The sequence below is a fragment of the Canis lupus genome, chromosome 3 (assembly GCF_003254725.2).
Source record: "Canis lupus dingo isolate Sandy chromosome 3, ASM325472v2, whole genome shotgun sequence".
Lineage (NCBI taxonomy): Eukaryota > Metazoa > Chordata > Mammalia > Carnivora > Canidae > Canis > Canis lupus.
This window is the reverse complement of record NC_064245.1, coordinates 52,438,932-52,723,270: the sequence shown is the minus strand read 5'-3', so window position 1 is coordinate 52,723,270 and position 284,339 is coordinate 52,438,932. Positions and strand designations below refer to the sequence as shown.

Sequence of the window (284,339 nt, the reverse complement as noted above, 5' to 3'; positions counted from 1 at the left end):
CAGCATACAATTTAGAGAGTCAGCAATAGAGGTTATTCTACCAACAACAAGGAAAATAAGTTTTGTCCCCTCATTATCCATTTTATTGTTAATAAAGCCCCAGCATGGAGCTTGAGCCCTCGACCCTGAGATCAAGAATTGCATGCTCTACAACTGAGCCAGCCTGGCACGCCCTATCCCCATTATCCATTTTATTTCTAATTTTTATTCACCTTTAAGATTTTATTTATTTATTTATTTATTTGTGAGATAGAGATATCAAGAGAGAGCATGAGCTGGGGAGGTGAGGGGAGGAGCAGAGAGGGAGAAGCAGACTTCCCATTGAGCAGGGAGCCCCATGTGGGGCTCCATCCCAGGACCCTGGGATCATAACCAAACCCTTAGCTGACTGAGTCATCAGGTGCCCCATTATCCATTTTAAAAAGCCCTTCTCAGATAATCTGAAAACTATGGCTTATACCACAGTCCTCTATCATCTTTGAAGCCAGGAACTGGAACTCAGGCTCTTGCCTGATTTGTTGCTAAGGAAGGGATGAGAAGTAATAGTTCTTGGTTGTCTAGATGCTATTGATCAGTAAGAGGATCCTGGTCAACACTAACACTTTTCCAGACTCAGCAAAATCCAGTTGGCTCTCCACAGCATATTCTGGTGGCACCTTAGACCAGGTAGAGTTCAATAAACTTCCTTGAAATCTAGTAATTCTAGAGGTTGAAATTCCCTGCTCAAAGGCTAGATTGTCAAGGAGTCAACCCCTAGCTCTTGTCCTTTTCTTCACTGAGAGCAATTTATCTCTCTCCTTTTAAGATTTTATTTATTTGAGGGAGCATGCATGAGAGAGCATGCATGTGCACACACACACAAGTGGAAAAGGAGCGAAGGGAGGAGGAGAGGGAGAAGCAATCTCCTTGCTGAGCAGGGAGCCCAATGTGGGGCTTGATCCCAGGACCCTGAGATCATGACCTGAGCCAAAGACAGCTGCTTAACCAACTGAGCCACCCAGACACCCCGAGAGTAGTTTATCTTAGTAACCAAAGAGTAGTAAGTACATTCAAGTGAACTTCCTGTGTGGGTTTAAATCTTACTGTTCAAAATTTGCTCTTAATAGTAAATAGTAAGGGATGAGGAAAATGGGTTGAAAACTCTTACAGGAGACTCTGTGAAAAAGGAGCCAAGGATTATAGAACTTTAGAATTTATGAGTTTAATGACCTATAATCCCAACACCTTCCTTCTGGAAGGCACTTTTTTGAGAACCGGGGCCTGAAACATGTTACAGAAGGGATATTTCAGGAACCTGGGTGGCTCAGTTGTTGAGCATCTGCCTTCAGCTCAGATCATGATCCCAGGGTCCTGGGATCGAGTCCCACATCGGGCTCCCCACAGGGAGCCTGCTTCTCCCTCTGCCTAGGTCTCTGCCTCTCTGTGTGTGTCTCTCATGAATAAATAAATAAAATATTAGAAAAAAACCCACAGATATTTCATGGCTCTGGAATAAGAACCCTCCTGGAGCTGCATCTCCGTCAACTCCACGATCCTCCTCCTCCTCCTAGTTGGCTAAATCTCCTTACAGAGGTTGGGATATATGTTCAGGGGACCCTGGCTCAAAAAAAAACCATGACAACTGGCTGACCCCATGTCCTCTTCCTCCCTGCCCTCCTCTAGCTTGAAGGTGTTAGTAGCATTGCCCAAGGCTTCCCTGGATCAGCTAGAATTGTCTCTGCTGGGGGAGATGCTCAGCAACCCGGGCTCTGAGACAGACAGCATCAGCTAGTGTGAGTGCAGGGATCCAGAAACATCTGCCTTCCCTGGTTTGTTTCTGAGAGGTAAAGGGAAGAAGCTGGTGGGGGTCTCCTGAGAATGTCCCTGAAGATGAAGAGGCCTACAAGGAATCCACCGAGATCATTCAAGGTGAATGACCAAGAGTGTAGGGTAGATATGCTGGGGCACTAGCTTTTCCAGATCACAGCTGAAATAGCTGGTTTTAAGTGACTAGTTGCTTCCTCACTGAGCCTTCAGGGAATGGTGGCAGATAGGGTTGCTTAAAAAGAGAGGAGTTAATGCAGAACTTTTTCATCAGAAAAGACTAAACTTGAAACTTACTCTTTTAGTCTCTTGGATCTTCTTCTGGGAGCCCCTTACCTCCATATAAAACCTCTTCTCTCTTACCCTTATTTGTCATTTCTTACCCCAAACCCTTATAAGAAACATCAATCTTGACAAGTAGGCTGTGGGGCAGCTCCTCCCAGTGGGGCCCTAGGGAGTGGCCGCCTGTCTGTGACACTTACCCTCCAACCTGATGTCTTCTGTTGAGGGAGCTGGAGCTCCCAGCAGCCTGAGCCCAGTTGGAGCTAGGGGACTGATCCTACAGGCCTCCAGCTGAGGGCTTTCTGATGGACCTGCAACTCTGCCTTGCAGCTTGAAGAGCTACGATGGCAGTCAACAAGGGCCCCACCTTGCCGGATGGAGACCTCCCTGTAAGTAGCTTGGGCCTATATGAGAAGTGGGGGGACCACTGAGCAGGGGAGGAAGGAGCCGGAGAAGAGGTTCAGGGGACTCAGAACAAATTCTGTCTAGATTGTGTCCCTCTTTTCTTGACCATCATGTCTTCATTACTCTTGCCCTCAGTACCTTTGGTAGGGGGGCTCTTAGAGGATCAGGGGGAGTGCCTACGGAAAACTGAGCTCCTCAGAGGAAAAGAACAGAAATATTGGCTGAGAGGGTAAGGAGAAGAAGGGAGCTACTGCGTTCTGAGCGCTGATGCAAAGGCCCGTGCTTTGCTCACCCAGGCGGGATATAGATTCAAATGCCGAGCCACTGCCTTCTGTAATTCCAGGGTGTCGTGCATGTTCTAGAATACATGAATGGCACCTCTATGAGTTATGCAGTTCGCGGCCTGAGCTGTATGTTGGAGGAGCATTGCTTCCGGGGTTTTGTGTGCTGCCTGGCTTTCACTGTGACTTGGAGCAGTCTGAGACTTTGAAGTGTACCTGATGCCTCCCGGCCAGGCCTCGGATTTAGGCACAGTTCAGGTAGTTGGTGAAACTTTAAAAACTGTGAACCTATATAACACCCATCTTGTCCCAAGTTAGGCTTTAGCTAGCGTTTGCACTCAGAATCACCATTAGGCTTTATATTAAATCATAGAGCAGGGATGCCTGGGTGGCTCAGTGGTTGGGCGTCTGCCTTTGGCTCAGGGCATGATCTCAGGGTCCCAGGATCGAGTCCCACATCAGGCCCCTTGCAGGGAACCTGCTTCTCTCTCTGCCTGTGTCTCTCTGTGTGTCTCTCATGAATAAATGATTGAAATCAATCAATCAATCATAGAGCACAGAAGCATAAAATGAACCAGTGCATAGTTAATCCAGCCTAACAGTGGGTGGTTTATTCCCTTCCCAGGACCTCTCTCTATCCCTCTTTGGCTTTGCCTACAACAACCCCAGAAGGCTCCGTCCAAATGTTAAAATATACTCTTATTTACAGTCATAATCTTTTTCTAGTTCAAATTTCAAACTTGGCTGCAAAATGAGAGTGAAAATATTGTAACCTGTTGTTACACGTCTCCTTCATGGGTCTCTGAACTCAACCTACAAATAGAAGAGGCTAGGTCCTTGACCCCAGAGGACCTTTCAAACTGCAGAGAGAGCTCCAGCGTCTGAGTCAGGACCCGGGGCACTTCCTCCTTTTTACTTTTCATGTGGAGAATCCTTAGCACTCTTAAGTGGACAGAAGACTATTAACACCCTACACTAGCTTCAACAGCCATTAATCCCATGGCCAATTTTTTGGCCCTTGAAGCACTTGAAGCACTTGAAACATAGTCTGAGCGCTCCATGTTTAAGAAAGGCAGCACTGGGATCCCTGCGTGGCGCAGCGGTTTGGCGCCTGCCTTTGGCCCAGGGCGCGGTCCTGGAGACCCGGGATCGAATCCCACGTCGGGCTCCCGGTGCATGGAGCCTGCTTCTCCCTCTGCCTGTGTCTCTGCCTCTCTCTCTCACTGTGTGCCTATCATAAATAAATAAAAGTTTAAAAAAAAAAATTAAAAAAAAAAAAAAAAAAAAAAAGAAAGGCAGCACTAAGCTATAGCATATCCAGAGGGGACTACCAGACCAGGGCAGTAAGCAAAGTTAGGATCTTAAGCTAGTTAGCACCTGAGAGGGATCACTGAAGGAAGACATACTGCCTTCAAATATGTGGAAGGCCAGCCCATGCATGGTGAAATAGATTTGCCCATGAATGATGAAATCGATTTGCTCAGTGTTGCCCCAGAGGGCAGAGGGGAGAGTGCAGAGCAGCGGGTGAGGGCGCTTTGCGCTCAGTGGTGCAGTCCAACAAGGGCCACAGGCCACTCTATGAGGTCCATCTAAGGAGGCATCTAAATACAAGCCTGCCCAAGAGACTATGGGAAGCCCTTTTGCTACAGAGGCTCCTGGAGGCCCAAACATCTGTGATTCTGTGCTGTTGGGCAGATCTAAACTTACCCCACCACCACCACCCCGGGTGCAGTCCTGATTGACTTATTCAGCCAGAGTCACTGTACAGGCTCTAGGCTAGACAGTGGGGACCCAGTGATGACAGTCCCCTGGGAGAGAGATGAGTACAACACAATCCTAGCACAGCACCATGTGAGGAATGTAGAGACGAGCCAGGGAAGGAGTGATGGCTGCTAATGTGAGCGTGGAGGGGTGGGAGGCTTCAGAGCAGCAGAGGCTCCAGCTGTGTCTTGAGGGAGTGGCATTCTGCCAGATAGAAAGGAGTATGGGAGGGAAGGGGGAGCACGCACGGGCAGGCGAACAGCATCCGCAGGCCGAGAGGCCGTGTTCCAGCAGCTCCCCAGAGCCTGGACCAAGCCAGGAGAGTGGCAGGCTGGCTCTGGTTTTTCCTGTTGGCCATCCAGAAACCTCGGTGGCCTGCCCCACCCCCCCAGGTCACTGGGACACAGGCTTGCCTCATCAGTGGGCTGCATGACCCAGGGCCACCTCCCCAAGAGGCAGGAGTGTGCAGGGGAGCACCATGATTGTCTTCCTTCCTTCTGGCACTAGGAGCAGGAAAACGTGTTGCAGCGGGTCCTGCAGCTGCCAGTGGTGAGCGGCACCTGTGAGTGCTTCCAGAAGACCTACACCAGCACCAAGGAAGCCTACCCACTAGTGGCCTCTGTATGCAATGCCTACGAGAAGGGCGTGCAGGGTGCCAGCAGCCTGGCGGCCTGGAGCATGGAGCCGGTGGTCCGCAGGCTGTCCACCCAGTGTGAGTCCTCGTGGCACTTGCAGGCCACCATCCATCATTCTCTCACTGTCTGATAGCTTGCTTGTCTGTCTGCCAATATTTCTGTGCACCTTTTTGCCTGTCTGACTGCCTTTCTAACCACCTACATCCCGTTACATGATCTTATCTACAGATACAGGTGATACAGTTACAGATGGCTGTAGGTATAGGTACGGAAGTAGACATACATCTCTCCTCATCTGTAGATCTGGCCATCTACAGCCCAGTCGTCATTTTCCTGGGATGACAGTGACAGGCCAAAGAATTGGCAGGGGAAGGGATGGGCAGAGCTGTGTGGGCAGTGGTGGGAGTGGGGCTCATGGTAGAGCAGATATGCACTTTGGCCCCAAATTGGGCAGCAGCAGTAGGAACTAGCAGAGTCTGACACAGAAGCAGGGGCAGCAGACACTAGGTCTGGCCCAGCAGAGCCTTGGGGTGGCAGAGTGGCTGGGGGATGGCTCAGAGGGGGATGGGAAGACCTCTGGGCCCAGCAGCAGAGAGGTAGCAGCCAGGGTCCTGTCCATGCAAGCCCTACTACCTGACCCAGCCCAATTCAAATTGTTCTGCCCCATTTGAAAATATGGTCTCCAAAGAAAGGCTCTTTTATTATTATTTTTTTTAATTCCAGTACAGTTAATATATGGTGTTATGCTAATTTCAGGCATGCAATATAGTGATTCAGCAATTCATCATGCAGTGCTCATCATGACAAGTGCCTCCCTCTTGACAGGGCTGAGGGAAATTCCAGCAGCACCAGGAAATCTAGAACCTTCTATCATCCTGATTAGAGAACTATGGGTATCTGAGGATTCCACCCTGGGCTAGCCTCCCTGCCTACAAACTCGTTAAATAATTTTTCTGGGTCTCATTTTGTCCAATCAGAAGATGGCCCATCTCATCTGGGCTCTTCTTTTGCTTGAGAATTTTGGGAAGAAAGGTAAGCTATCTGGAGAGAGAATATATGAAAAAAAATAGAGAACTAATCTCCATGTTCATGACTGCAAAGCTCTGTCTTCAGCAGCCCTTGGGCAGTAGCTCCTAGAAGCATCTGCATCCTCTCACACTTGCTCCCCTCTCTGGGGGAGCTCCTTTCTCTTCCCTGTGACCCTGTTCCCATTTTTGATCATCTTACTCCTTGAGGGTAGAAGGAAGGATGTGGATAGTCTGGGGCCTGGGGCCGGCTGCAGCTCAGACCTGGTGACCCCTAGGACTAAGCAGTGCCGGCCCTACTCCCACAAAGCCCACCCAAGGGCCCTGCGGCCCCTCCTCTCACACCTTCACTCCCCTTGTCCTTCATGCCTACCCAGACCTTACCCAGAGAGGGGAGGGACTATTATGTGCTGGTGAGTCACAGAGTCCCTGCTGCTTCCTCCTCACCCCAACTCTGCGAGGTAGGCACCACTAGTCAACATTTAACAAATGGGGAGCAGGTTGACACTTGCCCAGATCTGCAGTCTGCGGGTGCATGCTCAGGGCTCTGAGATCTGCCTGACTCCAGAGCTACACAGAGGGAAGACATGGGCTCAACCTCTAGGAGTCACAGAGGATGGGGGCTAAAGGTGCCGGGAGAGGGGGGTGGAGCTCAGGTTCCAAGATGCTTTGGAGGCAGCAGGGCTGGGGGGTTTTGAGGGCTCCGAGATGCCTTCTTTGGCACACTGGCAGGTCCTCACGGCTCACCCCACTGTGGCCCTTCACTTCTAGTCACAGCTGCCAATGAGCTGGCCTGCCGCGGCCTAGACCACCTGGAGGAAAAGATCCCAGCCCTCCAGTACCCTCCTGAGAAGGTGAGCCCCTTCCCCGTCTCTAGTGTCTCTAGTGTGCCGGTACTCTGGGAGGGGAGGGCACAGGCCGACGACTACCAGCCTTTCATTTCAATCCAAGTGCCATCCAAGTTTGTGGGTGGCTGCCTGCCCTTAAGGCCACACAGTGGGCTTGTTCCTCTCCCTGTGGTGCCAAATGAGGGCAGGCTTTCTGGAAAGCAGGAACAGCCTAGGGGCAAAGTCAAACAGGGACTTGGGGTGGGTCCCACTGCTTCTGATGCCACCATTCCCCCTCCCCCATCCCAGGATACCCAGTGGGTCTGCCCTGGGCCACTTGGTAACTACAGTCACCTAAGATTGTGAGCTGTACTCATCAGATCTTGTGAAGTCCCGCGTCCTCAAAATCAACCCTTTATGGACCATGAGACTGAAAAAATCACTTTACCTAGCTATATATTCATTGGGCATCTAGTAACTAAGGGCCATATCAGATGCTTTTGGGGAATTACTGACCAACTATCTACTCACCCCACAAACATTTACTGAGCCCTACCCTGTGCCAGGGGCCATGATGCGATTTATGGGGCCTTCCCAATTTAATCTTCTCTTGTCAACCCTCTGGGACAGAGTGAGTATCCTCATTTTACAGATGAGAAAACCAGTGATTTCTCCCTGGCCACACAGCCTTAAGCAGAGGCCACATGAGAGCAGGTGTGTTGGCTCAGAGGCCTGTGCTCTTCACATGTTTCCAGATGAAGGGCATCTTTGTCACAAAAGAGCTTCCAGATGAATAGGAGGGAAAGAGAAATTATTCCAATATGGAGCTGGTAGGAAGATCAGCCACATCTTTGAATCAGTCTAAACGAAGATGGGGATGTGTGTTCTGAGGGATGGACAGACAAGACATTCAAGGAATTTGAGAGCGAAGTTGCCTTATGTGCATGAGAATATCAAGGCTGGTGTCACCAAGGAGTTGGCCTTTGGAGGGTCAGTTAGCTAGGATCTTGACAGGCCGAAGTGGAGCGTGAAGAAGCCGGAGATTCATGCCCAGGGACGAATGGAGCCCTTTCCCTTTAAAGCCCAGCTTAACCAAGGAGCCTGGATATTGGTGCCACTCCACTGGGCCTGTATTTTATTTTTTAAGTAAGCTCTATGCCCAATGTAGGGCTTGAACTCACGACTCCGAGATCAAGGTTACATGCTCTTACCAACTAAGTCAGCCAGATACTCCCCACCTCGGCCTTTAGGTGAGACCTTCCTGGAAGCTGGGCTCAGGGCTACCAGACCCACAGGCCTGACTCCCCTCCCCATTTCCCCCAGATTGCCTCTGAGCTGAAGGACACCATCTCTACTCGCCTTCGCAGTGCCAGGAATAGCATCAGTGTGCCCATCGCCAGCACTTCGGACAAGGTCCTAGGGGCCGCTCTGGCCAGCTGTGAGCTCGCCTGGGGGGTAGCCAAAGACACTGCTGAGTATGCTGCCAACACCCGGGCGGGCCGGCTGGCCTCTGGAGGGGCCGACTTGGCCCTGGGTGGTGTTGAGAAGGTGGTAGAGTTCCTCCTCCCTTCAGCCAAGGAAGACTCAGGTATCTACTGCTAGGGGGCTGGCAGACCTGCCCTGGGAAGGGAATTGACTGCCCACGCTGCCTGGGAATTAGCAAGAGGCAGCCAGGGCGCACCTGGCCACTACTCTGGAACAGGGAAGGCCCAGCAAGATTTCCAGATGGATCTATCCTAAGTTAGCCTCCTCTCTCCATTTGTAAGTGGGGAAAGTGAGTGACCCAAGTGGTGGACCTAGGGTGACCTCTTTCCAACCCTAGACACAGCCCAGCTCCTCCAGCCCCTCTCTCTCTGATCAGCTTTCCTTTCTTTCCCCCTAAATCTCACCCAGCCCCTGCTCCAGGACACCAGCAGACCCAGAAGCCCCCCAAAGCCAAGCCGAGCCTTGTGCACAGGGTTGGGGCCCTGGCCAACATCCTCTCTCGACACACCTTCCAGACCACAGCCCGGGCACTGAAGCAGGGCCAGGCCCTGGCCATGTGGATCCCAGGCGTGGCACCCCTGGTGAGTGTCTGTCCTGAGTTCTGGCTGACCCCCCAGTCTGTGTCTCTCCCATCCCTCCTCCAGCTTGGGCTGGGGCTTTTGGTCTAAGGACAAGAGGCCTTATGGGGACTGAAGGCCAGTCTTCTGGGCTTTAGGAGAGAGAAAGGACAGGACGTGAGCCAAGGGCAAGCCACCCACTTCTGTCTCTCTCCCTCTCCCTCTGAGTCCCACCCCCCAGCATTCATCCTGGCAAAGGGGCTTCTTGCTGTGGGCTCTCTCCCACCTATGAGGGAGCAGAGACCCTCAGCTGCTATCCAGGCACTGGGGATTGTCACCTGTAAATAGGCAAGGCCTCAAACCCCTTCTCTTGGGGAGAGAGTGCTGGCGGGACTGCATCCCTGACTGACCTCAGGTTTTAAAAATTTCTCTTCTAGAAGTGTCTAATTTGCATCCTACTTGCACCTAAAGTAAAGCTGCCTTTTCTAGACCTGGGCAGGGCTAACCCTCCACCATATCCCACTCTCCACTGTGTATTTTAGCAGATATAGACTGGATTTTTTTTTTTTCATAAGGACCTTTAAGTAAGAAACTAAGGCCAAAATAAAGGAAATAAAAATTGAAAATTAAAGCATAAAGGTCAGCAAACAAAACAACCACTTCTCAGCCATCATTTGGGTGACACTTTTATTTTTAAGATTTTATTTATTTGACTGAGAGAGAGCACAAGTGGGGTGTGTGGCAGGCAGACAGAGAGGGAGAAGCAGGCTCCCCACTGAGCAGAGAGCCCTATGTGGGGCTCCATCCCAGGACCCCAGGATCATGAGCTGAAGGCAGACACTTAACCAACTGAGCCACCGAGGCGCCCCTGGGTGACACTTTAAAAAGCATCACCAGGACTGACTCATTCACTCAAATGCTTGCTGAAAACCTACTAGGAGTCAGGTTCTGTGGCTCCAGTAGGGATACAGGAGTATCACTGTCCCCTGTGTTGGGGATAAGTTACCTACCAGTGGGGGCTGCAACTAACCCTTGTCTCAGCCTTATGTGTAGTCAGGAGGGCCTTCTGTACCATGCAACCTCAGGCACCCTATTCACATAGAACATAATGTTGTCCCCTGAAGTTCTATGGTGAAGACGCCCTGTTTGTAGAGCTCCCTGGGGTGAGGAATGAGCCAAGCTCTGCCTCAAGGGGACACTAGCCCACCTGCCCAGGTCTGTTTTCGCCCATGGGATACTGGAGTCCTCTTGGTTTTTTTTTTCACTCTTTAAAGATCTCCAATGAGTATCTACTAAAGTTTTTTTTTTTTCTACTAAAGTTTAACACACTTACCCTCCAAGACTCAGCAATTCAACCCAACAGAAATGAGAGCTTCTGTCCCCCAAAAGACAGGTTCCTATCAGTCTTTATCCTTGACCAAGAACTGAAAACAACACAGATGTCCACCAACAGCAGAGTGGGTAAATTGTGGTAGATATACATGATATATGGCCCAGAAGTGAAAAAGAAGGGGCTATTTAGAGGCACAATATCACAGATGAGTCTCACAACATCATGTTGAACAAAAGAAGCGTCTCATGAAAGGAGACACATCGCAATAGTCCATTTATATGGATTTCAGAAACAGGCAAAACAGTGCATGGTGGCAGAGGACAACATGTGGTTCCTCTTGGAGGGGGTTACTGACTGGGAGGGGGGCAACCACATGGCAGATTTTGGGGGTGTTGAAAATCACCTATATCTTGTCCTGTGGTAGTTACAGAAGTGTGTGCTTCTAAAAGTTCACAGAGCTACCCACTAATGATGTGTGTGCTCTAGGTATGCAAGTTATCACTTGAGGACAGGTTTTATTATTTTTTAAATATATTTTTAAAAGATTTTATTTATCCATGAGAGACAGAGAGGCAGAGACACAAGCAGAGAGAGAAGCAGGCTCCATGCAGGGAGCCTGATGTGGGACTTGATCTCGGGACTCCAGGATCACACCCTGGGCCAAAGGCAGGCGCTAAACCGCTGAGCTACCCAGGCATCCCTCGATAGGTTTTATTTATTTTTTTTTAATTTTTATTTATTTATGGTAGTCACACACACACAGAGAGAGAGAGAGAGAGAGAGAGAGAGGCAGAGACATAGGCAGAGGGAGAAGCAGGCTCCATGCACCGGGAGCCCGACGTGGGACTCGATCCCGGGTCTCCAGGATCGCGCCCTGGGCCAAAGGCAGGCGCCAAACCGCTGCACCACCCAGGGATCCCCCTCGATAGGTTTTAGACACAGCCTGCTGGGGCCAGGCCCTGGGGGTGAGGGAATTTGCCCTCTGGAGCCGCTAAGCCCCCCGGCAGGCGCCGTGAAGCCAACAGCCTGTCTGGCCTTCTCCCCACCACCCCCAGAGCAGTCTGGCCCAGTGGGGCGCATCGGTAGCCATGCAGGTGGTGCCCCGGCGGCAGAGTGAGGTGCGGGTGCCCTGGCTGCACAACCTCACTGCCTCCCAGGAGGAGGATCACAATGACCAGACGGACACCGAGGGAGAGGAGACAGAGGAGGAGGAATCAGACACCGAGGAGAACAAGCTCAGTGAGGTAAGGGAGCAAGTAGAAGCCCAGTGGGGAGGTGGCCACCTCGAGGTCCCACAGGCCACTGAGGGGATGTGAAGCAGAGGCAATGGATGAAACAAGTCTATGCCCCCAGGCCCAGAGACATCATCCAGGCCTGCTGCGCTGTTCACTGTTCTCTCGGCAGACCCTCCCAGCAGCCTCACAAAGTAGGCAGGGCAGAGACTGTCTTTCCCATTTTGCAGATGAAGAAGCAGGTCCAGAGAGGGGAAGTGACCTGCCCAAGGCCACAGAGCTGGAAGAAATTGGCAGACAGTTTTTTTTTTGATTAGGTGTCCAAGTTCTTTCCCTCCACTCCGGGAGGTGGGGGGAGGTGGAGGGATCAGGGCCATGGGTGGGGCTGCAGGAGGTGCTGACCTAGCTCTGGCCCCCAGGTAGCAGCCCTGCCCAGCCCACAAGGCCTCCTGGGCAGTGTGGCCCACACGCTGCAGAAGGCCGTCCAGAGCACCATCTCAGCCGTGACATGGGCACCTGCGGCCGTGCTGGGCTCAGCAGCGAGGATGCTACACCTCGCCCCAGCCCGTGCTGTCTCCTCCACCAAAGGGAGGGCCATGTCCCTGTCAGACGCCCTGAAGGGCGTCACTGACAACGTGGTGGACACAGTCGTGCACTATGTCCCGGTGAGTCCCACCCCAGGGTCCGGGGAAGGACAGGTAAAGCAGATTTGACTGAAGGGGCTGCAGCAGTCCTGCCTTCCCCAAACTCCTTGGCGGGCTCCGGTCCTCAGAGCTCCAGAAACATTTTGACAAACTGCACCCTTGATGAAGGGGGCCCTTTGCTAGCCCGGCAGAGAGTGTAGAGACCCTGGCCCGGGCCTGCGACCTTTCCCCCACATCCTCCCTTCTGACCCTCAGTCTGGGAGTTCCCAGTGGCCCAGCCATCCCCCCCAGGGGGTTTGCATGCTGCTCCCTGCTGCCCGTCTCGATAGTATCACCTATAACCAACAGGAAAAACCCAAGAGACACCAATACTGTCTCTTTTGGGGGTCCCCAGGCCCCTTCCCAGAGCAAGTTTTGGGTTGTGCAGGCTCCAGGGGGGCCAGGGACACACCAGACCCCTCAGAGCAAGGGTTGGGGGCAGAAATTACTCAACACTTCCAGAAGCATGCAGGGGTCTTGGCTGCCAGCCTGTTCACCTTGGGCTCCCAACGGCCCGGCATGGGCCCCCGACCCAGACAGGGGCAGGGTGTGGGCTGTGCTTGGGCCCAAGGGGGGTGCTGTGTGGGAAAGCCGCTGACCTTCCAGGAGGGAGACCCGAGGGGTCCAGACAGTCTGGGAGGGGGGCTGCCGGCCTCCCTTAGGGGTCGGAGCGGGAGACCGCCGGAGAGGGCACGCCGTCCGGGTCTCCCCTGCCCGCGCCCAGTCCCACCCCCGGCGGTGCGCTCCGGAGGGCCGCTCCCGGGAGGCGCGCGCGCGACGGTCCCTGAGAAAGGCGGGCGGGAGGCGCGGGGACGGGGTGCAGGCCGGGGACCCTGACGCGCCGCCGCGCCCTCAGCTCCCCAGGCTGTCGCTGATGGAGCCCGAGAGCGAATTCCGGGACATCGAGGAGGCCGGGCGCCGGGAGGCGGAGCGCAGGGCGTCTGGGGCGCCGGAGCCCACGCCGCGCCCCCCGCAGCCCCGCGGCGGCCCGCGGCCCGCGCGCGGCCCCGGGGCGCCCCCCGGCCCGGGACCCGAGGACAGGCTGGACGCGCCCGCCGCGCCGCGCCCCGCCTTCCCGGCGGCGGCCCGCGAGAAGCCCACGCGCAGGGTCAGCGACAGCTTCTTCCGGCCGAGCGTCATGGAGCCCATCCTGGGCCGCGCGCAGTACAGCCAGCTGCGCAAGAAGAGCTGAGCCCCGCGCCCCGGGGCCCCGGAGCCCGAGCCTCGGTCCCGCCGCGCTGCCGAGGCGCGCGTCGTCCTGGCCCCGCTTTCGGGCGTCGCGGCCACAACCTGTTTTTAAGAAGCATCCGAGCAGCAGCTTGCTTGGACTCTACGCTTGGCGGCTTTTTGTTTTGTTTTGCTCTGTCTTTTAAACGAAGGGATTACTTGTCTGACTTGATCTCTCACCTCTTTAACCAAAGTTGTGGCCAAATGACATTTGACAGTTTCCAAAATTAGGCAGGAGTCTCTGACGTGTGTTTAAAGGCCTGAGTCGGGGATTCCTCTGAGTACCCAGGCTCCTACTTCGAAGGGAGCGTCAATCAGGTGCGAAAGCGGTTGTACGTTTATATTAAATACGCCCCCCCCCCCCCCTTACTGAGTACGCGGGACTCCGCAGGGCGAGCCCCGGCCTGTGCTCTGTAGCGCCACCTCCTGGCTCACGGCCACACTGCCACTTGCATCCCGCCCGCCTTGCATCCACCGCCCTTTGAAGGCGGGCGCCCCCCGCTGCCGGGGGACGGCCAACGGCGACTGCGTAGACCATACGTGTGGACGCTAGTAGCCACGATTCATTCCAAGCCCTATTTTTGAAAATGTCAATATTTGGTAAATCTAGGGAATGCGTATATACATTTTAATTCAAATATTGCAAAAGGGCGTGTGTCCTCTCTGACCCATTCCCCTTCACAAAAACCACCGCGCTGCCAGTCTCTGGTGTATCCTGCAGGTCCAGGCGGTGCATGTGAAACCCATGTGCGGAGCCCCGTCCCCCCCCGCCCCCCGTTTTGTCCACACAGCTGTGGGATGATATCCTGCTTTCTTGATTGAACAATACATCTTAGAGATCTTTTTGTTTCAGCACCATAAATCCTCCTTGCTCTGTTTAATGGCCATGTAGTAAGTGTTTCATGATGTACATGTGCTATCCGTGGTTTCCTATTGATGGATTTTTAGGTTGTTTCCTTTTTTTTTTTTCTTTTGGTCCTGCAAACAGTGCTACAATAAATGTCTGCATATAAAATGTTTTGTGTAGATATATCTATAGGAGAAATTTATAACTTGGAACCATGGCATGCTGGGTGAAAGAGTATGTGCATTTTAACTATTATCAGATAATAGCAAGTAGCCTTAAACCAAATTCAGTTTTCCTTGTTACTGTCATCTGCAGCTACACAGATAATTCCTACCTCTCCGTCAGACCCGTGAGCACCCTCTTGGCCCCCACTCTGTTGCACACCTGAAAGCCCAGCTTTTTGAAACTGAGTCTGGGTCCTGGCAGATCTTTGGTGTAATGAGTCCTTGGCCTTGATGCTTGGTTTTGGAATCTGAAGATGCCCAGGATGGGGAGATGGAAGTGCCGGTGGACATGCACCTGTGGACACGACCAGGACTCTGAGCTAGCCTTGGGCACTCCACCCCCACCTCTACAATCCACACCACTACCAGCAGTTCCCTGAGGAGGGAGTATAATCTGGCAAGAGGGGCCCTTATAAGCCAATATGGCAGGGGCTATAAAGATCGAGTCCAGCCTAGCCCTGACAGTGCTCCTGTGGGTAGCTGCTGGTGCAGTGACCTCAGGCCTCAGTGTGCAGAGAGGAACACCCAGCTGTTCTGGACTCACCTGTCCATGCTGCTTTCTTCCTGGAGCTTCAGAAACCACACTCCTGACTGTCCACTCTTCCATTGTCCTGTGGCTCTTCCTTCTAGACCATACTCCAGTTGGCACAAAAACTGCCCTCTCAGCAGCCCAGAAGAACTGGGGCCTTGACAGGACAATAGCAATCAACATACCTGCTGGCCAGGCCCGTACCCCCCACCCCCACCCCTCAGGTGTTGGGGGCCAGTGTATGGGATAGGACAGCTCAGGAAACAGTTTAAGTTGTAAAAGATTCTTTTTACCGTTAGAAACCTCTTGATTAGGTAGCAAAGTGCTCTGAGCCTGGACCTTGGGGCTTCTGAATACTTTTTGGAGAGAAATGAGAGCAAAATACCTCCTCTAAATGATACAAATGTACTTCATTGTCTGGTGTGAGACTCTTCACTGTTCCTAGACACATCACTTTGGCAAGTCTCCTTGCTCATGTGAATGTGAAGGCTCATCCACACTCATCTTTGTTGCTCATGACCTCAGGAAGACCTTCACTTCACACTGGGATGTCAAGGCCCCTTTCCTTATCCTCTCTCTTCTAGTCCAGCTCCTGAAATGCACCTCCAACTTAATCACAGCTTTCAGAGATGGAAAAATAACAATTACAGCCCATAAAATACCTTTATATGCACAGTTATTTACCACTTTTTTCTTTCATAATTATTTAGGATCTTAGTAGCCAAAGGACTTCTTGACTGGAGACAGATAGCACTATGACTTGGGCTTTCTTGCTCACCATATGAAGCATAATTTTCCTGAACATTTAAGTACTTCATACTTAGTCAAATATTACAAAATGCATAAATCAAATTATTGAAAATACTGGAATGTTGATTACAAACAAATAAGTCAAATTCTCTTAAACATTCCTGTAAGGCCTGAGTCCATGGAAACTTCCACACGACTCACCAGCACCTGACTATAGTTAGCAGGCGTCCACAGGTTCTCCTGTCTGCAGAGAGGCAACTAAACCTGCACGTACTGCTGGGTGGACCCTTGTCCTACCTACCACTCAATGGGACACACAGAACGTGAGCGGCTACTGTTAGAACGTCCTGTGTGGCATCTCCATTCCCACCCTGGCCCTGCCCCCAGGAACTATAATCTGGAACTTTGTGTTTATTATGCCTTTTGCTTTTCTTTTTTTTTTTTTTTTTTTTTTGCCTTTTGCTTTTCTTTATAGATTCCTTTCCTGTGCATATTCGCCATTCCAATGCTATTTCGTTTTGCAGGCTTTGCATTTTAAGTTGAATTTGATGTATTCGTCTGAGACTTGCTTTTGTTTCACTCTAAATGATGTTCCTGCCAGTCACTCATGTTCACTAGAGATTTTTTTAAATACAAATATTGCTGTAATCTGATTGTAAAAGTCATATAGTGAAATCTTACCCCCTCCCAAAGATGACAGTATTAGGAGGTGGGTGGGACCTTTGGGAGGTGATAAAGTCATGAGGACTCCATAGGATTAGTGTCTTTATAAAAGAGGCCTCAGGGCAGCCCTGGGTGGGTCAGCGGTTTATCGCTGCCTTCAGCCCAGGGCGTGATCCTGGAGACCCGGAATCGAGTCCCATGTCAGGCTCCCTGCATGGAGCCTGCTTCTCCCTCTGCCTGTGTCTCTGCCTCTCTCTCTCTCTCTCTCTCTCCCCCACCCCCGTGTCTCTCACGAATGAATAAAATCTAAAGAAAAAAAAAAAAAGAGGCCCCCGAGAGGTCCCTTGCCTCTTCCACCATGTGAGGACCCAGCAAGAAACACCAGCTACAAATCAAGAAGAGGGCCACTACCAGAATATGACCATGCAGGCACTATGATCTTGGACTTCCTGACCTTCCAAACTATAAGAAATAAATTCCATTGTTTATAAGCTACCCAGTCTGTGGTATTTGGTTATAGCAGCCCAAACGGACTAAAACAATTACACTTTATATTTAATAAGTATATTAAATTAGTATATTAATAATAAGTATATAAATTTAGTCATTTGTATCAGAATTGAACCAGTCTTGAGAGATAGAAAGGCCTAAATAGCAATATGTATTAGTCAGCCTCTGCCATATTGCTGCACAACAAATATCCTAAATAGTGTGGTTTATGACAATATGCATTTATTCTTTTTTTTTAATTATTTATTTATTTATTTATTTATGACAGTCACACACACAGAGAGAGAGAGAGAGAGAGAGAGGCAGAGACATAGGCAGAGGGAGAAGCAGGCTCCATGCACCGGGAGCCCGACGTGGGATTCGATCCTGGGTCTCCAGGATCGCGCCCTGGGCCAAAGGCAGGCGCTGAACCGCTGCACCACCCAGGGATCCCAATATGCATTTATTCTTATGTTTGTGGGTGGGTCAGCAGGTAGGGTGTGGTTCAGCTCATCCTTCTGGTACTCACGGTGGCTCTGATTCCGCCTGTGGATCAGCTGAACTTGGCTTCAGGTTGTGCATGAGTTCAAATCTGATCCAGGTATACTATTTTGGGGATCCAGGGTAAGGGTCAGTGGAGATCTGGGGCCTGCTCTCTCACAACAAAGCACAGCCTTCCAGCTGCATCATGTCTCCTCAATGCCATTGGCCAAAGCATGTCATATGGCCAAGTCCCAGCCTTTCTTCCACGTGGAGAACTGATTGTCCTATACATATTTTCTAATTTCTTGAATTTTTAGTTTCTCCTCAGTGGAAGTGTACACTGTGGGAAGGTAAAGAGTTCCTCTTTGGGGTTCCTGGGTCGCTCAGTCCATTAAACATCTGCCTTTGGCTCAGGTCATGATCCCAGGGTCCTGGGATCCATCCCTGCATTGGGCTCCCTGTTTAGTGGGGAGTCTGCTTCTCCTGCTCCTTCTGCCCCTCCCCTCTCTCCCACCCCATGTGCTAGCTCCCTCTCATGCTCTCTCTCTCTAATAGATAAAGAAAATGGTTGTTGTTGTTTTTTTATAGTATGCTTTTTGGCCTTTGATACCTAGAAGCTATTTTTTTATAAAAATTTTATTTATTGGGATCCCTGGGTGGTACAGCGGTTTGGCGCCTGCCTTTGGCCCAGGGCGCGATCCTGGAGACCCAGGATCGAATCCCACGTCGGGCTCCCGGTGCATGGAGCCTGCTTCTCCCTCTGCCTGTGTCTCTGCCTCTCTCTCTCTCTCTGTGACTATCACAAATAAATAAAAATTAAAAAAATTTTTTTTAAATTATTTATTTATTTATTCATGAGAGACACACAGAGAGAGGCAGAGACACAGTCAGAGGGAGAAGCAGGCTCCATGCAGGGAGCCTGATGTGGGACTGGATCCCAGGACTCCAGGATCATGCTCTGGGCTGAAGGCAGGCACTAACTGCTGAGCCACCCAGGGATCCCTAAAGAAAATCTTTTAAAAAAACACAAAAAACAAATCAAGAGGGGATCCCTGGGTGGCGCAGCGGTTTGGCGCCTGCCTTTGGCCCAGGGCGCGATCCTGGAGACCCGGGATCGAGTCCCACATCGGGCTCCCGGTGCATGGAGCCTGCTTCTCCCTCTGCCTGTGTCTCTGTGCCTCTCTCTCTCTGTGACTATCATAAATAAATTAAAAAACAAATTAAAAAAAAAAAATCAAGAGTCAGTGGCTCAACTGACTGAGCCACCCAGACATCTCTGGAATCAGCTACTTTTAATAGGGAGCAGATATAAAGCCCACAGTTTGAACCCTGGGGTAAGCATATCTGATTGTTCCACATGCATATTGGTGATAGACAAAAAAACAAAACAAAACAAAACAAAACAAAAAACATTGCACAATCACTACTAATAAGAGCGAGAAAAAAAGGTATTTCTCTCCAAAGTTATGAATTCACATTGATGGTTCCAGTGAACTCTAAGGTCACAAAATTCTCTCAAAATTTTATTGTAACAAAAAAGTTTTAGTTTTTTCTTAAAGCTTAATAACTGTAATTGTAATTGTAATTGCACTTCCTTTTCTTAAATAATGAGGTTTCGCCAATCATTGTCAACTTTTGTTACATTTACAAGCATGAGGACTCAAGTTTCATTTCCAGCCTCTTCACATATAGAGACTAAAGGAATTGTTTTGACCATTATGGTACCAGGCTTTTCTATATCATTCCAGCTCAGGACCCCAGCTGCTTTAGAATATTTGGGACCAATAATGTAATTCTACAGCATGTCAGAGAACACTGGGGTTGCATCTATATTTCCCAAATGTGTGAATTTTTAGTTTCTCCCTGATTGAATTTTTTTTCCCTAATTGCATTTTATATCACAGAAGTGATGCAGCTTCTGACAGACAGATGGTTGGTACCTGAATGAGGATCCTTCATGCATATGAATAGTTGACCAGCCTCTCTTATCTTTGAAAATTCTAGGATGTGGTTGTGGATGACTTTCTGTCTTAGAGTTCTCCAGAGAAACAGATCCAACCGACAGTATATAAATATACATCCATAGGAGGTGTGTATATGCAGAGAGATTCATTACCAGGAATTAACTTACACAGTTATGGAGACTGGCAAGTCCTCAGAGCTATAGGGTGAGTCAGCAAGCTGGAGACCCAGGAGAGCCAGAGATGGAGTTCCAGTACAGTCCAGTCTAAAGTCTGGCAGGCTCAAGACCCAGGAAAAGCCAATATTCAATTTGAGTCTGAAGGTGGGATAAAAGCTGAAGTCTTGGTTCAAGGAAGACAGGAAAACTCTTATTTGGGGCAGGATCAGCCTTTTAGTTCTGTTCAGGCCTTCACCTGATTGGATGAGGCCCACCCACAATGGGGAGGCTGATCTGCTTTACTCCAAATTCACCAATTTACATGTTAATCTCACCCAAAAACACCCTCACAGAAACACCCAAAGTAATGTTTGACCAAATATCTGAGCAGCCCAGGGCCCAGTCAAGTGAATACATAAAATGAACCATCACTTTTCCCAATACAGGCTGACCCATCTCATGTGCATATTTTAAGCCAGCATAGTCATTCTGCTTTTTCGCCAGTGGTGATTTCCTAGGGGGCAGCCCTAAATCCTAAAAGGATATGAGGGAAAGCCGCTCTTAGGGCTCCTAAGAAATTTCTTTTAATCCGAAGAATGCCACATGATACAATGCTCTCTTCCTCCTCTGAATCTTCTATGGTTGAAGGTGATGGCCAGAGAAATAGACAAGCCAGGTCCTCTATCACATTGCCACTGATTCAACCTGCCCCAGAGCCACCTCCCTCTTGTCTTTCAGCTGAGAGAACAAATGGTCTTTTTGTTCAAGCCACTTCAAGTTGTGGTTTGTGTTGGTTGAAGCTGAAGGCTTCCCACTATAGATCCATCCAAAGAGACTTGGCAATTTCTACAGTCTTTAATGATACTGCCTGTGATGACAGGCAATCTTCTGTATACATAATAAATTAAATTTCGCTACTACATCACAGTTCAATTTTTCTACTGACATTTAAAATGACAAATTTGTTTCTAGATTTTAATTAAAATTCAACCATGCATGGTGCTCCCAATGCAACCAGTCCATCAGAGGTCACAGAGAAGGCACCATCTCCTTGAAGTGGCTTGTGGACATCCCCTCTCACCTCTCCTGGTGCCACATTTCCCTTGGCAATGACCACAAGATGCAACTTAATTTCACAAATGTTACAATGTGGGAAAATGCAAGTCTCAGAACTGAGCAAGCATTTTTTTGATGTGGGGAGATAGACATTTCTACTAGGCTTTTTGGGTGGGGAGGGTCAGGACGGAGAGTGCAAAGCAGAGGTGACTGAAGACAAGACTCTGAGCTGAGGACAGGATGGCCTGGTATCTGGATGGGGGACTTGACTTCTAAAGGCATAAGATATCATCAAAGGGATGTTTTTTCTTCTTCTTCTTTTTTAAAGACTTTATTTATTTGAGAGAGAGAGAGAGAGAGAAAAGCACAAGCAGGGGGAGGGGCAGAGGGAGAAGCAGACTCCCCGCTGAGCATGGAGCCTAATGCAGGGCCCATCCCAGGCCCCTAGGATCATGACCTGAGCTGAAGGCAGATACTTAAGTGACACCCAGGTGCTCTAAGTGGACGCTTCCTTCCTTCCTCTCCAGATACATCCTACGTGGCACTCTATCACTTTGTGCCTACAATACAAAAACATGAGCCACAGTGATCCATATCCATATTTCTGCTAATGCAAAAAGGTTTTCCTTCCTTTCTTCTATAACTTTTACTGAAAACCTCTATTGAGTGATGGTGCTTGGCTGTGGGCCAAGGGAAAGAGACATGGGTAAATAGTGCACTCTCCTTTCAAGGACCTCTCAGTTTAGCAGGTAAAATGGGCAAGTGATAATATGTGTATAATATGCGTGTGTAACACACATGCAAGTGCTTGTGTATGGTAGGGCTGTGGTCTGAATGTTCGTGTCCCCCTGCAAGTTCGCAATTGAAATCCTAACCCTCAAGGTGATGATACTGAAGATGGGGCCTTTGGGAGGTGATTAGGTTGTGAGAGTGGAGCCCTTGTGGAAGGGGTCAGTGTCCTTATAGAAGAGACCTCAGGGAGCTAGCCTGTCTCTACCACATGAGCACGCTGTGGCCTGGGCCCTCTAGGGACACCCAGGAAGTGGGGCCTCATCTGACACTGAATCTTCCACGGCTGTGATCGTGGACTCCCCAGCCCTCAAAACTGAGAAATAAATGTTTGCTGTTTATAAGCTGCCCAGTCAGGGGATCCTTGGGTGGCGCAGCGGTTTGGCGCCTGCCTTTGGCCCAGGGCGCGATCCTGGAGACCCGGGATTGAATCCCACGTCGGGCTCCCTGCATGGAGCCTGCTTGTGTCTCTGCCTCTCTCTCTCTCTCTCTCTCTCTCTCTCTCTCTCTCTCACTGTGTGCCTATCATAAATAAATAAAAATTTAAAAAAATATATAAGCTGCCCAGTCTGGGCATCTGATATTTTATTATATCAGCCTGAATGGACTAAGATACATAGAGAATAAGAGTTGGAAGGGTACCCTCCAAGACACTGAGTATTCTTTTTTTTAAATTTTTTTTTATTTTTTATTTTATTTATTTATGATAGTCACACAGAGAGAGAGAGAGGCAAAGACACAGGCAGAGGGAGAAGCAGACTCCACGAACCGGGAGCCTGACGTGGGATTCCATCCCGGGTCTCCAGGATCGCGCCCCAGGCCAAAGGCAGGCGCCAAACCGCTGCGCCACCCAGGGATCCCCGTCACTGAGTATTCTTATTTGTCTCCTTCATACTTCATGCTTATTATTATTATTATTATTATTATTTTAAATTGGCCTGTGTTGCAAGGACAGGAAGGAGATCAGTGAAGAGGCTCTGCAGTGGCCCAGATGAGAGGTAGTGATGATTTGGGTGGCCAGGGTGTAGAGGAGAAAGCTTTGCCTGGACTGGAAGCTACGGAGGAGGGGAAAGTCAGGGCTCCTTGGCAGAAAGGATGAGAGGAGGAGACAAGGATGGCTGGAGTGCTGGGGTAGATGGCGGGAGGCAGTCCCTTGGTCAGCACCTTCCCTGGGTAGATTCAGAATGAACACCTCAGCAAGGGTCCCACTAGCTGTTCACCCAGAGTAACCTCCCAAACTGGAGAGGTTGGCTGAGAACTCTCCAAAAACCTCACCTCCCAGTGGCCTCTTTCCCGGGCACTGTGACACTGTGGCATCCAGGAACCTGAGGCTGGGTGGCGGTGCAGTCTACCAATGGACAGGTGGTTCCCCTGCTCACTCTAAACTGGGGGCTTCCAAGCCAGTGCTGGGGGGTGCCAGGCCTTGTCAGGGCCTGCCCTGGTGAGGCTCTCCCAGGGGCAGTCTCCAGCTTGTTCTCTGTCTGGCATGCCCGGTCCCTGGTGGCTTCATCCATCCACCCTCTATGTCACTTTGGGTCTTGGTGAAGAAGGGGCACAGCGAGGACTCCCTGGTGTGAGTGCAGGGGGTGCAGCCAGAGCCCCTTCACACAGGGTGGAGTGGGCCCCCAGCCCTACCTGGAAAATCTCCTGGGGGTTGGATCCTTCTCAGCTTTTTTAGAAGGGGTAGTGAAATCCGAGAAAAGCGGGGTGGAAGCTTTCTGAGGTTGGGGAAGGGATAGCTTTGCTGAGGTCTGAGTGAGTGTAGGGAGGACTGCGATACCCGCGTAGCAATGACGGGAGGAGCGAAGGTCTGCACCCGAACGAATGAATTCACGAACAAATAGAAGCTTATCTTCAGTCCGCTGTTATTCAGAGTCTAGGGTTGGAGAAGCCAACCTCTCTCCTCGTGGAGCGAAAGTCTCCCAGTTAGTTTTCGTTTCCTCACCTGTTGCAACTTGCCTTAAGATTTAGGGGCCCCGCTCCAAGAGCAGGTGGGCTTCTCCAGCTCGGAGCATCCGGCGGCCTTGGCGTCCGCCGAGTCCCCAGCATTCTGCAAGTTGCGCTGGAATCCAGAGTGCGGCGCCTGCAGGCGGGGACGGCGCTGGGGGGCGCCCCCCTCCCCCGGCACCGTGGCCCCGCCCCCGGACGAGGCCCCGCCCCCACGCCGCCCCTCCGCTCCCGGCCCCGCCCCGTCTGCGGACAGACTCCGCGGCGCCGCCCGGCTCCCGCCTCCGCCCTCGAGCGCCCGCGCGGGCGGGGGGGCGGGTGAGGGGCGGGATGTTTTGGGGGGCGGGGGTCCCGATGACGGCATCGGATCGCGCCGCGCGGAGGCTCGGCGCCCGACTGCACCGCGGGGGGACCGCGCTCCCACCCGAGCAGGTGGGTGCGGGCCGGGGAGCGGGGAGGTCGGGGACCGGGTGGGTGGGGGAGGCGCGCGCTCGCCGCCTCCCTGCGCAGGCCTGGGCGGGGTGGCAGTGGGAGCCGGCACCTGGGGAGCTCTGCGCCAGCACGAGGAGCCCCCCGCTGCTTGCATACCAGCCTCCTGGAGGCCCCTTTCCTGGGCGGCCGGGAGCACCCCGTTCCCTAAGTCGGGGGCCTGAGGCCAGCATCCCGGGCCTGGCGCGGAGCAGCGAGCGCCGACGCTGCGAGGGTCGGCTCCGCATCTGTAATCACTTTTCCAAACTCCCGGGAGCTCCGGTCTCGTGCCCGCCTCCTCCAGCGCCGACCGCAGCCGCGGGGCTGTCCCGGCGCCCGGGGTGCGCGGGGGCGCGGAGAAGCCGGGACCGCGCGGCGCTGAAGAGCTCAGGGTGCGGGGCGCGCGCAGGCGCCCACTGGATTGCGCGGTGGTTGCCGCCGTGTCCCCAGGGCCCCGCACACAGCAGGGACTGGGTGATCGAGTGAGGGAACGAACGAACCGTTACACCTGTAGAGAAAAGTTAAATAGTGACAAATGGAGTGCTGTGGGCCCGAAGGGGAGGGGGCCAGTGCGATAAGAGAAGGGGACTGGGAAAGCTTTTTGGGGTGCAGTTTCATCATCATTGTTGGACGGCTATTAAGCGTCCGACCTTGTGCTGGGCGCTGGAGATACAGCAGGAAGCGGGACCGCAGAGTCCCTGCCTCTCAGCCCCCTCTGCGACAGAGTGGCCCGTGGCTGGTGGGAGCACCTCTGGGCGCTGTGCGTGTGTAGTGGTGGGACACAGAACACAGGCGCTTCCCTGGCTCCCTGAGGAACACCCAGCAGGCCTCAGCCGGGAGAGATGGGAGTGTGTTGCAGAGAAAGGGGAGCCAAGGTGGGTGCAGGAAGTGAGTAGACAAGGTAGGCAGGGATGTTAAAGTTTTGAATATCAGGGGCAATGGGGAGCCTCTTTTAAGAGAGTTTAAGTGGGAGAGTGACGGGATTGCATTTGCAATTTTGAAAGATGCCCCTGGCTGCCCCATTGGACTGCACAGGGAGACCAAGAGCAGTGACAAAGCTGGTAAATGTCATCCTGTCAAGAGGCCCGCGGCAGGGGCCCGGGCTTTGGCAATAGTATGGGGAGAAGCAGGTGACCTTGATATTTAGGAGATAGAATTGGCAGATCTGGTGGTGGGAGCTTGATGGAAAGTCTTGAAGGATCTTTTTTGAAGAAGGTGGGGCAGGGGGATGTGAGGTGACAAAGGCAGAGATTATGGAGACCCCAGTAGGTCTTAGGGAAAGGAATTCCCTGGTGTGGTGGTGGTGGTGGTAGTGGGGTGTGTATGTGTTCTAGGAGATGGGGCCCCAGGGGAAGGGTATGACTGGAACACAGAAGCCCTTGGGAGTCAAGTGGAGGAGTTAGGGCCTTATTTTGCCAGTGATGGGAGCCATTGAGTGTTACAGTGTAGGACTGTGTTGGCCCTTGCAGTATTTGGGCACCAGGGTCGCAAGGAGGACGTTCTCATCTCATCTCTCCAAGGTCAGGAGCCCCAGGATCTGGCTTCAGGTCACCTGCGGGCTGAGTCCTGCCCCTAGAGTACAGGGGGTGATGATAGGGGCCTCCTCCTCTCTTTGCAGGGCCAGGAGGAGCCCTCCTGCAACATGGGTACTGGAGACCCAGAGGCTGCCAGGGGCCGAGGAGGCCCCCGTGAGGGTGGCCCTGAGAGTCCGTCCGCTGCTGCCCAAGGAGCTGCTGCACGGACACCAGAGCTGCCTGCGGGTGGAGCCCGAGCACAGCCGCATCACCCTGGGGCGAGACCGCCACTTTGGCTTCCACGTGGTGCTGGATGAGGACACCGGGCAGGAGGCGGTGTACCAGGCCTGTGTGCAGCCCCTCCTCGAGGCTTTCTTCGAGGGCTTCAATGCCACTGTCTTTGCCTACGGTCAGACTGGCTCTGGGAAGACATACACCATGGGGGAGGCCAGTGTGGGTGAGTGACCCTGCTTGAGGGCCCCGTGCCCGCATCGAGGGGACTCCGTGTCTCCTGAACTTCTGCCCCTGCCCTCTTGCTGCCATTCCCTGTTGAAGATAGGGGTGCTGGGGGGAGATTTCCTCATCAGATCTGCAGCCCAGGGTGGGACCAGCCATATCAGTGGGCTGACCAGGGGTAGGAAGGATGAGTCCTTGGATGTGGCAGGGGGTGCTTTTCAACTCTGTAGAAACGAGGTCGCACTGTGTGATTCTGGTGATCTCAGTGGGAAGAAAGGGAAGAGAAGTTGGCTTGTCTCTGGAGGTTGTCAGGATGGCTGCCAAGCGTCAGGAATCTGTGTTCTAGTCGTAGTTGGAATGGGGAGGGTCCAGGGAAAGCTGTGCTTTGGCTGATGCCTGGTGAGGGAACAGACTCTTGGGAGAGATGCTTTGGGCCAGTTAGAGGGTCTGCCCCATTTTAAGTAGCACAGACTGCTTTCTCTTAGGTTATAAAGGTATGCGTGTTTCTCATGGCGAATTAGGAAAATACAGAAAAACACAAGCACAAAAGAAAACTTACTTGATAATTGCTTTTCAACAATCACCCTGTTAGCATTATAGTTTCTCTCTCTGAGGAAATTATTTTACCTTTAAGAAATGGGATTATATAAAAAAATGGGATTATATTATACCCTTTTTTTATTATCCTGGGTTTTTTTAAAAAAGATTTTATTTATTCATGAGAGACACAGAGAAAGAGGTAGAGACATGGGCAGAGGGAGGAGCAGGCTCCTCACAGGGGGCCTGATGTGGGACTCGCTCCCAGGTCCCCGGGATCACGTCCTAAGCCAAAGGCAGACGCTCAACCACTAAGCCATGCAGGCATCCCTATATCCTGTTTTTATTTTCTTAACAATATATCATAAACATTACTCTGTGTCACTAAATATACTTCAAGCCAGTTTTTTAATGATGGTTTGGTATTCCATTGTGCATATAAGATAGTTTATTTAACTGCATCCTCTATTGGGTCTTAGGATGGTTGCATTTTTTTGAAGTTATGAAGAGTGCTGCTCTGAATATCCTCTCATTACTTTTTTGGGTTACATTTAAGAAGTCTTTCCTTTTATTTATTTTTAAGATTTTATTTTAGAGAAAGCACATAAATAGGGGGAGGGGCAGAGGTAGAGGGAGAAGCAGCTCTCTGCTAAGCAGGGAGCCTAATGTGGGGCTCAATCCCAGGACCCTGGGATCATGACCTCAGCCAAAAGCAGATGCTTAACGAACTGAGCCACCCAGCTGCCCCTAGGAGGTCCTTTATATAACTGAGCATAGATTATAGCAATGAGCTCCCTGCCCCAGGGAGTAATCAAGCCAGGGGTATCTGATGATCTAGCAGGAATGTAGTGAAGGGGATGCTTACAATATGAAAGGGGTTGGTGGAATCTTGAGAGGTTGCTTCCAACTCTGAAATTCTATAAATCTGCCTGACCATCCTGGAGCATGGCCCGGCTCAGGCTACCCAGCCATCCTGGCCTCTGCTGCTACGTGCATGCTGGAGCTCCATCCTCCAGTTGCTGGCAGGGGCCTCGGGGCCTTGAGCCATGTCCGTCTGAAGGCATGGTGGCAGGAGCTCTGTGGTGTCTCCCTAGCTTCCCTTCATGAGGACGAGCAGGGCATCATCCCCCGGGCCATGGCTGAAGCCTTCAAGCTTATCGATGAGAATGACCTGCTTGACTGTCTGGTGCACGTGTCCTACCTGGAAGTGTATAAGGAGGAGTTCCGAGACCTGCTGGAGGTGGGCACTGCCAGCCGCGACATCCAGCTTCGGGAGGATGATCGGGGAAATGTTGGTGAGGAACTCTGGGGGCCCCACTGGCTGGGAGTGGGGCTGCAGCTGCTGAGGGGTGGCACTGGAAGGTTTTGCCTTCCTGTCTCCTGTCTCCGGTCTCCACTGAGTTCAGTATCGACTTCTGTGCCCAGCATGCAAGGCATTGAGGTGGGCCTGGGGCAGGCTGGAGCCAGGATGGGCAGGACCTCCCCCCCTCCCTCCATGGGCCCCTGGGTCGGGAATGCTGCAGAGATCCAGCCACTGGATCCTGGGCAGTCCCGAGTTGTCCCTACCCCGAGCTCACAGCCTTCCATGCCCGCAGTGCTGTGTGGCGTGAAGGAGGTGGACGTCGAGGGCCTGGACGAGGTGCTGAGTCTCCTGGAGATGGGCAACGCGGCGCGTCACACCGGGGCCACGCACCTCAACCGCCTGTCCAGCCGCTCCCACACTGTCTTCACCGTGACCCTGGAGCAGCGGGGCCGCGCCCCCAGCCGCATGCCCCGACCGGCCGCCGGCCAGCTGCTCGTCTCCAAGTTCCACTTCGTGGACCTGGCGGGCTCGGAGAGGGTGCTCAAGACGGGCAGCACGGGCGAGCGGCTCAAGGAGAGCATCCAGATCAACAGCAGCCTCCTGGCCTTGGGCAACGTCATCAGCGCCCTGGGCGACCCCCAGCGCCGCGGCAGCCACATCCCCTACCGGGACTCCAAGATCACCCGGTGAGGGTCCCCGGGCGGCCCACGGGAGCAGGGGCCCCTCTCGGGCCGCTGGGTGAGGGGAGGCCGGTAGGGGAGGGGTCCTGTGTGTTCCCGGGGCGCTGGCCCGCGGGCTGCGGCGGCAGGCGAGTCCAGGCGCCGGGGCTCCTGACGCACCCCACCTGGCGTCCTCAGGATCCTCAAAGACTCGCTGGGCGGCAACGCCAAGACGGTGATGATCGCCTGCGTCAGCCCCTCGTCCTCCGACTTCGACGAGACCCTCAACACCCTCAACTACGCCAGCCGCGCCCAGAACATCCGTAACCGCGCCACGGTCAACTGGCGGCCTGAGACCGAGCGCGCGCCCGAGGAGGTGGCGGCCGGTGCGCGGGGGCCCCCGCGGCACCGCTCGGAGACGCGCATCATCCACCGCGGCCGGCGCGCCCCCGGCCCCGCCCAGGCCCCCCCTGCCGCTGTCGCCGCCGCCGCCGCCGCCCGCCTGGGCGCCGAGTGCGCGCGCTACCGGGCCCGCACCGACGCCGCCTACAGCCTCCTGCGCGAGCTGCAGGCCGAGCCCGGGCTGCCCGGCGCCGCCGTCCGCAAAGTGCGCGACTGGCTGTGCGCCGTGGAGGGCGAGCGCAGCGCCCTGAGCTCCGCCTCTGGGCCGGACAGCGGCATCGAGAGCGCTTCCGCCGAGGAGCCGGCCACGCAGGGGCCCGGCGGGCCGAAGGTGGCCAAAGGCCAGGTGTGGCCCGCGGGAGGGAGGGAGCGGGGAAGGAAAGGGTTCTCGTCCAGCCGGCGGTACCCCTGCCCCCGCTCCACATTCCTGATTCAGAGGCACTTCTGCCAGTGACCTTGATCACACTCTGTACCTGTCCATCCCCGAGCCTCAGGGTCTCCATCTGTGAAATGGGGATTACGCTAGTATCTACCTTCTGGGCTCCCGGGGCTGTTGTAAGGGCCGAAGGTGTACCAGGTACCCCACCCAGCACGTTAGTGGAGTCTCGGATTCCTACTAAGAGTGGTGATATTGTTAATAACAGTACGATTAATGACCTGAGGTGGCCCAAATAGCTTGCAGAGGGGATCGTAGGTGAGGTGGGCTCTGGAGCCCCAATTGCAGGCGGAGCTAAGGGCAGAGCAGCAAGCTGGGGTGTCCCAGAGACAGGCAGTCTTGTCCTGCCCCTGAAACCTCTTTCCTTGCTCCATAGGATGAGGAAGGGGCACTGCAGCTGCTTGCCCTGCAGAGCCAGGTGGCCCGGCTGGAGGAGGAGAACCGAGACTTTCTGGCTGCGCTGGAGGACGCCATGGAACAGTACAAACTACAGGTGTTTGGCGGGGGAGGCTTCCTTGAGGTGAAGTTTCCCGAGGAGAAGAGGGAGTTAGCCAGGGCACGCTTCTGACAGGGTAGGCAGAGATGGGGGAGGCACAGCTGAGCACCCGTGTGGAGGTGAGGAACTGAACGGTGCAGTGACTGGGGGGGATCCCAGTGAAGGGGGGTGAGAGGTGGGGCTGGAGGGGCTGGGATGGGTCCCTGGAATCAGGCCCTTTTGTCCCAGGTAACTGAGTCAGCGTTTCCCCGGGCGCCCTCTGGCGGCAGTCATTGGCCTGTGACTCGCAGGGAGGGATAGGACCTAACGGGGTGGGGTGAGAGCTAGGTCTGTAGGGGTGTGTGTGTCCGTGTGTGTTTCGGGGGGAAGGAGACCAAGAGGTGGTCAGAGATGTTTGGCCCTTCTGAGTTTTGGCTCAGGGACGGGGGGTGGCCTCCTCTGCCTGTCGGCATCCCTGCACCCTCCCCATCCAGCATCTCCCTTTAGCACCTGAACTTGTCTTGCAGAGCGACCGGCTGCGTGAGCAACAGCAGGAGATGGCAGAGCTGCGGCTGCGGCTAGAACTGGTGCGGCCTGGCTGGGGGACCCCAGGGCTCCTGCAGGGCCTGCCTCCCGGGTCCTTTGTGCCCCGGCCTCACACAGCCCCCCTGGGGGGTGCTCACAGTCATGCACTGGGTGTCGTGCTCCCTGCCTGCCTTCCTGGAGATGATGTTGGCCCCGAGAATTGGGGAGAGGTGAGGAGGTAGCAAGGCTGGGTGTCTGTTGAATTAGACAGGCTCAGGCAGGGGAAAGCAGTGTTGGGGAATGTGCTCCTCACTCCAGGCTTTCCTAGGACCGGCTGTGAGGAAAGGCCAAAATTTGGGTGACTCTCTAGGGCTGCTGAGAAGGATCTGGTGCCATTGGGCATCCCTGGGCTGGCTGGAGATTGACTGTGGAGTGAGGAGGTTACAAACGGGCTTCTGACTTCCAGCACTGGATGGGAAGCTTACGTACCTCCAGAGATGTGGAGCTTAGCACCTCTGAGGTCACCCCTTCTGTCTTTGCAAGTTTACTTTTCCATGAGCCCTAATTTCCCTGAGCCTGGCTGCCTACTCACTTGGGACCTTTTGGACAAATGCTGCTCCTGCATCTTCCTGAAAGCGCTGGGTCATCTCAGCTGTAAAAGCCTGAGGCACGGAGGAGAGGGAGGGCTTGAGTTTGGCAGGAGTCTGTCATACACACACCACCTGGGCAAGGTGTTGGTGAGATAAGACTTGGGTGCAGATGATCTGTATACAAAGACAGAGCAGATTGTCACCTGGGGAGTCCCAGGTGCTGTGGGGCAGAGGGGAGGGGTGGAGGGGGGCAGGGAGGAAGCTCCTGCTCTACCCTGGGATTGGCAGGGTTTGGTCCGCAGCAAAGACTGGTGTTGGGAAATGATTGATGGAGGGCCCCCTAGAGGCTTCCTGTCTTGAAGCCCTGGCACTCCCCTAGCAGGTGACAAATGGCAAAGAGGCTGGAGCCAAGTTGCTGGCAGAGGTAGACAGGCCAGGAAGCGGCTCTTCAGCTGCATCGGAGGAGGAGGAGGAGCAGGAGGAGGAGCAGGAGGAACAGCTGCCTCAGCGGAACCTGCACCTGCGCAGGTGAGTGGGACCAGCTGCCCACCTGACCAGAACCACCACAGGCCCAGGCAGGGCTGGAGAAGGGTCCTGCTGTGGTCTCAGGGTGCCCTCACCTATGTTGCTTCCCTAGCTGCGAAGAACAGATGGGGGTGGTGGACTTGGGACCAAGAGTTCTCACTGGGGTGAATGTGCTGCTGGGTGGGCCTGGGCTTCCCGGTCCTCAGCCTTCAAGGTGGCCCTCGGTGCCCCCAACATCCCAGTGCCCCTGAGACTCAGCCCCCTGGCTTCTGTCCTGCTGGACTGACACTCTGGGATTCCACTGACCCAATGGCTTCACTGCCTTCCTCTGGCTGGGAAGCGTATGACTCCTGCTTCTGTCTTCCAGAAATGGCATCAACAAATGGAGCCAAAGGGAGGGGGCCTGCCCGGGGAGTCCACTCGACAGGAAGGGCCCAGAGCTTCACCTTGAGGAACTGGGTGCAGCCATCCCAGGGCCCAGAGGTGAGCTGGGTCGGGCGCAGAGACCCTCCCCTCCACCGTCCTGGACTGGCCATCCTGGACAGTCCACACATCACCCCTGGCTGCCCCTTCCCTCGCCCGCCTCCCCCACTGTCAGCTGGGGCAGCAGCCTTGACAGTGCAGTGTGCTTGTTACAGTAGTTGGTGGGAGCAAGGCTCCGGCTCGACCCCGTCAGACCCCAGCTGCCATGGCCTCTGAGTGGCGGCTGGCCCAGGCCCAACAGAAAATCCGGGAACTGTCCATCAACATTCGCATGAAGGAGGAGCTCATTGGCGAGCTGGTCCGCACAGGTGAGGTGCTGGTCTGTCAGGTGGGCCTCCCACTGGACAGGTCGTTTAGGTTTGGTAACCAGCTCAGCTTCTTCCAGCTGTGTGGCCTTGAGCAGGTAGGACAGCTCCTCTGGGACTCAAGTTTTCTCATCTCTAAAGTGGGGATAGTAATCGTACCTGTTTCAAGGGTTGTTGAAGTGAATTCAGCTGAAGTAAGTAATTAGACTGGTTCTCAGGAAGCATTACCTAGCATTATTAGTTGCATTTATCAGTTGCCTGCTGTGTGAGGCACCGTGGTGCTCACACTCTCTTGGTTTTCGGGAGCAAATAATGTCCCCAAATCATGTTGTGTCTGCCGCTGTGATGCATATAAACACGACATTTTATTTATTTATTCATGAGAGCGAGGCACAGACACAGGCAGAGGGAGAGACAGGTTCCATGCAGGGAGCCCGACATGGGACTTGATCCTTGGACTCCAGGATCACGCCCTGGGCCGAAGGCCGCGCTAAACGCTGAGCCACCTGGGCTGCCTTGGTGATGCATGTAAAGGGGCTGGGAGAGATTTGAGGTAGTGGCCAGCTGAGCCTTTTTATTTTAGTAGGTAAGTTTATTACAAAATGCATTGTAAAAAAAAATGCATTGTGAAAACTTTCAAACCCGTGAGGAAAGGCTGGTAAAGCTCTCACACCTGTCACGCAGATTTCACATTACAATGTCTTGCCCTGCATTCATCTCTCTTTTTCCCTTTGCTGAAGCGTTCTGATGCAAATCCCGGGCATCTTGTCATTTCGCCCCCATACCTTTTGCTGCGCCTCTTTTTGGACACTTTAACCAAAATACCATGAGTGCATCTAACAACACTTAATGTCACCCCGATGCCCAGAGCACAGACCTGTCCCCTCGGTTCCTCGGCAGCTGGTTTGCTAGAACCTAGCTCCACATGTGTTCCACACACTGTTTGCTTGTTAGGCCTCTAAAGTCTCCCTTCCAGTACTTTCTCCCAGTCCTGAGGAATGTCTCACAGCCTCCCCACCCCCACCCTGCCATGTTCTGGGTCTGCCTATTTGCTCCCTGGGGTGTTATTCAACTTGTCCTCTGTCCTCAGATTTCCTGCAAATGGAAGTTAGTTCTAGAGGCTTAATTCTATGGAGGCCCAAGCTAGGTCTTTGCTAGTATGTATTAGATAAAAATAAAGGCAGCGGAACCCATAATTTCCCTGGGACACTGTGACGGATGAGGCTAATTTGAAAAGCAAGTGATTTAAAGGAAAATACGTTCAGTAACTTGTGGTACTGGTACCGTCTTGCAGGTGGCCACCTCAGGAGTGGGGGGTGAAAGGATCGTCCTCCCGGCGGGAGGGGCCTCCTGTGCTGATGAAGCCCCCATCCCCTCCAGGGAAGGCAGCCCAGGCCTTGAACCGCCAGCATAGCCAGCACATCCGGGAGCTGGAGCAGGAGGCAGAACGTGTGCGGGCCGAGCTGAGTGAAAGCCAGAGACAGCTGCGGGAGCTCGAGGGCAAAGAGCCTCAGGACCCTGGCGAGCGGTCCCAGCTCCAGGAGTTCCGCCAGCGCGTGGCTGCCGCCCAGAGCCAGGTGCAGGTCAGTGTTGGGAGTCCCGGGATCCAGACACGTGGGTCCTGGGGCCCAAGTTCACTGGGACCTATGGATGCTCAGGCCCTGGTGCCCCAGCCCCTGGCTGGTTTGGCGGCCTCGCAGGGTGAGGCTGGGGTGACAAAGAAGTCCGCAGCGCTGGGAGTCGGCTCAGCTTTAAACACAGCAGAGGCAGGGAGGCCAGTCCTGCCTGGAGACCAGGGGTGGGTAGGCGGGTATGAAAACAGGCTACCTCTTATTCATGCAACCATCGTCTCCCAGTTCCGTGGCCACCTGCCTCTCCATTCCATCTTCCCTCTTTCTACCCACCAGTCCATATGTCTGTCTCATCCATACCCCATTTCATTTAATTGGTTCCTAACTCCCCTCTGGAGTTTCCCAGGTGTAACCTGAACTGGGTCCCCACACTTGGAGGTCAGGGAGAAATGGAAGAAAGAGACAGCCACTCCAATGAGGAAAGTGGCAGGTTTACTAAGCAATGGAACTCGTCCTGGGTGCCCCTTTCCACAGGCACCTCTCTGAGCCATCATCAAGGGGTTTTGATTCACTTGAAGGTGGCTCCTTTGGTGGCGCTCTGGATGCCACAGCAACAACACAGGCACATGTCCGAGAGAATACAGATTGAGACACGGATTCCAAAATCAGTGATCACTTTTTCTAAGAGCCCCGTGATCCGAACCACTGGTTTATTAACTCCCCCAGGCTGGGAATTGGATCACCCAGGGTGTTGTTCACTTCTGTTCTTATGTGATTTAATAAAGATCATGCATTAGCAGACTCAGCCAGGGGACACACCACATTCTGTTTGGATAATTTCACCGGTGCCTCCTTGTGGAGCAATCATGTCCAAGGCCGTCCGTCCTATTTTGGAGGATAGCTATTCTCATCAGAGACATTTCAGTGTTCTCAATAAGGATAGACTTTGTTGGCTATTATCGAAGGCTTGCTGGATGAATTTAGGAAGGGCTTCCATGTGTGCTGTAACCTCCAGGCCATGGAGGGAACCAAGATGGTGGCCACATGATCATACTATTGGAAAATGGTGTCCACCTGGCCTCAGGGAGAGGCAGGTTGGCAGCTTTAGGAAATTGACCTGGTTGTGCATACCACACATGTTGGCTGGTGGAGGCAGCGCTGTAAGGCGTGTAAAGATGGACTGGGGTGGGATATGCCCACCCCTGCTGCCTTCCCTGGCTCAATGGTATGTATTCCATTCCACAAATAGTAAATTTCAGCTGGTCCAGCTTGTAGCAGGACAACAGAATCCCAGTGGAGGGACGCCTAGGTGGCTCAGTGGTTGAGCATCTGCGTTTGGCTCAGGTTGTGATCCCAGGGTCTTGGGATCGAGTCCTGCAGAGAGCCTGCTTCTCCCTTTGCCTAGGTCTCTGCCTCTCTCTTTCTCTCTCATGAATAAGTATTAAAAAAAAAAAAAAAGCCAGTGGAGATTGGATGGTTCCCTCTCACTTGGGGGTGTGAAGTCTCCCACCCATCCTGATGGGACATCCCATGGCATGTTCTGGTAGGTAATCCCTTTCCTGGGCATGATAGAGGGGCTTGGTGTTCTCAGCAGCATAGCATATTGTTCCATGGTAAGACTTGGGACAATGGCTGTTTCCCATGTCTTGCATATCCTCATGGGATTGGGTGCCTTGGCAGGGGTCCCCAGTCTGGCATATGGGGCAAATGGCCCTACTGGTTGATCATTCAAATGTATTGAAGCCTGGGGCAGTACTTTAGTCCACTCAGCCAGACTGGTTTTATCTGCTAATAATTTAATCTTTTTGTATGGTTGGCTTTGATTTTTTTACTCAACTGTAGTTGACACGGGGTTACATTAGTTTCGGGTGTACAACACAGTGATTTGACAAGTCTGTATGTTTTGCTGTGCTCACCATAGGTGCAGCTACCAACTGTCACCACACGGTGCTGTTACAATACCACTATGTTCCTATGCTATGCCTTTCATCCCCATGATATATTCATTCCGTAGCTGGAAACCTGGACCTCCCACGCCCCTTCACCCATTTTGCCCACCCCACCAACTATGAGTTTTTTCTCTGTATTTCTGGGTCTCTTTGCTGTTTGTTCATTTGTTTTTCAGATTCCACATATAGGCAAAATCATATTGTATCTTTCTCTTACTTCACTTAACACAATACTCTGGGTCCATCCATATGGTTGCAAATGGCAAGATCTCATTCTTTTTTACGGCCGAATGATAGTCATTGTGTTGTAAAGACCACATCTTTATCCATCCATTTATCAGTGGACACTTGGGCTGCTTTCATGACTTGGCTCTAATGCTGCAATAGGGGCACCTGGGTGGCTCAGTCAGTTGAGTGTGCTTCGGCTCAGGTCATGGTCCTGGGTCTTGGAATTGAGTCTCATGTCGAGCTCCCTGCTCATCAGAGAGTCTGCTTCTTCCTCTCCCTCTGCCTCTCCCTGCCTGCTTGTCCTTTCTCTCTTTCAATCTCTCTCAAGTAAATCTTTAAAAAATAATAGTAATCCTGCAATAAACATAGGGGTGCTTATATCCTTTTGAATTAGTGTTTTCGTTTTTTTTATTTTTTAAGATTTTATTTATCTATTTATGAGAAACAGAGAGAGAGAGAGGCAGAGACACAGGCAGAGGGAGAAGCAGGCTCCATGAAGGGAGCCGGATGTGGGACTTGATCCTGGGACTCCAGGATCACACCCTGGGCTCAAGGTGGCGCTAAACCACTGAGCCACCCGGGGATCCCCACATTTTCATTTTCTTTAGGTAAATACCCAGTAGTGTGATTATTGGATCATATGGCATTTCTATTTTTAATTTTTTGAGGACCCTCCATACTGTCTTCCATAGTGGCTGCACTGATTTGCGTTCCCAGCAACAGTTCCTTTTCGCTGCTCCTATCCTCACCAACACTTGTTACTTCTTGTCTTTTTATTCTAGCCATTCTGATAGCTATGAAGTAACCCGTCATTGTGATTTTGATTTGCTTTTCCCTAGTGATAAGTAATGTTGAGGATCTTTTCATGTGTGTGTTGGCCATTTGCAGGTCTTCTCCCCATTTTTAATTGGATTATTTGTCTTTTTGCTGTTGAGTTGTGTAAGTTCTTCATATATTTTAGATACTAACCCCTTATCAGATATGTCATTTGCAAATATCTTCTGTTCAGTAGGTTGGTTTTTAGTTTTGTTTATTGTTTTCTTTGCTGTGCAGAAGCTTTTGATTTTGATGAAGTCCCAATAGTTTATTTTTGTTTCCCCTTCCTCAGAAGACAGATCTACAAAGATATTGGTATAGCTGGTGTTAGAGAAGTTACTGTCTATACTCTTTTCTAGGATTTTTATGGTTTCTTGTTTCATGTTTAGGTTCTTAATCCATTTTGAGTTTATTTTTGTGTATGGTATAAGAGAGTGGTCCAGTTTCATTCTTCTGCATGTGGCTGTCCAGCTCCACATCCCATCTCAAGGGTGGGTCCTTGGAGCCACCTCTGGGAGCAGGAAAAGCAAGTGGAACCCATGATCCAAGGCCTGAGAAGGGGTGAGGTGCCCCAATCACCCCAATCCAGTTCATGGGTTAGCCAGTGGTCACATCTCTCAGTGACATTCCCCAACACATTTACCCTTATATGATCCCATCCATCTCACCACCCACCTTTCCATCCATCCATACAGCTGTCAATCCTTCATTCCTTCCTTCCTTTTCTCAGTTCAGGTGTCTGAGAGACACTTCAGTAGAATGATTGAGAGTGTGGGCTCTGGAACCTGAGTGTTTGGGTGTGAATCCCAGCTCTGCTATTTACTAGCTCTGGGTCCTTGGTCAAGTTTCCTGACCTGTCTGTGCCTCAGTTTCTTAATCTGCAAAGTAGGGATAATGCTAATCCTATTTTTTCATAAGACAGTCAGGATCCCTTGATACACACAGAGCACCTGGTGTGTGGCTGGTACATAGGAAATGTCAGACTAGCCACCATCACTAGCCTTCTGACATTAGCCAGTGGCCTGTGTCCCCTTCTGTCTGCCCCTCTATCTGTTCTCCTTCTTTGGTCCTGCCCACCCTGGCTGTGTCAGTGTGGTGACAGCTCTTGACCCAGCAGAGGCTGTGTTGGTCCAGGTGCTGAAGGAGAAGAAGCAGGCGACAGAGCGACTGGTGTCGCTGTCCGCCCAGAGCGAGAAGCGCCTGCAGGAGCTCGAGAGGCACGTGCAGCTCATGCGGCAGCAGCAGGGGCAGCTGCAGAAGCGGCTTCGTGAGGAGACGGAGCAGAAGCGGCGCCTGGAGACAGAGATGACGAAGCGGCAGCACCGCGTCAAGGTCAGGCTGGGACTGGGGTGCAGGTGTCTGGGCAAGAGGCCGGCTTGGGGCACAGCAGGGTGGGGGGTGGGCCAGCACTGCATCACAGCCCCCCGACTTGTGGCTGTGTGACCTCATAAACAGGTCACTTGGCCTCCCGGGGTGTGTTCTTCTACCTGGAAAAGGGGAGGGCCGGGGGTCCCAGGGGCAAGCTGTGCCTACTGACTGGCGTCTCGCAGGAGCCAGGCCAGTGTGTGCTGCTGCTGGTCCCGGAGATGCAGGGCGGCGAGGCCATCTCCAGGGGGGCTCTGTGGACCACAGGCAGTTCTGAGCTGCTCGCCTGGTGCCTCCCCAGGAACTGGAGCGGAGGCACGAGCAGCAGCAGAAGATCCTGAAGATCAAAACGGAAGAGATCGCGGCATTCCAGAGGAAGCGGCGCAGCGGCAGCAATGGCTCCGTGGTCAGCCTGGAGCAGCAGCAGGTGGGGTCCGGGCTGGGCCTGCATCCCTGGGAGCACCCGCAGCCCTCCAGGGTTGCCAGAGGCCCCTGGGGCTCAGCTGGCAGGTTCGCTGTTCTCCCCCTCGGACCCTTGGCCCAGGGTGAGAGCTGAGTTCCCTCCCTGCCTCCCCCACCCTCCCCCAGAAGATCGAGGAACAGAAGAAGTGGCTAGATCAAGAGATGGAGAAAGTCCTCCAGCAGCGGCGGGCCCTGGAGGAGCTGGGGGAGGAGCTCCACAAGCGGGAGGCTATCCTGGCCAAGAAGGAGGCACTGATGCAAGAAAAGACGGGGCTGGAGAGCAAGCGCCTACGGTCCAGCCAGGTGAGGTCCTGCCAGGAGAAACCTGTCAGCTGGGTTTCTGCCAGTTGAGGTTCCTCCAAGTGAGATTCCATTAGGTGGGTCCTTCCACTTGAGGTCACTCCAGACAATAACCCTGCCAGGTGAGGTCTAGGCAGGTGAGGTTCTTCTGGGTGATGTCCCACGTAATGGCCATGTAAGCTGCAGCTGTGTGAAGCTCGGTCCTACAGGGCTTACACCACCTTAGGGTGTTTATGATGCAGGTTCTGATGTGCAGCTATGCAGGCAGAACAAGGAATAGCAGGTGTAGACAGGAGGGCTGACCATGGAGCACTGGCACTCAGTGGTGCTGGAGGCAGACAGACCTAGGCACGTGGCCTGGTCACCTCCGTCCACCCTGCATCATTGCTTCTTAAATAAGGAGCTTCTCAGCCAGTTGCCTCTTCAGTCAAATGGAGTCAGTGTTGCCGTGCAGATGAGAAGGGGGTATGTCAAACACAAAGCCCAGGGCGGGGCCAGGAGCAGGTGCCTGGCTAGGTCCCTGCAGGGGTCCAGCCCCACTGCTGCTGCCATTCTAGAACACTTGAGTCCAAGGGGCTTCAGGGTGCTGCTGGATTGTCTGGAACTTCCCTTTGCCCTCAGAGCCCTCTCTTCCTCCCACATCGGGCTCCTGGAAGGGCCTGCTCTGCTTCCAGCTGGGTCTCCCCCATTTTGCCAGGAGTGCCTTTTCATGTGCTCGTCTTGTGTCCTTCCAGGCCATCCATGGGGGCCCCTCCTCAGAGGCTCCGGTCCCTTGGGCCCCACTCCCTCAGCTTCCGCAGGCCTCCCCGCTGAGCAGCGCTCCTGGATCTTAGGGCTTGAGGGAAGGGCATCATCCCAGGGTGGGGTGAGGTAGTATCGCTGCCATAACTCCTGCTCCCTCCTTGACCCCTGGCGGGGCTGCCCCCAGGCCCTCAGCGAGGACATCGTGCGTGTGTCCAGCCGGCTGGAGCACCTGGAGAAGGAGCTGTCGGAGAAGAGCGGGCAGCTGCGGCAGGGCAGCGCCCAGAGCCAGCAGCGGCTCCGTGGCGAGATCGATGCCCTGCGCCAGGAGAAGGACTCGCTGCTGAAGCAGCGCCTGGACATTGACAGCAAGCTGCGGCGGGGCAGCCTGCTATCACCCGAGGTGAGCCCCGTGGCTGGCCTCCCCCCAGCCTGGTGCCGGGCCCTGCTGCTTCCCGAATGTGCTTTTTCCGCAGGTGAGACTCAGAGAGGGGGGCGGCTCCCAGGGTTGCTGGCCTGGCCCTGTCGTCAGCTCTGGGACACACAGGCTGGGCCCTGGGTGTCAATCCATGTGTTACATGCCTGGGCTCGTGTGGGAATGAGTGTCGGCAGCAGGGAGAGCTTTGTTGCTATAAACTCGGCCCCGCGGACCCTCTGTGCTCGGAAGCAGTCTCCCCATGCTTCCCTTGGGCAAAGGGTCTTCTGTGCTTCCTGCTAGAGATCATGTGAGGCGGTGCACTGCAGAAAGTAGCCTCCCAGAGCCCTGGCCTCCCCCTGGAGTTGGGGCTGTAATGGAAGCTTCCTGTCCCTGCTGTGCTGACTGCGTGCTCAGGACGAGGGGACATGACATCTCCCTTGTGGCTACAAGCTGTTGCTGTCTGCCCTGGGCTGTGTGTGTGTCGTTCAGCCACTGGGTGCGTGTGGTAGAAGCCGGGCCTCCCCCTCAACGCATGCCCCTGTCCTGCAGGAGGAACGGACGCTATTCCAGCTGGATGAGGCCATCGAGGCCCTGGACGCTGCCATCGAGTATAAGAACGAGGCCATCACATGCCGCCAGCGGGTGCTGCGGGCCTCAGCCTCCTTGCTTTCCCAGTGTGAGATGAATCTCATGGCCAAGCTCAGCTACCTCTCATCCTCAGAGACCAGAGCTCTGCTTTGCAAGTATTTTGACAAGGTGGGTCTGCGGCCCCAAACCCCCTGCCACCGCCTTCTGGCCTTCAGATGAGGGTGGGTTTGATGAAAGCTGCAGAGGCAGCTCCATTTCCTCCCAGGCTAACTCCAGGCCACCTTGGACTCTACTTTCTAAAACCTGCCTTAGTGAAACTAAGAGCCAGTACTCTCCCCGACCACCTTCCCCTGCTTGGCCCCTCCAGTGGACCCGGATCAGTGATTCTTATCAGGGAGGTTTTGCCCCCAGGGGTCCAGAGATGCTTCTGGTCATCACAGTAGTGGGGGGTAGAGACCAGGGATGCTGTCAGACCCCCACAACCACAGTTCTCTGCCAACAATGTCACTGGTGCCAAGGTTGAGATATCCTGGCCTCAGTGAGATCCCACAGCTTGAGGCTCTGCCTGGGAGCCTAGGAGCACCTGAAGAGGAAGGAGATTGAGACAGGGAGAGAAAGTAAGCTTCATCTTGAGAGCTGACTCTTGTCATCAGGAAGTCACCAGCTGGGACACTGTTGAGGTGTCTGAGGCCAAGTCTTGGCTCAGTGGAACACCCTGGCAATTTCTTAGTGACATCTGCCCCGGGGGGCAATGGTGGCAAGTTGGCCGAATACCTGCTGTCCCTGGTCGGCAAAGGGAGCCAGAGCTCGGGGCTAAGTGTGTCTGGGTTCGGGACAGGTAGTAACACTCCGAGAGGAGCAGCACCAGCAGCAGATTGCCTTCTCGGAGCTGGAGATGCAGCTGGAGGAGCAGCAGAGGCTGGTCTACTGGCTGGAGGTGGCTCTGGAGCGGCAGCGCCTGGAGATGGACCGCCAGCTGACCCTGCAGCAGAAGGAGCACGAGCAGAACATCCAGCTCCTTCTCCAGCAGAGTCGAGGTGAGGCACCCCAGGCCCCACACACTCCCTGGGCCCAGCTCCTGGCCACCTACCCGCCCACAGCCTCCCACCACCTCCTCGGTCTCTGCCCTCCAGATCACCTTGGTGAGGGGTTAGCAGACAGCAAGAGGCAATATGAGACCAGGATTCAAGCTCTGGAGAAGGAACTGGGCCGCCACATGTGGATGAACCAGGAACTGAAACAGAAACTCAGCAGTTGGAATGCTGCAGGCCTCAGCAGGGGTAATTCTCACCTGAGTCTGTGAGCTGGGCCACGTTTTGCCCTGCCCTGTAGTGTCAGGCTTCCCTCCCTGGGGGAAGCTTTGAAACTGTGCGAACTCCAGCTCTTCCCAGGGCAGTTCACACATGGCTTCCTGGGCTGGGGCCTGGAGAAGTGGGGCTGCCCTGGAAGGCACTGCCTCCGCCTCTGATGAGCGCATCCTTTCTCCCAGTGACAGGTGGGGAGAAGAGGACCCTGTGCCTGGAGAACAGACCACCCCCTGGAACTGAGGAGGAGCTCCCTGCTGGCCCTGAGCTGCTCTGGCAGCAGCCTCTGCCCGACAGCGTCCCCCGTGCCCGGGATGAGGTGCGGGATGTGGTCCGGGCCCCGCTGCCACTGACGTGGAAACGCTCGAGCCTGTGCGGTGAGGAGCCTGGCTCTCTGGAGGAGCTGCGGCCTCGGGAGGCCACTGAGCCCCTGGTGGGACGGGTGCTACCTGGGGGTGAGCTGGGGCTGCCCTGGAACTTCGGGCCCTTGGCCACACCCCGGCGGGACTTGCGCCGAGGCAGCCCAGGGATGATTGACGTCAGGAAGAACCCCCTGTAGGCTCATGGGCAGAACCCACCCCAGAGGGACACTCCAGGCCTGCAGCAAGGTCCAGCTGCCTGCCTTTGCTTCTGGGAAGGGCAGTCTTTACCTCCCACTGCAGATCCAGGTCCTGATCTTGACACAATTGGAGTCAGCAAATTTGGACTACAGCCCAATGAATTCAACTCAATTTTTTAAAAAATATGCTAAGTCCTGCCCCCCACTTCCTTTGAGCTTTGGTACCAGATTGCCATCTTTTGGCTTGAGAGTGTGCAAAAGGCAGTTCTGGTCTCAAGACTGTGTGGCTGTGGTTCAGCCAGTGCTGGACACAGAACAATTAGTGACAACAGGGTTGTGTGTTAAATGGTCTTGTTTTTATGGTGGGAAGCTTTGTGTATTTTTAGAATTTTGTAAAACCATTTTATAATAAATGAGAATCTCTGAAGGAAGAAATGGGAGTTTTGACTTGGTCTGATGTACAAGCCAAGAGAATCAGATTGGAGGACATGTTGGGCTTGAAAGCTTTTCAGAGTTCCTGAGACAGGCCTAATTAAGAAGCCCTAGTCCTGCCCCTGGCCAAGACTGCCAACAAGCGGTTCCCCAGGACCCTCCTGGCTGCTCCATGACACAGGCATCTCCCCGTGCACAGTGAGGGTGGGGCTGGGGCTGGGCTGGGTTTCAGGCTGACCCGGAGACGCAGCTGCTCCAAGAACCACTAGCGCTCGGCCTGAGTGAGTCAACCAGAGACTGTGAGCTTAAACAGAAAGGGCCCGAATGCTAACTAAGTAGCCAGAGAGGATTTTTTTTTTTTTATTACATGAGGAATGCAAGAAATTTATTCTGCCATGGGACACAGCCTTCAGCTTTTCAAGGGACCTGTGGGGAGCCCTTTCTCCCACTTCACAAGTGAGATGGGGGGTGGTTGTCGGACTTGCCTTGGTCTCTCAGAGGCTAGGGCTGGAATGGGAGCCCCTACAATTCCATTTGCCCCCAACCCCTAGGCTGAGTTAGGGCACCAGCTATACCACCTCCCTAACAAGGGGGCTAGGGTGGTGGATTGGGGTACCAGGTGGGAAGGACACATTCCAAGAGGATTAAAACCCCTAAGGCACTCATGTCAGAATTGATAGCGGACAGTAAGAGAGGTGCAGGCCCAGGCCCCCCTGTTCCTTTATGCTCCCAGGGACTGGGCTGACTTCCATCTTTGAGCTTCCTTGGTTCCACGGAGCCCTGGTTCTTCATGTTTCTGTGCAGCAAGCCCAGCGTTAATGTAGGACAGATAAGCTGGGCCCTGGCTCAGCGAACCGAGTGTCTATGTAAGAATTCCTCTGTGGTATGAGCCTGAACTCCTACCCTGTCCACAGAAAACTGCTCCTGGTGCACTTCCTCTGTGTAGGGAGTGTCGGGGCTCTAGCTCAGCTTGGTAGTGTTGTTATAAGTCCCCTGGCCAGTTCTGTCCTAACTAGCTAATCAGCTTCTTCCGTGAGTAAGTTCTGCTGATGGGGCGTCTCCTGGAGATTGCTCGGCTGAACGGAGATTCTTCGGCCGTGGTGGGGAAGACCTCTGTATCCTCATCTAGAAAAAGGCAGAAAGGGCTTGAACTAGAGAGTGATACACACACAGGTGGATTTAAACCCTGCAGGTTTGAGTGCTGCTGAAGCACTGCCCATACTTGTCACAAGGCTCTCCGCCCCACCACATCAGCACTGAGCTGGTGGCGGTAAGGAACTGAAAAAGTAAAGTGCTGTGGGTTGAATTCCCTCAGCTGGATTGTACATTGTTTTGCGTGATTTATATCCTGGTCTCGAGGGAAGGGAATCACTGGAGGGCCTCTATCTCCTGCACTCCCCTTCAGTTCTAGACACTCAAGTCCTTCCCCAGGTCGGGTACAGTAAAGGGAATCCTTGAGTCTGAAGGCTGTGCATGCCAGCCAGTCCTTAATCCTAGCTTGTGTACAGAAGTATACACCCCTGGAGGGAAGCAGCTGGCTGCCAGTGTGCCACCTGTGTCCCATGCTGCCTGACACACGCTCCTCAGGCTCCAGGGACTAGAGCCACGTGGTGTGTGGTTATGTCCACAGCTGTCACTGCTTAAGGAAGCTGAAGAAAATAGAGCAGGAACTTAGGTCTGCTTAATGACACACTGGAGTTCTCAGGTGGAGTTTCTCTGGGAAGAGTACATGATACCACAGGGAAAGTCATCTGTCCCCTACTCGGGCCATCTGACTCCTCCACCATCCATCCAGCTACCTGGCAACCCTGAGCTAACTCTGGGGAGTCCCCCAAAGGACAGAGGTTTGATCCTGTAAGTCTCCAGGACCATTAATGGACAAATTACCTCTGGCTTCTTGACATCGCGAGGAAGGGGTCTTCCCTTGGAAGAGCAGTGGAGACTGGGTGAGCGCCTGCAGGCTGCTGGTGGAAAGGCAGCTCCGCACCGCACAACCTGCCGGGGGTGTGGAACCTACAGTGACAACATGCAATGGCACAGGGTAAGCGCGGCCCCCAGCACCCCAGACCAGGGAGCCAGAACCTTCTCAGGAAGCACCTCCCTGCCCACCCGGCCAGCTGCCAGCCAAGGGCCCCAGACTCACTGGAAATAAACACCTCGTTGTCCCCTGTGGAGGGGAGGTGCCGCCCACTCATACTCGGAGAGTGCTCCTCACTCCTGCTACGGTCTGTGTCTCCTCTCTGCTCGTCACATGCTCTCTTGGCTTGACACTCCATTTCCTCCTTGGCAGGAAGGAGCCTCTTCCTGGAGCCCAACCCAAACTGTCCCCAGAAGGCTTCCTCAGCCTGAGGCACACTGTCCCTGGGAGGTGACTGATCTGGCAGTTGGCACACCCCCTCAAGCTCAAAATCCCCCAAGAGGGGAGTCCTACAGCTGCTGAGTTCAAGGCCTGCTCGCTCCCTGTGTTCCGGCTCGAGCAGGGACACGCCTGCAAGAAAGTCAGTGCCGACTTCACTCCTGCCAGCGGAGCTGCCGCCCACTGCCCTCTTCCTCCGGGGCCAGTCTTTAATTGTGTCAGGAGTGGTCTTCCCGCCGTGCTTGGGAGACGGGGTCCAAGGAACACCGACATCTGTTTGAAACGGAGAGGGGGTGCTGGAGGGGCAGTGGGTCGGGGTACAGGACTGGCAGATGTAGGTCTGTCCTCCGCTCTTGCCGGGGGTGCTGTGCGCGGGGCGCAGGCAGGGGGGTGACATGTAGGTGGCTTCAGGTTTACCTGAGACCTTACTGGCCTGGGACATGCTGCTGAGTCCAGGGAGGGAACTCTCCTCTCCCAGGCAGCCCACCTTCTGTGGTGGATCAGCTTCAGATAGACAGCCGGGGTCTACCTTTTTAATTCGAAGCTTAGGAAGGCCAGAAGCTTGCATCTCCAGCTCCACCTCATAGGTCTGTGGGCTGGCAGAGGCTTTGGGAAACCGAGGTGAAGCTTGCAGGTTCTCTAGCTGGGAGGCTGCCTGGCGCTGCCTCCTGTCTGCGGTGCAGCGCAGGTCATATGACAGGGTGGGAGGTGAGCTGGGCTGAGGGGATGAAGGAAGCCCATGGTGCGATGGAGAAGGCTGCTCACAGGTAACCACCATCCTTGACGCCTCACCTTCTTCCGCTGGTGTGACATGACTTTGTAAGCCATTACTGCCATGGTGCTCTGCTTCGTCCAGGAGAGTGAAATACTCTGTGTCACTCACAATAAGCAGAGGAGAGGACAGACGCCAGTCACTGTTGAAGCCAGTCCCACAGTAACTATGTCTTTCAGGAGAAGGCTGAGGAGAGAGGGTTGCTTCCTTCTGGTCTTTTCTGGCATCTGTGATGGCAGCTGGGTTGCTAGCTGTGGTAACCCTAGGAGCAGCAAAGGGGCTAGGCTGGCGCTGCAGGGAGCTGCTTTCAAGATTAGAGGTGTCTCTCTGCCTTTTTCCAATTTTAGAAGGGAGCAAAGGGGGCATGGGGTCAGACTGGGCTATCAGTGAGGTTCTGGGGGGCGTTGAAGGCACAGGGCAGGAGAGAGACGAGGATACAGTGGGTGCTTTCTGGGGCTCTTCCCAATCCAGTTCTTCAGGGGGAGGAGATTCTATCGAAAATTTCCAAAATGGACTTTTTGTGGAAATCTCACCTAAGGGAGAGGTCAAAGGTTTTTCTGGAGGAGAAGGTGGGAGAGAAATCAGATTTGTACTCTCCAGTGTCTTGGGGACTGAAACAGCTTTATCCTTCCATTTCTGGGCTAGCTCCTCTACCTGAGGAGCCCAGGGGACACAGGGATGGGGGTGCTTTTGATCCACAGAGGTTTCTCTTTGCAGCCCTGAGGCTGCTGCTCTCGGAGGAGTTCTTAGGGCATACCTGCTGGAAGTCAGACTCTCACTCCTGGTCATCGCTGCCCTGCTGGAGGTGTTTTCTGGACTGGAAGTCTGTGAAGGTGGCCAAGTTGAATTCAGAAATCCAGGTGGCTGACCACCTGGCCTTTTGGGAGTTCTTGGTATCTTCTTTTCAAGAGGAGAGGTTCCTCCTTTTGCCAGGGAGCATCCTTTCTGAGGAGTGACTTTTGGTGGAGATGGTGAATCCCAGCCAGGTGAGCAGTCTTTTAAGGATGCCTTAAAAATGACCTGTTTGCCAGGGGTCACTTCTGTAGGGTTTTTTTGCCGCCTTTCAGGGGTGTACGGTGGAGTCTGCGGTGTACGGAGGAACCTTTGTGGTGTAGCTTTAGAGGAGCCTGGAGATTTTCGGTAACTCTTCTTAGGAGTCTGTAAAGAGATACTTGTTTCAGTGCATACACAGCATGACCCATATTCTTTATCGAGCATTAGAATAATCTCTAAGACAATGAGAAAGGCAGATGGGAGATTTCTGGGCAGCTGAACAAATGACCGTAAGCTGGATCTCAAATAGTGACACATTTCCACTTCTAACCATGACCCAGATTTCACTTGTCTACTTTTTCTAGCACCAAACACTGAATCTAATCTTGATTCTAAGACAAAATTTTCATAGTATGCATGCTCCAGCTAAAATAGGCTTTGCCTCTAACGATATATCACTCCACTCTCAGCTACTTTTCTCTTCAATGAGACAGCGCCTTCTGGTCTCTGCCTAATGTGGCCTCCAGATATCACATCACCTGCTATTCACCTGCATCAAACATGTGCCGGCTATGCACCCACTATGTGCCAGGCTGTGTGTGTGTGGGGGGGGTAGGGCGGGAGGGGTATGGAATATACAGATCCATAAGGTACAGCAACACAGATAATGTCTCAGGAAGGACACCCCAGCAAAAAAATTTCCCTCCCTTCCTGCAACATGCAGTTAAACACTCCCAACAGGTAAAGGAGATCAGACACCCATCATTTCTACAAACTTGCTCGATCATCTCAAGGGAATCCTGATTTGGTGGGCATTTCATGTTCAACGGGGTATACAGCCAGATGATGACACAGTGGTGCCTGTGCACTGACAGGGCCACGCATGGGACAACATGGGGGCACAAGAACAGGCTGTCTGTCTAACCCAGCTAGCAGGAAATGGGGACAGGAATAGTCGGGTCTTTAAGAATGGGTGTCAGCAGGTAAAGGCAAAAGATAGGGAGGAGGGAACTCCTGTGCCTTGGGCTCTAAAGTTTTCTACGCCTAAAAGGAACAGCACCAGCTGTGTGCAGACCAGCATGCAGCCTGATGTTGCCAGGGACATGGAGGATGAAGCAGGGGCGGGGCAAGGGCCACAGCCAGCCCACAGAGGCCTGTGCCTGTCTGGGGAGGACTGAACCTGGTCCTGGAGATCAGTGGTCTTCAAACCCATTCCCATAGATTTATGTCCTCCCTCAACCTCTAAGCAGATTAGGTTTACAAACAATTTTTTTTTTTTTTTAACACAATGGTCTCAATTTAGGAAAACCTAGAAACCCTGCTTTAACAAAGAGTAGTAGAGCAGGAATAGCAGGGGATGGAGAAGAGGGAATGCAATCAAATAGTCTGTAAACTGGCAGGATTGATTGATTGGCTTAGTCTGGTAAGAGGAAGGAGTCCAGAGAGACTCCCACGTTTCTAATGTGGGTGACTGGATCAGGTGGGCAATGTAAGGGAAACAGAGGATTGATCCCTGCCCATTTCAAAAATATATATACATAGCATGATAAAAATGGTGGATGAAACCAACAGACCAGGGGAGATCATTTATATTCTCTTGGCCTCTACCAGACTGCTGTCTTACATCCCCACATACCCAATCATCATTCATCTGGATCCACCCAATGACCTCCAAATAGCTATCAGTATCTATAGATCATCTATCTTCTCTTCCCTAATGGACTCAGTGGGTTTTCTTGGCCATGTCTCCGTTTCCCCCTCAAGACCACACAATTTTAAACATTATAGAAATGTTATACCTGATATGCGGTGGGTATCTCAGAGCCCAATGAGTTTCTTGAAGGCCTTTGAATTCGAGCTGAACACTTCTCAGAGGGGCTGACCATCTCAGACATTGCCCCAAAAAGCAGCCTCTTAGGAGAACGAATACTTTGATTTGGAGAATTTTCTCTTTGGTCTGCAAGTCAAAAACAGTGATTCTTTCTTAACTCCTGCCCTCCTAGTACTATTAGAACAGCCAGTCCATACAAGATCACAATTTTTTAGAGCAAGTGGAAGTGGAGAGGGAACCCACCTAATTATGCCAACAGCTACAATTATTCCTGCCATCTTGAATTTTAATAAGACTCCATATTAACCTGAGCCCTTACATTATGCAAGTAAAACTATTTGTAAATGTATCTGAGGATCCAAACCAATGATGGATGAAAGCATGAAGGACAAACATATCACCTTCCACCTAGGACACCGAGTGTAGAATATGAACACAAGGTGGAAATAATGGGTAATTCCTGTTAAATGAATAATTACCTCTAAGGATAGTATGGACCAGCTGTAAGAATCCAAAGGGAGGACACTGTTAAGGCCATGGATTATTCATCACCCTGAACCTCTAATGGGCATACCTATTCTACTGCTCCAATGTCAAGAAAGAAAATGTCAAATTTTGTACTCTTCCCAAAACCACTTCCCACGAAGTAGGCACAGACTTCTGAAGGCAGATGGGCAAGCATGTTACCTGACTTTTCTTGCTGGAATGAGTGAACTCTTTGCACACTTCGAGACTTTGGCTGAGACCCAGAGTAGAAGGAACCAGAATTTGTCCTGCTGAATGACAATTGCTTGATTCGAGGACTTCGTCTCAAGCTTACTTCTGCAAAAGCAGATTTGTAGTTTATAACAAGGTAGAAATGCAAACTTTACATTTTCCATTTATGAAATGGGTCAAATTTATGTAGTGCCACACACATGATAAAAATTTGACAAATTACTAACTTTGAGATTTCTAAAGTATTTTAACAAAGCTACAAGGGGTATGATATATAGCCCCAAAGTCCAAAAACAACCACTGACCCTCTAGACAGTCCCTTCAGAAGTTTCAAACTGCCACCCTTTAACCATTGTGTTGGGTTTAAAAAAAAAAAAAAAAAAAAAGGTGTGTATAGTGTGACTTCTGTAAAAAATTTTTTTAATTTAGAAATTGCAGTTTTCATGTTTATGTTATATACATTTGTATAGAAACAACACCTCTAAGTATTACTAAAACTAAAATCTTAACAGTATTTCTGAATTGTGGGATTATCAAGCAATTGTTAAAAACTTGGCTTCTAATTTTTCTTTAATAAACAAATTACTTGAATCATTAAAAAAGAAGTGGTTTTCTTGTTTTGGGGGAAACTTCTGTATCACCTGTTTTTGAACATTTTATTTCTAAGTAATCTCTACACCAAACACGAAACTTAAACTCACAACCCTAAGATCTAGAGCTCTATCTTCTACTGATGGACCCAACCAGGTGCATGCCCCTACATGTTCTTTTAAAATAAACAATAGCCCTTTTTTGTATTACACAGTGGTTAGACTGTACCCTGACGTCCATTTCTACTGTGTAAAAAAATTTCTCCAGAAATCCCTTGGGTAAATTCTGTGTAAGAGACCATTTACTAATAAATATTTACTGATTTATACTGTGGGCCCAGAGCTATCACAATGTCTGTAAAATATCCTAGGATATGCTAATTGATAGCACAAGTACAGAAGGGCTTTCATAGAAACTAGTTAAAATGCAACACAAAACAGAGACATCTCGGTGTCTCAGTTGGTTAGGCATCTGATTCTTGATCTCAGCTGAGGTCTTGATCTCAGGGTCGTGAGTTCAAGCCCCGAGTTGGGCTCCACATTGGGTGAGGAGCCTACTTTAAAAAAAAAAAAAGGCAACAAAAAGCAACTGTAGGTAAATACCGTCTGCTCCTTTTTCTGGGGACTCTTCAACAATGTCAATATCAGGACCAGGATCAGAGGACCTTAAGGAACAAAAGGCATAAAGATTATTCAGCATCACTCATTATTAACATACTTAATGCACATTAAAGAGAGAGCCTCTCGCCTCACAAAGCAATAAAGACCACAGAGTTTGATAACACCAGTGTTGGCACGCACTCTCATATGCTTTACTGTCCAAAGTAAAATAGAACATTTTTTCGGGAAGCAGTTTTACAATGTAAAAATTAATTAGAAATATGTATGCCATCTAAACCACCAATTTTACTTCTTGCAATTTGTGCTGTAGATATCTTATACAAGTGTATAAAGTCTGTACACAAATAATGTCTAGAAGAAGCCTTGACAAGCCCTTCCCTATTGTTTCTGTTAAGTGCAGCTAAAAAGCCCTGGACATAAAAAGCCCCAACAAAAGCACTAATGATAACAACATTCTTATATATAAAATGACTTACAGACTAAAAGGTGGCAGGAAGAAGCAAACTGGCTGAGGTCCTCAGAACCCCAGGTGAGACAGGGCAATAAGCTCCCAGAGATCCCTTTTTGCTTCATAAATCCCAGACTGGGTGCTGGGGGAACAGACAACCCAGATATATGAACAGGAACAAAAACTGCCCTAAGGAAAGCCAGTTCTCTCTAGCGAAAGAACCAGGAAAGGAGCAGCCTCACATGACAAACTTTCAGATGCTAACTGTCACGGAAAACTGTGGCCCCACCACACCCAGAGGCCAAGCTGAGATCCTAGACTTCCAGGCTTGCTCAGCAGCAATGAGGACTCCCTCCGTCCAATTATGAATGCTTTTTAAAAATGTGGAATATCCATTTGATGGAATGCTTCTCAGCGCGCGCATGCGCACCACACACACACACACACACACACACACACACACAGGATGAACTGTGGACATATGCAACACCACGGATAAATTTCAATTATGGCAAATGAAGTAAGTGAAACAAAAAGTACATTCTGTATGGTTCTCCAGCCCTCATGGAATTTATAGAATGTTAAATGCTTTTTGGTTATAAGACAGTTAAGACCTACATCATGAGAGGGCTGAGATGATGGACAGTGGCCCACAGGATCTTTAGCAAGGCCGTGTGGATGCACAAAGCAGCTAGACAAGGATGTTCTCACCTGCCCTTGATTTGTCTGTGAAGAAGCCTTCTGGACACTTGCTTATGTACTGGAGTTTCAGCCACACTCCTAGTCAACAGTCTATGATAACCTAAAATGTAAATGGCATAAATTTCATTTAACCTTATCAAGAAGCACCAACAAGGCAAAGGGGGCAGTTTGAACTTATGTATGGCTTACTACTCATGCTAGAGTGGTTTTTGCTTGTTTTCACTTAATGGTTTTTAGACTAAAGTCTCACCATAGGACTCAATTTAACATGATACAACAGCTCATCAGCATAAGAGATTAAATAGTAAGCCAATGTAAAATATCGTAAAATTATTCTCGGGGGCCTGAGTGACTCAGTGGGTTAAGCGGCTGCTTTCAGCTTGGGTCATGATCCCAGGGGATCAAGCCCTACATGCTGAGCAAAGAGGCTGCTTCTCCCTCTCCTCCCTGCTTGTGCTCTCTCGCTCTCTCTCTCCCAAATAAATAAATAAAATCCTAAAATTATTCTCTAATAAGCAATTCTGAAAAAAATGAAATACACTTATTAAAGCTAATACATTCACTCATCAGTTCTTTCATTTATGATTAAATGAAATAAAGTATGTGAAAATGCTGATATGCCATGCAGATATTAAGGTATTTAATAATAAGATCCAGCTAGCTGGCATAAATTTCCCCAGTAGAGTATGTAACCAAGCTGCTCATAGGAGGACTAGTTTAAAAGGAGTTACAAGTGCCTAGGAAAAGAAGTGATTTCGGCAGGAATGTGGCATAAGGACCTCTGAAATAACTCTTCTCCATAAAAGGAATGAGAACACTGGGCAAAAATAGGCAAAATCAGCTTTTTTAGAACTCTGGAAACTAACCAGTTTATTACAATCCATGGAGTATTTATCCAACAAAAACAGTGAATCCCAGTAAGAGTGAGCTTCACAGAACTTTATCTTGCCCAGGTCCCTCCTCTCCCCAGTCCTGCAGCCTTGAGAACCAACAGTCTGCAATCACTGTGCAAACCAACAGCCCAGGGGCCTGTGAACGGGGCTAAGGTTCCTCCAAAACACCATTCCCAGATCTCATTATCTGATCCGTCTGGCAGTTTCCTGCAAAACCCCACACGCAGGGGTGGTCTCTATTTGACCCGACACAGAACTCACCCAGTGCAAACAACCTCTTTCCAGGGAACACTTACTGAAGCCAGTCGGCAGCAACTGTAAACATCACTGCTGCCAGAGAGACTGCTAACAGCTGGGGCAAACAACAGGCTAACCAAAAGTTTAAAGGGGAACACTGGGAAAGGAGACATCTGTAGGGGCCTCTGCAAACCTCCACCATATTCCTGGGAACCTAAGCCCAGAATAAACCACTAAGGCTGAAGCTGTCACCCATGACTACTCTCGAGGCCTCCCACATTTAGCCAGGCAGTTTTCGTTCTCTCTGAAGGAATGAGCCAGCTCACCTAGGGCCCTCAGCAGGAGCTGAGAAACTAACTGGTTCCAGACATTAAAGGAAATCTGTCGCATCGTTAGTGGGATCACTTAAGCTAAGTGAGCAGATGTCAGTGGCCACACGAGACAGAATAGACTTTAAGGTAGTTCAGCAAAGTTACTAAGCCAACAAAAGCACTAACGATAACAACAAACCCTGGTTGGGAAGGGACAGGTCTGGCTGTCAGAACTGCCTTTGTGAGGTGCAGTGCTCAGTACAAAATAAGACATGCAAAGAAACAGAGGTTAGCCCAGGCGCAGGAAAAGAGAAGCAGTCCCTGAGGAATTCCAAACATCGGATCTGTTAGACCAAGACTTTAAAAGAGCTATTTGAAATACAAAGACCACATCCAAAGAACCAGAGGGAAGTATGAGACTGAAGACTTGCCCCATAGAGAAGGTCAATAAAGACAGAAATCCTAAAAAAGAACCAAACAGAAATTCTAAAGCTGAAAAATGAAAAACTTATGAAATAGGAGGTGGGAGAAGAATCAACAAATGTGAAGATGGGTTAATTCAGATTAACCAATCCGAGGGACAGAAAGCAAAAGGATGAAGAGAAACCGTCTCGGACATCTGTGAGACACCATCAAGCATAACGTCCACGTACTGGGAGTCTGAGGAGGAGAGAGAAGCACAAAGAACATCTGAAGAAATACTGGCTGAAAAAATCCCAAGTCTGATGAAAGACATTACATATCCAAGAACCTCAATGACCCAAGAAGGATAAAGTCAAAGAGATCCACACCTGCACAAATCATAAACTGTCAGAAGTCAAAGATAGGACCTTGAAAGGAGCCAAAGAGCAGGGAATTCATCAAGTATAAGGGATCCTCTAGAAGGGTAAAGCTGATTTCTCAACAGAAAGAAAGGACAAAAGATAATGTGATGGTATATTCAAAGCGCTGAAAAGGACTCAACTGAGAAATCTATATCCATCAAATTATTGTTCAAAATGAAGGAAAATTAGTACATTCCCAGATTAAAAACAAACTCCCCTCCCCCAAAAAACAAAACAGAATTTTTAAGTAGCAGATCTGCCCCACTAGAGGGAGTCCTTCAGGCCAAAAGGAAAGGGCACTCAAGAGTGAGACCAATCCATGGGAAGAATTAGAGTACCAGTGAAGGAACTACATAAATAAATATAATGTATAGCACAAAAGCATTTTTTGTTTGTAACTCTTTTCTCCTAGGAGTTAAAAGATAAAGTGATAATTATAAATTGGTATTGATGGGGGTGCCTGAGTGGCTTGATTGGTTAGTGTCGGACTCTTGATCTCAGCTTGGGTTTTGATCTCAAGAGTCCTGAATTTGAACCCGTGTTGGGCTCCAAACTGGGTTATGGAGCCTACTTAAAAAAAAAAAAAAAAAAAAAAAAGACCTAAATAAAAATAAAAAATATATTGGTGCTGATAAGCATACAATGTACAAAGATGTGATGTGTATGACAATATAGTACAAAGGAGGAGGTAGGAAACAACTGAATTTACAAGAGCAAAGTTCTTCAACACTACTGAAATTAAATTGGTATTCATCTGAATGAGGCTGTTACAAGATATTAATCATAATCCCTGGCGGGGCGGGGCGGGGGGGTAATGTCATACAACACTGGTGTAAGAAGCTCTTAGGATTGGTCTCCCCACTGAAACAATTAGTAAACTAGGGGGAGAAATGATCAGAATCAAATATTTTGGAGCTATGGAACCCAACTGGATACTTATAACAATGAGGAAAATGCTTTATATGAAAGGAAGATGCTGATTTTTGGTAAGGGAATGCCATGCATAAACAGCTATGATCTCTTTTCCTCAGCTTCGCTCCACCTCTATGGGAGAGGTCCACATTCTGGGAGCAGCTGGCTCGAGGTAGAGCAGACAGACAGTAAACACCCTGTCTTCCAAACTTGGGGTTGTGTGTTTTGGTCAATCTGATGGATCCCTGAAGGGCTGATGCAGGTGCTTGCCCTGGTTTTGAACTTCTCAGGATGCAGTAGTTTTCCCTCAATGCACTCCTGGGAAGATTTTTTTTTTTTTTTTAAAGATTTTGAGGGAGAGAGAGAGTGAGCATGCTTGAGAGTAAGTGGGGGATGGGTAGAGGGAGAGAAAAACTCTCAAGTGGACTTCACATGGAACATACAGCCCAACATGGGGCTCTATCTCACAACCCTGAAATCAAGAGTCAGACACAACCAACTGAGCCATCCACGTGCCCCATCCCGGGAAGATTTTTTTTTTAAGATTTTATTTATTTATTCATGAAAGACAGACAGAGAGAGAGAGAGAGAGAGAGAGAGAGAGAGAGAGGCAGAGGGAGAAGCAGGCTCCATGCTGGGAGCCTGATGTGGGATCCCAGGTCTCCAGGATCACACCCTGGGCTGAAGGCAGGCACTAAATCACTGAGCCATCCGGGTCCCCACCCCTGGGAAGATTTAAGAGACAAGTATACCCTCTTGCTTTTCCCTTTTTGGAGTCAAGACATTTAAGGAAATCTTTGTCAGGTCACTGATTAACCACAGAGATAACAGAACAAACTTCAGTGACCACACACACATGGAATACAAACTTTACAAAAAGCTTAGAAAACAGAGAGAGAAAAAAAAAAAAAAAAAAAAAAACAGAGCTAAGGCTCTCAATACACAACGATTAGCAAGTGGGAGAATCTGGTTTCCAGAGTTACCACATTATAATACTCAGAATGTCAAATTTTCAACAAAGAATACAAAGAACAGAGAAGTAGAGCCCATTCACAGGAAAAAAACGAATTTGATGTAAACCATCCTCAAGAGATCCTAGACATTAGAATCACTGGTCAAGGACATCAAATCAAGTTTTCTAAATATGCTTAATGAGCTCAAGAAAATCATGAATTACTAAAGGATATCAGGAAAACAATATATGAACAAAATGAGAATATCAATAAAGTGATAAAAATTAAAAGAAACCAAATTTTCAATATTCCAAAGAATAAAAGAGGAAGAAAACTTGTAAGTTCATTCAAGAAGGCCAGCATTACCTTGATACCAAAACCAAAGATACTATAGAATAACTACAGACCAGTATCTCTGATTACCAGAGGTAAAAATCTTCAACAAAATATTAGCAAACTGAATACAACAATACATTAAAAAATCATTCACCACAATCAAGGAGGATTTATTCCAAAGATGCAAGAGTGATTCAATATTTGCAAATTAATGTGATACTTCACACAAACGAGAAAGAATACAAACCATATGATCATCCCAGAAAAGAAAAAGCATGTGACAAACTACAATATCCATTCATGATAAAAACTCTCAGCAAAGTTTAGGTTTAGAGGGAACATACCTCAATGTAATAAGGCCATAGATGAGAAGCCCCCACAGCTAACATCATACTCAATGGTGAAAAACAGAGCTTTTCTTCAAGACCAGGAACAAGACAAGAGTGTTTACTCTCAACTAATTTCTTAATTTAAAATTTTTTAAAGATTTTATTTATTTACTCATGAGACACACAGAGAGAGGCAGAGACATAGGTAGAGGGAGAAACAGGCTCCCTGGGGGAAGCCCAATGCGGGACTCCTCTGAGCCGAAGGCAGATGCTTAGCCACTGAGCTACCCAGGTGCCCCCTCTCAACTACTTTTCAACACAGTGCTAGATGTCCAAGCTGCAGCAATCAAACAAGAAATAAAAAGGCATCCAAACTGGTAAGGAAGAAGTCAAACTGTCACTATTTGCAGATTACACAATACTATAGATAGAAAACCCTAAAGATCCCACTAAAAAGCTAATAGAAGTGATAAATGCAGTAAAGTTGCAGAGTATGAAATTAATATACAGAAACCAGTTCTACTTCTACACACTAGTAATAAAGTAGAAGAAAGAAAAAGTAAGAAAACAATCCCATTTAAAATTGTGCCCAAAAGAATAAAATACCTAGGAATAAATTCAACTAAGGAGGTGAAGAATTGTATTCTGAGTACTATAAAATATTGATGAAAAAAATAGAAGATGACACATGGATTGGTAGATTTTAAATTGTTAAAATGTCCATACCACCCAAAGTAATCTACAGATTCAATATAATCCCTATCAAAATAACAAGAGCATTTTTCACAGAACTAGAATAATACTAAAATTTATATGAAACCACAAAAAACCCCAATTAGCCAAAGCAATCTTGAGAAAGAATAAATCTAGAGGTATCACAATCCCAGATTTCAAGATATACTACAAAGCTACAGTAATCAAAACAGTATGGTATTGGCAAAAAAACAGACTCATAGATCAAGGAACAGAATACAAAGCCCAGAAATCACACTTATATGGTCAATTCATCTACAACAAAGGAGGCAAAAATATGCATTGGGAAAAAGACAATCTCCTCAATAAATGGTGTTGGGAAAACTGGACAGCTCCATGAAAAAAAAAAAAAAATCAAACTGGACCACTTTCTCATGGCAAACAAAAAAAATAAAATGGATTAGACCTAAATGTGAGACCTGAAACCATAAAAAACCTAGAAAAGAACACAGGCAGTAACTTCTCTGACATCATCCTTAGCAACTTCTTTCTATATATGTCTCCTTGGGCAAGAGAAACAAAAGCAAAAATAAACCATTGGGATTACATCAAAATATAAAAAAGCTTATGCACAGCAAAGGAAACAAAATCACAAGGCAACCTACTGAGTGGGAGAAGATATTTGCAAATGACATATCCAATAAAAGGTTACTATCAAAATATATAAAGACTCAGGACAAGTCAGAACTGAAATATAATCCAATTAAAAATGGGCAGAAGAGAGACACCTGGGTGGCTCAACGGTTGAGCATTTGCCTTTGGCTCAAGGCGTGATCCCAGGGTCTGGGGATAGAGTCCTGCATCAGGCTCCCCACAGGAAGCCTGCTTCTCCCTCTGCCTATGTCTCTGCCTCTCTCTCTCTGTCTCTCATGAATAAATAAAATCTTAAAAAAAAAAATGAGCAAAGACATGAACAAATATTTCTCTAAAGATATAACAGATGGCAAACAGACACATAAAAAGATGCTCAACATCACTCATCATCAGGGAAATTCAAATCAAAACTACGAGATACCACCTCACACCTGTCAGAACGGCTGAAATCAAAAACACAAGAAACAAGTGTTGACGAGGATATGGGGAAAAAAGAGATATCCCCATGCACCATTGGTGGAATACAAGCTGATGCAACCACTGGGGGAAAACAGTATGAAGGTTCCTTAAAAAAAAGTAAAAATAAAAAAAAATAAAAATAAAAATAAGTAAAAATAGAATTACCATATGATCCAATAATTCCACTACTGGTATTTACCCAGAGAAAATGAAACCACTAATTCAAAAAGACATAAGCACCCCTATATTTACTGCAGCTTTATAACAGCCAAGATATGGAAGTAACCCAAGTGTCCATTGATAGATGGATGGATAAAGAAGATGTGGTATATGTACAATGGAATATTACTCAGTCATTAAAAAGAATGAGATCTTGATATCTACGACAACATGAATCGTCCTACAGGGTATTTTGCTAAGTGAATTAAGTCAGAGAAAGACAAATACCATATGGTTTCACTTACACGTGGAATCTAAAACACAAAACAGGTAGTGGAACCCTCTGGCTGAGGATCCATGTCGCCAGATCCGTGAATGGTTTAGTTCCCCCTGCTGAGACTCATGTCACCGTCATGTCCTGCTACCTGCGCCCCAACAACATGTCTCTGTTCATAAGGAACGTGGTTGACGATACCAGGTCGGAAGATTTATGATGAGAATTTGGTCATTATGGTCCTATAGTTGATGTGTATGTTCCACTTGATTTCTACACACGCCATCCAAGAGGATTTGCTTATGTTCAATTTGAGGATGTCCATGATGCTGAAGATGCTTTACATAATTTGGACAAAAAATGGATTTGTGGACACCAAATTGAAATACAGTTTGCATAGGGGGATTGGAAGACTCCAAATCAAATGAAAGTCAAGGAAGGGAGGAATGAGTACAGTTCTTCACGCTATGATGATTATGACAGATATAGACATTCTAGAAGCTCAAGTTATGAAAGAAGATCAAGAAGCCAGTCCTTTGATTACAACCATAGAAGATCTTATAGACCTAGAAACAGTAGATTGGCTGGAAGACCACAGCATAGCAGAAGCCATTCCGACAATATAGACCAAACCACAGCTGGAATACTCAGTACAGTTCTGTTTACTACAAGACAGATCTGAGAAAGCATAAAAAGAACCAAAGGGCAGTTCAAGTGACCAAAGGGTGGATGGAAGATGCAGTATGAATACTGTACGAATATTCTGACTCTGGTCTGAAAAGATAAAAAAGAATGTTATCAAAACTACATGGAATAAATGAAGTCCCTTCAAGTTTGAAAGTAAGCATTTTAGGACAAATAAAAGGAAATTCAACTTAAAATAAAATAAAATTTAATTTAAAACCCCGGACTCTTACATACATGGAACTGGTGGTTGCCAGAGGGGAGGTGAGTGAGGGATGAATCAAAAAGATAAAGGGAATTAATTTTCAGTTATAAAATAAATGGGTCAAACAGATGAATAGTAATGCACTCCACCTAGCAAGAACAGAACACACACTATTCTCAAATACACACAGAACATTCTCCATTACAGGACAAATGGGAAAGCATAAAATAAGTCTTAATAAAATTAATAATGAAATACAAGGTTTGTTCTCCAACCACAATGGAATGAAATTAGAAATTATCAACAGAAAGAAATTTGGGAAACTCACAAATACATGGAGGTCAACGTACTCCTAAATGACCGATGAGTCAAAGAAGAAATCACATGGGAAATTAGAAAATATTTTGAGATAATGAAAACACAACCCCGACTTACAAGATACAGTTAAAACAGTGCTTAGAAGGGAATATATACCTGTAATGCTTGTATTAAAAAAGAAAAATATCTCAAATCATTAACCTCAACTTAACCTTAAAAGCTCAAAAAGATCAAACTAATACCAAAGCAAGCAGAAGGAAGGAAATGATAAAGATTGCATAGGAAATAAATGAAAGCAAGAATTAAAAACAGAAAAATCAATGAAACCAAAAGTTGGTTCTTTGAACAGATCATTAAATTGACAAACCTTTAACTAGACTGACCAAGAGGGAAAACCCAAACTACTATGAAGGAAGGACCATAGATATCAACCTCACAGAAATACAAAGGATTATTAAGGGAATACTATGAACAACTTGTATTAACAGCAAATTAGATCACCAAGAAGAAACTAATTCTTAGAAAGACACAAACACTGAAAAGAGACTCAAGAAGAAACAGAAAATCTAAATAAACCTATAACAAGTAAAGGATGGAATTAGTTATCAAAAAACTTCCCACAAAGAAATACTCAGGACTAGATGGCTTACTGCTGAATTCTACCTAACATTTAAAAAAGAATTAACACCTTAAAATATGTGGTCAACTGACTTTTGACCAAGATGCCACAATAACTCAATGAGGAAAGAAGCCTTTTCAACAAATGGGACTGAAACAACAGGATAGCCACATACAAGAGAATGACATTAGGCTCCCATCTCACACAAAATAATGCACAAAAGTTAACTCAAAATGGATCAAAGACTGAAATGTAACAGCTTACACTCTAAAATTGGATTAAGTACTGTTTTTTTTAAGCTATGACACCAAAAGCATAAGCAATGACAAAAATTCATAAATTGCTTTAAAATAGACTTCATCAGGGATCCTTGGGTGGCTCAGCGGTTTGGCGCCTGCCTTTGGCCCAGGGCGCGATCCTGGAGACCCAGGATCGAATCCCACGTCGGGCTCCCGGTGCATGGAGCCTGCTTCTCCCTCTGCCTGTGTCTCTGCCTCTCTCTCTCTCTCTCTCTCTCTCTCTATCATAAATAAATAAAAATTAAAAAAAAAAAATAGACTTCATCGGGGATCCCTGGGTGGCGCAGTGGTTTGGCGCCTGCCTTAGGCCCGGGGCGCGATCCTGGAGACCCGGGATTGAGTCCCACGTCGGGCTCCTGGTGCATGGAGCCTGCTTCTCCCTCTGCCTGTGTCTCTGCCTCTCTACATATATATCTACCATGAATAAATAAATAAAATCTTTAAAAAAAAAATAGACTTCATCAAAATTAAAAACTTTGTGTATTGAAGGGCACTATCAAAGTGAAAAGACAACCCACAGACCGGATCAAATATCTGCAAATCATGTATCTGATGAGGGACTAATATCTACAATATATAAAGAATTCTTGCAATTCAACAACTGCAAGATAATTTTTAACTGATATTTCAATTACAAAATGAGCAAAATTTGAATAGACATTCTTTAAAAGAGACACACAAATGTAGGCACAGGAAAAGATGTTCAACATTAGTCATCAAGGAAATACAACTGATAACCACAATGACATACTACTGCATACACACACAGGAAGACAGTTAGAATCAAAAAGAGGGACAACAACAACAACAAAAAATTTTTTTTTAATTTTAAAAAAGAGGGACAACATGGTGCCTGGCTGGCTTAGTCAGTTAAGTGTCCAACTCTTGATCTCAGCTTAGGTCTTGATCTCAGGGTTGTGAGTTCAAGCTCCATATGGGCTCCACACTGGGCATGGAGCATACTTTAAGATTTTATTTATTTACTTTATTTTTAAAGATTTGAAAGAGATACAGAGAGCATGGGAAGGGGCAAAGGGAGAGGGTGAAAGAGAAACTCAAGCAGACTTCACACTGAGCACAGAGCCTGACACAGAGCTTGATCTCACAACCTTGAGATCATGACCTGAGCTGAAACCAAGAGTCAGAGGCTTAACCAACTGCACCACCCAGGTACCCCTTATTTATTTATTTAAGACAGAGAGTGCACACATGGGAGGGAGTAAGGGAGGCAAGGAGGAGGAGAGGGGGAGAGAAAGCATCTCAAGCAGACTCCATGCTGAGTGCAGAACTGACACAGGGCTCCATCTTACAACCCTGAGATCACGACGACCTGAGATGAAGTAAAATATCAGATGTGTAATCAACTGAGCCACCCAGGCATCCTAACCTACTTAAGAAAAAAAAAGAGAGAGAGAGAGAGAGAGACAACGGAAGGTGGGTGTGGAGAAAATGGAACCCTCATACACTGGTAGTAGGAATGTAAAATGGTTTAGCCACTTTAGAAAACAATGCAGTATTTTCTCAAACAGTTAAACAGAGTTACCATATGGCTCTGTAATTTCATTCCAAGGCAAGTGCCTGAGAATTAAAAACATGTCTATATAAAATCTTGTACATGTTTACAGAAGCACTATTCATAACAGCTGAAAAGTAGAAACAACTCAAATGTCCACCAACTGATGAAGGGATAAATAAAAGGCAGTTTATCCATACAATGGTATATTACGGGCAATAAACAGAAATGAGGTGCTGAGATGTGCCACGACACCCATATAAAGTTTGAAAACATTATGCTAAATGAAAGATGCTGGTGTATACTGTAGGATTCCACTTATAAGAAATACCAACAAGAGGTGAATTCACAGAAACAGCAAGTAGAATGGTGGCTGCCTCCAGCTGGGAAAGTCAGGGGAAATGGAATGACTCCTAATGGATATGTGGTTTCTTTCTAGAATGATGAAAATCTGGAATTTGTGATAATGGTTGCACAACTTTGTGAATATAATGAAGACAGGTAAATCACATATTTTACTCAGTTACTAAAAGAACAAAAAAGAAAAAACAAAAACAAAAACAAAACCAAGCCAAAAAAATCCCCAAAAGACTAGAAAATAACCGGTCACTATCTTTCATTTCCTTTTCATTGGTTTTGTAAAATAGATGCTTGTCTGTGGAAACGACAGGAAGGGGAGGACTGAGCAGATACTAGGATTAAGTCTTCATTCAAGATTAGAGGGAGAGAGACACCCAGGGGAAAACTAATGGAACTTAGAGAGGAAAACAGGAGATCAATGAGCTTCTGCAACAGAGTCTGGAGGCTGCTTTGGATCCAAAAGCCCTCCCCTTCTCTTGGTTACCCTAAAACATGGTACCTTTGGTCCTCTTGAAGTTGTCAAGTTTACACTCTAGACCTTCCACTGCTGACACAGAGTGGCTTCTAGGTAACCCCCGTTTTGCCGATCTCTTTGAAGGAGAAATCATTTCCTGGTTGAAGAGATTTCTTCGAACTTTGGTCACTTCTGGAAAAAAAAAAAAACAAAAAAACAAAAGCATCTAATATTATCACTAATATGTGCCATATCTGGGAAAAGAAAGATACTCAGAGGCTGCTTAAGGAAAGTATTCTATAGACCAGCTTCTATATTCACATTTACTAATAGAATTTCCTTAAATATTATACTCACATGGTACATTCAAACTATTTATTTTTATTTTTATTTATTTTTTATTTTTTTATTTTGTTTTTTTTTATTTATGATAGTCACACAGAGAGAGAGAGAGAGAGGCAGAGACACAGGCAGAGGGAGAAGCAGGCTCCATGCACTGGGAGCCCAATGTGGGATTCGATCCCGGGTCTCCAGGATCACGCCCTGGGCCAAAGGCAGGCGCTAAACCGCTGCGCTACCCAGGGATCCCTAAACTATTTAGTTTTAGAAATTCAGTTTGGGGACGCCTGGGTGGCTCAGCAGCTAAGCGTCTGCCTTTGGCTCAGGGTGTGATCCCGGAGTCTCAGGATCGAGTCCCACATCAGGCTTCCTGCATGGAGCCTGCTTCTCCCTCTGCCTGTGTCTCTCTGCCTCTCTCTGTGTCTCTCATGAATAAATAAATAAAATCTTTTAAAAATTAAAAAAAAAATTCAGTTTAAATCCAACTTTTCATAAGGAACATAAGGAAGGCCATCGCTTAAATTGGAGGCTATCCTCATTGTAAAGTGGACACAATCCTTAAGAGACTGGCATGTCTCTTAATGTAGATCAGGGTCTTTTTTTTTTTTTTTTCCTTCCTAAAGATTTTATTTATTCATGAGAGACAGAGAGAGAGGCAGACACACACGCAGAGGGAGAAGTAGGCTCCCTGAGAGGAGGTGGGACTTGATCCCAAGATCACCACCTGAGCCAAAGGCAGATGCTCAATCACTGAGCCACACAGGTGTTCCAGGGTCATTTTAATAAAAACCAGTGTTATGAGGATTTTCCTCACCTTTGGCCTTTTAACTGCTTTGTATTCAGCTTAGCTCCAAGGAGAAAACTGTTCCTTCAATTCCACAAATCTTTCTTCTTAGGATATTTTACCAATTTACTAGGTTATTTTAAATGCTCTTCCTGACTCCAGAGCATGAGAATTTGTGGCCATTTAGACTCAAAGTTAGGAGAAATAGCTTCAGAGTCAAAAATTACTTGACAAAGCCAGCAGGGTGGCATGTTAATCTGAAGCAAGACGGCCTACTGAAGGCTCCTCAAACTTCACCAAGGATAAACTCTTTTGAGAGCAGGTCACTTAAATACAAATCAAATTAGCCATGATCCACAAGCTGGGAGGAGCCCTTATATTACCCACCGGGACCAACATTATTATTAAGGACATCAATAATACCCAAGTTAAAAAAAAAAAATGCCTGAAATGAATTTATGACTTGACAGCCAAATTTGATTTGCTACTTTGTTTTTTAAAAGTTTAATATTGAAAGTTTCAAAGAATACATCACACAGAGAATCATCACTAAAATCCACAACTGTCAACATATGTTTTCTCCCTCCACCTCTCTCTCTCTACATTTACACAATTCTTGCCATATCCAAGCACGGCATGGTAAGGTGGGGACATCTCAACCCTTCAGTTCCCTGTACTTCAGCACAGATCTCCCAAGAATAAGGGCAAGTCACTCAGCATACTATCCAGCTTCCCATTTCTCTCATGGTCTCATGAGAGACCCTGTCCTCCTGGAAGTTAAGATCCAAACAGGGATCACCTAGTGCGTTCAGCTGCCACACTTAAAGTGCTTTCATCTAAATCAGTTTATCACTGCTTTTCCTTTTTGTGGCTTTCATAATAATGGTGTTTTTAAAAAAAGATTTCTGGCCAGTGATTTTGTAGAATGCAATATTTTGAGACTATGTGACTCTTATTCTCCTAGCACGTGGTATTTGGATATAATTAACGATTTGTATAATCATACAAAATTCTAATTTATAACTGTATACAGTTGCTAAAATAAATGAAATTAAACTAAGTTTGTCAAGCTAGTTAATAAATCTGTGCGCTAGGAGAGCACAGCTTACCTTGTACTGGATCTTTCACCGGAAGTGGAGGCTGCTGAACAGTAGAACGAGAGGTCTCCTAAAAGAGGAGTAAATTGGCATTCATTTAAAAGAATAAGAATTCCACGTGAAATCCTCTGACCCTTGCAGTTTCACTTGTAGGAATCCCTAACAGAAACACTTGTAAAATGAACAAAAACAGATATATGTTCCAAGGACACCGAAGCCTGCATTGTAATATAAAATAAAAAACACCTCAATATCCATAGAGTGAAACAAATTTTGATACATTCATCCAACGCAGACATTAAAAGATCAGGAAGACTTCTAGAAATAGAGAAAGAAGACCTATCTATGTACACAGAAACAAGCTCATAATGGGGATAAAGGAAAAAAAGAAAAGTAGAATAAGTACAGCAGGTTTGTACAACTGTTTTTTTTTTTTTAAGATTTTATTTATTTATTCATGAGAGAGAGAGAGAGAGAGAGAGAGAGAGAGAGAGAGAAAGAGGCAGGCAGAGACACAGGCAGAGGGAGAAGCAGGCTCCATGCAAGGAGCCCCACGTGGGACTCGATCCTGGGTCTCCAGGATCATGCCCTGGGCTGAAGGCGGCACCAAACCGCTGGGCCATCAGGGCTGCTCTGTACAACTGTTTTTAATGCATATATGTGTGTATGACAGATGACACCTTGATGTGTGCTACTGCTGTATATATAGAAAACAACCTGGGACAGACACAGCAAATGGTCATCAAGAATTATTTTCTGGGGACATTGGGGTGGCTCAGCGGTTGAGTGTCTGCCTTAAGCTCAGGACGTGATCCCGGGGTCCCAGGATCAAGTCCCACATCGGGCTCCTTTCGGGGAGCCTGCTTCTCCCTCTGCCTATGTACCTGCCTCTCTCTCTCTCTCTCTCTCATATAAATAAATAAACAAATCTTTAAAAAAAATTATTCTCTGAAGAATGAACGGAGGAGGGACACTTTTTTTTTTTAAGATTTTTAAATTTATTTATTCATGAGAGAGAGAGAGAGAGAGAGAGAGGCAGAGACATAGGCAGAGGAGAAGAAGGCTCCCCACTGAGAGCCTCATGCAGGACTTGACCCCAGGATCAGGACCTGAGCTGAAGGCAGACACTCAACCACTGAGCCACTCAAGTATCCCCCTTCTTCACTTTTAACTTTATAGGATTTTCTATTTTTTTCATGATGATTATGTATACCTTTTATAACTAAAAAATAAGGGAAAGCCCATATATATTAGAGGATGACTTCTCTTAAGAACTTATCTGTATTAATGTATTTGCTATTCAATAGTCAAAATTTAGATGCATCTAAACAATGGAATTGTTTTTAAAGCTTTTGTTTCTTTCCAATTATGCCAAAGCACTTCTTGAAGCATGAACTACCACATAAAGGCTGACTTAAGGAGTGCTAGAAAGGACTGCAAATCATTGTTAACATCTAGAGAGAGGAGGGCTGACACCTTTGTGGCCATCCACTTCTGGATTTCCCCACTCTCTAAATAGGTTTCCAAGATACACAAGATTTGCCTCTTTTTCACTTACATTTAAGGCATGGTAAGGAAGTGAACACCACTAACTCTTAACCACCCCACTTCCAATTCCAAAAGACACCTATCAATCTCTAGAAACAGCGCAAACCACTGCTGAGATGACTAATGCTGCTAAAGCTAGTTCTTACAGAATTAACTCTTCTCAGTTCATGCAGTTCAAAAAGTTTCAACACATTTTCTCTCCTTCCTTTCCAAGACATCAATTCAACTTAACAGACTCCAGCTGGGTTTTTCTTTTTTGCAACCAACAAAGCCTCAAGTTCTCACATCTACTGCCACCAAAATAACAGCGACCACTCAGCTTCACCACAGCCACCCCCTGCCCCACCTTACCAAAGTGAAACGCACTGATACCTTCTGGTCTGCAACGAAAGTCCTATTATGGTGCACATTCTTTTTCAATGGTCTCTTTGCCTAAGTTACTATTTTGAGTTTTCTTATCTCAAGATTTTTTTTTAATCTCAAGATTTTTTTTCAATCTCAAGATTTTTAATGAACTTACTCGCTCCTTTGTTTTTCTTTGTATCATCTCTAACCATCATACTTTTGAGTAAGATGGTTTATCTTTAACAAATTTATAGTTCTCTAGTTGTTGCATGCTTGTTGCATGCTGAATACTTGTTCATAAAAACATGTTTTATTTCTGTATCATCCACTGTCCACTTCCTCAAAGTAGAAACACTGCCCTTTCAAGCTTATTTATTGCGTCAACCCATGCTGGCAGAACAGATCTGGTAGCACTATTTCCTGTCCCTTAGAAATAACTTACGTTTTTTGTAGCTCTCTTGGACACTTTGGGGATCTCAATTTGTCGAAGATTCTGTGAAACCTCTGCAATGCTTTTATGTCTTATTAATGCAGTTTTCCTTTTAAAAATAGAAACAACCAATATACATTCAACAGAGGTCATGAGTAAATTTGAAAAGAATCAGAGTTGAAAATAAAATAGTAATTAAATGAAAATCAGTTATCTTGGCATTAGTCTGAATTTGTAGCAAAACATGCCAACCTCACAATTTCCAAACCTTAACTACTATAAATTCAACTAGTTATGAACAATGAAGGGCATCAAAGAAAACAAAAAGTATGCTGAAGCTCTAAGCTTATCTCATAAAAGGCTCCTAGCTCCTGGAGACCCCATGTGGACAGGCAAGAAGGGCACCGTGGACTATGTAATTGATACTGTATATTCTCTGGATATTTAGAAGGGTGCCAGACACTGCATGTTAGGAATGCCAACAGATGGCTTCTGGGATTCAAACAGAAGGGCAACTAGTAATTCAAGGAATTCTATACCAAGCCAACCGCCCTCTGTCAGAACTACAAAAGTGCAGGTAATTCCCTCAATTCCTTGAGCTCCTACCTTCTCTTCTTAGCTGACCTGGTACGAAGCTCTTCCAACTGATCAAATTCAGTGCCACCCAACACTGACTTATGAGCACTTGACAGAAGAGGCACAGAAAGGAGGGGTGATATGTTCTCCTGTGTCACGGAGTCATCACTGAAAAAATCTAGAGGAAGGACACCAGCCAGCTTCTGAGGAATCATAAACCCTAGGCTGTCATAAAGATTTCCAAGTGTCTTCGGGATGGAGTCAATATACCTATGGAATAGATTGGTTAAATATGCAACAGTCACCGTTCCACCCTTCCTGTTCCATCCCTCATCTTTATGACATGAGAAACAGCCTTTACAATTCCATAATTCTCACATAATACCACATGTAGTTCCAGGTAAAACTGTTCTAAAGCTAGTAGTCATCAAACTCACAATCCCAAAATTTCTTCCAGGAACTTTGCTAGGTATGCTGAATCCTCAGTTAAACACACCATGCGCAGCAAGTCTGTCACCTGAAGAAGATATTTGAAAATTACCATGCTTTCTGCAGGGAAGCTTTCAGGCTTATTTCCAGCGTCACTAAGTTATATACTTGCCTCCTTCACCACCTGCTCCATCTCAACGATGCTTTCATGTATAGAAGGGCACTGCAGACACAGCTCCAAACGAAGAAATACCTGAAGCTGGCACCTCGACAGAAAAAAGTACTTGGTTTTATATATCTTGAGTGTCATTTTACTAAAAGCTCCTTCCTTAAGCAAAGATCTCTTTACATAAGAACCAACAACCAAGAAGAAGAGCCACTGCTTTCTCCAAATGATGATATGGTTATTAGGTAAATAGGTAACTCAAACTACACATCAGAACACCACAAAGAATCAGCCACAAAAAGCCTTAATGAGCAACTGGCAATCTAGTTTGATGTATTTATTTATCAATTCATCAATCAATTTAAAATTCATCCAAGTAAATCTTGGAGCTGTTTTGGAGTGACAGTAAAAAAACAAGTAAATAAATCAAGGTAGTTACTTACTCTCTGACTTTATCTTCATCCAGTTTTCCCCCTAGATTCTGTCGAAGACTTTTGCTAGTTTTTAAGAGGCTATTTTTTACTTGATTCAGGCAGGTCATCTGAAAATACAAAATTATTACACAAGAGAATATTGTGTTACTTATTATTTCTAATTTATTTCACAACTGATTAATGCCCTAAGAAGGGAAGTACATTCCCTTACGAATTGCTTCCTTATTTCACTTGAATGGAAAATAGTGAAATGAGTATCTGGGGCACCTGGGTGGCTCAGTCAGTTGAGCCATCCAACTCCTGGTCTCAGCTCAGGTCTTGATCTCGGGGTTGTGGGATCGAGCCCCACATTGGGCTCTGTACTTGATGCAGTCTGCTTGATATTCTCTCCCTCCCCTTCCACTCATATGTTCTCACTAAATAAATAAATTCTTAAAAAAAAAAAAGAAAGAAAAAGAAACATTCTTTCATATCTTCAAAAGGAATACGGTAAGAAGTATTTAAGAGAAAGGGGCATTGGAGGGCATCTGAGTGGATCAGTGGTTGAGCATCTGCTTTGGCTCAGGTCATGATCCTGGGATCCTGGGATCAAGTCCCACATTGGGCTCCCCACAGGGAACCTGCTTCTCCTTCTGCCTATGTCTATTTCTCTGTGTCTTTCAAGAATAAATAAAATACTGGGGATCCCTGGGTGGCGCAGCGGTTTGGCGCCTGCCTTTGGCCCAGTGCGCGATCCTGGAGACCCAGGATCGAATCCCACGTTGGGCTCCGATCCTGGAGACCCAGGATCGAATCCCACGTTGGGCTCCCGGTGCATGGAGCCTGCTTCTCCCTCTGCCTGTGTCTCTGCCTCTGTGTGTGTGTGTGTGACTATCATAAATAAATAAAAAAATAAAAAAAAAAGAATAAATAAAATTCTTAGAATAAAATAAAAAAGAAAGAAAAAAAGAAAAAGAAAAAAAGAAAGGGATGAGGGATACATACAACAAGCCTACATATCTGACCTTTCTTTAAAAAAAAAAAAAAAAAAATCCCTAACAGAGTAACTGAGAAATCTAAGGACTATAGGGGAATCTGGATGGCTCAGTTGGTGGAGCATCCAACTCTTGATCTCAAGGTTGTGAGTTCAAGCCCTGCACTGGGCATGGAGCCTACTTTTAAAAAAGTAATTAAGGATTAAACAACTCCTATCCATTTATTTTATTTATTTTTTTAAAAAGATTTTATTTATTTATTCATGAGAGACACAGAGAGAGAGAGGCAGAGAGACAGGCAGAGGGAGAAGCAGGCTCCATGCAGGGAGCCGGACATGGGACTCAATCCTGGGTCTCCAGAATCATGCCCTGGGCAGAAAGCAGCGCTTAACCGCTGAGCCACCCAGGCTGCCCCTCCTATCCATTTTAGAAGAGGCAGCTGGCTTTCACCACTAACCATGAATAAAGACAATGATACTACAGTCTAAACCAGTAGTGTGCAACACTCTCTGTGCAAAAGAATCATCTAGCAAGCTTTTTATAAGTTCCTATGCCCAGGACCCAAGCCCCAGAGATCTGTTTCAGTTGGTCTTGAGGAAGCCAGGCACCAGCATTTTAAAAGAATGTTCTAAGTGACTCTGGAGAAGAACCATTGGCTTGATACAGCTATCATGCAGTGGAGGACAGAGATTTCGTTAGAAAACAAGTACATGTTATTACCACTCACCTGGCCTGGTTCCTGAGTTTCTGTCTTACCAGTTTCACCATGTCCACCTTCCAAGGTCTGGACTTATGTTCACCCTCTTGCTTAATCTTACTTGTGAACCACACATCACATAATAGTCACTTCCCAGGACAAGTGAACCAAACCCACCAGTGAGCAACCAACCATTCCATCTATGACAGCAGCATCCATACTCTCTTACTTCTAATTCCTTGGTGCCCTTGGACTTTAGGAACGCTTTAATGGTTGAGATCATATTCCGAGCACATGAATGCAATGTGATTTCTCCTGCAGCCACAGTCTTTTGGTAATTTTCATGTATGTAAGATAGGAGGTCCTCTTCCGTTTTAAAATCTGTGAAAAAAACAACCAAACTGATCATGACATCCAACTGAAGTCATTGTACTATTTAAGCCAGTGGTTGTCAACTAAAATTTTGCCTCCTGGGGGACACCTGGCTTTGTTTGGGTTGCCAGACTGGGGAGGTGGATGCTCCTGGCATCTAGTGAGCAGAGGCCAGAGACCCAGGGACGCTGCTCAATATCTCCTAGCACAAAGGACAGCCCCCACAACAGAGAATGATCCCACCCAAAACGTCAATAGTGTAGAGGCTGAGCAATTACAGAGATGGTCATTTTAACGCTTTGCAAATCAAGTGTGCATGTTATAAATTTAAGGATAACCATTAACGGAAAATAAACTATAGGGGTGCCTGGCTGGCTCAGTTGGTGGAGCATGCAACTCTTGATCAGACAGATGTGAGTTTGAGCCCCACTCTGGGTGTAGAGACTACTTAAATATAAAATCTTTAAAAAAACCCACAATAACTATATAACCTCCAAACCTAACAGAAAGAAAAAAGAGGAATAAACAAAACTTAATCCCATAGCCTGCTAAAAAGGAAAAAAACTTTAGAAAGTACAAAATAAGACACCAAATACTATCCAAGCTTATCAGTAATTATAAACATTTATTTTACAAATACACTTGCTGGGTAAAAGGTAGAAACTATCAGATTGGATTAAGAAATTTCCTTACATTATATGTGTCAGGAAATATTGAGAGTATCAATGAAAGCAGAATATGGCAAACTTATATAATGCAGTTAAATTTATACTTAAAGGAAAATTCATAGACTTAAGTAATCTTTCAACAAAGAAAAAATAAAAACCAATTAGCTGAGGGTCCAACCCAAGAAATGACATGAGTTACGATAAGCCCTCAAAATGAAGGCAATGATAAATATAGGAACAAAAATAGGAAAAAAAATAAGAAACAAGAGATGTCAACAGAAACAAAAAAATGATTCTCTGAAAAGCCAAATACAGAAACCAATAGTAACACTGAGCCATTCTGAACAAGGGAAAGCATAAATAAGCAATATTAAAATGAAAAAAATAGAGAAAACATTTGAAATAACTAGTAAGAGGCAAGGTTGAAGTTCATTTTCTCCATAAAGGCACTCATTTATTTCAGCACATTTGCTGAAAAGATTATCCTTTGCCCACTAAATTACTGGGGCACCTTTGTCAAAAGCCAATGTGCCACTGTCAGACAGTTCTATTTATGCTCAGAATCTAGTCCAGAAACTGTGTTAATTATAGCACATGGTCTTGAGTGCTATTAATTTTGCTCCCCCTTGAATGGACCATCCACATCCTCAAATACTTCTACTAGCTCATTAAAGATGCTCTGTCTCATTCAAACTGATGATCATCTATGAATCTAGCATTCCACAGGCAAAAAAAAAAAAAAGAAAAGAAAGACCAAAACTTTCAAGGAGCAGAAAAATTTTATTCCAGAATTCTCAAAAGATATCAAAGGTGACATTGTGCAGTTACTGCTCAAGGTCCATAAGCTATCTTTACAAGTCCTCTCACAGGACTGGCTCTGGCAGCGTTAACTAAGAAGGCGCCCTGAGAATGAGAAACCCACTGCAATTCTATCCATTTTTTAGAAAAGAAATAAAGAATAGGAAAATTAACATTACTGGATGAAATTCTTCCTCCCAATTCTCAAAGATTGCAATACCCTACAGCAATCACAAAGTTTTTCCCTTTCTCTTTATTCCTAAATGTATAAAGCTTCTTTAACCATTTATTCTACGGCCATGCCATGGCCCCTCTTGTGACTTTGGCATATGCCTATTCCCCATCTGGCACACTGTCTCTTATGTTCCTGTCATCTCAACTCTGCTCTCTCCTCAACGTCTAGCCTAGGCTCCACTGACTCTTCAGAAACTTCCTCAACCTGCTCCAGCCCAAGGCTGACCTTCCCATTCTCAACTCTTACTGTCTTTACTTCCCCAACAAGCAAGTCTTTCCTGTTGTAGATTCTTGGCTTTCTTATGTATTACGTTCATTAGTTTACTATGTATTTTATACATGTCTGTGTGCGTATATGTCTACACATATGAATTATCATTATCATCTTTGTGGTTGGGATAAACTGAGAACAGGACACAACCTTACTTTTATCGTATTCCCCATAACACACTTTGGGGGATGCAGCAGACATTTGATAAACATTCGTTAATTGAGAGACAGGATCAAAACTTATAAAAAATTGAGGGTATGAAAGAGCAAACATGGCCTTAAACACCCAAAAGCAATGGAATTGAGGAATACCTTTAGGCTTAGAGCTTCTTAGTATCCTTCCTCGGTTTTCCAGTTTATCTGCTGTCCTTCGACTCCCCTTCTCCCCAGCTGCATCTGGACTGCCATCTGGACACAACTTCTGAGCCTTTACATTCAGCCTTGCAACATTCAACATCTTTAAGGAGCGGCACATGGTATTCATCTTCTGCCTCACTGGAGTACGAGGGACCCCACCTATGGAAACAGCATCATGGGATGAAGAGTAAAATAGCTTTTACTTCTGCAGAATTAGGAGCCACTTTAATTCAGATTTAATATTCTGTGAAAAAATACTGAAATAAAGTATATCCCTTAAGGATGATCTGAATTAGGTGGTTCTTCCAACTCTTTGTAGCTACAATATAGAGTAGAAAGTTCTTCTTTAAACTGAAGTTTAGAGGGATCCCTGGGTGGCGCAGCGGTTTAGCGCCTGCCTTTGGCCCAGGGCGCGATCCTGGAGACCCAGGATCGAATCCCACGTCGGGCTCCCGCTGCATGGAGCCTGCTTCTCCCTCTGCCTGTGTCTCTGCCTCTCTCTCTCTCTGTGACTATCATAAGTAAATAAAAAAAAAAATAAATAAAAAAATAAAATAAAATAAACTGAAGTTTAGGAACTAAACACTGCAATAGGATCAGATGATTTTCAGTAAGGTAAATGCCAAACAGCTCCATTTCAGTGATCCCTCATGGTCAGAGTTGTGAGGAAGCTTCTGAAGGGCCACTGAGCAGTCTTCATCAAAAGCTACTTTTTCCCACTTTTTGACCCTGACAACTTATTCTAATGAAGCCGCTCAACGAATAAATCATATGCATGATGTACACTACGGTATTATTTATAATAACAAAAACTGAAAACAATCTGCTCAATAATGTAAGAATTTCATAAATTTCGTGACACAATGAAGTGAAATAGTAACTAAAAAGGCAAGGCAGCAGATTAGTATTTATGAGTAGCACACAAAGTTGTATTTATATTTCTGTTATAAGTAAAAATCGAAATGGTTTATTAAGAAGGTAGAATTATGGGCAATTTTTAACATCACTTTTGTATTAACATAATCATTCTCAAATTTGAAATGTAAGAACTCATCCTTCTCTTATTCAGTTACCATTTCAACCTCATTTCAGGGAACGCCAGTCTTCTAAAACATACACACTCAAAAAAGACTGCCTCAAGAAAAAGTCTGTGTGCATACGTTTCTTTTTGCTGTCTTCCTGATTGGATACACTGGATTCCTCCCGAGACTTTCTTTGGTAGAGCTCCGACAGGCAACACGTTAATTCATTTTCAGTTTTGGAAGACTCTTCCTTATTAGATGAGGCAGCCTGTAGTAACCTATGAAGAAGGCAAGAGGTCTAGTATAAAGCTGAAATTCTGGTTTTTCCAAAATGCTTTAATAATGCATTATCCTTTTAAAAGCTAATCAAAAGATGTCTGCACAAGAAGTCTTCAAAAATATATCTTCTCAAAACAAAAACAAAAACAAAAACAAAAACAAAAACAAAAACAAAACAATATCTTCTCAGGAGGGAAATGTAGGTCTCTTCTCAGGATTTAAACACGCAGGTGGGGGGTCGAGGGGGGGCGGCCTGGATGGCTCAGTGGTTTGAGTGTCTGCCTTCTGCTTAGGTCATGATCCCTGGGTCCTGGGACCAAGTCCCACATCGGGCTCCCTGCAGGGTGCCTGCTTCTCCCTCTGCCTCTCTCTGTGTGTCTCTCATGAATAAATAAAATCTTTAAAATAAATAAATATTTAAAAATAAACAGACTCAGGAACAAAAAATATCTGTTCTTAAAATCAGTAATCATTACATGTGGTACTGACAGCTTTATTAATAAGATTAAAGATTTTATATATTTATTTGAGAGAGAGAGAGAATCTGAAGCAGACTCCACAATAAGCACAGAGCCTGACACAGGGCTCAATCCCACAATGGTGAGAGCATGACCTGAGCCGAAACCAAGAGTCAGACACTTAACTGATTGAACCACCCAGGTGTCCCTATTAATAAGATTCTTAATGTCCTCAGGTATACGTCTAATGAAACTATTCCAGTTATTTTTTACTCAGTGTCCAAACATTAAAGTATAAGATGACATAACAGTATAATAAGTGTCACAGCAGCATCTAAAGAATTCTTTCAGGGATCCCTGGGTGGCTCAGTGGTTTAGCGTCTGCCTTTGGCCCAGGGCATGATCCTGGAGTCTCAGGATCGAGTCCCGCATCAGGCTCCTGGCATGGAGCCTGTTTCTCCCTCTGCCTGTGTCTCTGCCTCTCTCTCTCTCTCTCTCTCTCTATCATGAATAAATAAAATCTTAAATAAATAAATAAATAAATAAATAAATAAATAAATAATTCTTTCACATCATAGTATAAACTAATTTGGGATTGATGAGAAAGGGAGAAGTGGGGCAGAGGGGATAATTGGTTATTAAATGCTTTTCTGTCTAGGGCTACTATCAGTCACTAAGCAAACTAGGAAACTCACCCAACTTTCAAAACGTATTACTTGTATTTCACTATCTTCCATTTTGTGATATGATTTGATTTAGAGGAGAGTTATGGTGACATTACTTGAATCTGCTGGGACCCTCGGGTTCACATGTGCAGCAGATCTAAAGCAGACTGATTGTCCCTAAGTGTGCTGGGATTGCCTTTTACTGAGGGGTTTTTCTTTCTGTTAATTTTTTAGAACTTCTGAACTTTTCAAATACACAGAAAAGTAGAGAAAGCATTATTAGATATGTACCCCTCAGCAAGACTAAATACTTGCTAACAATTTACCCTTTTATTTCAGATTGTTTTAATGAAATTACACATTATACATAGAAAAGTCCCAATCTTTTCCCATACCTTCTTTCCAGAGGTTTCCTAGACCCGTGTGTCTTTTATAGAGGCATACTTATGTATCAAAGCCAACATAATTGCTATTATACATTCTAAGTTTTTAAAAATATCATACATCAATTTGCAATTTTCTGTCTGTACTCCACATATTTCTCATGAGCATATAAACAGCTCTAGTTTATTCAGTTTACTAATCTATAATATTTTATCATATAACCATAGTTTGTTTATCCACTTCCCACTGAGACACAGCTGGTTCTTTCCACTTTTTCACTTTGAATGACTGGCAATGAACAACTGAGTGTATCTCTCTCATTTGTACAAATACTTCTTTAACAGAAACACATACAGGTGGAATTGCTGGTTGTCAGTATGTAATGTTTCTGCTCCACTAGGAATACAAACTGCTCTCTGAAATGGTTGCAACCGTTTACAATCCTATCATCCACAGTGTTCTTATTTTTCTGTGTGCTAGATCAGAATTATTGACCTGGGACAATCTAATGGGTATAAGATAGAATCTTGTGGGGTTTTTCTTATTGGAGTTTTCATTTTGATTTGCCTAAACTGAGCATTATTATTTTTTTCAAGTAAGTTCTATGCCCTTCCTACAACTTTCAAGTTTTCACATTTGTTTTTAAAAATGTATTAGGAATTTATCATTGTGTATGCTGTGAAGTAGAAATCTAATTTTTATCTTTTTTCTTCTGGAGAGCCAATTGCCACACCGCCATTTATTAAACAGTCTATTCTTTCCCAGATTTATAATTCTGCCTCTGTCATTTACCAAGCTCCCATACAAATGTGGGTCATTTTGGGGGCTCTCTAGGGTTGCATGGGTTTCTCTGTCAATCACTGCACCAATACCACACTGCCTTACTCATTAGAACTTTACGGTAAATACTGCTATCATAGAGGGGAAAAAGCACCTGTTCTGTCTTAGCCCTTTTGAGTTGTACTGTGTTCATGAATCAGAAGACTTCTTATTAAGTCAATTATTTCCAAATTGACCTATAGACTCAGTGCACTCTTGGTCAAAAATCCCAGTAAGCTTTTCTGGTGGAAATTAACAAACTAATTCTATAATTTACAGTGAAATGCAAAGGATCTAGTATAGTCAAAGCAATTCTGAAAACAAAACAAAGTTGCAAGGACTAAGACTACCTGATTACAGTACTCCAGATAATGTGATATTAACAATTTCTGGACTAGATTCTTTTCAGAAATAGACCTATAAGATGGTGGTGAATGGATTCTGACAAAGGTACCACAGTAATTCAGTGAGCAAAAGAGTATTTTTTAGCAAATGGAGTTTGAACAAATGGTTATCTCTATAGCAAAAATAAATCTTTACTTTATCTCTTAATACTATTTTTTTAATTTCTGCTTTATCTTTTAGATTTCTTTCTTTTTTTTTTTTTTAAGATTTATTTCCTTATTTTAGAGAGAGTGCACCCAGGGGATAGAGGGCAGGGGGAAAAAGAGAATCTCAAGCAGACTCACTACCAAGCACAGAGCCGCATGTGGACTCAATCCCATTACCCCAAGATTAACACCTAAGCCAAAATCAAGAGTTAGTAGCTTAACCAAGTCACCCAGGCACCCCTCTTCTACATTTCTAGTATGGTTTGTGTCTTTAAAAAAAGAAAATTGCTCGATTTTGTTATAGATTATTTTACTTGGCTTCTCAAGGAATCAATTTAGGTTTGTTGATTTCTACTGTTTCTGTGATTCATATTTTTCTTATCTTTATTACTGTCTTGTTTTTTGGGTTTACTATTCTCTTGCGTTATTTCCTGTACTGAAACCTTAGTTAATTGATTTTTTAACTTTTCTTCCTTAAAAGATAGTTTAAGCTCTATAAATCTTCCTTTACATATAAACTTAGCTGCATAACAAATGTATTATTTTTCATTTTTACTGAGATTTAATACTAAATATTTTCTGACTTTCATAATGAGAGCATTTTATTTTTGTAATTAATTTTTTCCAATTTTTTTTTTTATTGTGGTAAAATATACATCCCATGAATACATTCCATCCAATCCCTTTTAAGTACACAGTTCAGGGGTATTAAGCAGATTCCTAATGTTGTGCTACCGATACCTCCAACCATCTCCAGAACTCTCATCTTGTAAAACTGAAACTCTAAACTGAGTAAACAATGTGCTGCCCATTTGTAATTAGTTTTTAATGTTATTATTGAAAATAATACTAAGAAAATGTGATATGCTAAACAAACAAGCCCATATGTAGGTGAGAGCTGATTTTATCAATCAATATCCAGAGAAAAAAGTTTTACCAAAATGACTCCATCAAACTTGAACTGGCACCACTAAGGTTGGAGGAAGGAAACCACTTCTCCACAACAGCTGCATTCCAGGGATCAGTGCGGCCAAGCTCCTGTTGGGCCCACTCTGGAACAAGAGGAGCTATAGGGACAAGGGCAGAGATGGGAGAGGAAGGACAGAAAAAGAGGCATTAGGACCAAAGTGGAGAATTTAAGTGCTCCTCCCTCGCACTGGTGGCATTCTTACAAAGGACACACAAAGCCACATCAATAACAACCTTCCTTCATCCGTACTACCAACTCCAATCAGCTTATGTTGTCTATGAAAAATGCTACTCCAATAATCCACAATTGCAGGTTTGTTCACATTTCTCAAACAGAACAGACATGCACCCTTCTCAGAGTCTTGGTGCTTAGGGTTGCCTCTATCAGCAATGTTCTCTCCATACCACTTCCTTCAAGCCTTTGCTCAAATACTACTTTATCAACAAGATTGTTTAAAATTGCAACCCTCCCACCCGACACTTCCTATTCCTTTTTTCCTGCTTTATTATGATGGCACTTATCTCTTTCAAACATACTATGCAATTTCCTTATTTATTGTCCTATTTCCCCTGACTAAATGGTACACTATATAAGAACAGAGACTCTGGTCTATATTGTTCTCTGATATTCCCATCATTTAGAACAGTGCCTGCCATAGCAGTCCCTCAATAAATCTGCTGAATAAATGAAGTAAGTATTAAATTGGTTATACTTATATATACCTAGCATAAATAAAGTTTGCATCATATTAGTGACAATTCAACAAATTGGAAGGTAGACAGAATTATAATAATTTTATATGCAGTCTTCATTAAATGTATTAAAACAGGTTTCATCTTATACCGTTGATTTCAAACTAGTTTCACAGAGCTTTTAGACTCCTCAGAAGCACTTCAAAATTTCTATAAACGATGATGATTTAAATTGCCTAAAGTATTACTGTAGGTTGCTCTTATCTGTTTTATAATAGATATTGGGGTTTTACTAAGAGCACAGTGAAAAAAAATTCTGATGGTGGAAAAAACTATAAACCACTGTCCTGGAGTATCTTAGTTATTGGTTCAAAAGCTTACCGCAGGTAGCTGGATCTTCAAGTGAATTGTGAATCTGATGTAATACAATATCCATAACATCAAAAAAAGGGGAAGCTGTATCCTGGGAGCTCTCTGCCACAACTGTCTGGAAAAAATGTCTTTGAAATTCAGCTTCCTCAGTGCGGAACACAGTGAGAATTGTAGCATTGGTAGAGAGGGGGGAAATAACTCCTGTGATGGGGGGCCAGCCTTCACCAGGGTCCACACTGGCAACCTACATCAGAAGTTCTAATTAGTTGAGAAGATTATTGACCTATGGCTAAGAAGTATGCAGCTTAGTAAAAAAAAAAAAAAAAAAAGATAGTATCCCCCAATGATTACTATTATAAAAGAGAAAACTGTGGAAAAGACAGGCTGGATAGGTATTAGTGCTAGAATTGAATTTAGTGACCATATAATGCTAATCTCTCAATTTACAAATAAGAAAAATCTAAGGTTACCAGGAATATTTACTAAGCACTTATTATGTGTTTATTATAACTGAGTCCTCACAACCACTCTGAGGTAAAAATGATTATTATACCCATTTTACAGAGGAGGAATTAAGGCTGAGGAATCAATAACCTCTTTCAGGTCACTCAGTAAGACACAGAAGCCAGGTGCATATGAATTCAAAACCCATGCTCTTAACCGTGAGGCAATACTACCACTTAAGGGATTTACTCAGATCACAAGGTTGGGCAGCAGAGCTGAGACCAACCCAAACGGCCTGACTCCTGCCCCAAGTGCTCTTCCCATCAGAACACACAACTCTTAGAACATCAGTTCAGAGACTATACAGTTCTTCTCTAAATGTCTCACAATGGGATCCAGAAGACAGAAGCCTTCTGAGGTTACAAAGGCAAAAGACAAAGTAAGAAATTTGCTGGTCATTTAAAAATAATCATCACTAAATAAATAAATAAATAAATAAATAAATAAATAAATAATCATCACCTTTCAATCAAATCTGAGTATGTATGTATTTTTCAGAAGACATTTCTAAATTTGTATAACTAGTAAACACTATTAAATCTAATTTTACAGTGTAGGGCTTTTTAAAAATGATATTATATAAAAATTTATAATAGAACACTTACAAAATAACGAGAAATCAGGCATTATTTCACCACCCTAAACTAATACTTGCATTCCATTCAGTCCACTACCTTTTCCCCCCCTGCTAATATAATTTAACTTCATTGGAATCAAGGTACAGGCAATTTTATAAGCTGTTTCTTCACTAATGAGCATTGTCACGATGCTACAAGCATCACTGAAACTACGTTTTGTAGAACAATCCTTGGCATCTCATAAACACACTAATTTCACCTCATCAGTGTGCTTCTAGACCAGAAGAATTTAGCATGCGCCAGAAACCTACCAAGTGTACCTCTTCGGCAGTCAGTCTGCTTATCAGCTGCTGAAATAACATCTTTTGAGTTGATTTATTCTCCTCTGGACTTTGCAGCATCCAGCTATCAGTGCCCAAACTGCTACTTGCTGGGAGACACCACTGGCTTGCTGTGCCTTTTAGAAAAATTCTGACTGGTTTCTGAAAATGTCTCTGATGCATGGCCAAGGGCTCTAGAGTAACTGTCCATGTTTCTTGAATCTCTTTCCCTATTAGAAATAAAGAATATTAAAATTTTAATGTAATAGTTACTAAAAACAGATTTAATAGTAAGAAAAAAATGAGATTGTCAGTTGTGGTACTAGTATTGTCATTTCACACTTCAACCCTCATTCTACTGCCAACAGGCTAGTATAGCAAGTGCATTTCATTCTACAGGAAGAGCTATAAATGAACGGACAGTGAGGGTACAACTAAATGCCAGCACTTCTCAATAATTATGCCTTAGAAATAAATATTTAAGCAATGCTCATTACTTATTAAAAAAAAGACATTATTGCTTCTTGAATTCATAAATACAATATATCACATCTTATGAGAATGTTAAATTCTAAAGATTATGACAAAACTGCTTACACAAACTACTCTTGAGATTTCCTTAAACTGCACATAATATATAACATAGTTTTATGTATACAACTCTATATGGTAGGACTCCTGTGTGAATATGGGATTCAGAAAGAAGATTCACTATACAGTAGATCATACAGTAAAACAAATTTATGAAGTCTAACATGGTAACGAGCACCATTTTTACAAACTGTTTACTAATTTATTGTTTCTTCTCTTCATCAATCATTGCTTCTCTGTGGTCTTCAATTTATCAGTCTCGTCTATGAGGCAGGAAATCTTGCCACCCCTTTGCTTAGGCACCTGAACAATATTACCTTCTTTGCAATAGCTGGGAAATTCTTTAAAAATCACTTGCTAGTTCTTTTTATAGGTGGGCTGGTAGTTATCCTGTGCCTGTGTTTAACACTTTCCTGTGGTACCTGATCCTGCACAGACATCTTGATTATAAGCATTCACTGAGTGCCTAGACTGTGGGAAACTCTAAAGAAGTGAAAAGCATGGACTTGCCTTGAAGAAATCAACATGCCTGAGACCATAAAGCGTCCCTCCCAAAAGAGTATCTGGTTACCTTCAAGAGGGAGAAATAACGTTCCTTCAGTCCGTGGAAATGAGGCTTCGTATGCAGGAGAATTATAGAGCAAACAGTTTAAAGTGGCATCAGGTGGCAGAATTGAAATCCATGAAGAGAGGGGAGATTCAGTTGACCGGTTTTTTTCACCACCGAGCAGTATTTTCCCAGCTTTTGCACAATCCTGGCTGAAAGTTTCGGAGGGTAAGATAGTGCCTCCTACAAGGTGGAGCAGTTCACACATTGTCCAGTACCCAACGTGGTCCGGGGATTCCCACAACTAAAATAAAAATGACAACGAACCTCAGGTGGTTATAAACGGGGCATCCGGGTGAGACTCAGCTCTATAAGCCCGTGGAAACGAGCCTTGGAAATCCCTTTCACTGAAGATGGCACCGAAGGCGAAGAAGGAAGCCCCTGCCCCTCCCAAAACCGAAGCCAAAGCAAAGGCTTTGAAAGCTAAGAAAGCAGTGCTGAAAGGCGGCACAGTCACAAAAAAAGATTTGTAAGGCACCTACATTCCTACGACCCAAGACCCTGCGTCCCCAAAGGCAGCCCAAATATCCTCGAAAGAGCGCCCCCAGGAGAAACAAGCTTGATCACAACGCCATCAAGTTCCCCCTGACTGAGTCAGCCATAAAGAAAATAGAAGACAACAACACACTTGTGTTCATGTGGATGTCAAGGCCAATAAGCACCAGATCAAACAGGCTGTGAGGAAGCTCTATGACATTGATGTGGCCAAGGTCAACACCTTGATCAGGCCTGATGAAGAGAAGAAAGCATATGTTCGACTGGCTCCTGACTATGATGCTTTATGTTGCCAACAAAATTGGGATCATCTAAACTGAGTCCAGCTGGCTATAAATCTAAATTTTTTCACCATAAAAATAAATAATAAAAAATAATAATAAACAAACGGGGCATCCACAAATAAAGCTTGGGGAGAGCAGGAGAGAGTAAAGTTGATATCTACATTAAAGGATCAAATGAAATAATTACTGTATTTAAGCCAAACACAAATAATGGCTAGTATCCTGCTACTGTACAGCCTGCTCTCACTACTGCCTTCGTCATCTGTTGCCTGGATTCTTACTGTACAGCCGCTGAAGTCTGTGTCCTGCTTCTAATCTGTCCTCCATGTTGTTCTAAGTATTCTTCCAAATCACAAATTTGATCATGTTACTTCTCCAAATACTTTCAAGGGCTTCCCACTGCCTCCATGATAAAGTAACTCTTGGGCATAGCCCAGCCCTAAACAACCTTTCCAAAGACATTATCTTTCCCTCACCCATCACTACCTTCCAGGCACACTGAACCATTTACTGTTTCCAGAACACACCTAACTGATTTTCCACACTTTGGTTCATTCGTTCTGTTTCCCGTGCTTTCCCCCTCTTCTCCAACTTGGGTAATCTAGCTCAAATCCTGCTTTCTCTGTAAAAGCCAGTCTTTATTTCCTCACTGCAAAGTGTTCAATTTTCTTTTAACAAACTTTTATAGACCATGGATTAGCAAGACCCAGTCCTGTCTTCTAAAATCTTAAAGTTGGGGATGGAATGAGTAAAACAGCAATAATATGAAATATTTAACAGCACAATATAACATGACAATATTCAAGTAATATGGGAACATGATGGAAGTGCATCTACTCCAAAATACAGCTATTATGCTGGTTTACCTACTCTACAGGAGTTAACAACTGTAAACCATAAGTTGCTATGGAATGTAAGGTCTTCCAGTCATCTCCAAACTTTTCCTTTATTCAAGTTTAAAAAGGGGCATAAGAGTGCTAAAGATCACAGCAAGACAAGGACAAACTGATCCAAGAACCATTTTGGATAGTGCTTTTAAAACAGGGGTCATGACCCTTTGATGGATCAATTGGCTAAGGATCAACAGCAAAAAACAAAAACAAAAACAAAACAAACAAAAAAACAGAATAGAAAGTATAAGAGCCCAAAAGAAAATATCTCACAGTGTAGATAAACAATATATTGTAAAACTTTTGTTTCAGCTATGCATGCCAGTTTAGAAATTAATCAATTAATATGTCCTGTTAACCATTCATATGTCCTTGCCTGTGTTCATTGCTATGGGGGACAACAGTAAGCTGGCTCATCTACCAGAGATCCTGATTAGGAAGGATTTTCTGCCGAAGAGAAACAAAAAATTTGTTGAAGTTGTTAGAAATTCTGGCTAGAGGACATCCAGGGAAAAAAAAATTTTTTTTTTTTTTTTGCTCATCAGCTGAAAGGTAAAGTTTTAATAAGAGTTGAAAAGATATCAACTTTTGATGAGAAGTAATATATGCACAGGATTAAAAAAATCAGTATATAGAATACAGTTACATTTTTCACTTCTATGCATATTGCAGATTAAGTGAGAGGAAAATCTTAGTGATAGTTTAAAATTTGGAGACTTATAAATGTCCACAACACTATAAATTCAGGGGCACCTGGCTGGCTCAGTCAGTAGAGCATCTGATTCTTGATACCAGGGTTAAGTTCAAGCCCCACGTTGGGCGCAGAGACTACTTAAAAAAAAAAAGCAGAGACTACTTAAAAAAAAAAAAATCTTAAAAAAAAAAAAAAAAAGACTATAAACTCCAAGAGAGCAGGAACTACACGTGTCTGGTTCACTAATGGTACATCCAGCACATCTAGCAAATATGTAATAAATGGGTGAATAAATGAGAGGCATAAAGTCAAAAGCGTGCCAGTGATCTCCCATGCTCCCTTTTATCCTGCAAGAGTCCTGTGCTTGGATCCCTCCTCCCCTAGTCTGAGTCCACGTTCTATTTCCTCCAGTTGTTTCCCAGACTGTGAGCTCCACAAGACAGGACATGGATTTTTCTCTACTCCTTATAGCAAGAGGTCTCCAAGGACAGAAACTAAAGCTCCCTTTTGTCTCTAGTGTGGCTGGGCAGAGGCTTTCCAAATAGGAAAAGATGAATCTTAACCAGAAAAAAAAATCCCAGAAAAGTTTGATAGGCATTTTCTTAGGGGAAACAACATAGCAGATGTGAGAAGGAAAGCCTCAGAGAGGACCCATTCCCTCAGATGGTAGAATGTGAGAACTGAAAGAGATCTTTAAAAAGATTCGGTCAATCTATTTATTGCAATGCTATTCCAAAAAGAGAAAAAGGAGAAAAATCTCCAAGCCCCATCTGCTAAGATTTATTTCTAGCCAGTTTCTGATATAATTCCAGAATAAAGTTTTTGGTGTGACTTGGTGTCAGTTATCCCAAATCAAGCAGTTAGGTCTTGTGTACTATGTCCAAAACTTGATTTGTTGCCTTAACAAATTTTAAGTTCTAGAATTCCATTTTCTCAAATGTTTACAATCACCTTGAAGACCTTTGTTCTTTTTCTTTGACAAGCCACTGCTGCCTTATTTTGGATTTACGATGTCTTTTTTGAGCTTTGTGTGTGAAAGCATGTTGGAAATTTTAACATTGTATTATCATTCTTTAGGTACCTGCTCATTTTCCATTTGTAATCTTGCAATTTAACCCACTCCTAGTTTAATGACATGTGTTTCCAATAAGTGGAAACACATGCCCACTTATTTGACCTGGTTAAGCCACTGCCCAGCAATTAGAAGAAACTGCGCACTTTTACTGTCTAGAAAAGGACATGTGCTTTCTGAAACAAACTAAGCTTATTTCCAGTTCAAATTTTTATACCTGCTCTTTGCCTGGAATGTTCTTTCCCAACCTTCCTGTTCCTCCTCTGTCACCTCCTCTGCTCATAGAGCACTCCCGACCCTTTATACAACAGTCCCCCACCCTTCTACCTTTTCCTGCTCACCTGTTTATTCTTATCTGTTTAATGTATCTTCCTCACTAGAAGGTAAACCACCTCAGCTGACCACCACACCCCTCCACAGCTCTAACAGTATAGTGGGCACTGGATGTAATGGCTTCTCAATGATTTTTTTTTCTAAGATTTTATTTATTTATACTTGAGAGATACAGAGAGAGGCAGAGACATAGGCAGAGGGAGAAGCAGGCTCCCTGCAAGTAGCCCCATTTGGCACTCGAGCCCAGGACCCCAGGATCACCACCTGAGCTGAAGGCAGACACTCAACCACTGAGCCACCCAGGCGTCCCTCTCAATGACTATTTGTTCACTAAATGAAGATGACAGAAGGAAAATGCTAAGGGTAAAAGTACATATTTATCTCTGTGTATTTAACGGAAGCAGAGGTCCTACTGGCTCAATAAAGATCCAAATGAGCCATTTACCATTGTAAGTACCCAAATTCATTCCACTTACAATGTTCAGCGACATGCATCTGCAGGGAATACAAAGGTGTGTGTGTGTACCTGCCTTTGAGGTATTTTAGACTAAATGAAAGGCGATTTGCACAATTGGAACCTATAACCCGGAAAGGGTAGGTGCCACAAAAGTGCATGGAAATTCAGTTGAGGCTGAGTAGTTGCCACGGGGCAAGGCTAGAGAGGAGTTTAAACAGGCATAGCAGAGTGAGCGCTGGCATTCAGGGTGACTGGTAAGACAGAACAAGCAGTCAAGATTTGTTGAACGACTAGAGGATGCTTCAATAATATGCTGGAGGGGGAATCCCTGGGTGGCTCAGCGGTTTAGCACCTGCCTTCAGCCCAGGGCGTGATCCTGGAGTCCCGGGATCGAATCCTCCTTCGGGCTCCCTGCATGGAGCCTGCTTTTTTCTCTCTTTCTCTCTCTCTCATGAATACAATCTTAAAATAATAATAACAACAATAATAATAATAATAATAATAATAATAATATGCTGGAGGATTCGTAGGAAAAGTAGAACCGGGGAAGGCAGACAGGACCCAAATAATAATAATAATAATAATATGCTGGAGGATTCGTAGGAAAAGTAGAACCGGGGAAGGCAGACAGGACCCAAATTATGAAGGACCTTAAATGCTGACCTTAGGATGTACCAAGGATCTACTTACCTATCGTCCCAGTTCGTAATCACAGGACTCTCCTTCTGAAGGAGACACATGCTGGTCGTGCTAGTCTCGTTCTGGGTCTCCCCGCCTCTGCGGAGACACCGCCAGGTCCCGGTCAGCCAGCAGGACACCGCGCGCCAAGTCAGAGCTCACCGCGAACTTACCTTAGGCCACTCGGTGGTATCCAGCCAGTACAAGGTGATTTTTCGGGCGATCATGACTTCCTGGACTCTCTTGGGCAGCAGCTTCTCCATCACCTGCCTCGGGGGAGGCGGCAGGCGCTGGGCCTGGGCCTCGCAGCCGGACACGAACTGCAGCAGCTCCCTCTGCGAATGCGGACAGGGAGCCAGCAGGAAGACCGCGTTCACGAAGCCCCCGAGCGCAGCCTCGGCCTCCCTGGCCTCGCCCTCCACGTCCAGCAGTCTCCTCCCGCTGCTGCGAAGGATCGGCTTCGTGGGCGACGTGATCTCGGGCCGGTCCCACTGGTAGTCCAGCAGCGTCTCCATCAGGGCGCCGTGCGTGTGGCTGGCCCTGGGCGCGGGGCCCGGCAGGTGGGCGCCGTGGGCGCCGGCCCCGAGCCTGGCGTCCAGCTCCTCCTCGAAGTCCTCCCAGGAGCGGGCCCCCAGTTCACGGAAGTCAGACACGCGGGACTGCCGGCCCCGCGCCCCCTGAGAGTCGAAGAACTTGAAGGCCCAGCGGACCCTGGCCAGGCCGAACCGGCAACTCAGGTAGGTGAGGAGGCGCAGGGCTGCCCGCCGGACTGAGCTCCGGCCGGCGGCACCGCCCGCGGTGTCCAGCAGCAGCATCACGTTGTGACAGCAGGCCATGGCGCCCGCGCCGCAGCCCCGGAGCTCCAGCCGCGGGCCTCGCTTCAGAGAACCAGCGCCATTCACCGCTTCCCTCAGGAGCTGCGGTGGAAAAGCTCCCGCGCTCTCCGAGTGCTCCTGCCATTGGCGGAGCCCTCCCCCAAAATCAGCTCCTATTGGTCGCTTGCCTTACGTACCTTACGTGAGTAACTTCCATCCTGGGCGCTGATTGGAAGGGAGACGGAGAAGCCCTCTGCCTAATTGGCGGAGGGCGTGGCCGTGAGCGGGGCCCCGTGTTCCGGGAGAAACTTCACATTCATTGGCTGAGGCCTTCGTTTTAAAATTTAAAGAGGTTGTGCTTCGGGGGCGTGTCCTTAAGTTTCCCTTTTGGGCTGGAGGCCGGCGTTTGGGCGATTGTGCGCAGGCGCGGGTGCGGGCTGCTGGGAGGAGTTTACTAAGTTTGCAAACTTGGTAGTGGGAGGGAATTGGATGGAGAAGGTCTGATTCAGACTGGGATGAAGCCACCCCAGGCTTTCTATGGAGTAGAATCTGATGATAAAGACTTCCGTTTTCTGTGATTTAAGAAAAAAGTCTTAACAAGTTCATTTCCTTTGTCCCAATGATTTCAAGGAGTTTCTCTGAAGAAGATAATTAGATACAAATGAAAGACGTATGTTTATCAGAGTCAGCTAACTTGAGAAAAATTGGAAAACAGCTCAAATGGGAACTGGCAATGGTTAATGCATGGTACACCCTAAAGGGAAGGAACATCCTGTAGCTTTTTATATGTAATAGTAGATTAAAAAAAAAAAAAAAAAGGACTACCAAACTGCATGCAGTGAGAACCCTGGATTTTCTATGTGAATATTTTTATTATTTTTTAAAGATTTTATTAATTTATTCATAAGAGGCACAGAGAGAGGCAGAGACACGAACAGAGGGAGAAGCAGACTTCTCGAAGGGAGCCCCCATGGGGGACTGGATCCCAAGACCCCAGGATCATGCCCTGAGCAGAAGGCAGATGTTCAACCGCTGAACCACCTAGGCATCCCTATGTGTATATTTTTAAACTGTTAAGATAAAACTGTACAGAAAGTTGTCTGTCATGGTTTCTGGGTGATGACATTATGCTGATTTACTTTTTAAATTTATATTACTCTTTCCTAAATTGTCTATAATTTTGTATTTCCTTGTTACTTTTATAGTAGCGGGGAATATACTTAATGAATCAAAAGTATTTCCTGGGACGCCTGGGTGGCTCAGAGGTTGAGCATCTGCCTTCGGCTCAGGGCGTGATCCTACGGTGCCGGGATCCAGTCCCGCTTCGGGCTCCCTGCATGGAGCCTGCTTCTCCTTCTGCCTGTGTGTCTCTACCTGCCTCTCTCTGTGTGTCTCTCATGAATAAATAAATAAAATCTTAAAAAAAAAAAAAAAAGAAAGTATTTCCTGTTGCAAATAGAAGAAGCCAGGCTTCCAAGAAGGTAAAGGGAATATTCATGGTAGAGGCTGAGACCAAGGGGGGGGGTTGTTTACGGTACACTATAGGGAGAGCTTGGAAAGGGAGGGGGGTGGAATCAGCTCAGGGGATATACAGAGCTGTCAGAGGTTAAAATCCAGATGATAAGGATGACATTGGGAGGCTTGGTAAAAAGGGCTACGGGTTCAGTGCAGGACTCCACCTGACTGCAGGGTCTGCAGTGAAACTTCTCTTTCATTCTTGATGTCAGTAATTTGTGTTCTCTTTTTTTAATATCAATCTTATTAGAGGTTTATCAGTTTTATCGATCTTTTCAAAGAATGAGCTCATTTCATTGATTCTCTTTTCTGTTTTTCCATTTCATTAATTTCTGTTCTTTATTTTTCTCTTCCTTTTGCTTTAGGTTTATTTTGCTCTTCTTTTTCTAGATTCCTTAAATGAGAATGTAACTTATTGAGAGTTTTCCTCTTTGGTATGTAGTGCCATAAATTCTCTTCTCAGCACAGCTGTGTCCCACAAATTTGGACACCTTTTTTTTTCACTAATATCCATGTATTTTTAAATTTCTCTTGAGAATTCCTCTTTGACCCATGGATTAATGAGAATGTGTTGTTTAGTTTCCAGTTGTTTGCTGATTTCCTGTCATCTTTCTATTTTTGATTTCTAGTTTGATTCCATTGACTTGGTAGGCACATTCTGTATGGTTTCAATTCTTTTAAATTTATTGAGGTTTGATTTATGTCTCAGGATATGGCCTATCTTCATATATGCTCCATGAGCATTTGAAAACAATGTATATTCTGCCATTGTTGAGTGTTCTATAAATACTGATTAGATTCTGCTGGTTAGTGGTATTTTTGAGTTCTTCTGTATCTGTGCTTTCTGTCTAGTTTTCTATCAGCTGAGAGAGAGAGAGAGATGTTGAAGCCTTCAACTGTAATTGTGAATATGTTCATTTCTCCTTTCAGTTCTATCATTATTTTACTTTATATATTTTGCATCTCAGTTGTTTGGTGCATACACATTTAAAATTTCTATGTCTTCTTAGTGTATTGACTCTTCTATCACTGTTATATCCCTGTCTGTAACTGGGGATTTTCTTTGCTTTGAAATACTTTGTCTGCTATTAATATAGGTCTCTTGCTTGCTTTTGTTTTTAGATTTTATTTATTTATTTGAAAGAAAGAGAGCACAAGTCAGAGGGAGAGGCCGAGCGAGAGGGATAAACTGTCTCCCCACTGAGCAGGGCGCCCAATGTGGGGTCCAATCCCAGGGTCCTGGCATCACAACCCAAGCTGAAGGCAGATGCTTAACTGACTGAGTCACCCAGGTGCCCTCTTGCCTTCTTTGGTTAGTGTTTGCATAGTATATCTGGTTTCATTCTTTTTCTGTCAACCTGTCCATATCATTATGTTTGAAGTGAGTTTCTTTATGTGACATCTAATTGAGTCATTTTTAAATATCTGTTCTGCCTGTCTCTATCTTTTAATGGATGTATTTAGACTGTGTAATGTATTATTGATTATTAGGGCGTAAGTCTGACATCTTATTTTTTTGTTTTTGTTTGTTGTTCTGGTTTTCTGTTTTTCCCCCTGCTTACCTCAGGGTTAACTGAGCTTTTTTTTTTTTTTTAATTCAATTCAATTGTGATTGATCAATTTTGTTTGTTAGTGTATTTCTTTGTCCAGATTTTCTAGTGTTTTGTCTGAGTGTTACAATATGTACATATAACTTACCATGGTCTGGTGAAGTATAGTTGTAGTGAAGTATGGAAATATTACCTCCTTTTGAGTCCTTCTCCCTCCCTCCCTCACTTAAAATTGTCTTTATTCCCTCTATAAATATTGGTAACCATATTAGTTATAATTTTTGCCTTAACCATCAAACTTAACTTATAAAACGTATGAAGGGAAGGAAGTTTTATTGTATTTACCCATACTTTTAGAATTTCTTTTTTTTTTTAATTTTTATTTATTTATGATAGTCACACAGAGAGAGAGAGAGGCAGAGACACAGGCAGAGGGAAAAGCAGGTTCCATGCACCGGGAGCCCGATGTGGGACTCGATCCCGGGTCTCCAGGATCGTGCCCTGGGCCAAAGGCAGGCACTAAACCGCTGCGCCACCCAGGGATCCATTACCCATACTTTTACTCTTTCCATTGTTCATTCTTTCCTCCTGATGTTCTCAGATTCCTTCTTTTACCATTTTTGTTGTTGTTGTTGTTTTATAACTTCCATTAGCCATTATTTTAGGGCAAGTCAGCTTGCAGTAAATTCCTTAATTTTCTTTCATCTGAGAATGTCTTTATTTTCCCTTTATTCCTTTTTTTAAAAAAAGATTTATTAAAAAAAGATTTATTTATTTATTCATGAGACACAGAGAGAGAGAGGCAGAGACACAGGCAGAGGGAGAAGCAGGTTCCTTGCAGGGAGCCTGAAGTAAGACTCTATCTCAGATCCCAGGATCATGCCCGGACCCGAAGGTAGACACTCAACAGCTGAGCCACCCAGGTGTCCCTTTTCTCTTTATTCCTGAAGGACTTTTGCTGGCTATAGAATTCTGGGGTGACAGTTCTCCCCCCCCCAACCCCATCACTTGAAAAATGCAGTACTGCTTCCCCGCTGGCACTCTGTGGCCTCCTCTGACCCTGCAGGTGGGGGAGCTGCCTTATCATGAGTGGTGGTGCCAGTCCTGTTTCTCCCCTGTGCCTCCTCTGACATCACCCTAGCAAGGGCAGGGAGAGCCTCTTGTTCCCAACAGATGGATTTGGGAGTTCATGTTCCCTAAGGGACCTCCCCGGATATGCAGGAGTTGAGCCTCATTACCATCAGGTGGGGATAAAAGTCCCAGCTCCCCACTACACGTTGGGTATCACTCTGGTGGGGAAGGGGCTGCCTTATTATGCCTAGCAAAGGGGCAAGTGTAGGTTCCCATTCAGTCTTTGCTGATGGGGCTGGGATATAATTTTGTTTGTTTGGGATTTTTGGAGTTTGACTGGACTAGATCCATTATTGTCTAAGTTTTCTGTCTTGGGCGCCTGGGTGGCCCAGTGGTTGAGCATCTGCCTTCGGCTCAGGTAGTAATCCTGGGGTCCTGGGATTGCGTCCCCCATCGGGCTCCCTGTAGGGAGCCTGCTTCTCCTCTGCCTATGTCTCTGTCTCTTTCTCTGTGTCTCTCATGGATAAATAAATAAAATCTTATAAAAAAAAAGTTTTCTGTCTTGCTTGTGCCCCTTTCCTGGTCCTTTGACTGGAGAGAGCAGACTTTTCTTGAGGTTTTTGGGATCTACATCCATTGATGTATTAAGTCGCCAGCTTCTCCAGTATCCAGTCAGATCTAAAAGGGCAAAAGCAAACCCAAGGAACTCACCGCCATGTTAATCTTTGAGTCTTCAGGTGGCTAGCAAATCCTCCTCTTCTCTCAACCTCAAAGAGCCTTCATGTATCTGTTTATAGAGAATGTCCAGGGGTTGTTAGCTTTACTTAGTTGGAAGAATAGGAATAAATATGTCTACCCCGTTTTGTCTAGCATGAAAAATCAGGTGTCTTTTTTATTATAACATCACATTGTACTGCATTCCAGCTATCTCTTTAAGAGTTTCGCTTCACTTTCTAAACTGTGAGTTCTTAGAGGCAAGAACTGTGCTTTATTTCTCTTGGTATCCCTAGTACCTAGCAGAGCAGCAATAAAGAAGTTTTGTAATTGGAGTATGTTATCAAGCATTTCCCAGCGTCAGGCATTAGGAATTTGTGCACATACATCTATAGTACCACCAGAGGGCAGTAGCAGCAACCCTTCACTAGGGGTTCCCCAGCTCCCATGCCCCCATTCCAGAAAGAAAGCTTTGCTTATCCTTCCTTTGGGTGAGAAAGGCAGAAATCTGGGAACTTACCTGTAATTGGGCCTTTCAGGGAGAAGAAGGGACCTTGGGGGTGGCTGTCAAGGCCGCACCTGGAGCCCATGGGTCCCATTCTTTCAGGGAACCATGTGTTCTATGTTCTCATAAAGGGAGGGGAAGTCACATATTTCCAGCGGGTAGAGAGACAGTCATGATTCTGGGCTCTTCTCACAGTAATCCTGCAAAGCATGCATTATTTCCTGCCTTTTACAGGTGAGGAAGCTGAGGCTCAGAAGGTCTCTCACAGCTAGTAAGAGGGAACACTGAAACGTTTATGCTCTTTCCCCGCCGGAGATCCAAGGACAGCCTCCTTCCCTGAAGATAGAGTGGACCAGGGAAGGGAGTCATTGGCAATGGAGGGCCAGGCCAGCCCTACATCCAACAAGCCTCTCAGCCCTGTGTTCTTCATCTTTCTTTAATGGGGGTGATAATCCACTTTGCTTTTAAGAACTGTGTGATCTAAGGCCAGGACCAGCAAGGCCTAGTACAAAGTGAAAATGTGGGACCTCCTTATTAAGAGAATTAAAAATTTCAGGGCAGCCCTGGTGGCACAGCGGTTTAGTGCCACCTGTAGCCTGGGGTGTGATCCTGGAGACCCAGGATCAGGTCCCATGTTGGCTCCCTGCATGGAGCCTGCTTCTCCCTCTGCCTGTGTCTCTGCCTCTCTTTGTCTCTCATGAATAAATAAATAAAATCTTAAAAAAAAAAAGAAAATTAAAAATTTCAAAACAGCAACAATAGAGCATTAAACAAAGCATGGGGCCCTTCTAAGCATGAAAGCCTGTGTGACTGTACAAGGCACATGTCCATGAGGCCAGCTGTCTAGGGCAATACTAGAAATAATGAAATCATAATAGCTTCCCTCTTAGCACAACTAATCTGCACTATACTTTCACTTTAAAAATTTTATTTCTTTCAACCTTTCTGGGGTTTTCTCCCCCTGTGCACGGGGTTTATCTGCTTGTTTGTTTTTTCAGAGAAAGAGAGAATCTTAAGCAAGTACCATGCCCAACATGTGAGCCCAATGCAGGGCCTGATCCCACAACCCTGAGATCATGACCTGAGCTACAATCAAGATGACTGAACATAAAACAAAACACATAAACAAGTTCAGACAGCTAAAAAAAAAAAAAAAAGATGACTGAACCACCAGGTACCCCTCCTCCTATGTGTTTTAATCTCTACAATGAGGAGGTTGGACTAAACCAGAAGTTCTTAACCCTGGTTATACATTAGAAGCACCCGGGGACTTTAAAAAACTATTCAAAGTTGGCCTTACCCCCCAAAGATTCTAGTTGAACTGGGTGGCAGTGGGGCTGGGCATGTCACGTAAAGTCCCTTCAAGTTCTGAGATTCTGGTTCTTACTTGAGAGTGATGATGACAAAACTATCCTCCCCCTCCTTTGGGAAAGCAGCAGAGGTATCTGGACAACTCCAACTCCCGTTGGGCAGGGACCTGGGCAGAGACCTTAAAGGTCTCAGGTCTGGGGATTTTTACTGGCAATGCCATGAAGAGTATGTGTTCTTGGTGGGTCTAGATAAGGAGTGGGTCTTCTGAGGAAATTTTTTATCATCCACAGGAGTTGTTTGCTCAACTCTCCATTCTGCCCAGGCCTGAGTGCTCCAGTGTTCCCTGGTGGTCTCTGGAGAAACCATCCATTTGCGGTGGTATTTCTGGGCATGGAGAAAGAACAGTGGCTTCCCTGAGCCTTCTGGGAACTGCCAGCTTGCCTAGCTCCCTTGATAGAGGCAGAGCAGTATGTGTAAAGCTGTTAGGGAGGAGAAAGCAGAAAGGAAAATGTTTATCATACACTTTCTGAGTGCCTGGCATTGCACTAGGAACACTCATATTTAATCTTCCAAAACCCTTCTGGGTATTTTTTTAAATCTCCATTTTAACAGTCCAGGAAAGCTAAGTAAATTGCTGGACATCACACAGCTCATTGAGTGGTCCCTCTACTTACTAGAGGGGCAGGGCTGTGGTTCAGAGGTGTGGTAGAGTGGGGTGCAGGAGTGCAGGCTGGGTGGTACTTGCCTCACTCCTGCCCTGTCATCTTTCTGAGTCCTGCTGGCCTAAGGCTTGGGACCCTAATCTCTTGTTCAAACTTCACCTCTACTCCCACTCCAGCACAGTACTTCCTGGGAAACCAATTCTGAGGGCCAGTACAATCCCAGAGTCCTGTGGGACTGACGCTCTTTTCTGCCTGAGAAGCCCAAGCTGTGGCTGAAGCCGGTGAGGCATGGCCCAGGCCTGCCTTATCAGGACTACACAGAGCTCAGAAACCCTTCACCCTGGGTCCTGTGGAAATGGCTTGGAACACTGGGTCCATTCACTGATGTGAGAACCCAAGGATGAAAGGAAGTTCTCCTGGGAAGGCAGCCTGGGCTCCTCACAGATATCAATCAGGAGATGGGGCTAATGCAGTGGTTCTGCAGCCACTGAGCAGGCTGGAACTCCTTCTAGAATCAAACTCCTTCTCTGGAGTCAGTTATACTGCACAGAACCTGAGTCTGCCACAAAGATTGGGACAGTTCTGAGAATGATCATCAGCCTCAACCTCTGCCCAACAGAGGGTCGACTCACCTTTGAGGTAGGGCCTCAAATTTCCCTCCCTACACTTAGAGGGGCTTATAGAGGCTCAGGAGAGCTGTGAGGTCCTGGTGGAAGGGTGGGGAGGGATGGAGATCCCAGACAATTTAGTGGGGTGGGCAGGACTGCAATCTCCCTAATGGATCCATGGCCGGACCAGAGAAGACTGAAGCTGATCTGGAGGCCCCATTTCCTAGGAATCTACCCATCCCCCTTCAGGAGAGGGGAACTGTTGCTTCACAGGCCCGGGCTGGGCTGAGCCAATGAGGCCTGGACCCGCGAATAGGTACCATGAGGAAAGATTTCTATCACATTGTGAACCCCAGAAATGCCAAATGGTTCAGAAGTGGAAGGCTAGGTATTCTGCTTTTAACTCATTCTTCAAAAGCATAGGTCAGATGAAAAATATTTTAGAAGGTGAACTGTGATATGGGATGAGAGACAGTGCTGGAGATGGATGGGGGTGATGCTTATTTTCACAACAGTATGAGTGTACTTACTTAATGCTGCCAAACTGTTCACTTTAAAATTGTTAAAACACTAACTTTTATGATATGTATATTTCACTACAATTAAAAAAAGAAGGATGTGAAACTGTTGTTAGCTTGAAAGCATGTCAGGCCAGTCTCATTTGAGTCTGAAGAAAGGTTTCCACATGCTCCAAGAACACCTGCAGACTGTGGCCACCCAACTTTTGAGGAAGGCATTGTCTTTTCCTCAAGCCTTACAGTGACCCACCCAAGGGGTTAGAAATAAATCTTAAGGAGCCTGACAGATGTGCCTCTCTTCTCACTCTTTCTAGCTATCCTTAGGTACATGAGACAGGATTTTCTTTATCCACTAATATTTGGAGATGCATGTGAGGAATGAACCAATATATCAGGTCCTAGGTCCTGACTCAGGAAACATTTTTTACCACCACATTTTAGGACTGATGAATCATTTTACAAAATCACAGCTGATGTGACTGTGTGGAGTTTGTAGTGGAGAATATAGGTATCCAACCTCAGAGAGCCAGATAATGACCCAGAAAAGGCACTTTGGGCAGAGATCCCATAATGCTCCATCTAGGGGTCCCAGCAGTATGCTAGGAGCACAAGAAGCCTCAGGAAAGAAGGGACTTCCTTGCCTGGAGTGTATCTTAAAAACTCACAGGAGTAGATCATATTGTGTTTTTATTAAAAACATATAAATGTCACTTTGACAACCTGTATACTGATACTGGAATGATACAGATTAACTTGGTTCCTGCCCAAGGTAAGGTGACATCAAATTTGTGAAGCACTCCATATTTTTCAGTAGTAGATAATTGATAATTGAAAAGTAAAATTAAAGAAAACAATCCAAGGGGCACTTGGATGGCTCAGTGATTGAGCAGTTGCCTTTGGCTCAGGGCGTGATCCTGGGATCCTGGGATCAAGTCTCACATCAGGCTCCCTGCAGAGGGTCTACTTCTCCCTCTGCCTGTGTCTCTGCCTCTCTGTGTGTCTCATGAATAAATAAATAAATAAAATCTTTTTAAAAATTATTTTAAAATAAAATAAAATAAAAAAACAATCCAGTTTGGGGGTTCCTGGGTGGGTCAGTTGGTTAAGTGTCCAAGTCTTGATTTCAGCTCAGGTTGCAATCTCAGAGTTGTGAGACTGAGCCCCACCAATCTTCACACTGGGTGTGGAGGCTGCTTAAGATTCTCTTTCTCCAGGCACCTGTGTGGCTCAGTTGGTTAAGTATCTGCCTTTGGTTCAGGTCATAATCCCAGGGTCCTGGGATGGAGCTCTGGTCAGTTGATTGGGCTCCCTGCTCAGTAGGGAGTCTGCTTCTCTCTTTTTCGGCACCTCTCCACCCCTCGGGGTCTCTCTGTCTCAAATAAATAAATAAAATCTTAAAAAAAAAAAAGAGTCTCTCTCTCTCTCCCTCTACCCCTCCTCCCTTAAAAAAATCCAATTTACAATAAAAACAAAAGACAGGAAATACTTAAGAGTAAGTTTAACAAAAGATTGCAAGACTTACACACTGAAAACTACAAAACATTCCTGAGGGAAATTTTTAAAGGATCTAAACACATGAAGAGACATACCATGTTCATGGATTAGAACACTCAATACTGTTAATTCTTCTCAATTGATTTAGAGATTTAATTCATAAATCACAACCTCATAGGCTTTTTTATAGAAATTTACATGCTAATTCTAAAATTTATGCAGAAAAGCAAAGGATCTAGAATATCCAAACCAATCTTGAAAAGAAGTTAAAGACTTACATTACCTTACATCAAGACTAAATATAAAAAAAAAAAGACTAAATATAAAACTACATTAATCAACATAGTGTGGTAATGTTATAAGAAAGAACTAGTAAATCAAGGAGCAGAACAGAGAACTGAAAATAGACTCACACTTATTTAGTCATTTGGTGTTTGACAATGGTGCCAAAGCAATCCAAGGGGGAGAGAAAAACCTTTTCAATAAATGGGGCTGGAATAACTGGATATCCAAATAGAAAAAAAAATGAGCCTTAACTCCTATTTTACTCTATACACAAAAAGTAACTCAAGACAGATCATGAATGCAAACATAAAAGCCAAAACCATAAAGCTCTTAAAAGAAAACAGAGAATATCTTTGTGGCTTGAGAGTAGCAAATGTTTCTTAGGAAGGCAATAGCTGTAAGTTAAAAAAACAGATAAATAAGACTTTATCAATAGTTTAAGCTTATCAAATACATTATTTAAAAAAAAAAAAAAAAGGCAAAGGATGCCGGACTGGCTCAGTCAGTAGAACATACAACTCTTGATCTCAGGGTTGTGAGTTGAAGCCCCATGATATATATGCATAGAGATTACTCTAAAAGAAGAAAATCTTAAAGAAAAAAAAATAGGCTAGCTATAGACTGGGGCCAAATTTTGCAAAATATATCTGAAAAGAACTGGTATTCAAGATGTATAAAGAATTTCTACAACCCACGTTCCTGAGTGGCTCAGTTGGTTAAACATCTACCTTCAGCTTAGGTCATGATCCTAGAGTTCTGGGATCAAACCCCACATCTGACTCTCTGCTCCACAGGGAACCTGCTTCACTTTCTCCCTCTGACTGCTGCTCCCCCTGCTTGTGCTCTCTCTCTCTCTCTCTCTGAAAGAAACAAACAAACTTAAAAGAAGAAGAAGAAGAAGAACAAGAATAAGAACAAGAACAAGAAGAACAAGAAAGAAGAAGAAGAAGAAGAAGAAGAAAGAAGAACAAGAACAAGAAGAACAAGAAGAAGGAGGAGGAGGAGGAGAAGAGGGCAGTGCCGGTGGCTCAGCGGTTTGGCGCAGACTTCGGCCTGGGGTCTGATCCTGGAGACCCGGGATCCAGTCCCGCATTGGGTTCCCTGCATGGAGCCTGCTTCTCCCTCTGACTGTGTCTCTGCCTCTCTCTCTCTCTCTCTCTCTGTCTCTCTCTGTCTCTCGTGAATAAATGGGTGAAATCTTAAAAAAAAAAAAAAAGAATTTCTATAACTCAATAATAAAAAGACAAACAACCCCAGTGAAAAATTGGCAAAAGATTTGAACAAGTACTTCCCAAAAGATAATATATGAATTGATAATAGGCATGCAAAAAAGACAATGCCATTAATAATCAGGGCAATGCAAATTAAAACAATAAGATACTACTACATAGGCAACAAAATGGCTAAAATTTAAACGACTGACCCCCACCCCTCCAAAGACTAATGATCATAATGAGCAACCAGAACTCAAATATCGTTATTGGGAGTATAAAATAATACAACCACTTTGGAAAAGGTCAGTTATCTTATTTTTTAAAAGATTTTATTTATTCATGACAGACAGAGAGAGAGAGAGAGGCACAGAGACATAGGCAGAGGGAGAAGCAGGCTCCATGCAGGGAGCTCCACAGGACCCCAGGATCACTCCCTGGGCCAAAGGCAGGTGCTAAACTGCTGAGTCACCCGGGGATCCCCAGGTCAGTTCTCTTAAAATTAATTATACACCAACCCTATGACCCAGCAATTCTACTTCTAAGTATTGACCTGAAAGAAATGAAATTATGTCCACAACAAGACTTGAACAGGGGCATCTCGGGTGGCTTAGTGACTGAGCATCTGCCTTTGGGTCAGGGTGTGATCTCAGGGTCCTGGGATCAAGTCCTGCATCCAGCTCCCTGCAGGGAGCCTGCTTCTCCCTCTGCCTATGTCTCTGCCTCTCTCTGTGTGTCTCTCACGAATAAATAAATAAAATCTTTAAAAAAAAAAAAAAGACTTGTATAGGAATGTTTATAGCAGCTTTCTCATAATAGCCAAAAAGCTGGAAACAGCCCAGACATTCATCAATAGGAGATTGGGGAACAGTGCTATGTTCATAAAATGGAATATTACTCCAAACAAAAAAGAACAGACTACTGGTACGTGCAAAACCATAAATGACTCAAAACCATTATGTTGAGTGAAATAAGCCTTACACAAAAGAGTATATTCTGTATGATTCTATATATGAAGTTCTAGAACAGGTAAAACTAACCTATTGTGGAAATAATACAAACAGTGGTGTCCTCTGAGAGATTGGGGGCAGATATTGACTGGGAAGGGGCATGAGGAAATGTTCTGGGGTGATGGTAGGGGTCTATATCTTGACAGAGGTTGGAGTGTACAACTTTATGTATTTGTGAAAATTGGACACTCTTAAGATTCTGTGTTTCATTGCTTATACATTTCACTTCAAAAGACTATAAATAAATGGGTGCGTGGCTGGCTCAGTTGGTAGAGCATACAACTCTTGATCTTAGGGTCATGAGTTCAAGTCCTACATTGGGTATAGAGCCTACTTAAAAATTTTTTTTTAACTATAAACAAGTAGGGATCCCTGGGTGGCTCAGCGGTTTAGCGCCTGCCTTTGGCCCACAGAGTGATCTAGAAGACCCAGGATCGTGTCCCACATCGGGTTCCCTGCTCCATGCCTCTGCCTGTGTCTCTGCCTCTCTCTCTCTCTATGTCTATCATTAATAAATAAATAAATCTTTAAAAAAAACTATAAACAAGTAATACTGAGCTCTAGTTAAAGATAAACATACTGAAGTAACTAGGGGGAAGTACCTGATGTCTACAATTTACTTTGAGATGCATAGAAAAATAACATGTATTTATGGATGGATAGAAAAGTAAAGAGATATATGATAAAGCAAATATAATAAAATATTAATAATAGAAATTGGGCGATGGGTATAGGGATATTTTCATTATATTTGAAATTTTTAATTAAAAATGTTGAAAAAAGACATAGCTATTTCATGGAGTAGCATATAAAATCTGTGTGAACTTTATATGATAGAACAGGAATGTTCCAGACAATTCTTGAATATATTCCCTTTATTGGCCTGAAGTGCCCCTTCCTCCCAACACTTAATCATAGTGATTTTTTTTCTTCTTCTTTTCTCTTGGGAAACAAGTCTAGCAAATTGTGCTGGGGGCTCTTGTTCTCTCTGTAACCAGAGATTCTGCTTCTTGGCAGTTTTAATTTGCTACTGAAGATTCAAGAGAACTGCCCACTGTGCTTGTCTAAAAGAGGTAATCAGTTATAGTTGACTATTTGGATGATATCAAGGCCTCTGGAGGACAAATCCTTCAGCATTCCCCAAGTGGAGATACAGAAGTAACCCAAGGCCAGAAGGCCCAGCACCTGGCAATAGGCACTGTGCAGAGACTGACTTTAGTTTGGAGCTGAGGTCGTTGGAAGGAGGAAGCCTTTTATCCCAGCCCCTAGGGGAGTGAAAGGAAGAGTTGGGGTGGGGTCTGCTGAGCCAGTACCAGGGAGCTGAGCATAAGGGCATCAGGCCAATGCGACCAACCCTCCCAGGTCACAATGGCACCTCCCTGCCTACTGGCCCGCTGGCTTCTACTACCAGGTTGGGTGATTGCTCAGTTAACCTGAAAGCACAGGGACCAACCTGAGCTGCTCTTGCCAGAACTGGCAGGGCTTGGAGTGGAGTTAGGGCTAGCTGAGAAAAGGTAGTTTTCACAGGCAGGGCCAGATGAGGAAAAAGATGAGGATGACTTGCTGGAGGCCAGTGGCAGCCTGCCCTGGTCAACCCATCCTGTCAACCCTACCCTGTGATTAGTGTCATAACTGTGAGTCGTAAAGATGACAGGGAAGGAGAGGTGATGAATAGGTGTGCAATGTCCCCACAGGCACCTACAGGCCTGGAGTCCTTGCATCTGAGCCTCCCTGACCTTGTGGGCATTGGTCCTGCGTCACCCCCAATCTTATGTCCTTACTTGTTATGTCTATTCTTCGAGTGTCTTTGTGTGTTTATCCTGATTTCTTTTCCAAAAAAGTTATCTGTTATTAAAAAATAATATGTACTTATTATAGAAAATTCAGATAAGCAAATTAAATAAATTGAAATAATCACCCAAAGGTAACCTCTATTAAGCCTGCAGTGTGTTTCCTGACAATGTTTATTTCCCAATGGGTATATACCCAATTTAAAAAATTAGATTATAATATGTGTGCTGCTTTGTAGCCTGCCTTTTCTACTTAACAGTGCATCATGAAGGTCTTTCCTGGTCATGAAATACAAGGAAATAATGATCATTTTCACCAGATGCTTAGCATCCCAATAACATGGATGTGTACTAAGTTGTTTAATCTCCTCTTAGTGGACATTTAGATTCTTAAAGTATTTTGCTATTATAAACAGTACTGTGATTATAGACATCTTTGGACACAAATCTGCCCTTGTCCATGATTTCCTTTTCTCACAAACTCTTTCATGTGGAATTATTCTCTTAGATGGAAGGTAGACTGCTTTAAAGTCTTTGTTGACTTCTTTTTTTTCTAAATGTAATGACATCTGATGTGCTTCCTTGCTCAGAATTCTTTCCTTCTTCTAAGAACAGCCTTTTGTTTTTCCTTTGGGAGCCACACCTCCCCTACTCTCTGTGGCCCCTGTGGGCTGTCAGTGACTCTATGAACCTCTCCTCTACAGGGCTGAATATCACTTGAGGTAGCCAGAGTATTGTCTTACTCTAACTGCAGTGTTCAGTTCAGAGATGTGCATAAGACCCAGAGTTAATTATAGTATTCCCTGAGACTTTAGATGAAGCTTTTGTGCAAGGCGGGATCTTTCTCTCCCTTTTGGACCAGAAGTCACAAAAATATAGTCTTGAGGCTCTAGGAGGCCATCTTCCCTGCCACGTAACTGGAGTCTCATGAGAGCAAAGCCAACACAGTCAGGGAAAGTCAAAAAATAGGAAGTCAGAGCCCTGATGACCTTCCCCAAGCCCCTGAATCCTGCTGTGCCTGGAGCCATCCCTCCCTAGGTCTTCCCACTTAATTAAGTCAATGAATATCCTTTGTTTGTTTAAGCTAGTTTTGTATCAGTTGCTGTCATTTGTAAGTGGAGTCCTGAACTATGCTCAACGCTGTCCTCCTGAAAAGTGATGCAAATGTATGATCCCAATAGCATGGGATGAGAATGCCAATTTCTAAGACCCTACTCCTTGCACCCACTTAATAGTATACCATGGATTTCTCACCTTGTCAGCTAGGCAGCCAGCTGTTCTGAAATGCTGTGGGTCATGAAGCTGCGAGAGGGACACAGCATAATCCTAAATAAGTGAGACCAAAGTTGGGAGCTGACAAGGTAAACCTATATTATGAGAAAATTATTCCATAGAATTCTTTACAAAATGAGAATATTCACAGGCTACAGTGAGCATGGTAGTTAATGGATAGGTGGATCCTGCACAGATGTTTATTATGTTTAAGAAAAAGTAATCAACAATTAAGAACAAAACAACAACAACAATGCAGAGACATTTGATTGCCTGTGTCTTATAGCATAAAACTACAGAAACTTAAAAGTTGAGGTGGCAAACAAGCATGCCATAGGCTGTATCCAGCAGAGGAGCATGGTTTACTTAACTTGTCCACTGCCTTTAAAATATTTGGAAAAGGGTACACCTGGGTGGCTCAGTCAGTTGGGCTTCTGGCTTAAGCTCAGGTCATGATCCCAGGGTCCTAGAATGGAGGCCTGTTTCAGGTTCCCTGCTGAGCAGGGAGCCTGCTTCTCTCGCTCTCCCTCTGCTGTTTTCTCCGCACCCCCGTCCCCAACTTGTGCTCTCTGGCTCGCTCTCTCCTTCTGTGAAATAAGTAAATAAAACAAAAAAAAAATAAAGGCTGTAATTGATTATACAACATGGAATACATGGATACTTACAAAAGGAGAACACTTTGTTATTACAGTAATCTCTCTGCCCCTTATCTGTGGTTTCAGTAAACTGCAGCCTGGAAGCAGATGATGCATCATCAGGTCAATAGTGGCCTAGTGCTAAGTCATGGAGCCTACGTCATCCACTTCCCTTCAGCTCATCACGCAGGTGTCTTATCATCTTACATCATCATAAGAAGAGTGAGCACAGGGATCCCTGGGTGGCGCAGTGGTTTGGTGCCTGCCTTTGGCCCAGGGTGCGATCCTGGAGACCCAGGATCGAATCCCACATCGGGCTCCCAGTGCATGGAGCCTGCTTCTCCCTCTGCCTGTGTCTCTGCCTCTCTCTCTCTCTGTGTGACTATCATAAATAAATAAATAAAAATTAAAAAAAAAAAGAAGAGTGAGCACAAAACAATGAGATATTTTGAGAGAAAGATAGAGAGACTGCATTCACATAACTCTTATTACAGTACATAACTTATATATAGTATATTACATAGAGTATATTGCTCTTATTACAATTGTTCTATTTTTTTTATTAGTTATTGTCATTAACCTCTTACTGTGTTATTTTATAAATTAAACTTTATCGTAGGTATGTATGTATAGGGAAAAAACATAGTATATGGGGTTCAGTACTATCCACGGTTTCGGGCATCCTCTGGGGGGCTTAGAACATGCCCCCCAGGAATAAGGAGGACTACTGGATTGGCCAAGGTTGTTACACCAACTCCTTACTCTGAGAAATGTTCATTAAAGCCAAAACACGATGCATTTTTTTTCTGCCTTCCAGTAGGAACCAGTACTGCCAGTTTCAGGATGACCACATAGTCCCAGCTGATGACACAAGAATGCTCTTCCTTACAGAACAATGCCAGCTAATAAAAGTCAAAGACATAGCATTAGAAAACACCCTCTTGCAATCCCTAATAAAGGAATTGATTCAGGCAAGGAGTATCAATGGATGCTAAAACCACTAGATAAAATGTCTCTGGGGGCAATGGTGGATCTAAGGAAGAAAATGCAAAGTTACAAGGTAGGGAATGATCTCAACCTAGTCTTTCATCTGACATCTGTACTAATAGGATGGCATGCTTTCTGAGGTCATGGATTAGGCAGTCAGCGTCACCCGAGATACATTCTTGCCAAAATGCGAAAGTAAATTTAATCAAACCTTTAGATCTAACTTCCAGTTTGCAGAAAATGCAGAAAATAAAGGAACAGGTTAAGTGACATCACAAGGAAACGATCAGACCTATCTAGATAAATAGGACAGTCAAGACACTGGTCTGAGTTCTTCAAATCAATGTCAGTAAAAACACACACAAAAAATAGCAAAACAAAACAATGCAGGTCTCTTTTAGATTAAAGAGATTAAGCCACATAACAATCAAATCCAATTCTTAGTCCTCAATTGGATTCTGGTTTGAACAATCCATCTGAAGCATAATCTTTGGGACACCTGGGTGGCTCAGTGGTTGAGCTTCTGCCTTTGGCTCAGGGCGTGATCCTGGGGTCCTGGGATCGAATTCCACAACAGGTTCCCCGCAAGGAGACTGCTTCTCCCTCTGCCTATGTCTCTGCCTCTTTCTGTGGGTCTCTCATGAATAAGTGAATAAAATCTTAAAAATTAATAAATAAGGAATAGAGAAAGAAATCTGGGGAAAGACAAAGCATTTGTTAATTTTAAGTAGCTTTACTTAGAAAAGTATCTGTTTTGAAGAGTTGCCTATTGAAGTATTTAAGGATAAGATACTTTATTAGCTTCTCTGATTTTGTTGCATTAAAATACTTAACCAGGATGGGGCACCCTGGCTGGCTTGGTTGGTGGAGCATGCTGCTCTTGACCTTGGGGTTGTGAGTTCAAGCCCCATATCGGTGTAGAGATTACTTAAAAAAAAAAAAAAAACTTACACAAAAAAATGCTTAGGCAGGAAAAAAGTAGATGAAACATTGAAAAATGTTAAAAGTGTTAAATCTGAGTGATGAGTGTATTTGGATGTGGGTGTTCATTATACTATCATTCTATTTTGTTGTACCTTTGCAGTTTTTTATAATAAAATTTTTTTTATCATATCGAGAATATTTGGCCAATTATTGTTAAATCTGGATAGTTCACATAAAGAAATCCACAGAAGGGGCAGCCCCGGTGGCTCAGAGTTTAGCGCCGCCATCAGCCCAGAGCGTGATCCTGGAGACCTGGGATGGAGTCCCACGTCGGGGTCCGTGCATGGAGCCTGCTTCTCCCTCTGCCTGTGTGTCTGCCTCTCTCTCTGTGTCTCTCATGAATAAATAAATAAAATATTAAAAAAAAATAAAAAGAAATCCACAGAGTATCTGGCCACCAGTTCCATATTTCCAAATGGAAACATCTAGAGAGTAGCTTCTCCATCAGTCCCTCTGTCTCCAGCACATCCTGCTTCTGTTCACTTCCTTCACTGATTTAGCTGCCTGGCCCTTGAAGGCATCTGCATTTGCCTACAAAGACCCAACCAAACCCACCAGCAATAATTAAACCTTCACTTCTCATTTAAACTAAGGCTCCTGGGAAGGAGGCAGGACCAGCTTTAGGAGAGCAGAGTGAGAACCTCAGGATCCAGGCATTGGGACAGGACCCAGGGCCCTTTCTCAAGGTAGTGCAGTTAGCTCTGGGGGTGTCTTAGTCATGTGATGTTAGGTTACTGATTATGTGTGAATATTTATCCTTCCTCTTGACTGCCCACAAACACTTTTCGAATGTTTTAGGATGGCCTCCACCTTCTATGTCTCCCGAAAGTAGAAACTAGGAACGTACCTTCCCAGCTTCCTTTGCAGTTAGAGCATAGCTGTGTGACCAGTGTCCACCAATCAGATGCAACCTGATAGCCTAACAGTTGGGGAGTGAGTGCCAGTTTGGGGGCGGTAGTGGCAGAAGCATCCAGCTGCCCGAAGCAAGCAGCAGCAGAGCTAGGTGCCCAGCATCAGCCCTGTGAGTGCCCATGCCTGGCCATGATATCCCCTTACAGCAGCTTTTTAAAAAAAGATTTTATTTATTTATTCATGAGAGGCACAGAGAGAGAGAGAGAGGCAGAGACATAGGCAGAGGGAGAAGCAGGATCCCTGTGGGGAGCCTGATGTAGGACTTGATCTCAGGACCCCAGGATCATGCCCTGAGCTGAAGGCAGATGTTCAACCACTGAGCCATCCAGGCATCCCTATAGCGGCTCTGTCTTGTCCAAGCTCTCAAACCCAGCCTCACATCCTCCTGGTGCTTCTTAGAGACATCCAAAACCTTTTTCTGCTTACATCTGCCCCAAGGAGTTCTGTTTCCAACCAACAGCTTTGAGTGTTTGCCACCTAATCTCTCCAGACCTGTGACTGAAGAGTGAAGAAGACGTTGGTAGAATGCAGCCAGAGCGCTTTTCATCCACGTCCTCCATGTCCCAAGCCCTAGTCATTTGGGGAGTAAGCCCCCACAGAGATGTGAATCCCCAGGGGTCTGGGGTGGCATCATTAAGACGGCTGCTGAGTGAGGGAATCACTCTTCCACTGGTGAAGTCTGGAAAAAAAAAAAAAAAAAGAGTACTATCTTGTCTACCTTGGCAATTACCTTCATGTTTCTTGGCACAGAAGACTTAGTCTCCTTAATTAGATCATACAAAGGAGAGCTGACTGTCTTCTAAGACAACCCAGAAGATTTTCCCTGGGCCCTGTTTGAAACTTAAGAATTTTGTGTGACGAATACTTCCTTCCGGATGCTCTCAGAGCTCAATGGATAGTATCACCTAGGTCCTAGGACCCTATGAACCTTTGATCCCCAAGATTCCCAAAGACCAAAGTGCACTACATGTGAGGGGCAGGGAGGCGGGGAAGAAAACAACACCCATAAATTCAGAATATTGAGAAAGAGTTAACCAAATCAATTAACCGAATGATATATAGCAGCCAAGTCTAAACAGTGTGTTCTGACTCAACTCTATTGATGCCATTGTGGGGATGAAACCCATGCATGTCCTGGGCCTCAGCCATCCATCCAGAGGCCCCTCACAGCACTCAGTGGGCGGTAGGGCAAGACTCCCACTCCCCGTGATTCACTGCATTTTCTGCTCTCCCAGCCCAAACTCCTCCTTAACCCCCTGTGTCTACCCACGTTCCTGCCTTTCTCTGGGACTTGAACCAGGAATGTAGCTCTCCAGGCACATGTGGAGACAATCTAGTAGCCAGCTGTACCCAAACTCAGGCGTCGTCACCGGGTGACTTGGACCATAGATGATAATAATAAATAACAGCCAGCATTTCAGTTTGCCACGCAGTATTCTAAGAACCACAAATCAAGTGTTGGTTTAGTGTTTTATTGATCGTCTAGCCTTAAGTGATGGGGAAATGTTAATAATTCATATTAAACTTAAAAGTGTGTTATGTTGGGCCACCCGGGAGGCTCAGATGGCTAAGTGTCTACCTTCCACTCGGGTCATGATCTCCAGATCCTGGGATGGAGTCTCATATTGGGCTCCCAGCTTAGTGGGGAGTCTGCTTCTTTTCTCCCCCTGCTTGTGCTCTGTTTCTCTCTCTTTCTCAGATGAATAAATAAAAAATCTTAAAAAAAAATGTATGAGGGCACCTGGGTGGCTCAGTCAGTGGGATGTCTGCCTGTGGCTCAAGTAGTGATCCTGGGACTCTGGGATCGAGCCCCCCATCAGGCTCTCTGCTTCTCCCTCTCCTTCCCACTTGTGCTCTCCCTTGCTCTCTTGCTCTCTCTCAAATAAATAAAAACTTTAATTAAAAAGTGTGTTATGTCTGTGGCCATTACACTGTGAATTACATGCGTGCATACACACTCACACCCAGAAGCCTGAGGAAATATTCTCCCACCATTCAAAAATAATTACCTGCTTTAACCAAGCAGCAGCTCACGTTACTGACTAGTGAGTGATGTTCCAACATGTCTTGGTTGTTTCATTTCCTCTTCCTCCTTCACATCAATCAGGGAAGTGTCCCTCAACATTTACATTAGAACGACAACTGTCGTCACAAAGAACGACAGCTGTGTCTTGGCTAGGGATACAAGAGTTTGGCAAAAATCAACAAAAGCATTTTGTGTGAATTAATTATGTAGAATTTACAGGAAAGAGGTTTTATTACTATTTATAAAAGAGTGCCATACAGTCTTTGTATCAGTAAAATGTACCTATAGATGCGTGCTTACATTTTTCCCTACATCCTCTGAGGACCCTGTGATTTATCTTCTAATCTCTTGGGCGGGGGGCAGCAGCAAAGCGCAAGCTCATGCTTGCTCTGTCTCTCTAACGTGCTCTCTTTCAAATAAATAAAATCTTAAATCTCTAATCTTTTCAAGTTAAAAAAATCTTAAAATAAATAAAATCTATATATATGGCAGCCCCAGTGGTGCAGCAGTTTAGGGCCACCTGCAGCCCAGGGGGTGATCCTGGAGACCCTGGATCGAGTCCCACGTCAGGCTCCCTGCATGGAGCCTGCTTCTCCCTCTGCCTGTGTCTCTGCCTCTCTCTCTCTCTGTCTCTATGAATATATATATATATATATATATATATATATATATATATATATATAGTGTTTAATCTTTTACTTAGTATTCAGTTTTTTTAGTTTTTTCCCTAGAAGACTTTCAGGTGTTTCATCTACCACATTCCGGTTTTCCACTGACATGCAGGCACAGGGGGCCTGGCTAACCCAGGAAGCAGGCTTTGTTTATTTGTTTTATCCATCCACCCCATGAGGACGCACTGGGTCATCCTGGTACAGAGAACAAATTAGTGGATGGTACCTAATTACTGTGCCATTTCCTGTCTTCTCATGAAATATGCGTGGATTTAGAGTGTGAGGTTTGGGATAGCTACATTGTTCTGAGCTTGTTGAGTTTTCATTTGGGGAATGGTAGGGGTGGCTTTGGTTTGGATGTGAATAATTGTTGCCATCACCATCATCATCACTGTCATTGTCACCAGCATCGCTGTCATCACCATCACCATCACCACCATCTTGGTTCTCCTCCAGTCCCACTCAGTTTGGGAAGAGCAACACTCCACGCAAGGGGAGCCATTCATTTTAATCAGCAGCCTTGGCTCATTGGTAGCAGCTGGACCCCTGTCTTAGTTTGCTAGGGCTGCCAGGACAAAATACCACAGACTGCGTGGCTTAAACAACAGAAATTTATTTCTTACAGTTCTTGAGGCTAGAAGTCCAAGATCAAAGTGCCGGCCAGTTTGGTTCCTGGTACAAGCTCTCTTTGTGGCTTGCAGCTGGCTACCTTCTCACTGTGCCCTCCCGTGGCAGAGAGAGAAAGCGAGCTCTCTGATGTCTCCTCTTATTAGGACACTAGTCCTATTGGATCAAGGTACCGCCCTTATGACCTCATTCAACTTTAATTGCTTCCAAATGCAGCCCTGCTAAGAGGGCTTCAACATTTGAGTTTTGGGGAGGGATACAATTCAGTCCCTCTGACCAGGAGGCCCAGCATCAGCTAGAGAGTTGGACAGACTCAAGTTCAAAGTCCAGCTCTGATACTTCTTTTGTAATATATTTCACCTTTCTAACCCTCAGTTCCCTATTCTGAAAAGTATACATTAAGTCTTATTTCAGAGCATTGTTGTAATTAGTATGTAGCAAAAGTGTAGAAGGCAGCTTGCACAACGCCTGGCAGATCTCAGGGGATCAGTATAGTTTCCTGGATGATGCCACTCAAAGTGTGGTCCTTGGACCAGCAGCATCACCTGACATCATGATAGAAAGGCAGGATGTCAGGTCCCATCCGAGACCCGACAAGTCAGGATCTGCATCTCACACCATTCCCAGTGATTGGAACATAATTTGAAGTTTGAGAAGCACTGAAGTAAATGGTGTGACTTGCCCCTGCTTGGTCAGGAGGGGTATTGAGAATGTGATGATATAATTCAGGGGGACTAGGGGAGGAAGCCAGGGCCAGGCAGCTCTGTGAGTTCCCTTGGCCAGTGCAGGAATACTGGACTGAGGAATGGAAGGGTGCCACGCCTAAGGAATTGGGACCGCTGAGGGCTGACCCCAGGCAAAGCTCCCAGCCATTCACTTGCATTGTCCAATGGGCATTGTCCAACTGGCTGAGGTCCCAGCCACTGGGCTGCTTCTTGAGGGGCCTGCCTGTGGCTTAGGCCAGTGGTCACTGGCGGTTACAGAAGGTGAGTCCTCAGCCAGCTCCGTTCTGGTCTGAACTCTTAGTTGTTCACAGAATCTGCTATTTCTCCCTCACCTCTGGGTCTTCACACCTGATGTTCTCTCCACCCTCCCCCTTTTCTGCTGGCTCCTTCCTATTCATCCCCAAAAGTCTGGCTTGAAGGCCACCTTTCCCAGGAAGTGGTTTCTACCCCTCCTTTTTTTTATTTTAAGATTTTATTTATTTATTTATGAGAGAGAGGCAGAGACATAGGCAGAAGGAGAAGCAGGCTCCATGCAGGGAGCCCGATGTGGGACTTGATCCCAGGACCTCGGGATTATGACCTGAGCCAAAGGCAGAAGCCCAACCACTGAGCCACACAGGTGACCCTCTACCTCTCCTTAACTGCCCTGCCTGGCCTGCTCATCTCCTGCTCTGTACCCTTGCTACATGCATGGCTCAGTGGACATGCTTCCCCTTTCCACCTTCCCTTCTAGTTTTTTAGGGAAAGTCTAAACAGTTTTAAGTTAAGAAGGATGCACTTAGGCTGGAATGCTGCCTCTGCCACTTCCCAGTTCTGTGACTTTGAACAAGTCTCTGAATTTCTAGCAATTTCACTTTCCTCATCAGTGAAATGGAGACATGCTTCCTTTGAGAGTTAAATAAGGTACAGACAGGACTTTGCAGCTACTACCAAGGGCACGAGAAATATCATACTTGCTTATTCTCTTGAAATCAGCTTTTACCTGACTCCCAACAGACTGGAGGGACAGTCAGTCTCAGTCCTTCCCAGGGCCTCCTTCTCTCCTTCCCCCACTGATCCCCCTCTGCTCACACAGTAATCTTGGCAACTTTCATGACATGTGGAGAATGGAAGAAGGATCCTAGATCTTGAGTCCCACTGTGGATGTCAGAGATTGGCAGCCTTGAGCGTGTAGGATAGTATAGTGATTAAAAGGGAGACTCTGGGGTGCGTCCCACCTCACCACACACCAGCTGTGTGACTATGGGAAATTCACTTGACCTCTCTGATCCTTAGCTTTCTCACTTTTATAATGAGGATGGTGATAGTACCAACCCCACATAGTTGTTATAAGGACTCAAGCTGATCCATAGAAAGCACTTAGCAGAGTAAATATAAAGTTCGTGGCACCTGGAAAAAGTTAATCCAGTAAAGTTTTTTTTTGTTGTTGTTGTTGTTGTTTTTAAGATTTTACCTATTTATTCATGAGAGACACAGAGAGAGGCAGAGACATAGGCAGAGGGAGAAGCAGGCTCTCTATGAGGAGCCTGATGCAGGACTCAATCCCAGGACTCCGGGATCAGGACCTGAGCCAAAGGCAAACATTCAACCACTGAGCCACTCAGGTGCCCCTAATCCAGTAAAGGTTAATTATTATTATTATAATGCATGATGTGAGGTCAGTGAAAATGAAAATGATTGCCCATTACTGATTATGTAGCCAATCATCTTGCTAAGTTCTCTTATTATTTCTAATAATTTGCTTGTGGATTCATTTGGCCTTCCATGCAGACAATTACATCATTTGCAAGGATGGTTTATCTCCTTCTTTCCAAATCCTTTTTCCTTTCCTTTCATTTTATGACCTGACCTCTGGCACAATGCTAAATAGAAAAGGTGGTAGCGAGCCTTGGTGATCATCATCTGGATTTTTTAAAGATTTTATTTATTTCTTTGACAGAGAGATAGAGCCAGAGAGCACAAGCAGGGGGAGCAACAGGCAACGGGAGAGGGAGAAGCAGACTGCCCCCTGAGCAGGGAGCCTGATGGGATGCGGGGCTCCATTCCAGGACCCTGGGATCATGACGTGAGCCAAAGGCAGACACTTAACCGACTGAGCCATCCACGTGCCCCCTTCATCTGGATTTTAAGAGATGTTACCTATTTTCCCTGCAAAGAATGATGTTTCCTCTAGGTTTTCATAAATTAAAGTCATCAGTGTGTTTATATTCTTTCTTACCTGTTGACCTTCCCTCTCCACCGGACTTCAGACCTTTGCCGACAGGGAAGCACCTGCCATGAACTAGACTGTTTCCGCAGGGTTTCATTTATTAGAGGACTGATGTTAGCCAAGGCTCCAGGCTTCCTTCCTTATCTTGAGGCTGCATGGAGTCCAGCCTTCAGTTGCACCCCCCACCCCTATCTTACCCTCTGGCCCCTCTTCTGGTTGATTATAAGAATTTCGGGGAAAACTTTTGGTGTAGAAAGCTTCCTGTGTCTTCTGTACTATCACACATAGCCACCACCACAGCACTTCTGACTCTTCATGTGTGGGGTTCCCCCTACCAAGCAATTCTCTGTGACCCCAGTAGGGTGTCCTACAATTTGACTCAATCCTGGACACCATCTACCTGGAGGTAGCCTTGGATCCCACAGGTGAAGGGCTCAGCCCCACGAGACTGCCCCCACCGCAGGTATCAATCGCAAGACATATTCCCCAGGTTACCCACACCTTCTGCCTGGCTTAGCTATCAACCAGATGTTCCTGTGACCTCTTCCCCCATGGATTCAATTACTTGCTAGAGTGGCCCACAGAACTCAGGGAAACACGTTTACAGTTTATTAAAAGACATGACAAATGATGCAGATGAACAGCCACATAAGAGACGTATAGGGCAGGGACTGGGAAGGTCCTGAGCACAGGAGCTTCTGTCCCCATGGCGCTGGGATGCGTGACCCTCCCCGTGTGCGTGTATTCACCAACCTGGAAGCTCGCCAGACCCCCCCATTATTGGAATTTTATGGAAGCTTCCTCACATAGGCAGGATCATGTCCAACCCCTCTCCTCTCTCTAGAGGATCAGTCGCTACTGAAAATTCCAAGTTTTCCATCTTCGATTGGTCTGTCTGGTGAGTGGCCCCCACCCAGAAGCTATCCAGGAGCCCACTCAGAGTCACCACACTAGAACAAGAGACACTTCTATGACTTAGGACATTCCAAGGGATTTGGGAACTCTGTGTCAAGAATTAGGGTCAAAGACCAAATACTAGAACAAAAGATGTTCTTCGTGCTCTTATCACTTAGCAATCTACAAGGTCTTTGGGAGCCCCAAGTTGGAAACTGGAGCAGAGATGTGTCTTTCTTTCTTTCTTTCTTTCTTTCTTTCTTTCTTTCTTTCTTTCTTTCTTTCTTTCTTTCTTTCTTTCTTTCTTTCTTTCTTTCTTCTTTTTAATGTCCCATCTTTACCTTACTTTCTTGTCCAGGAGTCGATGACCAAAGGAGTCATTACCCAGACCCAGGGATCAGGGATCAGGTGTCAGCTGACCTCTTCCTTAGATGCTGGCTTTTTTTTTTTTTCTTTTAAGAGAGAGAGAGTGCACTTTGGGGTGGGAGAAGCCAGGGAGAGGGAGAGAGAATCTTAAGCAGACTCCATGCTCAGCATGGAGCCCAATCTGGGGCTCGATCTCACGACCCTGAGATCATGATCTGAGCTGAAATCAGGTCGGACGCTTAACTAAATGAGCCACCCAGGTCCCCCTGGACTCTGGCTTCTAACCTCAAGCCAAACAAGGCCCCAAGTTAGATCCACCCAGAAGACTGGCCTAAAGGTTCCTTGGCATCTTCCATAGAAGTAGGAAGGTTTTATCCAGCTTTTTTTTTTTTTTTTTTAAGTAGCACAGGGCTCAAACTCACAACCCTGAAATCAAGACCCAAGCTGAGATCAAGAGTCCAATGCTCAACCAACTGAGCCCCCCAGGTGCCCCCCAGATTCTTATTTAGGACCTTTCCCCTTTCTAGGGAGCTCCAACAAGCCAGGGCCCTGGGTGGGGCCCAGTGATGCTCTGGGGAGTCTGGCTTCATCACACTGCTGATAATAAACAACCCCCTTTCTCCAGGTTTTTCATCTCTGAGACTCTTTCCCACCCCCACCCCCACCCCACACACACACACACTGTTCCCCTCTCTGCCTTCCTTCACCTTGAAGTCTCATGGCTTACCCTTCCCCAGATGCCTCATCAGCATCTCCCTATAACTGGCAGGGCTCAGGCAGCCACTGCCAGTCCCCAGAGGTGAAGGAGACACGCTCTCAGGCCGTCAGGCTGAGCCAGCACCTTGTCCCACGCAGCTGTACCCACGCTAGCCCAGGTCTGCTCAGACTTCCAGGTCTACTCAATTCCTACTTTTCTGGAACTGGCTTTCTCACAACTCCATGTACCTAGATCTCCCAACTTCGTACATAGGGAGAGACAGATATATCCACTCCTAGACAGACACACACTTAATAAAGAAAACAAACCCCCCACAGGGTTGTGCAGGGCGGTGGGGGGGGGGCACAGTGGGCAGCTAATGATTATCCATCCCAGGTAAGGGGTCTGGGACATGGAGGTGCCCTGGCAGAGTCCGGGCCCTGGGGACTTAAACTTTTGGAAGCCCTGCCTTACATTATATAGAACATTTTAAAGGACCCCTCACACATACACATTTTACATTAAATAGACATTTGCCATAAAATTGTTTTAAATTATGTAGGGACAAAACAAAAGAGGCACTGGGTGGCTCAGCGGTTTAGCGCCTGCCTTTGGCCCAGGGCATGATCCTGGAGACCTGGGATCGAGTGCTGCGTCGGGTTCTCTGCATGGAGCCTGCTTCTCCCTCTGCCTGTGTCTCTGTGTCTCTCTCTCTATCATGAATAAAATAAAATAAAAAACCTTTAAAAATCTTTTTAAAAAATAAAAATAAATGATGTGGAACATTTCTTTCTCCTCTTTTTGGTACCAAAACATATTTTAAACTTTCATTGCATTTTCATATGTAAAAAAAAAAGAGAGATAAAGTATAATAAAATACAAGTCTACAGTACTCACCCGCTTAGAAGTAAAAAGTTACCAAGATAGTTGAAACTCTGTATACGCCTCCCCTCCCTTGGAGGAATCTACTGTGCTGAAGTGGGAATGTACTATCTCCATTCATTTCTTTAAACTTTTTATATATAAATATTTATATTTTTAAAACAGATTTAATTTTTTTTGCATTTTTCAACTCTATCACAGTGATTGACTAAAATTATTTTTACAGTTTTTGCATTTCAGATTATTTGGGTGTTAAAAATTACTCAAATTATAATTGGTCTGATTTCCTATCATCACTGCAATTTTCATAGGATGAGAAAATCTAGCCAATAAATGAATTTCAGATGTTATTAAATGTTTACAAACAGTTGGGTTTTTTTTAAAGATTTATTTATTTGAGAGACAAAGAGGACACAGAGGGAGAGAGAGAAGCAGACTCCCTGCTGAGCAGGGAGCCCTGGACCCTGAGATCATGACCTGAGTTGAAGGCAGATGCTTAACTGGCTGAGCCACCCAGGCGCCCCCAAACACAGTTTATAATGTTAAAATAATAGTATGTTTTGTGAGCATTTAACAAAGCATTCACTAATTTTGACTTCACAGTTTTCCTTTCATATTTTGGAGCCAATCATTTTTTTCTAGGTTTTACGAATATTTCTGTGGATAAGAAAACCTGGCAGGCCTTGTGCTGTGTCTAGAGTTTCTGGGGTCACCACAGAGCAGGAGCAACAAAATGAGGTTGCCACCTTGGACCACCCACTGAGCAGCGACCCCACCCCCCACCAGAAGCCTTTCACACCTATGAGTTCACTTACCCTTGTCAGGTGGGTGCCCCCCCTCCCCTTTCCAGTAGAGCAATAAGCATTCCTGGGCCAGATAGAACCGGAGCTGGGATTTGAACCTAGGAGTCTGAACCCTTCTTCATGCTGCCTTCCGTTTTCGAGCCACACGTGTACATACATGGATGTGAATTTTCTCAAAATCCTTGCAAGGACCAGGGATCATTAGCCCCATTTCACAGGAAGGCAAACTGACTCAGAAACGCCCAGATCACACAGTTGAAAGTGCTGGCATAGGCGGGATTTGAATTCACATCTGTGTGAATCCAAAGACTGCCTGTGCTTTTATTTTATTTTATTATTTTGTTGTTGTTGTTTTTTGTTTGTTTTTTGCCTGTGCTTTTAAAGACACCAAGCTGCTGCCCCTCCCAAACTCGCCACTTCGCAGCCAAGCTGAGTGCCCTCCTTGCCTCTTGCAGGGGGAGGGTCCTGCAGGTGTTAAGGGGAGGGTTAAGGGGGCACCAGAGGCCTCACAGTGATGCTCTGCCCCTGTTAGCTGGAGGCCCCTGCCATTTATTTGCAGATGCTTGCCCCTTGTTCCCTCCCCACTCTGCCCTCTCCTCTTCCCCCATCCCCCACAACCCAGGGTGGTGTGTAGGTGGTTGGGAACAGGCTAGCTGTTCCTCAGGCAGGCGATAGTCTCAGCTGGCTGCCTCTCCTCCCCCGCAGCTCCCTTATCTTGGGCCATCAGAATCTCCCATGCTTTGGCCACCCCCCCACAACCCAAGGTCACCTCCAAAGGATTCAGCGCTTACTCATTGCACAGGCCCCCTTCTGCTTGAAGTGGGGGATGGTTTTAAAGAGCCAACTCCCATCCTGGAGTTCTCCACTTTCCATGCCAGGGCACTAGGTCAGAGTGACATGTGGATTGGAAAGGACAATGGGTTACAAACTAAGATTTTGCCCCAGGCTCTGAGCCTCACTCACTGGACAACCTTGGGCTAGTCACGTCCTCTTTCTGGGCCCCAGTTTTCTCAACTGGGAAGAATGTGGCTGGATCAGGTAGTTCTCCAAGGTCTTTTCCTTCTAGGAGTGTGTGTGACGAAATCTATACCCTGCACTCCTTGTTGAGTTTGTGACATATATTTTTTTCTTTAATTAAGAATATTGGCAAGCCTGTCCCCTACCATCCCAGGATGAAGTCTCACGTCTCACTGTTCAGTCCTGGGAGGAGTCTAGAAGACTAAGAGGAAACCCATACCAAGGGGAGAGGCAAGAGCAGAGGCTGAAACAGGAAGGCAAAAGGGAATCCCAGGGTTTAACTTCGGCAGGGCACCAGAATTAGAAATGGAGATTTTGAGAAATGAGTCTGATGCACAATGAAAGTCAAGCAGCCTTGTTTGGGAGCACTGGTTCTCAAACTTTAGCTCACCTCTATATCCCTGGAAGGGCTTGTAATGTAGGGTGCCGGGCCCCACCATGGTTTCTGACTCAGCAGGTCTGGGATAGAGCGGTTAGTTACCTATTGCTGCATTTTTTTTTAATTGAAGTCTAGTTGACACATAGTGTTACATTAGTTTCAGGTGTACAATATAGTGATTCACTGTATACGTGAAGCTATGCTTACTGCAAGTGTAGCTACCACCTGTCACCATACAACGCTATTGCAGCACCATTGACCATATTCCCTATATAGCTCTACCTTTTATTACCGTGACTTATTCATTCCATAACTGGAAGCCTGTATCACCCACTTCCCTTCACTCATTTTATCCATCCCTCCTCCCCACCTTCCCCTCTGGCAACCATGAGTTTATTCTCTATATTTCTAGGTCTGTTTCTGATTTTTTTTTTTTTTGCCTTACTTTGTTTTTTAGATTCCACCTATAAGCAAAATCATATGGTATTTGTCTTTCTCTGTCTGACTTCTTTCTCTTAGCATAAGACCCTCTAGGTCCATCCTATTGCTGTTCTAGCAAATCACCACAAACTAACTGGCTTAAACAAAAATCAATTATCGTTCTGTGCTAGAGGTCAGAAGTTCGAAGTGAGCCTCAGTGGGCTGAAATCAAGGTGCTGCAGGTCTGTGTTCCCTCCAGAAGCTCTTCAGGAGGCCGGTTTCTTTGCTTGTCCCAGTTTCTGGAGCTCCTCCACCTGGCTTGGCTATGGCTCCTCCCTCCATTATCAGAGCCCTCCTTCCCCTGGTCTACATCCCCCTCTCTGACCCTAACACCCCTGCCTCCCTCTTTCACTTATAAGCAACCTCTTGATTACACTGGGCCCACTCAAATAATCCAGGATAATCTCCCCAGATCAAGATCCTGAATTTAATCCATCTGAAAGTCCCTTTTGCCAAGTAAAGTAACATTTTCACAGGTTCTGGGGATTAAGAATGGGGACCAGTATGCTACATACCACAGGTTCCAATAATTTACATTTCTAACAAGCTTCCAGATGAGGCTGACGGCTGCTGGTCTGGGGATCATGCTTTGAAAACCACCGCTTTAGAGTTTACAGAGAATGGGATCCAAATGAATCGAAGCCTCGCTGAGAAGTGGGTGTCTAGGGGTAGAGATGGGTAAGGAGGGTTTGGGCTGACACTGGGGGAGATGATTTCTCTTTTGCTGCTCTGACCCCAAATCCAGGAAAACCTCCAGGAAATGCATAAACAAGACATTCAAAGTAAAATTGGTGTTTCCTTTGGATGTGACCATGGAGAGACACCCCAGAGTGAGAGCAAGTGGGCTGAGCCAATTTAAGTGGGAGGTGGGATAGAGGATAATGAAATCTTTCTTCACATGCCTGGGATGCTGCAGATGGGCCCCCATAGGACCCTTGTAAGATGAAATTCCAAAGGTCCAGATAGCTCTGGGAAGGTTCATCACCCTACAGACTCATACTTTTCGAAGCTACTGCCTGGAGCCTTCCCATTTCCTCTCCTGATTCTATGACGCTGTAAACTCCTCCTTCCTAAACCTCTCCTTTTCCTTCTCTTCCCCTCCTACCAGGTCCTATCCAACTTCCAGGACAGACTTCCTTCTGGAGCACTCCACAGATTTCCCTTCAGTGTTTTACCACATCCTCCGATTGTTGAACATTTTCCCTGACCACTAAGAAGAGTGCTCATTTTATTTATTTTGTTTGTTTTTTACTGATTTGTCTTAGGTCTTATTTGTATCAGAAAGGCCTAAAAACAGAAACCCCAATGACCCACATTTGACATTAACTCCCCAACTAAAAGAGGCCTGTCTGATCCAACCTCTTCAGTTCACACACAGAAATCGTGCTAAGGTCCTGTGTTTGTCAGCAGCAGGGCAAGACAAGAGTCTTGCCACTTCTGGACCAACTCTCTTTTAGAATCATCTTCCTGGGGCACCTGGGTGGCTCAGTCCATTAAGCATCTGACTCCTGATTTTGGCTCAGATCATGGCCTCAGGGTTGTGAGACTGAGCCACAAGTCAGGCTCCCTTCTGGGCATGGAGCCTGCTTATTATTCTCCCTCTCCTCTGCCCCTTCCCAGCTCCTTCTCTTAAAAAAAAAAAAAAATTCTTCTTCCTTTGGTTCTGGGGATCAAACCTGGACCATAACTAGGGTGACCCTAGTTATCACCAAAACCAGAGAGTAAGAGAGGGCATTATTAATAATTACACCAGGACAGCAGGTGTAAACAGGCCTGCCTTGGGCAAATGGGACACATGATCACTCTAGCATGACAGCTGAATGCCACCCACTTGTCCACCAGGAAAGCTTCGCCATAGCCTTATGACTAAAGGGACCTGAGAACTTGTTTTTACTCTCTGAGCCCAGTGAGGGGATGGAGGACCAGCTTTGAGGGTCTGGTCTTCCCAGAGATTTCCAGGGTGCCCTAGAACTGGCTGCTCTGTAGGTGGCCTCCCTACCCACTTAGAGCTGTGTACAGATAAACAGAGGCCCCATTTTACTCTTCCTGCCTAGCACAGGGCAAGTGCCCTGCTGTGCCCAGCAGAGCTCCGGTTTTGGGTGCTTCCCTCTGGGTGATACCCACTGAACCAAAGCTCTATGTTGTCAAGTTTGAATCTGCTAGAGCACTGTCCCTCCCCCTGCCTTTTTTTTTTTTTTTTTTCTCACTTGCACAGGTTGGAAATACAGGCAGGAGGCTGAGATTTTTCTAACAGAAGGATCTCTAGGCAGGCCAGCCTGGGCTTCTTCACTTGACAGAAGTGTTCCAAGAGGGCAAGCCCCATGCACACATGCTTTTCACGCCTGTGACTGCATCATCTTGCTAGTGTGCCATAGGCCTATGCCAATCCCTGCTTGGGCCCCCGTCATTATGAGAAGAAGCTTCACCAGACAATGAATTGGGGCAGACTGTACCAATCAGTAACAAACACACAGACCAATGCCAACTTATGATGACTGCTCTGAAGTAAGTGAGCAGGAGCTGAGAGAGGGTCAGAGGAGGGACATCCATAGGTCAATGGGGACATTGCCCCTGCTCCAGCATTGATGACCTCGTGGCCTGCTGTGGACCCCACATTTTGCTAGTTCTTCCAACAGATCCTCTGTTCCCACAGTTCCAGGGGGCCCTAGGCTTGTGTCTCTGCCTACGGTTCCATGCCAGCAGAGCCTTGCTACCCATCCGCTGCCTTCTGCGTCTGTACACCCCACCCCAGTGGGACCCTTCTGTGGTCTGCACCTCCTTGTTGTATGATGCTTAGGACAAATAATCAGCTGCAGTTGTGTCTCCCTCCACAAGGAGTAATGGTGTTGCTATTGAGTCACTTGGGGATAATATTCATGAGGTGCCCTGCTTATGGTAGGAACTCACACAGGGATTGCTAAACCTCGTATTTCCCATCTTAATGTTAATACATTCTATCTCTTCATCTTAGAGTCAACTACCTGCTGGTGAGCTCGGCCTAGGTCTTAGCAGAGTTGCCTGAGAACTAATGGAGGTAATTTACAAGCATGAAAACCCCAGAAATTTCTGCAGAAATTCTCATTCCTCGTAGACAACAGGTTTTGCCACTCATTTGACTAATGCGTGGGGCAAAGCAACGTGGGCACGTTAATCCCTTTAAAAGATCACATAACTGTAGTCATCTTTATTCTCACAACATCATGTGGTCACACTAAACCTTCTTTCCTTGATTTACTCTTGCTTTTGGGTGCTTTGTTCCAGCAGGAAGAACACCAGCTCTGAAATCTGACTACTAACTGCAGCATTGTGTCTTCCTCATTTCAACCAGGGAATAATGGTCTTCAGCTCACAGAATCATGAGGATTATATGAGGTAGTATATGAAAAGGATCTGTCCTGTAGCCAGCTCAATAAATGTAGGTCTTATTGCTTTTATCCCATTATCTTTCTTTTTCCTGAGACTATGCAATTTTGTGTGGGGCAAAGTAAGCAAGCAAGTAAGCCAGAGTTTCTAGTGTCCATTACTGCATAGCAATCCCCAAATGTAGCACCTTAAAAAAATATTTTTGGGGGGAGGCACCTGGATGGCTCAGTGGGTTAAGTATCTGACTCTTGATCTCAGCTTAGGTCTTGATTTCAGGGTCATGAGTTCAAGCCCTGCATTGCCTCCATGCTGGGGGTGGAGCCTACTTTAAATTTTTTGTTTTGTTTTGTTCATAATAGGTCAGAAATTTGAGAAGACTCACCTGGAAAGTTCTTGCTGAGGTTCCCCCAGGTGGTTGTTGAGTGGGGCTGTCACCATCTGAAGGCTCAACTGGGCTGGATGTCCAAGATGATACACTCACTCAGCTGGCAGTTGATGATAGCTCTTGGTTGGGGGCTCCATCTAGCACTGTCCAGTATGTGGGTGGTTGGATTTCTTATATGGGGGCTGACTTCCCCACCAGAGTAAGCATCTCAAAAGGACCAGGACAAAAAAGACAGGGCTAGTTTTAGAAGTCACAGAGCATTCACTTCTGTTATACCTTACCTATGGAAGCCTGCTCCGACTCAAGAGAGGGGACACAGACTCCACCTCTCCAGGGAAGGAGTGGCAAGGCTATATTGTCAATCAGCACGTGGGATAGGAGAAACTATTGAGGCCATCCTGGGAAAATGCAATTTATCACATCTTCCAAATTCATATGTCAATCAGGGCTTTTTAATCAGACAGGATTCTTGCTCATATGCTACAGAATTTGGCTCTGGTTAACTGAAGCAAAAAAATTTGGTAAGGCCTTTAGGGCTCACAATTTATGGAGGCTGGAGGGCCAGGATAGGCAAATGGCCCAGAACCAAGGAGTTCTGGAAGCCTGGGCAGCAGGTATTCCCACAAAGGAGGAGCATAAGGACTGCCCAATACAAATAGCCTAGCCCATCACTGCTAGAATACGTATGACCTCTAGGTGCCCAGATTCCTTGCAGTACTCTGAAGAACAAAGCCTAGGAAAAGTGAGTTGATGGGTTGAATCACATGCTTTCCTTCTAATTGGGTCAATGTAGACAGAGGGAGGACCCACTGCTACATTTTGCTTTCATGTTGGGAAGTTGGGGCATCCTTTTCAGAGACTATGCACAGTGGGAGACTCTCCAAAGGAGAGGCAGGGTACTATGGGGCAGGGGAAGTAGATACTGGGTATTCCCAAACCACAGGTGTCCACCAGAGAGTCCACAGACTCAGATACCCCTCTGCAGTGATCGGTCCCCAATACTGAGAAGGAGGAACAGAATGCTGCAGAGGATGCTCAGCAGACTATTGTCTTAAGGACTTAAAGGGCTGTTACTTAGAGGAGGCATTTGTCTTGCTCAACGTGGTTGTAGGACAGATCTCTGGCTCAATATCAAAAAGAATTTTCTTTTTCTAAAAACTAATTTATTATGTATTTAATGTTTGAACAGGCAATACGTTCACTGGAAATGTATTAAAGGCACACAGTGAAAGTCTACCTCCTAATGCTATCCCCTTGTTACCTATTTCTCACTCCAGTCCCCACCTTCACTCCAGACACTGATCTTAGTAGTGACTTGTATATGCTCCCACAGGGGTTTATTTCCTTTTGGATTTTTGTTTTTTTTATTTTTTTTCTAAAGTTTTATTTATTTAAGTAATCTCTAGACCTACCTAATGTGGGGCTCAAACTCCTGACCCCGAGATCAAGAGTCATATTCTCTTCCAGCTGACCAGCCAGCCACCCCTCCTTTTGAGTTTTTAAAATTTAACTTTAGAGGCACCTGGGTGGCTCAGTTGGTTAAGCCTCTGACTCTTAATTTCAGCTCATGTCATGATCACAGGGCTGTGGGATTGAGCCCACGTGTGAGGCCCAGCACTCAGCATGGAGTCTGCTAGAGATTCTCTGTCTCCCTCTCCTTTTGCTCTTCCCCACCCATCCCCACCTACTCGCATGCGCAAAGGCACACACTCTCTCTCTAAATACATAAATAAATCTTTTAAAAATAAAATTTAACTTTTAGTTGTGGCAAAATTCACATAACATGAAAGTTACCATTTTAACTTGTTTTTAGGTGTACCATTCAGTAACATGAAGTCCATTCATATTATACAAATATCACTAACTCTCTTCATCCTTTTTTCATCTTCCGAAACTGAAATTCTGTCCCCTTACACACAAAGTCCTAGTTCTCCCCTCCCACCAGCCCCTGGCAACCACCATCCTTCTTTCTGTCTCTATGGATTTGTCTAGTCTAGGTCCCTCGTGTAAATACAAACATACAGTAGTTGTCTTCTTGTGACTGGCTTATTTCAGTTAGCAAAATGACCTCAAGGTCCATCCATGTTGTAGCATGTGTCAGAATTTTCTTCTTTTTAAAGGCTGATTAATATTCCATTATATGCATCCATTATATGCTGATTAATATCCCGTTGTATGTATACACCACATTTTGCTTATCCCTTCATCCATCAGTGAACACTTGGGTTGCATCTACCTTTTGACTATTGTGCACAATGCTGCTAAGAACATGGGGATATAAATATCTTTGTATACTCTGCCATCAGTTCTTTTGGATGCATACCCAAAGGTGGAATTACTGACTAATCTGGTCACTTAATTTTTTAAAAGACTTTATTTATTCATGAGAGGCACACAGAGGGAGAGGCAGAGACATAGGCAGAGGGAGAAGCAGGCTCCATGCAGGGAGCCCGATGTAGGACTCCGGGATCACGCCCTAGCAGATACTCAACCACTGAGCCAACCAGGCTTCCCCTGGTCACTTTATTTTTAATTTCTTGAGGTTTTGTATTATTGAGTTTTGAGGCTTCTTTCCATATTCTAGACTCAAGTCCATTATCAGATATGTAACTTGCAAATATTTTCTTCTAGTCTGTCATTTATCTTTTCATTTTCCTAACAGCATCATTCAAAAATCAGAAGTTCTTACCTTTGATTTTATCAAAAAAATTATGGATCATGCTTTTGGTGTCATATCTAAGAAATTTTTGTCTAGCCTAAGGCCACAAAGACTGTCTCCTGGCTTTTTGAGAACTTTTATAGTCTTTAATTTTACATATAATTCCAAAATCCATTTTGATGTAAATGTTGTTAGAGAGTGTGAGGCATAGATTAAGGGTTTTTTTGTTTTGTTTTGTTTTAAGTTGGCCAGTGTGCAGCCCAAGATGTGGCTTGAACTCATGACCCCCAGAGATCAAGACCTAAGCCGAAATCTAGAGTTGGACATTTAGCCAACTGAACCACCCAGGTGCCCCATTTTATATATTTTTACATGGCTAGCCAATCATTCTGTTCAAAGTTTGCCCTTTCCTCATTGAAATGCCTTTTCAGCTTTGTCAAAATTCAATTGACCATGTACGTGTGGGTTTATTCCTGGACTCTTGTTCCATTGCTATCTTTTGTCACTAAAACACTGTCTTGATTTTTTTTTTAAGATTTTATTTATTTATTCATGAGAGACAGACAGAGAGAGAGAGGGAGAGAGAGAGAGAGAGGCAGAGACACAGGCAGAGGGAGAAGCAGGCTCCATGCAGGGAGCCTGACGTGGGACTCGATCCCAGGTCCCCAGGATCAGGCCCTGGGCTGAAGGCGGCGCTAAACCGCTAAGCCACCCAGGCTGCCCTGTCTTGATTTTTTAAAGGTTTTATTTTTTTATTCTTGAGAGACACACAGAGAGATGCAGAGACATAGGCAGAGGGAGAAGGAGGCTCCCTTCTGGGAGCCCAATGTGGGGGTGGGGGGACACTCAATCCCAGGACCTTGGGACCATGAACTGAGCTGAGGGCAGACACTCAACCACTGAGCACCCTCAGATGCCCCACTGTCTTGATTATCATAACTTTAGAGTAAGTCATGAAATTAGGGGTGAATTCTGCAACTTTGTTGTTCTTATTTGTAATTCTTTTGCTATTCTAGTTCCACTGCCTTTCCAAATAAACTTTAAAATCAGCTTGTCGGTTTCTACTAAAAAAAATAAAATGATGGAAGTTTTGGTACAATTGCATTGAATCTACAGACTGATGTTGGGAGAATTTTATTAAGCCTGGATTCCAACTCATGAACATGATATATCACTACATGTTTTCAGCTTTCTTTTTCTTTCACCCGTGTGTTGCAGTTTTCAGCATACAGATCTTGCACGTTTTGTTAGATTTCTACCTACGTATTCCATGTTTTCTGGTGCTATTGTAAATGATGTTTTCAAAATTTGTTTTGAGGGGCAGCCCCGGTGGTGCAGCGGTTTAGCGCTGCTTGCAGCCCACAGCGTGATCCTGGAGACTCCGGATCAAGTCCCACTTCAGGCTCCCTGCATGGAGCCTGCTTCTCCCTCTGCCTGTGTCTCTGCCTCTCTCTCTCTCTCTCTCTCTCTTGCTCTGTATCTCTCATGAGTAAATAAAACAAAATTTTAAAAACAAACAAAATTTGTTTTGATTTCTACTTGTTTATTGCTTATATATAGAAATAAGTTTGATTTTTGTATATTGAACTTATATGCCATGACCTTAAGTTCACTAGTTAAACGTATTAATATTAGTTAATACATAATAACACTTACTAATGTTTTGATATTAGTTAAAATTGCAATCCAATCCTTTCCTTTTTTTTTTTTTTAAGTTTTATTTATTTGTTCATCAGAGAGAGAGAGAGAGAAAGGCAGAGACACAGGCTGAGGGAGAAACAGGCTCCATGCCGGGAGCCGACATGGGTCTCTATCCTGGGTCTCCAAGATCACACCCTGGGCTGAAGGCAGCGCTAAACTGCTGAGTCACCAGGGCTGCCCTAATCCTTCCCATTCCTGACCTAGTTTTGCATACTACCCCTCCTCTTTTTTGCTATAGCGTTTATTACTTGCTAGCATTTTATAATTTACCTGCTTTGTTTAAAGTCTATTCTCCCCATTAGAAGGTAACATTCTCAAGAGCAGAGATTTTTGTCTGTTTTATTCACTGATTTATTACTAAGTGTATCGTAAGTGCTCAGTACATAGTACTTAATACATAACATTTGATTGAATGGATCAATAAATAGTCCATGGTATCCAGAGAATAATTGGGCCACGTTGAGAGATAAAATGCTTCTTGCCACTTAAGGTGTCCCCTGAAGGCAGACTGGGGATCAAAGATAAGATTCAGTCCTCAGCAGACCAGGTCAGTTAGACAAGGTGACCTTTAAGCACCATGTGCCTGAACGGTCTGGGTGGCAGGTGTGTGCCGTGAGGGGCAGGTAACTTCAGAGCAGCTGCAAGGGGAAGGCAGCGGATTCCAACACCTTGTCCTGTTTGGGAGAAGCCTCTTCCCATTCCCTGGGAGTGGGCAGCACAGAACCAGTGCCCAGGAACTTCTTTAAAAATATCACAGCAGCTGCTCAGAACACAGAAAGGGGAAGACTGGCTCTTAGGGACCCATTGTGCCATCTTTACTAAAGATGTGAGCACCTCCTTTGTTCCTCCACAAAGCCTGTTAGGAGGCAAAAAGTGGATGTGTCTTGTGCACTTGTTTATCCCCAGAGCCCAGCACAGTGCCTGGAACAGAAAAGGATCCCTAGTGAACACTTGCACCAGGCATGCCCTTAGAGGACACAATAAAAGAAAAAAAAAAAGAGAGAGAGAGAGAAAGACAGAGATTGGTAGACAGAATGATTATAGGCAACGGTTTGTTCAAAACAAAGCTATGTGGAGAGGTCTGTTTTTGCAAGAAAAAAAAGAGAGTGAGATAGACAGATAATCGATAATCGATCGATCTCCCCAGTGTTCCTTTCAGGACGAAATCTCTCCCTTTCTCATCTCACTCTCAATCATCTTAATTTCAGAGAGTCCAAAATTCTTGTTTTTTACCACAAGTTTTGACTTTAATGCATGATGTGGTTGCTGATGTACAAGCAAGTTATTTCTAAAACTGGTGATTCAGGGGATCCCTGGGTGGCGCAGCGGTTTGGCGCCTGCCTTTGGCCCAGGGCGCGATCCTGGAGACCCGGGATCGAATCCCACGTCAGGCTCCCGGTGCATGGAGCCTGCTTCTCCCTCTGCCTGTGTCTCTGCCTCTCTCTCTCTCTCTCTCTCTCTGTGACTATCATAAATAAATAAAAATAAATAAATAAATAAATAAATAAATAAATAAATAAAACTGGTGATTCAAAATCCACCATCTTCTGTAGCACATTTGTGTCTGTGTGCTTTAAAAATAACGCTGTGAGGGCTGCATCTTCCCTGAAGTTGTTTTTAGCAGTAAAAACTGGGGGCGAGGGGGAGGCGGGAATCCTAAATGTTCAAAGAGGTTAAATAAATAGATGATGGGAACTTCATTCATTCAAAATATTGGCAACCATTACCATGATGCAAAATTGTCCTTGCTGATACGGAAGAGTGTTCATAGGGCATTACTGAATGGACAAAAAAGCAGGTTAAAAAACACTATGTATGGTGTGATTCCAGTTGTGTTTGTTTTCAGAAGTCTTTTATATATTTAAATATGTCAATGTACATACGTGGATATATAAATTCTAGAATAATATGCAACAAAATATTGACAATAGTTGCCTCTGGAATTTCAGGTCATTCTTGTGTTCCTTCCTTTGTGTAGATTTGCTATAATGTGCTTTCTTTCTTTTCTTTATATTCAGGAAAAACAAAAATGCTAGCGTCATTTTGTGAAAAACATTAAATGAAAGCACATTTCTCTGTATGAACACAGTTCAGAAATTATGTGAATCAAAGTAAAAAGGAACAAGAATCAGATCTAATCACAATCTGAGCTCTCCTGTCTGCGGTCACCTGCCAGCCTGTGCCCATCACCACCCCTGCAAACCCCAGCTCTGATGCTCAGCAACTGCCAGCCTGGGCTGATCCTCTCCCTGGGCTGGGCCTGCAGCCCATGTCCCAGCTGCCAGAAAGCCTAGGGTTGTGTTGCTATGGACGAACCACTGTCTATGGAGCAGGGGTGATCCTTGGGCATCTGTGTAAGCTCTGGGCACAGGAGTACCTGCCTGCTACCCTCTTCCCTTCCTTCCTCCTTTTTCTTCTATCCCTTCCATCCTTCTGTCTCACTCCTTCCCTACCTCTCTCTTCCTTCCTCTCTCCCTCCTCCCTTTGTCTTTCCCTCCATCCCTTCCTCTTTCCTTCTTTCATTCTCTTCTCATCTCCAAGCACCTGTCAAACACGAGGGACACGATGATGAATCACCCATTGTCCCCCCCTTAAGGGATCTGCAGTCTGGAGAGGGAAGCAACTGATTCCAGAGTGCCCTGTTGTGTGCTTAGAGCCCTGAGGGAGGGCTTCACAGAGGAGGTGATATCTGTGCTGGATCCTGACAGATGCAGAGAAGCTAGTCAGGAAAGAAAAGAGACAACAGCCAACCTTCATGGGCAAATCTGTTGTTGCTTCAGGCTTCTGATGGCCTTTACAGAACTGACCCTGCCCAGAAGCCCTCCTTGGCTGGGGCAGACTCCCTGGCCATCTCATGCCCCTGTCACTCTGGCGACTAGCCTGCCTGACCCTGCAACAGTGGTAGGCCATGACTACAGGGCTTGGCTCAGGCTCAGCCCATAAACTCAGCTGAATCAGGAATTGTCTTTGTGCTCAGGGCTTTTCAGAAGGGGCTTGCGCCACTGCTCCTGCCGGCTCATGCTCTGAGTCCGTGTTCTCACCGTCAATTTGGAAATTCTTCCTGATTTCGAGCCCAAATCCTTCCTGCTGCTTTTAATCCAGTGGCCTTTGCTTTATCCTCAAGGATTTAAAAACTGAAAACAAAAAGCAGGTCTCTTGTCTCTTTGCTCTGTTGGAGAACAGCTCTTCAGTTCTAGACAGGCACGATTAGGCGTGTCTCTGTCGTTGCTCAGCTTTTGTAGCCACTTTAAGCCAAGACGCGAGGGATCAAGAATGTGTTTGGGGATCTTTCTCACTGCTGTCACTTCTGCCAAGGGCCCCTCCTGGCCATCCTGATCCACTTGTCACATTTGGATTATAATTTAACAAAAGACTTAAGCAGGGATTATTAACCCTTGTGGATAAAACCACCGCCCTCTCCAAATTTCTCTTGGTTTTAAAAGGCATTCCATGTGAACATAGGGCCTTGGGGAGGTCAGGTTCAGAATGAGTCACTCTTGGAGGTCAGACATGGGAGCTGGAGACCAGGATGAGAGGTTTGGAGCAGGGGACAGGAGAGAGACCCACTGAACTGCTTTAAAGAAAGGACAACAACAATATGCATGGTTGTGTGATGAGAAATAACATTTTAATAAATTCTATTCAGAAAAGAAAAGAGAGTGATCGGCAGGAAAACTGGTGGAGGTGATCAGAAGGGAGCATCCACCATGGAGAGGGATGGGAAAGAATCTGGAAGAGCTGCCCAGGCAAACCTCCCACCTGAGCCAGCAGTGACAGAGGGGCCCTGGGCTGAAGAACCATTGCCTACAGTATGGTCTAAAGTTGGGGAAGGTGAAGGGCTTTGGAGCCAGTGTAGCCAGAGAGCCTTTATTTCTCTCCTTCCTACATTCTATTAACATTGATGATCCATTTCAAAACCTTTGGAGTGCATCCTGAATGCTCTGTAGGTCCAGACACCAGCCCATCATAATTTCCCATAAAGGGAGTTGGGGGTGGGGGAAAAGTACCAAGGTCTTGAAACTGTCCAGATCCCAGGCACAGACCAGCCTCACTGCTCACCCCCTTCCACCAAGTCCCTGATCCCGAAGGTCAGAAATGAACTGGGGAGACAGATCCATAAACGTAGACTTGCAAGACTTAAATGATGGTATGCTAAGAGCAATTTTAAGTTCGTTCATTCATTCATTCATTCATTCAGTACTTCCCTTGTACTACCATATGCACACCCTGCTCTAATCACTGAGGATACAGAGTTGAACCAAATAGACAAAAATCTCTGCCCTTTTGGAGCTTGCATTTTTTCCTTTGTTATTGAGGAATAATTTACATATAGTGAAATATATTAATTCTAAGTGTAAAGCTTGATGCATTTTTATAAATGTATACATCTGAGTATCCACCAGTCAATAACTGCCCCCCTACACACCCCAGGTAACTACTCTCCTGACTTCTTTCACCATCAATTAAATTTACCTGTCTTCGCACAGCAAAGCAAACAATCAATAAAACAAAGGCAATCTATGGAATGGGAGAAGATATTTGCAAATGACATATCTGATAAAGGGCTAGTATCCAAAATATATAAAGAGCTTATGAAATTCAGCACCCCAAAAAAATGAATAAACTAATTTAAAAATAGGCAGAAGACATGAATAGACATTTTTCCAAAGAAGACATCCAGATGGCCAACAGACACATGAAAAGATGCTCAATATCACTCATCGTCAGGGAGATACAAATCAAAACTACATAAGATATCACTTCACACATGCCAGGATAGCTAGAATCAACACCACAGGGAAAAAGCAGGTGTTGGTGAGGATGTGGAGAATGGGGAACCCCCCTGTATTGTTGGTGGGAATGCAAACTGGTGCAGCCACTGTGCAAAACAGTATGGAGGTTCCCCAAAACATTAAAAGTAGAACTACCCTACACCCCAGCAATCACACTACTGGCTATTTACCCAAAAAAATACAAAAACACTAATTCAAAGGGATACATGAACCCTTATGTTTATAGCAACATTATTTACAATAGTCAAATTATGGAACCAGCCCAAGTGTCCATCAATAGATGAATAGATAAAGAAGATGTGATATATATATGTGGAATATGGAATATTATTTTGCCATAAAAAGAATGAAATCTTGGCATTTGCAACGACATGGATGGAGCTAGAGAGTATTATGCTAAGCGAAATAAGTCAGAGAAAGACAAATACCATATAATTTCACTGATGTGGAATTTAAGAAACAAAACAAATTAGCAGAGGGGTAAAAAAGAGATGTAAACCAAGAAAGAGACTCTTAAGTCTAGAGAACACATTCCTGATACCAGAGGGGGTGGGGGAAACAGGTGATAGGGATTAAGGAGGGCACTTGTGATGAGCGCCAGGGGTTGTATGGCGGTGTTGAATCCCTATATTGAACACCTGAAACTAATATTACACTGTATGTTAACTAATTGGAATTTAAAACTTTAAAAAAACTAGGATCCCTGGGTGGCTCAGCGGTTTGGTGCCTGCCTTTGGCCCAGGGCAGGATCCTAGAGACCCGCGATCGAATCCCATGTCGGGCTCCCGGTGCATGGAGCCTGCTTCTCCCACTGCCGGTGTCTCTGCCTCTCTCTCTCTGTGTGTGTGACTATCATTAAAAATTTAAAAAAAAACTTTTAAAAAATTGCCTGTCTTTAAAATTGATGTAAATGGAGTTGTAAGGCACGTATTCTTTGTTGTTTTTTAAGATTTTATTTATTTATTCATGAGAGACACAGAGAGAAGGGCAGAGACACAGGCAGAGGGAGAAGCAGGCTCCCTGCAGGGAGCCCGATGTGGAACTCGATCCCAGGTCTCTAGGATCATGCCCTGGGCCAAAGGCAGCACTAAATCGCTAAGCCACCCAGGCTGCCCAATGAATGGATCATTTTTAATGCTCCCAGTCCTCTATGCAACAAAATTAGATTCAGCAATAATAATGAATAGTAATAATAATAGCAAGGAAAGAGACACTTTTATTTTATTGCACTTCATGTACATGTAATCACACCAGCAAAAAAATTAAAAATACAATAAATATTACCATACCAGAAACAGGATTACTGTTAAAGTATGTTAACTTTTGGGCACTGGGTGTCTTGGTTGGCTGGGTCTACTTTCAACTCGGGTCATGATCCCAGGGTCCTGGGATTGAACCCTGGATTGGGCTCTCTGCTCAATGAGGAGTCTGCTTCTCCCTCTGCCTGTGTGTGTTCTCTCTCTCTCTCAAATCTTTTTTTAAAAAGTATGTTAACTTTTTTTTTTTTAATTAAGTAGACTCCCCTCCCAATGTGGGGCTTGAACTCACAACCCCAAGAGTTGCATGTTCCACTGACTGAGCCAGCCAGGTGCCCCTACCGTTCTCAATTTTAAACACAAAAATGCCAGTAATCCCATAAAATGATGGAACTAAAGTACCTTAGGTTCTGTTTGTCTTTAAAATCATGGTGCTAAAAAAAAAAAAAAAAAAAAAATCATGGTGCTAACATTATCTCAAATACCCAGTGAAGTGCAGGTCGTGCCATACCACAGGGACCGGAGACAGGAACTGTAATCTGAAAAAGGTTGCATGGTTCTGTACCTTTAGGAAATTATTCTCAAAATAAATTCAGGTATGATGGAATAGGATTCAGCCATAAAAAGCAATGAACTAATCATATACATGTGACAGCATGGATGAACCTTAAAATATTTATACTAAGTGAAATAAACCAGACATAAAAGGACAAATCCTATAGGATTCCACTTACACATGGTACACATGGACAAATTCATAGAAATATATTAGAGGTTACAAAGATGGAGGAAGGGGTGGCGAGTGAGTGTTTAATGGGTAGAGCTTCCCTTTGGGAAGATGAGAAATTCTGGAGATGGGTGGTGGTGAGGGTTGCACAACAATGTGAATGTAATTAATGTTGCTGAATTGTACATTCAAACATGGGTAAAATGGCAAATTGTAGATTACATGTATGTTACCACAATTAAAAACAATCTCTCAGTAAATAGATAAATAAATGCACAGAACCCACATGTGTTAGGGGCCATGTGTATAACTGGACATCCTCCAAATTAACTTTCATGTAGAATGCAATGTTAATGAAAGCTTATGTACTGTAAATATGCTAATTTGAAGTTTATAAATGTATTTTTAAAACTCCAAGTAATCACAGCAATTGTTTAGAACCTTAGACCAAAATAGATGTTCTGGGGCAGAGGATACTTTACTGTTGTTTGGAATGGCTGATCCTGGTGCACAGTGATAAGAAAAAGCAGATTGACTTCTTTGTTTTTTTGAGACTTTATTTTTTATTTATTCATGACAGACACAGAGAAAGAGGCAGAGCCATAGGCAGAGGGAGAAGCAGGCTTCCTATGGGGAGCTGGATGCGGGACTTGATCCCAGGACCTAGGCCAAAGGCAGATGCTCAACCACTGAGCCACCCAGGTGCCCCAACTTTTTTTTTTTTACAGTAAACTCTGCCCCCAGTGTGGGACTCAAACTCACAACCCCTGAGATCAGGAGTCAAATACTCTACTGACAGAGCCAGCTGGAAGCCCCCAAAGCAGATTGACTTCTAGTTGTTTTTATTACTGCTAAATTCTCTACGAGCACCTCCTTACTGCCTGCATGCTAATTGAACTGCAGCTACCATTTCACTTTGGATATATGCCTAAGAGTGGGATTTCTGGGACTAGAGTAAGGGTATGTCTGGTTTTTACTGGTTTATTCTCCCACTGGTTGTGTAGGAGTTCTCCAGCTGCTCCATATCCTTGACAAATTTTCTTACTGCTGATCACTTCAATTTTAGTCTATGATGAGTATCATAGAATCTCACTGAGGTTTTATTTTGTATTTCCCTGATGACTAATAGTGTTGAGAGCGTCTTCATATGCTTACTACTCCTTTGAATAGCCTCTTTTTCAAGTCTTTCGCCCACATTTTTGTTAGGTTGGTTGTCCTTTTCTTACTGATTTGAAAGAGATCTTTATATATTCAGGACATGAGTCCTGTGTCTGATATATGTTTTGTGAAAGTTGTCTCTTGCCCTTTCATAGCCTTTTTAAAAGGAATTTATTTCTTTGACAGAGAGAGAGAGTGCACACAAGCCCAGGGAGCAGCAGGCAGAGGGAGAGGGAGAAGCAGACTCCCCAAGGAGCAGGGAGCCCATGCGGGACTTGATCCCAGGACTCTGGGATCATGACCTGAGCTGAAGGCAGACACTTCACCAACTGAGCTACCCAGGCACTTGTCCTTTCACTCTCTTAATGGCATCTTTTGATAAACAGAGGTTTTTACTTTAATGAAGTCTAATTTGCAATTAAAAAAATTACAACCAAAAAAAAAATTACAACCAATAGTGTACTGTATGTTAACTAAAAGTTAAAAACAATTATAGTAAGTGCCTTTTATGTCCTGCTCGAAAGATCTTTGCCTCTTCATAAAGATTCCTTCTTGTGCTTTCTTCCAGAAGATTTACTGGCTTAATTTTCACAGTTAGGACTATGACCCATCTTGAATTAATGTGTATGGTGCGAGGAAGGGATTAGATCTCACTGGTCTTTTTCCCTCATAAGTATGCATAGAAAAAACCACTCTGTCCCTCGCGGAATTGCATAGGCATCTTTGTTGTAAATCAAGTTACCATATATGTATCACTCTATCATGAACAATTTTAAAGATACTAATTTCCAGACCCTCAACTTCTCTAGGTTCTCCTTTCTAAAATGAATCTCTTTCATTCATTCATACAGTCAAACATCAAGCCAGTTTTTCCTTCTCATCTCACTTAGCATTCCAAATAAGGGTTACTTTTCACTCAACCCCACTCTGACCATGGTGGGTCATCTAGATGTGTACAAACCACTGGGGACCCAAACAAAGGGTCAGTTAGAGTGTGTGTACTTCTGAGGGAGAGACCCCTTCAAAAAAGCACACCAAGCATCAGCTATAAATATTGATAGGGCAGCATCTTATTATATTGAAGGGACCAATTCTCGGTGACAAGACTCTGTGCACTATTTAGCTTAGAAGTAGAATATGGGGGCAACCCGCATGGCTCAGCGGTTTAGCGCTGCCTTCAGCCCAGGTTGTGATCCTGGAGACCCCGGATCGAGTCCCACAGCGGGCTCCCTGCATGGAGCCTGCTTCTCTCTGCCTGTGTCTCTGCCTCTCTCTCTCTCTCTCTCTCTCTCTCTCTGGGTCTCTCATGAATAAATAAAATCTTTTTTAAAAAAAGAAATAGAATATGGAAGTGAGATGGTTGTCACAAAGCTATGTAGTAATATATTTATTAGAACTGAGAAATGTATCCAGATTTTCTTTTGACAGAGAGTCTCATTGGACTGACTGGTTTGGCAATGAATTCTGGCTTTGCTAATTAGCTTTATGGCAGACCTTTTCCATAAATTAACCAAATTTGAAACTCTGAGCTTCTGGAAAAAATATATATAAGATGCAGGAAGTTATGTTTTTGCAGCTATTAAAATTATGATTAGGGGCCCTTCGGTGGTATAGTCGGTTAAGCATCAGACTCTTGCAGGGTCATGAGATTGAGCCCCAAGTTGGGCTCCACACTCAGTGCAGAGTCTGCTTGAGATTCTCTTTCCCTCTCTCTGCCCCTCTGCTTATGCTGTCTCAAATAAATAAATCTTTTTTAAAAAAGGTTTTATTTATTTATTCATGAGAGACACAGAGAGAGAAGCAGAGACATAAGCAGAGAGAGAAGCAGGCTTCCTGTAGGGAGCCTGATGTGGAACTCGATCCCAGAACCCTGGGATCATACCTTGAGCTGAAGACAGATGTTCAACCACTGAGCCACCCAGGTGCCCCCAAATAGATCTTTTTAAAAAATAAAATTATGATGAAAAATATAGACATCAACTTAAAAACATGGAAGGGAGTATGTTGTTTTCTAAAATCCTTTTAGCGGGCACACAAGCATGAAAGTCTGGAGACATGTGATCTAGGGCAGTGTTTCTCAAGTCTGGTTACAATTGGAATTACTTGGAGGAGTTTAAAAGATGATGCCTGGGCTTCATTCCAGGCCAATTAAAAATCAAAGAAGCTGGGAGTGTGTACTTTTTAAAAGCTCCTTAATTGATTCAAAGGGCAGCCAGGCTGAGAACCACTTGCTTCACTTGCTTCCTCCTCCACCCTGCTCTGTTCCACTCAATCTAAACTCTTGTCCCTTCCTCCGCACCCAGCACCCAAGGCTGTCTCCCTGACCCACACCCATGTCTAACTCCAAGCCTAACATCCCCTCTTGGGCATTTATATGCTTTCAAATACAACACATCCTAAACCAGGCTTGGCAACAATTTGGATTATGCATCAATCAAAAATGTGGGGGTGAACACCTCAAAATATGTATATTAAAAATAAACCATATATATATAACTATGTTAATGTCATGTGCATCATTAAGTGTCTATAAAATAGAAAATATATGAGATTAAAAATGAGTATAAATACAAGTTCTAATATCTTCTCTCCACATCTTATGACCGCTGTGTTTTTGCACATGCTGGTCCCTTCTCCTGGATTTCCCTTTCCTTGTCTTTCACTATGAACTTCTACTTATTCTTCAAGAGCCACCCTCCACACCTCTTCTGAGACTCCACTGCAGAATCTTCCTACCTCCACAGTGCCCCCAGGAGACTCTCTACAGGCCTCTATCTTTACACCTACTGTGCTATGTTATGGCATTTGGATGTCTGTCTCTCCTAGGAGCTCAGGAACACATCCTGGCATAGGACCTGACTCATGGTAGGTTTGCAATAAGTGTTTGTTGAATGAAAAAAAAAATGTTTGTTGAATGATAAAGTGAGTGAAGAAGAGATGGTCAAAATCTCTAACCACCAGTATGGCAGCAGGGTAGGGCTGGGGTAGGGGTGAGGGTTCTGGAAGGTCCCTATTAGAAGAGTGTTGAGTCTTCAGTGGCTGGTTTGGAGGAAGCCAGGGGTCCAGGTCAGCTGGGGTGGAGAAGCACGCTGGTTTGGTCATACCACTGCGTACTGGCTGCACTTTAGTGCCAATGGCAAATTTCCAGAGGCCTGGCTGTCCAAGGGCTGAGTCCTTTTTAAATTGTATGGAGAGAAGCACCTCCATCTGGGCTTCAGAGAGAACTCCAGCTGCCCTGCCTGGGGACATAGAGGTCAGCCCCTGTGTAAGATCCTGCCCTTTGTTACATCTGACTGTCTGCAATGCCAGGCCTGGTCAGGAACCCTGGGACCACTGGAACCCCCTGAAGCATGTTACAGGTTGGGACAATGAGGCACTGACAGAAGAGGAGAGACATTCCCTGGACCTGAGGGTGATGAGCAGGGCATGGCCTGTCTCTGGTGGATCTCACCTGTCCCAGTGGGGTTGAATGATAAAGTGAGTGAAGTCACTCTGTCTTCAGTGTCACTCTGTCACTCACTGGACTCCCCAAGGACAGCAGCCAGGGCAGCAATGGAGGCAAAAGCAGCATGGGCGGAAAAGCCAGGTCCAGCCTCACCTTCCCAGCTCAGTGGGAGGAACTTGCAGAGGTAGCACAGAACTCACACCAGGGCTTGTCCACCTGCCCACCTTGGGAGCAGAGGCTCAGCGCTCCAGCCCAGAGCAGGGCTATGCCAAGAGCTGCCTTTCAGCTTAGGGCATAACGTAGATGCTCTGCCCCACTGTCTGGCAATGTCTGGAGACATTTGTAGTTGTTTCAACTAGGAGTGCAGCGTGCTACTGGCCACTGGCATCCAGGATGCTTGGATGCTGTTAAATATCCTGCAATGTGCAGGACAGCCCTCACAACAGAGATTTATGGGGCTGGAAATATCACCATGCCCAAGCTGAGAACCCCCCACACACACACCTTTGTCCTTCTACATCTTTCCTTAAATTGTCCCACTGTCTACCTGGCATGCCCTGCTCTGCTAAGCCAGCTTGTTAAACCCCTTCACGGCTGAGATCACATCACCTCCTTTCCCACACCTGCCATCCTCTAGCTGTGAGACATTAGGCCAATGGTTTAAACTCTCAGAGTCAGAGTTTCCACCCTGTTAAAAAAAAAAAAAATCCCACCTGCATGGTCAGCCATTGTTAGGAGGAGACACAGTGATGCCCAGGGAAGGCCTAGCTCTGTGCTTGGCTCCTAGGAGCTCCCAGTTCACAGAGCTGCTGTCGTAATTTCTGTGTCTGCCTTCCCTGGACCCCACCCCCACCTCTAATTTGTTGGTGAGTTCTTGGACTCCTGTACTCACACCATTCTCTGCGTCGACAAGGGCCACCACCCACAGCCCTAGCATGGAGTGGGTGGGCGCCTCTTATGTGGCCCCTAGGCAGCAAGGAACACAGAGAGCCCTGTGGGTCCTGCAGGGTTCAAAAGGTAATCAGGCAAAGTGTGTGCATGGGATTCCCCCTGAGGCTAGGACTCTGTGGCTTCTGCCCCAGGCCTTGGGGAGGCAAAATTTTTCCCCCACAGATCCAGAGATTTCCAATGACAGCCCCATAGGGCTTTTCTCCAACCTTGTTTACAAATTTCAAACCTCCAGAAAAGTTACGAGAATAGTCCAATGCACATGCGCCTGCCCTTCACCTGGATTCACCACTCTTGCTTCTTCTCAATCTGTATACACACACTCACACACACACTTGAGAGTTGTAGATATGACATTCTGCTTCTAAATGCTTCCCCAGACACCCTCTAAGAACAAGCACATTCTCCTAGATGGCCACCAAACAATAATCATACTCATAAAACTTCACATTGATAAATCCCTCAGCTAGTGGATGGTTCATTTTTAGATTTCCCCAGTTGTTCCAACAGTGGGGTTTTTTTGGGGGGGAGGTGGTTTTTTTTTTAAGATTTTATTTATTTCACAGAGAGAGAGAGAGAGAGCACAGGCAGGAGTGGGAGAGGGAGACGCAGACTCCCCGGAAGCAGGGAGCCCGATGCAGCACTCCATTTCAGAACCCTGAGATCATGACCTGAACTGAAGGCAGAAGCTTAACTGACTGAGCCACCCAGGTGCCCCCAATAGTGGGTTTTTTTTTTTTTAATAGCCCTTGTTTTGATCCAGGAGCCAGACACAGATGAGTCGAAGCATTGTGTGTGTCATGCCTTCATAACTCAGTTCCCCTTCTTTGATCATCTGAGATATCTACTTTTTTTTTTTTTAAAGAATCCAGGCCAGTCGTTTTGCAAACTGTCCCTTGGTTTGGGTTTGTCTGCTGCTTCTGCATGACTGAATTCAGGGCAAGTGTTTTTGGCAGGAATAGCATGGATGGGATGCTATGTCCTTTTCAGAGCAGCCCACCAGGCAGAGAAAATAAGATGGCCAGTTTCCCACTATTGGAGACCATATTTTTGATCCCACAAGTTGTCACAAAGGAGGGAACATGGCAGAGAGGGCTGCATCCTCTCCCTTACCCACAGGCTGGCCACACTGGAGACCTCCCCATGGGTGTGGGGAGGTGGCATTCTCTGTGGCTCTACCAGAATGAAGGGGATGGTGCATGGCCAGAACTGCTTCCCAGGGCCCTAACCCCTGGTCCCAGCTCTGCAGTTCTGGGGAGGGCATGGGACTCCCCCTCCAGGACCCTTCTGCAGAATTTTCAAAGAGCACCAGAGGAGAATGCCATCAGCCAGCTCATAGAAGTCACCCCTAATTATATTTATGATTCTGCAATTTACAAGGGACTTTCCCATTCATTTCTACTTGCAAATGAGAACTACCGTTTCCTCCAGCAACTGCCTTGCTGTGTTAAAATATTGTGGGCCTTAGAGTCATCCAGACCTCCTAGCCATCCTGAGAGGTGAGTACTATGTTGCACCATTATGTACATGGGAGGATGGAGTCACAGAGCAGTTACGTGGCTTGCCCAAGTTCACCCAGCTAGGAGGTGACAGCATTGGCCCTCAAGCTCTGGCCCCCTTGTACCTCTCTCTGGGCCAAGGTGCTAAGCACCACGCTGTTGTTCTCCTTGGAGCATCACAGCAGATTGGAGTGGTGAGCAGGGCAGGTACCCATTTGCAGATGGAGGAAATAAGGCCCAGAGAGATTGTGTGTACTGGCAAATTAGTAGCACTGGAATCAGCCTCAAGAACTTGTGAGACCTGGCCTAGTGCCCTTGGCACACCCTCAGGTGGGTTGTGGGACCCAGGCCAGAGATGCCAAAGGTGCTGATGGTGATCTGCCCTGAGGGATCGGCACAGGGAAGAGCCATGGCAGTGACTATCCCAGCACAGCTCCCACTGCATGGCCACCGTGCTTGGAGCGGGGTGACCCTGACACAAAGCAGGACAATCTGAATCACCTCTGGCCCAAACCATGCTACCACCACCACCACCACCACCACCACCTCCAACCTTGCCAGACCATATAACTGCCACACCCCGCTCTCCGGCTGGGGAGGGAGCCATCTCAATTCATCATTCCCGCCTGTCATCCTCACTTGTCAAGTCACCCACATTTTAGGAGGAAGTGGCTAGCTCCTCTGGCAAACCCCTGCCTGGCCCGATAGACCTGAGCAGCCAGTTTCTTGAACCCTGGTCTCAGAGGACATGCCCAGAATTCCAGCCTGCTGGTGGTCAGAGGAAGCACCAGGTCAGGCTGGGGAAGTGGCCTGGAATCATTTGGTTGGGGAAGCCAGATGGCAGAGAAGGAAAGGTCTATCTCCTACCTGCTCTGCACGTCCTAGATCAGTTCTCCTATTCCAGGAAGCCCACTCTGATGGGCACAGGGGCGTGTTTCCCAACTACATGGGAAAGTCCTTGATTCTGCTTTAACCACCAGGGCAAATCGCTTGTGCCTCCTCTTGTATAGCACAAAGTAGGGGGCATCTTTGTGAGACTCTTCAGGCCTAATACTGAACTGTGTATGCAGTAGGTGCTCTGGACACACTCAGATTACCGAATACATTGAAAGAGTTCATTCATTGATTCAAAAAGTCATTAATGAGTAACTATGTTGAGTTAGACTCTCTTCTAGGGGCCCTTGCCCTGGGGGCTGACATTCTGGTACAGGGGGATAGACCACAGACAGATAGAGGAGCAGATCACATGAGGCCAGTGCTAAGAGGAAAGAGGAGATGAATGCACGAGATGACAATTGGGGATAGAAGAAAGTGAACAAAGGGCCCAGAGGAGAGAGCTCCCTTCTTCCCCCCACCCCAGCTCCAGCCCCCCATCACATCGGGGAGGATAGACTCTCTGCAGGGGGCCAGCCTCATCACAGGTGGGGCAGCCTGCTGGCCTGGCCTTACTTTGGTAGGCGCAGAGAAAACAATCTGGACGGAGATTCTTCTTCTAGATTTCTAGAAGTGGCCATCTCCTCGGCCCCAGGGGCACCAGAAATAAAGCTCCTGGCCATTGGTGAGGGTTGGAGCCAGGGGTGGGCACTGAGAACGCAGTCTACCAGAAGACCATGGGCAGCAGCCAATGAAGGGAACAGCTGCTCTGGGACAGTCAGGAAAGTGCAGCAGCATCAAAACGCTGCTGAGGGGGCCATGCCCCCAGGTCAGGGATGAGGTGGGACCAGAGCCAGCAGAAGAATCTTTTCTTTCTCTCTCTTCCTCCCTCCCTCCTTCACTTCCTCCCTCCACATCTTATCCTTCCTTCCCCAGTGTGACCTTCCCTGGTCCCTGCATTTACTTGACATTCCCAGCCCTCCCACAGTCCACTTTCCACATCCTTGTCCTGCTTGGCACTTGTCACACTGGCACATACCATGTACTTCTCTATTGTGCTTGCTTTTGTCACCTCCCACCCCAATAATTTCCATGGGGACAGGGATTTACCTCCTAGCACCTAGAATATAGTGCCTGGGATACAGTTAGGTGCTCAAAGAATATCATCCTCCACCTCCTTCAACCTTGCTCTGCATGTAGCTGTGCTGTGGGCAGGGGAGAGAGTTAGATGTAAGATGCATTCCTCTCCTAAAGGAACTTGTGGCCCCCTGAGGAATGGATGACTCCACCTTTGTGCTCCCAGGACATCATTTCCAAAATCCCCAGCCCTTGCCTCCTGCCCCTCATTCTCCCCTGGCTGTGTGCTTAGATACCTCTCTCTCTGCAACAGGTGTGGGTACTTGAAACCAAACCTTTCTTCTGCCCCGCCCAGAGCAGGGGTGAGCAGCATATGTGGTGACTTAGGACAGCCCTAAGTTTGAATCTCAGCTCAGTTTCATCTGTAGGATGGAGCTCCATCATCCACTTTGCAAGAGTTTCATTGAGAACTAGAATGAATCTAAAAGGTTTGGCCAAGCAAGCATGTAAAAAATGGCCCCTCTTGCCAGTATCGCTCCTCCATGTCTGGCTGTGTCTTGAAGCCGGCTACTTCTCTTGCTAAGGGAATGGGGGACACCCTGTTGCCTATGTGGGTGCAATGGGACCACAGTTGAGTTCCCAGCACCTTTTTTTTTTAAAGATTTTATTTATTTATGAGAGACACACAGAGAGAGGCAGAGACAGAGGTCGAGGGAGAAGCAGGCTCCACGCAGGGAGCCCGATGTGGGACTAGATCCCAGGACCCTGGGATCACGCCCTGAGTCAAAGGCAGATGCTCAACCACTGAGCCGCCCAGGCGTCCCGAGTTCCCAGCACCTTGATCAGGAGCTCAGGCTCAGATGTTCTGCATGGCACTCCCAGCTTTTACAAATCTGGGATTCAAACTGGCAGTGGTTTTTTATAATCCAGCGTTGGTGAGGGTGCACAGGTGCCATGCAGCACATGACACACATGCTTTGTTTGGAGGACCTTTAGCAACATGTATCAAAGCAATTTAGCCTCTGGAAACTCACAGAAATCCATACAAAGACCTATACACCTGGGTGTTCATGACAGGGTTATTTATTATACCAAACAAACCCAAAGGAACTCCATTGTCTAACACTAGGGGGTTGGCTAAATAAGGCATGGTATATCCTGCCATTAAAAATGGTATAGAAGAATGAGAATACAGGAAATGTTTACAAAATACTAAGTGGATAAAGTAGCTAGATATCAGTATTACAGTATGGATTTCTTGTTCCCTTTCTCTGTCTCATGTTAGGGTTGTCCATAGGTAGAAGAATTACAGCTGGTTTTCTTGTTACTTTCTGTATTTTCCAAAATCTCTACAGTGTTACCTTTTTTAATTTTTAAATTTATTTTCAAAGATTTTATTTATTTGAGAGAGAAAGAGAGAGTGCTCACGCACACGAGTAGGGTGAGAAGCAGAGGGAGAAGCAGACTCCCCTCTGAGCAGGGAGCCCGATGCGATGCGGGGCTCGATCCCAGGACTCCAGGACCATGACCAGAGCAGATGCTTAACCCACTGAGCCACTCAGGTGCCCCGAGTATTTCCTTTTATAAAGAAAAATTAGAAAATCAAATTTATTTTTAAAAAATATAGACTAAGCATAGATTTCACTTAAACCAAAAAAAAAAAAATTTTTTTTTCCACTTAAACCCTCTGGTTTCTTCACCTGAAGATCACACATCTTAACCAAAAGATAATTCCTGATCAAGCTCAACTAAAAAAAAAAAAAAAATATATATATATATATATATATATAAAGAAAGCCTAAAGGCCCCTGCTGTTTATGCTCCATTTATCCCATCTCCACCCCAAGTATCTGATCTGCCCTTCTCAGTCCTGCCCTGTGTCCTGAGCAGCTAACCCCCAGGGACTGTGTACCTGTGGCTCCCTTATCAACTGGGAACAGGTAGGGGTTGGAGTATTTCTTCTCAATTCCTATCCTATCTATATCTCCTTTTATGGTGATGGCTACACTGCCCCCCCCACACACACACACACTCTACTCTCTGACCCGCTAAGGACTATATATAAATATATATACTATTTCTTAATACCTTCCCTTTTTTTTTTTCAGGAATAATTTTAGATTTACAGAAAAGTTACAAAGACAATACAGAGTTCACCTTTACCAGGCACTCTGTTTCCCCTTCTAACATCTCACATAAGTGCCTGGTACAGTCGTCACAACCACAAAACCCACATGGGCACAATAACTATTAACTAAACTTCAGACCTGGGGCACCTGGGTGGCTTAGTGGTTGAATGTCTGCCTTCCACTCAGGGTGTGATCCTGGGGTCCTGGGATGGAGTCCTGCATCTGGCTCCCCGTTGCTGTAGGGAGCCTGCTTCTCCCTCTGCCTATGTCTCTACCTCTCTTTGTGTCTCTCATGAATAAACACTAAAATCTTAAAAAAAACAACAACAACACTAAACTTCAGACTTTATGTGGATTTCACCGGCTTTTCCACTAACATCATCTCTCTGTTCCAGGATACAATTCACCAATTGTATGAACTGTCACGCTTCTTCCAGGCTTCTCTGGTCTATGCTGGTTCTTACACTTTTGTTGGTTTTTCATGTACCCTGTAGGAACTTTGGGATCAGTAAAAGGGAGGGATGGTGGTGATGCTGGTGATGCTGGTGATGCTGATGAGCGCTGTCGAGGAATTCCTCCGTTCTTCTCTCTGTAGGAGGCAGATAACCTGGCCTTTTCTGTCTCGGATCCTGATGCGCGGAACAAAAAGGGAAAGGCAGGCTGCGGGGAACGGAGGAGATCCACCGAGGTTGAGGCGCCTCCATCCCCTCCCACTTGCCAGCACTCTCCGCCCCTGCTCCCGCCGCGGGGCCCCAGACGGGAGAGGCTGGGGGGCGGGATGGAGGCGAGCCCCGAGCCCGCGGTCCCCTTGCCGGTTGGGCGAGCGCGCGGGCGCACCCGGGTCAGCTGTTCCGCCACCCGACGCGGCCGCCCCGCCCCTGCCCGGGTCTTATAAGCCTCCCCGGCCTGCGAGCGTCGGTCCGAAGTGCCCGCCGCCCTCCCTGGCCAGCGCCCCCCGCAGCATGGTCTGGAACACCAATCTCCGCTGGCGGCTGCCGGTCACCTGCCTGCTCCTGCAGGTGGCTCTGGTGGTCCTGTTCGGCGTGTTTGTGCGCTATGACATGGATGCCGATCCCCACTGGATCGACAAGAAGGAGGCTGAGAACTCCACCAGCGACATGGAGAATGAATTCTACTACCGCTACCCGAGTAAGTCTGGCCACCTCGCAGGCAGGTTCCCGGAGGCAGGTTCCGGGGCCGAGCCCTGCCTCACCGCGCACCTGCGGGGCCTGCTGCTCCTCGGGAACAGTGGGTGGGCCGGGCAGGGTGGAGGAGGCAGCTGCTCACAGCCCCCTGGCCCTCCCCACCCGGCCTCCCCACCTGGGCACCCGCCAGGCTCTGCAGAGCACGCTTGAGAAGTGGCCACATGTGCACCAACTCCTTTTCCCTGTGTTCAGGTAATAGGGAAAACTCACCAGGGGGAGCTCACTGGGGGTGCCATCAAAGGCCTCCAGCCTCCCTGGCATAGAGCCCTACTTGTCCTGAGTCCCATCTCAGTCACCAACCAGGGAGTGAACCCGGCTCCCTTGTCCAACTGTGCCCGTACTCTCCACAGAAGGGGGTAGGTCCCATGTCACAGGCTGCAGGATGGCTCGTTGACCTGCCAGTCCTGCTGTGTGGAGAGGCATGTGTGGGATGGTGGCACCCACCCCCTTCTGGCTTGGAGAGGAAGAACAACATCCTGAATTCTCTGGTGTCTGTGGTGCTGTGGTTAAGGGCATGGCTTTGGAATCGCCAGACCTCACTTCTGTCATGGTTCTGCCATTAACCAGGTGGGTGACCTTAGGCACGTGTCCACCTCACCAAGACTCCATTTCCACATCTGTCAAAGAGAGACAATAAGAGCACCTGCCTTAAAGGGCTGGGGTGAGGCTGGTGTGACACAGTGCCTGTCAAGCTCTGCCATGGTGCTGGCCATGGAGCCCTCACGTCCTAATGGAGCAATTACTGGAGAAGCACTAAAGCACAGATGCCCTAGGATTCAGGAGTTGGAAAAACTGGCTCAAGGTCACTCAGGTTGGCCCAACCTCCAGAGTCTTAGCCCAGGGCTCTTTCCATGCCCTTGCGCTTTCTGATTTTCCATGCCATATACCAGCAGCTGATGACATTCATTCCAATTGTTGGTGCTCACATGGTGGTGGACTGTTAGTCTCGGCAGGGACTCTAAAGCTTATCGGCAACAGCCACCTATGCCAACTAGCGTTCCCTAGACTCCCTCAGTAATGGGAGTCTTTACCTCCAGAAATAACATTTTACCTAGATCCAAACAAATAACTGCATACATTCAAGACGGCGACCTGCATGAATAAAGACAAGGGTGAGGGGGATGCCAACTCAGTGGGAGCCAGCCATATTAAATGGTTGCCAAAAAGCTAACCCAACACAGTCTACAATAAGAGAAATATGGTGCCTAGAAGGAGGGAAGTGACAGAAGGACAGTGTGCCTTGTGCTGGTTGAGACCACAGCCGCTACTGGGCTCCACTCAGGGTCATGTTTTAACAGATCTTAACAGCTGTAGCCTTAGAATTTATCTCCAAATCTGCCCTTCACAGACCCCTTTACTCTCCTTGGACTGACCCAGCAAATGAAGAGGCAGGCAAGCCTGAGGTCCTCCTTTGCCAGTTCCACTCCTTTGCTCTCGTTCTTGCTTATCTCTTAGCCATAAAGCCAGCCTCTCAGCAAAGCATGGGAGGCAAGGTCTTCCATGGGCTTCGATAATTAATAGGTTCTTTGATGAATCCAAATGATGGAAAGTCTCAAAGCCCTAAAATAATAGGAGCTCAGAACCTCCCCAAAGAGGGGTGCAGTCCTCACATCTCCTCAGTACCTATCCCCACTCCGTCCACATCCACCTTCATTTATTCAACAATCGCTTACCTATAGGGTGGCCATATAATTTCTCAATCAATGACACTTTTGAGAGTGATGAGGTGAGGGAGTTGTGCTAGTATTAATTTGCCAGGACACAGATGTAAATCATGACTCTTCCAACAGACCAAGATTTATGGCCACTCTGGATGTGCATCCTGGGTCTCTGACCCCAAAGGGCTCCCAGACTCATCGAGAGCATCCCCATACCCTGTCCTCAATGGTGTCAGTTTCTCTAGGCAGAAGAGATCTGAGACAGCTTCCTGCAAGGAGGTGCAACAGTGAGGAGGGGGGAAGCAGGGCAGGCTGCTGGGAGTGGTGCAGAGTGGCCCAAGGGTAGGGTTTGCAAAAGGGAAAGAAGGGAGGTTGCTAAGGGGGATGAGACAGCCCCAGCCATGAAAGAGGGCTTGAGTTTCTCCTGCCATTTCCCCTATGGGTGCTAGGAAGCTCTTGGTCATCACATAGGAAGTGACAGAGAGGAGAGAAGTACAGGGAGAGACCCTTGGCCTCAGGATTCCTTGGCAAATAGTGGAACAATGTAAGATAGCAGGCATGTGTTCTCTCCTTTGACACCCCCACCACTCCACAAGGAGGGCACTGTTGGGACTTCCATTTTACAGACAAAGAGACTATGGCCAGAGAGGGGGAGTGGCTAGAAAACCAAAGAGCCAAAGTAGGACCCTGGGCTCCTAGACCTCTCTCCTTCATCCTGGCTCATCTTCCCCCTCTCCTCTTGCCAGATCCTTTTCAGGTCCACTTGGTCATTGTGGTTATGGTCAGGAGTTAGAGAGCACATAGCCTCTCGGCACAAGTGGGCTCCAGTGTGGCAATTCCCAGGGGCATGAGATGAGGTCAGACCCTTGTGGTACCTTCTGGGCTCTTGGGTCTTAGCTGTCAACATAATACCTGCATGGGCCCCATTCCTACCCAGGGGATTAGTGTAGCCTGCTGGGCATCTCTGGTTTCCAGAGGAGTCCAGCTCCGACTGGCTCAGGCTGGGGCTCAGAAAGGCCTTGGGACTGCTTCCCAGGCATGGGCCCCTTGGCAGGCAGCAGGCACAGAGCCAGCTGGGGACCTGCCCTGGCAGTGCCCTCAGAAGCCTGTGCTACAGGCACTGGCTGCTGAACACAGAGCTTCCTCATGGGCTGCTGCTCTGGGACCTATGTGGCTGTTGGCTGTGTGTGTGTGTGTGTGTGTGTGTGTGTGTGTGTGTGTTGGGGGGGCGGGGGTTGGCCCGAGGAGGAGGAGCCATCGGAGTCTAAGATCCTAAAACTTGGCAGAAGGAGGAACAGGACACCTTTCTAGGAGATGACCCAGGGCAGAGGATGCCATAGTTTCAACACCTGAAAGACTGTTTCGTGAGGCCACAGCAGCCAGGCTCACTCTGCAATCCTGGGAACTGCATCTCAGATTCAGCTCCATTTAATAAAGGACAAGCTCTCCCACAAGCAGAGAGCAATGTAACATGGACTTTGGAATTAAGCGGATCTGGGTCCATCACTTAAGTGGAGTGAGCCTCAGTGCTCATCCATGAAGTGGGAATGTTATTTAATGCACTGGCTTTCCAGGAAAATTGAAGATGGCAGGTGACTGGTGGGGAACATCTGGTGGCATGAAGTGAAGGGACAGTAAATGCTGGTGTCAAGTGTCCTCAGAGGGGAGTGAGTGCTCCAACACCGACGGTATGTGAGTGGAGGCCTAGCGTCTCTTTAGAGATAGGGCCAAAGAACCTCTCCCTGAATATTAGTTTCAACGATGATAGCCTTTAAATTCCTTTGTGCTCTCCCCACTTACAAGTGCTTTTTGCATGCTCTGTCAGGCAGGGCATTTCTTTCCATCTTGTGGTGTCAGAAGTGGAGGTTAGAGATTTGCCCAGGACTCTCAGCATTGTGTCAGGGGCACAGGCAGGGACTGGTTGAGCCATCCCACCCCACAGCCCACCTGCTTTCCCCCCCAACCTCTGGCCTCTGCGCCATCGCCAGGAGACTGTGTGGTGATGGGGTGGTTCTGTGGTTGGCTCTGAGATGTGGGGGAGGTAGGCACAGAGCCTTGGGGGAGCGAGGGACTCAGCCAGGAGGCCTCAAAGAAAGTTTGGGCTGGGCTAGGCTGGACTACAGAAAAGGGGAAGGAGACAGCACCAGGCTGCACCAGGCAGGGCACCACTTTCTGTTCTGGTGCAGCAGGGTGGAGGAGGGTGCTGTGATCCAGCAGCATGGGAAACTTTGTCCTCAGATTTCAGAGATGAGGCTCCTTTCACTAGGGACCCATCCTGGAGTTAGGGGAGAGTGTGAGCTAGCAAGGGGTGAAGAGTGGAACAGCTATGCGCTGGTGCCTCCTGGTGGCAGCTTTCGTGGCTGCAAGCCAGCATGCCAGCCGCGCTCCATGATGGTGGTGATTGGGTCTCCAGGTTGAGAGGACAGATTCTGGGCAGAGCAGGGCTGCTTGTGTCACCCCAAGCTGGGGAAAGAGGGAGAAGGGGAGGTGTTTCATCAACTTCCACTGATCTACAACAAGTTGCCAACTCAGTGCAAAACACAGGGAGAGACTTGAAATTTCGAGAAAAAGAGAAATAGTGAATTGGTCGATTGCCAAAGAGGCAGGCCTATACCCAGGGCTGGATGAAGTCATTAAATGTGCACCACGAAGCTCTGGGGTGAGCACTACCCGAGCACAAGTACTATCCCCACTTTACAGAAAAAGAAACTGCAGATCAGAGAGATTATGTCCTTCCCAAAGGTCACACAATTGGGATCCTCAAACCATGACTACTAAACGCAGTTTAGGTAGCCCCAAACTTTATAAAACATTAATTAATCAAGTAGTAGGTTGGGGTTCTAAATTAGGACCAGTTTGGGAGATAAGCAGAAAGGGAGCAAGCGAAGGAACAAGGAGGTGCCCAAGGAGAGAGAAGCTGGTGTCTGTGGGCCTGAGGTGGGAGCAAGGGAGAAAGAGACACCCCCAGAGAGAGGCAAAGAGAGACATCAGGACACCCGGGAGTTGTGGAGGTCAGAGAACTGGCGAGACAGGGCAGGCAGGGACCGTGCACTGAGAATGGGAGTCAGCCCTGAATTTTCAGATATGCCCCAGGAGGTACCCCCCACCCACCACACCCACCCTCAGCCCCTGCCCATATGGTTCCTTTCTGCCACCAAACTTCTGTGACACTCCTCTACCCAGGGGCTCCTCCCACCCCCTGCCAGCGCCTTGCCTTCCCTGTCCGGCCTGCTAGCTTCAAAGGCAGGCCAGCTCTCGACTGCTGTCTCCCCATCAGTGTGCCTACATTCTGAGTCACAGCTCCATCTGCGGGGCCTGCCCCGTCTCAGGTCCCCGCACCACCCCGCACAGCCAGCCTCCCTTCCTTCCACCTGCCCTGCCACCCCTCACGATTCCCCAACCCTCCCCACTGTGGTCCTCTGAACCCCAAAGCCAGCACTAGACCCAGCCCCCCCCTACAACCAGCTCCTAATTCCCTGCATCTATTAGCAGCAGCCCTGCCCTCCTGCCAGCTCCTATCCCCACTGCTTGGAACTGTAGTCTGAAAATGTCACCTCCCTCTTTCACACCTCTCCTCCAGTCTGCCACCCATCCGTTCTTCCCAAGAATAACCATAATGCCACGTATGGTGCTTCACACGCATTAGCTCAGATTCCCCCACAACAGTTGGAAACGTGATAAACCATAAAACGCGATAATGCACGAAAATCAGCTGCATGCATCGTGAAACCTACACTGAGCTGCTGTTTGTTCCTGCAAATTTGCACAGGCCTCCAGACAGCAGCTCAGGGCACCACACTGGGGTGAGACTCATGGCTCTCCTGCACCAGCTTGTATGCCCTCCACCCATACGTATCCTGCAGTGTGCCAGCGCCTCTCCCCTAAGCCACCTCCAGGTGGCCACTAGCCAAGGGGGCCATGGGGCGGGGTGGAGATGGGGGGACAGAAGGGGCAGCTGGGAACAGGCAAGGTTAGGGCCGCTGGAGCATAAGCACTGCTGCCCCCACCTTAGCCAGGCTATCTGCCCCCGTGGGCAGGAGGTGTCAGACTGGAGAGAACCTGCAGCCTCTCTTGCCCGTGAAATCCTACCTGGGGCTCATTGACTGCTGCTCAGCTGGCACCCTTGGGTACTGCTGAGGTGACAACAGTCATCATTCATTCACAGATCTTTACAGTCTCCAGGGCACTCTCACAGGTGCTGGGGACAATGGGGCCGAGGAAAACAGGCACAGCTTCGCCTTCTGGGCATTTACCACTCTAGCGGGCCAAACATACCCAACTGCAGACTGTAATAAGAGCAAAAAAGGGGGCACCTGAGTGGCTCAGTGGTTGAGCGTCAGCCTTCGGCTCAGGTCATGATCCCGGGGTCCTGGAATCGAGTCCCGCATCAGGCTCCCCATGGGGAGCCTGCTCCTTCCTCTCCCTGTGACTCTGCCTTTCTCTATGTCTCTCATGAATAAATAAAAAATAAAATAAAAAGAACAAAAAGGAAGGAAGAGGGGGCTGGGAGGGGGAGAACCAACTTTAAACTAGAGAGTCCAGTAGGCCTCTGTGATGAGCTGACGCTTTGTTGAGAACTGCAGGAATAGAGGTCATTGGCTGTGCTGCAGGAGCAGCATCCCAGGCAGGGCAAGGCCACAGGCAGAGACCCTACAGTAAGGGTCAGTAACCACCTTTACAGCTCTCCTTGCATGCCACCTGCCCAATCCAGGATCCAGTTTGGAGCTAGGTATTGAACGTACTTGGCATATTTCTTTAGCTCCTTTTAACCTGGAATGTTTCTGCAGCCTTTCTTTGTCTTCCACGACATTGACATTTTTCAAGAAGACAGCCTCACCACCCCCCTCCTTTCTAACAGTCTGTTACTCGTTTTACTGTTTGGTGCTTCCTCGTGAGTAGATGGGGCTAATGCCTGCTGGGCTGGAAGACCATACAGGTGATAGGTCTTCTTCAGAGTATCACATCTGAAGGCCCGTGATACCCACCTGTCTCTCATTGGTGACGTTAATTTTGATCACCCAGTGAAGATGTAGTCCTGTTTCTCCACTCCATAATTTCTGGGGTTTTTTTTTTTTTCAATCCCTTGCAACTCACATCTAAGGGAGACTCTTGAAAACAATGCAAATGTTCTGCTCTTCATCAAAATTTCTCCCTGGATTTAGCACCCACTGATGGAATCTTTACTGTGAAAATCACGATTTTCCAACCTCAGTGCTCATTCCACATTTAACTGTCTGGCCCTCAGCATTCTGTTCCAAGCAAGAGCCCTCCCCATGATCTCATTTTTTTCCTATTCTGAGTTCCTATTTCGTAATGCTTTTAATTCATTACAGTACATAATTTTGGTGCTCAAATCGTCCCAGATTTGGGCAGTGGGAAACCTTCAATCTGGCTCCTGTGGCATCTGTAGTTCCTCTTACGGCCTTATATTTTTGTAACTGTTTCCTAAAGCACTTGGCTATTATTTTCTGGGACTCTAGAATTTGTAGAAAAGTTCAGAATTGGGGCAGCGCAGGTGGCTCAGTGGTTTAGTGCTGCCTTCGGCCCAGGGCCTGATCCTGGAGGCCCCAGATCGAGTCCCACGTCAGGCTCCCTGCACGGAGCCCGCTTCTCCCTCTGCCTGTGTCTCTGCCTCTCTCTCTCTCTGTGTCTCATGAATAAATAAAATCTTAAAAAAAAAAAAAACAAAACTCAGAGTTAGCCTATGCCTAAGTAACAATAAATAAAAATAAAGCAACAGTAAATAATGACACTTGTCCATTTTGAGCAAGTGGGACAGACACTGCTAGGTGGTTTACCCACACATCCACATTTAATCTCTGCAGGCTTTGTGAGAAAGTATTACAGAAGGCACTAAGACCTAAGGATGTTACCTGACTTTCCAAAGTCATCTGCCAGATGGAGGAACTAGGATCCAAATTCGGGTCTCGTGGTGCAAGAAAGTGCACTTGCTGGGGGTGGAGGTGGAATGTGACATTCGTGGGTTGAGGGAGGTGATCAACTCATGTGCTTGGCCCCTCAGGGACTCAGGCCCAGATGAGACTAACTTCTCTGTACTAAAAAAATGGAGTTGAGGAGCAAGGCTGCAGAGAGTCTGGGTTCTAGGCCCTAGATTCTAGGTGTGAGCCACAGCCCGGCCCCAATTTCAAATGCCCAGCTGCCCACCTCCACCCTGGGTGAGGGTGGAGAGAGGAGGCTGTCATCTCCTGAGGGAGCGCTCAGGCATTTGTTGGCATCAGAACAAGCGGTCTAAAGTGTGGGGGATTCACCTCGGTCCCCCCAGCCCAGCCCCCTCCAGAGGTCCTTAGGACAAGATAGGGGTAGTGGCTGTTCTATGGCCAGCAGAACTATTCATTGACTGCACCTAGCCCCGGGATCCAGATGCAGGCAGAGGTGGGGAGGGGGCTCCGGAGGCAACCTGGGGGGTCGGTGGCCCCGGAAGACAGAGGCACTGCGCCAGGCAGCGCTGGCCCAGACCCAGGGCGAGGGAGGGCTAGGTCACCGAGACCCCGGACTGCGCTCTCCCCACAGGCTTCCAAGATGTGCACGTGATGATCTTCGTGGGCTTCGGCTTCCTCATGACTTTCCTGCAGCGCTACGGTTACAGCTCCGTGGGCTTCAACTTCCTGCTGGCAGCCTTCGGCATCCAGTGGGCGCTGCTCCTGCAGGGCTGGTTCCACTCCTACTACCGGGGCTACATTCGCGTGGGCGTGGAAAAGTGAGCGGGGGCGGGGCCGGGGCCGAGGGGGCGGGGCCGGGCCGGGCCGGAGGCTGGGGGGCGGGGAAGGGGTGGAGTGGGGCTAGGGTGAGAGGCGGGCCCCGAGGCCCGGGGCGGGGTCTGGAGGCGGGGCGGATGTGCAAATGAACACTCCTTAGCCTGCTGGATGTGTTTAGAAAAAGAGAAAACCACGTTCAACGTGCAAACCCCTGCTGTCACTTAGAGGGCACCCACCGGGGATCATAGACCAGGTGTCTGAAACATAAAACATTTGCCAAATACTTGCCAGATATTACTTCACACAAGCCAATCAGTGAAGCCATGACTTAAGAGAAACTGAAACTGAAAAAAAAAAAATGACTAGATAGAAGATGTGTTAGAACCAGTAAGTTAGTGTTTTGTATGTAAGATCTTTGACATGCATATCACCATGCAGTTCAAAACACACAAGAAAGTCTCAGTCTCAAAGCCCGAGACCTAAAGTATGGAAACACCTGGGATATCCTTGTCACCCAAGCAAAAGAGCTGTGGCTAAATGAAAAACAAAAGTATACGACTTTTTAAAAATTGTCAAAGGGAATTATCATACACTTATGAGCTGGTGAGTTTTTGGTGAATCAGTTATTTGGCAAGTTGGTCACTTGACAAATTGAGTTTTGGCAAATTGGCTTTCAGGGAATTGATTTTCAGCCACTGAGCTGGAGCCAATTCTTGTGCTAAGGCCTGGATGACCCGGTTGTCCCCAGACCCTCCTCCTGGCTTCTGCCCTGCTGAAAAGTACCCCAGGTCCCACCTGTAGGGGGATGCCCTGTGCAGGCTCTCCCCGAGCCTCTGGGGACCTCCTGGGATGTGACAGGCAAACCTCTATCTCCTGGCAGCTGATGGCCCAAAGTACGGGCCTCTCCCTCTCTTTCTGAGGTCACCTCTGTCAGATGGTCTTCTGGCTACAGTCATGGGAACATGAGCAAATAACTCAGCCTCTCTAGTAAGCCTCTCTGTTCCAACCCTATCATGTGGCTAGTAATAGTACCTGTCCCCTCGGGTTTGGGCATGGCACAGGAAGGCATATGCAGTACTGAACAAGGGTATTTCAGTGCCTGGCACTTAGTAACTGCCATGATTCATTCAGCAGCAAACAAGGCTCATAGTGGAGGAGATGTTCCAATGAATATCCTCATCTTGGGAGGGACCCCGACAGAGCAGCCCCCATTCTACACCCTGGCCCTACAATTAGCCAGCTTCTCACCTCTCGCTCCTGATTCTCTCTCTCTCTCTCTCTCTCTCTTTCACACACACACACACACACACACACACAAACACACACACACATTTCAGCATGGGGCAAGGGGCCCTTCCTCTGGATGTGAATGGGTTGAGAAAGTAGCCTCTACTGTCCCTACACACCTTGCCCCACTTCCATGAACGACTCTCATGACTCTGTCTTGGAATCCAGGACAGCTTTGCTACTGGCTGAGCCCAAGAAGGACTGGATTAGGCAGGCCTTCCATGTGGATGGAACCAGGGTCTCATCTGGCTACATGACATCTACCTGGATGTCCGCCTCTTCATCAACCCTCTGCTGCCCAGCTGGGCTTTCAGGGTCCAGACTTTTTTTTTTAATAATAAATTTATTTTTTATTGGTGTTCAATTTGCCAACATACAGAATAACATCCAGTGCTCAAACCATCAAGTGCCCCCCTCAGTGCAAGTCACCCATTCACCCCCACCCCCCACTCTCCTCCCCTTCCACCACCCCTTCAGGGTCCAGACTTAAGGAGAACCAAGATGCTCCTCTACCTCTGTTCTCTCTGTTGGTCTACCTACCCCCTTCTACCCAGCCCCCAGCTCCCTACTTCCTGCAGAAGGGCCTCTCTCTCTCTTCCCTGGACACAGAACCTCTCTCCTAGGTAAGGTGAAGAGGAGGTCATGAGAGCTCAAACCCAAGCAGGGGCCTGGTAGCCAGCAGGAGAGGTGTGTATAGAGTGAGAGATAAGGGTCTGGAGGCGGAGACCACATCTGCATGGAAGAATCGAGGAAGATTTCCTGAAAGAGGAGGGAGTCAGAAGAGGTTCTGGAAGAGCATATAGAGGATGGAGGACAGGGCAAGCCCCCAAATATGGGGGCATGTTCCATAATAGCAGCCAGACGACCTAGGTGCCCTGAACACAAGCTACCTGCAAGGAGCACTGGGATGGGGGCCATGGAGGAAGGGTATGGCATCTGGTATGGTCACTGCTGTGCTGGCCCTTTCATGTGCTATTTCTTTTCATTCCTAGAGTAGCTTTAAGATGTGATATGCTCATGATCACACCATGAAACTGAGTCTCAGAAAGGTTAAGCCATGAGCCCAAATTCACAGACGACGAACGTCCAGATTCAACCTGGGGACTTGGAGTGCCACTTTTTGCTGTTGCCTCAGCACCTCCCCTGACCTGTCTCCCCACAGCCTCATCAATGCGGACTTCTGCGTGGGCTCTGTCTGTGTGGCCTTCGGGGCAGTTCTGGGCAAAGTCAGCCCTGTTCAGCTACTCATCATGACTCTCTTCCAAGTGACCCTTTTTTCGGTGAATGAGTTTATCCTCCTCAATCTGCTAGAGGTGAGCAGGGCTCAGAACTGGGTGGGGGGATACTTGGGGTAACAGCAGGGAAGGAAAGAAAGAGAGGGCTTGGGAGGCATGTGAGCTGGATTCAATTCAACCTTGGCCAGTCACTTAACTTTGTGAGCCTCAGTCTCCTCATCTCTAAAGGGAGAGTGATGACACTTATTGGACAGGGATGGTGGTCCACCCAGCAAATCAGTCCAACACCTGGGCAAAGCAGCGGTTCCTCCTATAGTGGTTTTCTCCCTCCTTTCTCTTTCCTGCATATTGGATGGAAAGAATGTGTGTTCCTGCACCTGCTCTTGAGCACACACACACCTCATTCCCAGACTGCTCTGCCAAGAGAAGGATCCAGTGTATTTTTTTTTTTTGGATCCAGTGTATTGGGGGGGGGGGGGGAGCACATCTGTAAGGGAAGATCTGTAAGGGAATGGCCACAGTGAACATGTACAGCTGCATAGGTTGCACACTGCACAACTCCAGAGATGACATTCACATGGACTATGGCAGGAATCATTCCCCTGGAATTTGGCCAATTCAATGGCCCAAGTAAGGGGCACCTTAGACCTCTGACTCTAGCTCAGATACATCTTTGGCACCTTTGCAGGATGCCACCCATTCAGGGACTTCATCCATTTCTTAGCCCCCAACTCCTCTACATTTGGATTCTGCCTGGAATATTCCCACCCCCCACAAGGAGTAGAAGTGTTTTTTTTTTTTTTTTTTCTTTTAGGTCACACTACATTCAGTCATTCATTTTGCCATTTTCTTCAGCTACCAGACTGGCCCAAACCACCATATCTCATCCTCCTAACTCATCTCCCTATCTTCATCCTTGCCCCACTCACTACCTCAGGCCAATCTCCATGGAGGCCTGTCAATAATGCATGTAAGACCATTCTCCTGATTAAAACCCTCCAGTGGTTTTAAAATTTTACTTCGAGTAAAATCCAAATTTGCTATAAATCCTCACATGGTCTGCCCCTAGCCTTTCCTTCCAAGCTTATAATCTACTCTCTCCTCATCTTTCTGTGCTTTGGCCACACACTGCTGTCTGCTCCTCAACACATCAAGCTTGGTTCCACCCCTGGGCTTTTGCATTTGCTACTCCCTTTGCTTGTAATGCTCATCCCTCACTTGTTTTCATTACTGAGGTCTCAGATGGAATATCACCTCTTCAGAGAGGCCCTCCCAGATTCTCCCCCCACCCCACAGTGTTGCCCTCTATCTTACTGGCCCCCCTACCCCTAGTCACTCTCTCTCACATTGACTTGGTTTATTTTCTTTGTAATGTTTCTCTTTCTCCAATAAACTTGATCTGTCCAGACCATCTGTATCCCCAGCACCTAGTTCAATGCCTAATAAGTGATCAACAAATATTTGTCAAGTAAATGCATTTTGGAGTCTGACTGCATGGCAGGTAATGCTCCAGGCACTGTGATACAGAGGTGGGCAGGCCTCTCACTTAGACTCCAAGGAGCTCGCAATCTAGTGAGGGAGCCAGGAAGTAAATAGACAGTAACCATGCAGTGTGATGAGGAGTGGGGTCAGATCTCTGTGGCATAGAGGGAGGATCCCTGAATCAGCAGGGCAGGTCAGGGAGGCTTTCTGGAGAAAGATATGTCAAAGCTAGAAGTCAAGTGGGAAATAACCAGGTGAAAGAGTATGGCAGAGGGAACAGTGAGTGCATAGGCTTTGAGGGAGGCCCACTGTGAAAGGTCTCTGGTCTCTGGTGGCTCCACCTGGCTGGAGGAGGGGGGAGCAGGAAAGGCTTGGAGGGATAATGAGGGGGGAGCATGGATCATCAAGACTCCTGGAGATGGCATTAAATAGTCTCAACTTTTGTCATTGGGAGCTATGGAAGGTTTCAGACAGGGGAGCAGCACGGTCAGACACATGTAATGGAAATGCTGCTTTGGCTGTGGTGAGGAGAACAGCTGGGAGCAGAGAGCCCAGTTAGGAGGCTGTCCTTGTCACCCTGTGAGAGATAATGGGACAGGGACTGGGGTAGTACAAGGAGATGGTGGTAGTTCGACAGATATAAAGAAGCTGAGCACACTGGCCTTGGGGTCTGGCTGGCGTGGGAGGTGTGGAGAAGAAAGAAGCTAGTGGGGCCAATGGGCATTATCTGAAATAGGCTGATAATGTAGTATCTTGGACCTGAGTGAAGAGGCCCTCAAAAATCCTCTCAGCTTGCTACAGAAATTCTTTCCATGCACGACAGCCTTTGGGCCTGTCTCTGTGCCAAGTCAAAATACAACAATCACTGCTGACATGTAAGGAGCACTTGCCTTTGCCTGGGCCCTGCTCTGAATGAGTCACATGGCTGATCTCATGCATCCTCATCTCTGAGATAGGCGCAATCATTACTCCCACTTTACAAAAGAGGAAGCTGAGGTTAAAGGGCTTACCCCAGGTCCCACAGCCAGTAGAGGCACCTGCCAGGCTGGTAACCAGGGAACCCAGCTCCATCAACCACTAACTCCACAACTAGCTGTGTGACCCTGGATAACATGCTTACCTCTCTGGCAGGATTTCCCCAACTAAAGTAAAGGAGCGAGTGTGATTCTGATTAGAGTTTCCCCCGAGATTGGTATGGAGTGGGGAGGAAGAAGATGCTATAAAGAGGGGAGGTGGGGACATGGGAAGGAAGGCCAGGTCAACCAAGCACCTGCAGGGTACTAGGCGCTCACCAGGTGCTTTACACGAGTTTAGTTTCACCATCCAGACAGCCCTGCTAAGTCACTGCAATCTCCCCCACTTTGTGAATGAGGTACTTGAGGCATAGAAGGGACAGAGGAGGAAGAAACCAATCTGTCTGCTCTGACTGCAGGGGACAGAGGGGAGGAGTGTGGAGATGGGGTAGGCGGGTGGGGGTAGGACAGCTGGGAGGTGTAGGGCAAGAACTGTAGCAGGATGCTGGGGAGATGAGGAGTGACAGTGTAGATGGCATGATGCTGGGTTGGGAGTGGTTGGGGGGGAAAAAATGTGGAGAGGAGAGGCCCGGAAGGAAGGGAAGGGCTCCCAGGAATTAAGATACGGTGGAAGTTAGTGGCTGACAAGCCAGGTAGGGGGCGGCCCTGGGTTTTAGCTCTGCTTCTCCTCTTCCCACTCTGTGATGGAGCATCCAAGCCGGATTTCCCCATCTAGGCGCAATGCCATCTGCTGGGTGAAGATGCTCTGGTGTTTTGCCGACAGGTTCACAGCCTGGGCTCAGGGATCCCCACTTTCTCCCCTTCCCAACCAATTGGTCTGTGGGGGTCCTGGGCTTCTGGAGTCAGAGACAGATGGAGTTGTGTGTGTGTGTGTGTGTGTGTGTGTGTGTGTTTCATGGGGGAGGGGAAAGAAAGTACCAATAGAGGGGAGGGAGAGAAGAGCCTGACAAATCCCTGTACCCCAGGTGAAGGATGCAGGGGGCTCTATGACTATCCACACATTTGGCGCCTACTTTGGGCTCACAGTGACCTGGATCCTCTACCGACCCGGCCTACATCAGAGCAAGGAGAGGCAGAGCTCTGTGTACCACTCGGACCTCTTTGCCATGATTGGTGAGAGCTGCTATAATGATTGAGGGCCACCTTGATGGGTGAAGATGGCCATGATGGATAAGGGCCATCATGATGCCTGAGGGTTGCCATGCTGGGTGAGGACCTTTATGATGGGTGAGGATCACCATGAGGAGTGAGACCCACCATAATGGGTGAGGGTCTCCATGAGGAGTTCAGGCTGCCATAATTACACCTGATCCCCACATGGTCTGGTGGGTGGAAGGCAGTTCCCTTTGAGGAAAGGGCAGAGAGTGTTGCCTGTATACACCTTGAGGATCCCAGATGTTTGTCCCTTTTTCCTATGGGGCTGGAAGAAGTTGGTCTCTCATCCTGTTTTCCCTAGCATCCCACAAAGCAGACGAAGTGGTAACCAGGAACAGGTCACTCCATCCCCTAGGCTAGTATAAGGTGTGAATTCCTACTTTCTATGTCCGTTCATTCCAGAGAATACATATCAACCACCCACTCTGGTCTCCTAAAACCCAGCCTTGCCTTCAAGGAGCTCTTCACAGGGTGATGGCAGAGATGGCAATGTTACCAGATAATCTCCCTGCAGTAGGGAAAAAGATCCTCCCTCAGGGTGCCATGGGAGTAGGGTGGGAGGCATTTAGCCCAGTTATGGGGCCAGGGTAGACTTTCTGGAGCAGAGTAGAGGGCCAAGTGGAAGTTAGGTAATAATAAGTAAGGCGAGGAGGATGTTCTGGGAAGACTCCACAGCATGAGTAAAGCTGCAGGGGTGTGAAACTGCTGGGGCGTGTGAGTCATAATGACATCTCTGGAACTAAGGACAGGATGTCTGCCTGAGCTCTGTGGGTCCCATCTAACACCTCCTGGGCCCACGGGCCCTGTCTGGTCTGGCCAGGCACCCTCTTCCTGTGGATGTACTGGCCCAGCTTCAACTCAGCTGTGTCCAATCACGGAGACGCCCAGCACCGAGCTGCCATCAACACCTACTGCTCCTTGGCAGCCTGCGTGCTCACCTCAGTGGCACTATCTAGTGCCTTGCACAAGAAAGGCAAGCTGGACATGGTGAGCAGTGGGGGGTACCCTGGAGAGCTCTGGGGGAAGGTGTGAGTATGACCTGAGCCCACTGGGCACTGATCATCAGGCTCTACCAGCAACTCTGTGAGGCAGACAGCATCAGGATTATCACACCCATCCTACAGATGAAAAAACTGAGTTTTGGAGAGAAATTATTTGGTCAGATTCCATAGCTAGTTTTTGGCAGAGCCTAGAGCCAGATTCCCAGATTCTGTGACACTGGTTGCCCTGGATGAGTGGCTCTTCCTTCTCATTTTCCTTCTCCCCACCTCGGGTGCTGACACCTCTTCTGGGCTGAGCACCCCATCAGACCTGCCCAGTAGGGTTGTCAGGGGCACTTCCCCTCTGCCAGGCTTTGGATCCTCCAAACATTGGCCCTCAGACTTCCTTTTTTTTTTTTTTTAAGACTTTATTTATTTATTCACGAGAGACATAGAGAGAGAGAGGCAGAGACACAGGCAGAGGGGAAGCAGGCTCCAGGCAGGGAGCCCAACACGGGACTTGATCCTGGGTCTCCAGAATCACACCCTGGGCGAAGGTGGCGCTAAACTGCTGAGCCACCCGGGCTTCCTGCCCCTCAGCCTTCCTAAAGCTGCCTTCACCTGCCCCGTGCCATATACTCAGAAAGGGAACTCCTTTGATGCCCGTCCACTCCCCTGGGGAGGTTTATAGGGGGGTATGGTTTCACAGTGTCCTCCCTCTCACACCATTTGGACAGATTGTTCTGTCACTAGTGGGGAGGGGCCAAGCCCCATAGGTGTTGATAGATTTTTCTATAAAAAGAAGACCACCTCTATATTTCATAGTCTGACACTAGCTTCTTGACACGGGTATATGTGTGCTGGAACACTGCCAGGAGTACCTGTTATTCCACGATGCTCCCATGAGCCCCTCGATGCACTGGACACTCACCACACAGAGAGGTAGGGACACACGCATCAGGGGGAAGAGAATCAGACACACGCTGACAAGGACACAGAACAGATTCAAGGTCAGGGGCTCTGGCTCCGCACAGACCTGAATCAGGATACCTCTCTGCCTCTTGCTAGATGTGTGGTTTCCCTTCTCTCCTCTGCAAACATCCAGAGAACTGTTCTTACCTCCTGGGCTTTTGTAGAAATGTACTGATATCATTCCCATGGCAGGCAGCATAGCACCTGGTGCCGGTAGGGCCTCAGAGAAAGTCAGCTGGTCCTGTTGTATGTCCACAGATGTCAGCACGGGCGTTTCTGCACGTAGGCCCCACAGGTCCTGACGTCAGCATATATGCGTGTAGGGACCGTCAGACGTGCACGCCTGAGCATACAGATAGAGAGGGAACGTGCAGACATGCCAAGAGGGCTCACCTGCAAGGACACAAGTACATTGATTTGTGCCCATGGGAAATGGCCAGACTGCTGGTGCAGCACACATGTGCACATATGCACCCGCACACACACACACACACACACACACACTGAGTGTGCTGGGCTCTGGGAGAGGACTGAGCCCCAGCCCACCCTGCCTGCCCCACCCAGGTGCATATCCAGAATGCCACGCTTGCAGGAGGGGTGGCCGTGGGGACGGCGGCTGAAATGATGCTCATGCCTTATGGCTCCCTCATCGTTGGCTTCATCTGCGGCATTGTCTCCACCCTGGGTTTTGTGTACCTGACGGTGAGGGGCCCAGGTCAGGGGCTGAGGGCTGGAGAATCCGGGGGCCTCTATGTTCCTGACAGGAGGTGGGGGGCTCCCTAGGGAAGGGGCTGGAGGCTGGAGAATCCTGGGGCTCCATGTATTTGCTTCCCCCACACCCTTGCCACAGCCCAGGGCCTGAGCAATACCTGTCTCTCCTATCCAGCCATTCCTGGAGTCCCGGCTGCGGGTCCAGGACACATGTGGCATTCACAACCTGCATGGCATCCCCGGCATCATCGGCGCTATCGTAGGTGCTGTGACAGCATCCTGTGCCAACACTGATGTGTATGGAGTAAATGGGTAAGTATGGAGGAGGTGCAGGGGAGCCTGAGCTCCCTCTGTCCTTCATTCCTCCTTCCCGCTGCTCCTCTGGGGTCCAACAGAGTGTCTCTATCCCTAACCTTCCCCAATCTGAACCACTGTCCATGGGCCTCTCTCCCCAACCTCTGTTCTTCCTCAAGCGTCTTAGGGACCATCTGATCTGTCCACTGCACATGGGAAGGTTCAGGGCCAGGGTTTATGGAGCCTTGGTGCCTACCCACATTTGTGGGGCGACTGCAAGTGGTTTCTTGGCCTCTCTGTGGAGCCCTGACCTATCCCGATCTCCACCCCAGGCTTACCCAAGCCTTTGGCTTTGATGGATTCAAGACTAACCGGACCCCAAGCATGCAGGGCAAGTTTCAGGCTGCTGGACTCTTTGTGTCCCTGGCCATGGCCCTGGTGGGCGGCATCATCGTGGGTGAGTGGAAGTGGCTGGGCCAGAGAAGGTGGGGCTGCTATGGGTTGGGCACCCAAGAGCATGTACCAGATGTCAGATCAGAGCTCCCAGGAATCCTCTGTACTTGTGGCTGGAGGACTGGGTTGTGTGTGTGTGGTGTTTCCTAGCTAACGGGAAAGGGCGGGGTAGGCTGAGAGGAAGGGGTTCCTGACCTCGTGCAACTCCCAACTCTCTCTAGGGATTATTTTGAAATTACCGTTCTGGGGACAACCTGCTGATGAGAACTGCTTTGAGGATGCGATCTACTGGGAGGTGAGTTCCAGGGACTTGCTCATCTGCACAAAGGGAGATATGGAATTCTCCACAGACCCTGCCCATTTCAGCCGGGCTGCTAAGGGACTAGAAGCTGAGGGTTGGGAACAGAGCCTGCATCACCCTGCTCCTCCATCCAGAGGCTGTGTCTCCTGGGAGCTGAAGGCTTTATTCTAGAGCAATAATTCCCCAAGTGTGGTCCCCTGTGCTCCCCGGCAGCAGCATCCGAGAACTTATTAGGAATACAGATTCTTGAGTCTCGCCCAGATCTCCTGAATCCCAAATTCAGGAGTGGGCCCCGGCACTATGGTTCAACAAGCCCTCCACGTGTCTCTGATGAAAACCACACCTACCTCTGAGAACCATGGCCCTTCCCTGTTCGTTGAAATCACCTGGGAAGCCTTAAAGACACTCCAAGCCCAGGCCTCAGCCACAAGAGGCTTGGAGTTCATTGGTCTGGGATTAGGGCCTGGACATTATAAATTTTTTTTAAAGCTTCTCCAGGTAAGTCCAATATGTAGCCAGGTTAAGAACCACGATGTGGTGTTCAGCTTCAGACTTCATAAGAACCACCTGGAGACCTTGTAAAAATGCAGCTTCCCAGGCACCCAGAATTTCAATTTAGTCATCAGTTCCCAGATGATTCTGGTCTAGAAATGGGGTTCTGTGACATTCCATTGCTTTAAGCATCCAGAGAAGTATCAGTACAGAAACCCAACTTGAGAACCATTGTTCTAGAAGCAGAAAGTAGTAGGGTGTCACAGAACTCTGTTTCTTTTTAACTTTTTTTAAAAAAAGATTTTATTTATTTATTTGAGAGAGAGAGTGAGAGAGAGCACAAGCAGGAGGGAGAAGCAGACTCCTCGCTGAGCAGAGAGCCCAATGAGGGACTTGATCCCAGGAGCTCGGGATCATGACCTGAACCAAAGGCAGGTGCTTAACTAACTGAGCTGCCCAAGTGCCCCTGTTTCCTTAAAAATATGCCACAATTTGGGTTTTCTGTGACTTCAGGCAGGCCCCCCTTCTGAGGGATCATTGTTAGAGATGTTTACCTGCGTTAGATGGTGCGGGGTGACAGCTATCTGCACTTCCTTCTCCTCATGACCTCATGACCTCACCTATGTCTGTGGCCCCATGACAAAGATCTGCCCATTGCTGCCTTTCATATGGCTATTTTTAAAACTACACCAGAAGTTTTCCAAGTAATTTTCACTGATATCCAACTACAAACCAATTTCATGTTCATAACTAATAATGCTTTTGAATTCATTCACTTTAAATTATCTTTTTATTATAAAATAAGTAGAAGCCCATTAAGAGAAATCTGGAAATAGGGAAAAAAATAGAAAGAAATCCCATCACCCTCATTTAAGGACTACTAATATTTTGGGTATATGTCCTTCTAGTCTTTTTTTTTTTTTTAATCCAACCAGATTGGGATGCCTACGTGGCTCAGTGGTTGAGCATCTCCCTTCAGTTCAGGTTGTGATCCTGGGGTTCTGGGATTGAGTCTCACATCAGGCTTCTCACAGGATGCCTGCTTTTCCCTCTGCCTGTGTCTCTCATGAATAAATAAATATTAAAAAAATAATCTGCCCAGATTTTTCTTACACAGCAGAGAGTATTTGCCCAATTTGGATCCTGCTGTCTATTATATAATATTCTATGTTATTACATTCTTAATAAACTTTCTTCTTTTTAGCAGCATTTTCATCCCATATTTACAGCCAGAATTTAAACTATTTTAAACACCACAATTAGAAATCACATGGCTGGGGATCCCTGGGTGGCTCAGCAGTTTAGTGCCTGCTTTTGGCCCAGGGCACGATCCTGGAGTCCCGGGATCGAGTCTCGCATCAGGCCCCTGGCATGGAACCTGCTTCTCCCTCTGCCTGTGTCTCTGCCTCTCTATGTCTATGATGAATAAATAAAATCTTTAAAAAAAAAAAAAGAAAAACATTGCTAAAAAGAAAAAAAGAAAGAAATCACATGGCTCTAACACTAATGAAATAAATAAACTAAAAAAATCTTACCAATTCCCATACACAGAAGTTCACTCGTGGTTCTGTTTTGATCTTTATCATTTATTCTAAGTTCACACCTTCTATCTGCTGAATACCATTCAGTGGTGCTTGATTTGGAGATCTAATTCTGTGTCAGTGGAAGTGAGCCACCATCAGGTCATCCCCTCAGCCCCTGGAACTGGGTGGTTTACCTGGGAGATGAGGTGGCTTTCCAGAGGACAGAATGAGACAGATGTCCCCCAGGACCTCAGATGAGGTATAGATATGGATATAGAAATAGATATATAAAAAAAAGAAATAGATATAGGTATATATACACACATATATGTATGTTATTATTATATACATATATGTATACATATATGTATACATATACATACGTATACATATGTATATATACGTATAATAAATTAAATGTGTGTATATGTATGTATATATATGTGTGTGTGTATATATGTATATATAATTTATTTATTCATGAGAAAGAGAAAGGCAGGCACAGGCAGAGGGAGAAGCAGGCTCCACGCAAGGAGCCTGATGCAGGACTTGATCCGGAGACTCCAGGATCATGCCCTGAGCCAAAGGCAGACATTCAACCCCTGAGCCACCCAGGTGTCCCAAGATGAGGTCTTTAAGATCAAATCTAAGCCTTGAAGCCAAGACAAGGCTGATCCACCCCATCCCCACTCCAGTTACCCATCCATTTCCGGCGTCCCCTAGGTCTCACCCCACCTCACTTTTGGACCTGCCTACAGTGGGAGTTTGCCATGCTGCCTCTCCCTGGCACACTACTACTCATCTTTCAAAAGTGGGTTCAGCACAACCGGAATCTCCCTCCCCCCAGGCGTGTTAGGAGCCCCTTGTGTGCATTTACAGATCGTACTGTCACCGTGCTCATCACCTGAATGCTTTTCCATTGCTCTAAGTGGGACAAGGACCCTGTCTCGTCCTCGCAGTGCCCCAGCACCCTGGACAGTGGCTAACCCGGTGTAGGGGACACGATACCTGTGTAAAAGACGGCCCTGCTCTTCGGCATGCGATCTGCACAATGATCACAAGGTGGCGCTCGCCACACACCATACGCTGCTCCAGTCTTGCCCAGGCTGTTCTAGTTCTACCAGGGACACCCGCCTGGCCTGGGACAAAGTCCTTGGAGCTGCCGTCCTCTCTCTGCAGATGCCTGAGGAGCCGAAAAGCACGGTCTTACATCCTGAGGACTCTACCCTCAAGCCCTCAGAACCTTAAATTCCCGGGGCAGGTGAGAAGCAGGTGAGCACAGGCAGATTGTCCCCCGGGGGTGGGGCGGGCCAGCTCTAAGAACTGGATGCCACCACCAAAAGGGCAAAAAGAAAGCATAAGACATGAGGATGTGAGTTTCCACCCCTCCTGCCTGGATTGGAGTGGGCACACAAGGGTTGGTGGCCTCAGGATCAGATTCCTTGCAAGCCTAGCAGGCACACGAATATGTGGATGGCACTCTGACCAGGAAGGAATGTATAGGTCACCTGGCTACACACTTGGCTTTGCTGCTTACTGGTTGTGACTTTGAGGATCTCCTCACCCAGAGACAGAGCCCCAATTTCCAGTGGAAATGACAGTTCTGGCTCTATCCACCCAATCAGCTCAGGCTAGTTCTTCCTTCCTTTTCTACCTCCTTTCTTCTTCCCATCAGCTCACATTTCTTTGCTCCTCTGTGGAATGCACCAAGCCCTTTCTTGTGCCTTTGCATCTAACCCTCCAGAGAGCTCCACATGACAGGTGCAACTATTTTCCTCTTTCTAAGTGAGAAAATTAAGGCTCAGAGAAGTTCAGCCTCTTTGAGTCCACACAGTACACGTGGAGAAACTGGGGTCCTTGCAGGTCATTACCATTGCCTCAGTAGCACTATTTGATCCCCTTGGGGGCCAGAGCTTGGAAAGAGCTGTGTCTGGGGCAAAAGGCTGAGTGATATGGCAGGAGAGGATGTCAGGATTTAAGGATAGAGAAGAGCAAGGCTGTGATCACTTGCCTCTAAAGCCCACCCTGTCCTGAAAAGGTAAAGGTGCCCAACGATCTATAGCAGGACCCTACAATGGCCCGCTACTCTTGGCTTTCTCCCTGCAGGCTCCACAGACTGTCCTGGTGCTCCCAAAGGAGCGGTGCTGACCAAGCTGGGGACACAAGAGCAAGGCGAGCAGCACCCCACCTGATGGCCTGGCCCAGGGTGCCTCCCTTCCCTTCCCCTTCATCCCAGGGGGCCTGCCTGAGAATGGAGAAGGAAGAGTTATAGACAAAATGGGCATCCAAGCCAGGTTCTGGCTGCAAGGAGGCCTGCCATCAGTGGTCTTGGTGGCCACATCTTGAGGAAAGCAGGCAGGAGAGGGACTGGGAGCTGGCAGTGGATCCGGGCCCTCCTAGGAGACAACTCAGAGGCCAGCCACCAACTGCTGGGCTCTTCCACTCCCTGCCTGCCCCTCAGCCAGCACCTCCCTTGCTCCCTGGGTCCCCCAGACCACTCTGTGCCACGCAGACGGCAGCCTCCATGAATAAATGTCCTTGGTGTTCTTTGTAGAATGGGTATGAATGCTCCAGCAGGGCCAATCTGAGGGAGAAAAGGACCCAAGAGGCCTGGCCTCCTACACCAAGCTGCCACCCACAATGCAAGGAAAATCATCCCGGCCTGAAGAGGAAGAATTTGGGGTGCTGGAGGCTGCCCCAGCTTGGTGCCCCCTGCCAGGCTCAGTTTTTGGGCTGGGGTCTCTCTCCAAGGCCCTTCCTTACTTCACATCAACCATCCCAGAAACACACCCATTGTGAAAACTGTGACCTTCATTTGACCCTGTCCCATTACAAGGGCACTCAGGCAGGGTGGGAGAATGAGGGGAAGGCTCCTTTGAGCCAATGGCTCTACCCCAACCCTGCCCTCCTTCCTCCCTGCCAAGCAAGCCTTCCCTCCCTCCACAGCAGTTTAGGTCTCCCCACTTCCTACCGCCAGCCACCACCCTGGTCAGAGTAACACACACTTCGTACCCTTAGGGGGTTTACAGTGTAGCTCACAGGACCAACCAGACACCGAGCATCCACCCTAAACCCTGACCGCCATTCAATGCCCAGGGGGGTTCCCAAAGCGGGTCACCTGAGCAGGGTTTTGGAGGCTGAATAGGAGTTTACCAGAAGGATGGCACAGGGACAGCCCAGGCAAAGACCCAGAGATGGGAACCAACATAGCGAGCTTTGCTATGGCTAGCAGAGCCGTGAGGCCAAAGTGTGCCAGCTGGCAGACACGCAGCAGAATCCAGATCCTTTGTGGAGCAAAGACTCCAGGGAAGAAGGGGTGAGGGGAGAGGGAGGAGGTCTCTCTTGCCTCCAAATCCGCCCTCCCCGCCCCCCTCACAATTCACACATACATACACACACTCAGGCCTTCATTCTCCGTGCCGGAGGGGGGGGAGGAGGGAGCTGAAATGCAACCTATTCATGTTCCCGCGATGTAACACCCCTCATTTTCCATGCTGGGTAAAGACAAAAACCCTTTACAACCTGTTTCTGGAACTTGTCAGCAGCTGCCAAGAGGAGCATGTTAATTAAACGTCGGCAAAGATGGAAGCTGGAGGCGCCGGCTCTAATTGGACAGTTTGCTTCACCGGATTGAAAAACATTGTGACAAAGGAGGAGGTGCGCGGCGGCGCGGCAGGGGTGCGGCGTGGCGAGGAGCGGAGCGGCGGCTTTCATTTCCGCGGAGCCGAGCCCCAGCCGCCCGCCCCCCGGCCCGGCGGCCCCGCCCCGCGGCACGCCCCCGAGGGCGGGGGAGGGGCCTGGGCGCCGGCGGGACCCGGGAGACGGTCCCGGGAGACCGGCCCAGGGCGGGGAGAGGAGCCCCTGGAGGTCGGCTAACCGGGTTAAGAGCCCGGCAGCACCGCGCTCGGGCTCGGGCTCGGAGAAGGCCGGGGCGGGACCCCTGCCACCACCGTCCCCCCATCACCTGACCTGGGTCCTGGGAGCTGTGCGGGTCCAGGGGGTCGTCCCAGGGAGCTGTGAGGCTGCCCTGGGGGACCTGTGCCCGGGGCCCTATGGAGGTAGAGACCTGCGTCTAGACCGCTGTTGCCCAGACCCGCTCTGCGTCTCATGATCAAGGACAAGATCTAAAAATTGTGGCCTGCGAGACTTGTCCTGGAAAACCCCCAGGACTGCAGAGCCTGGCATTCCCAGCAGGGCTGCAGGGGTGCACAGAGACTGTACCCCCATCAGTGTTTGTACCCCCGGTTTCCTCCTGGTTTTGACTCGCACATGGTGGCAGCAGCCATAGATTGATGCCATTTGTGTGCCGGGTGTCCTGCTGACTGCTGGAAGCACCCTATGCCACCCTGAGAGAAAGCTTGTATCACACCCATCTCACCGGTGGGGAGACTGAGGCCCAGAGATGATAAGTAACCCTTCCAAGGTCACAGAGTTATTGAAGATGGTGCTAGGGTGAGACTGGGGCGCAGGTCCTTCTGATTCCAACATCTCAACCTAGGCTCCAGCCACCAGAAGGTCTGTGGGACAGTCTGAGAAGACAGTGGGGTTCCTTTTTTTTTTTTTAAGTTTTTTTAAGATTTTTAAAAAATTATTATTCATAGAGACACAGAGAGAGAGAGGCAGAGACACAGGCAGAGGGAGAAGCAGGCTCCATTCAGAGAGCCTGATGTGGGACTCGATCCCGGGTCTCCAGGATCACTCCCTAGGCTGCAGGCGGTGGCGCTAAACCGCTGTGCCACCGGGGCTGCCCGACAGTGGGGTTCCTAAGTGGAGAAAACACTTCTCAGGGCCTCCAGGCTGAGGGCCTGAGGTATGTGGGTGCAGCAGGCTGGGACATCACCTGGGAGGGCTAGAGCCACCTGCTCGGGCCCCACTTCCTCCTCTGTGAGGATGCATGGTTAGCTAACAAGGCCAGAGCCATCTTCTGCCTCTTTCTGCTTTGGCCCCAGATTTGCCCCCCACCCCACCCTCATCTTAAGCTGCTGCCCCCCCAGGGTGGGGGGGGGTGCTCCATTTAGGGGTGGGAGGCCAGGCTGGAGCCTGTAAGAGCCAGGAACGAGTATGGGAAAAGGAGCCATTGTGGCTGAGGCTGGGGATTAAGAGCTACAAAGTGGCTGTGGAGGGCTGAGTTCCCAGGGGGGGCAGTGGGAGCAGCCTGTGGCTGAGCGGTGTCCAGGCAGCCTGCTGGGCCTAATCCCCTGGGAGCTGCAGCTCGAAGAGCCCCAGAAATATAGCTGCTGTGGAGACAGGGCCGCCCTTGATGGGCTTACACAGCATGGAGCTGGACGCTCAGAGTGGCCTCTAACGAAGGATGGGTGCTGGGGAAGGTGTGCCCATGGGGTGTGCGTATCCTCAGGTGCCCCTCGTCTGGGCGGTATATCTGTGTGGGACTCTAAAGGTAGGTGACCTGGTGTGTTAGGGCAGCCCCAGTCCCCCTGCATGTATCTGAAGTCTAGGGTGTACCTTTAGGGGACTGGGGCCGCTCAAGGTCCCTAACTGAAGAAGTAAAGCATGGACAAAGGAGCCTAGCCCCCACCAGCAGGCCCGAGTGGGTGCTAAGTGTGTGTGTGTGTGTGTGTGTGTGTGTGTGTGTGTGTGTGTGTATGCGTGCGCGCGCGCACCATCGAGCAGGGTGCTTGAGAAAGGCCCTTCAGAGGCGGCTGGAGGGACTCTGCAAATTGTAATCAGATTAAGGGGGCCAATCACTTAGGGCTCTTGAAAAGGCCACACGGTTTCTAATCAGCCCTGAGCGCCCGGCCCACAAAGCCAGGGAGGAGCTCGGCGGGAGCCACCCGCTGGGGGGCCTCGGAGGTGGGGGCCGCTTTCTTTCCTCTCTCTGTCTCTCATAATTATGTCAATTTGCTAGCCAAATTGTTTGCTCGAGTGGACCAGGGGCTTGTGCCCCATTCATGTGGTAATGTGGGAACCCGCAGGCCTCCTGGCTGGGAAAATAGGAGGTACCAGGACCCTTCTCCAAGGCGCGGGCAGGCCTGGGGATGTGAGGCACCCAGGCCTTGAGAACACTTCCACCACCAGTGCGGGGCTTTCTTCATGAATTCCAGAAATTTCCAGCTTGAGTTGTGCTCTGGGATATCCTTTTGGGCCCGTTAAAATGAAGGATGGGGAAGTGAGGCAGGAACCCCAGAGGGGATGGAAGAGGTGGCCTCTAAGTTACATTGAGATGAAGGTGGGCAGTTCTCTGTCCCTGTGGCTGGTTCCTTGTGGGCCAGGCTGAGTCTTGAGCAGTTTGAGAGGTGCCTGGGATCCGAGGGGTGTCAGAGATGGGGTACTGAAGGAGGGAGTGGCAGTACGCACAGATGGAGATATGCAGGGATTCAGAGAAAGGTCTTAGCTCACTGAGCCTCTGTGCAGATGCTATTACTTGCTTTGCACACAGTGGCTCACTGAACCCAGGGAGGTAGACTCTGGGCTTCCCATTTCATAGGTGAAGAAACCGAGGCTCAGAGAAGCTAAGTGACTTGCCCAAGCCACACAGCTAATAGGTGAGAAACAGAGATTTGAACCCAGCTCTATCCTATCCCTCTACCCCTTGGGCCTCCCCCGTCACCACCACCACAACCACCACCACCACCACCACCATGGGAGTCCAGTTCATCCATTAAGCAGCAAATGGGCACCAGCAATTCACCTGGTTCTGAATGAGGTGTGGAGGATGCAGAAGACCAAGGTGACCCAGGGAGGGCATGGTCATGGCAACCCTTAGCATTGGTACACTGTAGCGTATGCTCTGGTCACTCCCAGCTAGGAGCTCCAGTTACTCCCAGCTGGGAGCTATGGGCACACAGAAGGGTCAGGTAGGGGATGTGCTGCTTCAGAGCAATCATCGAGCACCTGCACCAGCTGCATTCTCTTGCCCTCTGGGCTCCCCTTGCCTCCCCAGACTCTCCTGTTTCCCTGGGGTATGGCACTCCAACAGTTGGCTGTTCCCTGCTGGACCCACCTGGCTTGTCAGTGCCCCTCTGAACGTAAGGAGCCCCCTCTCCATCTATGCTCACAGGGTTGCTGCCTGACCATACCCCTACTCCCAGTCCGACTCTTCCATCCAGGGCTGTTAGGATCAGCCCTGTGGGAAGCTGGCAGGAGGATGGGGTGCAGGAAGGCATTGGCAGTTGGGGCAAGGAGAGAGATCTGGGGGAGGGTGTGAAGCCTCAGCTCAGCACCTCCTGCCCCTCAAGAGGGAGAAAAGGCTAGGGTCCACATTTATCACTGTACAGGATGATGGCCAGAAATTCTTCCCAGAGCAAATATACTTCAATGGGTAGTTACCATTTGACCTCCATTGGGCCAGGTGCTGGGAGGCAGGGGTGCAGGCGGCCCCGGATACTATAACCACAGTTTCCATAGGGAGGCAAGCCCAAGACCACTGACACGGTAGCTGGCCAGGACAGGATAGGACTAAAGACCAAGAACAGCAAACACAAAGCACCTACTGTGTACCAAGCTCAGTTCTAGGGATTGGGCATATATGAATTCATTCACACAGCTAGTATGTGGCAGGACCAGAACTTGAACTCAGGCTGTTTCCCCAGTGCTCTGGAGCTAGGCTGAAGCCATTAATGCTATAACCACTCCTACTCCCCCTTTGAGAATTCTCTCCAGTGTCCCTGCTCTATAGAACCTTCCTGAATGCCATTTCACCATGGACATACCTCCCATAAGAGCACACATCACAGGCATACTCATCACATGTCTAGATGGCACATCCCAGTAGGATACAAGGTCCACAAGGACAGAACGTGTGTTTCTGTCTCCTTTAGGGCATAAGGGAAGGCTTGCCACAGAGGAGGGATTAGGTCAAGTCTTACCTTTGTGAGGTTAGGGTCAATACTCAGGGTAAACATCCAGTACTATCAAAATTACCCCTGGTGGGGCACCTGGGTGGCTTGGTCGTTAAGCATCTGCCTTTGGCTCAGGTCATGATCCCAGGGTCCTGGAATTGAGCCCTGTGTCAGGCTCCTTGCTCAGGGGGTGTCTGCTTCTCCCTCTGCCTCTATCTCTACTTGTACTCTCTCCCTCTCTCTCTCAAAAAAAAAAAAATTTAAAATAAATAAATAAATAAAATCTTTAAAAAAATTACCCAAAATAAAAAAAATATTGGGCCTTTCCCAATTGCCCAGCAAGCCCATATACATGATTTGGTATATATGACTCTAAACAGTCCTATACCTGTATAAATGGATGTACTAATATGTAGTAGAGAAGAAAAAGCATATATTCAAATGTATTTTTATAGTTTTTTTAATTAAAAACATTGAACATTTATGCACATAATTAAATGCACACCAGAGAAACATCACTGTAAATGCTTGATAGAAAGAAGGTATCAATCACGAACAAACAAAGGGAAGAGTCTGGCCCATCTGCTCATCTTTCCCCTCAAACCACCCCCCTGTTGCCCTAGCACTCTCCATCCTGCCCCTGAAATTTCCCTACTTGTCACTAAGCACCAAATGCCCAGGTCAGATATCTCAAAGGCCCTAGTTACAAGCTGCACGCCAGTGCCTGATGTATGTTCTAATCTCTCTGGCTGGCTGCTACCACCGACTGTAATGACAGGTCACCTAGCTAACCCTTGGACACTCCAGGAACCACCCCTGGAAGGTGGATCATGCACATGCGTGCACACTGCTCATGTGCTTACAAGTGTGGGTTCTTGTAAAAAGCTGCTTCGCTAAGGACCTGGCCCTCCTGTATGTTCCAGAGAATTCCCATTGCAGGATCCAGCAGGCAGAGCTGGCATGAATGCCAATCAGGAGCCCCAATCCCTTCAGCCAAGGGGAGGGAAAGGAGAGGGAACCCCTCGTGAATTTTGCTTGGAGGACTCAGATCCTGTCCTCCAAAGAGTGCTTGGGAGGCTGCTAGGGAAAACTTACTTTTCCCTTGATTCCTCCTGTGCCATCACACCAAACATATTTTTACTTTATCATCTTAAAATCTAATAACTATTTCTAAAAGAAAATATTTTATCTTATTTTTTTAAAAGATCTTATTTATTTATTCATGAGAGACACAGAGAGAGAGAAAGAGGCAGAGACACAGGCAGAGGGAGAAGCAGGCTCCATGCAGGGAGCCTGATGTAGGACTCGATCCCGGGACTCCATGATCATGCCCTGAGCTGAAGGCAGGCGCTAAACCTCTGAGCCACCCAGGGATCCTTAAAAGAAAATATTTTAGGAATTTGGAAACTTGGGTTTCATCCTTCCCAAAATAAATGTAAACTCCTCTGAAGGGTGAATGAAGCTCCCCATCGGGGAAGGCCTCCCTGGGATCTCAGCAAGAATCACCTTCCTACCTTTTCAGAGCCACCAGCGGGTCAGTTCTGGAAGTTTGTCACCAACCGGGCACAGAGGTAGTGCTGGCTCTAGCTGAGCTTCAGAGCAAAGAGTAAATCAGCTCAGACATCTGACATGATGCTCTCCGCTCTGAGCCTCTGAGAACTGCCCAGAGGGCCCTGTCAAGGGAGGACTGGGTCTGCGGAGCCTGAGGGTGCCTGGGGTGAGCACTCCCCACCTCTGTCCTCCCCTCTCCTTCTTGCCTGCTCTCCTGGGGTGCCTGCCTGTGTGACTCACGGTTTCCCCCTTCTCCTTTTCCTGTCTCTGGCTCTCTCTACCTGTATAAGTCTAGCTCCTCTCTTTCCCCGGCTTCCTTCTTCTGTCTCCACCCCCCACCCCGAGTCTCTCCTCCACCTCTCCCTTTGATTTTTTCTCTTCTCTCCTTCTCTATCTGCCTGATTCCCCCCTTCCCTTCTCATCTTCTCTATTTTCCTCTGTTTCTCTCTCTCTCTCTCTCTGGCTGTCTCTTTCAGGCTGTCTCTCTCTCTTTCATTGTCTCTCTCTGTCTCTCTCTCTCTCTCTCTCCCTGTGTGTGTGTGTGTCTCTCTCTGTGGCTGTCTCCTTCTCCATCTGTCTCCCTCCCCACTCACCCCCTCTGGAGGATACTCTGTGGGATGATGCCAAGCCCAGAAGGAAGGTCAGGGCCCCCTATGGGGACCAGTACAGACTGCTATTAACCTGTCATTTCTGCCTCCAGCCAGGAAAACAGCAGGCCCCAGGAAAGACCAGGGACTGCAGTCACTGGAGATGGGGCATCGGCTTGAGGCTGAGAGCAGAAGCCACCAGGTCAGAGGGCCGCAGACATGCTCCAGGGCACCAGGGACAGCTGGGGTGGGTTTTTGGACCTCAGGCCAGCATTGCAGCCCACTTTTGACTTTGGGGCAAGGGAGACCCTCTGCCTCTCCTATCAAGCATCCTTTGCCTGCAGCCCTGTGAATGGAGGTTGAAAATCTCACTCAGTGAGGCCAAAAGCAAGTCTCAAACCCAGCAGCCCCCTGGCCATGTAGGCCACCCCTCCCCACCCTCCCAGAGGCTTTAAAATACGAATCTGCATTTTTAAAGTGGCTCATTTCATATTTTTAAAATATCTGAGGAACGCCTGGGTGGCTCAGTAGTTGAGCTTCTGCCTTTGGCTCAGGGTGTGGTCCTGGGGTTCAAGATCGAATCCCACATCAGGCTCCCTGCATGGAGTCTGCTTCTCCCTCTGCCTGTGTCTGCCTCTCTCTGTGTCTCTCATGAATAAAAAAATAAAATCTTTAAGAAAAAAAGTATCTGAGTCTTCTCTGGAGGATTTGGCAATGCTGGGCTATGGCTGAGCAGCAGTGGCCCTGGTAGACTGTGGCACGCTCCCCTGTCCTGCTGGCCCCTCCTCTGTGAGCCTGTATCCCTCCCTACAGCTACCTGCCCCGTCTCTGTAAGCCCACTCTGACAGCAGAGAGCTTCTCTGAGCAGGAGTAGAGGCCCAAGTGCTACCACTAATTTAACTTGGAGCATCCTGGGCAAAGGGTGCCTGCTCTCTGGGCCTCCACTTTTCCATCTGTGAAATGGGAGGTTGGATAAGCCCAGCAGTAAGACTTGCCTTTAGAAGTATCTGATGAGGGGCACCTGGGTTGGTCAGTTAAGCATCTGCCTTCAGCTCAGATCATATCCTGGGATCCTGGGATCGAACCCTGTGTTAGGCTCCCTGCTCAGCGGGGAACCTGCTTCTCCCTCTCCCTGCCGACCCCCTGCTTGTGCTCTTTCGTGCTCTCTCTCTGGTTCTTTCTCTCTCTCAAATAAATAAAATCTTACCAAAAAAAAAAAAAGGAGCAGACCCTCTCCCCTAGAGAAAAGGACCTCTTCATAGATTTGCCTATAATTTCAGAGGGTCACATGTCCCTCCCCCTGGGGGCCATGGATTCCAGGCTGAGAACCTTTGCTGACCACCAAAGTCCATTCCCCCCTGCCTGAGCCAACTGAGTACAGGTTGACCCACCCTCTCAGACCTCACTGGCAGGGCCACCCCTTCCCTGGGAGAGCCGGAACTCTCCCCATCCCCAGCCAGGCTGGCAGCTGCCCATCGATATGCAGGAGGGGGCCCGGCTGGCGCTGGATTAGCATAACGCACTCCGGGAGGTAAAGGCCCACCAGGCGGCCTCTGTGTGCAGCACCCGCCTTTGTCCTGGCCTCAGGACGGGGTAGGACGGCCCAGGCAGCTCGTACACTTTTGACTGCCAGATGAAAGGGGGCGACATAAAGAGGCTGCCTGGGCCGAGCATGGGGGCGCTTTGTGTCCCTCCAGACAGAGTTACAGACGTCTGTGAAACGTCAGTTAGAGCTGAATAAAGACGTTTGCTCCGTCCAGACGTGCCTCCTTTCAGTCGGGGAGGTGTTTCCAGGCTGTGCCTGGGATGCCTTTGGCAACCTAATTTGGCGATTGTGACTCTATAAGCGGTCCTGGCATTCATCACGCCCGCCCGGGGAGGATGGGAGCAAGCTAGGCTGGCCTGACCCAGCTCTGAGAGGTGTCCTGGGACATGGGGTGTGGTGGGGAGAAAATGGAGCAGCGCCCTCCCCTCACTTCTCCTCTAGGCCAGGCCCAGGACTTGGGGATGGGGACAGTCTGTGAACCACACAATCCCCCTGTATCAGCCAGGACCCCCTCCCGAGGTGGCATCTAGTGATTGGGATTAGGGTAGGGTTCACTGGTCCGCTCTCTTGCTAGGCTATTATGACATGTTGTTAAGGGGACAAGCATTAAGAGAGACCAGGGTTCAAGTCCCAGGGCCACTAGAGATGCTGTTGGTTACTTGCAGCCAAAAACAATCCAACCTGACTTAGTGCGACAGCTTGGGGCTCATATTCATGGTCTGGCAATATCAGAGTGACAAAGGGGTTGTGCTACTCAGAGACACCTTGGGGTGGGGAGTGCAACATAGCCATGGCACACCCAGGGGTGTGAGGACCTGGAACAGAGCATTAATTTGGGGCACAGTGAGCCAGGCTGCCTATTTGCCAGAGAGTGGTGGTCTCTGACCTGCCCTTGCCCCAGGAAACCTCATCCCCAGAACAAGGGGTCTCAGGCAGCAAAGGCATTTCCTGAGGAAGACCCCCATGTATCCTGGGACCCCTGTCCTGAAAGCTGCCCAGCAGATCATTATTCAGGCTGTTTCTGCTCTTCACCCCTGTAAGAGGTGGTTCACTGGCTTTTTTGCCCAGAGTATAACACATGGTAGCTAAAGGATCAGTTGCCTGGTCCTGCTGTGCACCTGACCCTGGGCTAGGTGTGTTTGTGCACAAATACCTGAAAAAGCCCCTCACAGCTGAGAGGTGGCCCTCACAGCCGTGTGGTAAAGAGCACAATCTCTGGGCTGACCTGCTCCATGTGATCCTGGCTCTGCTACCTTCAATGTCAGACCTTAGCAAGCCACCCTGACCTCGCCATGCCTAGCTTTACAGACCTGTCAATGTTAGTACCACATCCTAGCACAGTGCCTGGCATACCGGGAGCAAGGGGCAGGGCTCTCTCTCTCTCTCTCTCTCTCCCTCATGAATAAAGATTTTTTTAAAAAGATTTTATTTATTTATGAGAGACACAGAGAGAGAGAGAGAGGCAGAGACACAGTCAGAGGGAGAAGCAGGCTCCTCACAGAGAGCCTGATGCAGGACTTGATCCATGGACCCCAGGATCATGCCCTGAGCTGAAGGCAGACGCTCAACCACTGAGCCACCCAGGTGTCTCCCAACTGTCTCTCTCCTATGTTCCCTCTCAGCACTTCTCAATCTCTCATTACTGACAGTGACTGAAGCATCCATCACTTGCAGAATGGCCTAAACCAGGCCTCTGTGTGTGTGTGTGTGTGTGTGCGTGCTCATGCACACCTGGATATGCCTGCGTGCATTTGAGCATGTGTCACACCCTTGTGTGTGTTTGTATGTGCATATTTGCTATGGATGCATGTGGCTGAAGCAAGTGCCTTGAACTACTCTGATGCTCTGAAAAGGCAAGACAAATGGGGAGTCCCCAGTGATGTCTAGATAGTGAGGTGAGTGCCAACATGTGGCCAGTTAAGTAAGAGGCCAGGGAATCTGGAGTATCCCTCAGGAAGGACAGGGAACTGCAAGTCTTCCCCACATTTACCCCTGGACACCCCAGCAGATGGGCCTTAAGGGGTGCACATTCTATGAGAATGTGTCCCTGAGATTTCTAGAACCAACTGATGGCGTGGGTGACATTTGTCTGAGCCTGTGAGTAAGCATGTGCTGTATCAGTGAGGGCGTTGAAGATCGTATTGAATTTTTTTTTTGAATAGCTAATGCTTTCACCTGGCCCCAAAATAAAACATTTTTCAGTGAGAAATGGCCTTCATGTCCCTGTGTCACATCTGCCCCATTCTCACTACTCTCTTAAAAGGTAACTATTCATCATTTCTTATGTATCCTTCCAGACTTTCTTTATACCTAAACAAGCCAATACAAACTTGTATTCTTATTTTCTCCCCATTTTACTCAGCTTCCCAGTATTATTACATGGACCAGTAGAGGACTCTTAAAAAGAGAGAGAGAGAGAGAGAGCTCTTTTTTTTTTTTAAGATTTTATTTATTTATTCATGGGAGACACACAGAGAGGCAGAGACATAGGCAGAAGGAGAAGCAGGCTCTCTGCAGGGGAGCCCATTGTTGGACTCTATCCCAGGACGGCGGGATCACACCCTGAGCCAAAGGTAGAAGCCCAACCCCTGAGCCACCCAGGTGTCCCTTGACCAGTCCTCTCTTTTCTTTTTTTTTTTTTAAGATTTATTTATTTATTTATTTTTTTAGATTTATTTATTTATTCATGAGACACAAACACACACACACATACAGAGAGAGAGAGAGAGAGAGAGAGAGAGACAGGCAGAGACACAGGCAGAGGGAGAAGCAGGCTCCATGCAGGGAGCCCGACATGGGACTTTGATCCCGGGTCTCCAGGATCATGCCCTGGCCTGAAGGCGGCGCTAAACTGCTGTGCCACCTGGGCTGCCCTAGACCAGTCATCTCTTAAGGCTCCATTTGCTCTGTTTCAACCTTTTGCTTTTACAAATGTTGCTACAACAAATAACCTTGCACATGAGTCAGTTCTCACAGGTGTGAGTATGTCTGTGAGGTAAGTTCTCAGAAGGGGGATTGCACTACGAAATTTTCTACACAATTTGTCATTTCACCATATCTTGCCAAATTGCCCTCCATGGGGCAGGTGTCCCCGCCTGCCCACAGTAAGTGGCTTCTAAGATCCTAACAAGGAGGGGTCACTGACTATTTCAATGCACACATCTTGGCTTGGACAGTAGTACATGGGCCTTTTAGCCTTCCCAGCCCAGGGCACTTGTGTAATAGAGGTCTTTCACAACCACACACGGCATACCCATTCACACTTGAATCTACTCACTCTTTCTCTTCTGCGGCTTCCTCTGGGATAGTTACTAAGGTTGGAGCTTCTCCTGCCCCCAGCCACCACTACCATACATGCACAAATCGGTTCTGAGAAATGCAGCAGCAAAGCCTTAAGGAAGAAGGCTGCCTATGTTGACTCATTCAACAAATCCATGGACACCTGCTAGGGGCCTGGCATCCTGCTAAGTGCTGTCCATATATATGGTATGTGATCTTGGCCAAGTTCCCTGACCTCTGAGCCCAAGGTCCTCTTAAGTAGGGTGATGGGTACAGACACAGCAGATTCCAAGTCCCCTGCTAGCTCTAACAACATATTCCCCAAATCAAGTTGTTGGTCTGTGTATATATCAAAGGGAGAAAAGGCCTGGAAAACATTTCTGTGGGCCGATAAATAAATGCTAGCACTTGCTTGCAAGGTTGGCTTAAAGCCCATCAATCCAGAGAGCCATTTGCAAGCTGGTGAGGAATCGTCGTGTGCGTGTGCGCCTGTGTGTTTAGTGAGGTGTCCCGTGACGGTCTGTCCACCCCATGGAAGAGTAAAACAAGTCTAGATTTGGCATCAGCCTTTTCTTGTTTGAAATCCTGGTAGGCCTACTCACCGATTTGGTGCATCTGCACCTCCATTTGTCCCTTGTGGAAACAGGGCTCCTTTACATTCCCTCTATTGTGAACACTGAGTGAGATCTTAGTACCAACGGGCTGGACATGGAGGAGGTGCTCAGCAAACGTGATCTGCTTTCTTAGGAGTTTCCGAGAGCCAGAGGCGACCACGCTAGGGTCAGGCTCAGAGGCAGACCCCCGGGGGCCCCCCAGCCAGGCCATAGGCGGCCGTGGTGGATCGGGGCCTGAGCTTTCCTGAGAGGCGTCTGGACGGGGCCGGGAGGCGGCCTGCGGACGAGAGACAGCTGGGAAGGTTGAATTGCTCCTCGGTGGCTCCGGAGCGCCTCCCTCCCCTGCCAGCGATCTGCATTTCAATGTGAGAAGGGAGGAAAGTAGGAAACTGCTCAAAGGGTTACAATGATTAATCATTTAAAAAGCAAGATCTTAATTACAGGCCGCAATTTTTGCTATTTAAGGAGTCCATTAGTTGCCAGAAAGAAGAAGGAGAAATTATCACAGGTTATTCTCCCCCTAACGTAGGGCGGGGGTGGGGAGGCGGCGGGGGTGGGGTGGGGGGGGAGAATCAGCTGCTGCTCCAAGCTGGGGTAGGGGGGAGGTGGGGGGCAGGGTCCCACCCGGGGAAGAGGCCTGGCCAGGAACCCCATGGGCTTGCGGTGGGGGAGCAAAGGGAGAAAGAGGCTCCTCAGAGGCCTGGGCCGTGGTGCTGGGAGGTGGTGCAGGACAAGAACGCCTGCCCCACTCTCCCCAGCTCGTTGGGCTGGAATGCCACCTGTGGGTGCCCCTGGAGGCCTCCCCCTGGGCGTGGCAGCTGGCAGGCAGCCCCTCCCCCACTCCCAGTGACCCCTGACCCCACCCTGCTCAGGATGTGGGGTTAATTGCCAGGTCCTCCCCTCTGACCCCTCTGTGGGTTTTACCCCAGGGCTCATACAAAGGGGACTGGGTGGGGGTGGGGGGCAGTGCTAGGAGTCAGATCAAAACAACCAAGCCTCTTTAGTGGATTAATTACTGATCCTCAGGGACCGAGAAAGACCAAGAGATCAAGTCCCCACCCTTACCCCATGGCCTCAGAGGCTGTCGCCAGTCGGCTTCCTCATCATCCTGGCCACCTAGAAGCCTGGGCACACTCCCACCTTGGAGAGAAGCTCTGCTTCCCGCCCCCAGGTCTAGGTCTGGGCTTCAGGGCTCCTCTGGATCCTTGGCTGGCAGCTCCTAAATCCCAGCAACGGAGGGGCTCCACAGGGTGGGACCAACTGCAGGAATGCCAGAACCCAAATCCAGATGGTAGTGTGCATGGTGCATAAGTGCCTTCAAAATTAATAACTCAGGTGAGTCCAAAATGGGAAGCGTGAGCTGGAACCAGGCCCCAAACCATCCTTATTTCTATGATACTGTATGTTTAAAACAAGCTTGCAGGCAAGTTGCAAAGTTTACCGGCCTACCCAGAAGAAAGGTTTATTCCCTGCCAAGCCTGCTTGATATTGAGAGTAAAATAAATGAAATCATTTCTATAAACAGTCCCTCCTGCCAGACTGATTAAATGCCTGCGTCTGTATGTGTGTGTGTGTGTGTGTGTGTGTGTGTGTGTGTGTTCATCGTCCTCATCTGTTCTAACATTTAGGCCCCCAGAGGGCAGGCTGCTAAATCGGATTGAATGATAATCCCATGGATTTCTGAAGAAGGCTGGGAGGAGCCCCACGCCACAGATTCACAATATGAGTTTGAATTCAAAATAAGCAAGCTGATTCATGATGACTCTGCCCTGGCCCCGGTATCCTCCATCCTTAGACAACCCCACCACCCCTCAGAGAGGGGAGAGTTCCGTTTAATCAGTAAGCTCCCCGATTCCCCGGGCTGAGTGAACAGACCCTCCCTCATCTCCTTGCCCCCCCCCCCATTTCAATGCTGATTAATTGCAGGGTTAGGCACCCAAAACAGGCTGGACCACGTTATTTCTGATGTTGGATCTTTTCGTGGTGCTGCCTCGAAGCCATGGTAATCAGCAGCTTTTAGCCTGTCACTCTCCTGACACTCTTTACTTAGATCAGGAAATGACACATGTGACAGAAATAAGAACTTTATTTTCTGTCTCTTTCTTCCCAAAACAGGGGAATTAGAGGGCAAATAGGAGGGCCTGGTGTCCGGAAGCCACCTTTGCAGGTGATGATCAGATCACAGGCCAGATCGTGGATCACAGCCCAGAGCCTAGCAGGGGAACCTCTACACACAAGCTACCTTCTCAGGGAGTCCTCATGGGCCATGGGGGGATGCAGAACCGGCTCTACCTGCCCCAGAGACCTGCTGAATGTCCATGCCTGGAAAAGTGCTCTAACCTTAGGGAATCCTGGAGGGCTTTTGGTGCTAGGCCCTGCTCTCTCCCTAAGAGACCTATGTCCCATGCTGGGTGGGGGTCCAGAAAAGCCTGTGTGAAAATTAGGGAAGAGTGCTCCCTCTGGGCAATTACGGTCCTTGCAGGGCACCCAGCTTGGGGATTGGGTGCAGGCCAAATTTTCACCTGCCTGGCCTCTGGGTCTTCACAAGCCCTGAAACTGGTATAGTTCCTTACACATGGGGAAACTGAGACCCCGTTCTAGGTCGCAGAGCTACCAGGGGCCTAAGACCTATTGTCTTACATGTCTTAGGTAGACACCCTGCAAGGCTGCCAACCCATCCCCACAGAGATGGGGCATTGGGATCCAGCTAGAAAAGGAAGCAGGTGACCCCTGAGAGCCCCAGCAACCCTATCTCCAGAGGTCTGGGAAGCTCCAGACCCTTCACGAGGGGGCAGCAGAGAGGCAGGTAGCTTTTATGAATACTAAATACCATTTTCTGTTTGTATGAAGCTTTATCAGTGTCAAAACACGTTCACCAGGATCTTATCTGAGCTCCTCAAACCAGTATGCAGGGGAAGCAGGGCAGGATTGCAGTGTCCACTTTATAGCTGCAGCCCAGAAGCTCAGAGAATGGGACTTACCCATCTCCCACCTGACAAAGCTGAGGCTAGAGCCCAGCATTAGTTTCAGAGGGTACTGGAGCCCCTTGAGCTGGGACACAGGCCCTGATGGGAGCAGGGACTTTGTGCCATGCTCTCGTGAAAGCAGCGCTGCTGATTCCCCTGCCTACCCATGCCTACCCAGATCCTGGTGGCTTATTTACTGGTTCATTCAACTCATATTGTGAGTTGAACCACGATCTGGTACGAGGCAGTGCATGTAATAGAAGACTCAGACACACCCCTTAGCAGGAAAGTACCTAACCACCCGGGGCCTCAGTTTCTTCTCCTGTGGAATGGGTGTTTATTAATAATTATTATTAATTAATAATAACAACATTTATTATTAACTGTTAGTGTTTATTATTAATTATCAATAATCGAATCCAAAGGGTCATTATGAAGACACACTGAGGAGTTATATGTAATGTGCTTTTGCACAGAACCTGGTACAAAAGAAATACTCATTCACTCATTAAACTGTAGCAGTCTGGGAATGCCTGTGTGGCTCAGTGTTGAGCATCTGCCTTTGGCTCAGGTCATGATCCAGGGGACCTGGGATAGAGTCCTGCATCTGGCTCCCCATAGGGAGCCTGCTTCCCTCTCTGCCTGTGTCTCTGCCTCTCTCTGTGTGTCTCTCATGAATAAAAATAAATAAAAATCTTTTAAAAAATAAATAAATATACTGTAGTGGTTTGTGTTACAGCCCTGGGCCCAGACAGCAGCTGGGAAGAGACACATAGGCTGCTTCCCTCCAGAAGCCTTGCATAGGCTGCTTCCCTCCAGAAGCCTTGCATCCGATGAGCGAGAGACAGCCACACTGTGTGACAGCACAGAGAGGCCAGGCCCATACTAGAGGAAGCCTGTGGAGGAGGGCAGCTGACTCCACCAATGGGGCCACAGAGGCCTCCTAAAGACATGTCCTCTAAGACCAGGGGTATGCTCAGGCACAGTCCAGGCAGAGGAGGGACTGTGCTCCACTAGAAGAAAAAGCAGGTGCAAGGCAGGTCCACTTGGGTACAGCGGCGGCCAGGGCCTCCCACAGCTGGAGTATGGGGCAAGTGGAAGGAGGAGGCAGCTGGCTCCTGAGATGCCCATGTGAGCCCCACGGGGGATCCTGGTCTTCTGGGGGCAGCAGCAGGAGGCATGGAGAGAGTGGAGCCCTGAGCAGGAGGGTAGGAGAGAGGTTACAGTCACTCAGGGAGGAGACAAGGCTGGAGGGGGCCAGGCTAGCAGGAACACCCAGCCCCAGGCTGCAGGATGTCTTCCCGCAGGGGAAGTAAGGTGTTAAGGGCAGGGGTCCTCTTTTTTAATTCAAACAGAGGTGTGGCTAGCTCTCCTCCACAGAAAATCCCCATGAGCATTCTCTCTGGACCTGAGCCCCTGTTCCGGGAAGGAGTGCCCCCAACCTCCGGACAACAGTGCTCTAGACTCTGAGCCCTCATGCACCGATGACCCTGGGGTGGGACAAGGAGGGGATCCCCTGGTGGCCCCTTCCGAATCCTCTCCTCCAAGAGCTGAAAGCCCTCACTGCCTATATACTGCTGCATGAACTCACAAAAGTCACTTCTCCTACCTGGGCCTCAGTTTCATTTTCCGTGAAATGGATCCATTTCTTCCCTCCTCTCAGTCCCTGGTGTTTACACGCATTTAGTCTGGGTACTCAGCAGACCAGCAACAGAGGCTCCCTGCTGCCTTGACCCCTTAATGGCTCACATGCAGGGGGGGGTGTGACTCATAAATGCAGGGGACAAGCAAGAACCAAGCACCACCCCACACCTGCTGCTCTGTCCCAAACTGGCTCAGCCAGGGTCAGGCCCTCTTTAGGGCTGGCAGGAGGCCCAAGTTTAGTGTCTTTCCTCAGCAGGGGGCAGCCCCTTGTCCTCCCACATCCGACAGGCCTCCTTCTGCTCCAAGGGACAGCCAAGGGTTGGGGATGTCTGTGGCTGGCTGTCTCTCTCCTTCCCCGCTTCATTCCCACAGCTGTGACTGCACTCCCACCTCTGCCCTGAGCTTTTGTTAATGATGAATTCATGTGACATCTCACAGGGAGGGCTCTTGGGTGGGCGGACAGATGGGAGGGGTAGATGCTCCAGGCCCCCTACCCCTGTCCTCCCAGAATGCTCCTCTGCCCTCATCTCCAGGGCCCGAGTGAGCAGGATGGAGTCCCTGAGATGAACGGAAGGCAGCATCCTGGGCAGAGCAAGGTGCGTGGTGGGGCCATAGGACTGCCTGGCAGGGGACAGTCTGGTATAAAAGGAGGCCCCTGAGGGGCCTCAAGCAACCTCTGGGCAAATGAGTGATCAATGAGTCCTGAGCAGGAAGGAGCTGGAGAAAATGATCCTAACAGATCTCGTGAATGATCAAGTTGGAGCAGCCCTGGGTTGAATCTCTATAGTCTTCCACTTCCTGGCTATGTGACATTGGACAAGTCATTGGACTTCTCAGGCTTTCAGTTTCCTAGTGCAAAATGAAAGGCAATAGTGGCTCCTAATCTAAAGTGTTGCTATCATGGAATCGATATAAAGTACCTAGCATAGCACCTAACATCTAGTGGATGATCAATAAATGGTGCTGTGATTACTTTTATTCCTGTGGAAGAGTGGCCACATAGTACTTTGGACCATGGGCACATTGCCTCCTCTCTCTGGGCCATCTGTAAAAGGAAAGACTTCATAGAGGAAGTCCAAGGCCTCCCTCTAGTATGAACTTTATGATTTGTGGCACTCTGGGTTGATGAGCGGAGGGCAATGCTCCCTGCATCATTTCTACGAACTTCAAGTCCTGGACCCCTGGAGAGATTTGGACATGGGAGGAGAAGAAGAGAGGGATGAGAAGCAGGAGGAGGGAGAGAAAGATGGAGGAGTAGAAAGGAAGGCAGTGGCAGGGGAGGGAAGGGGAAACAGGAGAAGGAGAGAGGAGAAAGAGAGGAGGGAGAATGAGAGGGAAGATCCAGCTTGGCAGCTTCAGTCTCTGTGAAGAGAACAGCAGTGAGTTAGCTTCCTCTGCTCCCCAAAGGACTTGAGGTTTGTGGCAGGTGGGGCAGGGGTGGCTCTCCCTAGAGGGCTGCTGCCCAGAGCCTGGCCCCTGGGGCTGGGGGTGACCTTCCCGGTTCCAGGAGTGGACCGCAAGACCTTGAATTATTGTTTCCCCGACCCAAAGGAAAACAGGTTGGGTGAGAGCTATAGGCCAATAGGTGAGCTATTATTTCCTCCAGGAGAGCTCCCAGGGTGCAGGGCATGAGCCCTGAGGTGGTCCCCTCTGTCCCTCTTTGGAGGTGAGGGGCAGGGAGAGAGACAAGGGTAAAGAGCTTCCTGGAAGGATGGGAACTTCCCCCACTGAGCGAAGGTGGCCACTCCCAGGGGATGGCAGAGGCTGGGTAGTCTGGGCAGACAGAGGCCAAAGCAGCCAGCCCTGGAGCAGCCTCTGTGGCTTTGACCACGCAGTTCATCCCCCTTTCTCAAAGAATGGTTAAAAGCGCCCTCTAAGGAGTCAGATGTCCATGGCCTTGAATTCTACTTATGAGCTGAGAGACCTTGAGAAAGTCACTTCTCTCAGTCTCAGCCATTACAGGCAGGGAAATAGTGGGAGCACTGGACACTGGACACTGGGATATGGGGACAGGGCTTAGCAGACCAGTGTAGAAAAGGCAAAGGAGGAGGGGGAAGGGGAGGGAAGAGCTCCTTCTTTCCTCCTCTTCCCTTCTTAATTCATGGTGGGAGCAAGGACCCTGTGGCCAGCTTCCCCATCCTACCCTACTTGCCAGCCACCCCCTCAGGTGGTCCAGGCTCAGTTCACCCTGGGCTGCCAGTGCGTCACCAACTGCTCCCCAGATGCTTTGCAATGACAGGTGAGTGGAGCACAGGGCATCTTCCTGGAGTTTTCCCTGGCGTCTTAACTGGCATCTAGCACTTGTGTGTGTCCAGGGACAAGGCGCGGACAAGCAGTAAGGCAATGGCCTGTGTGAATGGCCGTGTCCCCTGGTGGTGGGGGGCGGGGCGCAGAAGAGCTGATGTGAGCTAGATGATCAGGTCTTGGGCTCAGAAGGAGAAGGCCTGGGTCTCACCGGCTGCCCAGGAGGGGCAGGAGGCTGCTGTTATGAGGAGCCTGGGAAATCCTCTGCCTCTTGGGCCACAGGCAGGGGTGGGAAGTCAGGGCCCACAGTGGCTTTGTACCCTACACAATTGCAGCCACTCTTCTGGATAAAGGGGCAAACAAAGGGGCCTTCGGAAGTGGCCACGCTGCTCAGCACCCGGGGAGGCCCCAGGAAGCCAGTTCTCACTAGCCGCCCACCCAGGCATCCTCTCAACACGCCCCCACCGCCTCACCATGGGGGGCCAGCTGGGCCCCAGCCACCCACAGCCTGGCAGCTGTACTGGGGATTGATGAAAGCTGAGGCAACCTGGCCCCCCCCCCCACTCCCCAGGAAGTCTGGAACATACCAGAAGAGCCCCTTGGGGGTGAGGGTGGGGAGTGCAGCTAAAATACTGCTTTCTCACTTTCCAGGACAGTAACAGGAACTGGTGACTAATGAGAAAGGCCTTCAGGCCTCTGGTGAGTGATGGGCCCCCTGAGGGGTCACTGGTCTGCAAACAGGGCGCAGCTCCACAAGACTTGGAGAGAGCTCCTCTTCCGAAGCATCCTGCCTAGGGTCAGTCCCATCTACAAGACCCACATCCGTCGCCAACTGAGTTATCAGACAGCAACCGCCCCCTAGGAACCCAGCGCTAGGGAGAGCACTCCAGAGGGACCTGGACTCGGAGTCAGCAGACCTGGGCTCTACAGCTCCGGGCGTGTGATCTCAGCTGGCTTCAGAGCCCACTGAGTCACAGTTTCTTCATCTCTAAATAGTGCTTCAATAGAAACAGTGCTTGCAGGGTGGCGTGTGTGTTGTGTGAAGCGATGGGTATTGGCCCTTACACACAGGATTTGCTCTATAAATGGTGTTTCATGTATTTCTGGGTTCTGAATTAGTTGTGTCCAAAAGAGTTGCTCAGACAAAGGCTTCCAGCAGGCTCCGTAGAAGTGGTGAGCTAGGGTGACCAGGGCAGGCACTTGGGCTCCTTCTCCAGTACCCACCTTTTTAAAGGAAATTTTTTTATTTTGGAACAACTTTAGACTTATCGAACAGTTGAAGATAGTACAGGGTTCCCGCACACCCTTTACTCAGATTCCTCAAACCTTACCATCTTATGTAACCATGGTACCATTGTCAAAACCAACGAGGTAACATCCCTACAATAGTCATCCTTCTTTTCTGCAGGGGTCCATTCCAAGACTCCCCCCGTCCCAGTGGATGCTTGAAACCACAAATATTGTATGAATCTATATACACTGTGTTCCTCTCTACATACCTACGATAAAACTTAATTTATAAATTGGGCACAGTAGGAGATTAACAACAAAAACTAATAATAAAATAGAGCAATTATAGCAACACACTATAGTAAAAGTGATGTGAATGTGGTCTGTCTGTCTCTCAAAATATTGTGCTGTACTCCTCTTTCTTCTTTGATAACATGAGACGGTAAAATGCCCACGTGATGAGATGACATAAGATGGGTGACACAGGCGTGGTGATGTAGCGTTAGGTTGCTAGTGACCTTCTGACAACGTATCAGAAAGAGGGTCAGCTGCTCAGAACCATGGTTGACCTCCAGGGACTGAAACGTGGGAGGCAAAACCACAAATAAGGGCAACTACTGTACCATGAACTAAATGCTAGATTTATTTGTATTTCACCTGTTTCCACTAATGTCCTGTCTTCCAAGGTCCAATGCAAGATGCCACGGTGCCCTTAGCCACCTGTTTTTTAATGGATGAAAGGACAGACGTGTCATTCTTCATCAGCTTCACTGACTCTACAGAGGCTGTGCTCTCAACAAAGCTGTCTCCACTGGGGGCACAGGATCCGCACGAGCCACCTTGTTGGTATATCAGAGTCCTCCAAACCCATCAGGAGGTGGGTTTGCTAAGCTTATTAGTACACAGAGGAGCAGAGCTCTGGATGAGTGGATTGTGGTGGCTCCTTGCTAGCCTGGAAGTCTACAGGGAGAATTTTGGAGCTATGCTAGACCATGCAGATGGCAACTGGGAGCCCCAAAAGCATCTGAGAGGTCCCGTGTCCTTGCTACTTGGTGCACACACATACACACATACATCCTCAGCCCTAAGGTGGCCCAGGCCATCCTGTAGCTCAGAGGGTGGTTCTGCATCCAGACTTGAATGAGAATCAGAAGCGCCAGCCCATTCCTCAAGCGCACACCTGTGATTCCTCCCTCAGAGCCCAGTTGTGGTGCCTCACTGTGGGCACTTCTGAGTCACAGGCCACGCTGGGAGCCCGGAGATGGATAGGCCCCCAAGAGCAGTGGAGGGAAGGCCCTGTTCGCTCGGGTGAGAACAGGACAATGGTTCCTTTTTCCGGCAGCTGGCAGAGCCTTCCAGGCCTTGAGCTTCTGAATGCCCATTGGAGCTAGACACTGGGCTCTGTTTCCCAGGCAGCCCTGTGCCAGGCCCACCACTGCCCAGAGAGAAGGAGCCTTTCTTTCCCGTTGGCCAAAGCCAAGGCTCCCAAAAGAGCATCAGCGGCAAGGGAGGCTGACCTTTGTTCAGGAAACAGGCTTCCCACCACCCTCGCCCAACCTCCGCTTGGGAACCTCAGAGCTTGGAAAGGGAAGCGTGTCACCCCCTCTGTGGGTCAGGCCTGCTCCTTCCCAACTGCAGCTACAGGATTCCCAGCCCCCCTTGGCTTGGCTTGCTGCCTCCGTACCTCCCTACCTATTCACTAACTGCTCTGAAGACCTCTCACAGAGCTCAGCCTGTTGGCCCTGAAAGGGGCTTCCTCAGAAGCCTGTGCAGGGCTGTGTTTGGGCGAGGGAAATTCCAGCTGGTATTATCGTGCCTACTTTTTTTTTTTTAAAGATTTTATTTATTTATTCATGAGAGACACAGAGAGAGAGGCAGAGACACAGGCAGAAGGCAAAGCAGGCTCTCTGAGGGGATTCCAATGCAGGACTCGATCCCAGGACCCCAGGATCACAACCTGAACTGAAGGCAGATGCTTAACCACTGAGCTACCCAGATGCCTCTTACCATTCCTACTTTATTTTTTTTTTTTAAGACTTTATTTATTTATTCATGATAGTCACACAGAGAGAGAGGCAGAGACACAGGCAGAGGGAGAAGCAGGCTCCAGGCACCGGGAGCCCGACGTGGGACTCAACCCCGGGTCTCCAGGATCGCGCCCTGGGCCAAAGGCAGGCACCAAACCGCTGCGCCACCCAGAGATCCCCTACCATTCCTACTTTAAAGGTGGTGGAACTGACACCCAGAGCAATGACTGATGATCTCCGGGGGTGAGGCATGGATTCCAGGTCAGGACTGGAGTCTCCATGGCTCCAGGCCATGAGATCCACAAACTTGTGCTCCTAGCTCCACATTAGTGCTGGATGGAGGTGACCTCAAGAGGAAGGACTGTGTCACTCTGGGAGTGGTTTGTTGTCCACTCCCATCAGACCCATTTGGGGTCTGTGGGTGAACAAGTGCAGGGCTCGCTGGGACTTCTGGACAGACTGGGAGTCACTGGGAAGGCAGTCTCAGACAAAATGAGAGAGAGGGAGCAGGGATGGAGTGGGTCACCATGTGCTTACCACACACACCACGGACACACACAGAAACACTAAGACCCCCAGATCCAAGGAGATACAACCACCCACAAACAAGCACACAGCAGGAACATACCATACACAACACACTGTAGACAGACACAAATTACACACAAAGAAACATAAACAGAGAGACACATTACACATTGGAAAACCAAAAACAAATACCTCACAGACAGATTAAAAAAACAAACACAGCACAGACCCACAAAGATAAACACACCAATGGTGTCCCAACGGATCCAACCTGGGGGCAGGTGAGGACCTTGTCTATAGACAATTTAAAAACACTAATAGGGCAGCCCTGGTGGCGCAGCGGTTTAGCGCCACCTGCAGCCCGGGGCGTGATCCTGGAGACCTGGGATTGAGTCCCACGTCAGGCTCTCTGCATGGAGCCTGCTTCTCCCTCTGCCTGTGTCTCTGCCTCTCTCTCTCTCTGTGTCTCAATAAATAAATAAAATCTTTAAAAAAAATAAAAAATAAAAACACTAATAAAGGGGATCCCTGGGTGGCTCAGCGGTTAAGCGCCTGCTTTCAGCCCAGGGTGTGATCCTGGAATCTCGGGATCAAGTCCCACATGGGGCTCCCTGCAGGGAGCCTGCTTCTCCCGCTGCCTGTGTCTCTGCCTCTTTCTAGGTGTCTCATAAATAAATAAAATAAAATCTTTTTTTAAAAAAATAATAAAAAAATAAATAAATAAATAAATAAAATAATAAAACCCACCTGCAGTCTGTTTTTTTTAAATTATCACTTTGCACCAGAAATTCTTCAGCCACGTCAATGATAAGATATTCTTCCCCTCCCAAAATTATTTCGTTAATTCTAACCTGTTGGGGTTTTTTTTTTTCATATTGTTTCCATTGTGGTAAAATAAAAATAACATAAATTTGACCACATTAACTATTTTTTCAATTTTTTATTGTGAATATTTTAATCATTTTTAAGTGTACTGTTCAGCAGCATTATGCACATCCACAATGTTGTGGAACTACTTCCAGAACTTTTTCATCATCTCCAAAGTAAACTCTAGACCTCTCTTTTTTTAATCTTTATTTATTTATGATAGTCACACACAGAGAGAGAGGGGCAGAGACATAGGCAGAGGGAGAAGCAGGCTCCATGCACCTGGAGCCCGACGTGGGATTCGATCCCAGGTCTCCAGGATTGCACCCTGGGCCAAAGGCAGGCGCTAAACCGCTGCGTCACCCAGGGATCCCAACTCTAGGCCTCTTAAACAATAACATCCCTGCCCCCTTGTCCAGCCCCTGGTAACCTCTTTCTACTTTTTGTTTCTATGAATTTGCCTATTCTAGCTTCCTCGTATAAGTAGAATCCTACAATATGGGTCCTTTTGTGTCTTAACCTGTTGGCTTTAATAATAAATATGTAGACATCAAGTCAGTGCATTTCTATTACCCATCTTTTCCTCAACCCCGTGCCCTACATAGGCATAAATTTCAACAACTTCTAGCTCCACACTGGCCCCCACACAAATTCCGAGGGTTGGAACTGTCTGAGTGGCCTCAGGCATGGTTTGTGTCTCCAAGCCCTAGCTCTGTGATAGTAAACTTGGAGAAACAGGACTTGAACCACTTTGTTTTATTTGTATTTAAAATTGTAAACAGAGGTGCCTGGCTGGCTCTGGCGGTAGAGCATGCAACTCTTAATCTCAGGGTTGTAAGTTCAAGCCCCACGTTGGGGGTAAGGATTACTTAAAAATAAAAGCTTTAAAATAGATAAATAAAATGAAGCTTTAAATAGTGAACCAGAGGGCGAGTTCTGAGGACCTAACAGTTTTGTTAAGAAAGTGCACATTTTAGATTAAACTGGAAATATTTTACTGAATTTGAACAATTTGTTTAAAATGGAAGTGTCAAAAATAAATAAATAAATAAATAAATAAATAAATAAATAAATAAATAAATAAATAAAAAAATGGAAATGGAAGTGTCTTGGGGCACCTGGGTGGCTCAGTTTGCTAAGCCTCTGCCTTCAACTCAGGTCATGATCCCAAAGTCCTGGGATCAAGCCCCACATGGAGCCCCACAATAAAGCCCCATATCAGGCTCCCTGCGCAGTAGGGAGTATGTTTCTCCCTCTCTCTCTGCCCCTCCCCACCTGCTTCTGTGTGCTCACACTCTCTCTCTCAAATAAATAAATAAATAAATAAATAAATAAATAAATAAGAAATCTTTTTAAAAATGGAAATGTCTTCTTTCTAAATTGTTCCTATTTAATTCCAATGTAATTTTATTCATTACTGGGACAGACCAATATATGAATATATGCCCCCCCTTTTAAAAAAAATAATGTAAAAGTATGTGTCCATGTTTTCCTTTTTTGTACTATAATGATTATTGTATCTGTAATTTCATTTCTTTTTGAAATGGTGTGAGCTTATAGATAAAATTCAATAAAAGAACATTTTGGCTGTCTGCCATTTATTTACTGCTATTCATTTCATGATTATTGAAATGATTGCCAATAATTTTGTCTTATAGAAGAGGGATGGTGTTAAGTATCTGTACAGGGACATGCTAGCCATGCCCCGAAGCAAGTACATCACACACGTGTGCATGTAGACTTGCATGCACACACACCCCACATACACACTTACTGCTAAATGCCCCAAGCTACTACTGATTATGGGGTGGGTAGATTTCAGGGGACAGCAGTTCTGGAGATGGAAAGGTGGGTCACTTACCACTAGGCTCTGCTCAAGTTGGACGCCGATGGACAAGGTGGGGTCTGTAGCAGACGGACAGGGGAGCGCCTCCTACTCAGACCCCAAGGGATCTCTGGAACCTGTGGAACCCCCACCCCTCCCTCCAAGGTCTTTTCCTCGCTGCATTTCCAAGGTCTACCACGAGGTGCCGCTGTAGCAAAGCGCCTCGGGGCCCCCTACAAGTCTACTGGGCAAAGATCGCGGAGCACCCTCTCGGTACCAGGCACGGTGCCCAGCCCTAGGGATTCCATATGAGTAAGGTACGACCTCTTGTTTCTGAGTACCGCATGGCCTGGCGGGGGGGAGACTCACAGGGGAGCAGACAGTGACTGACCAGTGGCTGCATTGTATGCTTCCATGAGCAGGAGAGATACTGCCAGCACAGCGAGCAAACCAGGGAAGCTGAGCCTAGGAGCAGGGGACGTGTGATTTGACGGCAGACAGCAGTATGCACAGGCCTGGAGGTAAGCAAGGGTGTTGGGCAGTGGTCAGCCTAACGAGCTTGGTCTTTCCCCTTTGGGACAAAAGGGAGTCACCAAAAGGCCTGGTTGGAAATACACTTAGAAAAAATACTCTGCTGTCAATGTGTTAAAAAAAAAAAAAATGGAGGGGACACCCCACCCCCCAAATAAAGAATATGTATACATATACTTAGGAGTAGTCATAGACTACATCTGCAAGATATACCGCAATGATAGACATTAGGTGTGGAGGGAGACTTACACTGTGTGCATTTTGGTCATATTGAATGTTGAGCCATGGAATGAATCACTGTTCTGAAAAATAAACAAAAATTATTAAATTGTAAAGTCTTGGGCAGCTCCAGTGGGCCAGCGGTTTAGCGCTGCCTTCGGCCCAGGGCATGATCCTGGAGACCCAGGATCGACCCACATCGGGCTCCCTGCGTGGAGCCTGCTTCTCCCTCTGCCTGTATCTCTGCCTGTGTGTGTGTGTGTGTGTGTGTGTCTCATGAATAAATAAAATCTTTAAAAATAAATAAATAAATTGTAAAGTCTTTATAATTAAAAAAAAGAAAAGAAAAGAAAGGAACTAAGGCACTTTGGCTGCATTGTGTAGGACAAGTTGGAGACAGACTAGAAGCAGGGAGGCTGGGGGTGGGTGTGAGCAGGGCACTGGGAGTCTCCAGCCTGGTTAAGCATAGTATTCAGTTTATGAGCTTTTTTGGAGCTAAAAAAATATAAGGAGCATGAAAAGCAAAAGTTTTGCTTACAGATTTTTAAAAGAAAACTTGCAAAATCCAAATGAACAAATGTGGGTTTTTAAAAAGAATTTATTTGACAGAGAGAGAGCTCAAGCAGGCAGAGCAGCAGGCAGAGAGAGAGGGAGAAGCAGGCTCCCTGATGTGGGGCTTGATCCCAGGACTCTGGGATCATGACCTGAGATGAAGGCAGATGCTTAACCAACTGAGCCACCCAGGCACTCCAATGAAAAACTGTCTAATTAGTTGTCTGTGGGACAGAACTCGTGCTAACTAGCCAGTCGCCACACAGCTCACAGAGTAAATTATGTTCAATATGCGTGCACGTCAATAGGTTTGATATTATCAGAAAAGGGATGCCCCAGGGAGCCCTATGGGACTGGCCTCCATTCTGCACTGCCAGGGCTGAAGCCAGGCGGAGACTCAGAAATCACACCCAGATCTGAAGCAAGTTTCTGGAGCAAAAGATACTCCCAGACATCCTCAAATTGAGGTCCCCTCCTGTCCCAGGTGAGGAATCTGAGCAGGGGCAGGATGAGGCAGCTCCCAGCAGTAAGACTCTCTCAAGAAAGGGATATATGGAGAAATATGATGGGATATCTGCCATGAAAGGGAACCCTAAGACCATTATGGTCAACCTCCTTCTTGGGCAGAGGAGGACTCTGAGCCCAGAGAGAGGCAGAGGCTGCCCCAAAGCCACACAGCCAGTTAGCCACAGCACCAACATTCACCCCACCTCCTCTTCCTCCCAGCCCTTGATGGCTTTCACTTGGCCACATTGATGCCCTGTATGTCCCACTCCCAAAGCCAGGAAATAACCTCCAGAGGGTCCCTCAGCCATTCAGGCAGAACTATTGGTCACTTGTGGTTCTATAAGGATTGTTGGTAGGATTCAGAGGGAACTCTGAATCCCAGGTCCTGCACATGGGTGTACCTTCTGGGGAAAGGAGTGGAGGGGAGGTCTTGGTATAAGTCTCTGGATATTTGCCTGACTTGGGAAAGCCAGATTTGTAAGCTCACAAACCTGGCCTTCCCATAGCACAGTTCCCTTGTCCCAGCAGGCCTCCTACACATCAACATATGAAAACCACCAGTTCATCTAGGCTTACAATCCTAATGTACACAAAGTAATAAATTTCTAAATTTCATTACATAACAGTTAAAAACTTACAGGAGGCAGGGACTTCTAAGTGGCTCAGCGGTTGAGCATCTGCCTTTGGCTCAGGGTGTGATCCCGCGGTCCCAGGATCGAGTCCACTTCGGGCTCCCTGCATGGAGCCTACTCCTCCCTTGGCCTATGTCTCTGCCTCTCTCTGTGGGTCTCTCATGAATAGATAAATAAAATCTTAAAGAAAAAACTTACAGGAGGCAAAAAAAGAAATGCCTTATATGAAGTTAAATGAAAAGTGACAATTGGCAGAAAACATCAACAAAATAAATTAAAAAAACATAAATAAAAGGAGGAATAGTATCTATAATATATAAAGAGTTTCAACAAATTAATTTTTTAAAAGATGAGTAACCCAACAGAAGACAAGTGCACAGTAAGATAGTAGTAGGAAAGGGGTTTTGTACGATAGGAGGAGGTGTACAAATCTGAGTGTCAGTGTTTTAGAAGAAGTCAGAGAAAGGGGGTTTATTTCCTCTCAGTGGGCACAGGATCAGCCTACCCTGTCCTGGCCTCCCTTCTTTCTGGCTGAGAAATATGAGTATTTTCTATGCCAGTCAGAAACCACACACACACACACACACACACACACACACACACACACACACACCTATATACCTAATGGAACTTTCTCCTGAGAGTCCCTCTGTGCATCTTCTAAGATTTTTCAAACCCAGGAAGGAACCCCAGCAGTAGACCGTGAATCTGTGAGAAACAGCTGAGCTTGAGGCTTAGCGTGAACACTGGGTCACCTTCACTATCTCTGGCCCTCCTTCTTGCTAAAAGAATCCAATTTTGTTCAGGCAGCCACCCCAGTCCACACAAAGGATTCCTAACTGGACCAAACCAGAGATTTTCCGGGGGGGAGGGGCAGCAGTATTCTTACAATCATTTATATTTCTGTGGGACATTCCTGGTTGTCATGATGATAGAGGAACTGCAGATATTTGATGAGCTGAGGTAGGGGCTAGAATTCCTGACATTTGCAATAACAAAGCTTTTGCCATAATCCCATAAAACTTTCAAATGTCCCACTGAATAGTGACATAGGTGAAAAATCTGAGCCTAGGGGCACCAGAGTGGTTCAGTCAATTAAGTGTCTACCTTTGGCTCAGGTCATGATTTCAGGATTTTTTTTTTTTTTTTTTTTTTTTTTTTTTTTTTTTTTTATGATTTCAGGATTTTCAGCATCATCAGGCTCCCTGCTTAGTGGGGAGTCTGCTTCTCTCTCCCTCTGCCCCTCCCCTGCTCCTGCTCACTCTCTCTCAAATAAATAAATAAAATCTTTTTTAGAAAAAAGAAAAAAGCAAAATCTGAGCCTAGAAGCGAATCCCACTTTACATATTAACAGAAAAGTTTTTTGTACAGTTTTAATATATATATTAAATATACACCACAGGGATGTCTGGGTGGCTCAGCAATTGAGCACCTGCTTTTGGCCCAGGGGGGCCCAGGGCATGATCTTAGAGTCCTGGGATCAAGTCCCACACTGGGCTCCCTGCATAGAATCTGCTTCTCTCTCCGCTTATGTCTCTGCCTCTCTCTCTCTCTGTGTCTCTCTCATGAATAAGTAAATAAAATCTTAAAAAAAAAAAAAAACACCACAGTGCAGCAACCACTGTGTACATTGAGAAGTCTTATGTTCTATGGTGTTTAGAATCTTCCCAAGAGTTACTATGTCAACAAAATCATGTACCAGGTGGCATTTTAGTCACCAAAACAATCCACCTGTATCTGTCTTCATCTATCACTGCCATATTTGTGGAGATTTTATATGTAGGTGAAGGTATCTGATTGTTTTGTTTTATCCTTTAGAATACTTGCACCTGAGCATATATCTTGAAATACATGTTATTTTTTTATACATTTCATTTTGTTTTTCTTTTTCTTTCATAGTTAGGGCACTGTATTGGTTTTTTTATTTGGGGGGGGTTCTATAATTATATGCAAAAGTGGGTTCTATTTTGTAGAATTTCTATTTGTAGTATAAAACAAATTTCAGTAGGATAATAATATTTATTATGGAAAGTAGGCATCAGGCCTGATGGGATTGGGAACCATTGGTCTGGATCAGCTGATACCATCTGTCCTGATGATGACTGTGAGTCCATGGATTGGGTGGAGCATTTTCCTCTCATCTTCTTCTTTGGCATGAACAAGCAAACAATCACATGGCTCTTATGGTTATTGGCAGCCACCTTGTGATCATGAAAGGGAATGTTACTGAGAATAAAGCCAACGTGGAAGATGAAGATGGAAGACCTGGGTCCTGGCAACCAGGCTTTAAGATCTGTATTCCTTTAGTGGTGCCTCTGGTCATTTCCTCATATGCTCAGCTGACCTTATTAAAGGTGCTGGCACTTAAAAAGCAAAACAGATTTTTTAAAAATTATGAAATATAACAGACATAGAAAGCTTATGAAATATAATAATATAAATAATTATAACACAATCTCTCATATAATCACCACCGAAAGTCAAGAAATAGAACACTGCCAAGGTGTTGGTAGTTTCTGAAGGATATGATGCTAACAGTGTCATCAAAGTGAGTGAGGATGGAGATGAGGTTTTGTGTTAGGTAATTATATTTTTTAAAAAGATGTAAATCTCCAAGGATTTGATCTTGACTATTTGTTATTTTATTTTTCAAGTTTCTTTTTTTCCCCATGTAATATGGATTTGTGCCATTCAACATTTTCAGGCAGTGTTCCTACTGGAAACACTGTTTCCAACTTTTGTTGTCAGTGCTACCTGCCCTTAATCTTTAAAATCATACTAGAAATAATAATATCATACCCGACCTTCCTGAGCCTTGATGCTATGATGTTAAAGGACAGCCTTCCTCGGAACACTTGGGTGGCTCAGTGGTTGAGCGTCTGCCTTTGGCTCAGGGCGTGATCCCAGAGTTCTGGGATTGAGTCCCTCATCGAGTTCCCCATGGGGAGTCTGCTTCTCCCTCTGCCTGTGTCTCTGCCTCTCTGTGTGTGTCTCTCATGAATAAATAAATAAAATCTAAGAAAAAAAAAAGACAACCTTCCTCTGGACCTCCTGCTCTATGAGATAAGTATCCTTATTGGGAAGGCAGCTGCAACCAATTATTAGGTACAATGGCACAAGGGGTTTGGGTTAAAAGGCTTGGTTTCCCCTTCAGAAAGAGGGAATCCCAGTGATTAAAATACACTCTTATCTTACTGTTGATATCAACATGGCTGTTGATGTTTCTGATCTACTAAAGGCCACCAAGAGCCACGTCTCAGAAGGGACAGCAGCTGCTGGAGACTTTGCCATAGGCTTTTTATCTATTTCTGAGAAATGTTCTTGGGGCTCTGGTGGAAAACCCATGAGTCTCGATCTCCATAAGAACTTGAACTGAGGGGCACCCGCGTGGCTCAGTTGGTTGAGTGTCTGTCTTCAGCTTACGTCATGATCTCGGGGTCCTGGGATCAAGCCCCACATTGGGCTTCCTGCTCAGCAGGGAGTCTGCTTCTTTCTCTGTCCCTTGCCCCTGCTCATTTTCTCTCTCTCTCTCAAATAAATAAAATCTTAAAAAAAAAAAACACTTGAGATTGAGTATCCCTGGGTAAACCAAGAGTGGACTCAATACAAGCCACATGAAAGCCTGTTATATGACCTGTTACACACATCTGGAAGGAACTTGAGAATTATCTGATCCAGTTCTGTGGATCAGTCTGCATAGCATTGTTATGCTACATTTCATATGTTATGAAACAACCCCCAAATTCTAGTGGCTTGAAGAAACATCATTTATTTCTCATTCATGTTAACATGCCCACTGCAGGTTGGTGAGGGACCTCTGCTCATCACTGTGACTCAGGGATGCAGGCTAAAGGTAGCTCCATATTGACCTGTACAACCGCCAAGAACATGGCCAAACTTAAACTAATTGTCCCTTAAAGCTGCTCCTGAAAAAATGTCACTTATCTCTTCCATTCATATTTCATTGGCCAAAACAAGCCTTGTGGCCATGCCTGTGTTCACCAGGCATGCAACAAAGGGTTGGGATATATAATCCTCCTGCAGGGAGAATCCGTGAACGTGAGACACTGAATATGAGGGAACAGTATGACAGTGTCCCACACCCGGTTTGCAGCCTGTGTGGCCCTCCTGATTCTACTGGGGCTCCCTGAGGAACCCTTCCATGGGATCAGATCTAATTGTGCCTGCTTCCACTTGAGGGCTTTCTGGGGGACCCCATCCCTGACCAAATGAAGTTCAAACTCTCAGCATGACCATCAAAGCCATGCCCCTGCCCGCTTCTCTGGCTCCTCTTCCTTTATCCCCCACTTATTCATCCATCCATAAACACCCACCCAATATTGACCGCTATGCCAAATTCTTTTTTTTTTTTTTTTTTTTTTTTTTTTTTTTTTAATTTTTTTAATTTTTATTTATTTATGATAGTCACAGAGAGAGAGAGAGGCAGAGACACAGGCAGAGGGAGAAGCAGGCTCCATGCACCGGGAGCCCGACGTGGGATTCGATCCCGGGTCTCCAGGATCGCGCCCTGGGCCAAAGGCAGGCGCCAAACCGCTGCGCCACCCAGGGATCCCCGCTATGCCAAATTCTGGGCAAGAAAGCATATCTAAGACCAGTCGTGTGAGCCCCTTAAGGGCCAGAACCACCTCTGTATATATTTAAAGACTCCCAGGTCCAGCAGCCTGCCAAGGGTTTCATACCTCAAGGCCTTTGCCTGCAAACACCTTCCCTCCTCCTACTTCCAGCCCAGTTCCTCCCTGACTTCTACAGGCAGGTCTTTGCATATATTCCTGCACATACCACCACCACAACGCTTTTGCAGTGTGTTATTACAGGGCTTGTTCCCCAGCAGACTGTGGGCTCCTCAAAGATTATGGTGGGCAGTCCTTTGTGGAAAACAGTAACAATTTAAATGTTCAAAGAATTGTTAAATATGTCACAGGTGTTCGTATTCTGGAATATTAAAAAAATATTTTAAATGATGAGGTAATACTCTGAATTAACAAGCCTTCTTTAGAATTCCAACCTGAGGGTCCCTGGGTGGCTCAGCAGTTTGGCGCCTGCCTTCGGCCCAGTGCATGATCCTGGAGTTCTGGGATCGAGTCCCACATCGGGCTCCCTGCATGGAGCCTGCTTCTTCCTCTGTTTGTGTCTCTGCCTCTCTCTGTGTCTCTCATGTTTGTGTCTCTGCCTCTGTCTCTGTGTCTCTCATGAATAAATAAATAAAACATTTTTTAAAAAATAGAATTCCAATCTCGATATAGCTTATCCGTGGCAATAACCTGAGTGTCCACCAAGAGGGTACTGGTTAAATGCATTAGAGTCCAGAATTGTATAGAACACAGCTGTTTTAAAACAAAACAAAAACAAAAAACAGGGGGCAACTGGCTAGCTCAGTCATGATTTCTGGGTTGTGGGTTCAAACCCCACGTTGGGTGGATAGATTACTTAAAAATAAAATCTTAGGGATCCCTGGGTGGCGCAGCGGTTTAGCGCCTGCCTTTGGCTCAGGGCGTGATCCTGGAGACCCGGGATCAAATCCCACGTCAGGCTCCTGGTGCATGGAGCCTGCTTCTCCCTCTGCCTGTGTCTCTGCCTCTCTCTCTCTGTGTGTGACTATCATAAATAAATGGAAAAAAAAAATTAAAAAAAAAATAAAAAATAAAATAAAATCTTAAAAAAAAAAAAAAAAGAATGAGGCAGTTCTATACATGCTGGTATGGAACCATCTCCAAGATAAACTGTAAAGGGAAAAAAGTGAGATGCAAAACAGGGTGCATAGTATACTAACTTTGTTACAAAAAATGGATCCTGGGGAAAAATGTGTGTGTCTCTACACAGGTTGAATATCTCTAGATAGGGCAGCCCTGGTGGCTCAGCGGTTTAGCGCCGCCTTTGGCCTGGGGTATGATACTGGGGACCTGGAATCGAGCCCCACGTTGGGCTCCCTGCATGGAGCCTGATCTCCCTCTGTCTATGTCTCTGCCTCTCTCTCTCTGTGTCTCTCATGAATAAATAAATAAAATCTTAAAAAAAAAAAAAAGAATATCTCTAGATACTAAGAAACTGGTATTAGTAGTTGCCTCTGAGATGGGCTCCAGGTAGGAGACTGACCTTTCTCTACCCTTTATACTGATGGAAAATTTTTTTGCAATGTGCTTTAAAAGAAAAGGAAGAAAATGTAACATTCCAGGAAACCATTAGAAATACCTTGTTATCAGGCAGCCCAGGTGGCTCAGCGGTTTAGCGCCGCCTTCAGCCCAGGGCATGATACTGGAGACCTGAAATTGAGTTCCACGTCAGGCTCTCTGCATGGAGCCTGCTTCTCCCTCTGCCTGTGTCTCTGCCTTTCTTTCTCTCTGTGTCCCTCATGAATAAATAAATAAAATCCTTAAAAAAAAACAAACCTTGTTATCTTGAAGTAATAAATTCAGATTTCAAAGTTGTAGGTATAAGATGACCAATATTTTTGTGAAAAAAAATATATATATATACTGCATCTCAATGTATAGAAAAATGTTGGGGTGCCTGGCTGGCTCAGTTGGTGGAGCATGCAACTCTTGATCTGGGGTTGTGAGTTCAAGTTCCACCTGGATGTAAAAATTACTGAAAGAAAGAGAGAGAGAAAGGAAGGAAGGAAGGAAGGGAGGAAGAAAGGAAGGAAGGAAGGAGAAAATGTTGCATGATGTGCTATTTTAACTTGGTTTCATTTGACATTCTTCCGTTAAAAATTGAAACAGTGGGGTATCTGGGTGGCTCAGTGGTTGAGCATCTACCTTTGCCTCAGGTCATGGTGCCACATCAGGCTCCTTGCAAGGAGCCTGCTTCTCCCTCTGCCTAGGTCTCTGCCTCTCTCTGTGTCTCTCATGAATAAATAAATAAAATATTTTTAAAAATTCAAACAATAAAAAAGGGTATGGGGCACCTGGATGGCTCAGTTGGTTAAGTGTCTGCCTTTAGCTTGGGGCATGATCTTGAAGTCCTGGGATCAAGCCCCACATCAAGTTCCCTGTTCCGTGGGGAGCCTGCTTCAACCTCTCCCTCTATTCTCAATCTCTCTCTCTCTCAAATAAATAAATAAAACCTTAAAAAAAAAAAAAAAAAAAGAAGGTATAGGGACACCTGGCTGGCTCAGCGATTAAGTGTCTGCCTTTGAATCAGGTTGTGATCCTGGGCCCAGAGACGGAGTCCCACATCGGGCTTCTTGCATGGAGCCTGCTTCTCCCTCTATATCTCTGCCTCTCTCTGTATGTTACTCATGAATAAATAAATAAACTCTTTAAAAATAAATAAAAATTAAAAAGGGTTAAAAGAAAACATATTCCTCTACCCTTAATTCAGCTGCTGTAGCCTCTGCTTAGTTCTTCTCTCTCCAAAAATCAACAATCTGTAAGTCTGGGGGCGGGACTGCAGGGTACTTTCTTTTTGTGCTTTTCTGAAATTTCTAATGTTTCTCAATAAGCCTATATTACTAAGGAAATAAGAAAAGTAAATACCCTTTTTAAGTGCTCAGAATTCAGAAAGGCCTCGAACCTCCTCCCTTCCTTCCACTCTACAGAAACAGGCTTGGCCTTCCTCTGCCAGGGTTTCCCTGCACACCACCCTCCCGCACCCCCCAGGGAGCACCCTCCTTGGGTGAGGAGGGGACAGAGCCCACATTTCTAAGTTCCAGGGAAGGCCTCTAGTTCCATTTCTAATAAAATCCTCCTCCCTCACCTCCTGCTCTGACTTGGTCGCCTCCACCCTTCCTCCCTCTCTACACCTCCAACATCAGATTGGAGGGTGGCACCAGGGTTCAGAGGAAGCCTGTAGTCCAGTGGATGCTTCAGAGGGACTGAACACAGGGATTCTCATCCTTCCTCAGAGTCTCTAGAAACAGACCCGAAAAACAGACAGGCAGAAAAAGAAGCCTCCTGAAGAATTCCTCTTTCGCAAGAGCCCAGGTTAAAAACAACAGGCCTTGTTAAAACCGTACCTTAATGAGGCTCCTTCCCAGCCTAATTGTCGCCATGGCAATGACCCCTAGCAGCCATCTTTAATTAACTCAGCGTCGGAGTCACCAAATGAGCTCCTCTAGCAAATTGCCCGCCAGCCCAGGCAGTCACGCGGCCCCTCCTCTGTCCTTTGGCCTCCGGCAGGGCTTTCTTCTTTACCTTCTGATTCTCCCTGGCGGCGCCAGGGGAGGGACCCAGACCCATGGCAACACTAACAATAACAACAGCAGCAGTAGTAGTAATAATCATAGCGTATCAACATATGCATTGCTAATGCATATAATCAAGCGTTTTATATGTGTTACCTCTTTTAATCCTACACTGTGAATCCTAAAGATTCACAGGAATCATACAAGGGATGCACCATTACTACCCACTACCTTTTCAGATGAGGAAACTGAGGCACAGAGAGACTAAGCCAGGGAGTGGGAGGGCTGGAATTTAAACACAGGCCCTGTGGGGGTCCCTGGGTGGGTCAGTCCATTAAGTGTGTGACTTTTGCTCAGGTCACGATCTCAGGGTCCTGGGATAGAGCCCTGCGTCGGGCTCCGAGCTCAGCCAGGGAGTCTGCTTCTTCCTCTTCCTCTGCCTTCCCCCTTCACCACCCCCATGCTCTCTCATTTTCTTTCCCAAATAAATAAATGAAATATTTAACATAAAAAATAAAAAATAAATAAACATAAGCACTGCAACAATCCAGCGCCACCCTCGTAATCCTTCCACTGGAGATGAATGAAGTTCATGGGGTCACCTGTTTCTCTTGAGCGCAGTAAAGACCTGGAATTTCCTTCTGCTACTTCCCAGCTGTGTGACCTTGAGCCATTTCTTTTTTGAGCCATTTATTTTTTTAAAAAGATTTTATTTATTTATTCATGAGACACACACACATATACACACACACACAGAGGCAGAGACACAGGCAGAGGGAGAAGCAGGCCCCATGCAGGGAGCCCAACGCAGGACTGGATCCTGGGACTCCAGGATCACCCTTTCTGGGTGAAAGGCAGGCGCTAAACTGCTAACCCACCCAGGGATCCCGACCTTGAGCCACTTAATTCACATCTCTGAGCCTGGTTCCTCATCTAGAACAGGAAAGGTGATCAAAGTTGGTCAGGAGTGGGGGCAGGGACATGAGAGCCTCATCAGTTCTGTTCACTAATGACTCCCGGCTCCACCAGAACCTTCCTGTTGTCTTCACCCTGGTGTGGTTTCGGAGGCAAGATGGCATGAAGGTTAAGAGATAATAAATGTGATCATCCATGCAAAGCCCTGAGCACAGGACCTGCCTATAGTAAGTGTTCAGTGAATATGAGCTACTATTATTTTCACTAAGTGGATAGCCATGAGAAAGACCTCCTCCAGGATACAGCTAACAGTTAGGAACATGGGGGAAAAGGAACAGTGGAAGAGACCCAGTTGCCACCAGCTTTAGAATAGGTGGGCAAAAGGCTCAGGCACCTGTGGGAGAATACACTGGAGTGGCAGAGGATAGCTGTTGACCAAAGATGGTAGCCTCCATTTTGCCCTGGTCTTGCCCACTGAACATGCTTACATCAGCCTAACCAGATCAGATCAGCAGGTGCAGGTGCCAACCACCAAGCACACTAAGCTGGAGGAAGCAAGAAAGATTAACAGGTACTCCCCCACCTCCACAACACGCACACCCCAGAGACACTCCCTAAAAGATACACAAGATACTTCTGCTTACATTCAATTGGCCAGAACTTAGTCACATGTCCACACCTAGCTTCAAGAGAGGATGGAAATACAGTGCTCACTGGGGACAGCCATAGGGAAAGGGAAATGATCTGCAGGCTTTGCCACAAACTTTCAAGTCTTTCTTCATACCACCCCAGAGTAATATTTCCAAACTGCAACTTCTCACCATGTCTAAATCCTTCAATGGCTCCCCACGGCCTGCAGCATGAGCTCCAAATTTATGAGCATGGATTATAAGGCCCTTGCAGGATCTGGCTCCATTGCTTTCTCACTAACCATTCAAGCCACACCAGGCTGCTGGCCATTCTCTAAATCAGCTATGCTTCCATGACTCCATGCCTTTGCCCATTCCTGGAATGTCATTTTTTCTCTTCACCATGTAATTAGAACATGGAGAAGGCTCCTCTCTAGAGCCTTCTTAGGGACAGAGAGGAAGGGGTGAGCAGGGGAGAGGGGAAAAGGAGTGGAGGAAGCATTCTGCTGTCCAAGGTAGGAGAAAGGCTTGAGCTGGGGATGTGCCAGTCTTCCATGTGGCAGCAGGAGAAACCTTGAGCTACCTTTCAGGCTTTGACATGGGAAAGGATGGATTCCAATTGTTCTTCTATCCTAGTAACTTATCCAAGCTCACAAAGTGGCAAAGTAGGGACCCCTGGTCCCCCATTGCTGTTCACACTATACTTGCTGTACTAGGCTGTAGCCTGTATATATAGATGTTTTATGGAGCAGGGGACAGTCCTGGGGATATCATGCTAGGAGGTGTGGTTTATGTAGACACATGATGGGCAAGAATGTGCTCAGGGGCCTCAATCTCTCAGTAGCTCCCTTGGCAGCCCCAGGACAAAACACACACACACACACACAGGGCCTGGGCACTGCACTCAGTTGGGGTCTACAGTTCCCCCATGACGTCGGGAGGGGGCGCAAAACACCTCAATGGAAGCTGAAGAGGCAAGGAAGCATCCAAGACCATAGGAATCAATCTCTTGTCCTCAATCCACTTCACCACTGTGGCCTTAGGCCACAGTGAGAGCACAGGGTTCACCTTTCTCTTTGTCCCTAGTACTTGAGATTGGGGGCATCATCCTCCTGCACTGTGAATTCTTGGCCATTGTTCCAAAGGCAGACACAAAGCTAGACAGCCCATTCTGCTTCTCAAGGCTGCTCACTCATCAGGGCTGCTTGGGGATCACCCTGGTCCTAGAGTCCCCACTAGCTGTTTGGGTTGTGGCACTCTACTGAGCCCAGATCCCTGAGAGGAAAGCCACTACCATCTGCATAAATGATCAGCCATGCAGAGCCAGACTACATTTGGGGGTGTTATGTCTTTCCCAACTTGAAAAGTAAATTAAAAACAGGTGTTCAATGCTTTCCCAAGGGCAGGTTGGGCAAGGAAGGTGACCCTGGAGTGCCTTGTATTCAGAAGTATGGCTTGCCAAAGTGTATGTGGTCCAAGGCCACCTGGACTCAGACTCACTGCTTGGCAGCAGGTATGAGTGCCTTAATGCTCCTAGCACCAGTTCCAAAACAGTCCCCACAAGGGCAAGGGGCTGGAAGCTCTGATCCCAGAAAAGTGAATGTCAAACCATGTCTCCAGCAGGGATCTTGAGTTCAAATGAAGAAGAGGACTTTCTTAAAAGCCCCCTTAAACATGTGTACCCTGAATGTGTTATTAAGGCAAAGACTGTACCTTAGAACTGTACCTTAGAATCGTGTGGAAGACTGAGGGTGTAGTTTGCCAACAGGGTCCTTGCCTGGCTGAAAATGTTTAGTCCTATTCCTTCACTATCTCTTGGGGTTCCTCCCCTTGAGCTCCCCTGACAGCTCACAGTCCATCTTCCTCTTTTTTAGCCCTCCTGGTGTCTGTCAACACCAGCTACTATTTCCTCCTCCTGTTTCTTGGTCTTTCTTCTAAATCACCTTCTCCACCTATTTCTTTTTTTTTTTTTTTAAAGATTTTGTTTATTTATTCATGAGAAACACACAGAGAGAGGCAGAGACATAGGCAGAGAGAGAAGCCCCTCCATGTGGGGAGCCCTATGTGGAACTCAATCCCAGGACTCCAGGATCATGGCCTGAGCACAAGGCAAATGCTCAACCACTGAGACACCCAGGCGTTCCTGCACCCTCATTTCTTCTTAAGAAGAAATTCTTTGGGGCAGCCCCAGTGGTGCAGCGGTTTAGCGCCGCCTGTAGTCCAGGGTGTGATCCTGGAGACCCGGGATCAAGTCCCACGTTGGGCTTTCTGCATGGAGCCTGCTTCTCCTTCTGCCTGTGTCTCTGCCTCTCTCTCTCTCTGTGTCTCTCATGAATAAATAAATAAAATATTGTTTTTTAATATTTTAATAAGAAGAAACTCTTTGAGGCTATATCCAAGAGTTCAATTCTCAATCCTCATTTTAGCTGACCTGTCGGTATATTGGACACTTTTGATCTCTCCTTCCTTCTTAAGACTTTTACCCCCTGGCCTCAAGGGAACCACTTTCTTTCTTCTTCTCCTACTTACAGTCTCTCTCTCTCTCTCTCTCACACAGAGAGAGGCAGAGACATAGGCAGAGGGAGAAGCAGGCTCCATGCACTGGGAGCCCGACATGGGATTCGATCCCGGGTCTCCAGGATCGTGCCCTGGGCCAAAGGCAGGCGCTAAACCGCTGCGCCACCCAGGGATCCCTCCCATGATCATTCTTGACTCCATTCTTCCTCTCACATCCCACCTCCAGTCACTCAGCAAATCATAGCAGTTCTGTCTTCAAAATACATAAGAAATAAGCCCGTTCACTCACTCATCACTGCCATCCTTATAGGTGCTTAAGGTGGGAGAAGTAGACACAGGCTAGGTCACTGTGGGGGAGAGAGGGCTCTTGGCTACGGCAAGAACTTTAGAAGTTTTACTCTGATTTATATGGGAAACTATAGGAAGATTTTAAATATGATGCAATTTGCCTCTTGAAAAAAACCACTCTGGTGCCGAGTAGGGAATGGATTTAGGCAGTGGGACTGGAAGTGATGAGACCAGGTGGGTGGATATTGAGGTTTGGAGGAGGAATGATGAGATGGTGTGGACTATTTTCCTTCAATCAAGAATCATCCACCTTGATGCCCCTGGAAGTCCCTAGAGGCGGGAAGGCAGGCTCGGGTGTGGCTGAGCCAGTACACTGTCGGTGACCCCAGCAGAGGGGGCCCGCGTTTCAGCACCACGGCATGGACAGCTCCAGCCCCACCTCCAGCCGGAGCCTCAGAGCTCAGCCCGCCCAGCGCGCCCCCGCCCCCCCCTCGCCGAAGCCCGCGGCTGGGGGGAGGGGCCCGGCTCTAGGCTAACCGCCGTTTGCAACCTCCTAAAGTGGAGGTAACAGTAATGCTGCGGCGCCGCTTCCCCAGGCCCCTGTGAGCGCGGGCGAGCTAGCCACCCACGGACTTGGGAAACACCAACGGAAGAGGCTGCCCCGGAGAAAGGCCCCTTAACGGCCTCTTAAGATAGTTACAGTAACTGACTCGGAGTTTATTTCCTCGACTTGGGTGATCAAAAATGAAGCCGGGTTTGCAGCGGGTTGGAGTAAGGGACTGTTGGAAACCTAACCTCCCAGCGTTTCCGCGCAGCCCCTGTCTCCAGCACCGCTGTGCGCCGCGTCTCTGCAGACGGAGCTCTGGAGAACTAAGGTGCTTCTCGGAGAGTTGGACAATCCGTCTGAATCGTTCCAGACCCAGTGCAAATATTCTCTCTCCGATAGCAGAGTTTCCCCGGGATAGAGTAGTTCCGCACTCTGCTGGTTCCTGCCTCTCCAGGCGCCCCCGCCACCCTAACCAAATCTAGTTTCTCTTGATGTGTTCAAACTAGTTTGATTTTCTTATCTGGAGCTCAGTAGACCCTTCTCCTGGAGTTGGGGAGCACCACTTGGGATCAGCAGACTGAAGGGACCTTGTGACAATTCAGGATTCTGAAGCACAGTTTTGCTGGATCAGGAAAGACCAGTGTGGGCTCAGGATTTTCTCTGAAATGACCTCTGGATTTCAGGGCCCCAAAAAGGAGATTCCTCTCAGCTTCCCAGTCAGACCCTGGCCTTAGGGATATCAGCTAACCACAACATGAGCCCATCAGGGCATCTGCAGTGGCCAGTACACTGTTAAACCCTGAAGTGACCCAGCTCTCTGCCAGGTCCACGAGGTCATCTTGCCACCTGCCTGGCCCTCTCTCCTACTCTTCCCTCCAGGGTGGAGGCTACGGGGGTCTTCTGGGAGCCTTCCCACATTGGGAGGAGACTCAGTCCTTCTGCCTGCTTCTCTCTGAAACGGGGCAGGTGGCCAGGCCCACACAGGACTGGGGCTTATGTGCTCCAACCTCAGAACAACCCTGCATGCAAGGACAATGAGGCAGATACAGAAGTGGGGGTTTCTTAGTGTGAACAGACCCAGACCCAGACCTCTGACACCCCAATTCCTTCTCTTTATCCTTATTTACCAGGTGACCTTGGGCAAGTCACTTGTTACTTTATTGCTCTCAGCCTCGGTTTCTTCACCTGTGAAATGGGCTAAAGTAGTTCCTCCCAGGTGACTGCTATCAGGAGTCACTGAGACAAAAGTAAGCCTCTTATCCCAGTCCCAATGAGCATTGTTCTGTTATTAAGATGTGAGTGCCTTCCTTCAAAGCAGGGTGCCTGAGAGACTTCCCAGAATTAAGGGAGACTTCCTCTACCCCCAACCAGTTCATGTTCTGGTGTCTCTCTAGACCTTTGGGACCTCCACTGAGGATTGGGCAGGCGTATTGACATACATTTTACAGATGGGAAAAATGAGACCCTAGAGGTGACCTACCTTGCCTAGGGTCCCATTTCAGTTCCTCAGACCAGGACTCCAGGTGAAAGGTGCATTAGTCCTCAGCCAGAGTTACCTTAGATGCCTCTCTTCCCTCCCTCGGGCTCAGCACACCAGTTCAGGAATTCCTAAAGAGGCCTGGGGAACAAGAGTATTCATCTCCCCATATATCAAGACCTCAGGGGGCACCTGGAATGGCTCAGTAGTTGACCATCTGCCTTTGGCTCAGGTCGGAGTCCTGGGGTCCTGGGGTCCTGAGATTTCTCCCTCTGCCTATGTCTCTGCCTCTCTCGCGTCTTTCATGAATAAATAAATAAAGTCTTTTAAAAAATGTCAGACCTCCACGACTGCATTCATTCCAGGACCCCTCACTGCGCCACCAAGCCCCCCACTTCTGGGCCTACCTGCCCATGTGACACTGCCCAGCCCTCGGCAGGTACACTGTATACAACAGGTGCTGTGTCAAGATTAACTCTTTCCCGCTTCCCTTTGACAGAGCCCTCCGTGCTGCGGCGACTCGGGCTCCTCCTGCTGGCTCACGCGGTAATGACCTGAGCCCGCACCAGCCGGGAAACCTAAAAAGCTGTTTTGACCCTTTAGGGAACCCTCCACCTACCATCCTCTGCCCACCTCGACCCCATCCCCAACTTCCGCCAAAGGTACATGCGAGAGGCTTCCAGGAAGATCTTATTTTCTGGTAATTTTATCATAAACACAAGTAAAATGAAAAATTGATTCATTTACCCAACAAATATTTATTGAACACTTTAATATTAATCACCATGGCTAATGCTGAGCACTTACTGCATGCAAGGCACTGTTAGGCTTTTCTACATGTATTAGCTCATTTAACTCTCACCATGATGCTATCGGGGTGGTACTGTCATTACCCTCACTTTACAGTTAAAGACACTCAGGCCCCAAGAGACGTGCCCATGGTCAGGCATAGCTGGTAAGTGGCTTTGAATCTGTCTCCAGAGCCCAGAGCCCCAACCACTATTTTACATCATTGTGGTAAAACATTGTGGTAAAAAAAAAAAAAAGACATTGAAAATGGCTTCAAAGCATTCCATGTTCTCTAATTTCCCTGGGGAATGTCCCCTAGAAAAAGAAACTGATGAATGTTTTATCTAGAGAGAGACATTGGAGTTTTGCTGGTCATTTTCTGGGTATGTGTTTGCTTAGGGCACCAGCAGTTAGAAATCCCCTAGATTTCAAAGGAGAGGTAAGGTTAAAAAGAAAAGAAAAAACATGCGAATCACCAACAATTTAAGATCCAAACCCATCCCTTCAAAACTGTACTGTATCTTTCTGGAAGAGAAGGGAGAAAATCTTAGATTTTCTGAATCTAGATTCAGTGGCCTGTTCTATACTCCTAAGAAGCCAGGAGTCATGGAGGAATTTGACCTTCCGCTGCTCTTTGATGGCCCTCCCTACCTCAAAGTGGATTCATCACACTCTTTATGAGTCTCTCCTTTGTTCCTGGGGATGTGGGGTAGGCCCCAACCCCACCCTCACTATAGGCCCGGGGAATAGCTTTCATGCATGGCAGTAAGTGCCATGCAGAGTGAGTTAAGGAGCAACCACCCATCTTGGAAAGAAGGCCACAGTGAGAAAACCATGGACTCAGCCCAGAAGGCTAAGAACCATAGAGTAGAGACAGATCTTGGAGACCAGCTAATCCATCATTTATCCAACATGGGATAGCACAAGTTAAGTGGGCCATTTTAGTCCTTTAAAAAAAAAAAGAGTTAATTTATTTATTCATGAGAGACACAGAGAGAGATAGAGGCAGAGACACAGGCAGAGGGAGAAGCAGGCTCCATTCCACACAGGGAGCCTGACCCAGGATTCAATCCCGGGTCTCCAGGATCACGCCCTGGGATGAAGGCACTAAACTGCTGAGCCACCCAGGCTGCCCGCACTTTAGTCCTTAATACTAGGTGAGGCCCATTAGTTTCCACTCTGCCCCAGCCCCATCTCCATACCATGCCAAAGCCTGTGTATTGTATGTGTCACAGGTCACCACTTTTAAGACTTTAAATGCCTTTGAAGACAGGTTTATATGTTACTCATCGCTGTACTCCATGCCCTGAGCACAAAATCTGACACAGAGGAGGGACTGAATGAAATAAACTTCCCTGTAACATCCCTGACTGGTGATCATCCTACCTGATTTGAATCCTCCCAAAAAGTGAGCATTCACTATTTCTCTATAGGACTGCCTCTCCTGTGGGTCAGTTGGTAAGTTGGGTTCTTCCTTCTGCAGCTTTCCAGACCTAGCATTGCCCTCTGAGCCTTTCCTGAGATGTGGAGAAAGCTACAGATGGTACCAGAGAGCTAGATACCCACCCACCTTCTGTCTTTGGAACCCAGTCCAAAGGGGAAATCTGGAAAAGGGAAACTTCTCTTCCCAAAGGATATGGGGAAGGACATCTGGTGGCTCAGTGGCTGAGCATCTGCCTTTGGCTCGGGTCATGATCCCTGAGTCCTGGGATCCAGTCCTGCATCAGGTTCCTTGCAGGGAGGCTGCTTCTACCTCTGTCTATGTCTCTCCTCTCTCTCTCTATCTCTCTGTGTGTCTTTCATGAATAAATAAATAAAATCTTTTTTAAAGGGATCCCTGGGTGGCGCAGCGGTTTGGCGCCTGCCTTTGGCCCAGGGCGCGATCCTGGAGACTCGGGATCGAGTCCCACGTCGGGCTCCCGGTGCATGGAGCCTGCTTCTCCCTCTGCCTGTGTCTCTGCCTCTCTCTCTCCCTGTGTGACTATCATAAATAAATAAAAATTTTAAAAAAAATCTTTTTTAAAAAGGGGGGAATGGGGAGACCCACCTGTGTTGCAGAGGGGAATCCAGACCATCTGGGGTTCACAGCACAGTGTAGTTGCATGGGGCTTAGCCTTCCAATCCTCCTGTATATCTGGTCTAGGAGAGGCTGGCCTAGAAATGCCAAATGCCAATACTGCAAAATCCATTGTATTTTTCTGTCAGTGTAGGCTAGGAGATGTACATGATCCTTGTATGCGTGTGTTTGTCAATTTCTGTCTTTGAACACAGACTAAGCATGAATCCAAGAATGTACCAGAAGCAACCTTATATCCTGCTGGGGTGGGGGTGATGGCATCACCACAGTGAGTACAAGCTGGTAAATGTCCTCCAGCCACAGAAAAAATGGGATCTGGATGATATGCATAGGGAATGTATGCATATATACAAGTGTGCAGGAGTGTATGTGCATTCATAAGCAAACCGCAGTCTGAGTGGCGTGCATGTGCACACGCACACACGTGTGTGTATGTGTACACAGAGACAAACTGCAGTCTGTTTCCATGTCTGCGTGACAGTGTGTGTAGTATGCTGTATATTTACAAACATTTCCCACCCTGGTTCTTGGTATCTTGTAGGCTGAGCATGTATGTATGCCAGTTTGCATGTATATATGTGTTTTAACAATGTAATCCCAAACCTACATGTGAGCGACTGTGTTTGTGTGTCTAGATGTGAAGCTATACCTGAATCAGGGTCTGGATGAGTCTGAGGGTGCAAGTGTTTTACTTGCATGCTCCAGGCTGGTTCCATATCCCCTGAACCTGTGAACAGACTTGGGTGCTCAGACCACAGGGGAGGAGCCCAGGCAGGTCCTGAGGCTGGTTGGGGGAGTGCGTATAGGTGAATGGTGTTTGTGGGCAACTTCGCCAGAGCCTTTGTCTGGTGCCAACTCCCTATGGCCCCTGAATTCCTCACCCTGGCAGGATCTTGGCTGTCCTGCTCCCAGACCGCCTTCCCCAAGGAGTCCCTTTAACTCACAGCCCCTTCCCCGCCAGGGGGCTGAGAGTTGGGGGATATTCATCTCGGGGAGTTTTTGTTCTGCCTCATGAAAGGCCTCAATGGCTGGGAATACCATTCTAATTACAGGGAAGCCCAGCTTATGTAGAGGACACAAAGGGCTGTGGTCTCATAGCAGCTCTCTCCATCCGTCAAAAAAGGCTGTCTAATGACGGGGTGAGAGCTGTGAATGCCTAAAACAAACTCGAAAAGGAGGGAAAATAAAGCCGCCGGGGGCTTAAAATATATTAAATTACCCTGATTAGGAGTCGTGGCTTTGCAGAGCCGGTTGGAGAGGCCAAAGAAGCTGAGAGTCCCACTATTCAAGTGGGGGGGGAGGAGGGGTCAGCGGGTCGGGAGGGGTTCATAGAGCCCCGGCCCATTCTCATGCTAACGCCAGGGACGCACTGCAGGCTTAGTGCAGTAGAAAATAGAAATGAATTTGCCATAATCCTTCCCCTCCTGCTCCTGTCCCCAGCCCAGGAGAAGTCCTGCCTAATTGCAGCCCCTTAGAGCCTGTTGGGCTTTGGGGCCAGGCCACACCTTGGAGCCTGTGCCCCTTCCCTCCTCTTTCCAGTGAGGCAGGCTCAGGGCCCAGGCAACAGGTTCCAGTGGAGTGGGGTCGGGGGGAGGGAGGAGTGGTAGTTTGCACATGCATGAGTGTGCATACACACACTCACCCCTTCTGACAGTGCACGTATTCACAGGTACACATGCCATTCGCAGATGCAAATATGCCTCACTCTTCCGCTCACACGTTTGTAGGCACAAATACATCTGCATACAATTTGTAGACAGAAGTATCCCTCTGTGGGGGAACACACACACACACAGGCTCCCAGTACTTTCACAGGCACCCACGCACAGACACACAGCCCTTCTCAGGTGGCCACACGCTGTGTCTCTGACATGAAAACACAGACACGCACATGTCCCTTCAGATGTGCTCTCAGAACCAGGGACCTAGAATAATTTAAATGTTTTACAACAAAGGAAACTGAGGCTGAAAAGGTAGCCAAAGCACAGGCCTTTCTCAGCACCACCTGGGTCAACCCTGTCCCTGCCATAAGACCCTAGATGACCTCTCTTAACTGGGCCTCAGTTTCCTGCTATTAAAATGAGGTCTCTGGGGCTGCGTGGGTGGCTCAGTTGGTTAAGCATGAATTCAAGCCCTGAGTTCAAGGTCATGAGTTCAAGGTCATGAGTTCAAGCCCTGAGCCTACTTAAAAAACAAACAAAACATAGACAAAAACAAGGTGCTGGCACTAAATGGTGTAGAAAACCCCTCTGGCTCAGAAATGAGGAGAGGCTAATGTCCGGCTACTCCTCCCACCCCTTCCCTGCCTCTACACACTTAGGCGCGTATGCATACATATTACTGCCTTTGTAACAGTGATTTTGTCCAGTGTTATTACAAACTAGAGGGCAGGTTTAGGCGTCCACCTGGTGGCCTGTCTCTGCACAGGTCTGGCTGCGAGAGGCCCGTCTACCCCATCCACCCACCTAGAGCTTGGAGCATCTGCGGCTCTGTCCCTGTGATTTTTGCCAGTTTGGGACACACAGGAGTCAGGGATGGATCTGAACCACAGAGCCCCACAGTGTGGCGCCCGGAACCCAGGAGAACCATCCAAACAGGCTCCTCCCCAGCCCAGGGCTCCCTCTGCTGGTGGATTTGGAACAGGATCTCCTGGAGGAACACCCGTGACCCTCAGACCTGACCCTTCATCGTCTTTGACACAGGGCATCCCCCACCCCTGTACTCTGCTCCACTGTAGGAGGAGTCAGGGAACCACAGGCTGGACTGGAATGGAGACTGCGAGGGTAAACTGGAAAGAGCATAGGAACCACAAGTCTCGACCTCCCTGCCCCTTTACCCTCTGTGGTCTCGAGGCACACTCCCTCCTTCCATCCTGAGCAGAGAAGCAGCAGCCCTGGGTGTGGAGGGGGGCGGGGCATGAGCAGACACACCCAGGGTCCACCACTGGCAACAGGCCCAACCGAGTCCATGGGCTTCAGCATTTCCATCTGTGCTGTTGGTGAGACAGGGCCCTGGGCAGCCAAGGAGAGCAAAGGAGAAACCCCAGAAAGGGTAGGAACCTCCTTCCCAACCACCCCATACAGAGAAGGTGGGACCCTGAACCCCCAGAAGACCTCCCTGAACCCTCAAGGTCAGGCAAGGCCAATGCTGTCCCCCCCCCCTCCCCCCTGTAGAGGAACCTCCGTTGCAGTGGAGAAAAGGAGTACTATCCAGATCTTCCAGGCTTGGGCACCCAGACGCTACTAAGTGCTGCCCAGGCATGGGTACCCGGGAGGCACAGCATGAGGCTTTAATGGAGGCTAGGTCCTATAGGCTGGGTTGTTTCAACCAACCGTTGGGCAAGAAAGTACAGGGCCAGCAGATCCCTCCCCACCCACTCCAAGGCCCGAAGTAACTGCAAATGTCAATATCCAGGGGCCCCAGGTACTCCCAAGGTGGGATAGGAGAACAAGGGTCTGCTGAAGCCTAATTGTGAGGTCAAATAGCAGACTTCATGTGCCCTCAGCTCTTCTTTCTAGGGCCCTAAGCATTCACACGGCTGCTTCCCTAATCTAGGACTTGCTTTGCTTTTTTGTGTGTATCTAGGTGGAACCCCACAAGGCTTCTCTGATCTTCCTGCCTCCAGGCCAGGCCACCTCAAACACTCATTACAGAGACAGCAAAACTCACGCAGTCTGGGAGAACCAAGATGAAATGGGGGTGGGGGAGATTTGGGGAGGATGAGCGATTTAAGGACAAGCCACGTTGGGTGGAGAGGACCCAGCTCTTGCCGAGCTCAGAAGCCCAAGTCTAGCCTGGAAGGCCTTGCCCGGGTCCCCAGCGCTTCCCCAACAGCTCCCCAGGCCTGGGTGAGAGCCCTTCGGGTTAGCGGGTAAGCGCACTGGGGCCGGGAAGGAAGCTGCGGTGGCCTGCTCCAGCTCCTTTCCCCTCTTTCCTCCTTTCAGGGGCAGTTGGGTTGGAGCCCCAAGGGACAGCGAGGACAGCAGGGACTGAACCAAGGGTATGGTCCAGAAGAGTGAAAACCGAAGTACCCACCAAAGAAGACCGAAGCCCTAACTGCTCCCTCCAGGCTCCAGTCCCGCGTCAGGGGCCAGTCCGGGTTTGGGGAGGACGCCCATGCGCCCTCTCTTCCTAGTTCCCAAAGCCCCTCGATGCAGTCAGCCGCCCTGAAATACACAGATTCCTGAGGAAGCTTACACACCCACGTCATAGAGGCATTCAACACAAGCATACAAGGGCAACGAATTTGAATTCCAGAATTTTCTCCAAATAAAATAAAGCTGTGGGAGGTGATGCTCAGCCTCTAGACCCCGAGGTGGGGAGGAGGCACCAGAGAAGGAGTTTGTTGGATACCCTACAGGGCTAAAGGGAACCCCTCCAGCCGGCCATCCCGGAGATGCCCGGCAGCCAGAGGCCTGGTTCCCCCATTCTCTGAGCAAGGTGGGCACCCAGTGGATTCCATGGCCACAAAACGAGCCTGAGTGTGCTGGGGGTGGCCCATGAACTGCGACGCAGAAATACCCGAGTTCTCCCAATACAGGAGCCACCTGAGTCCGATGCGTAGCCAGAAAGGCTTGAAACTCAGGAATTTCGAGTCATTTTTAGTATAATGTATATGTCCCTAAGTCACCCTCACAGTTCCTGGTCTCCCCTCATGCAAATGGCCCACCCCATCAATCACCTCCCTTTACTCATAAAGAGAAACGGGATCTTGTTGCTGTTTTTTTTTTTTTTTCTAGAATATTCCAAAAATGAGTGGCTGTATTTGGGTGAATGCCAGCAGGGCCAAGTTTGTTTTCTTCGGCCTGATGGCGCTGCCCGGGCTCAGAATGGATCTCTGCGGGCCTGCTGCCGGCGCGGTGGTGGACACCGGGAAGGGCTGGGGCCTCAGGGCCACGGGCGTTTCTGCGGTAACCGAAACCCAGAGTTCCCATGGCCCGCGCCGCGCCTCAACAGTCTCTGAGGCTCGTGCCCAGACCGGGGGTGCCCTCCCACTGCTCCAGGAGAACCCAGTCTCCCCTGTAGGCCTCCCCCAAACCAAATGGGGCACACTAGCCAGCAGGGCAGCAGGACCGCAAGGGTCCTACATAGTCGTTGGCAAGAGACAAGAGGCTGGATTTTCAGAGGCTGCCTGCCTTTAGCATAAAGGGATCGAGCTAGGAAACCCCAATATACAGAGGTTTTCTAAATATTCGGATTCCTGAACCCCTGTGACCACAGGAGCCATGTAAGGGCTGGGCGACAGAGCGGGGCTCTTGGCCATGGCTCTGGGATTCTATTTGTAAAACACAGAATGACACCGGGAGAGCTGAATGAAGACAAAGCCATCTTAAAACGTTCGATTGGTGAAATCTCCACACTTAGCAAACACTTTCATTTTCAGAGCTGCCTGTGGCAGTACGCAGGTCCAGAAAATCAATTGTGTTTCCTGGTGGATTCCACCCAGGAAACAGAGCCCTGGGAACGCAAGCCCGTGCACATATGTTGGAAGCACATATGTTGGAAGGAATGGATGCATTAGTCCTCTAACAAGCGAACCCTCTGGACGCAAGCGTGTTTATAAACCCACTTGTGCGACTTTGACGGCATCTACACGTTTATGCCTGTTTACCCTGCTTTTATACCTTCTGCGGAGTGGCCACAGTTGTGTGAGCTAGGCTGGCCACCCCTTCCCTTCCTGCCCTCAGAGAAACCTGACAGGTGTTGGGCTAGAAGTTACCATTTGAACCGGCCCAGAAGAGCGACTTTTCCCTGTATTGGCCAGGGGTATTGCAAATTGAGTTGCCCAGATTATTCTTATATCCTCTGTCCTGCAGTCCTGCATTCCTATTCCTTAAGGGTCAGACCCAGGTGTGGAGCCCCACTGGCGAGAGGGAAAACCAAGGACAGGGAAGGGCTGGGGCCCATCCAGCTAAAGTTGATGGACACTGGACACCCTGGGTCACCTTTTCCAATATTTTGCCCAATGTCTAGGGGACCCGCGGGGTTCTGTGCACATGTGTCCTCAGGCACTGTAGCCGGAACACAGGACAAGGCTTTGAGAAGACCGTGCATTCCGCGTGCTGACTTTTCCTATCAATGGGAGAGACCTGGGCAATTGACCCAGCGGCCTCCTCCTCTCCGTCTATTGTGGCGGCTCAATCACGCATTTACCGAAAGAAAAGCGAGTTTATCTTAGCCTGGAGGAGCCTCGTGTTGCGTGTGTGTGACTAAAAGGGTGGGGGAAATTCTGCAGCCACGACTGTGCAGATGGGCTGAGGATAGACACTTTCAGAAAAGGGCCAATTTCCCCTTCACAATGAGCGCTAAGTACCTGATAAATGGGGCTGGTGTTTATTCATGAGCAGGTACTTTGGAGATGGCGATTAGAACAGCCGCCCGCGCCGCCTCGCCAAGGTACTTAAAGCCGGGCAGGTGCAGCGCTGCGCGCGGCCCGAGCGCACAAAGCCCGCGGCCGCAGCGGCGCGGGGAGGGGCGTGAATGCGGGCCGCGTCGGGCCCCAAGGGCGCGCGGCGCTCAGGCACCTTAGTCTTTTGTTCCTCGACCGAAGCCAAGGCCACTTCACCGAGGGGCGTCCCGGGAAAACCTCCCCTCTAATTACCAAGAATTTCCCTCCGTCCCTCCTCCCCGAAGCCCAGCCGGGCAACTCTCGGTCGGGCGGACGCGGGGACGCAGCGTGAGGCCAGGTTCGGCGTTTGGGTAAATGCCCTTCGGGGCAGGCTATTAGCTAACCAGCTCGGTAACTAACTCTACAACTAGGGGAGAAACAGAACCCGGGCCTGGGAACCACGCGGGCACGCAGCTCTGGCCGCCCCCGCCGCCGAGGCGCCACCTCTGGCGGTGCGGGTAACCTCGGGCTTTCAGGTTTTGTTTCAACTCCAAGGGGAGAAAATTGGGGTCTGTCTCTTTCCACAGCTTCCCGGCGCCAAGGTCGTGGGACAAACTCGATCTCGCCCTCAGAGTGGCTCCAGAATCCCTAAGAATCCCCAGTTTTTACCCATGGTCGGCGGCCTCGGCTCGGGGCGGGCAGAGAGAGCGCAGCTGGCGCCCGGGCCTTGGGGGACCAAGCACGGGTCCTCTGCGCTGAGGACGGGAAGAGCTTTCCTGGGGACCCAGCCGGACGACCTGTGTCCGGCATCCCCTCCCTGCTCCCCGGCAGCTTCGAGGGTGCTTCGTGTGCCTAACGTTGGCTGGTCTGAGGCGCTCCTGGGGTGAGCACTCTGGGCCTGATCCCCGGGGCCTGTTGGGATTGCTTTTTTTCTTAGTCGTTTGGAAAAAAACAAAACAAAACAAAAAAACGACCAAGATCATTTCTCTCCAGTCCCTAGAATTAAAGAGGAGAAATCTGTATTGCAAACAAGTCGGATCCCCCCCCCCCAAAGAAAATTCTTTCAGAATGATTTTAAGCAAGGGGAGGCAAGGACCTGATGGGACCCCCACCACCACCAGGCACTTTTTTCACTTTCCACCACCGAGAACCCGATGCCTTCCTTTCCCACTCGATCAGATTGATCAGTAAAATTGCAGATGTGAACGCTCGTGATAGATTTTCTTGGAATCTTAGGGTTCGAATAAATTGCAGATGGAATAATCCCGATTCCCGGGGAAATCCGACACCCGGGCCGTGTGCGCGCAAAGCGAAAGTAGGAGCCCAGAAGCGCGGCAGGGAAGCGGGCGAGGTCAGCCCGGTGCCCGCGGTCGCCGAGCGCGCAGCCCGGGGACAGCCGCCAGCCGGGCCGCCGACCCAGGCCAGACGCCCGGGCGGCCGCGCTCAGTTCCCAGGGCTCCCAAGAAAGGCCCGGCCTCCCCTCCCGTCTCCTGCCAGGAGCGGAGTTCGGGTGGGAGGAATGCCCGAGCATCCTCTCGGGTTAGACAGCCTGCGTCCCCGCTCCAAGGAGACCCCGGGGGATGGCGGGACCGGCCGGCGAGGCGCAGAGGGCGCAGAGGGCGCAGAGGGCCCGAGGCCCCGGAGGCGGCCCCCTCCCGGCGCCGCGGCGTGGCCGTGCCCCGCACACAGCGTCGCTGCACCGCCACGACGGCCCGGGTGAGTGCGGCGGCGCCGCTGAAGGGCGCGGGGCCCGGGCCGCGCCAACCCCTGCCCCTGAAAGGCACCGAGCCGGGACCGCCGGGCGCTGGCGGAGGAGCGCGCGGCGCGCCCGGGACCCGCCCGACGCGGCCTCTCGGGTCCCCACCGCAAGATGGCTGCCGGGCGCCTCCAAATTTAGACAGAAAGTGAAAAATGCCGGGGAGGGGCGGGGAGGGGAGGGGAGGGGGCCTGGGGGGTGCGGTCGGGGGGACTAGAGACGACGCCTCGAGAAGGAGTTTTTGTATTTTCCATTCCCAGAACCCTTAAGGCCCACCCATAAGATGCAGGTGTGGCCAGGAGTCAGCAATACTAACCTCACGACTGATCTTCCCGTGACAGATTTACAATAAATCGTAAGCCTATAATGAATAAGATCCCTGGGGTGGTGGGGCGTATAGATAAGCCCAGATGTAATCTTCCGCGCTGGACTCCTCGGGTTGGGTCCCACTAGCAGAAAGTCTGGGGTTTTTTTTTGTTTGTTTTTTGTTTGTTTGTTTCTTCCAGGAAAACCATTTGGGGCCCGCGTGGGCGTCCCCAACTTCTGATTCCTGGATGTCACTGTTGCAAAGCCCCACTGACCAAGGGCCTCCTGCAAGCTGTCTAGTGAGTTAGGCCAGGAGGCCTGCCAGGCAGGAGCCCTGGGTGGAGCTTCTCTAAGGAAGCCCTAATTCAGGCCTCAGATACCCCCCCACTCAACATACAAACATAGAATCCTTTCACCCACGCCAAGCCTTATCTGGTTAAAGGATTTTTGTTACTCCAGCTATAATGTCACAAACACCTTATATTTATTTCACTTGGCTGGTGATAGAATCTCTATCTCCTGGAAGAGCCAGGAATCTCCCGTTAACCTGGCACCCTCCACCTCCTCAGGCCAGTAACTGATGTAAAGTGGGCTCTACTGTTTCTGATCAGAAGGCTTCAAGGATAGAAGATTGACTCCCTGACCTGTCAGCTTGGTATGTGTTGTGGATCCATCCTCACACCAGTTTCCTCCTCACTACAGGAAGCACCTCCATGGAGCAGGACAAAAAAGCAGCCCTCAAGATGGAGCCCACGCAGGGGGAATCTCAGAGAAAGCCCACCCATCCCTGATCAGTTCTGATGCTATCTCTGGGTTTGTGATGGAAGGACTGAGATTTCTCTGACCTTGGACCCTTGAAGAGTCTATAGGAAGGGAAGCAGGTCTTGGCCGCAAAGCCCTTGACATGCATCCGGGCTCCACCAAGAAACCACCGTTTCCCAATGACATTGGGGGAAGTCCCCTGCATCTTCAGTTTCCTCATCTGCCCAAGGGAGGAGGATTGTAAAGAAGACTCTTAACATCTCCAACCCGGGGCTCTAAGTGTGAGGGAAGGCAGCACACGGAGATTCTTGGACTTCAAAGGACCCTGGGGGCACTTAGTTTCACCTTGAGAAAGGTGCACATCTCTTTCTGAAATGCGGTCCTTTGCTAAGCAGTTTGGTAGTAGAATTAGGCACGCAGACCCTGGAAACAGGCTATCCAGGCTCAAATCTGACCTAGACCTGCAGTATACTACCCATGTGACCTTGGGCTACTTTTACTCAGTCTCTCTGTGCCTCAATTTCCTCATCTCTGAAATGGAGATTAATAGCAACACCTATCTCACAGGGCACTGGAGGGTTTAACTGAGCTCCTGCATGTAAAGCACTTAGAAGCATGCCTGGCACAGGGTAGCTGTTCCTATGAGTTGCCCAAACCTCTGGATGCAACCTCAGCCCTTGCCAGTCTTCTTGGTTCTCCTCCACTGACTGCCATCATTTCTGTCCCAGCACCAGTGCCAGGATCTCTGCCTCCTCTAGGTCCCAGCTCCTGCAGGAATGGGATGGAGGAGGGCAGGACGCCTGTGAATTGCCTGCTTGATGAGTACTTTGTCGGAGGAATCTCTTTGTGCCAGTGCTTTACTTATTTTCTGCTAGGGAAGGAAGTGGAGTCAGTGTCTCTTCCTTTCTCCTCAATCCTACCCAGAGATGAGCCAGCTGCACGAAAACCTGTGCCCTTGGCTTTAAGGAGGAAGAGAGGGAGGAAGATCTAGTTGATCCATCCCCACCAGGAAGGATCCTGTTCAGAGGCAGGTAGTTTACTGCACAGAAGTATTAATGTTACTCTCTCTCTCTCTCTCCACACACACACACACACACACGCACACGCACACACTCACACTCACACCAGCTCCCTGAGGGCAGGAACTCTTCTGTTGTGTATTCTGCTGTATCCCAGCGCCTTAAAATATTGTCTGGCACAGAACAAGCACCTCAATAAATAATCAATAGAAGGACCAGATCTGCTTCTGTAGCAGGGTTATTTTCCACATTGGGAGGTGATGGTCAGATTGTGTAGCCAAGAAAAGAACACACTTCCAAGTTCTCCCCTTAATAGTTTAATTCTCTCATTTATCTAAAGGGGCCCCTCTTTTGACACTTCCACCACGCACACACCTCTAAGCGGTTAGGCTCCAGGAGAGACAAGATTGCAAGGGTCTGTATTTCATTTACTACCTTCAAAGACATTGGGAAATCCATGTGACCTCCTAGGGGTTCGGTGATCCGCCCACGGAAAGGAGCTGGTCCACAGTTGAGGCCCCTCCTTGGTTGTTTGGTTAAAGCACAACGAGGAGACCAACTGGTGTCAGTGTTTTCTTTTCTGAGGGGGGAGGGACCTTGTTTTTTGGAAATGCAAAATGACAGTAACATTGTCATTAAAGACATTTGCTGTTAAAATAATAATCGCTCTCACTCGAGGATACATTTACAACATCTCAGGCACCCAGCAAAGCGGGAGACCTTCTGCTTTCCTCACAAAGAGCCCATGAGATCAATAGGCAAGCCCATTTTACAGATGAGGAAATGAAGATTTGACAAAAGTCAAACGGTTGATAAGGGAGAGTCAGGCTTCTAACACCATAATCCAAAGGCTCTTCACCACCACCACCACCACCCGCTAATTAACTCCTTTCTGCCTCCGGGTGAGTAGGAACGCAAGAGAATTCCTGTGCGCTGCGATTTAGGAGGAATTATCAGCAACTAGCTTAGGAACAAAGCTAGAATGTTGGTATTTTAGTCAAGAACCCTGAGTCTAAACCAAAGGCAAGGGGACCTCTTTCTCGCTTTGACACAGAAGGGAATTTACTTAATGTTTTCACATCTCAGCTTCCCCTTCTGTAAAAGGGGACTAATCTTGTTAGATCCACCTCCTTTAGCTGGGAGGACTCCATGAGCTATTCTATATAAATAACATAGTTTTTTTTTTTTTCCTTACCACAGTCTACTACAAGGTAGTATTCAGTAGAATTGAACTCACTGCCCTTTGCAAACTGCTGCCTTAAATGTTCTCATTCTACCTACCCACGAGTTGGGAGCCTCATCTATTAGGAGGAAAACTAGCAGTTTGTCCAAGGTGGCACAATAACCCAGGAGAATCAGCTTAGAGCTCAAGCCAGAAGTTCCCGTGAGGAAGAGGAGTGTTTGCAGATGGTTTTGCAGAAAAATGTTTCCGTTTCCCTTTTTTAAAAAAGGATGTAAACATCTTCCCGGGCTCGTCTGACATCAGTCTGTCAGTGATGAATCATCAGAAGCATGAAGACTTATACTAGGTAGGTCACCATCTTCAATTTTATTCAACCTCCTGGTGTCCCAGCAGAGGCCTTGCAGGAGGGCCCAAGGTGTGATGCAGTGAAGGTGACACCAGCCCCTCCAGGCCTCGGGACCCAGCCAAAAGAAGAGCAGAGCCTTATAATAACAGAAGCTGAGGGGTTCCTTTCTTTTTTAAATTTTAAAGCAATTTGCATAGATTCTTTTTTTTTTTTTTTGGATAACAAAAGTAGGTAGGACCAGCCTCTTCCTGCTGGTTTTTGCTTGTGAAGGAGCCCTCTTATATAATGGAACGGAGGGGAAGGGTCCTCTGGCTCAAACTGGTACATCAGTTTGAGCCAATGTTAAAAAAACTCAATCACCAATACTTTTCAAATTTATGTGCGTTTGATTTTTTAAATCAATTTTTAAAAGATTTTACTTATTTATTCATGAGCTACCCAGAGAGAGAGAGGCAGAGACATAGGCAGAGGGAGAAGCAGGCTCCCCTCAGGGAGCCTGATGTGGGACTGAATCCCTGAACTCCAGGTTCACGCCCTGAGCCGAAAGCAGACATCCGGATATTTTATCAATTAATCCAGAAACTATTTCGTTTCTTGAGTGCCTACTAAGCACTTGGCAGTACAGCTTGACAGTGCTAGAAGGGGAAGTGATATAGGGGGAAGTCCTCCAGACCTTCTGGAGGAGGAGGTCCTAGTACTTTTTGGAGGCAGAAACTTTAGCATGAGTAAAATCGCACAGGTAAGAAATTTGGAGACTACACAGAGAAAATGATGAGAAGGAACACAGAAGGGGAGCAGTGTGGCTTCAAGGAAAAAGCCATCTTCCCCTTTTTAATCTACTACTTCTAATTTGCTATGAATCTAGAGACCAAATATCAGGGATGTGAGAGCTGCGTGAAAAATAAAGCACAAGGACATAAACGACCTCGGAGTGAGCATCTGAGAGTGGAAGGCAGGAACGGAGGGCAGGGTCTGGGCCACTCAGAAGAAGCTCTGTGTACCAGTACGGCTTGTCAGTGTCTTGGTTGGGTGGGGTACACGCTAACACCTGTCCCCACGCAGAATCCAGGAGCTAGGCACCCAGGAACAGAAAGAGAGCCTATGGACAGAGACAGGATCCTATGCCCCTGCACTGCCACTAAATCACAGCCCACCCACCTTCACCACAGCAACCACCGTTTAGCCCAGGGCCTTAATTTAGGTGTTAGCCAGGGAGGCAAGGAGGGAGTGCCCACAGCTGATTCTCCTTAGAGAGCGCACACCCGCGTGTGTGCGCGTGCACACACACACACACACACACACACACTCTCCTCCAGCTTTTCAGGAGGAGCCTCTGGGCCTGAGGAGCTAAATTCTAACTGGGGGCTCCAACAGCCAGAATCTGAGAGCAGTGAAGGAAGAGCCAGAGCAGAGCTACCGGCGCAGAAAGTGGAGACCAAGAGGCTATCGGAAGAGAGATGGATGAGCTAGACGCCCTCGGGAAAGGCCGGCGACCTCAGCAGGCGGTCACGGGGCGCCCTTGCTGTCTGTGTCCTGCTCCCCCCGCCCCCCCCCCGCCCCAGGCCTAGTATCCCCCCCAGCCCTGGAGTGGCAGCGCGCCCCCCGGAGGCCCAGCGGGGCTGCCCAGTCTCCCCGCCGCTTTGCAGCACACCGCCCTCCGAGCTGTTCCTCCGGGTCCCACAGTCTGGCGCGGGGGGCGGGGCACGAGGGGTGCGGGCGCACCCCGCCAAGGGTTCTTACCTCGGCGCGAGCATCCGTCCGACCGAGCTCGGTTTGCGGCTGGGACTGCGGGGCTGGGGAGGCTCCCACGGACGCGGCTCGCGCCTCCCCCGCCCCGAGCCCCCAGACCCTCCGGTGGCCCCGAGCGGGGGCGCCGGGACCCGGGGACAGGCGCCGCGCCGGCGGGAGGAGGCGGCTCCCGCGGGGCGCGGTGGGGCGGGGCGGGGGCTTCTGCTGGGCCCCGCCCGGAGGGACTTGGGAGCGATTATCTTGAAGAACAAAGGCAGCCGGGGAAGGCTCCGAGCCCCCCGGGCCTGGCCCTGAACTTGAACTTGTACTTGACACTTCGTCCGGAAGGTGGCGAGGGATCCCATCTGAGCTAGGACGGGGGCTCAGCCGTTCACCTGACGCCCCGGGGAGGGGGCGAGCCCGTGCCCCTGGGCGCCGGGAGGGAGGCTGGCGTCCCCAGGTGCCCCTGGGCCCGGTGCGCCCCAAAGTGCCTTGGACCCGAGGGCCCTGGCGTCCCCGCGACCCCTGTGAGAGTGGGCGGGCGGACCGGGCCTCCGGGTCTCCGGCCGGGAGAAGTGGGCCGGGGCCCTGCGCCCCCCTCCCCCTCCACTCCCACCCCACTCTGGGCCGGGCCCGCAGCCGTGGCTGCGCGGGGCTGGCCGGATTCTCTGCACGTCGCGTCGGCTGCCGCTATTCAGCGGCTAATTGAACGTTAATGGCAGGTGCGGATGAGGTCACCGGAGCTGGCTTTTCTCACACATTTTTCATGCAAATTCGCGAAACTCTAAACAAATTTAAATAAAAAGCTCTTTGTGCCGCGTGCGCCCCTCAGTCCTCTCCCTCCCGCCCGGGGTCCTGGCTCCTCCCGCGGCCCTGAGGCCAGAGCCTGCTGCCCAGCCGAGCGCAGCCCGAGGGGATAGCCTGGCGCCCCGGGGCGCGCCGCCTGCCGGCCAGGGATGCACACCCCGCCGGGCCCCCCGTGGCCCAACGCCCTGGGGCCGTGGCTGCCTGAGGGGGAGCCCCCCCTCGCTTTGAGAGACTGCACTGGCCTCCTGGGGCAGGGCGAGGCCGGTGGCGCGGGAGACCCTCAGGGAGGCGGTGTGTCCAGTGCCTGGCATCTGGACAGGCGACCGTGTGCGGGCACCCTAGCTACACCCACACCTGCACCTCTGGGCCACTTTGGTCGGCTTACTCAGCCTCACTCTCTCCGTTGGTTAAATAGGAAGTAAGATAAGTGCCCAGTTACGCATATGCATGTCTGCGGTTTAAACCATGATTTAGGACATGAACCAGACCTTAGACTAGTGCCTGGCCCAAGAAGTGTTATTATCTGAGCTCCAAAGGCCTCATGAGAATGAATGTTGTGATTTTGCACATACATGGAATCACTTGTCAAGGGCTTTCAGGAGATTTATGGCTCCCTGCATCCCATTCTGACCACAGAGATGAGATCAGGAGCCCAACTCCACTACTTCTCACACTGTATGTGGCTCAGCCCTCAGCTGTGTGGCTTTGCATATTTCTTAGCATCTGTTTCCTAGTCTGTAAAATGGGACTAAGTTTCATGGAGTCATTGTGAGAATTAAATGAGAGACACGGATGGTGATTTAGGAGGAGCTTGGGAGCTGCCTCAGCCCAGAACCTGGCAATACACCTGATTATCACCTTCAAGGCTAGAGGCAGGCCCTGGGCCCATCAGCAGCCTTCATCCTTTTACCCAAAGAACGCTAGCCCAGGTCAGGGAGACAGACTCCAAGACTTGACTCCACTCTTCCCCTCCATACCAGGTCCCTTCCCCACACCCTCCACATATCATACATTTTCTTTGCTAGTGGCTAAGTCATACGCTTTCCTCATTCATGTTCTCCCAGAAAAACTGACCAGAGACATGGATATTGCAAAAAAACATCATTCATTGTGGACCGGGAAGACAGAGTCAAGGGGTTCCCAGGATAGGAAGAGGCCCCTCCCAGAATTTGCCCTGGTCTTCCCTCCAGGGGGACCATTCAAGGGGACCCACTGGCCTTGGGGTGTCCCAGTGGTTCAAGCTGCCTGGGTGTGGTCTCTCCTTTCCCATTTTTGCTTTCCCTCAGCCTCCCATCAGGCCAGCCTCTGGGAAGCACTGGGGCAAGCCTGGAAGTGTCCTTATGCTTCTCCAAGTCCCCTTCAGGTCAAGGAAGAAGCAGAATCTGCAGGAGTGCAGATAACCAGGGGACTGTGTGGCTGTAGCTTCTGACACTCAGACCTCACCCACCCCCACTTCCACCAGGCGGAGACCCTGAATCTTCCCCAGGACCATGCCCCAGCTCTCCAGTGCCCACTAGGCTTGTCTTGACCAGCTGGACAGCCTCTTTACCTCCAGGCCACCACCTTCAGGAAACCCATCTGGATAATTCTACTGTACCTGGAGGAGAGGCTCTGAAGGAGAGGCTATACTATGAGACATGACAAAAGCCTCAATAGATGAAAGGCTCTATACTCCCCATCTCCCACTCCATCCAGCCCTAGCCTGGGCACACTGCAGGAGTTAGATGGCATTAAGTGAAACTGGGGGAGGACCTCAGGCAAAGGCACATTTGTGGTGACCTTGCAGAAGAGGGGTTAATGTCTCTGTGCATGGGGATTGGCAAGGAGGCATTTTAGTTTTGGGGAACTCATTTAAGTGGCCAGGCCAAACAGGATCACTTTGGGATTAGGAGTACAGACTTTAGAGTCAAAGAGACTTGGTTGTTTTTTTTTGTTTTGTTTTGTTTTGTTTTAAAGAGACTTGGTTCTGAACCTCAGTTGTGGCACTAACTATGTGTGTGGTTTGGGACCTATAACTTAGCTTTTCTGTACCTCATCATCCTCAGCCATGAAATGAATGTGCCATGAATACTTGCAGCCCACAGAGTTATGAGTAATCACCAGTCCTCATATGGTCATTCTTTTTTTTCTTTTTTCATATGGTCATTCTTAATGCTTCTTTCTTCCTCTCTGCTGGTCCCACAGCTGATTTGGGGTGACCACTGTTACCACCCATGCCCCAGGGACCACAGCTGCTCAGTCTGGGTCAGGGTGCTTCTTTTCCCTGGCCTTCTCAGGCCATGGTGGGTTGGGGTGGGGGCTGGCCCCCTGGAGAGCTCCTGGGGTAACCCTCCAGTGGGTATATCCCACCCCATGCATTGCTGTTACTACATCTTGAGGTGCCTCCTCAGAGACACTTCCTGGTCTATTTACTTTGAGGGGGAGCAGGGGCAAAGCAGATAGAGGAGGCAATTGGCAGTGGGCACCTGCATTAAGCATGGTGGTCTCTCTCATGAAACATGCTGCTTATGCAAATTGGGCCTTTCACAACTCTATCCATTTCCCCTGACAGGCCCAAGCCCAACCAATCCTCTAGCACAATGATACCTCACTGGGCAGCCGTGGCAGTGGATGGGGGCACCTCTTCCCCAACCCTGGGCCCCAGCCCAGCCCCATGACTAGATTGGTTGGGGTGTGGAGGAAGGTGGCTAGGCTGGGGCTTCCAAGGTCCTTTCCCAAAAAGGCAGCTCTTGGAAGGTAGAGGGGCATGATTTACTGGCAGTGAAACAGGGAAACCCTCCACCCTCACCCCCTCCCTGCTGAGGAGCTCAGACAAACGAATCAACTACTCTTCCACATGGTGAAATTGGAATAATGATAACCACTGAGGCAAGACCCAGAGATACTAAGCCTGACACTTAGTAGGCTTTTAATTAACCATAGTAACCACGACGATAATGCTATGTGGTTCTTAGGCCTGAAAATGGCCAATGGCAGAGTTTCTGGGATGTTTTTAACTGCAACATCACCACTATCCTCTTGAAGCTCTTACCCTAATTTGGTTAATAGAAGTTAAGCCTATTATAATGAATAGCGTCTTTAAATTTTTCAGTAAGTATTCCATGAGCATGAAAAGAACATGTAACGGTACAGAAGAAGGCATCCATCCATCCCACTGCCCAGAGACAGCCTTCCAATACTTATTTCCAGAAACTCTTCATATATAAGCATACTTAGGAATGACTTCCAAATACACATAAATAAGATCATACTCTATTGCCAGTTCTGCAATTTATTCTCCTCGTGCAACAATATATATTGGTCAACCTTCCATATCAGCTTATAGAGAGATCTACCACAGTGATTTTTGCAGCTGCATAATATTCCACCGTATGAATGGACCATGGGTTCATTTACATGTTCTTACATTCTTAAAAACAAAATGTTCTGATAAACATCCTTGGACATAATTCTTTGGACATTTTTACATATATGACCAGAGAATAAATTCCTAGCCGTGCAATTTGCTTGTGACTAAGTATATGTCTTTTCCATCCTAATACCCACCACCTTACAGAAAATACTGTACAATTTACATTCTCCAACCAGTGTTTAAGAGTGTCTTAAAACAGACCGGTGATGGTAGAGAAAGGCACCAAACTATCCAGCTGTGTGAGATCCAGGCTATGGAGGCGACTCAGGAGCCTCTGAGAATGGGTCTGTTGTCCCAAGGGCAGTGACCAGGGGCTTCCTCCTGTCTAGGATCGTGCATGCTGGTGGCCCGGGGTACCCTGAGTCAGAGGAAAGTGGGGCTCACAAGGGTGCTGGGAGCAGAGGGCAGGCCAGCATGGCTAGAGTCCTGCCTGAATGGTTTCCTGTGGCCATTGTCTCTGCCCTGCCTGGTCTCCTTGGGGGTAGTTTATTTAGGGGCCATGGAGAAGGGGCTGGGCAGTAGCCAGAGGAGGGTGCAGTCCTCACCAAAGGAACCCAGGAATGTGTCACAGAAGGGAGAGAAAGAGGAAGGGGGGGGAATCCCATCCCTGGGAGAGACGGGACGTCAAGAACCCCTGACTAATGAATAGTGAGTTTGCCCTTGAACCTCACTGGGCTTCGCCATTCTCAGGCACAGAACAAGAGCCGAGACACGTCTGAGCCCAGCTGCACGGGGACGGCGGCGGTTCATCTCAGACACTTTGACAGGCTGGGTCTTTTCCCTGCATAGCTCAGATCTGCCTCCCGGCTCCCGTGGCAACAGCACAGCGGCATGGCTCCCAGGTCCAGGCCCTGCCTGCTGTGAGCAGGAGGAGGGAGGAAGAGGAGCACCAAGTGGAGGACAGCTGGGGAGAGGGAGTCGTTAACTCCTAGAAGGCTGGAGCCCCTTGCTTTAGCAACCTCCCAGTGTGCTGCCCTCACTCCTCTGGGTCAGAAATACAGATGACTGAGAGCTCCAGTTTGCTGGAAGCCTGGTCAGAGTACCTCAAACCTGGAAGAGGCACACAGTGTGACAAGGGCAGAAATGGTAGCCCACAGGCCAAAGGCCAAAAGGCCAAGCCCCCCCCCCCCCCCCCCCCCCCCCGCATGGTGGTTGGGGCATGTCTTCCCAGGTCCTTTGCCAAGTCCCAGATGGGCAGGGATGGAAGCGGAGCTTGCACCTCTGCCCATAGCCGCCTCCTCTATCCGGGCCCGACTGTCGCAGCCTCAAGACGCTGGCTTCAGATGACATCTTCCCTTTCTGCTTGGCTTTTCCCCTTTCCCCTGCTGATGACCTCCAGGGTCCTGGAGTGGCGTGGCTGTGAATTCCAGTCCTGTGACCTTGGCAAGACCCACCATTCCTCTCGGTCTCCATCTTCAGAGAAGCTGAAAAGAGGTTGTCCCATCACACTTCACAGGACAATCTAAAGATAAGAGAATAATATGTGAGAAGGAGCTTTACCCTCTGGGGAGGAAGGTGTCCTATAAATCTCATTCAGGTATTATTAGGGCTGAAAGTAGGTATTTCTGCTCCCTGGGGATGGGGGGAGGAACTCCCCCAAGGTTTTTCCAGAACCTCTCCAGCACAGCAGGCCTGAAACTCCAAGGCAAGAGGTCAAGAAGGACAAGGGTTTCTGTCTATGGCCTCTGGAACTCCTGGCTCCAGCTGCTACTAGGTGGTAAAAGAGTGACCATATAATTTCAAGGTGTTTTACTTGTATTCTTTCTAGGCCTCACTGCAACTTGATGAAAAAGGTGTGGTTGTTCTCATTTTAAAAATAAGGAAACAGGCTCAGTGAGGTAAAGGGCTGGCCCAAGGTCACACTGGCCATAAAAGGCCTTGGGCCCACATTCACCTGACTCCATGGCCCACATCATGGCAGAGCCACCTGCCTGGGGGGGTGCCAGGGAGAAGGGTGGGCCACGGAGAAGCAGCTCTTCCCTCATGCACGGCTTCTGGGGGCTTAGAGCTTCCGAGTCTAAAGGCCTTGGCAAAGGGAAGTAGGATGGGGCAAGCCCCAAGGAGAACACTGCAAAGCCACCCTGAGGGCCAGCCAGTGGCAAACAGAACCACCAGGGCAAACACTTGTCAGAGAAAAGAGAAACAGAAGAAAAGGCTCCAGATCAGAGGCTGGGAGCAATCTCAGCTAAGATGCACTCTCAGGCCCAAGTCTTGCTCCAGGGCAGGTCACTCCCAGCTTCACGTCCTTGCCCACACTGAGCTGGGTTTTCATTTCTGTAGCCTCTGGGTTGAAGGTATGTCCCTGCATCTCAGGGCAACTCGAAGGGAACCAAATGGGGTGGGCTTCCTGTGAACAAGGGGGCTGGGAGTATGGGCCACTGGTGAGTAACAGGAGAAAAAAGGCAGGAAGAACTTCCAGATTATAAACCATCACAGCTAGGGGTGCCTGGGTGGCTCAGTGGGTTAAGCATGTGCCTTGGGCTCAGGTTGCAATCTCAGAGTCCCGGGTTCAAGCCTCACGTCAGGTTCCTTGCTAGGTGGAGAATCTGCTTCTCCCTCTTTGTGATCTCTCTTGCTCTCACTCTCTCTCAAATAAATAAAATAAAATTTAAAAATGTCACAGCTAAAAGGCAAGGCACCTTTGAAGCCCTTCTATCCAATGCTCCTTTTCCTGGTGCAGAACGGGAGCTGGCTCACCGAAGGCTATTCACCAGGAAGATGGGCTGGAGGCCAAGTCTCTGACTTCCAGGTGAGTATGGCTGTGTCTTCCTATGCCCTCGTTACTCTACCAGGCCACCTTGGGTCACTTTGGGCAAGGATTTCACTCTATAAGGCAAAAAGAAGGACCAGGTAAAAGGAGCTACTGTTGGCACAGCACACCATAGGTCAGGGGTGGCTTCAGGAAGCCTTGAGGCCAGAAGCCTTCATGAATGAGAGAACACTGCTCTGCAGCACTATCACCACCACCACATTCCCAGCGCTCCACAGCCAGATGGCAGCAGCCATGAACCTCCCTGGCTAATGATGAAACAGGTGTGGGGAAGTGGATCAGGATGCAGACAGGCCCTAATCCTGACCCATGATGCTTCTGAGAGGGAGAGACAGGAAGGAGCAGCAGCTTCAAGGGATGTAAGGAGGGTGAGAGCCACCACAAGCTGGTTCCCCCAGAGCCTGGTGAAGAGCTGACAACCAGGGCAGGGCCTGCAGCTGGGAAGGACCTCAGCTCACTCCCCTTTGTTGCTGGGGCCTCTGCCAGGTGGGGCATGGTGTCCCCATGCCAGGCACACCTAACTTGCTCCGAATGCAAAGGAGACCCCAGGATCCCCCATCCTACAACCTTGTCAGGAACTGCCCTCGAGGGAAGTCTGCATGCTTGCTGATGAACACACACGTGATGGGGCAGAGAGAAAGACACAAAGACAAATGCACTTACCCCAGGCCAGCTGTGCCCTCCTCCCTGGGCTGGCGATTTGGGCCAGCTGTCATTCCGACTGGCTGGCGCCCATGGTAAAATATTCTGGGTATCATCACTGTCCTCATCCCACAACCCAGCCGTATTACCTGACCTTGAGAAGCGTTCATGCCTGCCCTATACCTGAGGGTGAAAGAGGGAAGGAAAATGAGCCCTATTTAGTGTTTCCCATGTATTTAACACTCCTCACAACTCATAGCTAGGGATGATTCCTCCCATTTTACAGACAAGGGATGAGAAACTCCAAGAGTCAGTGGGGAGTTGCTGCACGGTGATGCCTGAAGCGGAGCTCCAATTATGGCATTTCCTCATCTGTCCCCCCTCCCTCTCTGGCTAAAGTCAGGCTGGGGCCACCCTGGCCTGGTGTGCCAGGAGCCTCCAAACCAGGTGGGTTTGTGCTCAGCATCCCTGCCTCAACTTCCTACCTCCCCAGGGTTCTCAGGGCTGCTCAGTCTAAGCTGGTGAGCAGGGGAGGCATACTGCCCGGCATATTTGATTAGTTTCAGAACAAATGCCTATCTTCTGACCAGCCCCGACTGGTTGTTTGTGGGGAAGGAATCTCTACCCTCACAGATGTCTGTTTCTACCTGGAAAAGGAAGCCAGAGGACGTGGAGGCTGGGGTAAGGGAGGGGACAGCTACCAAACAATAAAACCCACCCCACGCAGGCACAGCCAGAGAGCCTCAGTCCTGGCAATCTTCCTCCTAAGGAACAAAGGTGACACTGGCCTCCTGCAGGGCGTATGCCCAGGCCATCTATTGGGCACCACTCCTGCTGGGACCAGCCTCAGGATGGGGAGCCGCGCCTGGAATGTGATTCCCTGGCTTTGCGTGACGCTCGGTTAGTGGAGTGCGACTCCCAAGATCCCCTGTCACCTCCTAAAGCCTCTGCCAGCCCGCCCCCCACCACCACGCTGATCACCAGATTAAGGAGCTCAGGGCTACAGCTGAGGCAGCTAAAACCAGGAGGGGAGGGGCTGGGAGGGCAGCAGGCAGCCTCCCAAGGCCCTGCCTGCCCTCTCTCCCCCACTCCTACTGTGGGCTCTATTCTCTGTTCCTGCCACGAGCTTTAATCTCTGTACTCTTCCTCACTGAGCTCCTGCATCCCCTGCCCCCACTCCAGAGATGCCCAGCTGGAGTTTGGAGCCACTCTGGAGACAGGGAGAAGAGTAGGACAAGAGAGGTAGAAGGAACAGCAGTGAGTGGACCGGGCGGTGGGGATGGGTGGGAGCTTCCCATGAAGGAAGGAAGGTGAGCTCTGGAAGGCAGGCCCAGGGCCTCCCTGCCTGCACGCGTGCCACCTGGGGTAATCCCAGAGGCTCCCTATGGGACCCTGGCTGCCAGACTCCAGAGCATCCCACACACCTGAGGAGGGGGCAAGAGGGATGGCCAGAGGTTGGGGAGGCTGGCAAAGGACTAGAGAAGGAATCTGGACATTGAAAGTTTTTTCCCCATTTCCTGAACCAGAGTCATCCCAAGTCATTTAAATCACAAACACAGAAGTTCCCTCCTGTACTATGGCTTTCACCAGATCTGAAAGAAATGAGATGGGGAAAAATAAATAAATAAAAATAAAAAAAAAATAAAAAAAAGGAGATGGGATGGATCCATCCACGATAAAGACCTCACAAGAAGGACCTGGAGGGGGGCAGCCCGGGTGGCTCAGCGGTTTAGCGCCACCTTCAGTCCAGGTCCTGATCCCGGCTGGAGACCAGGGATCGAGTCCCATGTCGGGCTCCCTGCATGGAGCCTGCTTCTCCCCCTGCCTGTGTCTCTCATGAATAAATAAAATCTTAAAAAAAAAAAAAAAAAAAAAAAAAAGAAGAAGGAACTGGGGGGTTTTGGCACAGGGCTTTTTAGACAGTGAGCACCCCAGGCTTGCACTTTCAATCACCCATAAGCAGTGTTGAGAGGGCCGGGCGGGGGAAAGGCCAGGGAGGGCCTGAGAGCCAGAACCCCTGGTCACTGGATCCTGAGACCCCTGTACCAGGACAAGAGGGGCATACCCCAGGTCCCCTCTATCCCACAGTGTTACTGTGAGGAGCTGTGGGGAGGTGGAGATTCTGAAGGCAGGATCCAGAGTTGTCTGAAGGCACAGTTCAGCAGGCATCCAGCCCTTTCTCAGCCCTGTCCCCCATGCCAGGGCCTGCAGGGGGCGACCAGGACACACCCAGCGTCCTGGCCAGCCACTGCTCTTGCTCCAGCTTCTTCTTTGCTGCCACTGCCAAGCTTCCTTCTGCTGGGCAGGGGCAGGAGGAGGATGGCTTGGGTTGCTAACAGGGGGTCTGTGAGGGCCTGGGAGGAGACACTGTGCCAGCTACTGATCCCCTACCCATTCCAAAAACAGAGGCCCACACTCCCGTGTCAACAGGAATGAAATCCTTCCCACTATACCCTTCTTTGCCCCTGGCCAGAATTCACCGGTCTGGTTCCCGTTCTTGTGCTAAATCAGCGAGTGCTAAATCAACACAGCTCTGAAATGATCACCATCACAGCCCTTCTGAGCTAGAAGGAACCAAGAGACTCCTGAAGTTCAACTCACTTATTTTGCCAATAAGAACACCAAGATTCAGGGCATAGGGGAGAACTGGGGTGCCAGAGGTCACACAACAGACCAGTGGCAAGGACATGCCTCGTGGCCTGTCTACTAGACCCCTCTCCTGTTCAGTGCCTGAAAGAGGGCTTCTCCGCCATATCCCAAATAAGATCCTGGCCCAAACGTGGGCGGCGGGGGTCTGGGGCCAAGGGAGGCCGTAATGCGATAAGCAGACTGGCCATCTGGCTTGGGGACGGAGGAGAGCCCAGACTGGCCGCTTCTGCTGCCCGTCCCGGGGGGCCCTGTGTCACGAGAGACAGACTGCCAGATGGACAGGCACTGGCCTGGGTCTGGGCGGAAGCCAGTGAGTTCCCTGTAGTCAGGGCTAACCAACTTTCAGACACTGTGGGGTAAGAATGGAGGGGGCATGGGGAGCAAGGCCAGGCCCCCCCAAAGGGCCGAGAGACAGAAAAGCAGGATGAGGAAGCCGGGATTCCCAGCCAGGCTCAGAGCCTAGCTCCCCAGGTAGGCCCAGCCTAGCTCAGCCCCACAGTGGCAAACAGGTCCCCCTCCCGGGGAAAGGCAAACACATCTCCCCTGGCACCTTCTCAGACATGCATGCAAAACTAATTAACATGGGGAGACATGCGAGCAGCCGGCCAGCTCCACACCCTTGAGTCCACGCAAACAAGGCAAGCCCTTGTCCGGGGGACGTGCACAAAGCTTTGTTGCTAATTTAGGCATCTGTCTCTGTCTGGCCTGGTCCTCCTGCCTGCGCTGGGGTTTTTCCCAGCCCCTTGGACAATGCTGGGAACAGGCCCGCCGATCCCTTATTCAAATCACACCCAGGACAATGAGTTCATTGTGCCGGCCACAGAAAAGGGGATGCTGGGGTGGGGTGGGGGGTGTAACGGGGCATCGGGAAAGGAGAAGGATGCGGGGGGTGAAGAAAACGGGAACCCAGGCAAGTGTTTACTAACACAGCCCCTGCAGCTGCTTGGGCCCCTCTCCCCTCCCCCTGCCTGGCTGGCAGCTGGGGAGAAGTCCCGGGACTCTGAGGTGGGGGGCCCCCCCGCCGAGTGGTTGAGGGGCCAGCAGTCAGCAACGTCTGGCTCAGACCTCCACCTTCCACAGTCTACAGCTACCCCTGCATGTCCATGGCCACACACGGTTTTTTAGACTGGTTTGGGGGTTCTTTTCATCTCTTACTGCAGACCGAGCAGCATACTGTCCAATCCTCACTGTAGAGGAGACAGGGCTGGGGGGAGAGGTGCTGGCGGCTGTGCGGGGTGGGGACCTGCTGTCTCAGCCATTGTCTTCAGGCAACGTTTCATTTTCTCCTCCTTCCCAGCTAATAAATTAGAGAGGAGACGGTGAGCTGCGAAGGGACAGGCTCCCCACGGACGGCGGGCAGGCGGGCAAGTCTGTGAGCTCATGGCAGATGGGGCTCACCCAGCCTGGCTGCTGCTCATACCACACCTGGTCAGACACTCACATGCAGCCCCCTTCCATGACCACCATTAAGAAAACCACATACACACATGCACGTACACATGCACGCATGACATACACATGCACACGTGTGTGTACATACACACACACATCTATATAAACCCCCCGAGATTCCTGAGGGGGCAGATCTGGAGCTTTGAAATGCCCTCCCTCCTACCAACAACCCTCCGCTCCTTGTTGCGCTGAGTGGCCCAGACAGGCTGATGTAAACAGACACACACAGCCTGACACTGACACGCAGACACAAAAAGAAACACACACACCCAGAGGCAGCCCCAGACACACACACTGACAATAGTGTAATGAATGCGGGACGGGAGTGCATTCACTCAAAAGCCCACAGCGCTGCTCGCCCAGCACCAGGGTGGCTGAAAGGTTACAGAGAGGCTGCAAGCTAGCTCCTACCGACCTCCTCCCTCGCTCCAACTCCCAGGATCTCTGGCTGCCTGGGAGGGGAAGTAAAATACCAACCCAGGCATCCAGATGGAAGCCAAGGCCTCTTGAGACAGAAAAGTTTGAAACCGGTCTCAGCTCTTCATCAGGGGTGGGTGGCTGAACTGCCCCGAAGAATTTTTTTCTTTAATTCTGAAACATAGGTGTTTAGAGTCATATTAATTATCCTGCATTTCAAGCTGGTGTGTTAAAGCTGGGGCACACCGAAGCCTTGCTGGCATCCTTTTCCCAAACAGGAGCATCCACAGGTTGGGGTGATTCCTTCCTTCAGTTAAAATAATTGTAAGCGGGGTGCGTAAAGATGAACACAAATGGTACAACTCAGAGACCCTTTAAAACCAGTGCTGCTGCTTCTTTTTTTATTCATGAGAATCACAGAGAGAGGCAGAGACACAGGCAGAGGGAGAAGCAGGCTCTCTGTGGTGAGCCCAATGCGGAACTCTATCCCAAAACCCGGGGATCACAACCTGAGCTGAAGGCAGACGCTTAATCACTGAACCACCCAGGCGCCCCTAGACGTGATTCTAAGGATAAAGGAGAAGTGGTGGCTCCCTTTCCACTGGCCCAGAGGCATGGAAATGTAGTGAGTTGAGCCATACAAAATTACTGATACTTGACTGTTTTAGATCTATAAAAAAGAAATTTCATTCGGATCAACCTAATAGGCAGCTGGTTCTAAGAACCATTAGGTTTTTTTTTTTTTTAAATTTCCTCCCCATATTTTTTATTTCCTTCCCAAACTGGGTTATTTTATTTCTGAAGAAGAAAAAAACAATAGTAACCCAAGACCCAAATCAATCTTGGACCACCCATCTACAACCACATAACTGCCTTGTGTATAGAGCCCAGCTGGAGCAGCAACCGAAATGAACTGTGTGCCTGTGTGCACATGTGCACGCGTGTACACACACACACAGCCTGTGGCCTGGGTCAGGCCAGGACCCACCTTCAGACTCTTCCACCAGGGCTCCTGCTTCTCATTTCCCTGTCTTCTGATTCTGGAATGCGTCCTGGGGGAACAGAAGGAACATGAAAGGAGAACACAATGGGAAATGGGAAACTGTACTTCTGATTTCTTCTCTAGAGGAGTGTTGGAGGCTAGCATGGGAGTCTAATTACACATTTTGTCCTGGAGGAAAGGTCAACCTCGAAGCTTCATCACAAAAGCATATGCTGTCAATTGGCTACTAAATTTAAACTCAAGGCCAGTCTCTGTGCATAAGACATTCATTTAAACTACCTCTAAAAGAGCTACATATGGGAAGCCAGAAGGCCACTGAGGCCACCCAGCATAGGGAAGGCCCACTCCTTGCCAGTATCTGATGTCCATTTGGTCGCTCACTGCATCTTCCTAGAAAATCACTCTTCTGAACTCCTCTGGGTTCCCAGGGGAGGAAAGATCGAAGGTTTTGGAAGCAGAGTCAAGAACTGCTCTGAATCTCACTACCTGCTTCTTACTTGCCCATCGAGGAAAGCCTTCATGTACACTCATCCTGCTCACCAGCAGCTGAGAAAAGACACTTTTATGGAGTCTTCTAATGGCCAAGGACCTGGGACTCTATTCAAAGACCTGGAGTCACCTTTCTATGCAGATGGTCCCTCTTACAACTTTGACAAGTACTTTAACCAAAAATACCATGTAAGTTCTAGAGTTTCATCTTTCAGCACACACACACACACACACACACACACACACACTGAGTTCAACAAGAAAACAACTAAAGCAATAGTAATAATAAAATAAAACCTGTTTGGCCTTCCTGCTCCTGGGGGCAAGTGGCAGAATAGCAGAGCCTGCAGTCCAGGCTTAAGGACTGGTGGATTCATTTGCAGGGCGGGCCCAGCCTAGGGGCTACATGGACAACTCTTCCAAGCTCCAGATGTATTGAGGAGGCAGCTGGGTACCCACTATCGCCATATGCAGGCTTACCTGCCAACCACTGCACTCAGGATCCAGTTTGAGCAGAACCAGGAAAGAATTCTGGCTTGGATGCCCCAAACAGTATCTGATTTCTTCCAAGGAGAAGAAACCTTCTGTATGTGAATTCATCCAGATGTAATTTATTATTTGATTGCATTTAAGATGTTCCTTACCAATGTTACACAGAAATCTCAATAGGTTACTGCTATGCTGATTCCGAAGATCAAAGTTGTTCCTTAAATGAAGAAAAGGCAATTGAGATATCACAGTTCTGTACAGAACCAATGGAATCTGGAATATTAAAGTTCTAACCTAGGCAAAATGGCAATTTAAGGTCACCATAGGCAAAACATGAGATGGCCCCTGACCCTGCTCTCCCAGGCTCTTGGGCCATGGAGACGGGCAGAGAGGCCCAGAAGCTGCCAACTGGTGAGGACTGTCAGATCTCCAGTCCCTCTTAATCCAGCACCCCTATCCCCCAGCCTGGCCTTCCCATCCTGGATGGATAGGTGAAATTCTGTATTATACAAGTTTGAAGTGCTGAGCAAGGGACTGTGGTTTGCTTCTCTACATCCCCAAGGCATTGCCCAGAGCCCGACACATAGTGTTTGGTCAATAAATGTTGAATGGATAAACGAAGACAATAGAAAAAATATAGTCTGGCATGGGAAGATTTCCAATTCCTGAACTCCATGGCTCCCTTGTAAACTGACCTATGGTTCTGTGGCATAGTCCTGGAGGTGCTGAAGTCCAGGCCAAGGGCCATCAGACGTGAGAAAGGCAAGAGTAGGTATATCTGCTCAGCTCAGGCTAGCCTGGCAGTCCTCCTACACCAATCTTGCACATGATGACAAGACCAACAACCCTTAGTCTGCCCTCCACCCCTATTATTCTCAGTCTCCACCATCTGACCTGCTCTTCTGTGCCCAGATTTCTGACCCAGTCCCACAGGAGTCTACCCTGCTGCTCCATTCCCACCTCCAAACTTTTGTGGGGGAGTCTCCCGCCCCCACTCAGCCTAGGAGACAGGTTTGGGCATGGTGAGCCTTCTCTGATAATTCCACTCCAAATGAATTCCTCCTATCTTAAGTCCCAAGTTCTGAGTCAAGTTATCACCTCTCAATTGTGTGCCTTATGAGGCTAGTTTCTGCTCTTGGGGGTCAGGGGTTCTCCTGGGCTTCTCTCTGCCCTGGAGCTTGGGGCTTATGCATGGTCGGTAAACACCATGACTTATTCTAGTGAGCAACAGAGAGCCGAGCCAGTCCCTCGATGGCTGGTTTCCCTGCTTCTCCACTTGCTACTGATGTGCAGCCCACCAGTGAGATGGTCACCACAGCACAACTTTGCTGGCTCACGCATGCTCAGGCCACCCCTTCCCGCAGCACAAACACACCCATTCTACAACAGCAGCAGATGAGGACACAAACTGACATGTCTTGAGTGCCACAAGCTCAGTATTACTATCCTCAATTTCATAGATGAGAAAACTGGCTCAGAGAGAAGCAAAATAACGTGTCCAAAAGGGTCTGAACTAGATAGACAAGCCGGATGCCCCCTGGGCGGCATGCTCTGCTTCCCACCACCATGATCTTGAAGCCTGTGATCTGGTAACAGAAGATAGAACCATGGACTGGCAACAACTGAACATGGAGTAAAGGAAGCCGCAGGCCCAACCCGAGCCCTTCTGCTCTATATCGCCCCTCTCCCTGGCACTCATCACAGAAATGGCATGCCCTTGGAGGCATCTCTCACCTCTCGCCTCCCATATCACCAAACTCAGGGGATAGGAAGAAGGTCCAGCATCCTCTGCTTAAGGACCAGATAAGACTGGACAGAGGACGTGGACCCCTTCCTCCTCCAGAAGACTCTGCTCCCTTGGGGGGATGTAACATTCCAGAAAGCAGAGGCTCAACCTTGCCCTGAGAGCGAAAAATGTCCTGGTGCCACCGTTGGACTGGCAGACTTTGGCCAACCCCTGATTTTATCAACTGAGGCACAGCGGGCTACAGTTCACACAGGAGAAAGCCAGGATCGGATTGGACACTTCTCACCCCTCCTAGTACCTCACCAGGGCTCCCCGGGGCCCTGCACTGGGCCTTCCTACCCCCTACCCTCTTCCTTCCTCCCCAGGCTCACTGTCAGCCCAAAGCAGGAGACACTAGAGAGCCACCCTCTAGCCACCGAAAGCAGCTCATGTTGTTCCCCAAAGCCCAGGCAGACTCCTTGGGAAACGAGGACCCACAGGGACTCAGACTACCACCTACTCAAGGGTTATAGCTCCTGAGGCATAGCCCATGCCATCATCCCATGACATCGGGCTTAGAGAAGAGCAGGCCCTCAGTTTCATTTACCACTCTTTCTGCTCCCTAAGAGACAGGCCTTAAAGAAGATAAAGTATGCAGAGCGTTAGCACAGAACTTGGCACAGTGTAAGTGCTCAATAAATGGTTCCTCTCACCATTATCATGACTCATTAGGATTTCCTGGCTGCCCATTTCTCACCTCCCAGGCTCATGTGAGGAGCTGTCTTTTCATAAACTCAAGGCTCACTGAGGCTGGGAGACCATTAATGGAGTTCAGGGTTTCTGGGGCAGGAAAGTGAAACTGTAAGAGGGGAAAGGGGGCTGGAAGCGAGGCTGGACCTACAGCCAGGAGTCCTCTGAGGTGAGAAGGCCCCTGTGCCCTCTGCCAGCAGGATGAGCCCAGCGCCTCCCCAGAAAATCTCTCTGAAGACCCAAGGCTTGGCAGGAAGCCAGGGCAGGAGGCCTCTCAAAGAAGACGCTGGCTCTGAGCCAAGGCGCATCCCAGAAGCTTCAGCTCGCCTAGAGCAGCACAAGCTTCAGGGAGGAGGGGCAGCCAGGGAGGGGCAACAGAGAGCTCTGGGCTAAAGGGAACCTGCTCAGAGTGCGTTTGGGCATGAACTTGGGACACACAGCTTTCTTCCCATGCCCTATGGTTTCCACACACCTGGGGGACTATGAAATCACTGCAAGGACAGGGATAGGGGCCTGGGGAGGTGATCCACCCCCAGGACAACCCTCCTGTCACCTACATCTGTGCCCATACAAACTCCATGGGGCACTGCTACACCTCCACCCAAAGACTTCTGGGGTTACCCACTGGCTCTGTTTCCCCCACCCTAGATTCTGAAAAACAGTGTTGCCTGAAGATTCACACTTTCTACCTTCAAGGACTGTGGGGTAACCCCCATTTAAGGGGCTATACTGGACACCCCTAAAAGCCTCTTTAGACCTGAGCCTCTCTAGTGGCCTCTGGCCTGGCATTTCCATGGCCTTCTATACACAGAGCTCTCTGTGGCCAGGGACCTTCCAGGGATAGATCAGGATTAGTTACTGAACATTAGGGCTAAAAGAGGTCTTAATTTTCTAGTCTTGACCAATAAAATATGAGCAGCATATATCCTTTTAAATTTCTTAGAAGCCACATTAAAAAGGAAGAAGAAAAAAAAGAAAAAAAGGAAGAAGAAACAGGTAAAATTGATTTTCCTACTGTATTTTACTTAACCCAATATTATCATTTTGGCATGTTGCACTGACCGCCTCTCATGAGCTGAACATGAGATCAACATCCAGTGGTTAGCACACTGGACAGCACAACTCTTTACTCCAGCAACCTCCCCGACTTTCAGATGAGGAGGTGGCCCAAGGATCTCTAAGGAGTGGGCAGCATGGTAGGAAGGGATGCCTCAAACTTCATCCCTACAGCTGGACCTGTCAGCCTGTCCTTTCAGCCTTCCAATTCATACTCACCTACGAGATAGATGAGTTTACAGTAAATCTATTTCAGGGAGCCCGCAACAGAAACCTGTTTAAAACAGACAACGTGGAGGAGAGAAGACATGGGTGTACTTGACATCACAAGCTCAGGAACAAAGACCAACAGAAGAGAACAGGAGGGAGGTTCTGTGTGACCTCTGCACTGGAGGCAGGTCTGGATGAGGCCCTCTGGGGTGTGCCACCCTCGATCAGGGCCACCCAGCCTCTTTGGGTTGCAAATACCCACGCTCCAGCACTGGGTCTGGTGAATTTTCTACCACGTCTCCCTGGAGGAACTACCCACAAAAGCTCCTCTCTGCTTTAGAAGGCAAGAACAAGTCGTGCATTTACCCTGTGCTTCTAGTCTTCTTACTCTGAGTCGCCATGCCAACACACAGTCATAATTACCGAGGAACGCGCCAATAGTGGCAGCATTGACAAAGACACTATATCAGGGCCTGTGAGCTAAGCAAGGTCAGGCTCCTCGCGGCCCCCCAGCTTCCTGCCCACTTCCTTTATTCCACTCTGATCCATCTCTTTCCCTTCATTCTTTCTCTCCCACCCAGATGGTCTCTTATTATATTTTCTCTGCAAAGAAAGGCACTACAGCTTAGTGTATAAAACACTTTTATAGCAATTAGGAGACAGGTTCTCCTTTGAGTCCTGATTTTAACTTGTGGGAAAAGTCGCTTTAACATCCAGGCCTCAGTTATTTTGCTGTGAATGGGGAGAGTATTTTGGACAGTGCCTATTCAGCAAGTGGGCGCCTGCATTTCATTCACCTACTAAATTCAGGCACTGCTGTGTGTCTAGTGGACTCTAAGATCTTCTTTATGAGCAGCACCAGAGGTACTAGAAGCTCAGAGAAACAAAAGAAGGTTCAGATCAGAGAAGAAGTTGGTTCTAATGCCCTGAGAACAGCAGGGCCTGTATCTCCCCCAGGAAGGGTGCAAATCTCAGAAAAGGGGCCAGGAACAGCTGAAGGGTGGGCTCTATCAGATTATAAAAAGATGAATGGGATGGATGAGAACTATCAGGCTAAGTGACAAGCATCCTGAGGCCCCCAGTGGGAATGAGGACATGCACCCATTTAAAATGAGAGGTCAAAAAAAGAAGGCAGACAGCTACCACCCGAGCCCTACACAAGAGCGCCCCAATTTCAGAACACCCAGTGCACCAACATCTGAACTTACAAAGGAGATAAATTGGAGGCTGATGATTAGCATCACAAAATGATTATTCCCTTTGTAAAAGGCTTCACTGCAGGACTGCTTTAAATAGTGCATTTAAACCATGATCTGATTTGCTAAATTCGATTTATACACATCTACTGCCTAAGCTGGCGTGTGGCTGTATTTACATGTCTTCCCTTGGCACAGAGGAGGGGAGAGGCCAGCCATTATTTGGGGCCTTTAATCCTTGTAGACAGTAACTAATCTGGGGAGCTGAACCCTGTTTTTCTTCCACAGCTGGGGCTTTTGCTGCAAACTGGCCTCAGCTCTCCACCCCACTTTGCCTAGCAAGAGCCAGCCCAAAGATGATGGTCAGGATTTGCTGCAGTGTTTCTGCCAATAGGGGCTCCTCACCAAGAAGGAGACCCCATCTCCACGCCTAAGCATGACAACTTTCTGGTACAAATTTCCAGAGAATCTGTCTGTGGGAGGCTCACTAAATTTATTTAGCACCTACAGTTATCATACCAGGGTTCAAAGGCTACATTTTGGAAGCCATGGAAATTTACCAATCTGTATTAAGTTCTGGGGATCTGATGAGCTACATTCTGCTATTTGTGCTTAGGTCACAGGAACTAAACCCTGGGCTGACCCAGAAGGGCTGGCTCTCTACCCCAAGACAAAAGAATGTGTTCACCAGGTCTCATGGTGACTGTGTCAGCGTAATCAGGAAACCCTCCTTAGTTCCGCTAAAAGGACTTGGAGGTCTCCTTGACAGCACAGTCCTTCAAGAGAGAAATAACTGCTTCCCACTAATGTGATATGACAGTTAGGAGCCAGACCACTGCCAATATGGGGAAGTACCTAGCACATGCCATTTGCTAAAAGAAAGAGGTCTAAGGAATTTATGGGCTCAGAAATGCAACATTCAAAAAACTGAGTCCTTTCAAAAACCTCCTTAGAACCTCTCCTTCCACCACCACTGCCGTATCCAAGAACTAGAGACGGAGACTTTGAGAACCACATGTTCATTTATCAAATATTTGAGGACATCCCCAATGATGAGCCCAGCACAGCCCAGCACCAGGAATTGCAGGGCAAAGAGAGGAACGGGGCAGCACTCAGGTCCGAAGAGTTTATAGTAGAGGATGGAGGGGTCACCAAACAGAACTAAACAGTCTCACTGTTGAGAAACCCACTAAAACCTGCTCACAAGAGGATGGGAAATTGGACTAAGAATCAATTGGACTGGATCCTACTTCTTACTCTTCCAGCCAACTTTATGACCTTGGGGAAAATCACTTAACTTCTCTGGGCCTGGTTCCTCATCTGTAACACGAGCAGTTGACCTACATAATAACCAAGCTTTAAGTTTTCTATAAATCTTACAGGGGAAGAAATGTTCATATCTCTAAAAACCCTCATGAGCTTTCTTCTTCTTAAGTTTTTTTATGAATCTTACAGGGGAAGAAATGTTCATATCTCTAAAAACCCTCGTGAGCCGCCTTCTTCTTCTTCTTCTTCTTCTTCTTCTTCTTCTTCTTCTTCTTCTTCTTCTTCTTCTAAAAACAAGGTTATAAATCCTCACGTTTTCTTTGTCATGGCTGCCAGGAGGCTCAGAACAACCACAATATTAGATACAACATTTATTTTAGGCCAGGAGATTGGGGGGAAGCGGGGTATGACAGGAGAGCTCTCATATGTGAGGTGGGGCTATGTGGAGATGGCAGGGGCTTGGATTCAGGATAGTCTTGGATGAGATCACAGTAGTGATGAATTTGTGTTTGTGTGTACATATGCATGGGCAGAGCCTGTGCTTAAGAACTTAGGCTTTGGGGCAGACAGCCCTGACCCCACCACATCCTAGCTACAGCCAACGTCACAAAGAGGGAATCACCACCACCCTACCTATCGCTGGGAGGCCTAAATACTTGTGAAGTGCCTCAGTACCCGGCAAGGCACGAAGCGAGACTCCATAGACACAGACGAACAGAACCGGGGTTTCTTAGTCACCCTGCCCAAATGCGTATGCGTGGGGCCTGCCTTAGGATAGCGGTGGATCAACTGGGGCAGTTACCAAAAAAACCCAGCAAATCCGCTTAAATAATTCACCCGGTGGGAAGGGGTCCGCTGCTGAGCCACTGACTGCTCTGACCTTGGGTCGCGGCCCGGTGGGGCCCGAGCTCCGAGCTTGGAGCTCCGAGGTGCTACCCCCGTCGCCGCAGCCCCGCCAGGGAGGGTGCTGGCCGGCCTGGGGCGGGAGGCGGGGGCGTCCTCGGCCCGAGCGCTGCAGACGCCGTCCGCGAGCTGGGGCAGGGCGGCCCGGCTCTGCTCGCCACCGGGCCTCGCGGTGTCGGGGCGAGAGCGAGCGTCCGCCGTGCGCCCGACATTCCGCGGAAAGAATGGAAGAGCGCGAAGCGCGCGCGGCTGGGGACTGCGACCCCGCGCCACGGCTCCGCCCCTGCCCGACCCCGGGCCGGCCGCGGAGGGCTCGGACCGCGCGCGTCCCTCCCGGTGGCTCCGGCGGGAGCGCACGCAGCGGCCCGGGGCGCACCGCCAGCCGCGACGGAGGGCCCGGCCCGCCGCCGTAGGGGCGCCCGAGCGCAGCGGCGGGGACCGGCGGGAGGGCGCGCTCCACGCGCGTTCCGCTTCCGTGGGCCGCGCCGCGACCTACCTCGTGCCCACGCAGCCATCTTGCGGCCGCTCCTCGCTCTCAAAATGGCCTCCCGGCCCCGCGGCGCCCTGCCCGCCTCCCCGCCTCCCCGCCGGGCCCGCGGTCCGCGGTCCGGGGTCCGGGGTCCGGGGTCCGGGGTCCGGGCTGCGCGCCCCCCGCGCCCGCGCCCGCGCTCCGTGGCCGGCGGCCCCGCGGGTCCCGAAGGCTGCGGGGCCCAGGCGGCGTCCCGGCGCCCCGGGCTCCCCGCAGCCGCGAGAGGCCTCCGCGCCACCCCGGGCGCCGGGCGCCGGGCTCGGGTTCCCGCGGACACCGACGGGGAGAGCCCCGGCGTCCGGGAGGCCGCCCCGCGCCCGTGCTCCGCCGGCCTGGACCGCAGAGCACAGCGTGCCCGTGGACGTGTGTGGTCAACGCCAGTCCCCGGCGTGGGCGTGTCGCGGAGGGACCCGGGGAGGACGGCACCGGCTCCCGCCCGGGAAGCAGTGGGGCTGCCTTCCCGGTGACCCGGGTAAAGACGCGCGCGCTCCGCCGACCTAATCGCGGCGTCTCCCAGCCTCCGGGCTGCCGGCCCCCACGCCCGCTCTTGGCGCCCCCGGGCAGCGGGCAGCGGGCAGCGGGCAGCGGGCAGCTCCTCCTCCCACGCCCCGGCTCTGGCCACTCACCTTTCCAACCGCGCGCCCTCCTACGAACGGGTGCCAGGGTGAGTTCGTGCCCGAGAAGAGGGCGCCGAGGAGGGAGGCGACTGCGGGGGAGACGCTGTAAAACAGAAAGGAGACATCAGGCGCCCCCCACGCCCGCCTAGAAGAGCAATGCGGTCCCCTCGAAGGTGGGAGTGGGGCACACGCATCCTCCTCCTCCAGGTCACGACCGCAGCCCGGGGCGGCTGCTGGGCGCACCCCGCGCCTCCGTCACGTTCGCCCGGGGCGCGGGAGGGGAGCCGGGTCTTGGCTGAGGAGGCTCCGTCCTGGCCCCGAGCATCTTAGCCTCCAGCGGGCCAGGGACACCTCCGTGCACCTAAGGCTGAGCGCATCACGGAGAGCCTGCCAACAGCCGCCCCAGGACAACCCTGGCTTCCCCGACGGCGCTGCTGCTGGTGAGTCCTGAGCCTCGGAACCTGCCGGAACCGGGACCCCAGGCCATTTGCCGGGAGCCCAGCTGTTAGAAATCAGGAACCCGAGCTAAGTGGGCCTCCTGGCGGCGCCCGCCTGGCCTGGCAAGCTAACCTGGATCCTGCTCCTTTCAAGTCTCTGACACTTGCAGGTGCACCTCCCCAGCCAGCCAACAGGGAACTTTACACCCGTCCGATCCTCCCTCCCAACGGGGGTGCTCCTTGGAGTCCTAATCTGTTTCCCAGTTCCCGGACTGATGGGTATGGTGGGCACTGGGGAAAGAAGGGAGCTGGTCAATTCTTCCATGAAACTCTGGCCATTTATTGGTGCTTTCTCTCTCTCCAGCCAGTGGAGGTTTGAAGCTCATATCCAGATATCCATATGCCCCCCTTGCCCCAAGCCTGGAGAAAGAGCTACCATTTGCCAAACACCCACTTTATGTCAGGCACTTTATTTGTATATTTTACTTAATTCTCACATGATCCCTGGAGGTGCAGTTACTTATGTTACCTCCATTTCATAGATGAGGGGAAACACAAATCTGGAGAGGTGAGGTGATTTGTCAAGGATATACTGAGTGGTGATGGCAAAAGCATGCCCCTCCCCCCCAAAAAAACCCTGCCTCACAAGAGTGGGTGTCCTCCTCCACCCTCCAGCTGCTGCCCTTCTGCAATTTGGATTGTTGGTTTAATAACCCAGTCTAGGATTGTCCCAGGTCTTCCACTCTAGTGCCTCGGCTCAGGAATTGTCACCCCTAGGGACAAAAAAAAGGCCACAGGCCAGTCCCCCTGCTCACCCCGTGACCAGTGAATGAGGAATTCCTGCAGCCTCTCTGGGCACCCCAGAGGCATTTCCATCCTTCTCTAGCCTGGATCCAGAACCTTGGGGGAATCTGGCAAAGCCTCATGCTGGCCAACAATCCACTCCTGAGTTTTAAAATCCCAGTCTACACAGTCAAAGAAGTGGGTGACCTGCATTATTACCAGGATAATTCATGCAGGAGAAAATGAGATGAAGGGGCAGGCTGGGCATGATATTTTTACGCACAACCCCAATGAGGACTCGAGGGGATTCAGGAGCTAAAAAGAGGATCATTGCAAGGAAATGCCCCTTTCTCTGGTTTCCCGAAAAAGATTTCATCCCAAGTGATAATCAGGCAGAAAGCCACGTAACTCCCCCAACCTCCAAAGCTGAAAGGCGCTTTTTCTTTAAATGACGCTAACGTGACGTTAATGTTTCTTTTTTTTTCAATGAAACCTCCTTAAAAGACAATATCCATTAAAAAAAATTATGCCCATTGGGCCTGATAAATTTTAAGAAAACACAAATTTGGTCTTTTTCAGAAGAGAACCAGGGAAACAGCCCCACCTCCAGACTGCCCGGGGTGACAAAGATGGCAGCTGAAGGTTTAGATGGGGTGGGTACAATCGGACTTGGGAGCTGCCAGGAATGGGGGTAATGGAGGGCACGAGGTCTGCAGCCACACTCTCCAGAGGGCAGAGGAGGAGAGGTCCCTTTCAAAATGAATCCAAATCAATGATGTGAGACCAGCCTAGCCAGGAGGAATCCCTGCCCAACTGGCAGTGCATCTCCACCCTAACAAGACAGAGAAAACTCCAGAAATGCCACCCTGTACATTCCTGTGACAGACAAAGCCCCAGGATTTGGCCAGAGACAGAGAGCAGCTCCACTCACAGCACACCCTAATTCATGGTGTGTGTGTGTGTGTGTGTAACACTAGGTTGCAAGCTGATGGGGTGGGGGACGGGCTGACCACTGAGGGGTTGGAGTGCCTGTACAGATGGAAGCTGAAAGGAAGTTCTAATTAGCACAAAGCCGGCACCTTCCATTAATAGCTCTCTGTAGGCTCCTGGATGCCGCTGAAGAGAGGCAAGTTGGAATGTGTGAGGCTCACCTGTCCCCGGCTCATTAACAAACCTTGGGTGAGAACAGGGCTGTCCTGGCAGAAGACCAGCCCAAATCAGCTCCACCCCCCACCCCCCAAAAAATGTAATTACAGGTCTGACTTCTGGGCCCATCCGAGGGAAAAGTGTTAACGCCCAGGTTCAATGTGACCCTAAACATGGAATCTCTGGACATTCACTCTGTCAGGCCTCTGAGGACAGTGCTCCCTCCAGACTTGAAATAAAACCTTAAAAAAGAGTCCTAGCATACATTTCCATGTCTGTGAAACTCTAGACATGTCAAACTAATCCAGGTAAGAGACATCAGAAGGGAGGTGAGCAGGGTTTGATTGAGAAGGGGCAGGAGGGAAGCTTTTGGAAGGGAAGGAGATGCTGTCTGTCTGAGCGTTGGCTACATGGGTGTAACTGCACTTGTCAGAACCCAAACAACTACACACCTATGATCTATTTCTATATGTAAATCATACTTTGAATAATACATATGCAGATGTATTACATATTGCGGCTTCTATCACACAAATATACATACAAAGGTCTCAGCCCCTCACTGATTTCTCCATAGCCGGTGATCTCCCCATGTGAAGGTTCGTTCACACCCTTTTCAAGGGTCACAGTGGAGAAAGGGGCCAGAGCAGATGGGGAAATGGGCTGTGCACATCTCACAAACACATGGCCTCGGCTGGCCGGGTAGGGAGAAGGAATGTCTGAATTGAATCAATTAGCTGCAGAAAACTTCAGAAAAGAAGTAAGGCCCTTCATAAAAACAAAGCCCACTCCTTAATCCCCAAAGGCAATCCTCTCCCCCATTCCCATGGCTATTCCTCAGTAAACAAAGAAATCCCTCCTTCCACATCCACACCTCAATATTCATTATGAGCTGACGTTAGAGGCTGCATTCCAGCCTCCCAGAGCGCCCTAATGACTGGAAACCTAAGTAAGGGCAGACGACTTGCAGGGCTTTCCTTCGGTTTCTCTCCACCTCTCCATGCCTCTCCCCTTCCCAAAGCAGTCTGTTCTTTCTTCCTTCCTCTCTCTCCCTCTTTCTCTCCTTTTCTTCAAATTAACGAATAAGGAAAGCAAGGCAAGCAAATCAAGGCAGAGACATCACTAACTCTACTTTGTTCATTTATTTTGACAAGTGCAGTTTAATTTTAATTATTTATGATAATACTTCATAGTAGAAGAGTAAATGTGCTGGGGTATATTTGGTAACATTAATGAAGTCTGCCTAATAGGAACCTTCACTCCAGCACCCCGCCTGGAGAGCTGCCTGCTGGAGAAGTAGGGTGAGGCCACTGGCCTGTGGTAGGGTTTGCAATTTTTTTGTGGGGGTGGGGGACTTAATGGGTTTGAGGATTAGCAAAGGGAAAATTAACCTGATTCTAGAGAAGAGGCAAATACGCAAGCCCATAATCGTGTGTCGATGTGGATTGTGTGTATTTAAACACCGAGAGAGCACACTTTGTGATAAGGAGGCCCAGGCGTGCACACATGCCACATGCATATTTACACATGAATCTCAAATGTGCAAATCAGCAGAGGCCTAAAGAAATTAGGCTCTGGGCAATTAAAAATTGAAATAAAAAATGGAAAATGTGATACACAGAGTTCTATATCTCTTCAAAGTACCTTTCTCCTACTTATGTGCCTCAAGTGGGCAAACATGGTGAAAAATGTGGAGGATCATAAAAAGGTAGGGGGTTTCTTTAGCTGATTACTTAGAAATGCTCCCTTCAACACACAATGAACCATGAAAAACGGGTCTCAGTCAATGCAACGTCATTTTAAATGGGACTGATATTTTTTTTATAGCTCCCACTCAACCCTGCCACCATCCTTAACATAACTGATGGTCATATAAGTGTGTGATTTGATAACGCAGACCTTATATACAAGAATACATATACTATATACAGAAACATGTAATCACTTGCCCCCAACACATAGATATTTGGTATACCTCAAGATACACACTCCAAAGTATTTACACGAGTATTTCCTACAATAATGATAGACTTGTCATGATACAATTAATGCTTAATTTTTAAATGTAGAGAAATAGCTGACCCTTGCTCTTAAAATAAATAAAAAGAACCTCAAGACCTCCCTGCTCCTCATCTCTACCTTGTTGCCAATGCCCAGGGTGATTTAGGAACATTTCGGGAGATAGGAGAGGGTTATCTTGAGACCAACTGCACTATTAGCTAGCCGATTACTGGATGATTCCAGTGGGGGAAAAGCAAGGTCACTTCACGACTAGAGTGTGTCAAAGGTTCAGAGAAGAGGGCTCCTTTCTAGACACCACCATGTGTGTGTGAGAGAGACAGCGTTAGGAGAACCTGCCTGCACCCATGAAGTCCCTTGGAACAACTCCCTACCCTCCAAGCGGTGGAATGTGTTGGCCATCAGGAAGCGATCATCAGCTGGAGGCACCTGGCTCCCAGCTTTCTCGAATGGCCCCAAGCTCCTCAAGCCTTTCCCCTTAAAGCTGTGGCCTGGCTCTGGCGTGGGAAAGGCAGTTTGGAGCTTTTCACAAATCCAGTATCCCCTTGAACCAAAACCAATTAGCCTGGCCCAAGGTCCTGTCATTGAGGCCCTGGCCCTCCTTTCAAACCCCTGCGGCTCAATTGCGGTGAGGGGCCGGCCAGTGAATGCAGGGACCACTTTAAGTGGTGCTTAAGCCGGACCGGCCTGGAAGGAAGGAGCCAGTGCTATAGGAGTGGCAGCGGCCCATTCTCAGAGGCGATGACCAAGGTTTTGTTCCAGCCACAGCCCCCACCCTGGCTCTATTTTTAAGCACCCTCCTCTTCTCTCCATTCCCAGCTGCCTGGAAGAGCGATGAAAAAGCTGTCTCTTGGAAGCCATGAGACACCTAAAGTTGGCTGTCCCCAGACAGAAAGGACATCCTCAAGTTCTGAGTTCTGTCCTGGATAGTCTTGCCTCCCCTGCTTAGGGAGAAGGTGCCCTAACCTTGATAGAGCACCCAGTGTGTACTGGATGCATTCCATGAGGACAGCCTGCACACCAACCCATCTTACAGAGGAGAAAACTAAGACTCATAGAGGGGAAGTGATGTGAACCCAAATCACAGCACTGGAAAGCAAGGCAATTTGGGGGAAAGCTGTGAGAGCTCCTGAACACCACTGTCTTAGGAAGAGAGAGAGAGAGGAGGTTGAGAGATAGACCAAGATGGGCCTCTGGGCCAAGAGGAGAAAGAAGGGAGAACCACCCCGGAGTAATGGGAAAGTCTGGCAGGTGCCCCTCGGCACAAGCTGGGAGCTCTCCCAAGGCCCTGCCCACGGCCTCCCTTCTGACCCCCCAGCCCGACCCAATCTCCACTGACCCCAGGCAGAACGGGGTGGGCGTGGGCAGGTGCCACGGCCTTCCTCCGCCCGCCCGCCTCCTCCTCTCCTCCCCACCCGTCCAGGCGCAGGGAAGACGCGCCCTCTGCGAAGGGCGGCACTGCCAGGGCGCCCTGGCCGTCGCCATGGTGACGCTCATCCCACCCTAGGCCGGAGCTGATTGGTCACTCTCTCCAGGCTGGCGGGGGTGGGGGGACCGCGGGGGCTAAAGTCAGGGCGGGATGGGGGACAGAGACGCCTCGACACGCGCGCGCGCGAGCGATGCCAACGGGGGAACGAAGGCTATTAAAATGGCGCCGCGGCCTCCAAGGGGCGGCCGCCGTGGGAGCGCAGACCCGGGCTGGAGCCATCCGGCCGGCTCTCCGGCCCGCGCCGCGTCGCCCGGGTCCCGGAGGGCGCACCGCCCGCGCCGGGGCCGCCCCCTCCCCGCCTCTACGGCCCGGGCGCGCAGGCCGGCACACCCCAGCTGGCCGGGCCCGCCCCGCGGCACGTTCGGGCCGGGCGAGCGCCGCGCGGCGGATTAGCCCGGAGTCCGCGGACCCGAGGGCGCGGGGCGGGCGCGATCCGGGGTGTGAGGGCGGGGCGGGGCGGCGGCCGCGCGTCTAATCCCGGCGCTGCGTGTGGGAGCGGCCGGATCAGGGAATTAGCGCTGTAACTTCGGATTAGTAACGCTCGCTAAATGAGCGCCTAATTCCGACCCTTCATGCTTTTCAGCGTCGCGGCTGGGCCCTGGGAGGCCTCCTGGCCTCGCTCCCTGCGCGCTCTGGTCCCATTTCCCGGGAGGTCAGATCGCGGCCGCGGAGAGCGCCCCGGCCAGTCTGCATCAGGCCTCCTCTGGTCGCGTCCGCAGCCGGACTTCTCGGCGGCGCTCGGTGATGCCAGCTCTCCATTCGCCGGGGCGGAGGCCCGCCCGATCCTACAGTCAGTCGTTCAGGGTTGGGAGTTCGTGGACCGGTGAGAAGGAACCCTTGATGCCTCACTCCCCATGGAAGCTGCCCAGATCTCCGCCCCACCGGGGGCTTGGTGTGCGACCTTGGGCGAGCCCCTGAGCCTTACCAAGCTCGGTATTTCTAGATGTCGAATGGAAGGGGTTGGGTGAGGAGCATCTTTGAGATCCCAACCAATTCTGGCTTTCGAGCTGAAGCTTCAATGGCGTTTTCAGGTTCCCCAAAGCCTTTTTGGATTGGGGCAGGGTGGGGAGGAGGAGTGCTGATTTATGGCAAGGGTGAAGCTCAAATTGCCCCAATCTGGGGAGCCAAGTGGCCAGAGAAGGCCTGAGGGAAGGCTTCCCTGAGACAGGGGGAGCAGGGCGGTGCGAGGTAGGGGAGGAGGGCTGAAAAGGCTTGAGACCCAGCGGGGTTCCTTCAGGCCCCTGCAAATCAGAAGAGGTTTGATGGAGGTTTGTGGGGCGAGGCACCTGATTATGACCCTGTTCCTGGGACTTCAAGTGTCCAGAGGGGATTTGAACGTGGCTCTTTGGGGGAAGGCATTCATACCCGGAGGCCGAAATCCGGAGGGTTGGCCTCTCTCTGAAGGCGGTTCTGGTATAGGGCGGGGTCCGGGAGGTTAGGATGCCAGCGCACTCTGTCCGCTGAAGCCCGGCCCGCTGCCGCGATCCTTCCCCTGATCTGGAAGGTTTGCATCAACGGATTTTCGTAGAAAGCGGTAAGAAAACCGCATTCTCCCCTGCGCAGACTCCTCCTCCCCCGGACCCAGATTTCAGGACTGCCCAGACGGTTTGGGATCTTGCTGTTTAAAAATAAAAAACAGAAAACTCATTTGAACTGTATAGTCACAGCTGTGAGGCTGCAAAACCACTGGTCTACTAGAAGGACTAGTTCTTGCAAAATAGCAAAGGGATGGGGATGATGGGAAAGGAAGATGGAAGCCCTGGGGCCCGGGGCCAGCTGGCTAGCAAGGCAGGCAGGCAGCACAGGGTGAGGGTCGGGAAGAGCTGCTCTGGTTTCCTCCGAAATGAGGATCGTAGCATAGGCTCCCAGGTGCACTTGGAAGGGAGGGGCAGCCCAGGGTATGCTGTGCTCCTGGCCTGGTGGATCCTGAATGGCACTTGCCACCCTTCCCCAGCCTCTCCGAAGGAAAAAGAGAAACTGGCTTTTAAAAGTGGGGGGTGGGGTGGGACACACAGGATCCATGAAAACCTCTACCTGGTGATTACCTCTGGGGACAGAGGAGAGCAACTGACTTTCCTGTCTATTCTTTTGTTTTCTTATTTCATTTTTATTTTCAATAGCCAACACATTCATGTGGTTCAAAATTAAAAATGTGGCACAGACAAAAGTCCCCCTCCACCGTCCACCTCAGCCTCGAAGTTCCTCTTCCCAGGACCAATAGATTTCCCTTTCGTAATATTTGATTTTTTCCCTTTTACACATTTAACCTATTTTCAAAATAATTGTGTTAAGAAAAGGCAAAAAAAAGGGGGGGCGGGGGGCGAGGGGAGGCAGGTTTGAAGGAATGAGAGTGGAAAAAGATTTCTATTATTACAAGAGGACTTAGGCAGGTTCGGGGTAGGAGCAGGGAACACGGGCCTTATAAATAAGAAAGAGGCTCTGGGGAATGAAGTGGGCCAAGATGGAAGTGACCAGGAGTAAAGTGACCCCAGCCCAGCTCTGCACTTCTGAGCTATCTGACTCTGGAGGAGTCGTTTCCGTCTTCCACATGTTTCCTGGTGTATATAGGGGCAAGGTGATGATGGAGGGTCATGTCTGGGTGGTGGCTCAAGTCCCTTCCAGATTGCTCATCACATCACTCACAACCCCATATACCTTGAGATCCCTCCAAACCAGGAGTGGGGGCTGAATCTATATTGGATCCTTTCTTTCCTAAGGCAAGGTTAAGGTAGCACTCAGGGCTGGCTCTACAACCACTCATCGCCAGCCAGCAGCCTAGGTGGTTCCCAAGCTTCGGGAGCCCTGAGCTTCAGGACAAGTTGAGGTGTCAGGGAAGACAGAAACCTGGAGGTAGGCAAGAACCTCAAGAGGGACCCCAGCCAGCACTGTTTGCTATGTGGGACCCAGATCCTCCAACAGTGATCAGGGGCAGCCCCACTCCCCACACCCAGCCAAGAGGGGCTGGGAGCCTGAGTGGCCGGGTGTGCTGCATTGGGTTGCCATGGAAACCGAATGCAGATTTCCCCCAATTGCTTTTTTATTTGCTAGACATTGTAATACATCTTATGTTGGGGGGGGGGTGGTTGAGTGACGCTGGGAGCCTGGCTGCACCTTAACCACTCAGGGAAGTTGAGGAGGCGCGGGCGGGAGTGGTCTGGCCGCCGCTGGTGCAGAGGTGGCGCGGGGTTGGGCTGGGTCCCGCCCGCCCGCCGGAGCTTGGTTTGTATGCAGGGCAGGGCCGGCCCGTCGGGGAGGGAGGCCCCCGCCTCGGCCCCTAGCCATTGAGCGCACTCCTCGCCAGTTCTGCTCCGCTTCACGCTGCACACAGACCCCCCAACTGCACACAAAGGCAGCTGCCAGAGCCCGTGAAAAGTGATCAAATTATCAAGAACTTGACCTCACCGAGGGGCGAAGCTCCGGCAACCCCCAAGCCGTATGCTAATGGCGCTCAGGGGCTGACTCGTCGAATAATTCGATAAAGGCCGCTTTGTTAGCGGCGGGGCAGCCCCCTGCCCACCCCTTCAATCCCCCCACCCCCACCCCCTACCGGCCGCCGTCTCTCTCCCATCGCATTTGCATCCCAAAATCCCCGTCCGCAGCTCCAGGAGAGGATTGTTCCAGCCTGATTTATGGGGTGAAGGCAAGGCTGGTGCCTTCCCCGCCAGCGACCCTTCTGCAACCCCAGCCCCCTCCCTTCCCCCGGTCCTCTCCACTTTGGGGTTCCAGCGCCGGCGCTGGGGGATGGAGTGGGGGGCGGAGAAAGAGGAGGAGTAGGGGAAAGGCTGGCAAGTTCCTCCAGGGTACGGAAAGTGTCCCTGGAGAGAGAGCCGAGGTCAGGTACCTGGTCCGGGCGCGGCCGCTCCGCCGGGCTGGAGTCCGCTGGGCCGGCACTGGGCTCCTCTGGGTTCCTCCGGCTCGTGCGGGCCGGGGCGGCCAGCGGGGCGGGCGCTCGCACGCAGAAGTTGTGAGAGTCATTTCTACTTTCGGTTATCTAGCTTTATGACGGCTCTGTGGCACTCATACAGCTAGATAACCAAAGAGAGAAACGGGCCTCCCTTCGCCACCGCCGCTGCCGCGCCGTGGGCCCCACGTGCCGCTGCCTCTGGGAGCGGGAACCGGAGCGGGCGCCGCTCCCGGAGCCCCAGGCGCACGCGGAGAGCCAGAGGGGACCGACAGACACACAGACACACTGACTCCCACAGCCGAGGGCGGCAGCCCCCGCCCAGTTCCCTCTCTCCCGCCCTCCCTCGCCTTCCTAGCGCGTTCCTCCCCGGCTCCCCGTTGCGTGCGTCCGGGCACCGGCGCCGGCAGCGCGCTCCGACGGCGTCCCGGGGCGCACGGAGGGCACCCGCGCCGCGCGCTTCGCCAGCCTCGGGCGCCGCGGCCGCCCCCAGCGCACTGGACCGCCAGCCCTCCTCTCGCACGCTAATCGCCCCGCGGGGAAGTGACGTCAGTCCAGGGATCCGCCAATCACAGGCTCTCATTCAAATCCCAGCCCCCTTCCCGCGCTCCGCACCACCCAGCCTTACAATGGCCTCGGCGTTCACGGCTTTCCTTCCCGGAGGCCGAGAGGGCGCCTACTCTGCCCTCAAAAGCGGTGGGGCTGCGCTCCTGGGTGCGCACCGTCTGGCCTTCCCCCCAAACTCCTCTGCCTTCCCCAAGTCCCAGGGAGCCTGGCAGCCACCGCGAACCATCAGTTAGGGACCTGCGGTGATGAGGTCTGGGGGCACACGTGGTGGGGCGTGGTAAAGGTCTCTCCAGGGCGGCCAAGCGCGCACCTGGGATGCCTAGAGCCGAGGGTAAGAGCCGGTTCACCTTTAGGTTCCCTTTTCTTCTCCCCACGCTCAGCACCTTCCAGCACCAGCCCACGCGCGGAAACTGAGAGTGGAGGCAGGAACCAAGCGTGAGGATCGGTGTCCCACCCATAGTGTTCCCGAGCTATGCTACGCTCGGGCCAGGCCCGGGTGCCCAGTACCAGCTGCTGGGTCCCTCCTCTCTTGAAACGTCTAGGAAGGTACAGCCGATTGTGTCCGCTCGCAGATGAACTAGGCTGCTGGTTAAATTTACGTTTCACCGAAAAATGAAAACACAAAGCCAGCCTCAGCCCTCCTCCTAGGGCTCTCCGCACACACCTGACCTACTCACTGGCAAGTGGGTCAACAGGGAAAAGGGATCCACGCTGGATCTCCCGGGATCACCCCCAACTGAGCCTAACAGCAGACCTGGAGAGGCCCTATTGCAGCCTTCTTCTCACTCACCCCAACCATCACCCTCTTCCTCCTTAATGCTGTGGCTACCCTTCAGCCTTGGGTGCTGGGATTCACCTTCCCCTGCCACTCATCCTCAGGATGCACAAGATTAAATATGAAAAAATGTGATATCTTTGCTCTCAGATGCCCCCAGAAAAAAATTTCAGTCCAAGACACAGAGGGAGATCCAGGAGCAACACAGGCAGGTGAATTTCCAGCTTTTGGTGGTCTAATACACATGGGTTTTTTTCCACCCAGGGGACTCCTACTGCTGTGGTCTGTGAGGACCACTGTAAGGCTGGGCAGAGATACCTATGAGGGTACATCTTAGTAGGGCCTTGGGCACCTAGCCACTCTGAGCTAGGCAAATCCCTGCAGAATGGGTTCCAAAGAAGAGAGCAAAAGAGGTTGGTTTGGAAAGGATTTCATGATTTCTCTAAATATCCTTTACTCCCCTATTTTTCCCTAAAAATGACACATCTCCATCTTGTCAATTTCCTGATCTTGTCAAGTTCCCGTTGCCCCACCACATATTTCAGGTTTGTTCTATTTTCATCCTGACCCTAAATCCAAGGCAGCCTATATCCCACTCCCATCCCAGCCGGCTTGTGCCAGACCAGACCTGGCATTTACATATCTCCCTCCAAATCCCATTTTGCATACACATTCCTTTTTCCAGAAGGCAAACACGAGCCAGACCGAGCGGCAACAGTGGAGAAATGGAGAAGCAGGCAGCAGCCCTGGGGAAGGAACCACCCGAATTTGGGCCCGAGACAGTTAATTCCAAAGGATTACCATAATTGGGAGGCGCCCCTTGCTTCCCCTCCTCCTGCAGCTCCAGGAACCTGCACTGTCTCCCCTTCTTGGTGTATGTGGGGGTGGCCTCCTGAGCCCCAGTTCTTCTGGGCCACCCGGGGTGGGAAGGGTGGGGCTGCGGAGGCGGGAAGGGGCGGAGAAGCAAGGTTCACCTGCGGGAGAGGGAAGGGAGAGAGGGAGCAAGGGGGGAGAGAGAGCGAGGAGGGAGCCCCTCCGAGTGTGATTTAAGCAGGATGCTGCACAAAATGGCTCCTCAGCGAGGCTCACGGTAACACAGCGGCGCCGGAGGCCCGACTGGCAAGCTGAGGGGAGTGGGGGCCCTGGGAGAAAGAATTAAAAGCCCGATTTGGATCCAATTCAAATGCACGGGAGGCCACCATCATCAAGGCCACATCTCTGCTACCCTTTTTGGGAAACTGAGTCCCTTGGTGGGGAGCAGGTGAGGTTGGCTGGGGGCTTCTGTGCTCTGCTTCAGTGGGACTGTCTTGGAATCCTTCCACCTCCACCTTCAGCACCTGGCCATCATGGCACCACTCCCATGAAGGAGGCCACGGTGAGGATGTAGGATCCTGGCCTTGAGGATGGAGGGTGCAGGGAAAACACTGCTCTGGTGGGTCAGGACTGGCTGCAGTCTTTGTGGCCTGGTGTCTGGCCTCCACAGCTTAGCTCAATTTAGACAGGGGCCAGGAAATGGTCCAGGTTGATGCCGGGTGGAGGGACACCTCATCTGGCACCATCAGATGAGGGTGGCAGGATGCTGGGCAGGCCCATTCCAAACAGGACTGACGAGGACCCCATTAACCCTGGCCCATCTCCCTCTCATCTGCACGTTCTATGCACTTTGTCCCAAACCAAGCGCCTAGCCTTGGCCCATGCGCTGCAGTACAGGCCCTAAGATCAATGGAAAGCAGGCACTGGGTCTGCCTGAATGCTGGGTGCTGACAGCAACACGCTGATGGTGGTGGCTGGCCCTGGCCACGGTGCTGAGAACCGGCTACCGGACCTCTCTCTCCACCACTCCATTTGCCCCAAACTTCCTCATTTCTCCCCAAACGTGAGATCCAGGGACACCAGCAGCTACCAGCAAAAAGTAACAGCAGCCAGAGGGAGAGCCCCAGTCGCAGGTGTCTCCTCAAGAGGAGGCTTTCCTCCTGGGCATGTCTACCAAGGGCTAGAGACTCCATGTTTCATATTCAAACCTCTATCAAAGGACAGAAAGGATCCTGGCCCCCACCTCCCTAGCTGTATCTATAGCAATGCCCATTCCTGCTGCAGCCACAGTGTGCCCTGTACCCCTTCAGATTCTTACAACTACAACACTGACTCACCCACACACACACAAGCACACACACACTTGGCCCAAATGCCCATCTAGCAGCCAATCTAAGGCAGGTGGCAGATAGCTTGCCTGTGCACACGTTTGTTTCTATGAGCAGTCTTGTAACCACTGGGGACCTCAGCTGCTTGGGGTCCAAGCTGGCTTTGGCCCGTCCCTGTTTCCTGTTGGTGGTTACACAGATCAGTGCAGGGTCCTATGATTACCCACAGGAGTGTGCCCCAGCCCCCATTTAGGACACAGTGAATTAAGGGGTTACATAGAAGGAGAGTGAGCAGTTGTGACTAGCCAACAGCTCTGTGCAGGCACCCAATATCCTGTGACTAGACTTGCCCTGGTCCAGAGGCTGGGAGCCTGAGACCAATGGAGCTCCTTCCTCCATTGGAGGACAGTATCACCAGTCACAATCCAAGGTAGATCCAGGGTGCCTATTCCCACTGTTCCCTCCTTCCCTGTTCCTCCCTCAGGCCTACGTTTTGACTAAGCTTGTCTTCCTATTGTGTGGATTCTGGACATCCAGCGCTGAACTAATTGGACCCAGATGGACCCAGCTCCCTGCACCCAGGGTCCCCAGGAATCCACACCCACTCTCCTATTCACATGGTCAGCTAGGCTGTAGTGCCCTCTCTGGCTCCCACATCTGGCCTCCCTTTTCTCAGAAGCTGAGGCTCAGGCATGCAGGGTGTGGGCCCAGGAGGCTCAGGCTGGGCAGAAACCCAGAAACACCTCTACTGAAAAGGCCTGGGAACAACGGCACCCCTCCCCTGGGGTCTGCAGCAGCTGGCATTGCTAATGGAAGCTCCTGCATTTGAACCTTGCAAGACACCTGCCCCCTCAGTGCTCACCTAGCCTACCTAACCCTCTGGCCTCTGTCCCTTGATTAAAAGCCAGTCCCTCAAACTCTATCCTTTCCCTCTCTGCAGCTAAATAATCCATATCTCCTCCAGGAGACAGCAGGCTTTCAGCCCTGGCACCTGAATTTCTCAGGACTGGGATCGTGTGTTTCTGAATGTATGCACTACTCCCATGACCTGACCCCACAGAGTCTCTCAGCTTCTGCTACCACTCTGTTTTGCCGGGGCCAAGCCTGGATTCTTCCCCCACTGCCGTCTCCCAGAGAAGCCCCCCTCCACAGCCTCATCCTCCACTACTGCCCTCATTCTTCCCAAGCTCACTGGAGCCTGGGCTGGCTGGAGGAGGCTGCAGAGACACCCTCCAACAGATCTGAGAGGCCTGTTCTCAGGCAAGGGGTGCGGGGTGAAGGGGGGGCGATGCCGGGAGGTAGGGGGCAGGGGGGAGTAGCAGAGCAGAAAGGCTTTCCCAACAACTTCCCATTACAGAGGGGGAAAGTGTACCATAAATCTTGTCTAGAGTGGGTGCTGTGTGTTGCATTATTTCTTTAAATTTTCTTTTTTTCAGGAAGCCACTTTCTGGGTTATTATTTTTTGTTAGGGAGGAGATGAAAAGAAAGAAGAGAGTCAGGGGCAGAGGTGAGGAAGGGGGCGGTCCGGAGACTCCCGGGAACCTCACTTTGGAAACATTCTTTCCTTTTTGGTAAACCGGTCTGCAGTCCCAGAACTTCCATGGGCCCCTCGCCCCTCCCCTTTCTGCACACCCGAAAGGCCGAAGTCCTCACCTCTGGGCGCTTCCCACTGCCCCATGACCCTTGACCTTGGCCTTGACGATTTGCTGGGGATGTGGGGTCCGGCCCCAGAGGCTGAGCCCTGCCCCCCGCCCGCAGTCAGAGCGCACCCCTCACCCCGCCAGCGACGGGAAGCCCCGAGCCGCCCGAGCCGCCCGAGGGGGCAGAGCAGGGATGCCCCAGCCCCCTCTCCCAGTCCAGACCAGCTCCCCGGTGCTGCTACCGCCCTCGCGCCCTAGCCCCCGCTCCCCAGCCTCACGGAGACACAGCAGGCGGCGGCACTTACGGACCGGGAAGGGGGCCGGGGGCCCGCGAGGCAGCGGCGGGGGTGGGGCGGCTGCGGGGACCGCAGCTCCGCGGCCCCTGATGAGGCGCGGTCGCGGGCTCAGGCCCGGCTCCCGCCGCTCTCCGGGAGCCCCTGCCTCGGCGGGCGCATGGCCGGGAGCCGCGGGAGGCGGGCACGGCAGCGGCGGTGCGGGGGCTCCCGGCGGCGCGCGGCTTCTCGGGGCTCTGAGCGGCTCCCAGCGCCGCCTTCTCGGGCGGGCACGGCCCGCAGTGACGTCAGCGCGGCTCCCCCCGCCCCCCTCCCCTCGCCCGGACCAGTGCGGAATGGAGGGGGCGGAGGCAAGCTGCGAGGGGCGCCCAGCCCCGCGCCCCGCGCTTCCTTCCCCCGCCCCGCGTGCCTCCCAGCTTTGCCCGGGGAGTCGCGGCGCCATTCAAGCCTTCCGTTCCCACCCGCACCCTCCCCCTCCCCCGCCCCCGCCCCCGCCTCCGCGCGCTGCCAGGCTCGTCCAGAGCGACCAACGACCTGGGAGGTGGCGGCGAGCAGCGGGTTGGAAGCCTCGCAGGCAGCTCTGAGCTCAGGGATCCAGGCTGCTTTGGGGAGAATGGAGAGCTAAGGAGATGGGGGCGTCTACCCCCCGGGCTGCAAGCGTTGGCTCTAAGCAAGTGTTGGTTCGGCTGAGGGTATCCACGCCGGACTGACCGGTCCCGGGGACCCCATGGAAGCTGGGAAGGGATATTTTAGCTAGGAGAAAGGTGTGCCTTTCGGAGCGAGGGTACCCTCCAGGCTCGGTCCGGCTTCTCCAAGACCCAGTGCTGCCTTCCCCCTCCCCCACCCGCCCTGGGCGGTGCACCTGCGAACTCGGAGCGCTGGGCGGACGGCGCCCCGGAGCCGCTGTCCAAATGCTGAACTCGCCCTCCCGAGAGGCTGGCTCCCGACGCCCGGCTTCCCACCGCTCCGCGGCACCCGCAAGGGAAGGCAGGGGCTGGTGGGACTTACTGCGCGAAGCTCCGGGAAACTTTGGTGCTTCAGGATGGTAGAGGCAGGCTCCAGGGGAGGAGGCGAGTGGTCAAGGCGCCTTGTCGGTCGCCCTCCCTCGCCAAACCACAGTCTTACCCGCGCGTCCCGGCCGCTCGCCCAGGGTCCCCTCCGCCTACGTGTTTCTCCCGCCTCCACAGCAGGGGAGGTCCCTCCGGCTGAACTTGTCAGCGAGTCTCACCATCCATCACGAGCCAGACAGACAGGCCAAGTTCACGAGCAACGCTGTTAACTCCTTGCAAACCGAGCGCCTCCCACCGGAGGGAACCGCCTAGCTGGGGCGTGCTATCTAGCTCCGATTCCAGAGGCAGCGCTTCCAAGAAGCAGTGGCCCTTACGGCTTTTTTCTTCTTCCCTACTTCTCTCTTTTCTAAGCAACTTGAGGAAAGGGCTCGGAGAGGGAAAGAGGATGTCTCCCCCTCTAATACACATGCCCCACCCCAATGTCTTTCCTGACCATTTCTCCTGTCATTTTACTTACTCCTTCGGTCTCCATAATCTCTCCAGATTCTCCTCTTCTAAATTGGTTGGATATCAGTGTAACTCACTACTTTTCTAAATTTCTTCCCCTTCTTCCATTTTGTGACTGTGCTCGTTGTAGAAAAATTGGAAAGTTCAGAAAAAATATAAGAGATAATAACAATTGGCCTTAATTTCTACACCTAGAAGCCTGACTTGAAAAGAAAAGAAAAAAGAGAATATTCTCATTAGAAGAATCTAGATTGCTGCTTGTATGAGGTGGGGAGAGCAAACAGGCTGGGGATACCCAGCCTTTCTAAACTGGTTGGGAAAGGAAGAACAAAAATAAATTCTGAGAAAGGGATCAGAAAGAGAAACCTGTCTAGAGAGATAATGCCAGAGAGGCCTCGCAGAGACCCAGCGTTAGACCCAGGGAGACTACATTTACAGTCTCTGCTGGGGAACCAGAACAGGACCCACACACTCCTTTCCCCTTCTCCACCTTTTGACCCTTATTCCAGCCCCCGAAGCCCAGAGAAGCTTCTCCCAGGCCTCCTGGGCAGCCTAGCTTCAGAGCCTGACCCAAAATGCAAGTCTGAGGGGGATGGGGAGTCTGGGGAACCCCGGTCATCTCCCGGAGCACTTTCTCAGCCTCTCCCTGTGGTCAGGCAGACTTGGGCCACTCCCCCCTCCCCCCATATCCTATTGAATTCCTGGCGTCTGGTAGCTGGCGGCAACTAGGGCGACCTACCAACTTTTCCCCTGGGCATTCTCTCAAACCCCCCCACCCCCCAGGGCTTTCTTTTCTTTTCCCTTCGCTCTCTTTGAAAGGAGGCACCCAGGCCCAGAACGTGTTCTGCAGTTTAACTACTTCCAAATTCTTTGTTCAGGTCACCCCGGGACTCCATTGTCCGCTATTGAGAGCTGGAGCGGGCGGGCGGGTGCGCCTCTGCCCGGCAGGCCTGAATCCATTAGGCCGCTGCTCTGGCCCCTGCGGCCCATTGAGGCGCCCGCCAAACCGGGCGCCAGCAGCCCCCTCCCATCCTCTCCACTCCCGCCCTCAGCTGCCTTTTTTGGATGCCGCCACAGAGTCACAGAATGCTGCTGGTCCACGACAGGGTTATCTGGGTCTCACCCTGGTTGGAGGGACTGGATCACAAGTGCAGGCCTACTATGATTTTGGTTGACTCTGTCCAGGCCTTCACACCCTCATTAGAGTCCTGTCCAAATCCTGTTGTCTGCCCCTTGGTGCTTGGACCTGCTGAGCAGCTGTTGGGGAAGCAGTAGCCCTGACCGCAATGGAGGTTGAGGGAACAGTCAGCGGCACACTTCCTTCTACCTCTCCAGCCTCCAAGCTGCTTTCCTACAGCCTGGATTTCCCCTTCCTCTTCCCTCAGGGGCCAGATCCCTGCTTCCAGTTAAGGGAAGCTTCCCTGAGTTAAGGGAATGAAAGGAGGCAGTCCAGTTTCGGGGGAGTGCCAGCCCTATGTTGTCCTCAAAGGCCAGTTTCACCAGCATAGCTACTCTTCCCCAGCTGGGAAAAGGATCAAAGGATCCTAGGGTGCCAGGGCTGGTGCCAGGGCTATCTGTCTCCAACACCGCGCTCCCTCTCCCACCATCCTGCCGCAGGACCCCCGGAGACAGTGACAGTGAGTCCCCCAGGGAGTTCAACCCCTTGCTGTCCACCTGGGGGATGGAGCTCCAGTACGCTGTGCCTCACTGTGTGCCTCTGTGAGTGTCCCCCAGGTCCTGAACAAAGATGTGTGCTCTCAGAGCTAGTGAAAGGCCTAGAAGAGACTGCACTTTCAGCTTGAACCCACTTAAGACCGAGGTTCAGAGGTGCCAGCATCCTTAGGAGGAATGTCCAGGAAAGGGTCTGTTGTTGCTAATGTATCTTTTTTTTTAATTTTTAAAATTTATTTATGATAGTCACAGAGAGAGAGAGAGAGAGAGAGAGAGAGAGAGAGAGGCAGAGACACAGGCAGAGGGAGAAGCAGTCTCCATGCACTGGGAGCCCGACCTGGGACTTGATCCCGGGTCTTCAGGATCGCGCCCCGGGCCAAAGGCAGGCGACAAACCGCTGCGCCACCCAGGGATCCCCTAATGTATCTTTTTTTGGGAGCTGGAGATTCCTTCGCTCAGCCCCCATCCTCTCCCTCCTACTCCGGGGTTATGGGGTCACTGAGTCTAGGGCAAGCATCGATAGATGCCCAGCCCTAAAGGACACTCAGGTGAGTGGTCAGGCCGCCCTGTCCAGTTCAAGAAACGGCCATGCCCTCCCCAGGAGCTAAGCTCCAAGGCAGAGCCTCAGAGGAGCCCAGGGGCAGGGCGGGGTGGGGGTACTAGGGTGGGACCCCTCACTCGAGAAAGGTCGCCTATGGGGGCACGGGGCCGCAGAGGAAGAACACTGGACAGGGAGGGAGGGCGGCCACCGCTGCATAGTTACCGCTCCAGAGCCCCCCCCCCCCAACTCGGACCCCTAGGCCAAGACCGCAAGAAACTAGGGGTGGGGAGACTTCCCACCCCTAGGGCCACGGCCTAAATGGGTAGCGGAGGAAGCCAGACTGGCCTCCCCTGAGGTCTCTGCGGTGCCTCCCTGCATGCCCCCCAGGCAGCCCTCCCCATCCCCCCACCCCCGTTCCAGATCTGAAGCCGGGGAGTGTGAAGCCCGCGCACCTCCAAGGCCTGGTCGGACTACGCTAAGGCTCTTGCAGGACAGAGGAACCCCTGAGGGTCTCCCAGGCTTCCACCCCTTGTCCTCCTCCTTCCGTCCTCCCCACCCGTCTCAGGGACTCGGGTCTGCAGTCCTGACCTCGCGGCTCTCCGGTCCCAGAGCGCCGCTCTGCACGCTGTCCAACAGCGCTCTCTGGCGGTCATTCCTGGGAGATGCAGGCGCGCAGGGCTTAGGCGGCGGAGGCTGGGCGGAGTGGCCTCCCGCCCCGCCTAGGGGAGCTCTTTCCCTTCGGCATGGACCTGCGGGTTTGGGGTCTGGATAGACCGGACAGGGATGCAGGTCTACGGACGCCTGGGCAGCTCTTCCCTGCCGATCGGCTCCTCTCTGCCTCTCAAACTCCACGCAGAGCACCTGCTCATGTGCACAGGGCCCTCCCACCCATCAAGAACCAGAAACCGGGCGCTCATGGAAGTGGGAATATCAGTGAGTGAGCAGCTGGATGCCAGGCCTAAAGTCATCTCCTCTCCTACCTGAGGTTGAGAGTCTACTATACTTTTTTTTTAAAGATTTTATTTTTTTATTCATGAGAGAGGCAGAGACACAGGCAGAGGGAGAAGAAGCAGGCTCCATGAAGGGAGCCCAATACAGGACTCCATCCCAGAACTCCAGGATCAGGCCCTGAGCCGAAGACAGGTGCCAAACTGCTGAGCCACCCAGGCATCCCAGAGAGTCTACTATCCTGACCCCTTTAGAGAAGGTCCCTTGGAGACTGAGGTGGATGGAGCAGGTTCAGGACCTTCCTCAAGGTTCTTGCAGCCAGGCAAGCTGTGCCTCTTGTCCCATGGCAATGACAGTCTAGTCTACTTCCAGCCTCACCCTTCCCATCTGTGGCTTTCCTTTCAGCCAGGGTCCCTCTCATTTTTTTAGGACCTCAGAAAATTAAGAAATAAAAGCCCTTTCTCATCAGGCCCAAGGATCTGATGTTCCAAGGGTGAATGGGAAAAGAGCAAGTGGAAATGAGACGCTATGCAGGCAGGGCTGGGGATGTGGAATCTTTGAGATATCCCCCCCTCCCCAGACTCTCACCTCCAGCAGCAGGAGCATCTCTGCCACCCAGGCATGGTGATCTGCTTTCAATCTGGTCCTAAGTTTTGAGGGTTCTTGACATTCATTCACTCAACAAATACATACTAAGCTCCTACTATGTGCCAGGCACTTCTGAAGGCAAAACTCAAAGAGGGTAAGTAACTTGCTCCAAGTCACACATCTAGAAACTACTAGAGCCAAGTCTCAGCCTAAGGTATGGACCACCCTACCATGATTTCAGAAGTATCCTTTAAAAAAAAAAGATTTTATTTATTTATTCATGAAAGACACAGAGAGAGACAGAGACATAGGCAGAAGGAGAAGCAGGCCCCTGTGGGGAACCCAATATGGGCCTGGATCTCGGAATCCCACCCTGAGCTGAAGGCAGATGTTCCACTGCTGAGCCACCCAGGCATCCCAAGTAGTGTCCAGTGGTATGTCATCCATACCACTGGGCACAGAGCCTTCTAAAATGTCAGGCTGGGGGCACTCGGGCAGCTCAGTCAGTCAAGCGACCAACTCTTGGTTTCAACTTGGATCATGATCTCAGGGTTGTGTGATTGAGCCCTCTGCACTGGGTGTGGAGCCTACTCAAGATTCTCTACCTCTCCCTCTGCACCTCCCCCTACTCACATGCATGTGCACATTTTCTCTCTGTAAAATCAATCATCAATCAATCAATCAATCAAATCTTTAAAATGTCAGCCTGATGATGTCTCCTCTGTGCTTGAAATCCTTCAGCGGGGTTCCACTACTTTCAGGAGAAAGCCCCAAGTTCCCCAGGGGCAAACAAGCCCCCTCGCTACCGCCCATGCCTAGTAACATGACCCATTGCGCCCTTTCTGTGAACCCAACATTCCTGCCATCCTAGATGTCTTCCATTTCCCCAAGGCCCAGATTCTGGCACCACTCAGTCCCTGCCTTTGTGTGCACTGACAGTCCCTCTACCTGTAATACTCTGCTCTCTTGAGTGTATTTATGATTGTGACTGAAAGTCTTCCATGAAACCTCTGACCTAGATGATCTGCTATTGCTCCCCCTGTCAGCTAAAGACCGGGGTGGGGGGTGCTAAGTGGCCATGTTTGAATCTTCTGCATCCTCCCCCCACCCCCACCCTGGCCCTCCTACTGACCCCTAGCCCAGCCAGGCTAACATCTGGCCCACCAGTCTGTCCTGAGCATTGAAGTAAGACCCAGGATGAGAGTCTACAGTGGGCCTGATGAAGGTGGTACTGTGGTCAGCCTAGGTGACAAAGGAGCAGAGAAGCTGAGAATGGAGCAGATGGGTAGAGAGGCCAGAAGAGAAAAGGCCATAGGGCACCAGAGAGGACCCAAGACTTTCCCAGATGGCTTCTGTCCCTTCCCTGGTAGGAAAGTCTTGTAGTAAGCCCCTTTCCATCAGTCTGCCTTGAGTAGGTTCTGCCTTGTGCCATTGCCAGCTCCCTGACCCAAACCCCATCCTCCCAAGTTTGGCTTTCCTCCCCTGTGTGGCCTCCAATCTTGGCAGCACCTGGCCTGTGTCAAGAGGACGTGGGCCCCTCTCAAGCATCACTCTTTGAGGAAGTGGCCTAATACCAACATTTCTGTGGTGCCAGCAGCAGGGGCGCCACCGTGTGGCAATTATGACAAGCACAGTTCACAGTGGCTCTGCTGCTGGCTCAGAATGATGTGATTATTGATGGACGTTCTAGGATTTACCTAGAGGAGAACACAGGCAACACCCTTTTTGAACTTGGCCACAGCAACTTCTTGCAAGATACATCTATGAAGGCAAGGGAAACAAAAGCAAAGATGAATTATTGGGACTTCATCAAGATATAAAGCTTCTGCAGAGCAAAAGAAACAGTCAACAAAACTAAAAGACAACCTACAGAATGGGAGAAGATATTTGCAAATGACATATCAGATAAAGGGCTAGTATCAAATATCTATAAAGAACTTAATTAAGCTCAACAGCAAAGAAACAATCCAATCATGAAATGGGCAAAAGACATGGAGAAATTTCACTAAAGAAAACATAGACACGGCCAACAAGCACATGAGAAAATACTCTGCATCACTTGCCATCAGGGAAATACAAATCAAAACCACAATGAGATACCACCTCACACCAGTGAGAATGGGAACAATTAACAAGACAGGAAACAACATATTTTGGAGAGGATGTGGAGAAAGAGGAACCCTCTTGCACTGTTGGTGGGAATGTGAACTGGTGCAGCCACTCTGGAAAACTGTGTGTGGGTCCCTCAAAGAATTAAAAATAGGGGATCCCTGGGTGGCACAGCGGTTTGGCGCCTGCCTTTGGCCCAGGGCGCGATCCTGGAGACCTGGGATCGAATCCCACATCGGGCTTCCGGTGCATGGAGCCTGCTTCTCCCTCTGCCTGTGTCTCTGCCTCTCTCTCTCTCTCTCTGACTATCATAAATAAATTAAAAAAAAAATTAAAAAAAAAAAAAAAAGAATTAAAAATAGATCTGCCCTATGACCCACCAATTGCACTGCTGGGGATTTACCCCAAAGATATAGATGCAGTGAAATGCCAGGACACCTGCATCCCAATGTTTATAGCAGCAAAGTCCACAATAGCCAAACTGTGGAAAGAGCCTTGGTGTCCATTGAAAGATGAATGAATAAAGAAGATGTGGTCTAGGGGATCCCTGGGTGGCTCAACGGTTTAGTGCCCGCCTTCGGCCCCGGGTGTGATCCTGGAGTCCTGGGATTGAGTCCTGCATCGGGCTCCCTGCAGGGAGCCTGCTTCTCCCTCTGCCTGTGTCTCTGCCTCTCTCTCTCTCTGTGTGTGTCTCTCATGAATAAATAAATAAAATTTTTTTTTTTAAAAAGAAGACGTGGTCTATATATACAATGGAATATTACTCAGCCATTAGAAACGACGAATACCCCCCATTTACTTCAACGTGGATGGAACTGGAGGGTATTATGCTGAGTGAAATAAGTCAATCGGAGAAGGACAAACATTATATGGTCTCATTCATTTGAGGAATAAAAAAAATAGTGAAAGGGAATAAAGGGGAAAGGAGAGAAAATGAGTGAAAATATCAGTGAGTGTGACAGAACATGAGAGACTCCTAACTCTGGGAAATGAATAAAGGGTGGTGGAAAGGGAGGTGGGTGGGGGGTTGGGGTGACTGGGTGATGGGCACTGAGGGGGGCACTTGACGGGATGAGCACTGGGTGTTATGCTATATGTTGGCAAATCGAACTCCAATAAAAATATACCAAAAATATTATATGATTTATATTTTTCAGATTTACTCACAAAGTGAGAATTTGCTAGCATTCACGCTCATCAGGTGGGTATATCACACTAAACACTATTCTAGGTGCTTTGTTATTACTCTTCACAACTGCTTTATGCCACAGATGCTTTTACTCTCATTCAACAGATGGGGGAACTGAGGCACAGAGAGGTAAAGTAATTTGCCCAGAGTCATGGCTAGTCAGCAGCTAAACCAGAGTGAGAACCCAGAGTCCAAGTTCTTTACCACTATGTTACACTGCCTCTTATTTTTTTCTTAAAGATTTTATTTTTAAGTCATCTCTGCACCCAATGTGGGGCTCAAACTCATAACCCTGAGATCAAGAGTCGCACATTCCACCAACTGAACTAGCCAGGTGCCCCCACTACCTCCTAGTGATAGTTTTCTATTGTCCCATTTCCCATTCAAATAATCCAAATGTCCATAAAACCAACCAGCCAGTAGCTTACCAGACTCATAGTAAGTCACTCTCAGCTTGTCTCTATGACTGGAAGCTGAGTGCAGGAAGGAACCTGTCTGACTCATCTCCACATTCTCAGTTCCTGACACAGAAGACACAGTCAACATTTGATGCACCCTCTAGAGATAAGAAACTGCTGACATACTTTATAAGTTTCTGTTTATTTTCATTATTCCCATGGCAAATTCTGACACCTCTCTTCCTGGATACTGCAACAAAAGTCTTTGAATTATTACATATAAACATCCCACACAGTCTACCCCAGGGCAGGTTTTGGAGGGAAAAAAATGGGCTTCCTTGTGGACCATAAGTTTATCACAAGCCCACAATTTGGTGGCAAGGATGTGAACAAGGCTCATAAAATACCACATTGTACTGTGGAAAGCTAAAACTTCCTTATCTAGACTCCCTTGGAGCTCGTATTCTGGGTAGGAATTAGAATGCACTAACTGGAAGCAATGTGGAAGAGAAGATGAGGCGGGGACCCATCTTCTGGCTACCTTTGAGCAATGTGGGCCTTTTTCCCCCAGGATGGTCCAGTGCTCAGTTTTTAGCTTTCTGAGTATGTATAGGCACATTCATAGTTGATGGTGGTGACTTTCTGATCCTGGATCACAACCACATTACTGTGTTCCTAAAGCCAACAGCTTCTTGAACCACCTCTTAATTCTCTACCTTCTAGACAGTGGTGGAAATAGAGGCTCCTCTGGCAAGGCAGTTTTCGTTTTTGTTTTTATTTTTTAAAATGTTATTTATTTATTTTAAAGATTTTATTCATTTATTCATGAGAGACACAGAGAGGTAGAGACACAGGCAGAGGGAGAAGCAGGCTTCATGCAGGGAGCCTGATGTGGGACTTGATCCCCAGACTCTGGAATCACGCCCTGAGCCAAAGGCAGATGTGCAACCACTGAGCCACCCAGCAGTCCCTGCTTTTATTTTTTAAATATTTTATTTATTTATTTGAGATCGAGAAAGAGAGAGAGAGAGAGCACAAGTGGGGGCAGTGGGAGGAGCAGAAGGAGCAGCAGACTCCCTGCTGAGTAGGGAGCCTGTTGCAAGGTTCCATTGCAGAACCCCAGGGTCATAACCTGAGCTGAAGGCAGACACCCAACTGATGGAGCCACTCAGGCACCCCTGTTTTTTTTATTTTTTATTTTTTTATTTTTTTATTTTTTAATATTTTATTTATCCATTCATGATAGACATAGAGGGAGAGAGGCAGAAATACAGGTAGAGGGAGAAGCAGGCTTCATGCAGGGAGCCCGACGTGGGACTTGATCCGGGGTCTCCAGGATCGTGACCCCGGCCAAAGGCAGGCGCTAAACCGCTGAGCCACCCAGGGATCCCCTGTTTTTTATTTTTTTAAGAGAGAGAGAGAGAGAGACTAGCAGGGAAGAGGGGGAGAGAGAATCTTAAGCAGACTGCATGCCCAGTGCAGAGCCTGACATAGGCTCAATCTCACAACCCTGAGATCACGACCTGAGCGAAACCAAGAGTCTATGCTTAACCGACTGAGCCACTAGTGCCCCTGGCAGGCTAGCTTTGTAGCATTCTCAGAGTCATTCCTTGCATATCCAATCCACAACTGCTTCTCCAGTCCTTCTAACGGTATTATAATTGCTGGATTCCCTAAATTAAATTCTATTAAATTCCTTTCTGTTTAAACTACCAGAATAGTATCTGTTTCCTATGCAGGTGCCTGATCGGTATCCTTTTTGTTCCTTTCTTTGTTAATTTCACAAGTGTTTCTTGAAAATAAGGCACAGAGGAGGCAGTGCGGTGGGTGCTCCTGCCAGTGAAATGGTAGAGACACAGCTCCAGCCCTCCCAGAGGCTCAGCCTGTGCTAGTCTCCCAAGCTGCGTGGTCCCACCACACTGGGGCACTGTGTTCAGGTTAGCTCTGAAGAGGACACCGTTGATTCTCTACTCAGATTGCTTCCCGTCCCGCTTACTGGATCCGTCCTTCTAGGCCCAGCACCTGCAGCCTCCTTAGGAGGATTGGAGTTTTGTCAGCTGCAGGAGTGGAGAGCTGATTTTCGGCCTCCCCTCCAGCTCCAGAGCAGCCCATACCAATGATGTCCTGTGCAGGAGTGTGAAAGCCCACTTCCCTCAAGGACAAACTCACACCCTGGAGACCTCTGTTGGGATAGGCTGAGACTGAGACTTTGCTGGAAATCCCATTCTTGCTTGTTTCTGCCCCTTCCCTGACCTGCTTCCCCCTACACCCTTCCCAGTTCTCCTGGAGCACTTCAGTAGCATGCTGAGGCTTGCTTTCCGGTATGCTTTGGCAGAACCTGACCAAAGACAGCACATTCATTTAAAGGGGCATCGAAAAATAAAATAAAATAAAGGGGCATCGACTGACAGACTAAAGTGGCCGGTGGGGTCTTCGATCATCAGACTGTGTGAATAGACAAGGCCTGGAGAGAAACAACTGAGGAGCTACTTGCCCATTGTTCCGGAACATCTGAAGTGCAGGCCTGTGCAAAAGCAGGCGGGAAGTGGGAGGTGCCTCCGGAAGCCAGAACCGCCCTGTGGTGGCTAATTTTATGTCTACTTGGCAAGGCCATCATGACCAGTGACTTAGTCAAACATCAGTCTAAATGTTGCTGTGAAGCTATTTTTAAAGATGTGATTAACATTTAAATTGGTGGACTTTGAGTAAAGTAGATGATCCCACATGATTTGGGTGGGCTTTGTCCAATCAATTGAAGGCTAGAAAGAGACTGAGGTCCCCTGAAGAGGAAAATTCTGCCTTTGGATTGCCTTTGGGCTCAAGGTTGCAACATCGACTCTGCCCTGGGTCTCCAGCCTGACGATCTGCCCTGCAGATTTTGGACTTGCCAGCCCCCAAGTCTCTATCTCTAGATGCTTAGATCTAGCATTCTCTCTCTTTCTCTGGCTCTGGCTCTCTCCAGTCTTCTCTATCTCTTTCTCTCTGCGCGCAAACACACACACACACACACACACACACGCACACATAACATGGGAGTTAGGGACACTGACCTCTGTGTAGTAAAAAATCCACATATAACTTTGGACTTCCCCAAATTATAACTAACTTGCTGTTGACTGGAAACCTTACCAATAACATACATAGAAGAGAAAAAAAAACATTACCAAGAAAATCATAAGGAAGGGACACTTGGGTGGCTTAGCGGTTGAGCGTCTGCCTTCTGCTCCTGGAGTGATCCCAGAGTCCTGGGACTGAGACCGGTATTGGGCTCCCTGCAGGGAACCTGCTTTTCCCTCTGCTCTGCCTGTCTCTCTGTGTCTTTCTTGAATAAATAAATAAAATCTTTTAAAAAGATTAAAGATAGGGCGCCTGGGTGGCTCAATTGGTTAAGCGTCTGCTTTTGGCTCTGGTCATGATCTTTGGCTCCTGGTTCAGCGGGGAGTCTGCTTCTCCTTCTCCCTCTGCCTCTCCCCCTCACTGGTGCTCTCACCCACTCTCAAATAAATAAATAAAAATCTTTTTAGGGAGGAACACCTGGGTGGCTCAGCGGTTGGGTGCCTGCCTTTGGCTCAGGTCGTGATCCTGGGATCCAGGATCGAGTCCCCCATTGGGCTCCCTGTGAGGAGCCTGCTTCTCCCTCTGCCTCTCTCTCTCTCAGTCTGTGTCTCTCATGAATAAATAAAGAAATCTAAAAAAAAAAAATTTTTTTTTTAAAAGACAGAGAGACAGAGACAGACACAGGCAGAGGGAGAAGCAGGTTCCATGCAGGGAGCCCGATGTGGGACTCAATCCTGGGACTCCAGGATCACACCCAGGGCGGAAGGCAGGGGCTAAACCGCTGAGCCACCCAGGGATCCCCCTAAAAAAAATCCTTAAAAAAAAAAAACCTTTAAAAAATTAGCATCTCAAAAGAAAAAAAGCATTCAAAGAAAATAATTGAGAAACCCGATGGTCCCGAAGAGTGGGCAAACTAGCTCTGCCTGGGCACAGGGGAGAGCACTGGACAGACTGAGGAATGAAGTGGGGGGGGGGGGGCGAGGCGGCCAGCCATTCAGTGCCATTGGTGGGCCAGAGGGTGGCTTTAGGCTCCCCATGCCATCCAGCAGCCTTCTCTAGTCACCTAAAGAATAGCAGGAATCAAGATCATATGCAAAGAAGGGAAGACTACTAATTGGTCAAGTACTTTCTGCTACTGTGATCATCTGCTACTGTGTGTCCCCAGGCTGGGACTGTGTGGGTTTATTCACATCGTATCCTCCATGCTTGGCACAATTCTGGGCATGTAGTGGCCATTCCCTCCTGCCAGCGTCAGCACTCCACATTCTTTTTTTTTTTTAATTTTTATTTATTTATGATAGTCACACACAGAGAGAGAGAGAGAGGCAGAGACATAGGCAGAGGGAGAAGCAGGCTCCATGCACCGGGAGCCCGACGTGGGATTCGAGCCCGGGTCTCCAGGATCGCGCCCTGGGCCAAAGGCAGGCGCCAAACCGCTGCGCCACCCAGGGATCCCAGCACTCCACCTTCTGGAAGAGATGGTTTTTGCCTCGGCTGCCATAACAAAGTGCTACAGATGTGGTGGCTTCAACCACAGAAACGTATTTTCTCCAAGGTCTCGTGGTGTGACCAGGTTGGTGCCTTCTGAGACCACCGTCCACGGCTGCTAGGTGGCCACCCTTGTAGCTGGGGCGCAGGGGTGTGAGAACACGCAGCTCCAGGGCTCCCAGACAGACCAGGCTTGGCCACTCGCTGCTGACGGAATCCAAAGGCAGAGAGGTGAAACAGGAAAGGCGTTTGTTTCCATAAGAGCAACAAGGGGGATGTGGGACCAGTGTCTCTTAAGACTGTCTCCAAAGTGTGAATGATACCTCCAGGTTTCTAGAAGGACAATGTAGGACGAAGGTAGATGGGCCCGCGCTGCATCCTGTGGGCAAGTGAAGGACAAATCTGAGAGTCAGTCACGGGCAGGGTCTTGTGGGCTCAGGGCAGTCCTTGTTGCTTGAGGGGGGTAGTTTCTGTTTTCATCACTGGGTGCTTTGCCCCTCAGGGTCTTCCACCTTCGGGGATCAACCATCCGGAAAGAAGAGCCCAACTAGCAAGTTCATGGTCAAAATGGAGGCAGTAGATGTCCTGTTTCATCTCCTTCTGGGGTCTTCACATGGTCTTCCCTCTGTGTGTGTCTGTATCCTAATCTCCTCCTCCTCTTTTATTTTTTATTTTTTTAAAGATTTTATTTATTTATCATGAGAAACACACACACAAAGAGAGAGAGAGGCAGAGACACAGGCAGAGGGAGAAGCAGGCTCCATGCACGGAGCCTGATGTGGGACTCAATCCCGGGACTCCAGAATCATGCCCTGGGCCAAAGGCAGGTACAAAACCACTGAGCCACCCAGAGATTCCCTCTTTTTTTTTTTTTTTTTTTAAAGTGATTTGTCCACCCAATGTGGGACTTGAATTTACAACCCTGAGATCAAGAGCCACATGCTCCCCCAACTGAGCCAGCCAGGCGCCCCTCCTATTATCCTCTTCTAATAAGGACACCAGTCAGATTGGATTAGGGGCACGCTAATGACTTTATTTTGACTTAATTATTTCTTTAAGGATCCTTTATCCAAATACAACCACATTCCAAGGTACTGGGAATTAGCCATTTCAACATATAAATTTTGGGGGGGACACAGTTTAGCCCCAGCAGATGGGCTACATCCCAATCCCATTTCCCACCTTGGCTGGTGGACTCCAGCCTATCAGGGCTAGTATGGATCTGGGGTGCAGGTAATGTCCTTTTGGGAATGTAGGTGAGGCTTGGTGGGGAGAGGTCCTGAGTCTTTGATGCAAAATGGTGGTGGTTTTATGAAAGCACGGGGAGACAGGACGGGTGGGCAGGAAGAGCTGCTGCCTCAGGGTTGTTTTTTTTTTTCTTTTTTGCCTCAGGGTTGTGAGGGGTGGCTAAGAGAGCCTGCCGTGGGACTCGATCCAGGGTCTCCAGATCACGCTCTGAGCTGCAGGCGGCGCTAAACTGCTGCACCACCAGGGCTGGCCAGAAAAGGAGGTTTTATTTTTATTTTTTTTTTTTTAATTTTTATTTATTTATGATAGTCACAGAGAGAGAGAGAGGCAGAGACATAGGCAGAGGGAGAAGCAGGCTCCATGCACCGGGAGCCTGATGTGGGATTCGATCCTGGGTCTCCAGGATCGCGCCCTGGGCCAAAGGCAGGCGCCAAACCGCTGCGCCACCCAGGGATCCCTTAAAAGAACTTTTGTATGCTAAAGAGGACCTACAAGATACTGGAGGCCTGGCCATTGTCAAGGTTGTTTTTCCTTCTAGTAAAGTATTAACATTTAAGATAGTTGGGAGCTTCCTTCTGAAAGTTAGGCTGGTTTTTTTTTTTTAATTTTATTTATTTATTCATGAGACACACACACACACACACACACACACACACACAGAGGCAGAGACACAGGCAGAGAGAGAAGCAGGCTCCATGCAGGGAGCCTGACACAGGACTCGAATCCGTGTCTCCAGGATTAGGCCCTGGGCTGGAGGCGGCCCTAAACTGCAGAGCTACCCAGGTTGCCCTGAAAGTTAGGTTGTTGATAAGAATTCTTTTTTCTTGTAAATCACTAAGACATTTTGTAAACCGAGAGAGACTCCTGTCTTTAGGACTATAATCTCTATAAGTTAACTATTTGTTTTTCCTTGCCTTAGCTTTAGGGCAGCCTGGAGTGCCTGAGGAATGTCACAGGTATCCCACCTGGGGGTGGGGGTTGTAGGGTGTCAGCTTCTGCTTTGTCCTCAGCTAGCTTCCGCTCCCTCATCATGGAGATCGTCATAATGCAAAAACAATTCCCCTCTGTGTCCCAAGGTTTATGGTCTTACCCGGTCACTGGGTCACCTTCACCCTTCCCTGAAGTCTGGTCCCTTGCTCCATGGAGAACCTGCTATCCTGTCCTGGTCCATACATGCCTATCCCCACCCCGTCACATACTCCAGAATCTGCCTTTGGCTTCTTATGTACCATCAAGTTCTATTTTCACCCTGGACACTGGGACTGCTCCAGATTGACACTGGCCCCGATTACAGCCTGGTTGCGGAGGGAAGCTCCGTTCTTCTCTATTTCTCCTGTCCTGTCCCTGCTCTGAGGCCAACAGTAGACACTATCTTATCCCAAGCTACAGTTGATCATAATGCCCATCTCCCAGATGAAAATGCCCCATTTTCATCTGTCCAAAGCCTGTTTGTTCTAGAGACAGGCTGGTTCTAGATCGTGAGGGATTTTGTGCCATAAATCAAGGTCATATTCCCAGCAGCCTGTGCAAGTGGCATCTGTTTGTATCTCAGCTAAATTGAAACATAGTGACGCCACCCTTCTGTGCCACAGGGGCGGCTCCCAGCCCTGCAAACCAGTTTGTCATCACCTCAGCAAAGCCCACAGATCCACATAAACCATCTGGAGTGGGGAAGACAAGTGGAAAACAGCTGAAATGTCTGGGCAGTCACAAACACTGTGTCAAGGGTTATGTGTAACCACGGAAAAATAATCACTGTGCAGTGTCAGGTGTGTGGGTGTACAATCAGAACTCCTATATTAGGAATATAGCAACATCGTGAAGTACGCCCACCGAGATGTTAGTGACTATTTCTGCATGATGCGTTCATGGAAGGTTTGAATTCTTTTTATCCATATGAGGGGTGGTGGTCAGGGCCAGTTTGGGTCTAAATGGGACTCGGGTGGCTGAGTTAGTTAAGCGTCTGATTTTGGCTCAGGTCATGATCTCAGGGTCCTGGAATCGAGCCCTAAGTCGGGCTCCCTACTCAGTGGGGAGTCTGCTTCTCCTCTCCCTCTGCTCTTCCCCCAGCTTGTGCTCTCTCTCCCTCTCAAATAAATAAATAAAATCTTTAAAAAAAAATGAGATTCACATAGTCCATTTGCGCTGGCTTAGTGACTCATAGGACTTGGAGCCAGAAGGCTAATTTCATGTTACCCTCGGGAACTACAGTTCTGTACTACTGTCCTACCAGCTTGGATTCGAATCACCAATTTTGATGTGTGTAGGGGGTTTCCCCCACACCACCACCAATTCTCCAACACCAGCTAGGTCTTCTACAGTTCAACTCATTTCATTTTTTTTAAAGATTTATTTATTTATTATTCATGAGACACACGGAGAGAAGCAGAGGGAGAAGCAGGCTCCCTGTAGGGAGTCTGATGTGGGACTTGATCTGAGCACCCCGGGATCATGACCTGAGCCAAAGGCAGACGCTCAACCATTGAGCCACCCAGGTGTCCCAGTTCAACTCAATTCTGACACTGTCTACCTAGAGACAGCACCAGATCCCACAGGGTAAGGCTCACTCCCACAAGACAGCCCCCACTTCAGATGCCAATTGCAAGTCCAGATTGTTACCTGTGCTTCTGGCCATTTGGCTGTGAATCAGAGGTTCCCATGAGCCCCTCCTTAGGCTTGCTTAATCTGCAAGAGCGGCTCACGGTGGTGTTCTCACTAAATGGCTGGCTTATTACAAAAAATATTAAAAGCTATGTATCAACAGCCAGATGAAGAGATACATAGAGTGAGATCCAGAGCACAGTGCCTTCTGTCGCTGGAGTGGTTGGGGCCACACACAGTGGCACATAGAAACCTTTGGGTCCACCATCCTGGAAGCTCTCTGAACACCTGCCTTTTGGGTTTTTATGATTTTCTTTTCTTTTAAGATTTGATTTATTTACTTGAGACAGTGCGAGAGAGCACAGAGGTTGAAGGAGAAGCAGACTCTCCACTGAGCAAAGTCCAACACAGGGCTCTATTCTAGGACTCCAGGATCACGATCAGAGCCAAAGGCAGCTGCTTAACCAGCTGAGCCATCCAAGCACCCATGACTTTATTTTCTTATATAAGATTCAGTACATAGGCTGGATTGATTAAATCATTGGCCGTTGGTGACTGAATTTCCAACGTCTCCTCTTTGGGGGTGGTAATTAGAGGGTGGGACTCCCACCCCTCTCTTTGTGGTCTATTCCCCTGGCAACCAATGCCTACCTGTCTTGAGGGGATTTCCCAAAGTCCTCTTATTAACATAAGCTCAGCTGTGGTTGAAAGGGGCTTGTTATGA

At 48.9% G+C, this 284,339-nt stretch overlaps 4 protein-coding genes, 6 long non-coding RNA genes and 1 pseudogene across 31 annotated transcripts; 7 read left to right on the top strand and 4 right to left on the bottom strand.

The window, feature by feature from the left end:
* Positions 1-2,198: 2,198 nt before the first annotated feature.
* On the top strand, positions 2,199-14,551 carry PLIN1 (perilipin 1). Its single transcript, XM_025437801.3, has 8 exons — positions 2,199-2,474; positions 5,040-5,244; positions 6,964-7,046; positions 8,343-8,607; positions 8,913-9,085; positions 11,450-11,638; positions 12,046-12,291; positions 13,166-14,551. Exons 1-8 carry the CDS (start codon positions 2,430-2,432, stop codon positions 13,499-13,501), a joined length of 1,542 nt encoding a protein of 513 aa, XP_025293586.1. The 5' UTR covers positions 2,199-2,429; the 3' UTR covers positions 13,502-14,551.
* Positions 14,552-23,786: 9,235 nt separating this feature from the next.
* KIF7 (kinesin family member 7) lies at positions 23,787-42,846 on the top strand. Its single transcript, XM_049107668.1, has 20 exons — positions 23,787-23,864; positions 24,024-24,292; positions 25,519-25,871; positions 27,502-27,702; positions 28,003-28,396; positions 28,568-29,117; positions 29,584-29,700; positions 30,210-30,437; positions 31,177-31,325; positions 31,690-31,805; positions 31,961-32,113; positions 33,491-33,693; positions 37,809-38,006; positions 38,341-38,466; positions 38,628-38,804; positions 39,730-39,945; positions 40,510-40,716; positions 41,387-41,585; positions 41,682-41,828; positions 42,038-42,846. Exons 1-20 carry the CDS (start codon positions 23,787-23,789, stop codon positions 42,409-42,411), a joined length of 4,455 nt encoding a protein of 1,484 aa, XP_048963625.1. The 3' UTR covers positions 42,412-42,846.
* A 333-nt stretch (positions 42,847-43,179) lies between these two features.
* TICRR (TOPBP1 interacting checkpoint and replication regulator) lies at positions 43,180-88,528 on the bottom strand. 3 transcript variants are annotated; one of them, XM_035714553.2, is made up of 23 exons: positions 87,766-88,527; positions 82,654-82,933; positions 81,483-81,721; positions 80,099-80,333; positions 78,993-79,122; positions 75,038-75,177; positions 73,833-74,036; positions 71,408-71,559; positions 69,517-69,614; positions 69,080-69,173; positions 68,916-68,995; positions 68,509-68,748; positions 67,915-68,011; positions 65,592-65,649; positions 63,405-63,551; positions 51,883-51,973; positions 50,706-50,767; positions 49,483-49,617; positions 48,764-48,921; positions 46,729-47,129; positions 44,987-46,233; positions 44,731-44,856; positions 43,180-43,968 (listed from the first exon to the last, which is right to left on the bottom strand). In XM_035714553.2, the coding sequence occupies exons 1-23, from the start codon at positions 88,426-88,428 to the stop codon at positions 43,856-43,858; spliced, it is 5,190 nt and encodes a 1,729-aa protein (XP_035570446.2). In that variant the 5' UTR covers positions 88,429-88,527; the 3' UTR covers positions 43,180-43,855. The 3 variants fall into 3 exon arrangements, with proteins under 3 accessions (XP_035570446.2, XP_025292997.3, XP_025292996.3); XM_025437212.3 differs by having other exon boundaries at positions 44,731-44,838; positions 44,987-47,129; positions 87,766-88,528; XM_025437211.3 differs by having other exon boundaries at positions 44,987-47,129.
* LOC112653246 (serine/arginine-rich splicing factor 10-like) lies at positions 59,047-61,445 on the top strand (annotated as a pseudogene).
* Positions 88,529-97,550: 9,022 nt separating the features above from the next.
* On the bottom strand, positions 97,551-123,885 carry LOC125754871 (uncharacterized). The gene is made up of 3 exons (XR_007409885.1): positions 122,963-123,885; positions 103,906-108,120; positions 97,551-98,230 (listed from the first exon to the last, which is right to left on the bottom strand). It is a non-coding gene; the product is annotated as an uncharacterized LOC125754871 (long non-coding RNA).
* Positions 105,200-122,633, top strand: LOC112653412 (uncharacterized). 2 transcript variants are annotated; one of them, XR_003132164.3, is made up of 4 exons: positions 105,200-105,618; positions 117,181-117,362; positions 122,189-122,251; positions 122,482-122,633. It is a non-coding gene; the product is annotated as an uncharacterized LOC112653412 (long non-coding RNA). The 2 variants fall into 2 exon arrangements; XR_003132163.3 differs by having other exon boundaries at positions 105,201-105,618; positions 122,479-122,633.
* A 22,211-nt stretch (positions 123,886-146,096) lies between the features above and the next one.
* On the top strand, positions 146,097-169,284 carry RHCG (Rh family C glycoprotein). 2 transcript variants are annotated; one of them, XM_025437563.3, is made up of 11 exons: positions 146,099-146,379; positions 154,625-154,811; positions 157,259-157,409; positions 160,813-160,960; positions 161,823-161,989; positions 163,519-163,656; positions 163,841-163,977; positions 164,292-164,416; positions 164,634-164,707; positions 167,908-168,000; positions 168,835-169,284. In XM_025437563.3, exons 1-10 carry the CDS (start codon positions 146,193-146,195, stop codon positions 167,974-167,976), a joined length of 1,383 nt encoding a protein of 460 aa, XP_025293348.3. In that variant the 5' UTR covers positions 146,099-146,192; the 3' UTR covers positions 167,977-168,000; positions 168,835-169,284. The 2 variants fall into 2 exon arrangements, with proteins under 2 accessions (XP_048964410.1, XP_025293348.3); XM_049108453.1 differs by lacking the exons at positions 167,908-168,000; positions 168,835-169,284 and adding an exon at positions 167,658-167,806 and having other exon boundaries at positions 146,097-146,379.
* A 16,591-nt stretch (positions 169,285-185,875) lies between these two features.
* On the bottom strand, positions 185,876-198,025 carry LOC112653674 (uncharacterized). The gene is made up of 3 exons (XR_003132366.3): positions 197,883-198,025; positions 196,216-196,268; positions 185,876-186,266 (listed from the first exon to the last, which is right to left on the bottom strand). It is a non-coding gene; the product is annotated as an uncharacterized LOC112653674 (long non-coding RNA).
* On the top strand, positions 195,660-219,957 carry LOC112653673 (uncharacterized). The gene is made up of 3 exons (XR_003132365.3): positions 195,660-195,752; positions 195,858-195,956; positions 219,203-219,957. It is a non-coding gene; the product is annotated as an uncharacterized LOC112653673 (long non-coding RNA).
* Positions 219,958-222,937: 2,980 nt separating this feature from the next.
* On the top strand, positions 222,938-225,649 carry LOC112653893 (uncharacterized). The gene is made up of 3 exons (XR_003132603.3): positions 222,938-223,302; positions 223,603-223,697; positions 224,351-225,649. It is a non-coding gene; the product is annotated as an uncharacterized LOC112653893 (long non-coding RNA).
* A 7,099-nt stretch (positions 225,650-232,748) lies between these two features.
* LOC112653397 (uncharacterized) lies at positions 232,749-267,456 on the bottom strand. Of its 18 annotated transcripts, none has more exons than XR_007409879.1 (8): positions 267,269-267,456; positions 251,079-251,172; positions 242,972-243,033; positions 241,824-241,887; positions 240,896-241,009; positions 236,339-236,500; positions 235,545-235,731; positions 232,749-234,367 (listed from the first exon to the last, which is right to left on the bottom strand). It is a non-coding gene; the product is annotated as an uncharacterized LOC112653397 (long non-coding RNA). The 18 variants fall into 18 exon arrangements; XR_007409883.1 differs by lacking the exon at positions 240,896-241,009 and having other exon boundaries at positions 232,749-233,955; positions 234,125-234,367; positions 267,269-267,432; XR_007409880.1 differs by lacking the exon at positions 242,972-243,033 and having other exon boundaries at positions 267,269-267,454.
* Between the last annotated feature and the right edge of the window lie 16,883 nt (positions 267,457-284,339).

What these genes read in the sequence shown, in the direction of transcription:
- PLIN1 (XM_025437801.3), top strand. Translation starts at nt 2,430, where the DNA reads ATGGCAGTCAACAAGGGCCCCACCTTGCCGGATGGAGACCTCCCT. An exon ending in TGCCGGATGGAGACCTCCCT is followed by an intron (nt 2,475 to 5,039) that starts GTAAGTAGCTTG and finishes TTCTGGCACTAG; the next exon opens with GAGCAGGAAAACGTGTTGCA. An exon ending in CCGCAGGCTGTCCACCCAGT is followed by an intron (nt 5,245 to 6,963) that starts GTGAGTCCTCGT and finishes CTTCACTTCTAG; the next exon opens with TCACAGCTGCCAATGAGCTG.
- KIF7 (XM_049107668.1), top strand. Translation starts at nt 23,787, where the DNA reads ATGACGGCATCGGATCGCGCCGCGCGGAGGCTCGGCGCCCGACTGCAC. An exon ending in AGCCATCCCAGGGCCCAGAG is followed by an intron (nt 31,806 to 31,960) that starts GTGAGCTGGGTC and finishes TGCTTGTTACAG; the next exon opens with TAGTTGGTGGGAGCAAGGCT. An exon ending in GCAGCCTGCTATCACCCGAG is followed by an intron (nt 39,946 to 40,509) that starts GTGAGCCCCGTG and finishes CCTGTCCTGCAG; the next exon opens with GAGGAACGGACGCTATTCCA.
- TICRR (XM_025437211.3), bottom strand. Translation starts at nt 88,428, where the DNA reads ATGGCCTGCTGTCACAACGTGATGCTGCTGCTGGACACCGCGGGCGGT. An exon ending in ATACCACCGAGTGGCCTAAG is followed by an intron (nt 82,934 to 87,765) that starts GTAAGTTCGCGG and finishes TTTTTATTTTAG; the next exon opens with TTGTGGGAATCCCCGGACCA. An exon ending in AAGAAGCTCTAAGCCTAAAG is followed by an intron (nt 71,560 to 73,832) that starts GTATTCCTCAAT and finishes TTTTTTTCACAG; the next exon opens with ATTTTAAAACGGAAGAGGAC.
- RHCG (XM_025437563.3), top strand. Translation starts at nt 146,193, where the DNA reads ATGGTCTGGAACACCAATCTCCGCTGGCGGCTGCCGGTCACCTGCCTG. An exon ending in ATTCGCGTGGGCGTGGAAAA is followed by an intron (nt 154,812 to 157,258) that starts GTGAGCGGGGGC and finishes GTCTCCCCACAG; the next exon opens with CCTCATCAATGCGGACTTCT. An exon ending in AGGATGCGATCTACTGGGAG is followed by an intron (nt 164,708 to 167,907) that starts GTGAGTTCCAGG and finishes CTCTCTCTGCAG; the next exon opens with ATGCCTGAGGAGCCGAAAAG.